The sequence below is a fragment of the Carcharhinus amblyrhynchos genome, chromosome 6, assembly GCF_965287045.1.
Source record: "Carcharhinus amblyrhynchos chromosome 6, sCarAmb.v2.hapA, whole genome shotgun sequence".
Lineage (NCBI taxonomy): Eukaryota > Metazoa > Chordata > Chondrichthyes > Carcharhiniformes > Carcharhinidae > Carcharhinus > Carcharhinus amblyrhynchos.
Window position 1 is genome coordinate 111,697,746 of NC_137329.1, and position 288,358 is coordinate 111,986,103.

A 288,358-nucleotide genomic window follows, 5' to 3' on the forward strand; every position below is an offset into this window, starting at 1 on the left:
TAAAGGCAGCAGATTTCCTTCTCTAGAGGACATTATGAACCAGATGAGTTTATCCAACAATCCAAAATGGTTTCATGGTCATCAGTGATTCTTAATTCCAGATATTGTGCCAGGATTCGAACCTTGGTCCCCAGAACAGTAGCTGAGTCTTCTGGATAAATATTCTAGCAATAATGCCACTAGGCCATTGCCTCCCCTACCATTCCTAGAGTACATAGGGGGGAAGAAAAGGAGGTGCAGAAGATTTGAAGTTTATTTTATTAGTGTCACAACTGGCTTACATTAACACTGCAATGAAGTTGTATTTTGTACTCCTTGCTGCCACTATGTGTTGGCAGTGGACTGTAGATATAATTTGGTGGAAGGGGATCCAGTGAAGTGGACGGCCTTGTCCTGGATGATGATGAGTTTCTTGAGTGTTGTTGGTGCCAGGCAAGTGCAATTATGCCTTGTAGATAATGGGCAGGATTTGGGGAATCAGGCTGTAAGTTATTTGTTTTAGAATTCTCAGTCTCTTTTAGCTGCAATATGTATGACTGGACCAATTCAGTAGCTGATCAATGATAATCCCCAGGATGTTGATAGTGGGGGATTCAGTCACAGTAGTGCCATTGAATGTCAAGGTGCAATGGTTAGACTCTCTTTTCTTTCTTCTTGACATTTCTCTAGCAGTTTGATATAATTGATTGGCTAGCCAGGCCTTCAGAGGGCATCCCACAGATCAGATCAAAGCTCTGTAGTCCTAACAGTCATGAATTCTAAATTCTGAGATGTAAAGAGACAATTGACCTGAGACTAGTGGCAGTCGTGGACTGGACAGAGACCTGTGTAGAAGCAAGCATGGAGTTAACTCACAGCTTGAGCTATACTCTGTCAATATATACGTAGTTATGTGTTATTAACAAACACTTCATGTTCAACCATACAAAACTCAGAACCTCTTCCCGAGACCTGCTGAACATGCAAGATGTTGGCAGCCAATGGAAAAACCCAGAACGTCACAGAAGCTGGAGCCAAACGTCAAAAGCTGGATAATTAAAGGAGCAGAATTCTGACCTGACTGAAAGCCCTGAAGTGAAGGCACAGAGGACGATGACCTGAAGGAAGCTTAATTGCAGAACTGGAAGCAGAAAAGCAGAATAAAAATTTACACTGCAGCTGAGAACTCCACAAGGTTTTGTGAAGGTCCGTTGGGAATGCATGCAGAGTGCAGAGTCAAAGAACCTAACAGGGTTGAGCAAAGAAATTCACTTCTAAGCCAAGAGTAGTTCAAAAATCTTCAGTGCTAAAAAAAGTCAGAGCAGCCTGTTTTTGGAAACACCTTGATCAGCCTGGGTTCAGAATTGGCACCGTTCCATGTGGCAACTGAACTTGTAAGAGAAAAGAGAAGCAGATGGTTTTCAAATCTCAGCCAAAGCCAGGAATTAATTATAAAATGCCCCAAAAATGCTTCAATATTGGAGAGAAGGCCCAAGATAGTTGATTGAGTAAATCACTGCACAAAACTAAAGACAGAAAGAGAAAAGCAGATACTAAACAAGTGAATCCACTACTTTATTCAGTAGGTCCAATAGCGGATGATATTATTGCAAGGTAAGGAATAAACAAATCTTTAGATAAGTTGGATGAAGTTTTAAACTTAAATCAATATGTATTTTAATCTAAGAAGCCACAAAACTTTAGAAAGAGCAAAATTTAACCACTGTGTCCAATAGCATGGACAATTGGTTGACGCCTTTATAAATTACAGATAAGCTGAAGAGTGTGACTAAGGTGACCTTAAATCAGAACTCATAAGGGACATAATTGTTGTCAGAGTGGCTGACAACATACTACAGGCCAAGGAAGATTTGACTCTAGAAAAGGCCATCCAAATAGACTGTCTGAAATCTATGGCAAACGCAAGGCATGGCACACAGCAACCCCAACTGTCCAGGTAGTGAAGCAACAAAGGGGCAGACAGAGAAGCTCCAGACGAAGTAAGATAATACCCAAACTGACCACAAGATAGTGGGTGACCATATCAGCACTGTAGAACCAAACAATCTCACAGGTGAGAATAATGTCCAGCAATCTCTGCGCAGTGTTTCAACTGCAACTGCCTGGGACACTTCGGAAAGTTATGCATGTCTAAGACACCAAGGTGGATGGAGGATCCCAAGACAATCTGGGAAGAGATCCAACCATGCATCTTGGGTAAGGTCAAGAATCCTGGATTTTCTTTTTGGTGTACGGACATCTCAATAAACAGCACCAACTTCAAGTTGGACATGGGAGCCAACGTACAATCCTCGCAGACAAGGAGCCATGGCTGCTAACATAATGCCTGATGACTCCCACAATACTGCTATACAGAGCAGATGGAATCAAATTCCCATTTTAAGGTACATTGTAGACAGCATTTATTTTTTATTGAGCAAAGGTACCAAGGGATATGGGCCTAGGACAGGTACATGGAAGTAGGCCATAGATCGGCCATGACCTTATTGAATGGCAGAGCGGGCTCGAGTGGCTGAATGGCCTACTATTCCAATGTCCCTCTGTGTATACAGCGAGGGGTGTCAGGTTTACTGACACACCAGATTCTGACTTTGTACCTGAAGCACTCATGAGTGGAGATGTTTGTAAATAAAGGGAATCTGGTGAAGGGACACTGGCCTCTGAGGACTTATTTCAATGATGGCAAGGAAAAAGACTCTCAGGAACTTGCTCACTAACAGCCGGCTTCTCTTGGCATTAGCCATTTTCAGATTCTGTTCGGGAAACTGGCCTTGTTTGACTTTGCTGTGGAGGTCTGGACCCAATATGTGAAACATGTGCATTATGTTTTTAGAGACAATTGGAGGTCAATGGAAAATTACTGGTAAGGAGTTATGCCAAAGATCCCACATGGCTACCATAAACAGTTGATTCTAGGATGGCGCTGGTATCCTACAAAATATGCATGGGTTATGCCACCCAGAAAAAAACCTCTGGACCAGCGCAGGCCTTGAAATCACAATTCTTCCAGGAGCCAACAATGCCCAGCAGGCCAAGAACTGAGGAGTGTCCTCCCAGACCACCCTCCCTCAGCTCTCTGCCCAGTCAGGGCATCTCACTTGTGTATTTTATAAGGAATGTCAGGTCCAATGATTTGATTTGACTTATTATTGTCACATATTCGTATATAGTGAAAAGTATTGTTTCTTGCACACTCTGACTTGGTACCTGAAGCACTCTTAGGAGTGGAGGTACGTTTGTAAAGATAGGGAATCTGTGGAGGGACACCCACCTCTGAGGAGTTATTTCACCCAATTACTACTTATTTCACATGCTACATGCTACATGCATGTGTAGAAGATAAAGGAACACAAAGTGCAATCTATCTTTTAAAAACCTTGGCAGAAAGAACCATTGAAATGTAAAATGACTTCTACCCATATTTTATTGATTATACTAAAGCATTTGATAAACTCCAACATAACCATCTCATGCAGATGCTGGAAGGCATCAACATCAATGGGAAAGAACTTTAATTCATCAGGAATATTTACTGGAATCAGAGGCAATGTTCAGATATTAGAAGGAACTTGGTGATTGGAAGCGATCATAAGTGGGGGGGGTCAGATACGATGAAGTTGTTGTCCAATATCTTCTGATGGATAGCCTGCAGAGTTAGTGGGTTTCTCACTAGACTCTCCCTTTAAAACAAATGCATTCTCAGAGGAATTGAAAGGATGGGCTGCAAAAAGTAAGAGGGAGAGTCATCAACAATATCCGCAATGCCAGCATTGCAGCCAAATGAAGAAGACATGCAAAAGTTAATCATAGCAGATATAAAGGCCAGTGGTAGAAATGGACTTACACCTAACTGCAAAGAATGTACACTTCAGTAATGCCAATGAAAAAAGGACACTCCAGTATGCAACATCACTGTAAAGGAAAGCAAGTTAAAACAACCAATCAATTCAACCCGGCAGGCAGCACAGTTGACACCACAACATCCAATGTCAAAAGCCGTATTGAAATCTGAAAAAATGAATAAGGCAAAAGTGTCTTCACAGAATTGAGCAATATTCTAAAAACTGTCAGCTTGAGTCTTGAAATGAGAATCCATGCACTGATATGTAATGAATTATGAATGTGAGACAAGCAGCATTTGCAACAAAAGCCATTCCTCAAGATATTGTCTGACCAGATAGATCACTCTTACACATTTTCCTCTGACAACATAGTTCATCTGAACATGTTGCCTTCCAAATTGATGCCCATTTTTCCCAGAACACCATGTTTGAACCCTCTATGCTATCAGAAGGGCTCTTATCAAAGTCATAAATGATGTTATGTGACTGTGACAAAGGTAAACTAATCCTTCTCATCTTCTCGATCTGTCTGCAGCTTTTGACAGTTTACCACACTGTCTTCTCTAGCAAAGGTTTAAATGTCAACAAAGAATGACAAAGAAGTTGATAAAGAAGGGTAGGAGAAACTATGAAGCTGGGCTAGCGCTTAATATAAAAAAGGACAGTAAGAGTTTTTATAAATATATAAAAAGGAAGAGGCTGGCTAGGGTGAACGTTGGACCCTTAGAGGATGAGAGGGGGGATTTAGTGGTAGGGGATAGGGAAATGGCTGAGGCCTTGAATAACTTCTTTGTTTCGGTCTTCACGGAGGAGGACGTGAATAATTTGCTGGGTGTTAGCGATGGAAAGATAGTAGGAGTGGAAGGCCTGAATGACATTATTGTTACTAGAAAGGCGGTGCTCGACAGACTGGAGGGACTGATTGTGGACAAGTCCCCAGGACCGGATGGAATGCATCCAAGAGTTCTGAAAGAAATGGCGGAGGTGATAGTGGATGCCTTGGTGATTATTTTCCAAACGTCGCTGGATTCCGGGGAAGTGCCGGAAGATTGGAAAACGACTAATGTTACGCCGTTGTTTAAGAAGGGTGGCAGGCAAAAGGCAGGGAATTATAGGCCGGTTAGTTTAACGTCTGTTGTAGGTAAAATGTTAGAATCCGTGATCAAGGAGAAAATAGCGAGGCATCTTGAGGAGAATTGTTTGATAGAGCAGACGCAGCACAGTTTTGTTAAGGGGAAGTCGTGTCTGACGAATTTATTGGAGTTCTATGAGGATGTGTCTAGGGCGGTGGATAGAGAGCCAGTGGATGTGGTGTTTCTTGATTTTCAGAAGGCGTTTGATAAGGTGCCTCACAAGAGGTTATTACAGAAGGTCAGGGGGCATGGAGTTGGGGGTAGGGTGTTAGCGTGGATAGGGGATTGGTTGTCAAATAGGAGGCAGAGAGTGGGGGTCAATGGGTGCTATTCGGATTGGCGGCTGGTGACTAGTGGAGTGGCCCAGGGGTCGGTGCTGGGGCCTCAGCTATTTACCATTTATATAGATGATCTGGAGGAGGGAACCGAGTGTATGGTGCCGAAATTTGCTGATGACACCAAGATTGGTGGAATGGCAAATTGTGCGGAAGGTGTGGAGAGTCTGCAGAAGGATCTAGATAGGCTGGGCGAATGGGCCAGGAACTGGCAAATGGAATTTAATGTTGGCAAATGTGAAGTTGTCCACTTTGGTAGGAATAATGGTAGGAAGGACTATTACTTACATGGCGAAAAACTGCAGCATGCGACGGTGCAGAGGGACCTTGGGGTCCTTGTGCATGAGTCACAAAAACCCAGCCTGCAGGTGCAGCAGGTGGTCAGGAAGGCGAATGGGATGCTGGCCTTCATAGCGAGGGGGATTGAATATAAAAGTAGGGAGGTCTTGCTGTGGCTGTATAGGGCACTGGTGAGGCCGCAGCTGGAGTACTGTGTGCAGTTTTGGTCGCCGCACTTACGCAAGGATATTTTGGCCTTGGAGGGAGTGCAGAGGAGGTTTACTAGGCTGATACCGGAGTTGAGGGGGTTGAACTATGAGGAGAGGCTGAATAAACTAGGCTTGTACTCGTTAGAGTTTAGAAGAATGAGGGGAGATCTCATTGAGACGTACAAGATGATGAATGGGATGGATAGGATAGAGGTGGAGAGGCTCTTCCCGCTCAGAAAGGACAGTAGGACTAGAGGGCACAGCCTCAAGATAAAGGGGGGGCGGTTTAGAATGGAGTTGAGGAGGAACTTCTTCACTCAAAGGGTGGTGAATCTCTGGAATTCTCTGCCCGTTGAAGTGGTGGAGGCTGCCTCGCTAAATATATTTAAGACGCGGGTTGATAGGTTTTTGATAGGCAAGGGGATTAAGGGTTATGGGGAGATGGCGGGAATGTGGAACTGAGACACGACAGATCAGCCATGATCTTATTGAATGGCGGGGCAGGCTCGAGGGGCTAGATGGCCTACTCCTGCTCCTATTTCTTATGTTCTTAAAGTTCCACTCATCTAAACTGACAAGTCTTGTCCTCAGTCTTTGTGCTTACCAACCTACAACCGAATAAACAGGCTCCCTGTGGAGCCACGTCTTTTTTAAATTTGCATCCTTACTTCCAAATCCCTTCATACCTTCATCCTTTTCTATCTTTAAAAACTCCAGTTCTACAAGCTCAGAAGATAAAATCAAAATATTCCAGATGCTGGAAATCTGTAATAAAAACACAAAAACAGCCTTAACATTTCAAGTCCAATATGATGCTCTCTCAGGGCTAAAGAGAGGGGAAACGATGATGGATTTTATGTGAATAGGAGATGGGGCAGCTGCACCAAAACATAATGGTAGAGGTAGGTGGATGCCATGGAAGGAACACCTCTATGGAATGCAGATGGCAGGGGAGGGGATGAGGTTAGGTGTATTTGGTTGTGCCTTAATACTGGAGTTGGCGGAGGATTATCCTATGAAGGCTGAGACTGATGGGGTGAAAAGTAATGACAAAGGGGGACCTGATTGTGGTTGTGGGATGGAGGGGAAGGGGTGAGATGCGGGAGATGGGTTGGGTACCCCATCAACTGTAGGGAGGAACCCTTGATGCATATGGGTACCAGGTAAGAGGAACACGCCAGTGCCATTTAGAAAGGTAGCATCATCAGAACTGATGCAAAGGAAGAACAAGATAGAGTTTTTACAGGAAGCAGGGTCTGAGAAGCTGTAGCCAAGGTAGCTATGGGGGGAAGTGGATGGGCTTATAGAGAATAATGGTAGACAGTTTATCACCAGAAAGGGACACAGAGAGGTCAAGGAAAGGAAGTGTTGGAGATGGACCATCTGAAGGTGACAGGGATAGAAATTGGAAGCAAAATTGATAAATTTTTCCATTCCAAGTGAGAGCATGAAGTGGCACCGATAGTCATTATATATCCAACAAATATTTCTGGCAGTGGGTCTGAATAGGATTAAAACAAAAAACATTTCACATATTCCATAAAAAGACAGGCATAACTGGAGTTCATACAGATACCCATATGCAGGGAGTAGAAAAATTAAAGGAGAAATTGTTCATTGAGAAAACAGCATACAACCCATCATATTTTTGCCTCTTTAGCTCTGAAGTCATATGAACTTCAAACGTTAACTCTGTTTCTCTCTCCACAGGTGCTGCCAGATCTGCTGAATTTTTCCAGCATTTGATGTTTTTACCCTGGGAGATATCAACACTGGACCCTTAAATATTCCAATTTCAATCATGGCACTCACGATTGATGGTCCTGCCTTCAGATACCTAAATTCTAAGTGTGACAAGTCTCCATCTATACCTTTCCACTTCACTTGTGTCCTTTAAAACAATCTGTAAAACCATTTCTTCAACCTAATATCTTCCCATAGAAATGTTAGTGTCACAGAACTAGTAATCTAGGTGCCCAGGTTACTGCTCTGAGGAAACGGATTCAAGTCCCAGCATGACAACCGGTGGACTTTAAATACAATAATACAAAACTAGTTTTGGGTTCCTACAACAAGGAACAGAAACCCAATACTATGGCCAAAATCTTACTACTGTTCCCCATCCTGCCGCATTGAACGGAGATTTGGCTGGCTGCCAAATTCTCCAACTTTGCTGCACTGGAAGCGTGGCATGAACGGTAAGTAAGATCACATCCTACATTTTAAAAAAGATATTATTGCTATTTTTATTTTAAACTGAACTCTTTGCACTGAACAAAGAAAACAAAGATGTCCACTACAAGTCACCTGATCACAGTGTTGACTCTGACTGGCAATATTCCCATGACTTTCAAGAACACAATAATTATTTTCTCCATTTCTGTAATGTTGCACCACATTATGCCTCAAGAATTATGACTCATCTCCCACATGAGACTGTTCAGACCACTTCAAAAAGAACTACAGAGATGCCATTTGTATTTGATAAGCCAACCTTACTAGTGGAGTCAGGGGGTGTGCCCAAACAATGGTTAACCAACCCCAGACTCTCCACAGAGATAATATCACTTTCAACAAGAAATGACAGAGACATCATTGGGCCTGAAGTCAATGCCAAGTCCAGATACTGGATAAACATCCCTTTTGAAGTTATTCTGGAGGTAGAAAGTCACATGACCCAAGCCTCTGGCCTTTGAACAGTTTAATATTACATCTCTGGCATTCACAGCTGGACTATATTTTTTTAAACGTCAAGTGGACAGAACACCAGCAGCCCGGCTAGTAACCATACCAGCTCCACAAAACCAGCTTGATTCTAAAGGTCTCTGATCAAAGCCTGCCAAGTGGTCTAAATGCATAAAAGTACATAATGACGCAGCATAATTTGTTTCAAATAATTTAACCAGCCAGAAACATATTGGAATAGTACCCCACTACAAAGGATAAACCTTCTAGACTCTGACCTTTGTATTCTGAAACTCACACAAACCAATATTCATTTTTTGTGGTCTTTATACTGTAAAACTCATTTTCTCTATTCCACTTTTATTGTGTGAACGTGGGAAGTTGTGAACATGCCGCCTTTGGGTTTTAAATGTGTAAAATAAGCCAACCTTCTGTTAGTCCTAATCCAAATTTGCTGTGGATTATTAAAACAGTTGGATCACAAAAAGAATGAGATATTAGGAACACATGCCAGTGTTTTTTTTAAAAAGAATACATTCAAAATACTTCCTGCTTACAGATAAATAGTCAGAGGAAATCAGTGCAGTTTAAACCATCCCATTTCTGGTCTAAGACTAGTTTCAATAATGGTGACCACAAAACTATCGGTTGTTGCAAAAACCCATCCAGTTCACTAATCAGTTTAGAGAAGATTTTCCATCCTTACCCAGTCTTGCCTACACTTGACCCCTGACCCACAGCAAGATGGTTGACTTTTAACTGCCCTTTGAAATGCAAGGGCAGTTAGGGATGGGCAATAAATGATGGCCTCATCAGTGACACCTACATCTCACGAAGAGTAAGGAGAAAATAAATCTGGCTCAATGTCATATTTTGTTTTGTATTTCTCCTGTGAAGCACCTTGAGATTTGTATTAGGTTAAAGACATTATATAAATTGTTATCATCTGAAGTGTTGCCCTGTTTACTAGCTTGTAATTGCTCTGATAATCCTCGCTGAGTCTCAATAATCAATATAATTGTTACACAAAGGTAAAGCAAAGACAATGCCTCAATTGTTCACCATGTTTGTCACCCTTTTTGAAATGATACGCACACTATTTTGCAGTGTAGTCACATCTCCACCATTCATTGCTTTCTCAATGATCAGTATTCTCTTGCAAGGCTCTATCAAGATTCAGGGATTATATCCTTTCAGTTCCTCTAGGTCATCCATCTCATTTCCTTCAAAATCTTGAATTTTGTTCTGATATTTCTTCAGGAGAAGAAGTGTTGTTTGTACCTTCTCTTATGATGCTTTCATATTTATTATTACCTGCCCATCCTGAATTTCAAACCAGGTACGGCCTTTGATGGTTAAAAATATTCTCTCCCACTGCTCTAATACAATGGTATAATATTGTATTGCTATGATTTGTTTATATAGATGTACATTCATCTAGGTATCTCTCGGACCCTCTGATCACCCACTTAACGTATTTTTCCATGATATTGTTCTCATATCAGTAACCCTCTTCTTAAATGGGGAATTTGTAGATGGAATCTTCCTTCCTTTTTTTGTCTGATGAACCTTTCAGGATTAAGCTTGCCTCAGCTCTAAGCATGTCCAGCATTATTGTTTTAATAATGTTCTGTATAGAAATACATCTCTTCAATCCATTTACTTTAAATCTTCTCTGATCTCGTCAAATTTAGTCCTCGGAAGTTAATTTTTTTAAACTTCTTTCATGGGATGTGGGTGGCACTGGCAAGGTCAGTTACCCATTCCTAATTATCCTTGAACTGAGCAGCTTTTCAGAGGGCAGTTAAAAATCAACCACACTGCTGTGGGTATGAAGTCACATGTAGATCAAAACAAGTATGGTAGATTTCCTTCCCTAAATGACACTGATGGACTAACCGGTCCTTCACAATAACCATTCATAATTTCACTATTACTGAGATAAACTTTATAATTTTGTTATAAAATTGACGATTAATTGAATTCAAATTCTATCAGCTGCCGTGGTGGGATTTGAACCCTTGTGCCCAGAGCATTAGCCTGGGCCTCTGGATTACTCACTCAGTGACACTACCATCAAGTCACCACCTCCTATGATCATTCTATGGTTGGTCCTAGACAAATAGATGGTTTCACAATTCTTAGATATATCTGCCCAAAATGCGCTCCAATAAATTCACGTTCAGCACAGAATTCATTTGGTAATAAAACTTCACTATTAATGATTTAAGATCAGTTCACAACAATCAAAACCTACTTTCTATCCATTACAGTTGTTACAATCAATATCCATTTGTTCAAAATAGATTAAGATACATTGCAATTTCCTTTATGATGTATTATGCATGTAATAATTATAAGAAAAAATCTAGTTAAGGAAACACCCAGCAGTGCTTAGAACAGAAATGACTCTTTAGTGCATTTATTACATTGATTTAGATTTACAGGTAAGAAATTTTGCATTGCACTTTTAAATCATAATCAAATAAAACATTCTCCCCACAGACACTGCACACAAAACATGTAACAAATTGTACATTTCTTTAGACCAATGTGGGTCAATTTTCAAAGCATAACTTCACTTCCAAAAATGTTTGGAAGGAAACTGGTCTTTGGGTGGTGTACCAGTTTGTTACTGCCTGTTTGTATCCTGCCAAAGACCAATTTCACACCCTTTATTCAAAAAAAAATCGAGATGAGGAGAGTACTTTGACAGAAAAGAATGGCCCAGATTTTACCAGCAAAGTAACAGAGTAACGATTCTTATGTTATTTAAGTATATATGATGCAGCAAGTTCAGGCAACAAGCTGATGCGTAGTTAATACCACTATCTTAACGTTGCTGTTTAAGTTAGTTTCATGAAAACAACATTTCACTATCTGCCTCACTATTGATGTGCAAGGAGTGAAGTTGCTCTATTTGTACACTAGATGCAAACTAAACTCATCATAAAGATAATTTTTTGTCATTACAAATACGAGATGTAATAATACAATAATTGCCATCCAAGCCCTCTGACATTGACATTTAACTATTAAAAGTGTGGAATTTCATTATTTCAGCTATTATTTGTTCAGTAGGAAGTCTCACAACACCAGGTTAAAGTCCAACAGGTTTATTTAGTAGCATGAGCTTTCAGAGCACTGTCCCTTCATCAGGTGAGTGAATTGGGTTCACGAACAGGGTATATATAGACAGACTAAATTTTGTAATTTAGTCTATGTCTATATATCCCCTGTTTGTGAACCCAATTCTCCATTAACCTGATGAAGGGGCAGCACTTTGAAAGCTCGTGCTACCAAACAAACCTGTTGGTCTTTAATATGGTGTTGTGAGACTTCTTACTGTGCCTACCCCAGTCCAATGCTGGCATCTCCACATGATGGCTATTATTTGTTGATGAGTTTAAAAATAGTTTTTTTTAAAACATACTTTCCATTGGTCTCTTATTTTCCCCCTCTAAACTGAATATTTATTTTTCTCCATCTGATCGGAAATCAAATTAACCCAGTATTTTACACATTTCCTTCTTCAGTGTTCGTTTCCCCCACCCTTCAATCCTTCGACCTGATTATTAAAGGAGACAAAGTTGCTTGGTCTGTTCACACAGGTCCCAGATGTTTTCCTCAACACAAAATTATCAATTTATACTTTCAGCAATTTGCCACATAAAAAGGTTTAAAAATCTAACCATGCAAAGGCATGTCAACCTGACAGCAGATGCTATTAGATTCCTTGTTACAGCAAAAGCTGGGCCATTATTTAAATGCTTTCGATCCCTATTCACACAGGCTGTTGGAAAAAAACAAAGTTATAACATGTACAAGACTTGTAAAGTGGATAAAATATTTAATATGAAATTTCTATGCATATTTTCACCATATTAAAGAACAGATTGGAAGAGCCCTGTGCAAATCCCTGCTCAAAATCTGACTGAATTTGCACATTTAGTTATGTTCAAAAACAATCAAATGTATACTATTCAACACATATACATAAGTTATTAAATAATAGATATCTGATTTTAAAAGGACAATACAACTAGAGCTTCTACATACTAAGATGCTTCATGCAAATTATACAGCTTTTCAATTAAAAAAGACCATTCTACATAAGGTTCATGACGAAGGCCATTGATCATCTTTGTTCAGACAAGTGTAAAAAAGAGGAAAAACAAAACCTGCTGGTCACATATTCCACTTTGTTTAGCACTTTAGTCCTTTAAAAGTGAGTTTTATCTTAAAACACTTAACATTCTGCTGATAAGAAATGTAACATGGTGCATGGCAGTCTTCATTTCGAAAACAAAGCTCAACAGTTTTGGTCAGTTAAGAACAACATCCTCTACTCTGTTGTTGGGGTTCATCGTCAACTATCTGTACACCTCTCCTTGTGTTTGCAGATTGCCCGTTGCCGTTGCCTTTCGCCCGTTCTTCTGCTTGAGCTGTTTCTATCATCCCTAAATGTGGAACAAAAATAAAATTCAGTCAATACAAAAAATGAAGAGGTAACTTGGAACCTATATTAAAAAAACACTGGTTTGAATTGTTATATAAACAGTTTTTGCTCCTTGCTTTAGAAAAAAAATGAAAGCTATGGAAAAGATGCAGAAGAGATTCACTAAGATGGTACCAATCATACAGGAATGACAAGTGACAAAAGGAAATTGTACAATGAAAAAGTCCAATCAAATGCCGATATTCAAAATGATGAGGGGTTTGAATCAGGTAACTTAGGAAAAACGCTTCTATTCACGAGGACCCGTCTTCTCAACCTGAGGTGTGGTGATCCACAAGTTAAATCACAACCAGTCAGTTCTCCCTTTCAAAGGGGAGAGCAGTCTATGGTTCATCTGAGACTCTGGCACCTTTATCTTTGTATTACCATAGGACATATATTAGCACCAAAAGAATGAAGAGAGCTTGATGACAGAAGCCAGAGGGTGGCTGTAGAGAGTTGTTTTTCAAACTGGAGACCTGTGACCAGCAGAGTGCCTCAGGGATCGGTGCTGGGTCCACTGTTATTTGTCATTTATATTAATGATTTGGATGAAAATATAGGGGGTATGGTTAGTAAATTTGCAGATGACTCCAAGATTAGTGGCATTGAGGACAGTGAAGAAAGTTATCTCGGATTGCAACAGGATCTTGATCAATTGGGCCAGTGGGCTGACAAATGGCAGATAGAGTTTAATTTAGATAAATTTGAGGTGATGCATTTTGGTAGACTGAACCAGAGCAGGACTTGTTCAGTTAATGGTAGGGCGCTGGGGAGTTACAGAACAAAGAGATCTAGGGGTACACGTTCATAGCGCCTTGAAAGTGGCATCACAGGTGGACAGAGTGGTGAAGGCGGCATTCAGCATGTTTGGTTTCATTGGTCAGAACATTGAATATAGGAGTTGAGACGTCTTGTTGAAGTTGTACAAGACATTGGCCACACTTGGAATACTGTGTGCAGTTCTGGTCACCCTATTTTAGAAAGGATGATATTAAACTAGAAAGAGTGCAGAAAAGGTTTACAAGGATGCTACTGGGACTTGATCGATTGAGTTATAAGGAGAGGCTGGATAGACTGGGACTTTTTTCTCCGGAGCGTAGAAGGCTGAGGGGTGATCTTATAAAATATAAAATAACGAGTGGCATAGATCAGCTAGAAAGTCAATATCTTTTCCCAAAGGTAGGGGAGTCTATAACTAGAGGATATAGGTTTAAGGTGAGAGCAGAGAGATACAAAAGTGTCCAGAGGGGCAATTTTTTCACACAGAGCGTGGTGAGTATCTGGAACAAGCTGCCAGAGACAGGTACAATTTTATCTTTTAAAAAGCGTTTAGACAGTTACACGGGTAAAATGGGTATAGAGGAATATAGGCCAAATGTGGGCAATTGGGACTAGCTTGGGGGTTTCTAAAAAAAAAGACAGCATGGATAAGTTGGGGCAAAGAGCCTGTTTCCATGCTGTAAACCTCTATGATTCTACAAGAGAGGAATCTGTGGAATTATTTACCGTGGCAGAATGTTCCAAGCTGAGACAGACAGATTTGTAGCCAGTAAGGAAACAAAAGGCTAGGGGATAAGGTGGGAAAGTGGGATTGAGAATCACATCAGATCAGTCATGATCTCAGTGAATGGTGGGGCAGACTCGATGGACCGAATGGCTTACCTTTGCTCCCATGTCTTATAGTCTTAAGAGGTTGACATTTTTTTCCCCCTAGCAGTTGTAACATAAAATGCCCGAATTGATGTAATGGTAGAAGCAGATTTCATAGAAAAGAGAAGTGGACTTGAAGAAAACAAAATCTCAAAAGGGCAAGGGAAGGGGACTAAATTGATTCAATGAAGTTCACCAATGGAAAACACTTGATGGAAACAAAATGTCAAAATAGCTTAGAGGATATGTCAGAAATTTGTGGTAATGCTTGAAAAGGGTTCACTATTCGACGTGACTAACGAAATGAGTTATCATCTGAAATTTTTATAGAAGCACTCTGGTAACATTCCCGCACCAAAATTAAGAATCCACTTAAATTTGTATCGAATAGTGTTTGTACTTTGTAACTGACATTATTGGAGAGACGTGTGAACCGTTGAAGGGTCGTTTATTAATTCTTACAGTTAACAGGCATTTTAACATTTTGAAACAAACTTTTAACATCCACCACTACATCACAGCAAGTAAATAAGAGAGAAAATGTTACCCACTTTTACAAAGATCAAGAAATAATTCTTCAATTCCCTTGTTCAGTTTGGCAGATGTGTGGAAGTGTTTTGCTCCAACTGATTCAGCGTACCTGTTCAAACGCAAGTCAGTTAATGTCAACGTATCTGCATCATTTAAGGGTAATTAGAGAATAATAGAATTGATGGTGCACTTACACTTCTGCTTCTTCAACTGATACATGGCGATCTTTTTCAAGGTCTAATTTATTACCTGTTTTGTTTCAAAGCACAAAAGTATGAGCAACATGTTGTTTTCTAATTAATTATAATATACAAAGCGCACACTTTTTTTATAATTGTGACAAATGATTTTTCAATCAGGATCAAATTCTGTTTAAGGTTCTGGGATTTCTACTATTTCATGCTTCTGTCAGTCCATCCGTGAAAACCAATATATACAAGTGTATAGATATTTATATAATTAAAGATTTAACTAAGTAAGTAACTGAAACAATACAGATAATTAGGAAGTTCAACAATCAAAACTATTTCCAACAACCTTGGTTTATGGTTAAACCAGCTGCATGCGAATTCAAATGCTCAAAACTGAAAATAGTGATAATACATTCAATATGGCAGTCAAGACAATTCGTACCAACATCCCTCAATCAAAATCACAAATATGGATTCTCTGGTCATTATCATGTTGCTGTTTGAGGGAGTCTGGCTGTGCGCAAGTTGGCTGCCAAGTTTTCTACATGGTGAAGTATTTTTGAATTGTATCACAATGACTAAAATGCTTTGGGGCATCTCGTGGTTGCGAGGGGTGCTATCTGAATGCAAATCTCTTGCAGCATTTAATTGAAACATACAAGATTCTTAAAGGGCTCAACAAGATAGATGCTGAGAGAACTTTTTCCCTGGTTTGGACATCTGGAACTAGAGGTCACAATCAGCAAAAAGAGCTTGGATATTTAGGACTGGAGATGAGGAGAAATTTAAATTCTCAAAAGGGCTGAGAATTTTTGGTGTTCTCTATGCCAGAGACCTGCAGGCGCTCATTTACTGAGTATATTCAAGGCAGAGATCGATAGATTTTAGGGTATTAGAGGATTTAGGGAGAAGACAGGAATGTGGAGTTCAGGGAGATCATGCTGAGTGACGGAATAGTCTCAAAGGGCAGAATGGCCCACACTTGTTCCAGTTTCTTACATTTCTAGGTGAGAAGATATATTCGCATTTCCTTATTAAATCTTGTGCTGGTTGTTCCCAAGATCAGTGCAAAATTAAGTCCATTGCCATGCTCCTTGTCCGAGCTTAGTTTTTTTACTTTACTTCAAATATCAAAGAATCATAGAATCCCTGCAGTACAAAAGGCAGCCATTCGGGCCACTGTATCTACACCAATTCAATAATAGTACAGCTTACCCAGGTCAACCCCCAGCCAATACTTCTTACCCCATGCATTTACCCAGTTAATCCCTCTAACCTACACAAACTTGTACACTAAGGGGCAATTCAGCATGGTCAATCCACCTAATCTGCACATCTTTGGACTGTGAGAGGAAACTGAAGCACTTGGAAGAAACCCAGACAGACACAAGGAGAACATGTATTTTCGATCACACCAAGATGAAATACACAAAAGCAGCAAGGAAAATTTCCAATACAAACTATGAGCTCTTGGTTTGCATCAGCAACATGTCTGGATTTTAAAGTGCATCTTATTGCTCCATGGCACACCCAACAAGCTGCACTATTGCATTAGCCTGCCAGCTTCATTTTAAACTGCAAAGAAATAGTTGACTGATGGACTATGGCAGTTATTCCGTGGCACTATTTTACAAATTGAATATTTTTACAGTGTAATTTATAAACCAACGCGAAATTTGAAGAATTACTTGGGGTTTGGGTCCAGTTTTGAGTGAACTCAGACGACTGAAAAACACTGTAGTTTATTTACAGATATCTTTCGAAGGGCAAAGAATATTACTTTTTAAGTTTAATGCCTGATATAATGACCTTAAATCACTCATTAATACACAACAGTTTCAAATAGGTTTTAGCTGAAGGACAAAACAGACTCACTGAGGACATATTGTTGGAGGGCTGATCGTAATCTTGTGATTTAGATAAAGTTCTTATACTGAACTTTTGTTTCTGGCCATTTCAAAATCCAAATCCCATGATCATGTTAGAATTCTAACACTTGGACATTAGTCACACGCATGGATAATTTGGAACTCATGACAGATACCCTTGTAATACAATCCTAAATTATAATATCTGTGACAATATACTGGAAAAATAAGGCCAGAATTGTTTCACCTGAACAAAGTAAAAAAATTATTAATGCATTAAAAAGAAAGTTACATCTCCACTCTAAAGGGACCCGGGTTCAATTTGCGACCTGGGTCACTGTCTGTGTGGAGTTTGATGTGGAGATGCTGGCGTTGGACTTGGGTAACCACAGTAAGAAGTCTCACAACACCAGGTTAAAGTCCAACAGGTTTAGCCAACATCACTAGCTTTTGGAACTGGCTGTTCCTTCGTCAGGTGGGTGGGAGTTCTGATCACAAACAGGGCACATAAAGACACAAACTCAACTTACATGAATAATGATTGGAATGTGAGTCTTTACAGCTAATCGAGTCTTAAAGTTATGGACAACGTGAGACGAGAGAGCATTAAGCACAGGTTAAAAAGACGTGTATTGCTTCCAAACAGGAAAGTTAGTGAGATTTTGCAAAGGACTTGTCAACAACGGACGAATGAATTCTGCTCGACAATCACCAGGCATGACTGTTATCTTCCTGTTGGGGAATACTTCAGCGGTCACGGCCTCTGATCTTCGGGTAAGTGTCTCCAAGGCGGCCTTCACGTCACACGACAGCGCTGAGTCGCTGAACAGAGATTGATAGCCAAGTTCCGCACACGAGGACGGCCTCAAACGGGATCTCGGGTTCATGTCACACTATCTGTAACCCCCACAACTTGCCCGGACTTGCAAAATCTAACTTCCCTGTCTGCAAACAATACACATCTTTTTAACCTGTGCTTAATGCTCTCTCCACTCGCATTGGCTGTGCCTTTAAGACTTGACTAGCTGTAAAGACTCACATTCCAATCATTATTCATATAAAGACACAAACGCAATTTATATGCCCTGTTTGTGATCAAAACTCCCACCCACCTGACAAAAGAACAGCCAGTTCCAAAAGCTAGTGGCGTTTGCTACGAATAAACCTACTGGACTTTAACCTAGCGTTGTCAGACTTCTTACTGTGTGCAAACTCCACACATTCTCCCCGTGTCTGCATGGGTTTCCTCCGGGTGCTCCAGTTTCCTCCCACAGTCCGAAAGACGCGCTGGTTAGGTGCACTGGCGGTGCTAAATTCTCCCTCAGTGTACCCGAACAGGCGCCAGAGTGTGGCAACTAGGGGATTTTTACAGTAACTTTATTACAGTGTTAATGGAATCCTACTTGTGACACTAATAAATAAACCTTAAAATACTGAATTCTGACCTTGCCATTCTTCAAATTTCACTTACTCTTACATTCATGCATCTTTAGGAAGGTTGTTACTTAAAATATTTTAAGGATTGAGAAAGTTTAAAAGGATATCACTGATTTAATCATTTTTTTAAATGAAGGAGACACAGAACGATGTCCCAGCCATAATATCAAATTTCCTTTAAACATTAAACACTATTTCACCAATATGCAACCAATGTTGGAAAAGAGAGGATTTTTGTTCCACTTCAAAGTCACTAAATTCACAACCGCAGAGAGTAGCTGAGGCCAAAACATTGTGAGATTTCAAGAAGACATTAGATATAGCTCTTGGGGCTAAAAGGATCAAGGGATTTTTTTTGGGGGGGGGGGGGAATAGATGGGATCAGGATATTGAATTAGATGATTAGCCACGATCAAAATAAATGGCAGAGCAGGCTCCAAAGGGCGAATGGCCTACATCTGCTTCTAGTTCCTATGTTTCTATGTATTCTGTGTGGAAGCCTGCCTCCTGGTCTTGCCCCAAATTTGATGTGTTCTTAAACTAACTGTTTCTCTCTAATGGACAGAGATACTGATTATCCTTCAAAACAATAGCTAATAGTCAAATTATTAACTGTGCTGCAAATGTTAGTTTGTGATGAAAAATATTTTCATTTGCAGGTGGCACTAATATCAAAGTTGCCTAATTTTCCTGACTTTTTTGAAAAGGTGATTAAACTAATAAAGGTAGCCTTTATCCTTTTGCCCAGTATTATAAGCAACTTGAAAATTATGCCAAATCGAGCATATAGCATAGCAGCTTGCCCAGTTTTGTTGAGTGTTCTTGATGTCTTTCTCAATTTTTGGAAGTGCTAATAAAGTGAAAGAAGATATTTAACAGAAGGAAAATATTTCCTCTCGACAATACCAATACCAAAATCATAAATGCAAAAGTCTATTTTCAATTTCACTAAAAATAGTACATAGAAGGAATCTTCTCATGTAGTGTTTTAAAATACAAGACGCTTTTTAAAAAGTTCAGGGAAATGTATTTCTTTAAAGTAAAACTGAGAATATATTACTCTTTCCTTAGTTTAAATATCTACGGATAACTCATCCTTAAGTATACCTAAAAAAAATCACTTGGCTCTATGACCAGCTTTCTGCTCAGAGGTTGCATTTTCATACATTTCATTATTCTAAATGGAGATATCAATTTTGGGGCATCTAATAATCTTAATACACCACCAACAGAATGGCCTAAAAAAGTGAAATAAATTCGTCAAAAATACACAAACTTAAAAGGGTAGTCATTTAAGGATTTTGATGTGACTACATGCCTTCATTTTAACAGTGGTTTTATTAATTTTTAATTTCATGTGTCTGGTTTACCCTGCCTGAAGAATCTTTGTAGGTAAAAAGAGATGGGAAGGGATGAAACATGAAATAATTGCCTTTACAGCACAGCTTGTGGGCTAGGGGGATGAGTACTTCTTACAGGCCCAACAAACTCACATCCCCATCCAATTCCTCTCCAGTGTTTCTTCACCCCTCACTCCCCTTTCCTCCACCAATCTTTCACTTCCCATACATTCCCACAACCAACCGCTTTAGTTGTCTCTCCCACAACACTCCCCCACTCCCACCAGCTCACAGAGCAACTCAGCCGTGGTTGTGTGATACAAGCTTTCATAAGAACATAAGAAATAGGAGCAGGAGTAGGCCATCCAGCCCTTCGAAACTTGTTAATTGTTAATAACCCGTTGACCCCCACTCTCTGCCTCCTATTTGACAACCAATCCTCTATCCACGCTAACACCCTACCCCCAACTCCATGTCCCTCGACCTTCTGCAATAACCTCTTGTGAGGTACTTTGTCAAACGCCTTCTGAAAATCTAGAAAGACCACATCCACCGGCTCTCCTCTATCCACCGCCCTAGACACCTCCTCATAGAACTCCAGTAAATTTGTCAGACACGACTTCCCTTTAATGAAACCGTGCTGCGTCTGCTCTATCAAGCAATTCCCTTCAAGATGCCTCGCAATTTCCTCCTTAATGACAGATTCTAACATTTTACCTACCACAGACGTTAAACTAACCGGCCTATAATTCCCCGCCTTTTGCCTGGCACCCTTCTTAAACAACGGCGTAACATTAGCCGTTTTCCAATCATCCGGCACTTCCCCGGAATCCAGCGACGTCTGGAAAATAACCACCAAGGCATCCACTATCACCTCCGCCATTTCTTTCAGAACCCTCGGATGCATTCCATCCGGTCCTGGGGACTTGTCCACAATCAGCCCCCTCCGGTCTGTCGAGCACCGCCTTTCTAGTAACAGTAATGTCATTAAGACCCTCCAGTCCTACCACCTTTCCATCACTAACACCCGGCAAATTATTCACGTCCTCCTCCGTGAAGACAGAAACAAAAAAGTTATTCAATACCTTAGCCATATCCCTATCCCCTACCACTAGGTTCCCTTTCTCATCCTCTAAAGGACCAACATTCACCCTAGCCAGCCTCTTCCTTTTTATATATTTATAAAAACTCTTGCTATCCTTTTTTATATTAAGCGCTAGCCCACCTTCATAGTTTCTCCTACCCTTCCTTATCAACTTCTTTGTCAATCTTTGTTGACATTTAAACCTCTCCCAATCCTCTTCTCGCCCACTACTCTTAGCTACTCTACTTTCCTGTCTTTCCTGTCCAACAGACTGTCAGGCTGGCCAACGGCAGGAAACCTCTAGCAAAAAAAACGTCAAAGCCCATAGTAAATGTGTAGGGTTTCGGGGACAGGGTGAGTAAGGCACTCTGTCTGATAGTCAGTGCAGGCTGCTCCAAATGGCCTCTTTCTGAGCTGTAGGGATTCTATGATTCAGAAAACCTATGTTTCCAAAGTTACACAACCTCAGCACAGTGCACCCACCCTTGGTCTCCACATTGTAGAACACTAGGCCAAGCTAAAATTCAGACCCTTATGTCAGAGTGGTACTGTTATCTAGATGGAATCAGTGTAATTTATTTGCTGACAAAAAAGTGAACACTTACCCACTATACATAAAGAAATATCATTTCCTAACATTTTCCGCAATTCTTTCACCCAATTTTTCACCTAAGAACAAAACATCAGATTTTGTAAATATCAACACATTGTTCTAACATTCATTCACAATTTTAGCATTTAATAATAATAAGACGTATTTGCATCTAAGCTTCAGCCATGGCATTCTTGCCTCCTAATCAGCGTTGTCTGCCAAAGCCTGAGCTGATTTGCAAACTCAAACTAACAAGGATGACAGAATTTCATAAAGCCCAAACGAAAGTAACCCAACCTGACATTTCCCTTTCTCCAGGTCTCAAACACAAAAATCCAGGCTGAAACTCAACGTTGTACTGAGGAAGTGCTACACTGTTAGTGAGATGCCATCTTTTGGCTGAAACATTTAACCAAAGCTTCACCTGCCCTTTTAGGTGGATGTAAAAATTCCAAAGAGGAGTTCTCTCTGTTCTGATGGATACTTATCTGCCAACCAACACACCTTACCAGCGCCACCACCAGCCCACCAAAAAAAAATGCTGGTAATCTGGTTAGCATCATAGTGCTATTTATGGGAGTTTGCAATGTTAAAAATTGGATGAGACATTTCTTACTTTACAATATTAATTAAAGTTTAAAAATAGAGATCCCTGGGATATCTGGTAGTCAAGAAAGATGCTTTTTAAAACGCAGTCTTTCTTTCCATGTTTCTTAGAGAAAACTATAGGCTTTTTCAGGACAATCTTAGAATGAGGAAAAGAGAAATTGTTTGGGGACAGAGAATCAAGACATAGGAATCCCAAATTTTCAAAATACAATATAGAAAATTCAGTGAGTCAAACAATTAATTTTGTCCATTTCCAGGATGAAAACAACCTTAGGGAAAAGGGATAATAAGAAAACTGATTCATCCTCCAGTGATCAAAGATTAGCAAATTCACTGGAACTTTTAAACTCAAGCGTACTTCATCATTTGGTAAATTATTCTTAATTGATAAATCTGTTACACTACATGTTGTTCATACAATAGCTTCCACAAACAGAGCTGTGGCTACTTAACAAGCACTATATAAATCTACAAGTAGAGACACATCAGCCATCATCTGGTAACAATATGAAGGGATGCCAAAGAATTGTGCAAGAAAAGGGTTATATGGGCCCAGTGCTTGGGGCTGACGTAATTCATTTCACTCACTGTCTGCCAAAGCCTGAGCTGATGATTTGTATAATTTGCAAATTCAAACTAACAAGGGTGACAGAATTTCACAAAGCCCAAATGAAAGTAACTCAACCTGACATTTCCCTTTCACAGTACTCAATTTGGTTATAATTGTATTTGTGTCATTGTGGAACCATGCAGTTTAAGGCTCGATTGTATCTTTATGCATAAATTCTGCAAGATCTCACCTTCTGAAATGAATCTTCATCTGTGATATCGTACACTAATATGGCTCCATTGGAATCTCTGTAATAAATTGGACCCAAAGCATGGAATCTCTCCTGACCTGCTGTATCCTGGTTCAGAACACAAAGGTTTGTTTTCATAATCATATTTACTTCCAAACCACCACAACTTGCAACAATTTATATTTCAATGGCACTGTTAACATTAAAAGGTCCCAATATTTTACAGATGGGCAAATAAAAATGCACACTGAGTCAACAAGTCAAGAGGTTAGAGTTCAGAAACAGTAGGCCAGGTCACAGAAGTGGGATTTGAGGACACTTAAAGTGGAAAGAGATACAGGTGCAGAGACTTCAATTAAGAGGACAAAAATAACTGAAGGCACTGCCACAAATGGTGAGCTGATGTCCAGTGTGGGTGGAACTTGGAATATTCTGGCAGTATGGAAGCCAATATAGACCTTTCACTAAAAACCCAATAAACTAAGATCCTCTCCAACCAGATCCCAAAGCACAGCACCTCTCCATCAACAGCATGATCATGAAAAACACAGACTATTTTCCATGGGAGCCTTGTCTCAACGAAGGCAGACATAGATGACAAAATTCATCAAGACTTCCACTGTATGAGCTTAGTCTACAGCGAACTGAAGAGAAGAGTATTTGAGGACCAGGATCTCAAACCTAAGACTACAGTCACGTTGTACCAGGCAACAGTAATTCCGGTGCTCCTGCATGCTTCAGAGAGTTGGACACTAAAGCAGTTACGTCAAAACACTGGAGAAGTACCACCAATGGTGCCTTTGCATGATCCTCCAAATCTGGCGGAAAGAAAGGCAATCCAATAGCAGCAAGTTCTCCCAAGCCAACATGTCCAACATGTCCAACATCGAGGAACTGATCACTCAAAGCCATTTGCAGGGAAGGGCATATCATCAATATGTACGACACTAGACTCCTGAAGCAACCGTTTGACTTAGAACTCAGGTGCAACAGAAGGCTCACAGCAGGACAGCAGAAACGTTTTCCAAATGTGCTCAAAGCATCCCTAAAGAAATCTAACACCAACTCAGAGGAGTATGTGGCTTCTGACTGGTCAAAACGGAGAAGGTTCACTCTGGATAGCATTAAACAGAAAGATTTTGATGGGAGCACACAGAGGCAAAGACAAGGCATCAGAGAGAGCACGAAGAACTCCAATCATCTCTTCTGCCTGACCATCCAAGCACTATCTTCCCTGCATGTGCCATAGCTTGCACATCATGCACTGGGCTTAACAGCTACCTCAAGCCTACTGAAACGGGGGAGAAGCAAGTCATCCTCAATCCCTAGGGGCTGCCCAAAAAGATAAGTCAGTAAAAGGGCAGGTACAGAATTTTACCCTGTTTGGTGTTTACGGGTAGTGGAATTTGGGAGTGATGGTGGGGGGGGGCCTGGCTGGATGGTGGCCAGCAAGAAAAACATATAGTTGGCAAGACTGAAGATGACAAAGGCATGAATAAGAATTTGAGCTAAGCCTGAGAAAAAAAACAAAGAAAGCACGCCATCTTGATGAAATTTAGAAGTTCTAAATCACTTAAACTGTATTCCTCACTTGACAATAACCTTGGGGAGGTAAGGCTGGAGTTAATGGGAAAAGAAAGCCAAAGATGACGGCTTTCATCTTGTGATGTTGACCTGGAAGAAGCAGAGACTCAACAGGTCTCAATAGCACAGTGGCAGCCACACGTTCAACAAGTACAGCTAGGCAGCACCAGTTTTTATGCCAAAGCTGACCTCATGCTTATGGATAATACTGCCAAGAACACCAATACATCAGGAAGAGGTGGCCAAGGACACAGATGCCTAGGGGACCGGAAGGTGAACATTTGGGACAACAGACAAGAAGCCACTGCTGGAGCTGCTCTGGTGCAACAGGTGAAAATGGAACTGTATAAGGATTCAACTGTATCCATATTCTAGGAATAGTTAGGAATGAATTATTTTTCAAAGAGTTTGCAACAAAAAGGACAAAACTAAATATGGCAATCACAACCTCAACAAAACCATTACATTCGGACACCAAAAGTAGCTCTAGATGAAGGTAGAGGAAGTTAATTTACACTTAATATTTAGCTCTTGTTTAGGCACATATATAACTTTGACTTTTTTTTGGTTTAGCTTATGCTACAACTGTAGCATTACTGGAGAAGCAGTTCTACTTTGCACTAATATTGCAGTTAGAGCACTGATGCAGTCTGAAACTTGAATAAAAGCCCAACATAATACCAGCGTGAAATTGAGCTAGACTCTGTAAATAAGGGCATCTCATTCTGTCCAAGGATTCGCTCATGTTAAACACCTATATTACAATATAGCAATGGTGAAATTGCAAATCAGGAATTATTCCAATCCAAACTAAATTAATTTAGTTGCAAATACTGAATAAAAAAAATTGAGTACTTACCCAGATTGCAATATTTACTCTCTTGCCTCCAATATTCAGTTTTTTTGTCAAGAATGATGCCTAAAAATGGACAAAAGAGAGCTTGTGAAACCACAGATTGAATATGTTTGTTGTAAAAGCTATTACACAAAGGAAGCCAAGAAAAACAAAACTGAGAGACGAACAAAACAAAAGGACAATGTTTAACCAAAACAAAGTGGGCATATTGGATGTTTTAGGAAATGCAGCCTTCAACAATGAACTGAACGGAATTGGGAACTTCCCATGAATTTACTGATAACAAAACAGCTCAGCTCTCAGAGATAAAAAAAATCACTGCAGAAAAATAAAAATGACTTGGGATGGACCCAGTTGAGATTTCGGCAGGCTCTTTTCAATGATGTCTCTCAGAATCATTCATAACTGTAAGTTAGTCTCACTTCAGGTCCACAAGTAGAGGATTGAGCAGTTGCCAAGTTCCGAAGGGTTAACAACTGCAGAATATGGAGGGTAGCATTAGATTTAAGCCAATTCTAATATTGCAATCCCGACTTACAGAATATGATATGCAACTGGCACAACAATTATATTATTAGCTGTACTTGTTGATCTAGATTGGCTCCCCATCTGGTAAAGACTCCATTTTAAAGTTTTCATCCTAGTTTCAAATCCATCCTTAGCCTCACGCTTCCAATTTCGTCTAACCTATCAACTGTCTTAGATCTCTACGCTCCTCCAATTCTCACCTTTTGCATATTCCTGATTTTCAGCATTCTGCCATTGATGGCCATGACTTCAGCTGCCTTGGTCAGTCTTCGGAATTCCCTCCCCACTTTAGTCAACCTCTCCCTCAAATCACACCCTCCCCCCCCCCCCCCTTGACTGTGCTGTTGCCTCACAAATCCAAGCTTTTCCAGACTCCATTTGGATCATGCATCTGCTCCTGCCACAGTACCAAAACAACTCTCAATAAACGATATTCTATGTAAAAGTGATAAACTTTCACTTCTTATCCTTCCCAAGCTGGGTGCAGCCTTTGACACAGTTGGTTGCATCATTCTCACCCAACGCTTTTCCACTATCATCCAGCTGGGTGGGGCTGCTCTCACCTGGTTCTATTTTTAATTTCTATAATCATACCAACAGCATCACTTCCTACTCTGCATTGTTACCTCAGGTGTACCCCCCGCAATGATTATCTTAGGCCCTCTATTTCTCATCAACGCGCTGCTTCACAGGGACAGCACCCAAAGGCACATAAGTTTGCACATGTACAATGATGACACCAGCTCGACATCACCACCACCTCTCTTAAATCCTCCACTGCTGCTAAATTAGCAATTGCTTGACCGATACGTAGTAGATGGTGAGTGGAAATTTCCTCCAATTAACACTGGGAAGACTGAAGTCAGCGTTTCAATTCCCTTCTCCAAATTCTGTTCTCTAATGATTCCAACTCTCTCCCTGACAACATCGTGTGAGATTAAACCAGTCTATACCAACTGGGTGTCACATTTGATACAGTGTTGAGCTTCTGAACTTTTACTTACGCCTTTACCAAGATCATCCATTTCCACCTCCAAAACAGCATCAAACTTGGTCCGTGTCATCCCATTTGCTGGCGAAAACCCCCATTTACAGCTTTGTTATCTAAAGACTCGACTATTTTAATGTACTATTGGCTGGTTTCTCAAATTCTACCTTCTGTAAACTTGAGGTCATCCAAAGCTCTCTTATCACCCTTCTGCTCACTGACCTACATTGTCAAGCTATGCCCCGATTTTAAGAACGTATGTCTCTTGCCAATGCAAACGGCCACCAATACTTGTCCGAGCATATGTATTTGTCTGTGCATGTGTAGAAGCCAATGACATAATCTGCAGGAGACAGTGCTAATCGGATCTTACTTGGATCCTGAAGTCATTCACCCAGTTTCTGAGCCCTTGGTGAGCAGGCAGCCTTCACACATCTTCTGAGAAGTGGAATGGGGAGATGTCTGATCCACCTGGTGATAGCCACAATTGCATTTGCAGCTCTGTGGCTTGAGCTGGATTAAGGGGGAAGTGCCTCTGCAGCAGGAGATTCAGAAACTCTGGGGAGGCTGCAATTGCAAACATTATAAAGACACTGCTTCTCTTTAGCAAAAGGAGTTAACCCATGCTGCCAGTGTTAATGTTTTTGCAATCCCAGCTTGTGAAGTCCACACATGCATCCTGCTGCACATTGCTTCCTGTAAAGATGGTGGCCACATTTACAACTTTGTATGTGTAGTTTTGGCAGCAAACTCAGCCTGTTAAAATGTCTTAACCTTGTTTCCCAACCCTTCCATGGCCTTGACCCTCCCTACATTTGTAATTTCTTTCAGCCCCCCATACTCTGCACTCATCTATTTCTGACTACTTGAGAATTCCCAAATTTTAATTATTCCACATTGGAATGATGCCAACATCATTAGTCCGATATATACTCCTTACATCTCTCCACCATGCTTTTTCTCCTTTAGCATACTTGTTTAAAACTAGTTCTCTAGCTTTTGGTCATCTGACCTAATATCTCATTGTGTGGTCTGGTGTTATACTTTGTTTCATAATGTTCCATGAAACACAGTGAGACATTCTATCATGTTAAAAGGTGCCATATAAATTTTAGTTGTTGTAAACTTCCATTCCTTGCTCCACTCCTTTAAGACATATAAAACTTACACATTTGGTCATCTGTCCTAATTTTGCCTTCTGTGACTCAGTATTAAAATGTTCCAGTAAAGTACCATGTGATGTTTCACTTTGTTAAAAATGCCATATAAGTACAAGCTGTGTGTTGTCTGGTTCATGAAAACTGAGTTATGTGCCTCCAACCTGGAGGTAGGCTCAAAACTCTATTTTAGAATGCTGTGAGTTGCTAATATGCCTTTCTAACTGTGCTGTCAATGCATATTTATTTGGTGACAGTGTTACAAGGGCAATGAAACTTAACCCCAATTCCTTAAAATACAAGAAAATATTAATTGGCAATCATTAGTGTAGTTTAACTAAAAAGTGAAACAAATTTAAAATCAATCACTGATTAACCTCATCACACTAAGTGCAAGAAGCGCAAGCACAAGACTATTAAAATACATCAATTTCAATCAAGGGTTTTAATCTTTAACTACACAACTGAACAACCACATTCGGCAAAGTAGATCACTTTCCGAGTCATTACCATGAGAAAACAGGAAGTTTCATTTTTAGCATCAAATTTGAATGAACGGAAGAGAGATTGCAAGTACAGGTTGTGGCTGTTATAAAATATAGTTTAATAGCAACATTCAAACAAATGAATGAAATGTGCACTAATACATAGAAAAATACTGGAGAAATTATGTATTTACAAACATTTTCCTATCATTTTCATATGCCACTAGCTGTCTTTCTAGGCTACATTAACTCTGAATCAACAAAATTTGAAGCTTAGTGATAGTATGAAGAGTGAACAGATTATTTATTTAATACAATGATCAGTAACATTTCAATAATCAATACACCAAAGATACATCTGTGTCTCCTTTGTACAGCTTTCACTTTATTCCTTGAATAACACCTCAAAAAAACAAGTAATTTCAGTTGCATGGGTTAGGTCATTGGCCGTTAAAGGAAAAATTGAATGATTACAAAATCTCCTGACCAAGCCCGACTGTCATGTGAAATATGCTTTTTCATTACCAAAAGTGATGCAAGGATAGATGCGTAATTGCTCAGAGATTAGTTCAACACATCCACAATACCTTATTCCATGAATTGCTGTAACACCAAACTTTCACACCCAAAAAGTTGAGTTGAATGACTCACTGAATTAAATACACCTTCTGCACAAAAGTTACAACGATCCATAAATTTTCACAGTAACTTCACTGCAGTGTTAATGTAAGCCTACTTGTGACACTGATAAATGCATTTTAAAACTCCACTGCAAACAAAACCTAAGGTATTATTTGAGATAGCTTGGGAATGACAACAAGATTTGAAACCAAACTTGGCATGCCCTGAACAACTGCAATTATACAAATCCTGGCGATCACATTCGAGGAGGATGTTGGTTAAAAGACCCCCCATCCCCCCAAATGTAACCTCAAGGGAGGAAACAAAAATCTCCCCTCCTGTGAGCTCCCCAAAAACCATGCAGTGAGTACTGCACTCTCAGCCTCTGGCACCAAATAAGCTGGCGAGACAAAACGTGTGTAAAGTCACACACGCGCAGCCAGCTGCGAGGTAAAAAAAAATCTACTGGTGCCAAAGGGAAGTAAACGATGATTTTCACAAGGGGCCTTCTGCTTTGCCCAGGAAGGTTGACCAAGCAGTGCAGCCCACCAACCCCCTCCCCCTCTTCTAAGTAGGCACGAAGGAGCCAAATCAGGGTCGAGGGAAATGGAAAGCAAGTGGATGACCAACCTGGAGCGTGGTGATGTGCTTGTCGTTGAACTTGTTCTCGCAGTACCTCAGCACCAGAGATGTCTTCCCCACACAGCCTTCCCCCAGCAGGACAACTTTAAACGAATAGGTTTTACCGCCTCCAGCACCGGCGCCCGCCATGATCAGCGGAGAAATGCAGGCCAGCCAAGCCCGGCCACAATCCGCATGAGCGACCCTCCCCCCCCCCGCAACCCCACAGGCCACGGAGGACCGATTAAACAAACAAAAAAAAACAAGAAGTGGGGGAAGTCGAGTCAGCGCCCGCCACAGTAAACAAGCCGCTGCCCTCTTGTCTAATGGCGTCTCCTTCCTCCTGCGTCAGTCCTCCAGGGGACGGGCTTTGATTGACAGCTCAGGAGGGGTAGGCGGAGGGGTGGGCGGGGCCGGGCACAGGCTGCAACAACAAGGAAGCATGCCTTACCCTGGCACTGCACCTTGGCAATAACATGGTCTGCTCCCCCCTCCCCCCCCCCCAAAAAAAACACAATTGCAATTGTGCTTCAGTGCATAGCACTCAATATCACAAAGATTTCACATGTCAGCAACCCTTTAGCCACATGGATATGCCCCATAATTGGTGCCAGTTAAATTTGTGTCCTTACATTTAAAAATTATTTATTAGTTCAATGCAACTAGGTTGCAGTGTAAATCCCCTTGTCGCCACTCTCCGGCGCCTGTTCAGGTACACTGAGGGATAATCTAGCACGGCCGATGCAACTAACCAGCACGTCTTTCGCACCGTGGGAAGAAGCCAGAGCACCCGGAGGGAGCTCATGCAAACACAGGGAGAATATGCAGACTCCGCACAGCAGTGACCCAAGCCGTGTATCAAACCCAGGTCCCTGGTGCTGTGAGGCAGCAATGCTAACCACTGTGCCACCATGCCACCTAAGTGGCATCAAGTCCTGTTCATTGTCAGCCTCATTGACTGATATCACCCTCAGGCCTGCCAACCGTTCAGTTCTAAAAGTCTCATCCTTGTTTTCAGCTTCCTTCATGGTTCTTTCTCCTTCATCCGAACTCCATAACCTCCTTCAGCCCCACAGCCACCTGAGATATTTGAACTCTTCAAATTCCGTTTTCTTGAACATCCCTGATTTTAATCACTCTACTTTTTGTGGCCATGCCTTCAGCTGCCTAAACCCAAAAGTTTGAGATTCTTTCCTCACTCCCTTGGTCCATTCCTCCCCACCCACATCCAGGATTCCTCTGATGCCCTGAATCATATTTACAGCTTCCAGATCGCAGGCCCAAACCGCCTCCTATTACCATGGATGCACAATCTCTTCACACCTCCATCCCACACCAAGACGGCCTGAGAGGTCTTCGCTTCTTTCTTGAAAAGAGGCTTGAACAGTTCCAATCCACTACCATTCACCTTCGCCTGGCTGAACTCATTCTGTCTCTCAACAACTTCTCCTTTAACGCATCTCACTTTCTCCAAATCAAAGGAGTAGCAATGGGTACCCGTATGGGTCCTAGCTACACTTGTCTCTTTATGGGAAATGGCAAATGGAATTTAATGTTGGCAAGTGTGAGGTGGTCCACTTTGGTAGGAAGAATGGTAGGAAGGACTATTACTTACGGGGTGAAAAACTGCAGCAGGCGACGGTGCAGAGGGACCTCGGGGTCCTCGTGCACGAGTCGCAAAAACCCAGCTTGCAGGTGCAGCAGGTGGTCAGGAAGGCGAATGGGATGCTGGCCTTCATAGCGAGGGGGATTGAATATAAAAGTAGGGAGGTCTTGCTGCGGCTGTATAGGGCATTGGTGAGGCCGCAGGTGGAGTACTGTGTGCAGTTTTGGGCGCCGCACCTGCGCAAAGATATTTTGGCCTTGGAGGGAGTGCAGAGGAGGTTTACTAGGCTGATACCGGAGTTGAGGGGGTTGAGCTATGAGGAGAGGCTGAATAAACTAGGCTTGTACTCGTTAGAGTTTAGAAGAATGAGGGGAGATCTCATTGAGACGTATAAGATGATGAATGGGATGGATAGGATAGAGGTGGAGAGACTCTTCCCGCTCAGAAAGGACAGTAGGACTAGGGGGCACAGCCTCAAGATAAAGGGGGGGTGGTTTAGAACGGAGTTGAGGGGGAACTTCTTCACTCAAAGTGTGGTGAATCTCTGGAATTCTCTGCCCGTTGAAGTGGTGGAGGCTGCCTCGCTAAATATTTTTAAGACGCGGGTTGATGGGTTTTTGATAAGAGAGGGGATTAAGGGTTATGGGGAGAGGGCGGGAAAGTGGAACTGAGCAGCGACAGATCAGCCATGATCTTATTGAATGGCGGGCAGGCTCGAAGGGCTGGATGGCCTACTCCTGCTCCTATTTCTTATGTTCTTATATATGGAACATTCCTTGTTCCAGGCCTACCTAGGTCCCTTCCCACAATTTCTTTACAGATACATTGATGACTATTTTGGTGCTGCTTCATACTCATGTCCAGATCTCGAAAAATTCATCAACTTCGCTTCCAGTTTCCACCCCTCCATCACCTTCACCTGGTCCACACTTCCCTTCCCTTCCTTGACCTGTCTCCATTTCTGACAATGGACTATCTACCAATATCTATTACAAGCCCACTGACTCCCACAGCTAACTGGACTACAGCTCTTCACACCTCACATCCTGTAAGGACTCCATCCCTTTCTCTCAGTTCCTTAATCTCTGTCGCATTTGTTCCAATGATGCCACTTTCCAAAGTGGTGCTCCTAACATGTGCTCCTTTTTCCTCAACTATGGATTCCCATCAACAGTTGTCGACAGAGCCCTCAACAGTGTACAGTTCATCTCCCACGTCATGATCCTCACTTCTTCCCTTCCCCTGAGGACAAGGATAGAGTCCCCCTTGTTCTCACATTTCACCCCACCAGCCTCCGCACGCAAAGCATAATCCTCCGCCATTTTCACCAATGCCAGTGTGATACCATCACCAAACACATCTTCCCTTCACTCCCTCTGCCAGCATTCCGCAGAGACCGTTCCCTCCAAGATAATCTCGTCCACCCCTCCACTATCCCAACACCTCTCCCATCACTCATGGCATCTTCCCATGCAATCATACAAGGTATAACACCTGTCCCTTTACCTTACCATCCAAGATCCAAACCATTAATTCCAAGTTGAGCACTGTTTCACTTGCGCCTCTTTCAATTTGGTGTATTGCATTCGCTGCTTCTAATGTGGTTTCCTCTATATCGGAGAGACCAAGCATAGACTGGGTGATCGTTTTGCTGACCACCTTCGGTCTGTGCGCAATCAGGACCCTGACCTTCCGGTTGCTTGCCATTTTAACACACGATCCTGCTCCCATTCCCATACATCTGTCCTTGGCTTGCTGCTGTTCCAGTGAAGCTCAATGCAAACTGGAGGAATAGCGAGTCGTCATCCGGCTAGACATGTTACAGCCTTCTGGCCTCGACATTGAATTTAACAACTTCAATTGATTTGTTCTACCCCACTTCAGTCCCTTTTGTTTTCATTCTATTGTTTAAAATTTATTTTACTGTCCCCTACCTTTTATTTCTTTGTTGTGTTTTCTTCCCCCACCCCCACTCTTTCCCCCTTACTTCATCCTCCTTCCCTTACCTTTTCTCCCTTCCCTGCTTCCCCTTTTCAACATTTCACCTCGGTCCCATTTCTCCCCCTCCCCCAAAAGCTTCTCTGCCATTTGGACATTCACACCCTTTATTCCCTCTATGGATGGCTATTAGCAGTCTTTCCCCCTGGTTTCTATGGCTATGATCCATCTTTCATTCCCTCACTCTGCAGCATAAACATCTCCCACTTTCCAGTTTAGACAAAGCGTCATCTGGACTCAAAACATCAGCCCTTTTCTCTCCTTATGCTGCCAGACCTGCTGAGATTTTCCATCATTTTTTCTCTTTTGGTCTCTGAAATTTCTTCCTGAATCTCTGTGTGTGTCTCATCTCCTTTGTCCCTTAAAACTTGCCTTTGATCAAACTTTTGGTCATCTGTCAATTGTATTCATTCATATGCTCTGCCCAAAGGTAGCCCCTTGAGTTCAATGTCTGCTGATACTTCACTCTGAGCTGTTTTCTCAGTGGGTTTTAAAACTGTCAGTGGTTTGTCATTATATATATAAAAGTTATGTGGCTTGGTGTCAAACTTTGTTTGATAACACTCCTGTGAAGTATTTGGGATGTTTAGTACATTAAAATGCTATATAAAGGAAATTGTTAACTTAGGATAACTGGTACTTTAGGTTTAACAAATGATTAAGAAATTTGCCAATGTTTTAAATTGTCACTACAGGCAGTCCTTGATTTAATGACCTTCGAGTTATGATAAATGATATTTACAACATATATAACTTCACACCGTTTCAAATTTACAACGCTAAGCCAGGGAACAAGTTCAGACGTTCACACATGCACGTTGATGTTCTGCACTGCCCACCTCCCTGACACAAGGCATGTTCCAATGTATCATAGAACCTGACCGTGCAAAAGGAGGTCATTCAGCCCATTGAGTCTGCACCAGCCACAATCCCACCCAGGCCTTATCTCCATAACCCATGCATTTTACCCTAGCTAGACCCCCCCCGAACATTAAGGGGCAATTTAGCATGGCCAATCCACCTAACCCATACATCTTTGGAACGTGGGAGGAAACTGGAGCACCTTGAGGAAACCCACACAGACACGGGGAGAATGTGCAAACTCCACATAGACAGTGACCCAAGCCAGGAATCAAATCCAGGTCCATGGTGCTGTAAGACAGTAGTGCTAACGTGTTTTAAACGTTATCTTAAAATGTATATCTAATACTAATTTGCTACGTTATTTTTTTCATAAATCATTGGCATTGGAGGGAAAACCTTAGGTTAGTGAAGTCTAAAATACTTAGGGATTTAAGGCATTAATCAAACAACTGACACCAAGTGAAATGGCTTCAGATCATACTGACAGTTTAACAGGGGAACTGTCCACATAAAGGCACATAAACAGTAAGAGATTTAAATAAGAATGAGATTTGAACAAGTGTTTCTTATTTAAACATGCATTTTGGTACTTTAAAATGCATTAGCTACATTTTTAAAAGTAACTGTACACTTTAGCCTAAAGCAGGTTGCCATAAAGCCTAATGGAATGGAAGGCTTGCAAGGAACCACATTCTGTAGAACAATAAAACTACAGAATGTGCAAGTTCTTATCAGCAAAAGTTGCTAGATCATAGAATAGAATCTGACAGTGCAGAAGGAGGCCATTGGGCCCATTGAGTCTGCACCAACCACAATCCCACCCAGGCCCTATCCCCATAACCCTATGTATTTACCCTAGTTAGTCCTCCTGTCATGAAGGGGCCACAGTGGCCCAAGCCAGGAACTAAATCCGATTACCTGGTGCTGTGAGGCAGCAGTGCTAACCACTTTACCACCCACAGTAGTAAGGCCAGCAGTGAGGTTCTCAGGCTACTTATGAGTAAGATTTTTCACAGTATTCAGATAAGGCACGAAAAGACGTGAGAACATACTTGTCTGATTTGGCCATCGATGGAAGGAAGAGTTGGTGGGAACCTTAACTTTGATCTTGTAGTTAAGTGTCAGGAGTTGCTAGACAATAGAGGAATAAACATCAGCAATAGAGGGAGAAAGCATCTTGATTCTATGGACCAAATAAATCCCACTGTGGGAGGGTAAAATGCAATTGGTTAAAGTATATGACAGGCATATTTAATGCCTGATTGGTATTGAAAATGATTGTTTCACAACTAATGAAAGGCAGGATAGTCTGATGTGAAAAATGTATAATTGATCAATTTGTACATTATAACCTCAGAGTTATAACAGAAAGCTCAGAGCCTTCTGTTCTGGAGAGATATTGGACTAACCAATGTTATCTCTCCCTGAGATCGTTGATGAAGAAAGATGCATCTTTAACCAGGACACTAGCTTTCGTGAGTCTTTTATTGGCTGACATTTTGGTAATACCTCACCTTCCCACAACAATTTAGTAGCAAATTGTTATTTTGATGAAAAAAAAGCATCAGATCTTGGGTTCAGGAACCAAATCCCCAAATTAGCAATTCCAATTTACAATGTTTCAATTTAATGACACTATTGGTTCCTGGAAAATATGGCTTAAGTCTGAGGTCTCCCTGTACCTGCATTCCCATTGCTTACAGGAAATGTCAAATTCTAATTTATACAGCTTTCCTCAATTTGCTATTGTGTGTTAGCTCAGCAACACACACACACACACACACACACACCCCTTAGTACGAGTTCCCCCCTTTCCCACCTCAACATCCAGGATGTATGGAGGACTAGTAAGATGGGGCTTGCTACTGGAAGTGCAAAGATAGAGGATGGAACTTACTGAAGTGTGTAGAAAAACCTTTAATACCAAAGTAGACTATTTCCAATGGGTCATTCTGACCTCTGTTGGAGCTTCTGTTAAGGTACCAGATCAGAAATTATGTTAACAGCTTTTTAATTTTGGCAGTAAGAGGAGGATAAGATGTTTCACTCCCACTGTGAAACTACTTAAACTTGTGTGTAACCATAAAAAAGTGAATTAGCTTAACATTCACAAATTGAAGCAGGAGCAAGAGCAAGGACTCACCGCTTGCTTCTTTTAGAGGCCAGCAGTAACTGCTTGCTCTCCACCCCACTGTAAGCACATGGCTCTGTCAATCAACCAACCCAAATCAAAACCTTACTCCAAAACCCCAGAATACAAAAAAAATGCATCAGTTCTGCAATCTCAGCATGCAAGTTGCCCATTTTGCAGACACATCAGGGTAAGAGCTGAATTTTAAGCATGCCCCTCAAGAAACAAATATATTTAAGGCACACTATTGCACTATGCCAATTGGCAACTTTTTCCCCTTAATACAGCAATTGAAAATCAGTTTAAATATTATTCAAGGGATATGGGCTTGGTTAGACTGACCATCATTTATTGCCCTTGAGAGGCAAGCTTTTTAAAAAAAGTTCAGTCTTTGTTGTGCTGGTACATCTAGTGTGATTAGGGAGTTCCAAGACTTTGACGAAGTAACAGCAATATATTTCCAAGTCAAAATGGGAACTGGCTTAGAGGGGAACTTCTAGGTATTAGTAATCTCACAGTAAGAGATAGAGGTAAGGAGCCTTGGTGTACACTGTTGCAATTGTGCAATAGTGAAGGAGACAGTGAATGTTTGTGGATGGAGTGCCAATAAAGCAAGCAGCACTCATCCAGGCAATTCCATTACATGTATGCCTTGTAGTGTACAGGCTTTGCAGTGAGAATTATGCACTTCAAGATTCCAAGCCTCTGATCTGGTCTTGTGCAGTGTAGCTGTAGGTTCTTTCAAAAAAAAATCAAGATCACTGAGGAATGGTCAACATTTTCTTAATTGTCATGTAAATGAATCAACTCATGCAGTATTTTATTTGAATGGCAACATTTTATTTTTCATTCTTGGTTATGTTCTCAACTTTAATACAGCATGCACCAATATGCCTGTATAATACCAGTTAGATCTTTATCAGATTGCATTAAAATGTAGTGCAAGTCATCTCATTGCACTGGAGTATAGCCGCAAAGAAATGAGAATTGCAATTTAATACATACTGAGAACATCTGACAGTTGTCTAGATTTAGTATAACAACTCAGGAGCTGCAAAGCTATCAAATGTGGAATTTTATCTCAGTACTTGGAAGCTGGTGACTCTTGCATTGGCAGCAGCATATGCAGCTCAACTGTGGTGTTGAGAGAAAAGGAGACAAAAGGCCTGTAGTGGTGGTCAATTACTGAATAACAAACAATGATGTCCAGCTGCAGGATTGCATCCAATTCTGGATGTCATATTTCAGGAAGCATACCAAGTCCCAAGAGAGGGTGCAGAACAGATTCACCAAATATGGTACCAGGTATAAGAAATATCAGTTTTTTAGAGAAGCAGGACCACTCCCCTTAGACAATAGTAAAAGAACAACAACCAAAGCAACAGAAAACATTTGTTCAGAGCTATGATCGGGAATACATTGCCCAAAAGAGTGACAAGCAGAAACAAAAACCAAAAGCAAGCATATCTTCACTTTCAATTCTTATGGCAGTAGAAAATATTTAACCCACTTTTCATATGTTACATCTCCTCTGCTTCTAGTTTATCATACTATTTGTCTGACCTGATGTCCAATCTTGTTGATTTAGAAGAAACTGAAAACTGAAGCCAATGTCCACTTTCTGCTATGAACTCCATCCCTCTACTTGTCCATTTGCAACATTGCTGCCAATTCCATATCTGCTTCAACTAATTTGAAGAGACACACCCATCTTTGTTCTCTCCAGATGTGACAATTCTAGTGTTCTCCTGGCTAGCTTACCACCATCTGCAGATGTACTGATGAAAATAACTCTGTTCACCCATCAAAAGTGCTCGAACTAATGAAAATAGCCCCTCAACTAGTTCTAGAACCATCAGATCTCTGCACCCTCAAATTCTCATTGTTCCATCATTGGGTAGTTGTGCCTTTAATTGTCCAGCTCCAAAGAATTCGCTAAAGTTCCCTTTAAAATATACCTCTGACAAAGCTTTGCCATCTATCCTGATCCTTTTGATTGTTCCTGCTTGGAATGCAATTAAATGCAAATTGCTATATTTGAAGCATCTTGCTTCCAAGTACTACTAAGTGGATATTAATTGAATGTGTTGTAATACTGAAAGCTTTGGTTGCCAATGCACTAAATATCATAATTCATTCTGTTGTCACTGTGGAAGATGATTCCATTTGAGAAGATAATTAGGACTAGATACAATTTATTTTATTCCAGTGATCAAAATATACAGCTAGCAAAATAAAGTAACAGCATAAATAGTGAAAGAATTGCAACTATCCCACTGAAGGAGGATTTCACCTTGTAAGAGCATCCAGTTTCAAGTATAACTAGTCCTGGAGATAAAGTTATATTTGATAAAAAGGAAATAGAGTACGCATATTTCTCTGCACAAGATGAAAAATATTACCCCTTCAAAAAAAAAAGGAAAAAAGTTGAAGAATCAAGAGGTACTCCTTCCAAAAGAAAGTCTTTGTTCCAGATTAGAAAAGTCATTTTCTTTGTCTCCAAAAGAGAATTCGTGAACTTGTTGGGCAGTAATCTTGTTGATTTCAAGCCTGAGGACACATTTAAACAGGTGTTACCAATATTTATGCAACAAGTAGTATCATTTGATATTCTAGTGTTAAAATGTCTACCTATAATTCAATTAGATGGGTATTCTTATGACAGCACATCAGAATGTGTGCCACTATATAGGATCTCAGTGGTCATGTTCCAATTCACTAGTATTCAGTGTGATAACCAAATCAACGTTAAACTAAATCTATGAGAATAGATAACTACAAAACATACAGCATAACAATCTTTGGGAAAAGGCAAAAAAAAGAGTCCCACTGGTGTTCAGGTTTCAACTCCTAGCAATATCAAAGGACTGCTGTCCAGATCCATAACTGTGTTGGCGGACCTGCATTGAGACTTGGACCAAAAAAAATGAAACATTCTTTCATAATGTAGCTACATTTGAAGTTCAATTATTCAGTTAAGGCAGCCTTCAACTAGAGGCAATAGTTTACAGATCAATTTCTGAAGCTCAAACTTAAACCAATTCTCTGCATCAAATGGTGGTGTGGTCAGAATTGTTTAAAAGCTGGGTTTCAAGTTCCACATTCTCATCTACCCCCTTCATTGCCAGACAAGAATCTATACCTGCTTTAAGAAACATAAAATGATTTGCACCTCCTGAAGCAGGGAGCTGCAAAGTCAAACCTTCAACATTTCTCCTCCAGTCCCAAAATTATTCCCCCCCCCCCCCCCCCATAGGGATAGAAAGAAAGTAGTCCTCAGGAGACCACCAATAATAGTTCAGTCCAAGTGACCTTTGGGGCCAACAGTATATTCCATGACTATCCAGAGTACAAACACTTTGGAAAGTCTTGGCAAAAGACCTGTAAAAACTGGCACATTCTTGTAGTTAACTTCCAAGATCTGATACTTTGGTGTACAAATATCAACTTACCATTATGAATACATGCAGAAGCATTCAGTTTTGTAAAAGCCACTTCAAGTTCCTGAACTCAGTTGTTGCAGTGAACATTAGCTCAATTCAAAATGGTCAGTTATTGAAACTTCAATATGCTAAGCCTAAAAAGTGTGCAATTTCAGGAACTTACTCTGTATGGTTTACATGCTTTGGTTTCATCAGCCTTTGAGAGCATGGAGAAAGCATGCTGTCTGTTGGACTTCGGAAAAGTTTCCTAGGCATAAAAAGTGTAATTAGTAAATTGAATATTATGTTTGCACGTCATAATTGATCGACTTTACAAGAACTTACTTCTCCTGTGCCTGTTTCCTTTTTGTTAAACTTGGAGTTGGGGGCTGTTGGTTTGGGTCACTGTGCTTAGTCAAAGCTTTGCTTGTATTCATTTCAAAAATCTGGTGTGATAGAGAAGAAGAATTAGGGTTGATCCTGTTCAATGAGTACATCAATAGGTAAACCAACAAGTGCTGAAAGCTACAATACGTATTTTTATGCAATGTGGCAAAGGATATACATTTTTGTTTGAATTGTCCCTATGGAGTGGTTTTGTACTCAATAAACACTGAAAAAAAAAACTTAATTTTGAGCATCTTCACCTAAACCATCAAATTTGATGGGGGACAGAACCAGGTGACCAAACTAAATGACTTAATATGGAGAATCCTTACCTCCTCCAGTTTGTGTCCTATTATAATTTCAAGGCTTTTAAAAGCCAATCCTAAATTAACATGGGTTCATTTCACAGCACTAGTACTCAGATTTCAGAGGCAATGGAACTGTTGACACAACTAGAGTACAGATTAGCCAAGCACTGCAAGGTTAACTGGTCAATGGAAGATCTGACAGGTCACAAAATAAGGAATGAACACAAAATTCTAGATTTATTTGACAGCATTCAGTAGTCTTAGCAATCAGATTATTGAGCAGGACTCTAGGCTAATGAGAAATGAGAGAGTGCTGAATCTTAAAAACCTAAAATCATTCACATTTAAAAAAAAATCAGGAAAAAGACTGAAGTGGATGGAGAAAGTCAACTTTGGAAGGATGGCCATTACCCTCCCCTTTCCTCATTTTGTGAGCTTTAGGTTTGGCATATTTGATGGCCTGCAACTTTGTTTGCTAGTTGACAGTTTGAAATTCCAGGTACATAACAGCACAAGACACCACAATTTAAACTTTATGGTACAAAGTAAAACTGTTATAATACCTTATACTGCAGATGCAATCAAGACATTGCACTTCTGAGCAACCCACCCAGATGTCAGTAACTTCAATTTCATTCAAACTCCTTGCAAAAGCCACTTGACTCAGGCTGCCTCAACGATTGCTTGATTTAGCATTTGTTTAAACCCTCTTGATATCACATTGCACAGAATTCCAAGCTGCACCCTTTACAATAAATTCACTAAACTAGCCCCAGCCCAAAACAGCAATGATTTCTCCAAAATCCAGTGTCTTGGCTGCACAAAGTTATCAATGGGTTTTAGGACTTCCGAGCTTACCAAAAGCTCCCAGCATTGAGCTGCAAACCACACGAGGTCCAAACAGCAACCAATTCCTCCTCTGAGCAAATACAGCTTCTCAGCTCTGACAAAATAGCCTTTTAGGATTCACTGAACACTTAACCATATTTCTTCACAATCAGCACAGATAGCACATCAGTTAACCGCGCTGTTTAGGGCCACAGTTCTCAAAGCTGGATGAGATAAAGTTATTGCAAAGGGCTTTTGAAATCAAGTTCAAGTTGTACTTGATGCAGTGTTTATCATAACTTCAATAGTCCAACATTGCTCCCCAAGTACAGAACGTCCCTGCAAAGCTCTGATTGCACAAAAATATTTCAAAGTTTTAAAATTGTCTCTTATCTAGTATATTGAAGTTATACATCATAAATCATATGAGGTAATGCTAGAAATGTGGATTACATTTTACATTGCAATTTGCAATGAGAGGCAGAGGTTAGAATGCTTTGTTGGCTAGATTGTTAAACCTACCTACTCAGTGTTTTTAGTGACATATGTATCTGGCTTTGGTGATACTAACTGACTGTGGAGCTTTGATGTACAGGAGGGCTCAGAGGCTCATTCCAAGAAAAATAACGTCAACTACCCCTCAAATTCAGGAGACCTGTTGAATATTTGACAGCAATCTTCCAATTTGGACAATAAACAAAAGGATTATAAATCAGATTATGGTGTAAATACACCAGAAAAACACTTGCATTTACCAGGATGTTGTCTGAGCTACAGCATTTCAACTTCAAGGGGCTACAGTTTTTTCATTACTGCAAAGAAGGGACCTGATGAACGTGAGCAACATTATGAGAGATATTGATAGGGGAGAAGTTCCTTCCATAGTGGGGGGGAATCATAGATTTAAGGGGGATTGGTCAAACAAATTTTTCTACTCAGATGGTGGGAATCTAGAGCTTACTGCCCAAAAGGATTGTTGGAAGTGAAACGCTAACAAAAAAGGAAAACGCCACAGCATACCAAACAGGATTAAAAAGTTGATGCTTGATGGCCAGTGCAGACAACAATCCAAAAGGACCTCTTGCGCTGTAAAACTTCAAGACTATCATTCATTCATTTACAAAAAAAAACATTACCATCATTACTGATAGAGTAATAAATCAATATTTAAGGGAACTAAAATTCCAAAGCAAGCAGGGTGACACAATGGTTAGCACTACAGCCTCAGATCACTATGTGGAGTTTGCACAAATTTCCTCCCACAGTACAAGGATGTGCAGGTTAGGTTAGTTGACCATGCTAAATTGACCCCAGTGTCAGCTTAGGGGGTGGGGAAGAAAGAGAGATTAGCAGGGTAAATATGTAGGTTTACAGGAATAGGTCCTGGGTGGGATTGTGGTCAGTGCAGACTTGATGAGCCAAATGGTCTCCTTCTACACTGTAGAGATTCAAATGATTCCTAAAAAAAAATTCAGCCCAGTGTTCAGCAGCCCCAATTCTGAGGGACTTCAGTCCCCCCCCCCCTTTTCAATACCAACCTTATGCTTAAAAATATTGAAAATCTGCTTCAATTACTAAATTTTACAGTTAGAAAGTTATTTTGGTCTCAGCCCTGCCCACATCCACACATCAAAGCATCAAAAAAAAATCAAGGTGCACACAAAAAAAGTTTTTTTTATTGATAACAGGTGGATGAAAATACAAGAGATTTATGTATCTCTTGAATACATAAGAGTTGGTGCAACCTCGGTTCAACCCCTCATCAGGAACACTTCTGGACGGAAGAGATAACAACACCACAACTTGACGAGAGTTTGAAAGGTTAAATTCCAAGAAAGTAGCTAAGCAGAGTGACAAGCCCCTCCTCCTCTCCAGTCGCCAAATAATAGCTAAGCCAGCAAGTTAGAAAAAAGACAGCCATAATTTCAAACATAAACCTCAGGAATAACGCACAAGTGAAAGCCCCAAAAGGTAACATACGAATCTGTCCCACTGACAGATTGCAGTGGGTACTTCACAAAATAGTCATTTCTATTTTTCTAAGAAAAAAAATTAATTTGAATATGCAAAAAAAATCTGCATTAATGCTACTTCAATGAAAACAAAGGAAATTCTCCATTAATTCAATGTCATTTTTACAAATTAAAAATCTCAATTGAAGCTCGAGATCAAATTCCATTTTCATTTTTGAATATGTCCTTGAACTCTCACAAAGAGGCAGTGAACCGCCATCAAATGATCAGTATTTCACATCACTAGTTGCAATGGTATACAGCTTTAGACAATTGAAACTGCCTCACCTTTTGTCCTTCGCCCTCTTTATTAACAACGAACTTGATGCTCAACTACCGTTTGCTACAAATTTGAGCGGAGCGGCCGCTTTTATAGAAACACCTGACGCCGCTCTCCCTCGCCTCGCGCTTGCGGTTCAGCTGCTGCTGATTGGCCCGTTCTCCGCCGGGACCGTTCAAATCATCACAACGTTCGGATGGTTGGGGGCGGCGCGCGGGCAGAGCTGGGACCAACCGCCAGCCGTCTCCATGGCAACCGCTGCAGCCGCTTGGCGAGAGTGCGATGCCGACCTTGCCTTGTCCTTTCCCCTCCCAGCGATGGAGAGCGTCGGTGCGGGTGCTTCCCTCCTAAACTCGCCTGCTCCCGTGGGATTTAAAACAAAACGTATTTCTGCAAGTGTCACCCTCCCTCTTCCTTTGTGTTGAGGACACTCAACCAGTAAGAACAATTTACGCAGTTTGAACGGACCATTTAAATGGTATTAGAAAGGCAAAAATACTGCGGATGCTGAAATCTGAAACAAAAAAAAGAAAATGCTAGGAAACCTCAGCAGATCTAACAGCACATTGGCTCTAGACCGCAACCATAAGAGTAATAGGAGCAGAATTAGGCCATTCGGCCTACCATGTCTGCTCCACCATTCAATCTTGGCTGATCTGTTTCTCATTCCCATTCTGCCACATTTCCCTATAACCTTTGATCCCCTTGTCAATCAACACTGGGCACCGCAGGGGCTGGGGTGCGTTATAGACCCCGACAATCACATTTTGATTTGATGTGTCTTAAGTTTCCTTTGTACTTTTTGTTTTTGTTTGGGCTGTTCCCCTTTCCTTTCGGGGAGCCGCCTCTTTTACTTTGTCCTAACGTAATTTGAGTTTGTCTACTTGGTTTGACCTAAAAAATAGGCCCCTTGCCAATCAAGATCTTACCTATTTCTGTTTTAAGTGCACTCAATGACCTGGCCTAAACAGCTTTTTGTGGTAATGAATTTCATAGCTTCACCATCTGCTGGCAGAAGGAATTCCTCCTTGTCTCGGTTCTAAAGGGTTTATTCCAAGGCTGTGCCTTGGGATCCTAGTTTCTCCTAATGGAAACATCTTCCCCACATCTATTCTATCCAGATTTTTGAGTATTCTGTAAGTTTCAGTGAGATTCCCCTTCATCCTTCTAATCTCTATTGAATACAGACCTAGAGTCCTCAAATGTTCCCTATTCATCAAGCTTTTTATCCCCAGGATCATTCTCATATCTAGGAGCAGGAGTAGGCCATTTGGACCCTCAAGCCTGCTCCACCATCCAATAAGATCATAGCTGATCTTTTCATGGACTCAGCTCCAGTTAACTGCCTGCTCACCATAACCCTTAATTCCTTTATTCTTTTACTGTTCAACCTCCTCTGGAACCTCTCCAGGGCCAGTACATCCTTCCTTGGATACTCTATTCTCCATCCACAGATGCTGTTAGGTCATGTGAGTTTTTCCAGAATTTTCTGTATTCAGTTTAAATAGTAGTGTTGTATTCACCATATACTTCATTCCTTGCTTTGGCCCTTCTTCTTCCAACTGTTCCTTTTTTTCTACATAACATAAGAACATAAGAAGTAGGAGCAGGAGTAGGCCATCTGGCCCTTCGAGCCTGCCCCGCCATTCAATAAGATCATGACTGATCTGAAGTGGCTCAGTTCCACTTTCCCGCTTTCTCCCCATAACCCTTAATTCCCTTGTCTACCAAAAACCTATCTACCCGTGTCTTAAATATATTTAGCGAGGTAGCCTCCACCACTTCAACAGGCAGAGAATTCCAGAGATTCACCACCCTTTGAGTGGAGAAGTTCCTCCTCAACTCCGTTCTAAACTGGCCCCCCCCCCCTTATCTTGAGGCTGTGCCCTCTAGTCCTGCTGTCCTTTCTGCGCGGGAAGAATCTCTCTACCTCTACCCTATCCATCCCTTTCATTATCTTATACGTCTCTATAAGATCCCCCCTCATCATTCTAAACTCCAACGAGTACAGACCCAGTCTATTTAGTCTCTTTTCATAGTCCAACCCCCTTATCTCCGGTATCAGCCTAGTGAACCTTCCCTGCGCTCCCTCCAAGGCCAAAATATCCTTGCGCAAGTGCGGCGACCAAAACTGCACACAGTACTCCAGCTGCGGCCTCACCAATGCCCTGTACAGTTGCAGCAAGACCTCCCCGCTTTTATATTCTATCCCCCTCGCTGTAAAGGCCAGCATCCCATTTGCCTTCCTGACCAGCTGCTGCACCTGCAGACTGGGTTTTTGCGTCTCATGCACAAGGACCCCTAGGTCCCTCTGTACCGTAGCATGCTGCAGCTTTTCACCCTTTAAATAGTAATCCCTCCTACTATTATTCCTGCCAAAGTGGATAACCTCACACTTGCTAACATTGTACTCCATCTGCCAGGTCCTCGCCCACTCGCTCAGCCTATCTGGATCCCTCTGCAGACTTTCCACATCCTCCGCACAATTTGCTTTACCACTCATCTTTGTGTCATCAGCAAATTTCGTCACCCTACACTCAGCCCCCTCCTCCAGATCATCTATATAAATGGTAAATAGCTGAGGCCCCAGCACCGATCCCTGCAGCACTCCACTATTTACCAACCGCCAATCAGAATAGCACCCATTGATACCAACTCTCTGCCTCCTATTAGACAACCAATCCTCTATCCACGCTAACACCTTACTCCCAACTCCGTGCCCCCTAACCTTCTGAAGCAACCTTTTGTGCGGGACCTTATCAAATGCCTTCTAAAAATCGAGAAATACTACATCCACTGGTTCCCCTCTGTCTACCGCATTAGTCACATCCTCATAGAATTCCAATAAATTCATCAAACACGACTTCCCCTTAACAAATCCGTGCTGCGTCTGCTCTATCAAACAATTCTTCTCTAGGTGCCTCACTATTTCTTCTTTGATGACGGATTCAAGCATTTAATTTCACTCCAAAGATATGTAGGTTAAATTGATTGGCTGTGCAAAAAATTGCCCCTTAGTGTTAAGGGGACTAGCAAGGTAAATTCATGGGGTTACAGGGATAGGGCCTGGGTGGCATTGTTGTCAGTGCAGGCTCGATGGGCCAAATTACCTCCTTCTGCACTGCAGGGACTCTCTGATTCTGATTTAATCTTTGGTGGTATTGGGTTAACACACTTGTACTGTCATTTCAAACATGATTTGTGGTTGATTATTGCAATGTCTAGTAAAATGAAAGCAAAATACTATGGGATTTCTGAAATTTAATCTGAAATTTAAAAAGAAAATGCTAAACTCAGCCAGTTCTGGCAGCATCTGTGGAAAGAGAAACAGAGTTATGTTCTGAGTATAATAATATGCTTCAGACGTAGCAGAGGTAGTTGTAATGGGTTATATAGTTTAATGGTTATGTTTTGGGCATTTACAATACTTCTGAACCAATGTTTTGTCTCTATGCAACTACGATTAGCACTCCCTTTGCCTCTTGTGCCACAACATCTTTGTCATTTAAATCTTTGCCTGGAGCTCTTCATTTTTCACCTTTCAGGTGAAACATCAAATTCTCAGGTGGATATGAAACTTACCATGATAGCCTTTTGAAGAAAAGCAGGGCAATTATCCCTGGTGTCCTGGCCAATATTTATCCTTAAATCAGCATTGCACAATCATCATCTTGCTAATGGTGGGGGTTTGCTGTGCCCAAACTGGTTGCCATAGTTCCTACATTGTCAACATGGTGGCACAGGGCTTAGCCTCACAGTGCTAGGGACCCAGATTCAATTTGCAGCTTGGGTCACCACATTGCCCCTGTGCCTGTGTGGTTTCCTGCCACGGTCAGAAAAACAACCGCGCTAAATTCTCCCTCAGTGTACCCGAACCGGCACTAGAGTGTGGCAACTAGGAGATTTTCACACTAACTTAATTGCAGTGTTAATGTAAGCCTACTGGTGACAGTAATAAATTGAAATTAAGCAACATTACAACGATGACCACACTTCAAAAAGTAATTCCATTAGCTGTAACTACATTACCTGGCAGGGGTGACGAGGCTAGCCCATTGCTCTGGGTGTGTGCTTATGGTTTCCCTAAGCTAGAGTAGAGCAAAGGATCAGGGTAGCCATTGAGGTTAAACACAGGCCTTACCAGATGCAATTCTTTAAAGCCACCTTGGCCTTTTGGCTAAAATGAAGTGTTAGATCAAGCTCAGGCTGGGGTGCAATGCCTCATCCTTTCAGCTTGGATCTTGTTTGATCGAGCCCAAGATGGGGTGCAATGTCTTGTCAGCTTGGATCTTGTTTGTCCCTCGTGGGGATGCCGATTGGACTTAGTTTGAATTGGCTTTTTTGATTAGAATTAAAGTACTGAAAGGTACCAATAAAAAAAAGAAAAATAGCTGCAACTACATTGGGACATCTGGTGGTCGTGAAAGGTGCTTTATAAATGCAAGTCTTTCTAGACTTTCTAAACTGATTTTGTTAAACAATTTACACATGATTATATACTAAATTTGTTACGCAATGAAAGAATTCAAATAAACTAAAGTTTAGGCGTGTCCTGGATAAAATTTTTTGGCCCTATATTTATGGGGAGGGAGTATGATGATTTTAAGGTGAGATTTTTAACATATTCAAAACTCATTCATTTGCACAGTTAAAATTTAATGATGGGGAAGCCTGAATATACAGCAAATGCTGTAAGATCTCCTGAATGGAGGGTTAGAGAGACATTGGGGATATAAAGGTTCCAGTTCCAGGTTGACATTGAATAATGTGGTGGAGGTTAAAATGTGGGGACTGAATTATCAGGTCAATGAGGCTGAAGATCAGGTTTGAGGTGGGCGTGGTCACCCAGAGAGGTGTGTAAATATAAGAAAACATGGGTTCAAAAGTTATTTGGAGAAACTAATCCAAAATAATTTAAAATTGAAGACTTGCATGTAATAACAGTCACTTAAACTGCTAGAGCTGCAAACAGGCTTTTCCTGATGAACAAGTATGCTGTTTCTTTCTTTGTCCAATCTACAACTGCTCTGATTAGTTCATATTTAATCGTTTAGATTTGATAGGCTACAATTCCATTAATTCCCTTAGCTGAATTAGTAAAGAGAAAGATACTTTTTGAGTTTGGTTACAGTCAAATTAATTTTTGCAAAATGGCTCATTAATCCACAGACAATGGAAATCTGTGATGAGAATAGATAGATAAGAAAGGCCCATGGTTCATCTGAACTTCATTGATGTAACTAGGTAGTTGGGGGGTTGGGAGAAAACATTATTAGATTAATTCTGCTGCAAGTGCCTGCCAACAGTAAATGCCCCCTCCCATCCCCTCAGAATTGCCCAACTAACTTCATTTTCACAATTCCCATTCTCGAGTTCAAATCCCTGTACAGCCCCATCCACCCACGTATGTAACTACCTCCATTCCTAGAATTCTTGGAGGACTCTACATTTCTCCATTTCTGGCCTGTTGCATATCATCCTAATTGTTTGGCCCAAATATCTGGAATGCTCTCTTTCTTTAAAGCATTCCTTAAAATCTATCCCCTACCAGTCTCTCAGTCAGCAGCCTTCTTTGGCTCAGTGTCAGTTTTTGTCTGATTATCGTTCTGTGAAGCTCTTTGAGGCATTTTGCTCATGTAAAGGCATCATGTAAATGCAACTTGTTGTTGAAAATACTGAAGGATTTTTGACAATATCAAATTAGGAATATGGTGAACTGGAAAAAAGGAATACAGAAGATTGTAAAAAGACGTTAGTGAAATGTCAGATTGGAAGTAAATGCAATTCAATATGAAGAAATGTACTTTAGGAAAAAGAACATTAAGAGGAAGTATTTCCATAAATAAGATTCTTAATAGTATGAAAAAGTACAGCTATCCAGGAAAAACAGATACATAAATGTTAGAATGAAAGTGAGGTGGAGAGGTTTTATATCTGAAGTATTGAATATGAAAGCAATGAGGTAATATTTCCGTTGTGGAAGAAGGCTATAGCTGTACTGTGAGAGCACTTCTGGTATTTAATTATAGGAAACATGTTAGATGTGCAGACAAAGGCGCAGCAAGAACTGGGTTGGATGGAAAGTGGAGTTGAGGACTACTATATCAGTCATGATCTCACTGAATGGTGGAACAGACTTGAGGGGGCAGATGGCCTCCTTCTGCTCCTATATGATTTATGGTCACTACCAGGAACATCATGTTACACTTACAGAGGGAGGTTTTAAATGGACTTGAAATATTGGGATTTTAGATAAACTTAAGGGAAAATCTGAGAGAAGATTTGAAAATTATGACAAGGGTGCAAGACTTTCCAAATTAGTAACAGTGGGGAAGAGGACATGAACTCAGAAGTACCTCAAGAAAAATGAAGGTCACCAATTTATTCTATACACAAAAGATTAATGCATGAGATTTATTACAAGTAGCTACTGAAGTACAGTTTAAAACATAAAAATAGGAATTGAATGAATATTTGAAAAGGAAGAAAATAAGGGGGTAAAGGACAGGAATAGCTCCAGTTGAAAAGCAAACTCTATCACAGATGTAATGGACAGAATGGTCTCTGCTTGTACTGTAATATTTCTGAAACTATAACTCCAGGTGCTTAAAGGGCTGCAACTCAAATGTAGCTTGTCTATATAGATACATTAATTTTATTAATTGGTCACACAAACAGTGTGTTCTATTTGTTTTATTTCAAATAATTTAAACTATTTTGAATGTGCACATTTAAACAAAATATTGTCAAATCTCTAAAAAGAATAAACATTTTAAGGCAAAATAATTACATGTACCAGAGAGAATAAGGATTAAAAACAGTGTAAATCAACCTACTTTTCTCATTTATACATTTTTTTTTACATAATCCCCCCTATAAATCTTGCTGCATCTGCCTATAAAGTCAGAAGATTGTAGGTTCACATCCCAGTCCAAAGTTTAGAGTACATAATCTGGCAGTGCAGCATTCTTTCAAGTGAGATATGAACTGTGATCCTAACAATTTTCTCAGGTGACTGTAAAAGATCAAAACAAGAAACAATACTTTTCACTGTATCCCAATACGTGACAATAAATCAAATTTAATGGCATCATACTCTGAAGAATGGGACATTTTTCCTGGTGGCTTGGTCAATATTGCACCCTCAACCAAAAAGAGATGGTCACTTTTTCTCAATGCTGTTTGTAGGATTTTGCTTATTAGCTTAAATACAACTGTGACTATCATTGAAAAAGTATTCCAAGCAACGAGATCATCAAGATGATAGGTGTTACAAGATAAGTTACTTCTCAAAATAATTTCATATTATACTTCAGACAACTTAAAACTAAAATCAAATATCTAGCTTCATAAATGTTTGTTTTTTTAAAATTCATTGTCGTTGATATGAACGTCCAAACTGTGTGTCGTGTGTGACCCATGAAATTTGGGCAACTCATTCTTACTTATGTTCATATTTCTTAACTGCAGATTTGCCCAGTTAACATTTTTGGTGTTCAATTTTGACTCTAGTTCCTCCAGCTCTCAACAGTATCTCATTCCTAATTTTGCCTGCATGGTTGGTCCCTATGTGGACCATAACAACTAGATCCTCCTCCTTCCACTCCACTTCTCCAGCTGTGAGAAGAGGCCCTTAACCCTGACACAGGGTGGGTAACACTACCTTCTGGTTGTAGCTGCAAAGAACAGCATCTTATCCCCTTTACTATACAATCTCCTACCACAAGCACATTCCTTTTCACACCTCCCACCTGAATGAGCTCCTGTAACATACTGCCATGGTCATCTACCTTGTAGACTTTTCCCTCATCCACGTAGGCAGTAAAACATTATACCTGTTGGAAAAATGCTGAGGCTCTTCCTATTCTGATTCTGAAGTTCCCTTACCTACTTGACTTGCAGTCACACACTAATGTCCGTCATCACTAACTAGACTTGCACTACTACCTAGACTAAGATATGAGACTGCTTCCAGGATCAAAGTGTCAACAGGATCAACAGGTAGCTCTTTGTGATGTTCCACAGTACCTGTGTCTTGGGATTCAGCTCAATAATTTCAAACAGAAGTTTCCCAGAATGAGATATTTATTGCAGGTGCTGTGTGTGTTCATGAGTTTCAGAAACTCCCAAATGCTGGGAACTAGCACCATCAATACTGCCAATTCTAGTTAACCCTGTTTCTGTATTTAATTCATTAATGTTTTATATGTATTAAATCAACTTATTTTTTTCTTAGCTTTGTTCGCAAATTACTCAATATAGTTTAAGTTACAGGCAAGTATTTAATCTACCTATAACTTACCCCTGACACCTCTCCTTGGGCTGCGACATCAATTTGCATTTTATTCTCCCGTGCCATTCAAGCTCAAATCTGCTCAATAACTTCACTTCATTTTTAAACTGATGTTCACAGGATTCACAACTCTTCTGTCAAACACAGGATTCAAGGATAAGAAATTCTGAAAAGTATGAAATTTAGGTAGCATTTGTTTTAGTGAAAGTGTGCTAATTATTGTGAAACTGATTATCACTAAGGGTAGTTGAACAGAAAACCATAGCAGGATTTAAAGAGGGAATGGATAAACTCTAATTTGAAATGTCGATGTAGTTCCAGAATCAAGGTAAAGAAACAAATGTGTGATTTGAAAGACTGGGCTAGATGGATCAGTAGTTCTTCTGCGGAAATAAAATATTATGCAAGCACGAGTTGCTATAAGAATATGTTTTCTCCTCTAATGGAGGCATTTCCGAAACAAATGTTAATATAATTATGCAACAATGTTGATTCAATTAAAAAGCACTATCTGCTCAGAAATAATAAATGATTAGGACTAGACTTTTTGATTGAAGAAACTAAATAACATGTTCAAAAAAGCAATATAGAAATCTTCAAAATAAAATCATGAAGAAATATCTTTCAATTCGTCACAGCTGAATGGTTAGAAGTATAGTAGTGCATCATTTTAATTCAGTCATTTATTTGTTAGTACAATATTCACACCAATACTTTACGTCAGTAAATAGTCAGGATACGCCTTCATACACCTATTTTTTTAAAATAGTTAATTTCCTTGGCCAAAAAGGCCAGGTCATTCCTGGCAGCAGTAGAGCAATAAGGATGGTAGAGAAGAGGTTCACTGCATTGTTGTCCAGGATAGGTTTTCCTGATATGTGCCTTACATTTGGAGTAATGTGATTAACAACCATCCCTCTATCTTCATCAAAACCTGTGAGGATATAAGAATTATAAACACTTACTGGAACCAAGATTACAGTATAATTCTGTACAAAACAAATAATTTATGTTATGAACTCCTGTTCTGTACAACTTAATAATTCACAATAAATATCATGTATATTTATGTAAAAGTCAAACTACTGAGACCCTTTTTAGGCAAAAAGTGAAAGGATTGGCTTTTACTGTTTTTGAGCAGTTTACTTTCAATTTCTGATGCTTGCTGCTCACACAGCCAGCAAAGAACCATGTTACATTTTTAGTCTCGATTTTGGATGCTCGTAGTTTACAAATAAGCAGATTGGAGCATGATGAAAACTTAAAAAGGTATACCTTAATAATCCCTTTTCCTATGAGGCCATAGGACTGTTCCTGACAGCTCAGTGAGCTTAGTTCCATTTCTGGGAAAGTTTAATATGCATGCTGTTTACACAGACTCTACAGTTTGATCCGGTCTTACCTCTGTCATTTCAAAAGTAAATTAAATTTCTACTCAAGTTCTCTGATATCTCAGTGAACTATCACACTCTCTTTAATCTAAAGAGTGATGCAGAAAGATCAGAAAATTCCTGCTTCAAATTCTTATCTCTGCTGTTTTTCCTCTGAACAAGCTGAGTCGGGGTGAAATGTCCTTGGAAAGTTGGGAATCAATTTTTACAAGAGATGTATGAAAAATTCAGGATTTTTTTGGGCAAAGGTCAGGGGTCGACTTTTACTCGAGTATATATGGTAAACTTGTTGAGTTTTAAATTAATCACAAAAATAGATGTTTTACATTCTGATAGCTGAAATTGTTAAGCAGTGTATTTTGAGCAGACTAATGTGTTTTCTAGTTGTAGGATAGGCCTGTGAACTTGCCAACTGGATTTGGAAAGTTTCATTGATTTGCCAGCCTGTTGGAATGAGGAATAGCATTCCATTGCATAAGTTAAGGTATTTGCAGTGGTCAGAAACACATCCATTGATGTAATCTCTTGGCTAGGGAATATTGCAGCCAAGGAATGAGGCATTCAACTCTTCATTCAAATATGGTAGTACCATCAATTAGTTCATTCCACATTCTTTAGTTAGTGCGTGTGAGAACAAAACTACTTGTATACTTTCTTCGGAGTGCAGTTGGAAAGGTGAAGAAAATAAATGAAACAATACTTAATAACGTCAAGCACAAACCTGAATACTGCATTACAGCCCCTAGATAGGAATCCAAAATGGAACCAAGGAAACCAGCTGCAGCACCGTATAAAACAATCGGCCACTGAGGTGGTGAAACATCCAGGTTCTCCACAAACATCATCTGAGTTAATAGATAGGCTAATCCAACAACCATTCCACCAAGTAAACTTGATGCAAGGCCTACAAAGGTAATCCCTCCATTGGTACCTGGAAGAAAATTACTCCTTTTCGTTAGTTAAGGTCTGTTCCTATTATCTATTTTTCACTTAGCATTAGCAATTCTACCAATCAAAACTAGCAGAAATCAAGTAATGTGCTGAAATAATTCACAACCAAAAGGCAGCAAAGTATTTATTTTTAATCAATATCTTAAAGCAAGTATTTGCACAGAAAATGCCAAGGGATATGGACTTGTTACATCTTGAACATTCGCTCATTTGTAAGAGAAAATACAAAAGCCATGATGGATTTAGAAATTTCTGACAGGGTAATACGGCAGCTGAAGACATCAGATTTACCTACTAAGATTGCAGAACCTCGAACTTCTTTCCCCAGAATTTTTTTAATGCAGCTTTTGAAGTCAACTGTGATTCAGCCTTTCAAATTAAAATTAATTTATCTTTTACAGCAATTTTGTGGAACAAGTAGTTTGTCAGACTTCAAAATGTTTATTTCTTTCCCTGAAAATGTAACCCTAAGTCAATTGCTGAGATCTTTCATAAGGCACTTACCAATAAATCCAACTGATTTAACAGACTTCAATGTGAGCAGGGTCAAGATCAAACAATCCTAAATTCCACTTAGGAAAGCAAAAGCCTTGGATGTAAAATAAGGTACCCAGGGAGAGCAGAGGAGAGCCTTCGGTTGCAATGATTTTACCATTTTGGATTAGCTGTATATTCTATGTAATTTAGTGTCCTCATGAAAGATAAAAAAGAAAAAGGAACAGCATGTCGTACAATTTATCAAAGATATCGTTGCAGCTCTTGAAAGAGATGATATACTTGGAGGGTCAAAAGAGACAAATCTATTTGATTTGAGTTCAGAAGCAATAAAAGAGCAATTGAGTATTTATTGTAAGGCAAGAGAGAGGAGCAACTGTTCAGGCAAAATTGCAAAAAGATGCAAGAACCATGTAATGATATTGGGACCATCAATTATTCTAATGTGGACTGGGAAAATAATATTGTAATGGGCAGAGAGGGAGGGATCTTGGCAGAAGATAACTTTATCAGCATGTTTCCAGCCTAATGAAGAAGGAAGTAATATTGGATCTAGTGTGGGGAAATTAAGTGGAACGTGATTCTGTGCAGGAGCGTTTGAGAATAGTGACCACAATATTCATAGAATCCTACAGTGCAAAAACCACAATCCAAACAGGCCCTATACCCATAACCTGAACTAGTCCCTGTAGCACTAAGAGGATATTTAGCATGGCCAATCCACCTAACCTGCACATCTTTGGACTGTGAGAGGAAACTGGAGCACCCAGAGGAAACCCACGCTGACATGGGAAGAATGTGCAAACTCTGCAAAGAAAGTGACCCAAGCTGGTAATCAAACCCAGATCCTTGGCACTGTTAGGCAGCAGTGCTAATCACTATGTGACCATGCTGCTCAATATTATTAGATTAGAGTAGTAATGGAAAAGTAAAAAATACGTGAAAATACTCAACCTGGGTGAGAGCTCATTTCAGTAAGCTGAAAAGGAATCTAAATCAGGTGGATTGCAATCAAAGATTGACAGGTAAAGCAATTAAGGAGCAGTGGAGACCTTCAAAAAGAGATAGTTTGGGTACAGTCTAGATACATTCCCATCAGGGATAAAAGGAAGGCAATGTTTCCCTCAGCAAAATAGGATGTAACCTGTCTGAAAGGGGAGACTTTTCTATTTCAGGCATTGCCAACCCTTTTTGTTAAATACCTTCTTTTTACTGTAACTATTTTTCTCCTATCCAATTTTCTTTAATACCTCCTCCTTTACTGTGACATGGTCAGCAACCCAATTTATATTAACTTAATTGAAGCTCTCCAATAGGACTACTATGCAATTCTTGCAGAGCAATAATTTCAAAAGGAAATTGGAACAATATTTGTTGAGAGAAATATTTGTACAGCTAGGGGGAAATAGTTCTTTCAAAGACAAGGCAGAGGCATGGTGGGTGGAATGATCTCTTTCTGTGCTGTATCTGTGATTCGATACAAATCTTATGTTATATATCAACCAAGATAAGAAAGCACCAAAATAATCAGAAAATGCTCATACACTTTACTTTTCACCCCATTATGCTACCAATTGTGCAAAGTATAATGCATGAACATACATGTGAATAAGTATTGTGATCACATTCGAACAATGGTGTCTTTCATTTTTTATTTGCCAGATTCCCAAAACGAGTGTTTCCTTGCTCTTCACAGCACTGGTTGCATTGTCTTTCTGTTTGAAAAAGCAACACCTCTCCCTTTTCTGTCCGGTGTAAAAACTGTCGTGTGATTTTTGATAGATTTTGGTTTCTTTCTCTGTGATAATCATGGGCTTGTCACTGGGTAGAGGTTTAGTGCGACCACCATTCCCTCCATCCAGAACCTCAAGTTAAAGGAAACATTTTAAATCGTAACTGTCTTGTAAGATCCTACATTTGGAACATATCAATGCCTTCAAATTTGTTGTGGCTTCTCTCCAATGCCTCTCCAATACACCCCTTTCTATCCCACTGGATACAAGAACCATGTAAAAACTGAGTCAGAATGATTCATAGTTTCTGTGCTCAGTGTTACTTAACAAGGTTTGAATGTGACAAAGTCATGCAGACTTTGACTAGCAAACACACTTTGAAATGCTGCCTCTGCAGTTCAAATGCCTATGGATAGCAAGTATTGTATGCATGATAGAAACTAAAGCAACACCACTGGACATTAAACAGGATAGACTATCTTATAGAGTCATACAGTACAGAAGAGACCCTTCAGCCTATTGAGTCTACACCGACAAAACTACACTTAATCTATACTCAACTCATTTACCAGCATTTGGCCCATAGCCTTAAATGTTATGATATTCCAAGTGCTCATCCACGTACTTTTTAAAGGTTGAGGTTTCCCACCTCTACTACCCTCCCAAGCAGTGCATTCCAAATTCCCACAACCCTCTTGGTGAAAAAAAAACTTTCTTAACTCCCCTCTAAACCTCCTGCCCCACACCTTAAAATTGTGTGCCCTTGTTGAGCTTCAATTAAAGGGAACAGCTACTTCCTTTACGCCCTGTCCATACCCCTTGTAATCTTATACACTTCAATCAGGTACCCCGTCAGTCTTCTCAGCTCTAAAGAAAACAACCTGAGCCTATCCAGCCTCCCTTCGTTGCTCAAAGGCTCCATTCCTGGCAATATCCTGGTCATGCTTCTCTGTACTTTCTTCAGTGCAGTCACACCCTTGCTATAGTGAGGTGACCAGAAATGCAAATAGTGCTCCAGCAGTACCAAAGTTTTGTACAGCTCCAACATAACCTCCCTGCTTTTATAATCTATTCCACAACTGATAAAGGCAAGTGTCCCATACGCCTTAGCTACCCAATTAACCTGTCCTGCTGCCTTCAGCAGGTCAAGCATCCCAAAATCTCTCTGTTCCTCTGAGCTTCTTAGTGTCCTGCCATTCATTGAATACTCCTTTGTCTTGTTACTTTTTCCAAAGTGCATCACCCCACACTTTTCAGGATTAAATTCCACCTGCCACTGATCTGCTTATCTGACCCAATCCATTTATATCTTCCTGAAACCTAAGACCTTCTTCCTCACTATTAACCACCTTGCCAATCTTCATGTAATTCGCAAATTTGCTCATTATCTGTATAAACTGCATCAACTGCATTAAGCTCTACACACCTGATCACCTCTTCAAAAAATTCACTGAAATTTGTTAAACCTGACCTCCTTTTCACATATCGAAGCTGCCTATTCCTGATTTAACCTTGCTTTTCCAAGTGGAAATTAATTCTCACCTTCAGAATTTTCCCCACAGTTTCCCTACCACTGATGTGATATTCACTGGTCTGTAATTCCCTCGTTTATCTCTACCATGATGTGGATCCACTTTAGCTGCGCTCCAATCCTCCGTGGCCAGAGAAGAATTATGAATTTGGGTCAGAGTCCCTGTAATTTCCCTCCCTTGCCTCTCACAGCAGCCTGAATACAACTCATCCAAACCTGGAGATTTTTCCACTTCATCTATTTCTTGAAAATACTTAAAAGTTATATTTATAAGCAAACCATAGCTGATTACTGAGAACCATTAGTTCAATCTTGTGAATGTTTTGGTTGGTTAAGTGTGATCTATTTACTGCCATCTCTTGTATTTTAACTTCAGGTCACTCAGACTAATATTAATAAATGATATGTCCTCAAGTAAAAACAAAATGGCAAATATTGGAAATCTAAAAATAAAAATACAAAATATCAGAGCTGCAATGCATATCTGTAAGCATTTTGGATCAGGGCATCAGTGCCATTTCTCAATATGGCAATCTGATACTTGAGGTTCCAAGTTTGAACCAGAAACCTGATTTTTTTTTTCCTCTGTGAATCAAATTTTGACAAATTTCAAGTTTGTCTTAAAAGAACATTGTTTTAAAAAAAACTTGAGTTCACATGTTTCACTTTGTGCTAACACTTACATTCTCCTGTTAATTGCAGATAATTTTGATACCAACTAGATATCTGTTATTTTTAAAGCTTTATTGCAGGGATAGAATGTGCAAGACTGCAGTTTGATTTCGTTGAACCAACAACTTCATTTTCAGATATCACGCCATGATATGATTTCTGTTGTATACCAGCCTGTCAACATTATCAATAGTTTCTCGATAGCATAACTGCAACTTAACCTTAGATCCACAACTCCTGATGCCTGTCTGTTTCCAAGATATTGACATTCATCTCATAAATCCTAAATATAGATAGCAATTATCATTTATCATGTGAAAACAAGGTAACTGGCTAACCCTAGGGCCAAAAGAATATGCATTTGAGCATATTTCTCAAAGCAGTTATTTCTATCAATGACAAATAGTTACTGATAGTAAGTGGTTAGCTTAGCATCAATATTTTTCTACCATTATACATCACAGTTTACCAGACAATCTGGATTCTGCTGGTGTCTCATCTCTCTTTACAAAAGAGGTCTAATGCGATTCTCTGGACACAAACAGGAGATCCCTTCACTCATAAATTTCAACATTTTGTTCCCATTGTAGAAACATGATGATTCATAGCAAACTCGTCCTTGGCAGTCAAGTTATAATCAATTCTGATTTTGGACCAATGACGCAGAAACACTAATTACAGCCCTTTCCAAATCTTCAGAGCTGTAATATTCCAACTGCTGATCAATAATTATAAATGCAAGTAACTAATTCTATAGGTTTTGTGGCTGATTTGCCAGGAATCAGGGCTGTGTTTGGCACACGTACCACACTTTGGAAACTCCTGATTCAAAAGGGCATTGATTTTGGTGCTAGAAATGCTCATGCGTGATTATATTGCACTGGTGAAAGAATTTGGTATATCTTAAAGAACACTGACAATTTTTATGAAATCTAGTAATCACAGAATTGTCACAATCAGAGGGGGCATTTGGCCCATTGTGTCTGCACAGAATGAGCAACTCACCTGTTACTATTCTCCCGCCTTCTCCTAGTTATCCTTCACATTTTTCCCTTTCCAATAAATGTCTAATTCCCTTTTGAATGCTCCAATTGAACTTGTTTCCAACACACATTTGGGCAGTGTATTCCAAACTCTAATCACACATTGCATAAAAAAGTTTCTTTTTTTCTCACTCATTACTTTAAATCTGTGCCCTTTTGTTCTTGATTCTTTCACAAGAGGTAAGGGTTGATCCCCATCAACTCTGTCTAAACCCCTCATGATTTTGAATACTCCTATCAAATTTCCTTTCAACTTTCTCTTCTCAATGGTAAATAGTGCTAACATCTCCAATCTATCTTCATAATTGAAGTTTCTTACCTCTGGAACAATTTTCCTGAATCTTTACTGCACCCTCTCTAAAGCCTTCATATCCTTCCTAAACTGTAAGAAGTCTCACAACACCAGATTGTCTCCCAACACATCATGGCTTCCTAAATTGTAGTGCCCAGAACTAGGTACAATACTGTGGCTAAGATTGAATAGTGACTTGTGTAAATTTAACATAACCTCCTCGCTCTTATACTCTCTGTACTTTATTAATAAAGCCCAGGAAATAGTCTGCTTTATTAATTGCTCTGTCAAACTGTCCTGCCACCTTCATTGATGTGTGCACATATACACCCAGGTCTCTCTTCTCCTGCAACCGACGTATCATTCATGCTGCTTTTACAAGTATTATATACTTTTCTTTGTCAAATAAACATTACAGGATATCTACATGGGAACGAACTGGATTGTGACATCTTTAGAAAATATTGCTGATTCTTACCAACGGGAACCTTTTCCCACGTGGTTATTAGCCTTGGTTGGCTTTTGCTGGCAACACTTCCTATCTCTGATGCCCAGGTATCACCTGAACTGCAAGCCAAAGCTCCCAGGAGAGACAGACACATCCAAGAGGCTGTGTACTGCTTTGAAAAATCAATTGCAATTTCTCCTGGTCCACTTTCAATCATATAGAGTAGGGCAATCTCTGTAGGAACGCCTCCATTACAGAATACCTGTATCCAGTTTCTCTGGCCACCTGTGAAAAAAATTACAAACATAGGTTAAATAAAAGTTGAAAATACAGATACTGATAAAGTAGTTTGATGAAAATGCACTTCATTCTTTCACCAGTTCATCATAACCATAATCAGAAAATGCTCTTCAACATGACAGGACTGATTGGCAACATTCAGGTATATTTGTGATCAAAATTAAAATAAATTAGGATCCAATACAGTATTCTAAGCTTCCTAGATTGGATTTAATTAAGAACAAAAAACAAGAAGTACAGCACAGGAACAGGCCCTACTGCTCTCCATGCCTGCACTGATCAAAATGCGCTAACTAAAAAAAACCCTTCTGCCCTTACTCAATCCGTATCCCTCTATCTATGTACCCATCTAGATGCCTCTTAAATGTTGCTAATGCGCCTGCTTCCATCACATCCTCTGGCAGCGCATTCCAGACCCCACCACTCTGAGAAAAACTTCCTCATTTCCCTTAAACTTTCCCTGAGAAAAACCACATTTCCCTTAAACTTTCCTCCTTTCACCTTGATCCTGTGCCCCTTGTAATTGACAATTCCACCCATGGAAAAAGCCTCTGACTATCCACCCTGTCTATGCCTCTCATAACTTTGTAGACCTCTATCAGGTCCCCCGTCAGCCTCCGTCTTTCCAGTGAAAACAATCTTGGTTTATTCAACCTCTCCTCATAGCCAACACCCTTGAGACCAGGCAACGTCTTAGTGGACCTTCTTTGCGCTTTCTCCAAAGCTTCCACATCCTTCTGATAGTGTGGTGACCAGAACTGCATGCAATACTCCAAATGAGGCCTAACCAAGGTTTTATATTAGTTGCAACATGATTACCGAACTCCTATACTCAATGCCCTGGCTGATGAAGGCAAGCATGCCATGTGCTTTCTTAAATCACCTTGGCCGCCTGTGTTGCCACTTTTAGGGAACTGTGGACGTTCACGCCCAGATCCCCCTGTATGTTAATGTTCCTAAGAGAACATTAAGCATACAGAGGGATCAGTATAATTCATACTAAATTTGATCCTCCAAAATGCATCACCTTGCATTTGTCCAGATTAAACTCCATTTGCCATTTCTACGCCCAAGTCTCCAATCTATCTACATCCTCAGATAAATTTTGTGTCATCCATAAGCTTACTAATCAGACTACCCACATTTTCCTCCAGATCATTTTTATATATGCACACTACAAACAGATGTCCCAGCACTGATCCCTGCAGAGCACTACATAGAACGTAGAATCCGACAGTGCAGAATCAGGCCCTTCGAGCCATCGAGTCTGCACCAACCACAATCCCACCCAGGCCCTACCCCCCATATCCTTGCTAAACCTTCTAACCTACTCATTCCAGGACACTAAGGGGCAATTTTAGCATGGCCAATCAACCTAACCCGCACATCTTTGGACTGTGGGAGGAAACTGGAGCACCCGGAGGAAACCCACCGTTAGCTACAGGTCTCCGTTTTATTCTATGATTCTACAATTCATCCTTCCACCGTTACTCTGTCTTCTATAACCAGGCCAGTTTTGTATCCATCTAATTAGCCCACCTCAAATCCCAAGTGATTTTATATTTGGTACCAGTCTGTCACATGGGACCTTGTCAAATGCCTTACTAAAGTCCACATAAACTACATCCACACTTCTTCCCACATCAATTTTCCTTGTCACGTCTTCAAAAAACTCAATCAAGTTGGTGAGACATGACCTTCCCCATACAAAACCTAAATTTAGGTTGCTGCTGGTACAGTTATGATCCACACATAATTTTTCTCTTCAGAATTAGAATGGGGACTTCCATGGAGGCCTTTTAAACCACATTTTATATTTAAATGTGAGTTTTTTTGGTTATTCTTCATTTTGGTTACCCTGTCACTTCCCCCCGCCAAAGTTATTATTCGCATTCAAGTTAATTGCTGATTAAAACAAAGTGATAATAAAAAGTAAAATAGAAGTTCAATCACTTAAAAATTGAGAAGTTTTTCTTTTCTCTCAAAAGTCTCCCAAACACATTCATAACCAGCTCCTCAGGTTAGCTAATGGGCTTTTGTAAAGCCTCAGGCTGCTGGCAGCCAAGGCACATCTCCATGTATTGAATTTTATCGTTCCAGTCAGTTACAAATGGGTCAGTTCACACCTCATCTGCCTGGTGGGAAACTGTCAAGATCATACTGACTACCCTTTGAACATTCAGTCACACTTTACTTGCCACTGAAGTTTGTTTTTGGCCCACTGCTTCCCACATGGCACTTCAACCATCTCTAACTCTGCTACATATATTGTTAATTGCAAATCTAAGCCAGATTCCATGACAAATGCAATGGTAAACCATTGCATTAATCTCCACCGACAGTCCACCATTTTCCTGGTCTTCATTCTCAGACAGGGTCAGCTCAAGATTGGAAGTCAAATCAGTGTTATCTGATCTATTTCAATGAATCTGTTTGAAATTGGTAAACTCAGTGGCATGGGGAACATTTGAGTTGTGCTACTCATTAGTGGATTTCTTTATTTGTTTTTGCTTTCACTCAGAGACTGAGATGTAAGTCAAAGGAGCTCAAAGATCTGACTGTTGCCAGACATGGAAATTGGCATGGAAAATCAAAAGAAGGAGCTGCTTTTTTATGCATTGCTCCAATATAAGCATCAAAGTAAGTCCTTCTGTTTGGAAAATCTGACCGAGTCATGTGTGTAATTTAATGAGAAGAAATGCGTGCTGTTGACACAAACTAAGCATATGCAATTCTGATGACATGCGTTTATGTAACCCACATTGATTCTAACAATTTAGAAAACTAACAGTACTTTTTTTTCTGACTTTTTTTCCCATTTTCCTGACTTTTTTAATGTTTTATTTCTATCTTTTTTTGTGGTTATTCCTGTTCTCCAGTGCTTTTGAAAACACTTGACCCAGAGACCAGAAGATTTGGGTCATCGGAAACCAGACATACAACCGGAGGAGCACATCAGCACCCTGTCCTGGCACGCTGACCTGCCTGGGAGTTGCCCAGAAAATTCAGCTTTCAGTAGGCAATATCTGTGCTCCCCGGGACCCTCCCCAAAAATCTCCACCTCACAATTGAGCTTGGAACAGTTCTGACGTAGTTCCTTGAACAATGTTGGGCAGGAGAAACCTGGTCAAATTCCTGGGTAACTCCAGAAATAATACCTCAATCACCCACACGGACTGGACTCCCTGATGAATCCCCTAAGTAGCCACTCAGACTCCTCCACCCTCCCTCATTCATCTACCTACCCATTCATTTTCATTCAAATCAAACCTTTGAACTTACCACACAGCAGCTAGTACCATAAAAAGCGAGTTCTGAGTGCACCATACTCAGCATTTCTGGTAAAGCCAGGCTCAGAAGATCTGGCAAGAAATGCGAAGCAAGATGAAATCAGGGCAAACGCAATCAAACAATGATTCCCAATTCTTGGAGGATTCAGGCCATTAAAATAACTGACTCTTATGACATATTTACAAACTTAGTTGCTCTCTATAAGATGTATGGATTTTTAGAATGCAGTAACTTTGTTGCATCTTCACTGACAGTTTTTAAATGCATAAAAAATTGAAAACTTGCTCAAAAAAAGGATATGGGAAGAAAGCTAGCAACACAGGCAGTGTTGGAAACCTTTTATAAACGACAATTTGGGACAAATCTAACAGTCACTCAGACCAGTGTAAGTTAACCAAGGGAAATCCAGCATAAACGTATTAAATTGTTTAACTAACTTGATTGAATTTTTGGATGATGTAACGAGTGGTCGAAAAGGATATGATGTGGTATATATGAATTTCAAAAGGTGTCTGATAAAGCATCACATAATTGGCTTCTATGGAATAAAAATAGCAGCATGAATATGAATTTGGTTGAGTGATGAGAAACAGTAGTGCTGAACAGTGGTTTTTCGAACTGGGGAAAGGTGTACAAGGAGTATTCCCCAGGGGTCAGCTTTTCTTGAAACTGATGGGTGGCGCGGTAGCATGGTGGTTAGCACTGCTGTTTCACAGCTCCAGGGACCTGGGTTCGATTCCCAGCTTGGGTCACTGTCTGTGTGGAGTTTGCACATTCTCCTCGTGTCTGCGTGGGTTTTCCTCCCACAGTCCAAAGATATGTGGATTAGGTTGATTGGCTATGCTAAAAAATTGCCCCTTAATGTCCTGAGATGTGTAGATTAGAGGGATTACGGGTAAAATATGTAGGGATATGGGGGTAGGGCCTGGGTGGGATTGCGGTCAGTGCAGACTCGATGGGCTAAAGGGCCTCGTTCTGCACTGTAGAGTTCTATGATCTATGATTATTGAACCAAACTTTGTTGTACAGGGCAGACAAAACAAAACATCAAAATATTGATACGTAATTTCCGTGGAGTGGCAGAGTCATATCACTGCTCTGTCCGTATTTACTTACACGGAAATGAAGACATTCCTCTTCCATCTGATGTTCCTACTCAGGCCAGGTGAGAACAGTGTAGTGTAGTGGATTCCTCAGCCTTATATCAAGGGCAGCTGAGTCACAGGTAAGAAAGCCACACTCCCTTTTTATAATGCCACCTGCCATAAAGCAGCTAAGTTTAAAGGTCCAGCCACTTTGAGAAGCCAGAGAGAAGGTAGGTATGGTAGGAAGATCAAAGAAAAGCAATATCAATCAAAGGCTAATTTCAAAAGGAGGTGTTGGAACAGAAGGACTCAGAGATTATATGTGCACAAATTGTTGAAGAAGAAAAGGCCAGGGCAGGTTCACAAAGTGGTTAAAAAGCTATACAGAAGCTAGTGCTTTATAAAATCAAGGCACAAAGTACAAAGGAAGTTGGGTGAACTGTTACAAAATACTGGTTTTGCCTCAACTAGAGTATTGTCTTCAAATCTGGACATCATTTTAGGAAGGAATTTGACAGGGTGCAGGAAAGATTTAGGAGTATGGATCCATGTACAAAGGACTTCAGTTGGGAGAAGGATTGAGAACCAGAATTATGGTGATTAGCAAAAGAACCAAAGATGTCACAAAGAAAACTTTATTTTTAAATGCTGTGAGTGGTTAGAATCTGAAAGTACTGCCTGTGAGTATGGTGGTGGAAGATTTAATGTGGCTTTCAAAAGGAAATTAGCTAAACCTAAAGGGAAGATTCAAGTACTTACCACAGGAATTCATTACCACAGGAAGTAGTCGATACCAAAACATTGAATGTATTCAAGAGGCAGCTAGATATAGCACTTGGGGTGAATGGGATCAAAGTTTATGGAGAGAAAGCAGGATTAAGCTATTGAGTTGGATGGTCAGCCACGATTATGATGAATGGTGGAGCAGGCATGAAGGGCTAAATGGCCTTATCCTGCTCCTATCTTCTAAGTTTCTATGAAAAGAATTTGCAGAGCTATGGGAAAGGGGTTGGGGAGTGAGAGTGCTGCAGCAGAGAATGAACAAGGACACAGTAGGGAAAAACGGCTTCTTTTGCTATAACCAGTCTATGATTTTATATATCTGTTCATGTAATTTTCTGCAAAAACAATTTGCAGTAATATGAAGCCTTTTATATGGTAAAATATTCCAAGGTAAAACAGATACAGGAAGAATTTGGGAAGGTGACCAAAAACATAACTGATAGATAGATACCGAGCGTTCTGAAGGTGACACCAGGGCTGGAATTCACAAACTGTTCACACTAGTGGGATTCACTGATCTTGCCAGTGTGGGTGATTTCAATGGGAATTCCCACTGACAGCAGCAGGACCAGAATTTCCCACCATCAGTGAATGCTGCACCACTGAGAAAAACGCTGAGGGGAAGCCAAAGAATCTTGCTGCAGATGTAGCAAAGTGGAGCAGTTTAGGGAAAAAGTTTTAGAGAGTGAGGCCAGAACAGCCCAGCATTGACAAGTTCTGTGCATTGACAAAACAGCAGTCAAGCAAAATGTATAGAAAGTGACTAATCTGTTATAATTATGGTGATTTAATCAATATGAATATTTAAAAAGAAATTGAAAATAAAGCATTTGCAATATGCACTGATAGAAAATGCTTTCAGATTTTCTACATACTTGATTTATTGCATAATCACCAAGTGTTTTGTTCTGTACATGAGCAATGTGGATTACCTTCCTTATATTCTGCATCCAAGCGCTTCTTCACTTCAGTCTTCCATTTTGTTAGTTTAGATGAGCTAACAAAAAAAGTTAGCAATGCAGAGAAGAAACTCAAGTTGGCAATGGTAAGGATGAACCCAACAATCAAAGCTGGAATGAAATTTGTGAAAAAAAAGTCACGTAAAGAAACTGATTTTCACTCAAGATATTCTGCACTATGACTCAAGATATCCAATACATACTCAAAATTACATAAATTACTAAAACAAAAACAAATTCACTTAAAAAGTAAGAGCATTGTTGGGAAACTTCCAACACTTCCAACACTTCTAACAACTGGAAACAAAAAATGCTTTTCTGAAAATATGAGTTTGTCTTATTCCACCCTAAACCATACATAATGTACCGTAGCAATACTTTGGACACAGCATCATTCATCTGGGCAGTTTGTGACAGTCCTACAACTTTTTTCCCCCCACAATCCTTCCAGAGTTTATCCTTCATCCATATTGTTAAGTTGATTTATGAGAAAGATGAAGTATAGCTTCACAAGGATACACAAGAAATAATTGTGTTGAGCAACTTTAAAATTGGCAGATAAATTCAGTGAAGTAGAGATGGTTAAGCTGTAATTTTGAAAACTCTGCTAGCATTTGAGGATAAGTGATGACAAAATAATTCCACTGGATACCAAAATGGTCAGGGGAGTAAATATAAGAGTAATAGAATAGAATAGAAGAGGTATTTGAAGATTGTTCATCCATACAAAATCTTAAAAGTCATTGAAGAGATAAAATCCCTTGTCAAAAGAATGATCTGAATCTGCCAAATCAAAACATATGATGGAATTAAACATTTGAAGAAATTTTGGCATGACTGACCAAATGGCCTCCTCCTCTGCTCTGCATAGTAGACTCAGCATCAAATTTCTGAGTTGAGAACAAAGGAACAGAGCTATGTCATGCCTCAGTAAACACAGTATGAAGTCTCACAGCACCAGGTTAAAGTCCAACAGCTTTATTTGGTAGCAAACCTGTTGGACTTTAACCTGGTGCTGTGAGACTTCTTACCATGTTTACCCCAGTCCAACACCGGCATCTCCACATCATGCCTCAGTAAGACTATGGCTGACTGGGAGAAGAAAAATAAGATGTTGACATACAAATGAATTTGCGATAATGTAGACCCTTTTACATGTTCAGAATAACTGAAATTTTAAGTTTGTTTTTCTCTCCATAGATGCTGCTTGACCTACCAAGAAGTTCCAGAATTTTCTATTTTTCAGATTTCCATCACTTGCAATATTTTGCTTTTGTACATATTAAGCGTGTTATTTTAGAATACTATTCCATTACATATTTCACAAGTCAAGCTTTAATGGATTAATCCAAGCTTAATTTGAGTTGCAACGTATTGGAATGTACCTAAGGCAACAAAACAAATTCATGAAAAATATTTTTGTTTTCATGTAATCAATAATATGTGCTGCATCCGTTTCTAGGAGTTAAGGATTTGTTTATTATATTACATATGTGCTGGAACTCGCCCGTTACTTAACAGCATCTTTGAATATAAAAAGATTAGAATTAGGAGCAGGAGTAGGCAATTCAGCCCCTCAAGCCTTCTCCCTCTATCCAATACAATCATGGCTGATCTTGTCTCGGCCTCAACTCCACTTTCCTGCCTGTTCTCCATAACCCTTCAACTCATTAATTAAAAATATGTCTTAGCTCTTCCTTAAGTTTACTCAATGGCCTGGCATCCATTACACTCTGGGACAGCGAATTCCACAAATTCATGATCCTTTATATGAAATAGTTTCTCCTCATATCTGCTACCCTTATCCTAAAGCTTTGATCTCTTGTTCTATGTTATCCCCTGACAGCAAGTATCTGCTCCATGTCTACTTTGTCAGTCTCCTTATCATATATATACCTAGATTAGCTCTCCTCCCATTCTTCTAAACTCTGGAAGACTTAAATTGCTCAATCTCTCTTCATAAGATCAACCTCTCATCTCTGGAATCAATCTAGTGAACATCCTTTGAACTGCTTCCTTCATCCTTCTTCAAATAAGGAGACGAAAACTGAAAGCAGGATTCCAGGTACAGTCTCGTTAATGCCTTGTATAGTCGCACTAACATTTCCTTACTTTTATACGCTATTTCCTTTGATATAAATGCCAAAATTCCATTTTAGCTTTCGAATAGTTGGGGATCCTTTTTGAAGAAACAATCACAGTGTAGTTGAATTGAATTTAAAATACGGATGGAGTATAAGAAGGTAAAATCCAATACCAGTGTCTTGTGCTTAAACAAACGAGACTACAGTGAGAAGTTGGCTAAGGTAGATGGGGAGCAAAGACTTCATGGTGGGACAATTGAGGAACAGTGGAGGACTTTCAAAGTGATTTTTCACAGTGCTCAGCAAAAGCGTACATCAATCATAAGGAAGGACTGTAGAAAAAGGGATAATCAGCCATGGATATCTAAGGAGCTAAAGGGGGTATCAAATTGAAAGAAAATGCATACAAAACGGCAAAGATTAGTGAGAAGCTAGAGGATTGGGAAATCTTTGAAGTTTAACAGAAAGCCACAAAAACAGCTCTAAAGAAAAGTAAGATACATTATGAGAGTAAATTAGCTCAGAATATAAAAACATGGCAAAAGTTTCTACAAATGTATAAAATGAAAAAGAGTGGCTAAGGTAAACAGCAGTCCTTTAGAAGATGAGAAGGGGGATTTAATAACAGGAAATGAGGAAATGGTTGAGGCATTGAATGGGTATTTTGTGTCAGTCTTCTCAGAAAAGACACAAATAACATGCCAAAAATTGATGACAAAAATCTATGGTGGGTGAGGACCTAGAAACAATCATTATCTCTAAAGAAGCAGTGTTAGGTAAGCTAATGGGGCTAAAGGTCTCCTGGCCCCGATGGAATACATCCCAGGGTACTAAAAGAGATGGCGGGGGAGATAACACATGCATTTGTGGTAATTTACCAAAATTTGCTGGATTCTGGGGTGGTTCCTGCAGATTGGAAAATAGCAAATGTGACGCCACTGTTTAAAAAAGAAGTTAGACAAAAGGTGGGTAACTATAGGCTGGTTAGGTTAACTTCTGTAGAAGGGAAAATGCTTGAATCTATCAAGGAAGAAATAGCGAATCATCTGGATAGAAATTGTCCCATTGGGAAGACACAGGATGGGTTCATGAAAGGCAGGTCATGTTTCACTGATATATTGGAATTCTTTGAGGACATTATGAGCGCAGTGGACAATGGGAAACTGGTGGATATGGTGTATCCGGATTTCCAGAACAAATGGAATTTTGTCCTTCATTGCTAGAGCGATGGAGTTTAAAAACAGTGAAATTATGTTGCAGCTGTATATGGTGCTGGTGAAGTCACACCTGGAGTAGTGTGTACAGTTTTGGTCTCCTTTTCCAGAAGGTGCTACACCAAAGGCTGCTGCATCAAATAAAGGTGCATGGTGTTATGGGTAACGTATCAGCATGGATAGAGGATTGGTTAACTAACAGAAAGCAAAGAGTGGGGATAAATGGGTGTTTTTCTGGTTGGTGATCAGTGACTAGTGGTGTGCCTCAGGGATCAGTGTTAGGACTGCAATTGTTTACAATTTACATCGACGACTGGGAGTTGGGAACCAAGTGTAGTGTGTCAAGGTGAGTGTTAGAGCAAAGTGTGCAGAGGACACTGAAAATATGCAAAGGGACATAAATAGTCTAAGTAAGTGAGCAAGGTTCTGCCAGATGGAGTACAATGTTGGCAAATATGAGATCATCCCATTTTGGTAGGAATAACAGCAAAATGGGTTATTATTGCAAAAAGCTGGTTTGCAGGTAATTAAGAAAACAAATGGAATTTTGTCCTTCATTGCTAGAGGGATGGAGTTTAAAAACTGTGAAATTATGTTGCAGCTGTATAAGGTGCTGGTGAAGTCACACCTGGAGTAGTGTGTACACTTTTGGTCTCTTTACTTGAGAAAGGATATACTGGCTCTGGAGGGGTTGCAGGGAGTGCCAGTTAATTCGGGAGTTGAGAGGGTTGGCTTATGAGGAGAGACTGAGTAGAATGGGACTATACTCATCAGAATTTAGAAGAATGAAAGGATGTTCTTATAGAAACATATGAAGGGAATAGTTAAGATAGAAGCAGGGAGGTTGTTTCCACTAACCGGTGAAACTAGAACTAGGGGCACTGCCTCAAAATAAGGGGGAGCAAATTTAGGACCGAGTTGAGGAGGAACTTCTCCACCCAAAGGGTTGAGAATCTATGGAATTCCCTGTCCAGTGAAGCAGTTGAGGCTACCTCGTTGAATGTCTTAAGGCAAAAATAGGTAGATTTTTGAACAGTAAAGGAATTAAGTGTTATGGTGAGCAGGTGGTTAAGTAGAGCGGAGTCCATGGAAAGATCAGCCATGATCTTATTGAATGGTGGAGCAGGCGCGAGGGGCCAAATGGCCTACTCCTGCTCCTAGTTCTTATGAGTTATGTACTTCTGACTTATGCAGTGACATTTGTACTGATGCGCTCCCAAAACCAATTTCCTCCAGCTGAATTTTGGGAAGACTGAAGCCATTGGCTTTGTTCCTTGACTATCAATGCCATCCTTCTGCTTTGCAGTTCTCTGAGACTAAATCTATCTGTATGCAACCAAGGTGTCATATTTGACTCAGAGTTGAGCTTCCAACTACGCAATCACACCATTAAGTTTGCCTATTTCCATTTTTGCAATATTGCCCAGCTTAACCCAGTTTCAGCTCAGCAGATACTAAAGCCCTTGTCCATGCCTTTGTTGCCTCTAACTTGACAATTCCAACCAACTCTTGGCAAGGTCTCCCACACTCTATCATGAACTTGTGGTCATCCAAAACGCTGCTGCCCAAGTATTAACTCAAATCAAATCCTATTCATTTATCACTCCTGTTCGCAGGCCTGCATTAGCTCCTTGTCAAACAATGTCTTGATTTTAAAATTTTCAAATCCATCCAAAGTCTTATCACCCCCCCATCGCTAGGATCTCTTCCAGTTCCAATATACCTGCTTTTATCAAATTCTGGGTCCTGGATCATCCATGATTTTAAATTACTCCACCAGTAATGACAATGCTTTTGGTTACATTGTGGACGTCATTGTGGCACAGTGGTTAGCACTGCAGCCTCACAGGACCAGGGACCTGGGTTTGATTCCTGTCCCTGTTTGTGGGGAGTCTGCACGTCCTCCCAGTATTTGCATGAATTTCCTCTGAGCGCTCCGGTTTCCTCCCATAGTCCCAAAGACAAGCTGGTTAGGTGCATTGGCCATGTTAAATTCCTCCTCAACAGGCGTCAGTGTGTGGCACTTAGGGGATTTTCACTTCATCGCAGTGTTAATGTAAGCCTACTTGTGACACTAATAAACTTTTTCAAAAAACTCTGGAATTTCTCCTCCCTAAGCCTCTCTGTCTCACTACCCCATTTTCTTCCTCTAATGCACTTTATAAAACATATTGCTTTGACCAAGCTTTTGACCATCTGACTGAACATCTCCTTTTGTGTGTTTGTGTCATATTTTGTTTTATCATGCTCCAGTGAAGCACCTTGGAATGTTTTAATCCATCAAAAACAAAGCTGTTATTTTTCCATGACCCTACAAATTTCTCAGTTTTAAAAAATAAATTAATACAGAGCAGTGTAAGGCAATGGAACAAATCTTGAAATCTAAACTCAATGGAAATATAGTGAAGCTTCTCTAACAAAGCTATTACTGACACAATGGGCGAAACGGCCTCTTTTTGTGGTTGTGGGGCTAAGGTCAGTGTAACTCTGGACGTCTCAGTTATGACTAGGTACTAAATGTTCCAACCCATTGCAATCTTGTAGATTCTACCAGTCAACCTAATGCAATTTAATATGACTCTGCATATTAGATGCCATACAGAAAACTAAAATGGCAACACAATAGAGGCACAAAGCATAAAATATTCAATTTATGTTTGAAACTTTACCTCCAACAGCACCACTACGATCAAGACTTTTCTTCTTTAGTGCATGTGAAGTAATAATTAGTGGAACTAGCACAGAAAACAGCCATCGCCAAGGTGACACAGGTCGTAGAGTACCTATGGTTAGAAAAAGTCAACTGTGATAAGATACCAAAGTTCTTGTCATCCCCTACTTTGTATCCACAATGATCAAGCCTTAAATCAGAACTGGTTGAATTCACAACTCAAATCACAGCAGAATCATGTAAAATTAAAGGACAGCATTTATGTTTGACAGAAAATTTAAAAAAGCACTTGAAGACAAATGACTGGAGTCTGAAGGTATGTAGGTTAGGTGGATTAACCATGGTAAATGCACAGGGTTAGGGGGATAGATTGTGTGTGTGTGCGGGGGGGGAGCGGGTGTTGGGTCAGATGCTCTTTCAGACAGTTGGATCAGACTTGATGCTCTCCTTCTGCACTGTAGGGATTTATGGTTCTATGGAAATGGGAAAAAATTTTAAAAAATCAGAATGGTGGGGGGGGGCTGGAAAACAGTTTTCTAAACACTAAGTATTTCTTTTTCTGTAAATATTGCATACCAAATACTTTTAATAACTTAACACTTGTTGAAAACATAATCCTAACAGCAAAACCCTTTCAGGTCTATGCTGTCAACATGATGACATCAAAAGTAAGGTCAACAACCACATTATTCATAAAGTAACTCTTAGCAGACCAATGTTTGTGTTTCTTAATTAGCAGAAATTATTGAGTGCAGTGCACATGCAAAAACAAACAATCCGGCAAAATACAACAGGAGCTGAGAAATATAGATCGTATCCCTTACTCCAACCCAAGATAAACAGAATTCCTAGTCTTGGTCATCTCGCATATGAAGGCAACAGGCAAGAGAGAAAAATTACAGCAAATTACCCCAAGAGATCATTTTTATGTCCCGAACTAAGTTGTACTGGACTCAAAAACATTAACTCAGTTTCTGAGTTGCTGCAAAACCTGCTGATCTTTTCCAGCACTATTTTTTCAGATCTCCAGCATCTGCAGTGCAAGCCCTGTTGATTTTTGTTTTGCTGCTGGATTTAATAGCTACGTTTCTTGAGCAGGAAATGAATTTTATAAATAGCGAGTGTAGTTTATGGTTAAAAATTGATTGAAGGAGCAGCAAAACACACAATCCAAAAGGAAAAAAGTCTGCTTTAAATATAAAAAAAGTTTATTATTGATAATAGTTTAAAACTTGAAAACAGGAATGACAAACTAGCTTAACTGTACAAATCTTTTGAGGGGGTTGAGCTATGAGGAGAGGCTGAATAAACTAGGCTTGTACTCGTTAGAGTTTAGAAGAATGAGGGGAGATCTCATTGAGACGTATAAGATGATGAATGGGATGGATAGGATAGAGGTGGAGAGGCTCTTCCCGCTCAGAAAGGACAGTAGGACTAGGGGGCACAGCCTCAAGATAAAGGGGGGGCGGTCTAGAATGGAGTTGAGGAGGAACTTCTTCACTCAAAGGGTGGTGAATCTCTGGAATTCTCTGCCCGTTGAGGTGGTGGAGGCTGCCTCGCTAAATATTTTTAAGACGCGGGTTGATGGGTTTTTGATAAGCGAGGGGATTAAGGGTTATGGGGAGAGGGTGGGAATGTGGAACTGAGACACGACAGATCAGCCATGATCTTATTGAATGGCGGGGCAGGCTCGAAGGGCTGGATGGCCTACTCCTGCTCCTTTTTCTTATGTTCTTATGTTCAGATCCGACATCTTGGTGTTACTACGTACAAAAGCTCCCACCATTTACAACAAAAGTTGAAAACAAAGTGATGCTACCTACCATTTCCCATTCAAGTGAACAGTGACAAAATCTAGCAACCAACTCTTTATGCATTACTGAATGTTATAATCACTAGATTGTTCCTTATAAAGGTAACATTTTAATAATAAATATATCTTTTAGTCAATAACATAAAGTACTGTTAATTTCATTTCCATTACTTTATGTACTTGACCAATATATTTACTTACTTTTTATAATTAGAGCAGCATGGTGACACAATGGTAAGTACTGCTGCCTCACAGTGTAAGGGACGTGGGTTCAATTCCAGCTTCGAGTGACTGTCTATGTGGAGTTTGCACATTCTCTCTGTGTCTGAGTGGGTTTCCTCAGGGTCCTCCGGTTTCCTCCCGCAGTCCAAAGATGTGCAGGTTAGGTGGATCAGCTGTGCTAAATTGCCCCTTAGCATCAGGGGGATTAGTGACGTAAATACGTTAGGGGTCGCATGGATAGGGCCTGGAAGGACATGGAGTTGGGGGTAGGGTGTTAGCGTGGATAGAGGATTGGTTGTCAAATAGGAGGCAGAGAGTGGGGGTCAATGGGTGCTATTCGGATTGGCGGTTGGTGACTAGTGGGGTGCCCCAGGGGTCGGTGCTGGGGCCTCAGCTATTTACCATTTATATAGATGATCTGGAGGAGGGAACCGAGTGCAAGGTGTCGAAATTTGCTGATGACACCAAGATTGGGGGAAAGGCAAATTGTGCGGAGGGTGTGGAGAGTCTGCAGAAGGATCTAGATAGGCTGGGCGAATGGGCCAGGAAATGGCAAATGGAATTTAATGTTGGCAAGTGTGAGGTGGTCCACTTTGGTAGGAAGAATGGTAGGAAGGACTATTACTTACGTGGCGAAAAACTGCAGCAGGCGACGGTGCAGAGGGACCTCGGGGTCCTTGTGCATGAGTCGCAAAAACCCAGCTTGCAGGTGCAGCAGGTGGTCAGGAAGGCGAATGGGATGCTGGCCTTCATAGCGAGGGGGATTGAATATAAAAGTAGGGAGGTCTTGCTGCAGCTGTATAGGGCATTGGTGAGGCCGCAGCTGGAGTACTGTGTGCAGTTTTGGGCGCCGCACCTGCGCAAGGATATTTTGGCCCTGGAGGGAGTGCAGAGGAGGTTTACTAGGCTGATACCGGAGTTGAGGGGATTGAGCTATGAGGAGAGGCTGAATAAGCTAGGCTTGTACTCGTTAGAGTTTAGAAGAATGAGGGGAGATCTCATTGAGACGTATAAGATGATGAATGGGATGGATAGGATAGAGGTGGAGAGACTCTTCCCGCTCAAAAAAGACAGTAGGACTAGGGGGCACAGCCTCAAGATAAAGGGGAGGCGGTTTAGAACGGAGTTGAGGAGGAACTTCTTCACTCAAAGGGTGGTGAATCTCTGGAATTCTCTGCCCGTTGAAGTGGTGGAGGCTGCCTCGCTAAATATTTTTAAGAAGCGGGTTGATGGGTTCTTGATAAGAGAGGGGATTAAGGGTTATGGGGAGAGGGCGGGAAAGTGGAACTGAGCCACAACAGATCAGCCATGATCTTATTGAATGGCGGGGCAGGCTCGAAGGGCTAGATGGCCTACTCCTGCTCCTATTTCTTATGTTCTTATGTTTTGGGGTAGGCTTGATGGGCCGAGTGGCTTCCTTCTGCATTGTTGGGGTTCTATGATTCTATGAAATGAGGATGCATTTACAAACCATGTAGCAACGCAGTGACAATGTAGGAACTGGAAAAAATTAACTGTTGTCTAATTAGGGGGTTAAACAATGTTAACGCAATCACATGTTTAATATCAAACACATTTTATGAGTATTTCAAGTAACAGAAGGGATTTAAATGTGTGCCAACACACACGCACAAAACAACCTACTTACCACAACACGAACACAAAAACAATCGACTTACCATAATAAGTACTGACAGTCATTGACACAATCCAAAATGACAATGATATGGCCAGTATAAAACTAAAGATAACAATGTTTTCCATCATGTTCACCAATTCTCTGTATGATGAGTGCAAATGAATGATCCGGACGTTCACAATCGTATCTAAAGACAAAAAGGAAAAGAAAATACAGCTTGCAATATTTCCACCATCTAACAGAAATTAATAAAGCACTAGTGCCCTGACCTTCTCGCGAAGAATTAGTGCTAACGTTTTAAAGGATGGTTACAGTTTGCAGTGAGACAGCGGCATCGGTTCGGTCTATTTGCTTCACGATACCTCTGGTGTCCTCAGGTTGGAAGAGCATTATTACCATTTTCCTCCAGGGATCTACCTCTCGCTGTTTGCAGACTAAGATTAGTCGCTGTGGAGGATATATAGAGAGACAGGAGATTTAGCTTCTCCCCTTCACTCAGTCATCACAGATAGCTCAGACCACACCTCCTTGTTCCGAACCCACTCCAGCCTGGAACCGACTTCCACTCCAGTCTCCCACAAAATGACAGCAATTCCAGGAAGAAGCATCCAGCAAACTTCCGCCTTCCAGTTTCTGACCAATCAGGAGGCTGTCGGAGCGCCCCCTCAAGCCCAGGGGAGGCAATGCAAAAAAAAGTTACATTCACACATTTGCATCTATATAATGCCCTTAGGCTGTTCCCCCACAAGATCTTCAGGTTTTCAGGAAGCAATCGAATTGATTTATTGTTGTCACTGTACTGGGATACTGTGAAAAGTATTGTTTCCTGCACGCTACACAGACAAAACATATTGATCATAGACTACATAGGAGAGAAAGAATGGAAAGGGTGCAGAATATAGTGTTGCAGTTAACGATAGGCTGAGGAGAAAGTTTCTAAAGTTCATTCATTAGTGTCACAAGTAGGCTCATGTTCATGCTGCAATGAAGTTACTGTGAAAATCCCCTGGTCGCCACACTCCAGTGCATGTTCGGGTACACTGAAGGAAAATTTAGCATGAACCTTTTGCAACTAACCAGCACATCTTTCAGCCTGTGGAAAGAAACTGGAGCACCCGGAGAAAACCCACACAGACACAGGGAAAACGTGCAAACTCCACACAGACAGCGACCCAAGCCGGGATATGAACCCAGGTCCCTGGTGCTGTGAGGCAGCAGTGCTAACAACTGTGCCACCCTAATAGCACCCTTCAGCTGTCCCCCTCCCTAAGAGTTCTTCAGGTTCGCAAGACATAATTGAATTGATTTATTATTGTCACATGTATTGGGATACAGTGGAAGTACTGTTTCTTGCGAGCTATACAGGCAAAACAATGGGAAGTGGGATAAAATAGGGGATGGAAAAATGAATATGGAAGAAATGAAAACAATTGGATAGAAATAAACATGGGGTGAAGGTGGGGGAGAAAGTTCTAAGTCTGAAGCTGTTGAACTCAGTGTTAAGTCCAGAAGGCTGTAACGTGCCTAATTGGAAGATAACGTGCTGTTCTTCCAGTTTGTGTTGGGTATCCATTGGAACACTGCAGCAGGCCAAAGGCAGACATGCAGACAGGAGAGCAGGACGGTGTGTTGAAGTGGCAAGCAACAGAAAGGTCTGGGTCCTGCTTGCAGACAGGTGGAAGGTGTGCGGTTTAGGTGGATTGGCCAAACTAAATTGTCCGTTAGTGTCCCGGGATGCAAAGGTTAGAGGGATTAGTGGGTAAAATACGGGGTTAGGCCCTGGATAGGATTGTTGACGGTGCAGACTTGATGGGCTAAGTGGCCTCTTTCTGTACTAAGAAACAAAGAAAGAACAACCCAGCACGGGAAACAGGCCCTTCGGCCCAACGAGCCCGTGCCGCCGCATCACCCTACACCTATTTTACCCTGCATGTCTACGAATGGGACCCTACTCAGTCAGATTCAGGGAAGAAATAGTGTCAATTTGGTGGAAACCGATTAGCCTAAGAGCACATCTTTGGGGTGTGGGAGGAAACCGGAGCGCCCGGAGGAAACTCACGCAACCACAGGGAGAATGCGCAAACTCCCACAGACACAGGCCCAAATCCATGTATCTGCACAGCTAGCAGTGCTAGTCACTGAGCTGTTGTGGCACCCGTCTATCGGTCCAGGATCAAGCACACACACCGACATGAAGTACTAGGCCACTCCTGGACTTCCAAGAGCAGCCCACGCACGACCCGCCGTGTGCATGCCCCTCGCTTGACACGAGGTGGACCTCCACCTGTGGAATAAAGACAAAAAATATTAATCATACAGACTGCCCTTCCGGTGTCTCCCGAGGTTTAACCCTATTTAATAGCCCCTACCATATCCCTCCATTCTTGTTTCACTCATGTGCCTATCTAACTGCATCTTAAACGAGTCCAACGTTCCTGCCTCCACCACCCTACTCGGTAGCGCATTCCAGACCCCCACAACTCTCTGCGTAAAGAACCTTCCTCTTACCTCCAAATTATACCTCCCCCCCCTCACCCTTAAGTGATGACCTCTCGTGTTCGTACCCAGTCTAGGGAGCAGTCTCTCACTATTAACTCTATCTATTCCCTTCAGTATCTTATATACCTCTATCATGTCCCCTCTCAATCTCCGTCTTTCCAAGGAGAATAGCCCCAGTCTCTTCAATCTCTCCTCGTAACCCAGTCCCCCCATGCCAGGCAACATCCTGGTAAACCTCCTCTGCACCCTTTCCAGAGACTCCACGTCCTTCCGGTAATAAGGTGACCAGAAGAGGACGCAGTACTCCAAATGCGGTCTAACCAACGTTCTGTATAACTGAAGCATTAGACGGCAGCTTTTATACTCTAAGCCCCTTCCTATAAAGGCTAACATCCCATAAGCCTTCCTAACAACGTTCTCCACTTGTGACGCAACCTTCATGGATTTGTGAACCTGCACTCCCAGGTCCCTCTGTATGTCTATACTCCTAATCGGCCTACCTTTTATCACATAGCTCCTCTCTGCATTATTCCGTCCAAAATGCATCACCTCGCATTTGTCAGGATTAAATGCCATCTGCCACCTATCTGCCCACTGCACCAACCTATCTATATCCTGTTGTATCACCTGACAATCCAGTTCCGTACCCGCCAACCCTGCCATCTTGGTGTCATCAGCAAACTTGCTGATCACACCACCTACGCCCTCTTCTAAGTCATTTATGTAGACTACAAAGAGGAGAGGTCCCAGTACCGAGCCCTGCGGCACACCACTGGTCACTGGCCTCCAGCCCGACAAGGTACCCTCCACAACTACCCTCTGTCTCCTATTTCCCAGCCAGTTCTCAATCCACCTAGCTACCTGGCCTCGTATCCCATGCGCCTTAACCTTTTCTACCAGCCTACCGTGAGGGACTTTGTCAAACGCCTTACTGAAATCCATATAGATGACATCAACGGCTCTCCCATCGTCAACCGTTTTTGTCACCTCCTCAAAGAATTCCACCAGATTCGTAAGGCAAGACCTCCCTCTAACAAAGCCATGTTGCGTATCCCTAATCAGATCGCAACGCTCCAAATGCTCATACATCCTACTGTACTGTAGGGGTTCTAGGTGTTCTGCAAAGCGATCACCCAGTCTGCAATTAGTCTCTCAAATGTAGAGTAAACTGCATTGGGAGCAGTGAATGCAACAGACCAAACTAAAGGAGGTGCACACAAAGTGCTGATTTACCTGAAAAAAGTGTTTCGGCTCTTGGATGGTGAGCAGGGAGGAGATAAAGGTGCAGGTGTTGCACCTTCTGTGATTGCATGGAAAGGTGCTGTGGAAAGGGAATGAGGTGCTGGATGTAATAGAAGAGAGGACCAGGGTACCCCAGAGAGAAAAGCCCCTGCAGAATGCTAACAGGTGGAATGAGAGAAAGATGTGTTTGGCAAGAGCATCATGCTGGCGTTGGCGGGAACAGCAGATGTTCATTTGAGGAGGTGGTGTGGTGAAAAGTGAGGACAAGTGAAGACAGGTGAATCATAGAATCCTACAGTGCAGAAGGAGGCCATTTGGCCCATCAAATCTGCACCAACAACAATCCCCCCCAGGCCCTATCCCCATAACCCCATGCATCTACCTTAGCTAGTCCACCTGACACTAAACATGGCCATGCTACCTAATCCGCACATCTTTGGACTGTGGGAAGAAACCAGAACATCTGGAGGAAACCCATGCAGACATGGGGAGAATGTGCAAACTCCACACAGACAGTGACCCAAAACTGGAATCAAACCCGGGTCCCTGATGCTGTGAGGCAGTAGTGCTAACCACTGTGCCACCCATAAGGTAAGTAGTTGAGGTGCCGAGAACTCTACCTTTTTCACTTTCACACCACTGTTACTAGCCCCATAAAAAGTTACCAGCTTTAATGGCGATACGAGTATTAGCCATTGTTAAACATCTGATCTGTCCTGAAAAACAATAATTCTATATTTATGGAGTACTGTTACATGTCTTAATAATGCTTGCTTACTAGATTTTTAAAAAACTTTTTTTTTAGAGTAATACTTTAAAAACAGAATATTTCAGCATCCAACTTTACCACATGTATATCCCTTTTTTCTGTATAAGTTTTAAAGAAATGACTTTCACTTCCTGGCTTACTGTCTTTGAGTATCCTTCAATGTGATTGGCTGCTTATACATCTTGATGACGTCACTGCAGGTCCATGATGAGACTGATAATTAAGGAATGCTACACCCACTGCAAAGTAAGAGAAGGTAATGTCCCCACCACAGAGATTACTAGATTTTTCATGATGTGGAGGTGCCAACATTGGACAGTAAGAAGTCTCACAACACCAGGTTAAAGTCCAACAGGTTTATTTGGTAGCACAAGCTTTTGGAGCATGGCTCCTTCATCAGATGAGTGAAGAGTTGAGTTCACAAACAATGGACATATAGGCACAGACTCAAGTTACAAGATAATGGTTGGAATGCGAGTCTTAACAGGTAATCAGGTCTTTACAGGTACAGTTAATGCAAGTGGAGAGAGGGTTAAGTCCAGGTTAAAGAGATGTAAATTGTCTCAAACCAGGACAGTTAATGAGATTTTGCAAGCCCAGTTATGTCGTGGGGGTTACAGATAATATGACATTACTCAAGATCTCAGTTGAGGTCAGATTTTTCATAGTAACCTTCCTTGAGATCAATGGTGAGTGTCCTTGCTCCCAACTGACCTCAAATTCTGGGCTATTATCTAATCAAGCTTGTGGGACTATGCTATACACAAATTGCTTATCTCATTTTTCAGTGTCAAAATGGTTACGATACTTCAGAAGTACTTCATTAACTGTGAAGTGCTTTGGGGAGTCATGAAAGTTGCAATTCTTAAATGCAATTTTTTTCTTTGTTACACTGTAAGATGTATTACACTATCTTGTGTCGTAGATGGGCCTCAATTTATCAATATACTTAAAAAGCTGACTTGTTGTATAATCTTTGGATACTTACCTCAGAAAGCTATCCTGTTTTAATTGGGCCCATTGATCAGAATTACAAGCCAAAGTTCCCCAAGTCGTTGGAAGGGAACACTACTATAACAGGAAAGTGTAACATAAATAATTTGGGAAGTGCCATTAATGCTTTTGTTAGTTAGTCCAGTATAGATCAAAGTGGGGATAGTGAGGGTCCAATTTTGCTTGTAAGGAATGCCTCGCTTTATGAAGTGTGACTGTTAAGCTAACTTTTCAGTTCAGAAGTTATAGACATTCTGGAATTAGATCGTATACTCGCCATATCATTCATTGGCGATACAGGCGTGAGTAGCTAAATGGCTTACTCATCCACCTATGTTCCTAATTTTGGCTCTATTTCTGATGGTAAATGCAAAAATGCACTTTTTAAAATTGACCTTAACAGGGTGTAAAAGATAAATTTGCATTTGTATAGCATCTTTCATGACCCCAGATGCTTTACAGTCAATGAAACACTTTTGAACAGCAGTCATCATCCTAATACAGGAAATGATGAAACCATCTTTCACACAGGAATCTTCCTTATTAAATTAATGAGGAACAGAACAGGGCACTGAGCATGTCATACTTTTTTTTCCATTCATTCATGGGATATGGGTGTCCCTGGCTGGCCAGCATTTATTGCCCATCCCTAGTTGCCTCAGGGCATTTGAGAGTCATCCACATTGCTGTGGCTCTGGAGTCACGTCAGCCAGACCAGGTAAGGATGGTAGATTTCCCTCCTTAAAGGGACATTCACGACCAGATTGTTTTTTTTCTGACTATCAACAACGGTTTCATGGTCACCAGTAGAAACATAAAAACTAGAAGCAGGAGTACGCCACTAGGCCCTTCAAGCCTGATCCGCCATTCATCATGATCATGACTGATCATCAAATTCAATATTGCCATCCCCCTGTCCCCCCCATATCTCTTGATCCCTTTAGCCCAAGAGCTAGATCTAGTTTCTTCTTGAAATCACACATTTTGGCCTCAACTACTTTCTGTGGTTATGAATTCCACACATTTACCACTCTCTGGGTGAAGAAATTTCTTCTCACCTCAGTTCAAAAAGGTTCACCCTTTATCCTCAAACTACGATCCCTCATTCTGGGACCTCCCCAAACATCAGGAACATTCTTTCTGAATCTACCCTGCATAACCCTGTTAGAGTTTTAGAAGCAGATACTTAATTACTTTTTTTTGTTATTGAATTTGAATTCCACCATCTGCCATGGTGGGATTCGAGCCTGGGTCAGACTGATCATCTGAAAAGTGTAATAGGAACAGTAGTTGCTACTGCTGATTTTGGTGCTGAGGGAGAGCAATATAGGAAATTTTGAAACCAACTTTTACACACGAAGCTCCCCTGTTAAATGAATGGGCAACAGAGCAGGCCACAGAGCATGTAGTACATGAGATTGATCATCTGAAAAGTGAAATAAAACAGTAATTGATGCTACTGCTGAGTTTGGTGTTGAGGGACCATAGAAACATCCTTTCTGGTTGTATCACAGCTTAGTATGGCTCCTGCTCTGTTCAAGACCACAAGAAACTATAGAGAATCGTGAATGTAGCCCAGTCCATCACACAAACCAGCCTCCCACCCATTGACTCTGTCTACACCTACCACTGTCTTGGAAAAGCAGCCAGCATAAGCAAGGACCCCAAACACCCCAGATGTACTCTCTTCCACCTGGAAAAAGATACAAAAATCTGAGGACACGTACCGATTGAATCAAGAACAACTTCTTCCCTGCTGCCATCAGACTTTTGAATGGACATATCGTATATTAAGTTAAACTTACTCTATCATAAGTCTCACTATATCAAGTTAAAGTCCAACAAGTTTATTTGGAATCACAAGCTTTCAGTCGCTGTTCTTTGGTGACTTGTGTTTCTCTACACCCAAACACTACATTCTGCCCCCTCGCCTTTCCTTCTCTATGAACGGTAATGCATTGTCTGTATAGCGCAAGAAACAATATTTTACACTGTATACTCATACATGTGACAACAATAAATCAAATTAAAAACGTCTCCCAACTTGCACCTCCCCTCAGCAACGCAGCCTCAACAGGAAGGGGGACATCGCATGCGCAATGCAACATCATCCGGATGGGAGGCGCATGTGCACTGTAACCAACGGGGCAGAAAGTGGCGCGTGCGCAGTGCAACAGCAGCGGGAGGGAGAAGGCGCAAGCGCAATGCAACATCATCTGGACGGCCGGCGGCGCCCTCCCCCCTCGCCCACTGGTATACATCATATCCGTTTCCCGTGAATGTGACGGAGTCTGCGACAGGAGCCGCCATGGAGCTCGGTACCGAGCGGCTGTCGCCCAAAGAAGAAGGCGAGCTGGAGGACGGCGAGATCGATGATGACAATGACGAGAACGTGTACCCGGAGTCGCGGTCCGTCTCGACGTCCACTCCCAAGCCGCGTCCCGCCAGCAGCAGCGGCTCGGGCCCCAAGAGCCACCGGCCGCAGGGCTCAGGCAACGGCCTCATGTACCGGCTGAAAGAGCCGTACCGGGGCGGCTTCTCGCAGCCACCGCTTCTGCCCCCACCCGCTCTCCTGGGCGACTCGCCCCGCTCCAACTTCTGGGAAAGGAGCCACGGCACCTTCGGCCGCTTCCGCTTTCGGGAAGCCTCGAACCGTGGCCGCTGGGGCCGGGGGGGCTGCCCGGGGCCTCGGGGCTGTAAGAGGGGGAGGCCGGGACCCGGGCCCAACTTCATCGGGAACAACAACATCCGCAGGGATTCTCCGCCCAGGAAACGTATCCTTTCCCCCGCTCCTGGTTAACGGGAGGCCCCGGGCTCGGATGGCCTCAGGGCATGGGCCTGCCTGACGAAGCAAATCAGAGGAAACATCATGAAATCAACCCCACCCTGGCACTTACCTCCCACTCAGATCCGATCAGAAGCCGGCAATCTGATCACCCAGACGTGGGGTTTCGGATGATTTTATTACTGAAAGTTCAGTTACAGGCCGTCATTTAAACATATCAATTGCTCCAGGCAGGCATCGTCCTTTAGGAGGTACATGGGGGAAGCTGTCCTTCATTTCTGTATGGGCAGGAGAGTCGTATGATGTCACTGAATGTGAACTTAGTGTGTGAGAATTCAACAGTCATCTTCATGGTGTAAAACAATTTGAGGGCAATTAACGGGTACTTTCGACTGAAACCCTAAACCGGGAAAGTGCAGGTTCTCAGCTTTAATTTAAAGGCTTCATGACCATTTGTCTAGTGTACTTGTGAATGTGTGCGTGCAAATATGTAAGAATAGTACATTTTGATTGATCAAAGGGTTTAATACAGTGGTGTGGCCAGGTTATTCCAAAACTAAGTGGTGTCTTTGTACTAAAAATATTAATTGATCTGCTTAAAATGTGAGGTGTACATCTCATAGCTACATGTATTTGGATACTTTGATAAATATCCAAGTAGAAATTTTATAGCTACTTTGAAGATATTTCATCTGTAACTATGATGTGGAGTTGCTGGTGTTGGACTGGGGTAGGCACAGTAGGTAGCCTCACAACGCCAGCTTAAAGTCCAACAGATTTATTTGGTAGCACAAACTTTTAGAGCACTGCCCTTTCATGTGAGTGCAGGATCTGTTTCACAAACAAGATGTATATAGATGAAACTCAATTAGTAGATGGTTGGAATGTGGGTCTTAACAAGTAATCAAATCTTTACAGGCGCAGACAATGTGAGTGGAGAGGGGGTTAAGCACAGGTTAAAGAGGTGTGAATTGTCTCCAGTCAGGATGCTTAATGAGATTTTGCCAGTCAAGTTGTGGGGGGTACAGATAGTATGACATGAACCCGAGATCCTGGTTAAGACTGTCCTTGTGTGGAACTTGCCTATCAGTTTTTGCTTGGTGATTCTGCATTGTTGTGTATTGTGAAGGCTGCCTTGAAGAATGTTTACCTGAAGATCAGAGGCTGAATGTCAGTTACTGCTGAAGTGTTCCTCGACAGGAAGGGAACACTCCTGTCTGGTGATTGTTGAGCGATGTCTATTCATCCGTTCTCGTAGCGTCTGCATGGTCTCGCCAATGTACCATGCCTCGGGATATCCTTTCCTGCAGCATATCAGGTAGACAATATTGGCCGAGTCACAAGAGTATGTACTGTGTACTTGGTGGATGGTGCTCTCACGTAAGATGATGGCATGCGTGTTGATCCAGCATGTCTCGTGGAGGTTGCTGTGGCAGGGTTATGTGGTGTCATGGTCACTGTTCTCCTGAAGGCTGGGTAGTTTGCTGCATACAATGGTCTGTTTGAGGTTGCGTGGTTGTTTGAAGGCAAGTAGTGAGAGTGTGGGAATGGCCTTGGTGAGATGGTTCATCTTCATCGATGACATGTTGAAAGCTCTGCAGAAGATGATGTAGCTTCTCTGCTCCAGGGAAATACTGGACAGCGAAGGATACTCTGTCTGTCCTGTCTTGTGTTTATCTTCTGAGTGAGTTGGGGTGGTTTCTGTCTGGCGCTTCGGAACTGTCGATCGATAAGTTGTGTCATATCCTGTTCTTACAAGGCTGTCTTTAAACATCTGTGGTGTCTGTGATCCTCCTCATCTGAGCAGATCCTGTGTATACAGAGGGCTTGTCCATAGGGGATGGCTTCTTTAGCATGTTTAGGATGGAAGCTGGAGAAGTGGAGCATCGTGAGGTTATCCACGGGCTTGCGGTACAGTGAAATACTGAGATGACCACCCTTGATGGAGATGCATGTGTCTAAGAATGCAACCAATTTGGAGATGAGTCCATGGTGAGTCTGGTAGGATGGAACTTGTAGTTGGTGATTGTTCGCCATGAGTCAAAAGCAAGAAAATGTCAATGTATTTAGTATATAGCATCGGTTGAAGGTCCTATGCAGTGAAGAAGTCTTGTTTGAACCTATGCATGAAGATCTTGGCATATTGATGTGTGATTTTGATCCCTATGGCTGTCCCATGTGTCTGGATGAAGAACTGGTTGTTGAAGGTGAAGACATTATGGTCCAGGGTGAAACAAATGAGTTGTAGAATTGCATCTGAAGATTGGCAGTTGTTGGTGTTGATTACTGAGGCAGTTGCAACAATGCTGTCCTTGTACGGGATGCTGGGGCAGTGCTTCTAATGCTTGTGCTACCAAATAAACCTGTTGGACTTTAACCTGGTGTTGGTGAGACTACTTACTGCATCTGTGACTAAGATGACAATCGTTGTTACAACATGAGGCTTAAAATGTTAGCTGATGGTCCGGTGAGAGAGTACTTTGCATCATAGCTCCAGTTTCAATTCTGGAATGGATAGTTGGAGTTGGCACTTCCTCTCTCTCTAATGTGGGTTTCCTCCGGGTGCTCTGGTTTTCTCCCACAGTCCAAAGATATGTGGGTTAGATTGCTTTTCCATGCTCAATTGTCCCTTAGTGTCCCATGAAGTGTGGGTGAGATGGTCTAGTCATGGTAAATGCCTACAGAGGGGGTCTGGGTAAGGTGTTCTGTCAAGAGTCAGTGCAGACTAGGTGAGCCTCCTGCACTGCAGAGATTCTATTCTAAGCATGGCTATTTTTTTAAAAAAAACAATCTTGGCTCTCCTGCCCTTGGCTGTAAATGTTCCTGGGTGGCAAAGTGCTCAGCGCTGCTGCCTCACAACACTGAGGATCCCAGTTCAATTCCAGCCTAAGGTCAATGTGTGTGTAATTTCCTCCCACGCTCTGAAGATGTATGGGTTAGCAGAGTAAATATGTGGGATTATGGGGATAAATCATAGGTGGGATTATTGTCAGTGATGGGCCAAATTGCTGCCACCTGCACTGCAGTGATATCGTTTATTTGTAATTTAGTCTATCATTAGACAGGTAGATTGTGCCAGTCATCCTGCTGTAAAATTTGGTTTTTTTTGTATCAAACCATCATTTGAATGTTCTAACAAAGGTCCTGAAAATTTAGCCTAATGTTTCTCTTTTCAGTTGGTAAAGAGGTGACGTGGAATTTGCTGCATTTGTGGCTGATACCAAAAGTTAGAGGAGTTCTGCTTACCCAAAACTCCAGTGGCAAAGTTGCCAAGATTTACTTGAGAATTTACTTGAATGTTTGCAGCAGCATATCTAGAATAGAAAAAGTTCTTTTAGCTGTTCATACTTTAATAGTTTCTCATTTTCATTGTATTGACCTATACTTTTACATCGTTGACCAAGTTGTTTTATTTTGCAACTAGTATTCATCATTTCAGTTGGAATAGTATGAAAACAAAGGCCACTCATTATTGTATTCTGGTTACTGCTTTGTTTCATTTCACTGTGATCACTTTTTTCCCATGGCTTTGATCAATTTTCCCTTTAAGAGCTACAATTGGCTAGTAGTTGCCTGTATGTAGAATGTCCTGCAGCTGATGCAGAGTTCTGATGCAGTTATTCTTGATGAAATGTTTGATATCGTGAAGGCAAAGTACAATGTTTGTTTGATAAATGAACATGATCAGGACCATGCAGGATTGGCCACTCATGTACTCAATGACAGTACACTATCATTGATATAAAACTCAGGAAAGTTTGTTTTTTTTGGCTCTGTTGATGTTGGATTGATCTTTAAGCGTTTTTCTGCAGTATCTGAAGGTCATTTGTCACCTATTTTGCAATCTGCTGGGTAGTACAAATGCATCCTCTCTCTAACACATGCACCATGCCACACCTTGGGAATGAGGAATTGAATTGAGTCCACCAATAACATTTTATGATCGTTTCAGTGGCAGAAGCAACCCAAAGAGCATCATTTCATAAAGTAGCAACCACTGTTTCATTGGGTGTGGAACTTTTTTTAATTCTTGGGAGGATTTTGGTGGAGTCATGCTAAAGTTCCAGGAAGTTTTAACAGTCCAAGTATGGCATGAATCACTAGGGAATTTTCACTGTAACATTGCAGTATTGATGTAAGCCCACTTGTGACGCTAATAAAACTTTAAACCACTTGTAGCATAATTTCCTATCAGTTGGTTTATCTGATGTTGCACATCTCATTGCAAACGGTCAGCAATTACTGGGCAGCTCAATTATGTTGAATAGTTATGTATAAATATTACTAATTTTCAGAAAAAATCCTTGCTGTGGTGCTTCGTTGTTTAGTCATGAGTCAGTTCACCCTTTAGCTATGAGTCACTGGTTGATTTGTAGGTGTGAATCCACATCCTGTTTTGGGGCAACTTTTTGAAGCACGAATATCCTGCTAGACTAGATTGCAAACAAATTTGTTTCCCACACACTTACGTTAAACTTCCCTGAGATGCCTTACTGCAAAAATTGACTGAATGGGTAGGAGTTTTTGATCTGACAGAAATCTGTTCGACTGGACCGTGAGCCCTTGAAGCATTTGTAAGGGTGTACTGAGGAATACAAGTGTGTCAAATTTGTTTCACTATTTTTAGTTTTCAATGCAAATTGTTCCTTTTAATGCAAGACCTTTTTATAGATGAACTGCATTCCACGTATTGAGTGAAATTTTGTTTTCCAGATATAGATCAAAAGGATTATGTTCTGTTTATAGTGGACTTAAATAGATAAGTGAGTCTGGCTTCCATGTACAGTAAAGAATTTTTGCAAATGCTACATTATTTTATTTGATTTATTGTCACGTATTAGTATACAGTGAAAAGTACTGTTTGCGCATTATACAGCCAAAGCATACCGTACATAGAGAAGGAAATGAGAGTGCAGAATATAGTGTTACAGTCATAGCTAGGGTGTAGAGGAAGATCAACTTAATGCAAGGTTAATCCATTCAAAAGTCTGACAGCAGGGAAGAAGCTATTCTTGAATTCTTCAGTTGTGTTCTTCAATTATGTTCATGCATGTGGTTACCTCTTAGTAATTGATTTAATATTTTGTTGAACGATTATGGTCAATGGTTCTCAAACCAGGGTCTGTAGACCTTTTGGGGGAGGGGTGGTGCTCTGTGAGACAATCTCTCATAGATGCGATAAGCACAAGGGATTAAAAAAGAGTAAGCTGCCCATTTTGTAGAAATTCAATGTATTTAATCCTGATGCGATACTGACAATTCTACTGCTGAAGCTCCTAAACTTGACCCCTTCATAGTGTGCATCTTGGTTTCAGCAGAATCTCACATTCTCTTTCAATGAGAGGAGGGTACAGATGGAGGTCAGCTACAGTTCTCATACTTGAGTGCATTTAATTTGGACTTGAACTGAGTATGTTCTGTTGTAACGCCTGGTCTGCATAATCGGATAACCTCTTAGTTTGATTCATGGTAAAGTTAATTTACATATCTTCCTTGTTACAATAATATCAATTCCTTGTATGATTAAATAATTGAGAAACTGGGCTGTGTTTGCAGGAGTCTGTAACATATTGGAGAATGTCGTTCAAATTAGGACTGATGGATTTGGAGGGAAACAAGCCTGTCTGGTTCCTTTTTTTGAACTCTGAAATGGTAACCAGCTTTGAGTCTGTTACCTATCTAAATATGTCCTGTTGCTCCTGTTGATATTCATGTGGTTAATAGTTGCTGTGGTCTTTGAACTGATTACGTATGTATGCTATTAACAGGGAATCTTTAATCACATTGAAAATTCCATTGACATGCAATGGAATGTTTATAGAGTCACTCGTTTATCTCTTTATCTGGTCTAGTTCATCATTGTCTATATCGGTGAAACAGCTGTCAATTTGCTACTTTAATCAAATGATTATTTAAAACCTCCTTTCCATGTAGCACTTCTATATCATGTGTATTAAAAAGCATTTATATGGGATATTTGATCCATTTGAAAAGATTCTTCAACTGAAAGTTTGGGAATCACAATGGCTAGTACAGAGTCGATTGTTTGCTTATGAAGACAGGGGCAAGTGATGATGCAGTGATACTTTCATGAGACTAGTAAGCCTGAGACACTCAGAAATACTCTTGGGATCCATGTTCGAATCTCACTACAGATGTGAAATTTGAATTCAATAAAAACATGGATTAGATCATTGTCAACTGTTAGGAAAACCCATCTGGTTCACACATTCCCTTTTAGGGAAGGAAATCTGCCATCCTTACCTGGTCTGGCCTACATGTGATTCCAGACTCTTAAATGCTTTTTAAAATGGCAGAACAAGCCACTCAGTTAAAGGGCAATCAGGGATGGTCAATAAATGCTGACCCAACCAATCACACCCACATTCCATGAAAAAAAGTGTGTTTTCTGAGTTAAGTCACTTATTTTTAAAATTTGGGCTACTTGGAAGAGCTTTTTATATTTTCATATCTCCTCCCCCCCCCCCCCCCCGCCCCCCCGCCCCCCCGCCCCGTCACTTGGCGAAAGCAGTCGAGTCTAGAGGTGTACTGTGTTTCAATACGGTTGCTAACTGAATTTCTTGATATCCTTGCATCCTGGGTGACTGCAGTGCCCAAATTGAGAGTGTACCATGAGAAACTTGATATTTTGTACTACCATTGCTTGTTTTTACATATGTATGTATATGAATGCTGGTCACATGATGCAGAAATTTTGACAACTGCCTTTTGTCAAAAGTTTGAGTTGTTAAGTTTCCTTTACGTTTAACTCAGCCAAATTCTTTGGGCGGTCACCGTCAAGAAGACCAGCTCACTACTACAGGAATGAAGATAATATGGATGAAACGTTTGAGGATCTGCTTAGGAAGTATAAAGAGATTCAGCTGGAACTGGAATGTCTTAATAGAGAAGAAAAGATGTCTCAAACGTCAAAGGGAGAAAACCTGCTGGAAGAGGAAGCAAGTGTTGTGCCTGGGAACGCTAGTATAGATGCCAACAGTATTGAAAAGAACAATTCACAGTTATGTACAGAGAAACCTCAGGTGAAAGCTTTTCAGGCATTTGAACTAAAACCTCTTAGACAAAAGCTACGTGCACCAGCTGAGTTGGATCAAATCAACCTAGTTAAAGATGGCCATAAGTCAGAGCCTTTGGAGCCTACAACAAATAAACTAGGTACTTAAAACACAATCTTTATTAAATGAGTTGTGGAAGCTAAATTTGTTAGTAATGCCATTACATTTTCTTCCAGATGGCGAAATTAAAGATCCAGACCTTTCTAGTTCAAACAGTAAAGAGTTGTTGGTGGAATCTCCTTTGAAGGTAAAAAAGTGTTTAGTATATTTGTGTAAGTATCTGTAATAGGAGATTTCTAGATGTGCCATTGAGTTGTACAACTTTGGAGGTAGAATAGTATTTTTTTTGTTGGAAAATTAACTTTGTAACATTTAATAGGACATTGTCAGAGTAGAGGATGATGATGTCGAGGAGGAGAAGGAGGAAGAGGAAGAGCTATCAGAACTCCAGTTGCGCCTTCTTGCATTGCAGTCTGCTAGTAGGAAATGGCAACAAAAGGAACAATGTGTAATGAAGGAGAGCAAGGAGAAATTGACGAAACCAAGAATCTCTCAGCAGAAAATGCGAAGTAGCCCCAAAGAACAAGTGGTCAAAAAACCTCTTAGTGCAGGTAAGACTCATTTGTGGGAGTAACAATTCAATATATTGCCTGTCATGAATTTGTTTTAAACCACATGTATAAGTGCTTCTTCATGAGTTATTTTACTCTGTGCAACGTTGCAAACAAGTCGTGACCAAATGTGATGTTCAGATGAAGCGGTGTTGGGGAAGATGATAATTTGTCTTGTCATTAATGTACAAAGATGTATCGCAGGGTGTTTCATTGCTTTATCTGACAGAAAATGAAAAGGTAATAGTAACGAACAAAAGTTTCATCCGAGTTGGGTTTTAAAAAGCCTTAAGGAGAAGGAAGTAAAGAAGCTGAAAGATTTAAGGAGGCCATTCTAGCATAAAGATTTTGGAAGGCACGGGAAGTCTAAAGTGGCCAGAATTGGAAAAGTAGGTAGCATAAGAGCACAGAGATTTGAATACAATGGGAATTTTAAATGCAAGGCATTTGTAGGACAGTGAAGAAACTGGGAGGGTAGCAAAGAAAATATTAGAACTTGTGGATGAGCAGGGAACGCTGCAATGTCGAACCTGGAGGTGACACAGATGTGTATAAGGGTTTCAGCAGAAGATCCTCAGTCAGGTGTGAAGGGGAGGAGGTGGGGATTGCCATGTGGGTGACACTATAGAGGTAACAATGTGAGGGAACAGTGGTGTAGTAAAGGAGAAGCTGTTGCTGGAGATGCTTGTTAGTGAAATCAACTAAGGCCAGTGCCATTGAGTCAGGAGTGGAGAGACTTCGGGGTTTGTGTCTTTGTGCCAAAGTTTGTAACTAAATTTGGAATGAAGGGGGATGGTTTAGCACTGACAATTTCTAAAATTGTTTCTAATTTTGATTAGGACTATTTCAATTCTGTGGCTGTGAGGAGATTCATTCATGGATTTGTGGCAAAGTTGGATGTGTATTTGGGAGGTGATTATGCATTCTGGAGCTTATAGGAGGGCAGTAGGAAAAAGCTAAAAAGGGTGGATTTTTGATGTCAATTGATGGCAGTTCTGTAATGGACAGCGATAATGCTTTTAGGGGATGGAACCATGTGAGTAGGAAGAGAATTTGTGTGGCCAGCAGTTTAAAAAGGAATGAAGTCAGGATATAGCACAGGGCATTAGAAAGGAAAATATAAGCTTGTGGGTTCAGGATAAACGCTGGGATTCAGGAACCTTGAAAGATTTGGTTAGGCAAAAGGGGAAGCAGCAAGATGCTGGTGAATGAATTATTTACGTCCCTGGAAGTTAGGCTTGTGAGATACATCATTGCAGTGTTAATGTAAAGCTTAAGCTTTAATTTTTACTTGTGCAGGATGCAGTGGATGATGGAAGAATGGGGGGAATAGGCATGTAGTTGTAAATATGATCTTGGGTTACCTTATCACCTGGATTACAGGTTTTCTATTTGTTCATAGGGTGTGGGCTTCACTGGCAAGATCAGAATTTATTGGCCATCCATAATTCACCTCGAAGGTGATGGTGAGCCACTGTGGCATTGAACTGCTGCTGTTAATGTGATTTAGGTACACCCATGTTGCAGTTAGGCCAGATGTTCATGGATTTTGACCCAGCTATGATAAGAGTGATAAACTTCCAAGTCAGGATGGTTTGCGTCTTGGACGTGAACTTGCAGATAGTAGAATTCCTATGCATCTGCCATATTATCCTAGGTGGTAGAGGTTGCAGATTTGCAAAGTTCAGTCGAAGGAACCTTGGTGAGTTGTTGTAGTGCATCTTGTAGATCGTATGCACTGCTGCTACAATGCCTCAGTGATAGAGGGACAAATGTTTCTGCTGGTCAAGATACCAAACAAGCCGGCTACTTTGAGCTGGACATTGACCTTCTCATAGAATCCTACAATGCAGGAGGAGTCCATTTGGCTCCAGAGTTTGCACCAACCGCAATCCCACCCAGGCCCTATCCCAATAACCCCATGCATTTACCCTAGCTAATCCCCTTGACACTAAGGGGCAATTTATCATGGCCAATCCATCTAACCCACACATCTTTGGACTGTGGGAGGAAACCCATGCAGACACAGGGAGAATGTGTGGAATTTGCACAGTCATCCAAGCCAGGAATCGAAGCTGGGTCCCTGGTGTTGAGACAGCAGTGCTAACCACTCTGCCACTGTCCTGCCCCTTGACTGTTGTTGGAGCTGTGCTTCACCCCAGTGGAGAATATTCCATCATACCCCTGATATGTCTTGTTGATGGAGAGGTTTTGGGGAGTTAGGTGAGTTCTTACTACAGAATACCAAGCCTCTGATCTGTTCTTGGAGCCACAGTTTTTGTGTCCAGGTTTCTTGTCAACGTTGATACTCAGGAATTTAATGATGGTAATGCTATTGAAATCAGTGAGGAGATTTTTTTTTGTTGGAGATAATTGTGTGGTACTGGTATGGCAGGAATTTGTCACTTACCAGCCTGATCTTCAATGCTGTTTGGATTTTGCTGCATGCAGGTAGACACTGCGTTATTTGATGAATTGCAGATAAAACTCAATAGTGCTTAAAGTAGTTCAGTCAATTTGATGATACACGACTAAACCAGTTATGTAGTCTGTTCCCCTGAGTTAGTGAAGATGGTGTTTGTACCTGGAAAATGGCCAGGGTAAGGAAATAAAACTTCTCTAGAGGCTTGACAATGAAAAATGAGGATAAGGGAATAATTAACTAGATTGACAGCTACATAATTATTATGGCTTATGAAATGCTAGACAGTTAGGCTTGGCAGGATTTAAGATTTTGGTGGCAACATTCAAGGAAGTAATCCAATGGCATGGTCAAGGAGTTGGCTGTGAAATGATTGGGAGAGTTTTTAGTGTATGTAGTAGCTTCAAGAAGATGGAAGGGCATTGCAATTAGAAGACTGAAGGCAAGGGATAATTTGAATGAGGTGAACAGATGTAAATCATTCTTCATATTAAAACATCCATACCATTTGCCATACTTTGATGTTTTAATTGTAAATTACATCTATGTTTATAATGAAAGCTGCCCATTTAAATTTGCTGTGCTGTATTCACACCACTCCTCCTTTGTTCTATTTTCTTTAGCTGTTGCTACAAAGCAAGTTTTGCGAAGGCAGAAAACCAGAGCATGGAAAAAGTTGCAGCAGCAAAAAGAGCAGGAGAAGCAAAAAAGGGAAGAGGAGGAAAAAGAGCAACTAGAAGAGGAAGAGCGAAAAAAGCGCGAGGAAGAAATCAGAAAAATTCGTGACCTCTCCAATCAGGAGGAACAGTACAATCGTTTTATGAAACTTGTAGGAGGGAAGAGGAGGTCTGGTAGCAAGGTAAGACTTGATTGCTTGCACTATCTAACTTAACTTTGAGTTACGCCATCTTGGTATCTCACTAGGATTGAGTTATTTTTACTCTTTCTTGATGCCCTAGTTTCTGTACTGTGTAACAAAGCCAATTTCACAACTGACTGGTAGATTTTTCCTTTGAGTTTGTGATACTTTATATCATAAACTTCCTCCCCCGCACTACTTCCAGTTACTCACTCCAACCAGAGCCAATTTGTTGCTAAATTTCCATTCTTCAACCTCCTAACCCCAGATGCCATAGAGTATGATGTGTAAGATGGCCCCGTTACATCATCCCACTTTTTCATATACTTAGTGTGTAAGTCGACCCCCTTCACCTTTTCAAGCACGCATTAGTTGTTGGCCTTTGCTTTTCATCCCATAGGTGTTTAACTTGTTAGTACCTCATAACTGGGTGCAGAGGGTTAAGCAGACAGTACAATCTGTTGTAAAGATGCATCAGAGTTTAAGACATGCTCACAGAGCAGACTCTGTGACAAATGACAAGGATGGCAACTAGCCGCATCTGTGCCAGCAGTTCACTTGTGTAAATCGATCTCCATTCATGGAGGGATTTTTTAAGATAGAGGTCGACTTGTTCGTCAATGTCTACCCTAAAGCTACTCAAATTTCTCCAAGCCTTCACCCATAATTGTTATGCTTTCAATCTGATGCTCTTACCAAGGCTCAAACTTGAAGTCCAAACGTTGGACTTGTCTTAATACCCCTGTCTTTGAGTGCTTTTCTCCAGCTCAATCATGTTCTCCTGATTTCCACCTCATAGCTCTGTCATCTGCAAACCTCATTGACAATGACATTGTCAATCTCACTTTCTCACCCAAGGCAATGAGGAAGAATAAGGGGCTCGCTCTGTGCCAATATTTGTAGTCCAGTTTTGCTGTTGGAAGTCATAGTCTCCTTGCACTGCTTCTTACTCTTGTCTGGCATTCCTTGCACAGGCTTGTATGTATTTCTCAGTGACTCCATGAATTGTACAATATCTCCAGGCTTTAAGTGTTTGGTGCCAAGTGAAGAGATGGTGAGGTCTTGAAATAGAATTCCAGAGCTTGGTGCCTAGGCAACAGAAGGCAGTGAGATTAAAATTTGCCATGTTAAAGACATGAGAATTAAAGTGTAGGTATCTTGAAGGGTTATGGCATTGGAGGTGATTAAAGAGATGGAGAGAGAAAATGCAAAGTACATTTAGATTGTGTATGACAACCTTTCAGAACCAGTGAGGAAGAGGGTATTTACATATAGTTAAATATTTGAGACATTATTTATAGGCTGTCACATGTTAAATAATCATAATTCCGATCCTGATTAAAAATTTAAATCCAGTTTAGTACAACATGTGAATCCATCTTAAATTTGAGCATTGTTTCAAATAACTACATTATTTACACATTTGAATAGATTTTCAAACTGGGTGTAAAACTTTGGTGTTGCAAATCAAATGAAAATTGGGCTGTTTGACATCCAGGCGGCAGATTGCAATTCCATTTACTGATATCAGTGTTTGAGAAGTGAGAATACTTATTACAACTCGGCTTCCGTGATGGTACTGACAGCAAAACGGTCTTTCTGTTACTCCACTGAAACTGACAGCACATCTGCAAAATAATGCAGAAATCCAAAAGTTGCTTTCTGTGATTCAACATTCAACACTTATCCAGAGATCAAACTGTTGAGGCATCCCCAGATTGCAATCCCCAAGCAATCTGTGATTTGATGAAAACTTGCAGTTCCGTGCTGTTAAAATCATATTTAAAAACATTGCCTTGGTAAGGTGGAAGTGGGATTTTAATGGTGTACTAACTTCATAATGACTGCTAAACATCCTCACTGGCCTGAAAGGTGAACTTTATACTTGCACAATGATAAATCTCTCCATTGTTCTAAAATTTTGCACTTTAAAAATGTTTTAAGTGTTTTTAATATTTTACTGCTATGTTAATCCAATCATTGATTTACTTTGCTACAAGAAAATTGTTTGTTTTTTACTGTTTTGCCGCCATGTTAATCCATTTGTTTGAAAATTAAAGCCAAGTGAAAGGGTTTGTTGCTTTTAACTTAAGTTTGCTATCTGTGAAAATACTTCAGTGAGATTGATTGCTTACTCTGCTGACTGACATTACTGCTGCTGGATCCCCTTGAACTTTATAAATGTTGTCAGGAAAAGAAAATTCCATGTTGCAGAGATCACAGCATTTTTGAGTGGCTTTCTTGGGATCAGTGACCAGCGCCAATGTTTGGTTGCTGCCTGTAAAATTCAACATAACCTCCAAAGAGATTTCTGAGGAAGAAGCAATATTTTTGATTTGATTTATTATTGTCACATGTATTAGTTTACAGTGAAAAGTATTGTTTCTTGCATGCTATACAGACAAAGCATACCGCATATCAAGAAGGAAAGGAGAGAGTGCACATTGTAGTGTTACAGTCTTTAGCTAGGGTGTAGAGAAAGATCAACTTAATGAGAGAGTTACATTCAAAAGTCTGATGGCAGAAGGAAAGAAACTGTTCTTGAATTGGTCAGTATGTGATCTCAGACATAAGCCAATAGCAAGACATACCTGCCCTTGTGTGACTCTTACTTTCATTTGTGCTCTGCTTAATGGAAAGTCACGGTTAGGTCCAAAATATCTACAGCTATCCAAGCTGAGCATTTAAATTTTGAATGTATTCATGGTATACTGGATATGCAGTTCTCTATAATGCAAAAGCTGTGAAACAAACTAACTAAATTTACTGTTGGACATGAATTTATTTGATCTAAATGCAGATTTATGTTGAAGGAATTTGTACATCATAATCTTTAGAACCCTTTTAGTCAACAGATGCAGATATCAAAAAGTCACAGGAGAAGCCAGTGGAAGAATCTGGAAACTTGTACCAGTATGATAACTATGAAGAGGTTGCAATGGAAACAGATAGTGAAACCAGTTCGCCAGGTAAGCATCACCTATGATTTGTAAACTGCATTTAAGATCTTCTCACTAAACTGATGTTCCATTCCACTTTTGCCAAATTGGTGGCTTTGATTTTGTGTAGATAGTAATTGAGGCTAAAGGTGTAAATTGGGTAGCAGCTGACATGCAGTTCAATGTGGAAATTCAAAATTTGCTGTTAGACTTCCACAAAGCAACAGTCCTGGATGGGCCCCTTCTCACTGGCAGAGCAAATCCACCAGAAGTAGTAACACACGATATGCAGTCTGGAAGGAGTCCTTTAATGTTGACTTGAAGCAAATGGAAATTTTGAGATAAAATTTTCCACTGCCAGGAGACATACCTGACACAAGAAGATGATTTTTATTGGCAGTCGCTCATCGGACATTATAGGTGTCCTTAGGACACCGGCTCTGAGCGAACCATATGCAGCTGCCTTCCCTCCATAAGATCAGAACTGGGATTTTTGATGACTGTACTGTGCTCAGTTTCATTTGCAATTGCTGAGATGCTAATGCATTCCATGCCCATAGACATGAAGATGTGGCAAGCAACATCTGTCATGCACGTCAGGTAATGACCATATCCAACAAGAGTGTCTAACCACTTCTCATTATGATCACTAAACTCTATCCCCTATACCCATCGAAATACCCTGTGGGTTTTCACTGACCAAAAGCTGAATTGGACCAGCCACATTTAAGCACTGGCTACAAGATTGGGTGTTCTTCAGTAAGACACTCCCCAAAACCTTCTGCCATTGTAAGGCTTGTAAATTTGGAGTGTGATGGAACATTCTCCATTTGTGTGGATATACACAGCTCCAACAGCATTCAATAATCTCAACACTATTTCAACAAAGAAACCTATTTGGCATCTCATCCACCACCTTAAACACTTACTCCCTCTACCACCAAAGGACCATGCACTATAGCAGCTCGCCTTTAAAACCAGTGACATTTGGTAAAACAAGCACAGCAGTAATGTAGGAATGCAATCACCTGCTGGTTTTTTTCTAAATCACTCACTATTCTGACTTGGAAATGTGTTGCTGTTTCTTCATTGTGGCTGGTTCAGGCATGGAAATTCCTTCCATGCCTACATCTCAAGGACTGCACTGATACAAGACAGTCCTTGAGATGTAGGCATGGAAGGAATTTCCCTGACTGAACCAGCCACAATGAAGAAACAGCAACATATTTCCAAGTCAGAATAGTGAGTGATTTAGAAAGAAATCAGCAGGTGATTGCATTCCTTTGGATGACAATTAACTTTTCTTTGGGATGTGGGCATCCTGTCCATCCCTAATTGTCCTTAAACTTGAGTGGCTTGCTGGACCATTTCAGAGGCAGTTAAGAATCAACCATGTTGCTGTGGGTCAGGAGTCACATATAGGTAAGGTAAGGAGGTAGATTTCCTTCCCAAAAGAACGTTAGTGAACCAGACAGATTTACAATCATGGTTTTTGGTTATTATCACTGAGACAAGCTTTCCAAATTTAGTTATTGACAGTAAATTCCACCAGCTGTAATGGTGGGATTTGAACCCATGTCCCTGAACATTAATCTGAGCCTCTGGATTGTTAGTCCAGTAACATTACCACCACATCACACTCCATAACAAATCCCAACACTGCCAGCAGTACCCACATCTCATGCACTAATGTGGGCATGCTTACTAATTATCCACTAAACGTGCTATAAAAAGTTGGAGTTGGTGCATTCCGGTCTGAGTTAAAAACATCAATGGCAATTTTATAACCTAGTGACCTGACTGTGAGAAATTAATTTTGCAAGTGTGGTATCACAGTCCCTTAGAAGTTAGTGTTGAAGATTATTGAAAAATTATTAAATTGAAATTGGTTAAAAAGCCTTACTGTTTTTGTCCTGTTCTCAGTCACAGCTGACCCCCTCCAGGGGGTGAGACATTGGCTGCTGATTAAAGTAGATCTCTATTTAAAGGCCCACAAAAACTTTGTGCAATGTTGTCAGTGAAGTGAGTGGAGGCAGTGTTTCTTTGCTACTGATTACAAAATCAGGCCTGGTGTCTTGAGACAATTGAGATACTGGGAATGTCTTAATTGTAAGGGCATTACTCGTGTCTAGAGAATAATGATGAATGTACAATACTTTGTCTAAAATTTAGCCCGAATTTCTTAAAGATGTTGCAGATAGATTCTCAAACTTGTTTTATGCAATCCTAATTATATTTAAAGTTGGTGTACAAATCTCACATTGAGAGTAAAGGAACAGTGTTATGTGGTTTGCTCCAAATGTTGGAAATCCAATAATGTATGAAGAGGGATGTTGTCTTACCAAATATAGTTTTTTGTCCCTGTTGCTTCTTATCCATATTTGTCTCACCAGTCAAAGGATGAAGGGTTTCAATAGTGTTTTCATTCATGTTTTTAGAAGTGATGAATTTTATTGTGAATTGATACGACTATGTGAAAGTTCTTGTTAAATGTGTTTTCTTTCCCTTTTCCCACAGTATCATCTCCAGCGCCAGCTTTGTTCTCCACGGATTACCAGTCAGGGTATTTTGTTCCAGTGTCAGTATGGTTACAACAAGTTAGTTTCATTTCTGCATTAATCCTAACAAAGCTGATAAATCTGTGATGTTGTGCTGTAGCTTGTGCCTTAATGCCTGCAGAAAATTATAATACTAATTAATCTAAATTGTTCTGGATGTGTACTGTCATCTTTGATTTCAATGCTTTTTTCTAAGTTGCAACTGTACTTTATTACTAGGCATTTTTGAAGGTAGCCCAGCTAGTGGCTTCAGGGATGATTGACACTGTCTGTTATTGTGGTTTTATTTAAATTTGTTTGCGGGGGGCAGGGGTTAAATAAAGTAAAGACGTTTAGCAGCTGGGTGTGATTGAATCATATGAGGTGCTGTAATTGGATTGCCGTATAAATGGCAATGAAACAACCTCTGATTTTTTTCATTTGTTTCATCGCGGTTCATTTTATTTTAAACAACTTTTTAAATCTGTAATGCATCTCAATATTTTGCAAATCTTTCCCTTTTTAAGAATATGGGGGAGTCTGTGAATCCAAATTACTTGGACACTTACTTCCCAGGAGCCTTAGAGCTGCCGTTGCCACCACCGCCCCCACCACTGCCTCCAGAGGAGCCAGAGCAGCCACCTAAACCTCCGTTTGCTGATGAGGAGGAGGAGGAAGAAATGCTGCTTCGAGAAGAATTGTTGAAATCAATAGCAAACCGGCGTGCTGTGAAACCTGAGGTACTTGAAGCAGCTTCGTTTCCCAAAATTCCATCCAGCCCACTAGAGGGCAATCTTTACAAGTCAGAATATTTAGTTGGAATGGTTTGTGCTCTTAGTATACTAATCAATAAATTCAGTCCTGGGTGTGTTGAGGTCTTAATTTTACGAGCTCTTAATTTTAGTACGCTGTAGAAGGACCTCAAGTTCAATTTCTCTTCCGTGCAAAGTTAATTTTAGTTGGAGTCCAAGAATTAATTTAGTGTTCTTACTCCTGGTGCCCAGTGAGGATGGGATTTGGTTGGACTTGGATGCTCTTTGTTGTTTAGTACTTGGCATTTTTTTAATGTCAGCTTCACAACTAGATGGCAGATTTGTTCCTTTATGCTCATATTTTAAGTGAGTGGAATAGGTGGATAGGGACGTAAGACAGAGGAATGCAAGTTGAACATTGCTAGAAATAGTTCAAATTTTCATGATATATGGCAAGAATTAACTCCCCAATTTTCCGATGCAGGATTCAGCTGATAACTGTGATTTAACTTTGCCACCTCTTTCTACTGAGAACTCCCAATCCGCACCAATAAATTTTTCAACTGCTGGCCTGAATTCTACATTACAAACACGGCCTCAAAGCACGAAATTTACGAGAGGACCTTCGGCTCCTCGGCCACTGATTATGGCAAGTATTTTTAGATTTTCTTCAGTATATGCTGGAAAATAAGCTTTAATTTCCAACGTGTATTCTTGGTTTGGGAATTTGCAGGATCAAAGTGTTTCTGAACTTCTGGAATAATATGTAGTAGAAAGATTTATTTAAAAATTTTAGTGGAATAAGCCTTAATCAGAATGGAGTAGAGTTAATGTAAGATTTACTGATCAATCTTTTCTAATTTAATGCTGTAAATTGAAACCATTAATGTGGCTTTCTGTTCTGTGCAGTGACACTAAAGAACAAAGAAAAGTACAACGCAGGAACAGGCCCTTCAGTACTCCAAGCCCGTGCAATCATGATGCCCTAATTAAACAAAAAACCTTCTACCCTTAGTCTGTATCCCTCCATTCCCTCCCTATCCAGATGCCTCTTAAATGTTGCTAATGTGCCTGCTTCCACCACCACCACCTCTGGCAGCGCATTCCAGGCACCTCATGCGCACCTTAAGCTTCCACCGATGAGATTTTAAATTCCTGGATTGTTATAGCTTCTCTTAAATGCTAAAACTTTCCAAAGTATCTTTACAATGACAAGTGTAAAAATGTTTTTTATTACCATGCATCTCCTCTGATAGTGAAACACAACAATCATTTGACTAATTGCTTAAAGTAAGTCCATTTGGATACAGTACACAGAGGTTAACTTCTACCCATCTAATGATGAAACTTGCAAAAGTAACCACTTTATTAATTTCCAAGCGACTTGAGCATCTAAATGGAAACAGTGCTGCCTTTAGCAAAATTCCTTTGGGTTCAAACCCTCAAGTCGTTTGAATGCAAGGAACTTATCAGATGTTGAATTGAAAGTTCTGAAAAACTTTGAAACAAAATAACCCAAGTTCATGCAGGTTGCTGGAGAATAGATCTTCTGTGTGTTTTTAACTGAAGATTTTTGTGTAACAGTCTTCATTTCAAAGTTCACCCTGCAAGTATTTGTCAACATATGGGTATATATAGTATACATTTCAACAGCTTCTCTGAAGGCAGTAAGTTGCTTGGAATTGCATTGAATATGTAGTGCAGCAACAGGCCCGTTCCAGTGTTATGCTTCACTTGATCCTCCCTCCCTTCCTCATCTAACTCCAGCAACATATAACCCTCTTGTTATCCAGTTTCTAAACAATTCGCCTCAATTAGTCTTTGTAGGGATTTTCCCCACATCTCTGGAAAAAAATTTCTCAGTTTCCTGTTTGATTTCTTGATTGACCAGTCCATGTTGATGGGTTTCTGGTTTTGCTTCTCAACAAATGGGAATGCTTATTTTTGTGTATGTATTTCTTGGCTTAATATTTTCCCAATTGCTCGATGCTCTAAATTTGCATTCCTGAAAGGTTTCTGGAGACAAAACATTCAGCAAGTCTTGATCGTTTCCCATGTAGTGTACAGTTGGGCTATTGTGATTCAATTGTCTCATCTTGACCATTTGCCTGTTCTCACTGCTTTTACTTTTATTCAAATTTTCAGATTCCAAGGCACAAATCTGTAGTTGTGAGACTTGATGACTCTGATGATAGCGAATCAGATAATGAACAATCCAACTTAAACGTGGGTGTTTTTGGAGGTTTGGAGTCCATGATTCGAGAGGCCAGAAGATCCGCAGAGGTGTGCAAGAACATGACCATATAGTTACTATAGTCAGAGGTTTTTGTAGGGTATCGTTTTTCTTCATGGTCCCTCATCACGTCCTAAAGTAGGCACAACAAGGTTGAACAAACAAATATGATAGTGATAAAATTACCAGTTTCAGTGATTTTGGATGAGGGATAAAGTTTGGCTAGGATGCTCTGCAGTGCCATGTGATCTTCTATGGTCATATGACTGGGCAGATTGGGCCCTGATTTAATGTCTCATCTGGAAGACATTGGAGGATCAGTGTCACTTGCATTGTTCAATTATCTGGAGTGGCACTTAAATCAACAACAATCTGATTCTGACACAAGAGCAACTGAACCACTGCTGATGTGCTGTCATGTTCTTCAGGTTTAAAACTGAAATACTAATAGGATATATTTAGTGTTAAAGTTAATTGCAGTTTTCATCAAATCTCTTGGAGTGATATTCCATGGTCAAAGCATGGAACCTCTAGAAACGCGCAAGGGCTTCAGGGAGCCCCAACATTTTCATAATCTTGAATTCCCTTTACACAGTCACAAATAATAACGCCAGCTATGTGGCGCTCTCACAATAATCCCTGACCAAGCCATCATTCCCTGACCCCTTAACATGAACTCTGGATGTAGTATCCACCCCTCCACCTTCGGAGTGGCTAATATGGTCATAAGTGAAAAGGTTCTGTTGTTTAAAAATAATTAACTTTTTGTCATTTTTAATGGGAGCGATGGTGCTGGAAAGGTTCTCATCAGTCACATAAATCCCCCTCACGCATACTTCTAACATTCACTGCTCACACTTAGCTCATACACACTTGCCATTCTCTTGGGCAGGCGCAGGGCTAGAATGTTGGAAACACTTTGGTCAGACAGCTGCTTTGGTTAATGTTTCAGGATGGATATGGAAAGATCATTGGCCTAAAATATTAACTCGAACCATGGTTGCTACTCTTTCCAGCTTTCTCTTTGTCGCTAGATGTGTACAGTTGGTTTTTCTCTCCATTTTTTACCCCAGACTTTTTGGTTTAAATTATATCTGGATTAGTAAGATAAATCAATTACCTAGAAACAGTAACAACTGTCAAGTTTGATTTTTCAGCCTTGTTCTTTAGTGGGACCATAAAATCTGATAGTAATTTGCCACTGACTTGCTAACTTCATTTAGACAACAAGGAAATCATTGCATCAGGATGGTTGTGTCCAGCCAACCCGGGCCTACTCTCTGAAAACCAGATGATTTGAACCTCAAAACAGAGGTAGCACAGACTTCAGTACTGTGTTTCTCACCAGTTGATTTTTCCTTTGTATCTTGTGGGCTTGAGGATTTGGAAAGTTAGCTTTTAACACTGTTGGTAGATACTTTTTAATTATGGCACCAACCTTGTCCCTATTGGGAACCCAAGTTATAAATATATTATAACCTGCATTTAAATCATTAAAAGAAATCCTTGGGGTCTCGGTATTACCTATGTGGCTCATGCAGATGAAGTCTGACATCTATGAATGCAATGTATTGAAACGTCAAGCAAATGGACAGAAATTATTTGATTCTGCTGGTAATTTTTTTGGAGTTTATGTGTGGGGCTTCCTTGAATATTAGAGGGTGCAAATCAAAAAAAAATTTGGATAAATTGATAACATAGTTAGATGAGTGACAATTACATGTAATATTAGAAAATTTAAGTAGTCAATTGAAGCTAAATGGCTTTAGGTTACTGAGCATAAAGTAAAGGGATCTAAATGTGTTATTGATAACTCACTAAAACCAATAATGCAATGTGCGGTTACAGTAATGAAAGCTAATTGAATGTAGGGATATATAATCAGAGGGGTATAGCAGAAATCCCCTCAGGAAATGGTGAAGCTTGAACTTAACACTATTTTGGCCAGGCCTCTTTAACCATTACCAAAGAGACAATTATGCAGACATTGGTTCACAAAAAACTGGATTGGTTTGTTTGAGATTGGTTCCAGAGTTTGTGGGAAAGAACGTGATTTCAAGCTAGAAATGCGGCATTTATATGATAGATGCAGACTGAGAGAGCAACCAAGAGTAAAGACGTAAGTGGTTAGCTATTTGAAAAAGGGGCAGCTGAGTATTATTGCATTTTGTGACCAACTGGATGATACTTCTGATGCTGTTCTAACCTATGGTGATGTATACAAAACAACACCTTGGCAGTAGGGGCTGCTTTTTAGACACATAGTGACATGGAGTAACTTCAACAGAATTGCCATGCTACATTTGAGCACTTGTTTTGAAAGTTTCTGAGCGCTGATCATTGCCTTTTTGAAAAGCATAACATATACAGATAAAAGCAGAATTTTTTTCTTTGCTTAAAGGCCTCAAAACCAAAACCAAGGCTAAAAGCAGAGAAAGAAAATGATCCTGCTGGAACCAAAGATGGGTTTGTTGAGGGTGTGAAGAAAGAAAATAGACTTTTAAAGGAAGAAAATATCAGGTAAATATTTAATAATTGCCAATTTTCTTTTCATTTTATGCTAACCAAAATTCTTCAGGCTTAATTTTACTTTCCGTGTTATATTTTTGGGATTCACCTTTGTCATTTGGATATGAATGTGCAGTTCTGGCTATTTAGTTCCCATTACTTGTTTAACAGGTTTTGGTGCGGAAAATTTCGTTACAGTCCCATGCTTTTCAACCTCTTTTGACATCTGCTCAATTTATATTCATTGTGTGCTGTGAGCTATTTCTGTGACCTTCCAGTGAAAGAAGACATCAATAGCAAATTTTAAAAGCTAATCAACATAGTTAGTGTAAGCTGAATGTGTTCCTTCACTCCAGTGAGGTTGTTGAACTAAACTAATGCCAAGTGAAGATAAAAGAGAGTCTGGCATGATTCTGGGCAATATAGCCTAAATCCTTTGACAACAAACTGTACCAAACACTACAACCTTGTTCTGTTTGTGTTTTCTTCCAAGCATGAACAGAGGAGGGCTGTCTGTTTGTCAGGAGAACGTTCATTAGTTTCCGTGCTTAATGCAGTGCTGTTGTACTGATTGGTTCGGTTTGGTTTCATTTAGTCGTGAGAAGCAGCGCCAGTTGAAATTAGATTTGTCGAAGGGCAGTCCATCACCGGTTCACGCAAATGCTGAAGTAAATGCTGTTGGAAAGCGAACAGTGATCAGCAAACAACTGTCAGATGTTGAAGATAGACTGAGAAAACACAAGTAAGTTTTTTTTTTGTGGTTGTTTAATAGGTTGAGTACATTTCCTTCAGTCTGAACATCAAGAAATAATGTTGAACCAACTTGCATTAATCATAAAAACTTTCCCAGGATGTCTTGTAGACATGATAGCAGTGAGATAAATGACCAGATGAGCTGTTCTTTTTAATCAAGTAATTGTTCAAATAGTTGCATGGGATCTTTTATCTCCACCTGAACAGACTTTGTTCCAAGTTCTTGCTGAGCCGTAGTGACTGTGCCACCAAAGAGTATATATCATGTGTCGTTTCCTTTTGTGGTGGTTCCCTAGTGACCTTCAGTTAGTTTACCATTTAAATGAAGATAAATGGTTCATCCCCTAATTTGTGAAACTATATAAAATATCTTTTCATGTTTTCTGTAGGGCTCCCAAAGGCAGTCTTAAGTTGCTGCATTTATGACTAGCATAGTTCATCTGTTTTTCATGCTCAAAACAATGACAGAGCAGGAAAGAACTTGGATTTCACTGTTACACAAACTTCAAGAAAGGATAGGAAAATTCGAGTAAAATTGTAGGTGTCTCGATTTTCTGCAATAGGCCAACAACATTTTGGCACCTATTCTTTGTCCTTCCTGCACCTTCTATTAGTATAATACAGCTTCCTTGGCACATTCAAATCAAAACCCATTTTAATTATTGTATTTATTTGAGATTTGGTAACCTAATAGCCCCATTTAGTTCTAATATTTAATGTTTCTTATGTTTTGCATGCATTGCACCACTGTATTTATATTCTCTTTAAAACAAACCTGAGGTTTAAGACTTGGTTCTCTGTTCTTATTTTAGTCTCCTCTTGACAAAAGACGAATCTCTGTTATCAAACCTGCTACAACAAGAAGCAAAAAAGAAAGAAGCACTGCGCCAAGCTGAAGCCAAATACATGAAACATAAAGAACAGTTACAGGCAGCTGAGAAGATAGTGAATGCAAATAAAATGCTGCTTAAAAAGCTTCAAGAACAAGTAAGCAAGACACATTTTCTTGAAGTTCCCTTCTCCCATTCTTTACATGTTCCAAGTTGAATTCTTATTTTACTTCATAAGTTGAATTGATACATTGAAAAAACAATTGTTCTTCTAAACTGAGTCAAAATCAACTACCATGGTGCAGTTGGTTTATGACCTGGACCCAGGGAAGAGGGTGGGAATCAGTTAGATTCCTGCTGCTGAATATTGTGTTGAAATACCTTTTGCTGACATGAGAGGTCAAGATTGAGTTTACTCTTCATATCAAGTAGCTTGCTAGCACATCACTGTCCAGGTTAATATGTGGATAATGCCAGAGGAGTCCCATACTAGCCTAACCCAGCAAGAATAGTATTTTCAGGAAAGAGGAACATTGGAAACCAAAAGGCCAGCTAATTCTCTAGTTCATGTTGCCTTGTGCCTTTGTTTCTGATGTATAGGCTTTTATTCCTATATTGGGCATTTCTCAAGCCATAAAGCACTATCCAATCATGGAATCCCTATAGTGCAGAAGGAGGCCATTCGGTTCATTGTGTCGGCTCACTGACCACAATCCCACCCAGCCTGTAGCCCCATGTATTTACCTTGGTAGTTCCCCTGACAGTAAGAGGTAATTTACCATGGCCAATCCACCTAACCCGCACATCTTTGGACTTTGGGAGCAAACCGGAGCACCCGGAGGAAACCCACACAAACCCAGGGAACTACTTTAAACTGCACTATTTATTAATTCAAGTGAATGCAGCAGGCATTTTGTGCACAGTAAGGTGTGAAGTACAGAATGAAGTGAATCACCAGTTAAGTTCATTTTAATAAGAACATAAGAAATAGGAGCAGGAGTAGGCCATCTAGCCCCTCGAGCCTGCCCCGCCATTCAATAAGATCATGGCTGATCTGTCGTGGCTCAGTTCCACATTCCCGCCCTCTCCCCATAACCCTTAATCCCCTCTCTTATCAAAAACCCATCAACCCGCGTCTTAAAAATATTTAGCGAGGTAGCCTCCACCACTTCAACGGGCAGAGAATTCCAGAGATTCACCACCTTTTGAGTGAAGAAGTTCCTCCTCAACTCCGTTCTAAACCGCCCCCCCTTTATCGTGAGGCTGTGCCCCCTAGTCCTACTATCCTTTCTGAGCGGGAAGAGTCTCTCCACCTCTATCCTATCCATCCCATTCATCATCTTATGCGTCTCAATGAGATCTCCCCTCATTCTTCTAAACTCTAACGAGTACAAGCCTAGTTTATTAGCCTCTCCTCATAGCTCAACTCCGGCATCAGCCTAGTAAACCTCCTCTGCACTCCCTCCAAGGCCAAAATATCCTTGCGTAAGTACGGCGCCCAAAACTGCACACAGTACTCCAGCTGCGGCCTCACCAATGCCCTATACAGCCGCAGCAAGACCTCCCTACTTTTATATTCAATCCCCCTCGCTATGAAGGCCAGCATCCCATTCGCCTTCCTGACCACCTGCTGCACCTGCAAGCTGGGTTTTTGCGACTCATGCACAAGGACCCCAAGGTCCCTCTGCACTGTCGCCTGAATGGTGATTGAGTGGATGTTTCTTCTCATGGGGAAACCAGGAGATACTGTTTAATGTTGACATCTATTTAAGACAGATGAGAGATTTATTTTGAGGATTGTTAGACAATGGAATTGTGTTCCACAAAGAAGTAAAGGCTGGGGTCATTAAATACATTTAAGGCTGAGTTGGAATGAATTTTGAAAAGAGTGGGGAGGCAGGAATGTGGAATTACTGACACAACCAGATCATCCGTGATCTTACTGAATAGTGGAATAGGCTCAATGGGCCAGATGGCATACTATTTCTTATGATCTTACAAAATAATGTTCCCTAGGAACCCAGAGAGCTCCGCCTGAATATCATTCATCTAAATCGTGGAGCTGGCAGATGAAAATTTGATTTTTAACACCCCACATGGCTACATCTTTACTCATGCAGCAGTTTCTTTGGAGTGTTGGTAGAGTAATCTTGACTTTTTCCATAATGGTAGAAATGTTTTCTTTTAGATCCACAAAGTACAACATCGAATACAAGTTAAGAAGAATTTGTCAATAAAATATGAAGAATTTGCACGAGCAAAAGCTGTTGCCAGTCAAGAAGTGGGAAAACGGAAACGTGAACAAGATTCATTTGTAGTAAGTTGAAAATGATTCACAGGATGTATAAATTTGCTGGCAAATTCACATGTATTTCTTATTCCTAAGAGCCTTTGGTAAGGTGAGTACTCCAGTGTAGTCTTGCCAACAGCCTGTGTCATTGCTCCATTTCCATACTTTTGGACTTCATCCCTCTTGCAATAAAGGCCAATACTTCATTTTGCTTTCTAATGAGCTGTACGTGCATATTAGCCTTCTGTAATTCATGTACAAGCACACCCAGATCCCCCTCTACTGCAGAATTCCACAGTCTCTCTCCATTTAAATAATAATCCACTTGGTATTCTTCCAGCTGAAGTGAACAACCTGACATTTCCTTACATTATATTTCATTTGCCAATTTTTGCTCACTCCACCTATCTACATCACTTTGTCAACTTTGTACCTTCTTCACAACAATCTCTGCATCATTGACAAATTTGGCTAAGATCTATTTGGCCTCTTTATTTGGGCCTTTACAATAAGAGATCCCAGTTCCCCTGTGTACCCTGTCACTAGTTTGCCAACCTAAAATTTACAGATTTATGCTGACTGGTCAGCTAATAGGAAACAATATTCCATCCGGGCTAATATGTCACTCTCAATACCATGAGTGCTTATCTTGTGCAATAACCTTTTGTGTAGCACCTTATGGAATGCCTTGTGGAAATCCAAATATGTTACAGCTACTAATGTCCCTTTTTTCACACTGCCTCTTACATCCTCAAAGAACTCAAATGAATTTGTCAAACAGAACTTCCCTTTCCCCAAACCATGTTGACTCTGATTGTATTCTGATGTGGTACCATGTTTTCCTAAGGCTTTTTCTCTGTTGATTGTGATTGTTCTTCTCTATTGCCCCTAAAGTTGCTATTTTTGGGAAGCTTTTTGTGTTTTCCCATGTGAAAACATGAAATACTTGTTTAGTCTCTGCCATTTCCTTGTCTTTCCAATTCCTCAATAGAACATAGAACATTACAGCACAGTACAGGCCCTTCAGCCCTCAATGTTGTGCCGAGCTATGTCCAATCCCAAGATCAAGCTATTCCCCACCCCCCCCTATAATTCAGGAGTGTTCCGTGTGCCTATCCAATAACCGCTTGAAAGTTCCTAAAGTGTCTGACTCCCCTATCACAGCAGGCAGTCTAATCCACACCCCAACCACTGAGTGAAGAATCTACCTCGGACATCCCTCCTATATCTCCCACCATGAACCTTATAGTTATGCCCCCTAGTAACAGCTGCATCCACCTGAGGAAATAGTCTCTGCATGTCCACTCTATCTAGCCTCTCATCATTTTATAAACCTCTAAGTCACCTGTCATCTTTCTCTGTTCCAAAGAGAAAAGCCCAGCTCCCTCAACCTTTCCTCATAAAACCTACTGTCCAAACCTTTTGTGTAGCACTTTATGGAATGCCTCGTGGAAATCCAAATATGATACAGCTACTAATGTCCCTTTTTTCACACTGCCTCTTACATCCTCAAAGAACTCAAAATGAATTTGTCAAACAGAACTTCCCTTTCTCTCCTCTGCAGTCTCTCCAATGCTTCCACATCCTCCTTAGAGTAAGGTGACCAGAACTGAACACAATATTCCAAATGTGGTCTCACCAACGTCCGGTATAGTTGCAGCATAATCCCACAGCTCTTACTCTCTAGTGGACCAATCTCACTCTCTAGTGGACCAATTGTTACTTCCACTACTTCTAAATCTGCAGAAAGTTTTGCTGCCTGGGTTTATATTTCTTGCAAAATGTCTCTCAACACCAGGTTAAAGTCCAACAGGTTTATTTGGTAGCAAATGCCACTAGCTTTTGGAGCACTCCTTCGTCAGGAGCAGCGCTCCGAAAGCTAGTGGTGTTTGCTATCAAATAAACCTGTTGGACTTTAACCTGGTGTTGTGAGACTTCTTACTATGTTTATTCCAGTCCAACGCCGGCATCTCCACATCATTTATATTTCTTGCCAGTTTTCTCTTGTGCTCCAATTGTTCTTTTTTTCGTCACCCTTTTGGGAAATTTTTAGAACTTGGGAACCTTCTGGCCTCCGACTAACCTTCTACAGCATTTGTACATCTTTTAACCTGATACCATCCTTAACTTCAGTTTGCTGAGGATAGTGCACCCTTTTCATAGCGTCTTGCTTTATCAATGGAATCTAATCATGTATAGCAGATTGGGAAATTGTAGAAACATGGCCATTATAGACTATATTTTAAATAACTGTGCTAACAGATCTGCACATCAAATCAGTAACTTCCAAAAAAAACTAGAAAACTTTAGGTAATGCACCAGTACTTAACTTTAATGACTTGTGTATTGCTGCATATCAGTCTTTAAATTTAAGACTTGTATTTTTAAACTAAAATTTTGATGCAAAGATTGACAGTCAAGCAGCTTCATCATTGAAATCTATCACTGTTTAGTCTAAAGATTTAATTCTATATTCTAACTAGATGTGATGGGATCTGAAACATGTTGTCTATTGCCCGTTGTGTCATCAAATATAAATAAACATGAAAAAGGTGCTTTTAACAAGTAAATAGCTATGCACGGTTTTAGTGGGCTTGTAACCTCTATCTGCTTTTGGTTTTTGATTCTTAATGAAACATTATTTTGGATGGAATGTTTTGATTTTCTTTTAGGGCCAAGTTACTTTAAACTTATAATCCTTGATGTTGCAATGTTATTTAGCTAGATGTCTTTTTAACATTAATAGGGAGTTGGTCACCTTAATTGGCTGGACAGTTCATTCATTACGCTACGCCAGTAGCGTAGGTTCAATTTCCATACCAGCTGAGGTTATTCATTAAGTCCTGACTTCTCAGCCTTGCCCATTGCCTAAGGTGAAGTGATTTTCGGGTTCAATCGCTGCTACTCAGCTCTTCACCCTCAAAGGGAAAAGCAGCCCATAATCATCTGGGACTATGGCAACTTTACCTTTCATGCTTGTTTCTTAATGAAACGTTGTTTAGGATGAGACAAGTTGACTTTTTTATTTCTAGCATTACAGCCAAATTACTTTAAACTTATCCTTGATACTGAGATGCTATTTAGATAGATGACTTTAACAGCATTTTTTATTTTAAAAAGAACTTACTTTTTTCCTTCAGTCTAACAAGAATATCCGGTTGGATGGCTCATCTAAGCATGTGGCAATTTTGAAGAAGCAATCTGCTGAATATATAGCTATGGAGAAAAAACGTTTGCAACAACTTGAGTATGAGTATCGGTTGAAAATTCAAAAACTGAAAGAGGCACAGGCTTTGAGGAATGCAGGACAACCTGGAATAGAGGAAGAGCATTCATTTGTTGTGTCCCAACCTTCCCTGCATGACTTAACGCAGGATAAACTTGCTCTCGACACTGAAGAAAATGATGCTGAAGATGAAGTGCAGTCTCCATCTTTGAGAGAACGAAGGCGGTCATTCCGGGAATCAAACTCTTTCACTAAACCAAATCTCAAACATACAGACCTAAGTCAGGGAAAAGAAGCTTTAAGCAAGCCTGCAAAGAAGAGCTTTGATGAGCCTGAACTGTTTCTTGGGCTCAATATTGATGATCTTAAAAAGCTTCATGGAGAGGCTGACAACTTGAAAACATTACTTCAGAAAACATTAGTCTGGATGTCTTCAAACAAGAAACCTGTGTATGGTCAGGTTAGTAGAATGGAATTGATCTGCCTGTGTTGTGAAATAATGCAAAACACTACAGGCATTGTGAAGCTGATGATCAAATGTGATTTTTTTTTTCCATTTCTGACTATTAATATTAGTGACATAGAATCATAGAATCCTCCAGTGCAGAAGGAGGCCATTTGGCCCATTGAATCTGCACCGACCACAATCCCACCCAGGTCCCATTCCCAAAACCTCATGCATTTAACCTAGCTAGTCCCCTGACACTAAAGAGCGCTTTAGCATGGCCAATCAATCTAATCCGCACATCTTTGGACTGTGGGAGGAAACCTGAGCACATGGAGGAAACCCATGCAGACACAGGGAGAACATGCAGACTCCGCACAGACAGTGACCCAAGCTGGGAATTGAACCCAGTGTTAAAACATTGTGCCACCATGCCGCCCAGCCACTGTGCCGCCCGATGAAGTGTAAAAGAAGATGTTAATTTTATATAGTGCCTTTCTTGAGTTCAGGACATCTCAAAGCACTTTATGGTCAAACATTTGATGAATAGTAACTTGTGATTAAGAAACATGACAGCCAACTAATGCATTTCAAGCTCCCACAAAAGCTAGATAAAAGTAAATTACCACGGATGCTGGAATCTGAGATTGAAACAGAAAATGCTGGAAAATCTTAGCAGGCCTGGCAGCATCTGTGAGGGGAGAAAAGAGCAGATGTTTCAAGTCCAGATGACCCTTTGACAAAGTTCTTTTCTCCCCTTACAGATGCTGCCAGACCTGCTGAGATTTTCCAGCATCTTTTTTGGTCCCACAAAAGCTCATTTGATAACCTTTTCTGTGATATTGATTGAGAGTTAAATAGTGGTGCTGTATGATCCTTTATATTCATTTGAGAAAGCAGATATAGCCTTACTTTCATAGAATCATAGAAACCCTACAGTGCAGAAAGAGGCCATTTGGCCTATCGAGTCTGCACTGACCACAATCCCACCCAGGCCCTACGCCCATATCCCTACATATTTACCCCCAACTCCTTTAACCTCCACATTTCGGGACACTACGGGGCAATTTTAGCATGGCCAATCAACTGAACCTGCACATCTTTGGATTGTGGGAGGAAACCCGAGCACCTGGAGGAAACCCACGCAGACATGAGGAGAATGTGCAAACTCCATACAGACAGTGACCCAAGCTGGGAATCGAACCCAGGTCCCTAGAGCTAACTGCTGTGCTACTGTGCCATCTAATGTTTCATCTGAAAGACAACAGTGCTGAAAATGCAGCAGTCCCCCAGCACTGCAATGGAGTGTCAGCCTAGCTGTTTGTACTCCAGTCTCATTCACATCCAGGTTAGAACGTTATCCAGTAAGCTAAGGGTGACGTGAGTTAATAGTTGAAATGGTGTGTCTCTCTCCTTGTGCCATGTTGCAATTGAATATTCAGGTTGTGAAACTGGACTTAATTATATAAATGAAGTGTACTGGACAAGGTTTTAACTTTAAAAAGAATACCTGGTCTTACTAGAGAAGTCCAAAGTAGGCTTTTCTGTGTACTGGCTTATGATCAAACTTCAGAGAATTGCTTTCAGCAGGTGGTTCTTGCATTCTTAATACTTTTAAAGGATTGCTCTTAAATTTGGAATTCATTGCACATGGCTGCAAAATTATTTGTGAATATAAGCCATTAAGAAAGCTTAACTATGATGACCTAGGTACACTTGCAAAATTTCTGTGACTTGATATTAGTCAGTTAACCACAGCCCAAAGCTCACCATAATAAGGAAATTGCTTTTATTGACATAATTGCAGTGGAATTGCAAATTTTTAAAGGTTAGTTTGAGCCATTAAAACTATCATTTAAAATATGTTTTGGAAAATTTTTGATCATGATACTGCCTGCACAAGTAACCTTTTCTTTCTAAATAGTTCTTTAAAGCACAGAATATGTGAAGTGTTCTTTTTAAAAATGGCTTTTCAAAGTGGTTGTACTTTTTTATATAAAAGGAACTGCTATCTTCTGCAGGAGATTCCTGTGGATTTGGATATAGTATTGGCACAGTCAAGACAAGTTGATTTGAAACCAACTCCATTTGGACCATATAATAGCCCTCTTTTGGCATTCAAATCTTACAGGTATGAAATAAAACTATATTGGAATGTTGAATACTTAAGTCCTGATAAAACTGTGGAATTTAAAGAGCAAAGGAGAAAAAATAAATTTATCGTTCAGAGATGAGCCAGAAGCCAAATGAGGTATTGGGTGGAGTGTTCAAGTGCTTGGTCAATGATGGGTTTGAAGGAGAAGAAAAATGTTATAGTAGGAACTTGTGGATCCTCGGTCATAAGATCAGCTTGGTTAAATTGGATGCCAAGGTTATGAATAGTCTGCTTGTGCCTGAGATTGTTTGGGAGTGAAATAAGACCAGTGGCCAAGGTAAGCAGTTTGGGCAAAGTGCAGTGGGCAATTGCTTTATTGATCCAGGTATTTAAACGGAAGAAATTGTGACCTATCAGAGAATGAATGTTGGGATTTAACTTAGTACTGTAAATTGGTAGCTATGGCAAGAATACATTGCATAGCTTAGAAGGTTCCTCAAGTTGAGCAATACCATGGAAGATCCATTCACAATAGATACAGCATTTAATGTGAATTTTGAGTGTCTCTGAAGAAGTGTTCCAACTTTTTTAAAAGCGAGTTAGTCATATTTTCAAATACATTGAAAACTTGTTTGGTGGTGATTCACATAGTGGTATTACTTAAGGTGAATTCCTTAATTTAGTGTTAAGTTGTTAAAATATTTAATTCTGCCCTTCAATATATTAAACTACTCAGACACTTGACTTGATGTACTTGGAGAAAAAGGAAGTTCAGTCGTCGTCATCAACATTTTTCAAAATCTAAATTAAAAATTGGTGCATGCACGAGTTGATCTTCCTATCATTAATGGGTAAACGTTCTAAAATATCAAGCATCCTGGATGCTACATTTTTGTGCTTTCTAAAGTATGTATCAGGAAGCTTGCTTCATAAAGACAGTTGTGGTATTTCATTACTGGCAATTCTGACACATTGCTGCTGTACGTTTACAATTATTACCATCAATGCAGAAGAGTAGTCTTTCTATTCTGTCATAACAGCACACTGGAGTGCATGTGAACTGAGCAGATTGCTTGTATATTTACAGTGTAAACATGATATTCAGCTAAACCAGCCCATGCTAGCATATATGTTCCATTTAGAACCACAGAAGTTACGACACAAGACCATTCAGCCCATTGTGTATGTGCTGCTTGGGGGGGAAAATAAAACTGTCTGTTCTTGTCCTGCTTTCCAACATCTGGACCATAGCCTTGCAGGTTCCACATTACCGGTGTGGACCCAGGTATCTTTTAAATGAGTTGAAGGCTTCTGCCTCAGTCACAAATCCAGGAAACAAATTCTAGACACCTACCACCTTCTGGGTGAAAATCTTCTTTCCCAGTTTCCCCTTAATGTTTTTACCAATTAGCTTAAATTTGTGCTTCTTGCTAACTGATCTCTCCACAAGGCAAAACAAGTCATCCCTGTCTGCCCTATCTAGGGCGCTCTTAATCTTGTCCACCTTTATTAAGTCACCTCTGTTGAACAGTTGCCTCTGGTCAAAGGAGGCTGTCTCCACTCTTGCCTCTGCTAACTCAGCAGAACCTTTTACTCCCTTCTCTAGCCCCCTCATGAATGCATCTCTGCTGTTCACCCTGACTGCTCCCTTTTGTGCCTTAGTCCACATTCTCATCATTCTGGGTAAAGGAGCTATTTACCAATTGAGTTCTTGGTGGCTATTTAATAAAAGTCTCTAGCTTTGTCCCTCTCCGTGAAAGGAAATATACTGTCTGCTTGAATAGTTGTTTCACAGACAGCAGACATGATGAATGATATAGGTTAGTTATGGTTTTATACCTGATCTAAGCATGCATTGAGTAGATGGGACCTTAGGTGATTTGTTAATAGATTTAAGTAACCAAAAAATGGTGAAGGATTCGGTGTATTGACGCATTCTTTTGATTTTAGTTATTCAGTACTTCAGTGACAATTGCTCACATCATAGCAAACCAATTTTATAGAGTTTATTCTTAATTGGATACATGGAACTCGTCATATCTAACTCTACTGTAACATTGGCAGTAGAGAAAATTTATTGGCTGGTACATGTACACATTTGAAATTGGCAAATGACTTTTTTACATTATAGCTAAGATGGTTTAGGACTGAATTGTGTAGTTTATTTTCTTAGTTTAAGGGCTGCTATTGTTTTTGCTCCATTGTTTATATATACTTGTTTTTAAACCTCTTTCTTCAGGTTCAGTCCGTACTTTCGAAACAAGGAGAAACTTCTGATTAGTTCAGTATCCTACAGCAACTTGATTGAGCCCAAACAGTGTTTCTGTCGGTTTGATTTAACTGGAACATGCAATGATGATGATTGTCAATGGTATGTATACAGTGTTTTATCTTACATTTGAAGATTAAATTAATTCAATAAAATCAATGGTGCAGTGAAAAATTTACAAACTTGGGTAGTAAGAGTTCTAGCACAAACCTCTAGGAGCCCATCTACTTAACTATATGTTTACACTAAAAATGTAATACTTAAAATGTTTTTCTTAAAATGGCAGAACTATTGGAAACTCTTTTTTAAATGAGTTTTTATAATGTATACATATATAAACTTGAGACTAATGTTGGTTGAGATTTATGATTTCTGTCAATGTGAATTAATCAGCAGAGCATCAATGAAATTAGGCTTTATTAGGAATTGGAAACTCTTTCTCCACATTGTTTTCTTAAAAGGTTAATATTTGGAGTTGGAATGATTTTGGATGCTGGTCCTGATACTGCAAAAGTAATCTGAACTTGAGGACTTATCATTACACTGGTTTCAATGTAATCATTTGTAACATGGAGTTTTTGATAGACCTGTTAAAATCTAGAATATCTTTTTCTTCTGTCTAGGCAGCACATGAGAGACTGCATTTTAAATCAATGTCAACTGTTTCAAGATCTTCTCTCCTACAATTTATCTCTGATTAAATGTTCGGATTTTAGTACAGATGAAGAAATCAGGGTTGCAGCAGGTAATAAAATTGATTTGCTGTCTGGATATTTATACAAATGTTTTGATTTATAAAATGTGAAGAAATCAAAAAAATTTGATCTTAATTTTTGTATTCAATGTTATGAAAAAATTTCTGGTTCAAGATATTTGCATTCAAAGCATAAAACTAATCAACTCTTTTTAACATCCAAAGAAAATTATGTGGATAAACAATTTGGCAAAAACAAGGATCGTATGACGACAGATGAGATGGCTGTTCTGCTTGTTAGCAAAGTGAATGAGAGTACTGGTCACAGTAAGTAACATTTATTTTCTCACACTTCAGTCTTGACAATAATTTATAGCCCACAAATTACTAATTGTGTTCAAGTTCACAACTTTATTAGTGATGGAATTTGAACATCTAACCTCTGGCTTGCTAATCTAATAAAAGTGCACCTGTCCTCGATTGAGTTGGCTTCCACACTGATGCACATTATGACGGAACAGCATATTGCAGACATCCATGAATAATGAATGTTTGGGTTAAAGCACGACAACAGTGCAAATTAGCTTCTGCAGATGAGAATGGAGTGAATGTGAAAATATTTCTACGAGTTCTAATATGGACATCTATGTCAATATACATCAAATGGAAATAAATTGAAGTAAACATTTGTGTTTTGAATTAATTGGGGGAAAAAAGTCAGTAAGATTGGAACATTTGACTTTTAACTTTGTAATTATTTGAAGAGCACTAAAGCAACTGCTTTGTGAAAAGAACTACGGCCTGTTCAAACACTTGTGATTTTCATGCAGTTTGATATTTACTGAACAAATGTATTAATGCACGTGCTACTTCATCAAAACTGATGTTTGCTGTTGTGTGTGCAAATTGACACAGAAATGTTGACTTTAAAAGTTAAGCAATAGAAATGATATGTTTTCATAAAACTGTCACATGAAAGTAATGTTAACTTGTTTCAGCGCCTCCTTACACAACTTTCAAAGACAGAAGGAAATGGAAACCCAAGCTTTCGAGAAAGCAAGTTTCTGAAAGCAGCACCAGTAGCAACAGTGATGATGAACAAAATTCTGGACCAATAAGATATGGTATGCATAAGTTTTCTGTAGATAAGATTAGAGTCAGCTTAAAGTCATTTGATTTTGTTTTTGCAATATTTGGAAAATGCAGTCTTTATCTATTCTGAATATGTGGGCATCTGTTCTTTTAACTAATGTGATGGGGGATCATTGATAAAGCAATGTACAAATGAAATGGTTCACCTGTTCAGTATTTCATTCCATGGTGTGATTTTAATAGCACAGTCTTCCTCCATGTGTCCTTTGATAGCAGATTGTCCTGATAAGTGGATTATACAGTGTTTATTGTATAAGTGGAATTTTCCCTCCTTCCTTTTACTGCAGATAAAAATACATCAATAAACCTTTTCCCTAGCAACAATTCAAATAAACAACCTTTAACATGCACCTGGTATTAACTCTTGAGATTCTCATGCTGGAACTTCTAATTATTTCGCCACATCTGAGACAGGATTTGAAAATGGCTGCATTTAATCTGGCAAATTGAAGTATGCAAAGTGCAATTAAATTCAGTAACTTAGAACTTGCATTTGTATGGCATTTTCATGACCTCAGCATATCCCATTGAACTTCAGAACCAATAAAGCAGTTCTGTAATCATTGTTTTAATGCAAGAAATAGAGTAAGTTGTGCAGTAATTGATGACATAATAGTATGATGAAATTTGTGCTGAATTATCTCTGGGTTGAAGGTAGCCACCGGTTTCTTGGTCACCTAGTCCTTTTGACTAAATCAAAGATGCTCCTTCAAAGTAGCATGTCCATAAACAAAAACAAAATTTAATGTGAAAATTTGTCAGAGGGAATTTCATTGTGGGGGTCCTTTTTAAAATGTTTAATTATGGATGAATGTTTAGTAGTTTTGAAGAAAAAATTCCTACCTCTTTCCTTAATGCCAACAGCACTCTTAGCTTTTTAATGTTGCCTACACTGATCTTAGTCTTTAACCAGATGGTTCATGATTTTTTTAAATTGTTCTAACGTTAAAGCTGCATCATTATATGTGCATCTGGGAGTGCATGGTAGCCATTCTGTACCCTATTTCCCCAAGAGTTTTATCCTATCAGACTTTGGAGCACAAATTGACTGTTCATTTACACCTTCGTCTTGCTGTTTTTGTTTAAAAGCTAAAGATGATAATTTCCTTCCAGCTGTGATGTTTGGTAAATACTTTAGAATTCTCAAAGCTTTCATTACAGTGTTAAGAATTTGGGCAGTTCTGATGCTTAGATCCCTGTTAGACTTCAACCAGATATGACAACTTTTAACCAGATATGGCAAGTGATTTCTTCTACTTATCTGCTTGCAAAACAGGAAACGTTAGGAGTCATTTAACAGTATCTTTAAGCGGTCTATCATGCAACAAATCTCACCGCTCCAACAACAAAAAGCCCTTCAGTATTACATCCGAACTTGACCAACGATGTCTTGCCAACAAGCTTAAACAGAAAACCATACCTTTGTTCAAAATACTCAAGCCTGACAAATGCACACAGCACTAAGCAAGCCGATGCAAAGAACAATAAAAAACCAACTAAAAATCATTCACCTGTGGCATTTTCAAAGTTGATGGTGATCTGATGGCGTGATGTTAGTGTGTTAATACACAAGTGGCAGGATACGGCTGTGAGTGCACTAAATTAAAATAAATTTGTGGCGACATGAGAAGCTTTGTTGATCAGGTTAGCTGGAGTCTGTTTTGAGTTTTGACTGAATTGGTGCCTCAACCAGGAATATGGGTGGAAAAAACAGATGGTAGTGTGTTTGAGACAATGACTACATTTCTGAAACGGCATATGTAACATGCAATAGTTTTTAAATGACGTTGTCACATAAAATCAATCATTTTCATGAGACTATTTTCTTAAATGCTCAGTTCCTCCACTTTGAATCTCTCTACTTTTACTGTGGAACCAAAAACCAAATAATATGTTTTATGTTTCAGCCAAATCTGTGGAACATCCATGGTCTGGGACTCAAGTTTTGGATGCAGTTATTACCCCAGACGACGTTCGGTATTTTACAGCAGAGACTGATGACATTGCCAATCTAGAAACTAGCGTGATAGAGAATCCCCAAGATGTACAGCTTTGGATTAAGCTTGCGTACAAATACATGAATCAAAAGGAAGGGTATGTGCTTTTTAGTTCCTGAACTGATTTGAATGAAATGGCAACTTTAATACGTTAACATTTAATTATCTTAATTCATTTAGTAAATCATTCCATCGCACCAGAGTTAAAAAAAATTTCAAATAAGTTGTGCTATCAAAGAATTTAGTCCTTAGTAAGTAACTTTGCAATGGAAATTTAAGTTGGCTTGGATAAAATTTGGTGACTATATGGTGCATTAGTGTACTCTTTGTAGTTTCCAGGTTAAAAAAAAATGCTTAAAATAACCACATTGGTTTAATTATATCAAATAGTGTTAGAATCTTTTCAATTTATTTATGGGTCAACAATGCAGATACCAAGAGAACTTGACAAAGTTGGCAGGCTATTTGTGCACTATGTTTTGTAGATCAAAAATATTGAATAGAAGTATCACAATGTTTTGTGAACTGTTTTTATTGTATCTTTTTTACAAAAAAAGTTACTGTTGCAATTTAGGTTAGATTTGTTACTTTATATAAGATTCACTTAAATTGTTTTCACTCAGTACTGAGTTAAGGCTAGTTGAGTACATAAGCACTAAAATTAGTGATATTTGATTATGCTTACCAGTTACAACTTAACTGCACAAAGGTTTTCTGTTTTGAATCTACTTTTTATTGGGAATGAGATATTTGAATCTCGGACTCTGTTAAATCGGGAGATCCTGCCACCCGGAGCTATGATTGTAAACACTGCCTAAACCACTTTTAAAGGAACTGTATGTACCATAGTTAAAAATGTATTTTCAGCATGTAGGATCTTGCAGTCGTTTTTAAAAACAAGTTAATATTTTTGTGATACTTGGCTTGTGTTTTAGCTGTTAAATATGTGAAAGAAGCCAAATTTTGTGGAGTTAATATGGAGCCATCTGTGGAGCAGTTTAGCAGTACTTTTTTTTAGTTTTCCTCCTTGAGGCCTCCAGTGTGGTTGTGATTCCATCCTTCTGCTTCTCATGATCCATCTTCAACTTTTTCTCTCTTGCATCCTCAATGATTCATGTTGGGATATAGTTCTGCAAGAGGTGACAATTTTCCAGTTTTTCAAACAAGGATTTTTTTTTGACTCTAGGATTCTTACACTGCAGGAGGAGGCCATTTGGCCCATTGAGTCTGACTTAGTCTTTGACAGAGCATCTCACTCAGCCTTTAACGTTGGAACCTCATATTTACCCCGTTAATCCCCCTAGCCTATGCATTTTTGGACACCTAAGGGGCAATTTAGCGTGGCTAATTCACCTAACCTGCGCATCTTTGGACTGTTGGAGGAAACTGAAGCACCTGGAGGAAACCCACGCAGACATGAGAATGTGCAAACTCCACACACAGTCACCCAAAGTCAGAATTGAACCTGGGTGCCTGGCGCTGAGGCAACAGTGCTAACCACTGTGCTGCTGCGCCCTCTGTGCCACTTTTTCTCCTGCTGCTCTCACATTGTATTCCAAGTTGTTTTGTTCAGGATCTAATCAGTTACTCAGCAGTAGTTAGTACTCAGGTTGCTGTTAAAACTCCAGTTGCACTTCGTTAAGCAAGGCTTAAGCAATATGAGCTGTAAAGGGAAATGTGGAGCCTGTGGTGAAGCAGTGAATGACATTCCACCACTACAGAGTTTCCACATTTTTGCACTTGTGCTGAATCCTGAAGTGGTCAGATTCAGAGGGATAATGATGGCAAACATAAACAGTTCACCATCGAAACCCTGAAAAATTGTTTTGAATTCACTGACTTAACAGTGGATTGTTATTCTTCACCAGAACCTGCTACCAAATTCGTTGCTGTTGTGACTTAGTTCTTTAAAATCTTCATTTAGACCTTTTTTTGATCAGTAGGTGGCACTAATGCATTTTGTTTCAGAAAGTTTCACCCAGATCTGGAGGTGTGCAGTGTAAAAAGATTTTTCTTTGTATCTTCATACCCCATCTGAGCCAGAGGAGGGAAAAAGTCATGCCCTTTCCTCTTAGAAAAGTATCCTATGCTGCCTGGCATCTTTCCTTTTCTAATAAATGAATAGTGTTAGCATGTGTTAATCATGGGAACGATGCCTGCATTCTCATCCTTGATGGTAAAATTTGTATTGGAGGAGCTCATACTTAGCGGCTTGACAAATAATTTAACTCATTTCTTTTAGGACTCCAACAGAATGTTTAGATGCTGCTTTGAATGCTTTAGCTCGAGCACTTGAAATTAACCGAGCAAATCCTGAAATTTGGTGCCATTATCTCAACTTGTTTTCAAAACGAGGTACAAAGGAAGAGGTTCAAGAAATGTGCGAGACAGCTGTGCAGTATGCTTCTACGAATGTAGTTTGGTGGACTGTAAGTATTTCAAAATTGCCTGAATGTGGCACTTTTAATGCAAACTTCATTTATTACTGTTGCTGTGTAACATAATTTCTCATTTCCTGCAAATGTCAGCCTGGTTTAACGGTAATACATTTTCCAGTTCCACATCAAGACGTAAGCACATATTCGACAGTGTTGTGCAAGTCCTGTTGTTGGAAGTGCCATTTTTCAGTTAAATACCTGTCTCTCTATATTATATGTAAAGATCTCATTAGCACTCAGATGATGAGCAGGGAAGATTCCCCCAATGTTCTAGCCAAAATTTAACACTCAGCTGTCAAAACATTTTTGATGTGTTAGTTGTTTTTTATTGCTGTTTATCTGTGATGTAGCTACAGTGTTTCCTTACTAAAGACTGGCTGGATTCCGATAGTAATTCAGTGACTGTGAAGCATTTCAGAAATATCAAGAATAGATGTTTCTTTAGAATCATGCTTTTTTTAATTGCAGTATTTAATGCTGGAGAACTCCTTTGATGGAAAAGACTATGTATGTGGCCGAATTGTGCAGTTCTTAATGGAAACAATAGAAAAATCAGAAAAATCGGAAATTCTGTCTTTTCAGCTACTGCAATCCCTGCTTTTCTGGGTGCAGCTAAGTCTCTTTACTGGAAGGCAGCAGAATGCACTGGCTATTTTTCAGGTTAGTATTTTGGAATTCATTTATAACTTTGAAATTAAATGTTCTAGTACACTGAAGTTGGCAGGGCAAGTTGAGGAGACACTTGGGGGTCCTTCACTTAGTTTTTGGCAACGCAGGGTACAAAAGCAAGGAGGTTATGCTAAGGTTTTGAAAAAGACTGGTTAGGCCTCAGTTGGAATATTGTGTTCAATTCTGAACACCACACATTAGGAAAGATGTCAGGACCTTGGAAAGATAAGGAAGAGAGATGCTTAAGTGATGGCCTGACTAAACTAAATTGTTCTCTTTACATCAGAGAAGGCTGAAAGCAGGTTTGTTGGAGATGTTCGAAATGACGACTAGAAACTATTCCGGAAGGCCTTTAATCAGCCATAGATTTAAGCTGATTAGCAAAGGAACCCGGTGCCAATTTGTATATAATTCTTTTACGTAGTAATTTGTAGTGATTGAAAGTTCACAGTTTGAAAGCATGATGGAAAAAGATTCAATAATGTTCAAATGCAAGTAACTGGATAAGTACTTGAAGGGATAAAAGCTGCTGAGCCATGGAACGAAGGCAGGGGGTGAGACTAGTTGCCTAGCTTCACTAAAGAGCCATTATAAGCAGGGTGGACTGAATGGCAGCCTCAATATTGTAACATTCTATAATTTTGGAACATAATAGATACCTTTTTGGTTAACCTGTTGAAAAAGGCTGCTGAGTTTTTTTCATTCAATAAACTGGCCTGAGGTTTGAAATTGTCCAAATTTCCAGTTATTTCTTAGTTTTGTTTTCCATTTGGCCTCTTTGAATTTAATGGGCCAGGAGTTTGTCTCATTGGTAATAAAATTGAAAATCAAAATCCCAAGATCCTTTTTTGGGACAGAATTGAGCTCTGCTGGCCTTTGTCCAACTCTAGGGAGTAGAGTTAAAGAGTGGCATACTTTGAGTTTGCGGGTCTAGTATCAAATAAATTGGTTGCACTTAAACCTGGTGTTGTGAGACGACTTACTGTGTTTACCCCAGTCCAATCCTGGCATCTCCACATCATACTTTGAGTTTGCCTTAGCTGTTCTCTAGTTTGGCAATGCTGGTTACCCTGGTAAGAATGTCTTGTATTCATTTTACTGCCCATATTATCTGACCATTAATAATGGCTGAGAAGTGCAGGAACTCCCTGGTGATCTAAACTGGATATTGTGTGCTCTAATATTTTGACAAATGGACTGAAAATAGTTTGATAAGATTAGGCCTGACGTGAGTTGAGTTAGTTTCAAGTGAACCACTTTTTGTAATACCAATTTGGACTAACTTGCTGAACTTTCTAAGTGTGCCTTTGTCCTTTACTCCGTGTTTACAGGAAGTAAGAGGGCTGCTGTTCGAATTACTTCCTCATTGAGATTCGCTTCTGTAGTCCCATCAATAAAACTGTCTGCCTTAAAAGTGTGGCAACAGTAAAACAAAATAAAATTCTAAATATCTATTACTGACTTTGCTATATGCAAAACTATCCTTTGCTGCTGTTGAAATTAATGCAGCCAATCCTCTGATAGTCTGGGATGACTCATATTTGTTTAGTCAGAAGTGTTTGGTGAGCAGCAATATTCCCCAAGCTGGTCTGTCTAGCCATCTGCCTGGCTCATTAACATCACCTTTGTCTCAGAAGCAGCAACAAATGACTGTTTAAAACGAAAAATGAACTTAAAACCTGTTTCATTTCCAAATCCTTTGTGGAAAACTGGCCACTTGTTCCAGATGGTTTAGGTGAATGTTAAAGAATCTTCGGTGCTATTTGAAGAGGAATTGGGAATTGTCCTAATGTTCTGACCAGCATTCTTGAGCAAAGCCACCAAAAATAGATTAATTGGCCACTTCAGTTCTTTCAATGAAATATTGCCGAATTTAAAAAGGCTCCCATATACGTAAGTGGCAATTCAATGGGCATTGAGTGTGAAGTACCTTGAGTTTCTAGTTCCCTTTTATATTCTTGGGCACTCTGCACTTTACTAATAAGCTGGTAAGGATCATGATATCTTTATTTAAAGTTACACAGTTTATATAGGATAGACAGCACAGAAATAAGCCCAACCATTTGAGATTCCTCCATCTTTTTTTCCTCTAAATCTACTATTTATTCCCTTCAAAAATAAAGCCTGGTGCTTGGTTTGCTTTTTTATGGTCTTGCTAGCCTGTAGTGGAACTTCCAGTGATTGTTGTATTTGTACTGCTGGATCCCTTTTGTTCCTAAACTTAGCCAAACTTGCACTTTTCAAATAATAACTGATCTCCCTACTAAAAGATACTAACTCTCGTTTATTCGTTACACTTCATTTACCGATTATTTGCCCTTTCTGCAAATGTATTAATGTCCTCCTGTAATTTGTCGCAGTCCTAAGTCCTAACTAATTCCCCCACCCCAACAAATTTGCAAAAATAAAGTCTAAATTATTAATGTAAATTGTGAACGCAGTGGTCCCAGCACCAATACTTTTGGAATACTACTTCCCACCTTCTTCCATTCAGGCTAACTATCTTTTATACACACTGCTTGAAGCCAGCTAGCAATCTATTCAGCCACTTGTCCCAGACATATTCACTAGTCTGGTTTATTTATGGGGTACCTAATGTAAGCTTTCTGAAAATCTGCTGTACTGCCATTACCTACTCCGTTACCAGCTCAAAACATTAAGTTACTTGAGCAAGATTTTACCATCTGAACAAAGAACAGTACAGCACAGGAAACAGGCCCTTTGGCCCTCCAAGCCTGTGCCGCTCATTGGTCCAACTAGACCATTCATTTGTATCCCTCCATTCCCAGTCTGCTCATGTGACTATTACATTTCTCATTTCTGAATATTTTCCTCGTACTAGTACTTGTCAACATGGTGTTTGACTTTATAATTGGTCCTTCTGTCCCTAGCTAAGAAAGATGAAGGTGTGGCCATGAGCCTTTTCTCAACTGCTGTTCAGTTGCTTGAGATGTCCATAGGTATGTGCTGACTGAGCCAAGGCCAAAATGCTTGTGGAATTAAGCAGATATAGCCATAAAGCTGTATTTTGTTTGTGTCCCAATGCTAGCGGGAGCACTTCCTGCATGTGCGCAGAGTCAATCGTACTGAGAGAGATCCTTTTGTGTCTCATTTTATCATTTGCAACTAGATAGGAACCCTGAATTAAGTTTTGAAATGCAACTGAAACCTGGTATTAGGAGTAAATTAAAACAATCATTTCAGGATTAACTGTTCCCCAAAATTGCCGGTCATTATTAAAACTCATCAGAAATGCATCAGAGTATTGCTTTTCTTCAAAAGGACATTTTGCAGATGCTGTCAAATTATTATTATTATGCCCTCTCTTTTACAAGTATTGACTGAAAATTTGGAGACTGCCCATTCTGGCCTGATATCTAAATCTGTTCAAACTTGCTGCCTGTTCCTGCCCAATTATGACTTATCTTCCCAAATTAACATTTTGAATACCTTTTACATATTTTACTAAAGTTCAAGATACTTTGACAAGTTAACTCTAATCTTGAACATTAATTTTGTCAGTAGTCACAATTATTTGAGAGTTATGCTGATGTAAGAATGGTTTGCTTCCCATCCTGAGTTTTCCATCAGTTTTGTCATGGCTAATGCAAGTTGAATGTTGTATTCATATTTTTGATCTCTCTTTTACAGAATGCCTTGAAGAGTTCAGATGGTAACAAAAGTGTGGCAGGCTATTTAAGTACAAATGACCGCTGCCTGGCTTGGCTAGCCTATATTCACCTCGTTGAATTCAATAGTCTCCCTTGCCAATTCTTTGATCCAGCTGTAGCCATTCCATCCAAGCTTGTGATGAAGGAGCCATTTCTCATCCCTTGGCAAACATCAAAAGATATAAAAACGCATCCTGACACACTACTTGCATTATTTGAAGGTGAAGTTGATGAGTTTTATATCTTTCACTTGTGTTAAATTGTAAGTCATAGTTTCAAGTAATTCATGGTTTTGTTTCAATTTGTTCAGATGCTATTCAAGCATGTTCGGAAAACTGCTCTTCGATGAAGGAGAGGATCACAATCTGTCTCCCAGTTTATAGAAATATGATTTTAGCACAGAAGCTAATGGGAAGGTACAGTTACTTAAACCCCTTAAATAACATTGAAGTTTTAATGGAGCATTGTTTCACAACCCAGATTGGTGGCCGTAATGTTTAACTTTGGCACTTGGGTTTTTCTACTTGTTTGGACAATTTTTGGGTTTTTTGGAACTGGTTAACAGATTTTAATGTTTTAGTACAATGTCTGGACTTCTATCTTTTAGGTGGGAAGCTGCTGAAAATCTTTGCAAGACACTGCTCCAGTCCTGCCCAGTTGTACATCAACTTACTGAAGCTCTAGCTGACCTCTATTTGGAGAGAAAGCAGATCGATGATGCTGCGAATGTGTGGCTTTTTGCATTTAGAAGGAGTCCCCATAATGCTCAATTATTCTATTTTGCACTCAAGTTCTTTATTTCAGTGGTGTGTATTTATTTTTTTGATATTCCTTTTCTCTCACAGTTAGTGAATATATTCCAAGATTGACAGATTCCATAGGCTGCATCTGGTCTTTTACCAAATGTTTTACTTTGGGGAATTTTTTTTACGCACAAGTTTTGCTCGTCATCTTGGAAGGGGGAAAAAAAGAATTATTCTCTCCGTTCCCCACGTATTCTCCTCGTACTCAATGATTTGCTAAACAAATTAAGCATTCAGAATCATAAGAAATAAGAGCAGGAGTAAGGCATTATGACCCATCAAACTTGTTTGGCCATACAGTAAGATCCTGGCTGATTTGTGCCCTTCGCTCCCCTTTCCTGCCTGTCCCACCTAACTCCTGACTTGTTAATAAAATTGAGAAAAAATTAATAGAGCAAATCTATCTTCAAATCTACAGTTTAAAAAGCTATTTTGTCACTTTTTTGCATTACCAATGTTGAACAATCCATAAAACACAAACTTTGAAATTTCATTAAGATTTTTAGGGTACAGTAGCCTAATTTTTGGATTACTGGATTAATACCCTGGAGATTCAATTCAACAAATCTGATTTGTGGGGAAAGGCCACAAAAGCTGCCAGATTGCCATTAAGATCTATTTGGTTTGCTAATGTCCTTCAGGGAAGGGAACATGGTATCCCTGACTTCTCTAGTCTATGTGACTCCAACCTCACCTTATGCTGACCATCAAAATTCTGAGTGATGAATATTGCCTTGCCAGTGTCACCTACATCTCAAGATCTAAACATAAATACTGGAAGTACACAGCAAGGAGAAATGACATGTTAATGATGCACCAAATGTATGAACTTACCTTTTCTCCTTATACTTGACTGACCTATGTATTTTCTGAATTTGTTTCATCTTTTCCAGTATTGGCGCTTTTTCTGTCCAGTTGGAGGAGCTACTTTGTGGGCTGGGTGGTCTTTTCTCATCTTAGATATTGAAAGCTGTTTGGCGAAGATAAATAATCAAATACCAATCGTCTTTAGCTGTATTTTGTATTGAACTTGTGAAGTTACTTCATCTATGGCATATAAACTTCAGCATAAAAAGTAATTTTGTTCGTTCCTTGCAGAAAAACCAAGACATCATTCCTGTTTTATTTCAAGAATTTATTGACTCCTTCTTTGAAGGGGATGCCCCTAAATGCCGCCCTACAAATACTTTACGGTAAGGTTTGGTCCCAGTGCTGAGAAAAGCCTTGTGTCTTTTAAAAAGGTTTTTTTGAGAAGGTGACCAAAGAGGTGGATGGGGGTAAGGCAGTTGACGTGGTATACATGGATTTTAGTAAGGCGTTCGATAAGGTTCACCATGGTAGGCTTCTGCAGAAAATGCAGATGTATGGGATTGTGGGTAATCTAGGAAGTTGGATCAGGAATTGGCTATCAGATAGGAGACAGAGGGTGGTGGTGGATGGTAAATATTCATCATGGAGTGCAGTTACGAGTGGTGTGCCTCAGGGATCTGTTTTGGGGCCACTGTTGTTTGTAATTTTTATTAATGATCTGGATGAGGGTATAGTTGGGTGGATTAGTAAATTTGCTGATGACACCAAAGTTGGAGGTGTGGTAGATTGTGAGGAAGGGTGTCATAGTCTGCAGGGAGACTTAGATAGGTTGCAGAGCTGGGCCGAGAGGTGGCGGATGGAATTTAATGCGGAGAAGTGTGAGGTAATTCACTTTGGTAGGAGCAACAGATGTGTCGAGTATAGGGCTAACGGGAGGACTTTGAATAGTGTGGATGAACAGAGGGATCTAGGTGTGTGTGTACATAGATCCCTGAAAGTTGGGAATCAAGTAGATAAGGTTGTCAAGAAGGCATACGGTGTCTTGGCGTTTATTGGTAGGGGGATTGAATTTAGGAGTCGCAGCGTCATGTTGCAACTGTACACTACTCTAGTGCGGCCGCACTTGGAGTACTGTGTGCAGTTCTGGTCCCCGCATTACAAGAAGGATGTGGAGGCGTTGGAGAGGGTGCAGAGGAGGTTTACTAGGATGTTGCCTGGTATGGTGGGGAGGTCCTATGAGGAGAGACTGAGGGATCTAGGGTTGTTTTCGTTGGGAAGAAGGCGGCTAAGAGGGGATCTTATTGAAACATATAAGATGATTAGGGGTTTAGATAGGGTGGATAGTGATAGCCTTTTTCCTCGGATGGAGAAAGCTAGCACGAGGGGGCATGACTTTAAATTAAGGGGGGGTAGCTACAGGACGGATGTCAGGGGTAGGTTCTTTACCCAGCGGGTGGTGAGGGATTGGAATGCCCTGCCTGCTGCAGTTGTAGATGCGTCTAGTTTGGGGGCGTTTAAGAGATCTCTGGATAGGTTTATGGACGAAAAGGGATTGGTATAGGCTAGTGGGTCATTGTTTTTGTAACTGGTCGGCGCAACATCGTGGGCCGAAGGGCCTGTTCTGCGCTGTAATGTTCTATGTTCTATGTTCTATTTGTAAGTTGATAACTTGGTAAACTATTTGCCTTGAACTCACATTCTGTATTTAGGGAAATTAGCTCACATAAGCCACATTTCTGGTAGTTATGGAACCCTTTATTCCTACTTCCAAAAATCTCTCTCTCTCTGTTCCAGGATTGAGAAGCAGATCTATTAACTGTTGGCTATGACCTTTTCAGTGACCACAGCCAGGCTCAAGGAAACTGTTATTGATACCACTCATGTTGAAGTAGATTATTTATTGTTGATGCCAGCAGATACCCTTTCCGTTTTTGATGATGAGTGCATTCATGCATTATACAAATTTCATAATGTTATCCAATTTGGGAGAACTAATACTGACTTCCATCTTTCATGCAGTGTGATCTTCATTTTATGCCTGTGTGGAAGCATACATAGTTCTTTTACCTCATACTGGCATTAGCAGGATAAATACATGGGGTTGCAGACAAAGGGTCTGGGTAGGATTATTGTCAATGCAGACTCATCAGGCCTAATGGCTTCCTGCATTGTAGGGATTCTACGATTCTATTTCATTGACAGTAAAATGGAAGTTCGTTCTTCCTGTGCTGTTAATCTCTAATTCTTAAAATTTAGATTTCACATTTCTGCTCCCAAAAGTCCTTGGCATTAAATGACAAGATAATGGCTACAGGCCCGTGGGGATATCCTGTCAGTTAGCCTCACTCATCTTCTACATTTATCCATCCAGAATTGTAATGTTTGGTGGCACAGTGGTTAGCACTGCTGCATCACAGCACCAGAGACCCCGCGTTTGATTCCCAGCTTGGGTGACTGTTTGAATTTGCACATTCTCCCCTTGTCTGAGAGTGCCTCCCCTGGGTGCTCTGGTTTCCTCCCACAGTCCAAAGATGTGCAGGTTAGGTGGATTGTCCATGCTAAATTGCCCCTTAGTGTCACAAGATGTGTAGATTGGGGGATTAGTCATGGTAAATGCGTAGGGTTACAGGGGTAGGCCGGGGGATGCCCTTGGATAAGATGCTGTTTTGGAGAATCAGTGCAGACTCAATGGGCCAAATGACTGCCTCCTACACTATGGGGATTCCATGATCTATGAAGGATCTTTGTCCTTTAAATGTGGTTTGAGATCTTTCCAGTTTTGTGACTCTAGTGCAATTTCAAATCCTGTTTTTGTACCTAACTTCATTGTCGACTTTTTAAGATGTAGATTTTCAAAATAGGGGTCCCAGAGGTTGTCCTATTTGTACAAAAAACTTAGATACATGTTGCTCTGAGTGCACGTTTTCTCTCCAGATTATTTGTGTTCCTTTTTGAAGCTAACAATGGAGTCAGGACAAGGTGCCACCAAGGAATGCTTCAATATTCCAGGCACCTTTGCCCTTTAATATAGGAAGTCCATTGGTAATTTTCTATTTTTTCTAAACTTGAAAAATTTTTTGTAAAAACAAATTGTATGAAAACACAGTCACACCCTTTTTAAACAGACATATTTTTATGCTGCACAAAATTATAAATTAATTGTATGTTTAGAAAACCAACCATGAATATCTTAAAGTTAGACATGTTAAACAGCCTGAGAAATGCTTGATACCAGTTCCCTTGATACCAGGGAGGGAGGTGTTGAGTGATATTCTACTGCACTATTCCTGATATTCTGTATGAGATGCACACACCTTTGATACCCGTTTGCTATTTTTTCCCAATTTTTGTCTGTTTTTGTTCAGGACCTAGAGAACTGGGTGTAATTCAAATCATTTTTTAGTATTGAACCTAAAGCAAATTTTATTGCTCCAGATATTCAGCTACTGAGCATGTTTAACTTTAAAAGCAGAGTAAAAATCGTTAATTTGAAGACTACCTGGGAGAAGACAAACATCTGGAAATTATTTTGCACAAGTTTCATTTTGCTGCTCTTGCACTTTGGTTGCGCTTGTGTAGTTGGAAGAGATGCTTTTAAAGTGTGTAATGTTTGAAGCTTTTTGTTCTTTCATCAGTCAGCTCCTGAATTACCCCACGCCTTATGACTTCAGAGCATCTTCGTGCAAGGAACTGTTGAATGGGGAACTGCTGAACGCACAGATCCCCTACCTGTGGCTAATCTTTTGGTAAGAAGGCCTACTGAGCGGGTTATTCTTGAGCAAAATATATGCCTGATAGTAATGCCTATCCTTGACGAGACTCAAAACCATTTAAGCTAATAAATGTAAAATCATAAATGTCAAGAAAAATAGGCTTATAGGCCTATACTTTGAACTTGAATAAAAAATATAGCAAGAGACATTACCATTAAACGAGCGATCTTGTCGATTACCAGTTGATGCCAACCTTAAATACTCTCCTTCATTCTTTTCATGTTTTTCCTTCATAAATATAACAGCTTGTGGCAGTCCATTAATGCAAGCACAAGAGAAGCTGTGGACACGTTTGAAGCAGCTCTGGGTACAGTTATGCAGAATGATGTAGTGCAGCAAATTTGGATGGAGTAAGTAGAACATGCAAAAACAAAATTCAACTTATTCAGATTAATAGAAATTGATTTATTTCTGGAACTAATGTCTTCATTATCAACTTTTCTGTTCAGCACAATAACAAAAAATGGGTGTTTTCTCTGCAGTTATCTTGTTTTTACCAGTAGCCAACTTGTTGGAACCAAGAACAAGATCAAAGATTTTAAATTGTTTACGGACCTGGTACATAGATGCTTAGTTACTGTCCCCACCAGAATGCCTATACCATTCAGCTCTGCCAATTATTGGAGCAACTATGAGTTTCATAATCAGGTAATAAATAGACTTTGACTTTGACTTTGTTTCTGGTTTCCAATAGCTGTAGTTACGTAGGGAAGCTATGTGTAGGCCTCCCTGTCTAAGCACAAGCTCTATTTTGTTAGGTTGATTTTCTTTTTGTTTTCCTGTTGGTTCGGTTGGTTAAAGCTGTGTTAGAAAGCGCCACGGGATTGTTGTAGGCTTTATTTCCCTACTTTTTATGAATTGGCTGATTGTAGTCAGAGTGGTGGTAGGGGAGGGGGAAATTTGGGTTTGGGCTGCTAATTGTTATCCAACTATCTTGACAGTTGTATATGGTTGGTGTAGGTTCAAACTTAGCTATGAAGCTCCGAGAATTGGTTATGTCTTTTCAACACTTGCTATCTGGACTCGCATGAAGAATGGCCACTTGCGTATGTCATGGGTGGTGACTTATTTTGGAAACAAATCAGTAAAGATTTAATTCTGGAGGGAAGAAAGTTGGTGAAAGAGGGGACATTTAATAAATTGCTGCAGTGGTGTGAGTATAGATTTTGTGCTCAAGTCCTCCCAACTCTTGCAGGAATGCTATCAACTGAGCCAAATGGAAACTCCACTATTGCATCCTTCATAAAGGTGTCTATAGTCATCTGCTCCAAACTGCCTGCATCTTTGTTGGTTTTAAGAAATGGCAAGTGCTCCACAGATGATGCGGTGGCATAGTGGTTAGCGTTGCTGCCTCACAGCACCAGGCACCTGGGTTCAACTCTGGCCTTGGGTTACTCTGTGTCTAGTTTGCATGTTCTTCCTGTCTCACTGTGTGAGTTCACTCCAGGTGCTCTGGTTTCCTCCCACAGTCCAAAGATGCATAAATTAGGTTGATTGGCCATGCTAAATTGCTCTGTGTCAGGTGGACTAGCAGAACAAATATATGGGGTTATGGGGACTTGGGTGGAATTGCTGTTGGTGCAGGCTCGATGGGCCAAATGGCCACCTCTTGCATTGTAGGGCTTTTATGACCTAGCACGCAAATGTCTGGTACTGACTAGACGATGTCCATCACTCTCCTCTTGTGTCAAAACTATGTAACACTACAGATCACCATGAACGATAAAGGCAACCTGTAGCTTAATTTGATTGAGTATTTCCTGGAGTAGTAGCCAAACTGTGTTTAAGGCTAACACAAAATATGACTTGAGGTGAATATCAGCAAGGATACAGGTAGTACATTAGTAACTGCAACCTCTCACTAGATCAGTATTTTCAGATTCAAAAGAGCACATCTAGTTTTTTATTTTCACATTGTTTGCACCTCAACAAAGCTTGGTATGGGGAAAATTGCATTGGGCAGTAATCTTGCGTGGGTGAATGTTGTCGTTATTTTGCACATTAAATAGCTCCCGCAAATAGCAACAACTTCATTTTTTTTCCCGATTTTGGATGAAGAAGCATGTTGGTCAAGAGAATGGGAGAACTCCCTACCCTTTCTGAATAACGCTGAACTTAGAGAAGTCCATACACTTTAAGATTTTTAACATTCATCAGATGGGATTTCAATTTAATATCTCATCTAAAGGACAGCAGTGGTGAAATTCAACACTCTGTATGGATGCTGGTCCTGGAAAATCAAAGTGTGTGGTTTGTGCCCACATCTTCACGACACGCATCTGTTCCATCTTCTCAGTGTTTGGGAACTGGTGGTGTCACCCATGGCAAGCCTCTTGGTAAAGACACCAATATCTTTTTGCCAGTGATTTCCATTAGCACACTAATTTTCAGATTCACTTGGGCTTGATGAGGCTGTGCTAAGAATGCTTTTGATTGTGGCCAAATGTGAGTGGGTTTTTGAAGTAATTACCATATATTTATCCTTTGACTTAGTTAATTATGCAGCTAAAGGTTTTAAGTGCTTTTGACATGGTAATTTCTTTGGAAGAATTATTTAATTTGAAGATTAACTGAACTTAACTATTTTGTAGGTGGTTTCCTTTTATCTAAGTTGCCTCCCTCAATCGCAGCACTGCAGAGCCTTGGAGAGATTCCCTTCCCTCATGCCGACTAATGTTGGTCTAGCACTAAGGTAACGTTGGAAGTTGTTTGAATTTCTCCGATGCAAAAGTCTTGTGTTGCGAGTTGGTTGTCTTTTGAGTTGATGTACTGTTTGCAGAAAATTACTAAGTGATTCATAATGAATGTGTTGGTTTCAGATTGCTTGTTTTGTTTCTTGCTGCAGAATATTGGAGCAGGAGTGGAAGGAGGGTAATATCCAGCACCTCAAACTACAGTTGAATATGTTTACGCATTCTCTGCCCATCTGTTTGCCAATTTGGAAAATGTAATAGTGTTTTTTTCTTATTATTTTATTACTAATCAGTAGAATGATTTTTAACAGCTGCTGAAATCTACTTGTGCATTAGTTTATTTTTTTCTGGATTTGAATTGAGATAGTTGCTTAAGTCATTGGTAAAGTATTTGACATTTACTTGCTGCAAGACCTTCCTCAATTGTGAATGCATTTAAAGTCTGAAGTTTGACTTTGGTCCCCAAGTTCAGCTGAACACTTGAAAGTCAACTTTCGTTTAGTGTGAGCGTTATTAGCTGGGCAATGGAGCGATTTATACCTAGTGGAAATATATCCCCAGGTCAGGTGCAGCATGGCCCAAATCTAAAGCTCAATGCCGTTACAACACTAGCCATTAATGTAAACCTTAGTGTGCTCTCTTGTGCTCTGTGTCTATTAATATATTTTGATGCTTCCTAACTTTTAATATAACAGCCAAAAGCCTTAACATGTTACTAACCTTTTCTTTGTTTCTTTTTGCATCAGAGCCATAGCCGTTGAAAGCATGTTGAAGGACCACCAAAATGAGGTAAGTGCATGTGTTCCACATTTTATGCTCCTATGCAGGAACATATTCTAATGCTCCGCTTTTTGAGGAAATTGGCAAAAAATCCATTTTGCATTTAGTTCCACTGAGCTTCATCAGATTATAGTAAATCTGCTTTTCTTTAACAGATTACATTCTGGTCAATTCCATCTGGCAACCTGTTTACAAAAAAAGAGATTGTGATTTTTCAAATCTGTTTAGCATGATTTTGGTCAGATGATGGTAATGCTACCAGCTCTAGCTCTTTGCTGCAAGAACACTAGATAGGAGCAAAGGTGCACCATACAACCTTTTCAACCTGCTCTGCTGTTTAGTAAGGTCATTGCTGATCTTGGGTTTCAACTCCAGTTTGCTGCCTGCTTCCCATGCCCCTCTGCCTTTTGGATGCAGTACCGTATACTTTTAGTTCTTCCGGTTTTAAAGCTTTGCTGTCTGACTTACTGAAAGTGCACTGTCTCCATCAATTGCCTCTACATTAATAATTGCAGCTGTTGTAGCAGTTCTGTACTCTAGTTTCCCATGAATTTGTGGTCCACACATAAGTGCTCCCACTTGCTATTTGCTATTTTTCAGGTTCGCCAGCTTTACCAACGAGCTCTTCAGAAGTTACCCCTTTGTGCAACGCTCTGGAAAGATGTAAAGTTTCCCATTATGTTTTCCTTTGATTTTGACTTTTCATATTTTAGATTTTTATACAGCAATGATTTTTAGGTATTTGAGAAGCAGTATTTTAAGTTCTAGCTTGCAAAAGAGATAATACAGATTATTGTTTTAAAAGCAACCATTTCCAGTGACAAGGTAATATTGAATCGGTGGCTAGGTCTTACCTAAATGCTTCCCCTATCTCTTTCAGCAACTCTTGTTTGAAGCTTCAGAAGGAGGTAAAACTGATAATCTCAGAAAACTAGTTACCAGGTGCCAGGAGATTGGCGTCAGCTTAGATGAGCTCCTAAATTTAAGCCCTTCCCAGAACAGAGGGCAATGATCACAGAGCGTAAAAAAAATCTATCCTCACCCCCCTACGTTCAAGACTTGGCTGGGTCTGTAGCTGATGTCTGCAAATGCAGGCAGTAATCAGTGGAGATGTACATGCCCCCATACCACTTTCTTCACTACGTGGTCAAAATATCTCGGAGCTTACGAACCAGTGGCACAAAACACGATCAATGAACTCCTCCTACTTGGCCTCTGGGCCCTGTCAGATTCTCGTAACATCACGTCCGTAAGTATGGTACCTCAGAATGATGAATGCTTTTTATTTTTTAAATGTCGTGTGTCTTTAGTCTTTATGCAAACTGCATGTAAAGTTGGCTAAAATTAGTGCAGTTCTATGCACGTGAATAAGGCAGTTTCAGTTTTTTGTTTTCCCTTTTCTTTCCCCCTCCCTTTGTTAAACTTCTGTTGAGATTTTTTTATTACAGGTTCAAAAGCAGCAGGTTTCAAAGAAAAAGTGTTATTGCCATGGTAGAGAGTCCAAAGTGACTACTTGCCAGGTGAAGATTCCAGGAAGGGTTGCATAATACCCTTTCTTATGTTCAGTGTGGTGGACTTGCTGCTGCAGGGACTCTTTGTTTTATGTATTAACATACTTGAAGACAAAATCTACTGCAGTGGAAAAGTTGGAACACTAAAATTTATGCATGCCAGTGCATCAGTTATTGAGGCTGGTCAAAATTTATGTGCAATCTTGTTTTGTGAGAATTTATTTATTTTATGGTTTAAACAAAACTTGAAGAGTGACAAGTATTTGACAAATAAACTTTTGTACTAAATACTTTGTAAGTATTCTTATACAATGTGTTTATATTTGATTATTTTCAATACATGCTTTATCAAAGAAAATGAGTGTCTCTTTTTTAAGTATCTCGCAGTGACAGTCACACACAAATTATTGAAGTTAGAGGTAGAAAATATGCATTGATAGAATCATAGAATCCCTACAGTGCAGAAGGAGGCCATTTGGCCCATCAAGCCTGCACTGACGCCAATCCCACCCAGGCCCTATCCCTGTAACCCCACATATTTACCCTCCTATTCCTCCTAACAAGGGGCAATTTAGCATGGCCAGTCAACCTAATCCGCACATCTTTGGACTGTGAAGAAAACTGGAACACCTGGCGGAAACCCACACAGACAAGGGAGGATGTGCAAACTCCACACAGACGGCTTATCTGCACAGAAATTTTCCTAACATTATCAATTTGCAATAAAATTTATCAGATAAAGCTCTTCACATCTGTAAGACATATAGAAAACACTCCCACAGCCAGTCATTTAGGCAAATAAACTTGGCCAATTTTCAACCAGCAAACTCCTAACAACAACAGTGAGCTAAATGTGTAGTTAATCTGATTTTCTTGTGATTGAGGCATAAAGGTTAGCGAGGCATTACTTTTTGAATTAGGTTTACACCGCCTGTTGCAATCTAAAGACACCCTTTACAGCGAATGAAGTACGTTTGAAGCATCTTCACTGTGACATAGGAAACATGGGAGCAAAGTTATGCAAAGCAAGATCCCACAGCAACAATATGGTAATAACCACATGATCTGCCCTACTGCCATTGTTGAGAAGTACCTATTGGCTAGCACATCAGGAGAACACTCTTAGTCTTAAAATAGGTCTGAGACGTCATGTAAGTCCACCTGAAGTGACAGACAGGTTCTCAGTTTTGTCTGAAAGAAGGCACCTCTGACTGTCTCTCGTCCTTTACTGGGGCATCAGACTAAATTTTGTACACTTCTGGAATGGGACCTGAAACCACAGCCTTTTGTCACTGGCATGAGTGCTACCACTGAACCAGAACTGGCATGAGATTAGTGCAATGGGATGTTTTATTTAGAGCTGTTGTGCTCACACTTTTGTCTCATTCAAGTGACACAAATGGGGTGCTCCATTGGTGCTGAAGTGACATCCTAGATTGTTCTGCACTGTAGACACTGCCACTGAGCTAAATTCTTGGTTTGGTATCATACTACTGCCTCATGAATACCTAATTTTTTACTCTAAGGCAAATTACTATCAGTTATTCAGTTGAATGTTAAGCCTGTTGTGAAAATTTGGTTGGTGCCCATCCAATTTCTTTTGTATCTCAAATCATAGACCATGTCTGGTTGCACCACTTTCATAGGCTGCAAGTTCCAGGTTACTGCCACTTGCTTCATAAAAGGAGCTGCCCCGCCCCGCCCCCACCACCACATCACTCGCCCAAAGCCTTATGTGTACAATCAGCTAATGGGAGCAGCTTTGCTGTGCTTTGTTTGCCTCATCTAAATCATTAATATCTTGTTAATCGCTTTTGACCCTTTGCTCCAAGAAGAATAAACCCAGCCCCACTTCTAACGTTGCAGCAAAAAGTTTAAAGTTTACTTATTACTCACAAGCAGGTTTACATTAACACTGCAATTAAGTTACAGTCTGGCACCTGTTTCAGTCAAGGCACCTTATCAGCATGTCTTTCAAACTGTGGGAGGAAACTGGAGCACCTGAAAGAAATCTGCAGACACAGGAAGAATTCTTGCCCCTAGTGTGGACAAGAATGAGGACTGCAAAAAGCAGAACCAACAAGGTGGTTATCTCTGGATTATTACCTGAACCACAAGCAAATTGGCGCAGGATAAATAGGATTAAGGAGAGGAATGCGTGGCTCAGGGATTGGTGTGGGAGGAATGGGTTTGAATTTATGGGGCATTGGCACCAGTATCGGGGCAGATGGGACCTGTTCAGATGGGATGGTCTTCGTCTGAATCGTGCTGGGACCAGAGTCCTGGCGAATCGTATAACTAGGACTGTAGATAGGGCTTTAAACTAATTTGGGGGGGGGGGAATTACAAAATCTAAAGTAAAGGAGCGGGTGCGTGTGCACTTTGAGGATGTTCCACTAATTAAAGGAGTAGGGGGCATGAGAGAGATTAGTAGCATTTCTACAAATAAGGTCCAGATAAAGGCTGGTATAAAGACACTTTACCTGAATGCACAAAGCATTCGGAACAAAGTGAACGAGCTGATGGTGCATATCAGCACAAATGGGCTGATTTAGTGATCTAGTGGCCATTATGGAAACATGGTTACAGGGTGACAGGGACTGGGAACTGAATATCCAGGGGTAACGGATATTTAGGAAGGATAGACAGGAGGGAAAAGGAGGTGGGGTAGCTCTGTTAATAAAGGATAATATCAGGGCGGTAGTAAGAGAAGATATAGGCTCCAAAGAGCAAAATGTGGAATTGTTGTGGGTGGAGATAAGGAATAGTAAGGGGAGAAAGTCGCTGGTGGGTGTGGTCTATAGGCCCCCAAATAATAACTTTGAGGTGGGGTGGGCTATAAACAAGCAAATAATTGATGCGTGCAGAAATGGAATGGCGATAATTATGGGGGATTTTAATCTGCACATTGATTGGATGACCCATATCGGACACGGTGGGCTTGAGGAAGACTTCATGGAATGCTGTCGGGATAGTTTTCTTGAACAGTATGTAACGGAGCCTACGAGGGAGCGAGCTATCTTAGATCTGGTACTGTGTAACGAGGCAGGTAGAATTAGGGATCTTCTTGTGAGGGATCCTCTTGGGATGAGTGATCATAGTATGGTTGAATTCCTGATGCAGATGGAGGATGAGAAAGTAGGGTCCTGAACCTGTGTCTGTTTGAACAGAGGGAAGTATGATAGGACGAGAGCGGAATTGGCGAATGTAGATTGGGGGCGCAGATTGGTTGGTAGGACAGCTGAGGAACAGTGGAGGATTTTTAAGGAGATCTTTTTTGGTACTCAGCAGAAATATATTCCGATGGTAAAGAAGGACTGTGGGAGAAGGGATAACTAGCCGTAGTTATCGAAGGAAATAAAGGAGAGTATTAAATTAAAAGCTAAAAATAGTGGGTGATTAGAAGATTGGGAAAGATTTAAAAAACAACAAAGAATGACTAAGGAAGTGATAAAGGAAGGAAAGATAGAGTATGAAGCTAAACTAGCTCTAAATATATAAAATGATAGTAAAAGTGTTTTCAAATATATAAAGAAGAGGAGACTGGCTAAAGTGAATGTTGGACCCTTGGAGGATGAGAGGGGGGATTTAACGGTGGGTGATGAAGAAATGGCTGAGGCTTTAAATAAATTTTTTGTGTCGGTCTTCACGGAGGAGGACCCAAATAGCTTGCCAGCTATTAAAGACTAACGGGACTTAAGGTAGACAAGTCCCCTGGACCGGATGGAATGCATCCCAGGGTTCTGAAAGAAATGGCAGAGGTGATAGCGGATGCCTTAGTAATTATTTATCAAAATTCGCTGGACTCTGGGGAAGTCCCGGAAGATTGGAAAACGGCTAATGTTACACTGCTGTTTAAAAAAGGTAGCAGACTAAAGGCAGGGAATCATAGGCCGGTTAGTTTAATGTCCGTAGTTGGAAAAATGCTAGAATCCGTCACCGAAGAAGAAATAACGAGGCACCTAGAAAAGAATGGTTTGGCCAAGCAGATGCAGCACGGATTTGTTAAGGGGAAGTCGTGTTTAACAAATTTATTGGATTTCTATGAGGATGTGACTAGTGCGATAGACAGAGGGGAACCGGTGGATGTGGTGTTTTTAGATTTCCAAAAGGCGTTTCGGCGTTTGATAAGGTGCCTCACAAAAGGTTGCTGCAAAAGATTAGGGTGCACGGAGTTGGGGGTAAGGTGTTAGCGTGGATAGAGGATTGGTTGTCTAATAGGAAGCAGAGAGTTGGAATCAGTGGGTGCTATTCTGGTTGGCGGTTGGTGACTAGTGGAGTGCTGCAGGGATCGGTGCTGGGGCCTCAACTGTTTACCATTTACATAGATGATCTGGAGGAGGGGGCTGAGTGTAGGGTAATGAAATTTGCTGATGACACGAAGATGAGTGGAAAAGCAAATTGCGTGGAAGGTGCAGAAAGTCTGCAGAGAGATCTGGATAGGCTGTGAGTGGGCGAGGACCTGGCAGATGGAGTATAATGTTAGCAAATGTGAGGTTATCCACTTTGGTAGAAATAATAGTAGGAGGGATTATTATTTAAAAGACAAAAAGCTGCAGCATGCTACAGTGCAGAGGGACCTGGGGGTCCTTGTGCACGAATCGCAAAAACCCAGTCTGCAGGTGTAGCAGGTGATCAAGAAGGCGACTGGAATGTTGGCCTTTATCACGAGGGGGATAGAATATAAAAGCAGGGAGGTCTTGCTGCAACTGTACAGGGTACTGGTGAGGCCGCAGCAGGAGTACTGTGTGCAGTTTTGGTCGCCACATTTGTAGAAGGATATTTTGGCCTTGGAGGGAGTGCAGAGAAGGTTCACTAGGCTGATACTGGAGATGAGGGGATTAGCCTATGAGGAGAGATTGAATAGACTGGGTCTGTACTCAGGTTTAGAAGGCTGAGGGGGATCTTATAGAGACATATAAGGTAATGAAGGGGATAGATAGGGTAGAGGTAGAGAGATTCTTCCGGCTTAGAAAGGATAGCAGGACTAGAGGGCACAGCCTCAAAATAAGGTGGGGGGGGGGCAGCTGTTTAGATCGGAGTTGAGGAGGAACTTCTTCACTCAAAGGGTGGTGAGTCTCTGGAATTCTCTGCCCTTTGAAGTGGTGGCGGCTACCTTGCTGAATATACTTAAGTCACGGGTAGATAGTTTTCTGATGGACAAGGGAATTAAGGGTTATGGGGAGAAAGCGGGAAAGTGGAATTAATCCACTTCAGATCAGCCATGATCTTGTTGAATGGTGGGGCAGGCTCGAATGGCTAGATGGCCTAATCCTGCTCCTATTTCTTATGTTCTTAAGAATGTGTAAACTCCACACAATGACCCAAGCTGGGAATTGAACCCAGGTTCCTGATGCTGTGAGGCAGCAGTGCTGACCATTATGCTGCCTTTTAACCCTGGAACCATTCTGGTAAAGCTCCTCTGCACCTGTTTAAGGACTCAAACTTCCAGAACAGGATGTAATACTCTAGTTGGAACCTTTACAAAGGTTCAGCATATCACCCTGCTTTTATACTCAGTACATCTTACTTATGAAGCCCAAGATTTGATTAATTGTCATGTATTAGTATACAGTGAAAAGTATTGTTTCTTGTGCACTATGCAAACCAAACATACCGTTCACAGAGAAGGAAAAGAGAGGGTGCAGAATGTAGTGTTACAGTCATAGCTAGGATGTAGAGAAAGATCAACTTCATGCGAGGTGGACCCATTCAAAAGTCTAATGGTGGTAGGGAGGAGTTGGTTGCTACATGTCCTCAGACTTTTGTATCTTTTTCCTGATGGAAGGAGGTGGAAGAGAGTATGCCCGGTGTGTGTGAGGTCCTTAGTTATGCTGGCTGCTTTTCCGAGCAGCAGGAAGTGAGGAGAGTGACAGTGAGTGGGAGGCTGGTTTGAGTAATCGACTAGGCTTTGTTCATGACCCTTTGTAGCATCTTGCGGTCTTGTTCCGTTCCAAGCTCTGATACAATCAGAAAGAATGTTTTCTATGGTGCATCTGTAAAAGTTGGTGAGAGCAATAGCTGACATGCCAAATTTCCTTCAGCTTTTGAGAAAGTAGAGGTGTTGGTGGGTCTTAACAATAGTGTCGGCATGGAGGGAACAGAACAAGTTATTGGTAAGATCCCATTTGTTTTGTAATTCCTTTCTCTCTGTCCTGCTGCCTTCAATGATCTATATACATGAACCCTCCCAAGTTCCCGTGCACCCTTAATTGTATCATTAAGTTCATCTTACTCCTGTTTATTGAAGTTGAAAGGCATTTGGGGAAAATCCAATGATTGCTATTCTGAACCATTTATTGTTCCGACAGGTGGAAATGTTTCTTTAAGCCCTGTGTCTTGGCTTTGGATGGAGTTGACTGGTCTATAACAAATCTTTCTCATGCTTCTTAACCACTGAGTGAGAAATGTCTAAAAATGGCATGCAGTGATCTTTTTCTGTACCTTGCTGCACAGCCTAGTTGAAATTCAAAATTAGCCATGTGATTAATTCAATGTCACGTCATGTTGTGCCTGCCAAGGTTCAATGCAGATTTTATAAGTACTTTTAATCATTCATTGCTATAATGTTGAAATGATTAAGTGCCGACATTTGCAAACTTCTGTCTCCTTTTTCCTGCTGCACCTATGCAACGTGACGTATTTTAGTGTTTGTTGTTAAACAGCTTGATTCCTTATCATTGGAATTATGTTTGGAGGTGTTGTTTATTGGCCATTAAATTGAGATAAGTGCTTAACAGCAAGAATGCAAATCTCGCCAAATAATTTTGGTATATTTTGTAGCTAATTCAAGAGCCCATGGGCGATAGTCTAGAAATAGGTGAACTTCCCGCACTACTTGTTGTATTGGGCACAATGCAACAGCACCTATAATAATGGGAGAATTTTGGAGATTGAAGTGTGTAGAGTAACTTGGAAAGGTTCATGTATATAGATCTTCGAATGCAACAGGATAGAGAAAAAGGAATTAGCAAAGCATATGGAATCTATGGCTTCATAAATAGGGGTGTTGAGTATAAAAGCAAGGACAGTATGCTGAACCTTTGTAAAGGTTCCAACTACAGAAATTATATTACTGCTTACTCAATGCATTCCACACTTAACAGTTGTTTCTTAAAACCAACGCATTTAGCCAATGTAATGTGTTCCATATGGACTAAAGACTGGCCACTGATACATGGCTGAGGTGTGCCTGGCCACTAGTTAATATTAGGCAGACTTTGCTCTTGGTAATGGTGAATGGCCATCACGTTGATAAGCTGGTCACAGACTTTGAGCTCTGGATTGGAACTTGCATTCTCCCAGAGTAACCAACAGCATGCCACCTGAGCTAATCAGATTGAAGAATCCTCAACCATGCAAAGTCTAAACCAAGAAGTATAAAATAAAATGTAAAATCGGGCGCAAGGAGTGCAATAGAAAGCAAAATGTGATCGAGGCAATTCCAAGAAAGTGCTAAAATCACTTGCTTTTAAAATTTTCAATCATAAACCCTGATAGAATGAAATTGCACACAAATGGAATTATTTTTTCAGGACCGGAGAGTTTGTTCAGCAATATTGAACAATGCTCAATATTTATAGGGAGTCCCTATTAGTACACAACTGACAAGTGCAACCCCTGATCCCTATCGGATTTTTTTTCTGTCACATTCCCAGGTCACTGCAGCCTGTTCATCTTTATCCATGTTTCCTCCTCCATCTTGCTATTCTGTTTTAACCTTTATTACATCGTCAGGGTCTCATATCTTCTATCTCATTGTTTTATATTATCACTTCTGTCACTTTTAATCATCAATCAATCACTTAAACATCATTTTTTTTGTCTTGGTGTTTATGATCATTTTTTCCCTCTCTCTTTTTCTTTCACTCTGTTCCTTTTTCATAGGAATTGTAGGATCCCTACAGTGCAGGAGGAGGCTTGTGGGCCATTGAGCCCGCACTGACGACAATCCTACCCAGGCCCTATCCCCACAACCCCATGTATTTACACTGTTAATCCCACAGTCACTAAGGGGCAATTTAGCATGGCCAATCAACCTAACCCGCACATCATTGGACTGTGGGAGGAAACAGGAACATCTGGAGGAAACCCACACCGACATGGGGAGAATGTGCAAACTCCACACAGTCACCTGAGGCCGGAATTGAACCCTGGTGCTGAGAGGCAATGACGCTAACCATTGGGTCACCATGCTGCCCAGCTGCTGATCTGCAGTAATGTGTTTTTGACTAAGGGATCTGTGGTCTGAAATATTAACCATTTTTCCTTTCTCTTGCCACTCCAGCCTAACCTGTGTTTTCAAGATTTTCCATTTTTCTTTCAATTCCTTCGTAACAGTACACCTACATTCTTCAAGATGTGTACTCCATTTAACAGCATTTAAGGACACCGTACTGAAGTTACATAGATTACATGATAGTGAAATTATATAGAATAAATCTGAAGTGGTCAGATAGTGACTATAATGATTTGCCAGTAAAATAAAACGTAATGGGAAGCACATCTGTGATAGTGTAGCATTGGTGATTATATTCACAGTTTCCATTTACACAGTGGTAGGTATAACTAGAAGCCAAGATAGCACATAACTGGATCGTCAAGTTCCAGAAATGTTTGACATCCAGCGAAGTCAAAAGTAAGAAATATTGAAGCATGAATTTCCAATCAGAAAATCAGTCAGTGACCAAAGAGATCAAGTGCTTAACACTTTGTTGCTAAAAGAACTAAATTTAAGAAATGCTATGAGCAGTTCAGTTGTGTCAAACCAATACTGTTGCAAAGGCATCATCATTTTCCAACTTCTCGTTTCTGAAGGTTGCCAACTAAATGCTGTAGTATAATTTTACAGCCATTAATAGTCCTCTGGTCCTTCACTCAAGTAGGCAGTGATTGTATGTTGGCAGACACATGTGATCCTGGATCAGCCAAAACTGCAGACCATTTTTATATGTAGAGCGTTTCATCGCTGAGAAATTGGGAGATGAAATTTCTGGATGTGTTTCAGAAAGAATTCTAAACGGCAAAGAAAAGAACTGCGTCTTTTTAAGATCAATATATAATTTGAGAAAAAGTCATACAAAAGAATTGCATTTTAGCATTGAAAAGATATATTCTGCTTCTGCTACCAACTACTATGGTATCCAAGATTTTGTCTGTTGGGACTGTTTTGATTGGTCTCTTTGAGACACATCTGTTGCCGGGTTTTATTTGTTGGGCAATGCCTACATGGAAACACAAGAATGTGGAGGGCTGGAGCATACAGCCCACCTGTCTCAGCTGCCAGCAGCGGCGAGGTGAAGGTGGTTTGGAGGAAAGAAGCATTTGGGTAAGAGGAGCCCAGCAACAGTTGTCCTGGCTGAAGGGAGAGTTTCTGAGAAGACTGGGATGGGAGGGATTAAAGGAATGAGATGGGGATGACCCAGGAGGATTGTGACAGGAGGGGTCAAGTGATGACATTGCCCTGCCATTTTGTCACAATTAACCAATTATTTGATGAAACCTATTATTTGAAATGCAAACATTTTAGGCTACTGGGTGAATTACAAGAATACAGCAACATTGACTATAAATGAAGATGATAATTAACTCCAATTGGAATGCCATTGCACAAACCTAAGACTCCAGGAAGTAACAGAAACAATGTGGCTGGAATTTTCTGGCCTTTCAGGTCCTATTGCCGCTGTAAGTGAGGATGGAGAGTTTGGGACTCAGTCATATCTCTGTTCACTGTAGCAGGACCAGAGAATCCCGCTGGCATGAATGGCCAGAAAGTTCTGTCCAAGGACTTTGTTGCTGCTCAAGTTTGGTGGTTGGGGAAACTTTCCAATAATAGAAGCTGAAATAATAAGCAGATTTCAAGGAAATAGTGTTTATTCCTTGAATAATATTGATCTCCTCAGATGTAAACCTATCTTTCCCTGGGGGGGCAGTTCCCAATTTTCATATTCTATGACTATAAGTAAGTTACCAAAGCCCGATTCCTGACAGAATTTGTATTTCTAGTCCTCAGTCTGATTTTACACAGCTTTATGGAGCTTTTTCCACTGAAGTTTTGATTTTATCAAATTTTTGATGAAAGAAAAACTAGAAATTCTATACTTAAAAGAAGTCCTGTGCAATAAAGACACTAAATTGAAGGCAAATGTATTGTGGATTTCTGCTGGTATTCAACTATAAAGTTTGTACCTAAAACGTTATGCTCAGATACTTCTCAGATGGAGGATTGCAAATATTACATTCTTCTTCAAAAAGTGGTTAGGATCTGGAACGTACTGCCTGAAAATGTGGTGGAGGCAAATCCGGTTCTGGCTTTCGAGAGGGACTTGGGTATTTATCTGAGAAGAAATGAGTTGCAGAATGAGGGGAAACGGCAGGAGAGTGCAGCTAACTGAATTGCTTTAACAGAGAACTGGCAAGAAACAATCTCCTGTGCTGTAAACACGATTTGGTGATTGTCCTTATTCCCCCTCTGACACTTTACCCAACTCATTCTCAAGAACCAGCAATGCCTTTTTCCTTGTTGGGATGGAAACATTGATTTAGAAAATTCTCCTGAATGTTCAGAAGCCCTTTCCTTTACATTCACTCTGCATTAGGATAAAGTCCTCAATAATTGTGTTTTTGCACCCTTCTAATTTCTGTGCAATTTTGTTTCTCTGTATCTTGTGTGCACACGCTAGGTTAAAGTCCAACAGGGTTATTTGGTATCACAAGCTTTTGGAGCGTTACTCCTTCAGGTGAATGGAGAGTTGGGTTCACAGACAGGGCGTATATATGGACACAGACTCAATTGCAAGATAGTAGTTGGAATATGAGTCTTTACAGATATAGACAATGCGAGTGGAGAGAGGGATAATCGCAGGTTAAAGAGGCGTAAATTGTCTCAAGACAGGACAGTTAGTAGGATTTTGCAAGCCCAAGCCAAATAGGGGCTACACATAGACTTCTTAATATACCCATCCTTGCCCCCTGCTGGCATCTCCACATTGTATTTTATGTGATATGAAATGTTAAAGTTACTGTTAATATTTCGTATCAAAGGAACAGCTTCAGCGGCAAATGTCCTGTAGCAAATTGAGTTTGACTTATCAACATCTGCAAGATAAGTCCCATCTATTGACATTCTCTCTGTGATGTTGGAGGTTGATAGCTGGTGACTATGGAAGATTCACGTGTGTAGCTATCTGTCACTTGACGCTGAAAGCAACACACATTCAGAGATGTTACATCCAAACTCTTTGAGAGCGTGGAACAACAACGACCTGACCAAGAACTTCAAACTGAGAGTCTAACAAGTCTGCATAGTCAACACACTTTTCAACTGGGTAAGAAGGAAAGACTGAACAGTTTCTTTCTTTGCTGTCTTGGAAATTTCCTCAGCATCCGGTGGCAGCTCAAAGTCACCAACTCAGGTCCTAGAGCCCGTCTCTCAGCATACACTCATTGCTAAGCCAATGATGCTTGATGCAATCAGCTATGAGGAAGATGGCAGATGTGGAGACAGCCACTGTTGGGGGAAGCCGATTGGAGGAGCATTGGAAAAAGTGAGGAAAAACGGAAAGCGTAGCTGGCTGAAGGAGAGGGCAAGGAAAGCCACACCACCTCAGCTCACTGTTGTCTCCTGGAACAGATACTGCAATACCAGATTTGAGCTTCTCAGCCACACCAGGCAACGTTAAACAAATTATTGGCTTACCAGACAGAAGGCTGCCAAAGAAAATATCTTTCCCATTAATTGATTGTCTCTAAAATACATCCCGACAGTATAATGTTTTAGCTCTAACCAAATAGATTCTGTCCTTGACCCCTTCTAGATATCCTCTTTCTCCAGCCTTTATAATATTATCCTTAATGCTGCCCTTCCTTTCTTTCCTTTCCTGTTTTTCCAAAACATCTTGTATCCAGGAATAGTTATTACTCAATCTTGCCCTTCTTGAGCAGGGTCTCCGTCATCACCACATTCCCACTTTGATACTTGTACTTTCTGCACGTCAGCCTTGTTTAATACGATCCATTCACATACATGCATTGTAGAACTAAATAAACCTTATTGTATTTCTTTGTGCTCTAAGTCAACTTTTACTATTTATTACCCTAGTGCTGTCTCTTCCCAATTCTGTATATCTTATTTTCCCCTAATGTTACCTCTTGGTTCCTATCTCCTTCCTATGCCCAAAACTCCAGTCACTCCTTTACCTGCATATGCACCCATTGCTATACTCTCATGCATAGTAAAGGAAGCAATGCTGAGATTGCTGCCTTTGAGGTTCTGCTCTTTCGTTTCATTCCTAGCCTCTGAAAATCTGCCTGCAGGACCTCATCCCTCTTTCTACCTATGTTGATAGTAGAGATATGGACCACCATCACTATATGTTCATTCGCCAGCCTCAGTGTTCTGCACTAAACAGCTTGGTAGTCACCCATTCCCCTTCTGCCTGCAAATTCTTGGCCGGGGGGGGGGGGGGGGGTGGAGGTAACCACGTCCAGAAACATGTTGTTTGTTGTAGTTAGCCCCTCTACCAAAGTGATTCCAGCTGCTACTCAAACTCCGAAATCCCATGTTCAAGTTCTTCAATGTTGGTGACAATTCCAACATGTGGTTGTCCAGGACGCGCATGGTTTCCTAGATTCGCACATGGAACAGTGTGCAACAAATGGGGTTTAGATGCCCTAGCAATCCCCCTATTTATCTGATTAGTAACTAATGTAACAGAAATATGCTAAGCTAAATGAATAAACATTCACTAATCAGCTATTTCTCTTGCGGTATCACTTTATTTAGTGGGGAGGTTAAGTTACAGAAAACTTAGACTTAAGTTTATTTAAATATGCCACATGAACAATTAACTAAGCACAACACTAACCACACTTCTCAGTATTAATGAAGACAATGGTAATACTGTACTTCCCCAACTACTCCTCTACTCCTTACCCTGCAACATCATTCCTTTAATATCTTTTCTATATTTAAGATGCGGATTGATAGGTTTTTGATAGGCAAGGGGATTAAAGGTTATGGGGAGAGGGCGGGAATGTGGAACTGAGACATGACAGATCAGCCATGATCTTATTGAATGGCGGGGCAGGCTCGAGGGGCTAGATGGCCTACTCCTGCTCCTATTTCTTATGTTCTTATATTCTTATTTTCACTGATGCTGCTCAGCTTACTGTGTCCAGGTCCTTTCTCTCTCTATTTATTGCTGCTGCTGCCTTCACTCCTCAAGCCATGGTTTAGATCTGTGCTCTATTACTAAAGAATGTTTTTTTTTCTGTTTTAGATATATGTACTATATCATTATAATGAAAAACTGTTCTTAAACTCTTATCCCTGAGTGGAAGTTGAACCCAGGTTGCAGAGGTGTAGGTGCACAATCTTAACCATAGAAGCAGAAGAAGGCCACTTGGCCCATCAAGTTTTTCACTGACAACAATCCCACCCAGGTACCATCTCTGTAACTCCACATAGTTACAGTCTTAACTTGCCCCTTAGCGTCAGGGGGATTACCATGGTCAATCAACCTAACCCGCACATCTTTGAGTGTGGGAGGAAGCACATGCAGACATGAGGAGAACGTGCAAACTCCACACACATGGTCACCCAGGGCTGCAATTGAGGATACTGAGGAAAGTAAGGGTGGAAACTAAGGAGGTGCTGGCCATAATCTTCCAATCCTCCTTTTGATATAGGGAGCATGCCAGAGGACTGGAGAATTTCACCTTGTTAAAAGGTGCAAGGAAAAGACCAATGACTTCTGGGTGGAAATGATAATTCAAAATTGGACAGATGTGGATTAATTAAGAAAAGCCAGCATGGATTCATTAAAGGCAATTTTTAAGGAACTTGGGTTTTTTGATGAGGTAACAAGGCTGCTGAGAGGAATGCAGTTGGTGTGGTGTATGTGGACATTTAAAAGGCATTTAAAAAAGTGCCACATTATCAACAAAATTAAAGTCCATGCAATAGAAGGGACAGCTAAATGAGTGTCTAGAAGCAGAGTAATAGTTATTTTTTTAAAACTTCAGGACAGTGTGCATCAAGGGTCACTATTAGGACCACAGCTTTTCTTGATCTGTACAAGTGACATTGACTACTGTGTGAAGGACACAAACACAATTTCAAAATTTGTGTATGTCTCGGAACTTGTAAGTATTGTGGACTATGAGAAGGGCAGTGATAGACTTGAAGAGGGCACAGGCAGCTGGTGGAATAGGCAGATACACGGTAGGTGGAACTTAATGCAGAGAAGCATGACGTGAAACATTCTTTAGTAGGAAAAGTGTAGAGTGGCAATATAAAATAAATAATTTTAACGGGAGCGCAAAAGAAGTGGGACCTGAGGGAATTGTGCACAAATCATTGGCAGGAGTGGTTGAGAAAGTAGTTAATATAAACTGTACAGGAGCTTGGGATTTATAAAAAGAGGGAATGAGTACAAAAGCAAAGAAGTTATAGAAAATTGCATAAAATATTGGTTTGGCTTCAACTGATGTATTGTGTCTAGTTCTGGCACCACATACAAGGAAGGAGATTAAGCCATTAGAGAAGGTGCAGAAAGAAAGTTGCAGGAATTATTCTGGGAATGAGGGACCTGAGTTGCGTGAATAGATTGCAGAATCTGGAGAGGTTCACCTTTTTGAGAAGAAAAATTGAGAAGACAAAAAGGTGTTCAAAAGCATGGAGGGTCTGGGCACACCAGGGGTGACACGGTGGTACAGTGGTTAGCACGGCTGCCTCACAGTGCTAGGGACCCCGGTTCATTTCCAGCCTTGGGTGACTGACTGTCAGTGTGAACACAGTAAGAAGTCTTACAACACCAGGTTAAAGTCCAACAGGTTTATTTGGTAGCACGAGCTTTCAGAATGCTGCTCCTTCATCAGGTGCTGCTCCCTCACCTGATGAAGGAGCAGCGTTCCAAAAGCTTGTGCTACCAAATAAACCTGTTGGACTTTAACCTGGTGTTGTGAGACTTCTTCATACTGTGCCCACCCCAGTTCAACACTGGCATCTCCACATCATGTCTGTGTGGAGTTTGCACATGCTCCCCATGTCTGCATGGGTTTCCCCTGGGTGCTCCGGTTTCCCCCCACAGTCCAAAGGTGTGCGGGTTAGATGGATTGGCCATGCTAAATTGTCCATTAGTGGCAGGGGGTACCAGCTAGGGTCAATGCATGGGGTTACGGGAATAGTGCCTGGATTGTGGTCGATGCAGACTCAATGGGTCAAATAACCTCTTCTGCTCTGTAGGGATTGTATGATTCTATGAAAGCATTCCCCTGGTCAGAAGAGTGGAGAGCCAGGGGACACCAATTTAAGTTGAATGACACAAGAACAGAAGTGATGAAAACCAATCTGTTACGCAGTGAATGGTTAGGATCCTGAATGCACTGTCTGTGATCAGGAAGCAGAGATAGTTTCAGTGATCTATGTTTGTACTGTTGGAAATTAGAAATAAGGCACAGATTTAAGTGGGTTTAATTTAGTGCTTCTGTGTAAGAGTAGGTAAAACTCTAGTTAGATTCGCATTGAACAGAAGTATTTACATGTATGGGGATTTTTGATTTCAGTTCAAACTGTTACTGCATTGTGCTGAGAGACTTTACAACATGAAAAGTAAACACGAGCTTGGAGAAATAATGAGATGTTGCTTAGCAACCAGGGCCACTTCAGGAAAAATAGACCTTATGGTTGTGCTTTAAGTGAATTCAAGGCTGTTGGAGCTTAGCAATAAGAGGGGAGTCAGCCCTCATAACTCTGCTGGAAGCAGGAAAGTCTTACAATGGGCAAGTAAGATAATGACAGAAGATTCCATGATGATTGAAGTAAAATGGAACATAGGAACTGGAATTTGAGCAGAGCTGATGAGGCTGGCTAGAGAAAAGCCAGACATCTGAAACAATCATAAGTGTTGGTGTCCTTATTCTGGTCTTTGGAACAACAGTATTCAGTTAGAAACTGAATACCCGAGAGTGTGGAAGCTTTAAAGAAAGTGGCAATTCAAGACAAAGGGAGAAAAACTGCAGCAGGCGAAGGTGCAGAGGGACCGCGGGGTCCTTGTGCATGAGTTGCAAAAACCCAGCTTGCAGGTGCAGCAGGTGGTCAGGAAGGCGAATGGGATGCTGGCCTTTGTAGCGAGGGGGATTGAATATAAAAGTAGGGAGGTCTTGCTGCGGCTATGTAGGGCATTGGTGAGGCCGCAGCTGGAGTACTGTGTGCAGTTTTGGGTGCCGTACTTACACAAGGATATTTTGGCCTTGGAGGGAGTGCAGAGGAGGTTTACTAGGCTGATACCGGAGTTGAGGGGGTTGAGCTATGAGGAGAGGCTGAATAAACTAGGCTTGTACTCATTAGAGTTTAGAAGAATGAGGGGAGATCTGATTGAAACGTATAAGATGATGAATGGGATGGATAGGATAGAGGTGGCGAGACTCTTCCCGCTCAGAAAGGACAGTAGGATTAGGGGGCACAGCCTCAAGATAAAGGGGGGGGCGGTTTAGAACGGAGTTGAGGAAGAATTTCTTCACTCAAAGGGTGGTGAATCTCTGGAATTCTCTGCCCGTTGAAGTGGTGGAGGCTACCTCGCTAAATATTTTAAAGACGTGGGTTGATGGGTTTTTGATAAGCGAGGGGATTAAGGGTTATGGGGAGAGGGCGGGAATGTGGAACTGAGCCACGACAGATCAGCCATGATCTTATTGAATGGTGGGGCAGGCTCGAAGGGCTAGATGGCCTACTCCTGCTCCTATTTCTTATGTTCTTATGTTCTTATGAGTAGTGAAATGGAGAGTTGGAAATCCCAGAGGTGGATCCTTGCTGAAGACAACCAAGGGACAGTAAGAAGAGTGCTCATCCGATGAAGGAGCAGCGTTCTGAAAGCTCATGATACCAAATGAACCTATTGGATTTTGGTCTGGTGTTGAGACTTCATATTGTGCTCACCCCAGTCCACATCTCCACATCATGGCTACAACCGAGGGAAATAAATGTTTGTGAGAAGATTCTAATGTGTGGCTTTTGAGTGGAGTTTAAAAATGTGGCCAGAATTTGAGGAGAAATGCACAGAAGTTTGAGTGATATCTACCACTGGGTTTCAGAGCTGTCTGACCACAGTTAGCCTATTGGCTTACACAGGCTATGTATTTACTGAGAACATTATAGCATAAGATATGTTTTGCACCCTGTGTAATCTTTAAAATCTGTGCACATTTGTGAAGATGAGTGGGACTGAAGAAATGTTATATTGTAGACAAATGTTTCATGTTTAATAAATGTTGTTTTTGGCAGTCCTGTGACTCTTTGTCCATGTTTTTCAACCAAATGTAAAAGTTATCTATTCAGCTAGGGCTCCATTCTGCGACCTTCCCCTCCAGTAGTAACACATCGGATTGTAACACTATTGAATTTGATGGAAGCAGATACAATTTTAATAGGGAATAGTATGGTTAACTGAATAAAATAATTTTGCTGGGCTGCAGATAAAGAGCACATGCTTTGTCGCTCTTCCAGTAAACTGTCGTTGACTTGTTGGGCCAAAAGGCCTCCTGTACTGTCAACCATTCTGTGATTTTAAGAAAGCATCTTTTGGTGAGAGATAACCCAAGCATGTGCCATTACATTGCACGTGACACATTGTCATGACAACGTGGAATATTAACAGTTAGTTTAATCGGCTGGTGTAATGCCTTGGCTTGTTTCTAAAAAAGGAAAAGTAGTAAGTAGTACTGCAAAGATGCTTTTGAAATGGCTGCACAAGTTACCTGACCTACAAATTGGCCAAGTTTCTAGAAGCTTCTGAAAGCAGACTACCAGGGGACAGGTTGGGGCAGTTCCCTGATGAACTTCACAACTGTCATTGTTTGAACTCTCTGCAAGGCTTGAAGACAATAGGCCACCAGACTTCCTTAGTTCAAAAATTGCCAGAAAGGAAGAAGAAGTATGAAACTCATTACGCAAGGAAGACGCTAAGGACTCACTATCTGTTTCAATGGCATCTTGATAGCTTTGACAATGGGCAACTGAAACTCCTTCATTAAAGTGGATTGCCCTCCACAGGGGTAATAGCCAGCTGTGATGTGTTTGGACCCCCACTTGTGAAGAAGTATGATTATATGTGTGCCTGCTTGTCACAGCAGAGAGTTTTTGCAGAAGACACCAGTAACATCGAGAAGGCTGCAAAATGTAAGATAATCTCTCCCTGCTACTCAAGTCGGAACCCTATATCTGTTACGTTTTGAAATGTATCAGAATAGAGAATTTTGAATGAAACGAAATTCAAGTGAAATAGCATTCACTTTGGAAAAATATATTACAGTTTAACAGAAACTGTACTGGCCGCACTACAATAATACTGGAATTTCAAGACCACCTAAGGAATATTGAAAAATATGTTTCCTTTCTTTCTTAGACGTTAACTCTTATCAATTCCAACTTGCTACCTGTCGCTTGTCCTGTATTGCATGTGTGAGTGTGCCTATGTCACAAGAATTGGGACAATGATGAGGTGGAGTTCACGAACGAGATAGAGAATCTGCTGAAATGGTATGACAACAATAATCTCTCCTTTAATGTCAGTAAAAAGGAGATCGTCATCGACTTCAGGAAAAATAGTGGAGAACATGCCCCCATCTACATCAATGAGGATGAAGTGGAGATGGTTGAGAGCTTCAAGTTTCTAGGCATTCAGATCACCAGCAATCTGTCTTGGACCCTCCACGCCAACACTATAATTAAGAAAACCCACTAATGCCTCCACTTTCCCAGGAGGCTAAGGAAATTTGGCATGTCTGCTACAAGTTTCACAAATTTTTACAGATGCACTATAGAAAACACCCTTTCTGGTTGTATCACAGCTTGTATGGTTCCTGCTCTGCCCAAGACTGCAAAAAAAATGAAGGGTTGTGAGTACAGCCCAGTCAATTACACAAACCAGCCTCCCATCCACTGATTTTTTCTACACTTCCCACTGTCTTGAAAAGCACCCAGCATAATCAAGGACCCCACATATCCCAGACATACTCTCTTCCACCTTCTTCCAAGGGGAAAAAGATACTGAAATCTGAGGTCACATACCAGCTGACTCAGAGCAGCCTTTTCCCTGCTGCCATCATGCTTTTGAATGGACCTATCATATGTTATGCTGCCGTTTCTCTTCACCCTATCTGTAACTGTAACATTATATTCTGCATCCTATTCTTTCCTTCTTCCTGATGTAGTCTATGAATGGTATGCTTTGTCTGTATGGCATGCAAGAAACAGTGCTTTTCACTGTATCCCAATACATCTGACAATAATAAATCAATTCAAAATCAAATATTTTTACTTTTTTAATATGTTTACTTTTAGCTGAGAGAGTTTTTAACAAGAAAATCAACTTCTTATTAACCCAAGATCTGGCTGACTTATTTCTTCATGCAGGTTTAAATATGGCAAAGTGTATATTGAACTGAAAAATAACAGTTTTCTAAAAATTCAAACTCTGTTATAGCCAACATCAGGAACATGTAAGAATAATTTAATAATTGCTTTACCCCTTCCTAACAATGTACAAATGCACACATCTACCACATTTCATTTTATCATCTTTTACATAAACGTGGTGTGTTTCCACTGGTTCCCCCAACTTCTCTTCCGAGTTCAGCCTCCTAAATAATAATAATCCTCCTGACTTTGTTGAAGATTCCACACACAAAAAAAACTCTCCAAGAAACTAATTGCATGAGGAGGGATGATTAAATGTTGACACAGATATTGTGTTGTAACTTTGCCCTCCCCCACCTTCATGAAAATAAACCTTACTTTCCCCCTCTTTAAGTCCAAAACAATATAAAACTATGAATTGTTTTAACTTGTCAACCATTATTGAAGCATTTGTAAATGAGTGAAATCAATGGATTTTAGCAAAGAGAAGGTTCTTCACTGTTGAAAAAGTTAAAAACATTGCACTATTTTCAACAGGATTAAACCACTTAAAGTTTTGAAAAACAATGAGGGAAGTAAATAGTTTGGTAAACATAACTAATGGTTTTCTTAGTGGAATAATGGCAACATTCCTAACTACAGATGTTCTGCATCATTGCTTGATACTGAAAAATGACTCTCTTCCCTTCTGGTTTTCCTTTGTTTTGGGGAAGGATGTATCTGAAATATGAACTAAAAACCTTTTGTATGCGGAACGATATGACAGGGCAAAGAAAACATCCAGTAGTTAATTGCCCCCAGGACCAAACAGATATAGAACCAGAAGTCAAATCTGTGACTATTCCCTGGGCATTGTTGCTAATAGGGAAAAGCTCAGAGGGGAGAAAGATGGCTGGTTTCACCAAGCATTGACTGTTTTAAATCTATCAAGTGTTGACACATTAATTAGAACACTCGTCAAAGTAGCAATTGGAGCATGAAAAGAATATCAGCAGTAACCTGCTGAAATTTGTTTGGTTAGTTATCTTGCAATGATCTGGAAATAAAGTGCTTTTTCAACTTATAAACTGTTCTGAAATCAGCAACACCTATATATAATTGTATAAAGTGTTTGCTGGTCTGTGGAAACTTATAAACTTAATTCAGCTGCAGGAAATCAGCTAATTAAAACAGTTTCCCAGCTGATTGTCCATGTGTCTTTTACAACGCAAGGTTTAAACAGAAAATACAGAGTGATTGTAATGAAGATAATTCTCTTCCTCCCAATCTTAAGATGTCTGTATTTTTCAAATTATTCTCATACTTGCATGGTCCAATTGATTGCTTCCTTTTACCATTAAATAATTGAATAATTATCATTTTCCTGATAAACAAGACTTTTATTTACTGACATCCTGTATGCCTGGGAGGCTTAAACATACAAACAGCCAACAGTATGCAGCAGTCTATGTATACCAAGCTTTGGTTGTCAGTTCACCCAGCAAATACAGATTAAAGCTACTTTGTTTTATGGAATTGTACAGTACAGAAGGAGGCCATTCTGCCCGTCAAGTCGGTACTGACCACAATCCCATCCCGGCCCTATCCCCATAATCCCATGCATTTACCCTAGCTAGTCCCCCTGACGTTAAGGGGTAATTTAGCATGGCCAATTCACCTAACCCACACATCTTTGGACAATGGGAGGAAACCCATGCAGGAACGGGGAGAAAGTATGGACTCACAGATAGTGATTCAAGCTGTGAATTGAACCCAGGTCGCTGGCGCTGTTAAGTGGCAGTGCTAACCATTGTGCCACTGTGTTGCCCACTGTTACTAGAGCACTTACGTTACTAGGGCACCCAAAATAGAATATTGTTTGCTCCAAGTATAAAAGTTATTTCCCCAATGCTGGGTTCTCCGTCCCTTGTTCTTGGTGCAATGTGCAGGGATATGGGGAAAAAAAGGAGAATGTCACTAAGGCATGGTGCTTATTTGGAGAGCCAGTGAAGACGTGATGGGCTTAATGGCCTCCTTCTGGATCATAGCAATTCTGCGACCTTTGACATATCTGTGAAATTACAGAGATATTGTGAATTTCTCATTTCTTCTGCCTTCCTCCATTCAAGTAACACGTTCTTCGTTGCCTGTTAACCTTTCCCTGTAATAAACTAAGACTGGAAAGCCATCAGTTGAAGGGTTGTTTCGTAACTCCTAGGTCACCACCTTATTACATGCCTCTCAGTAGCAGTAAGGAATCCCTCATTTTGAATGTGTATAGTTGCTGTTATTACAGTGGTTGGTGTAGCTCATTTTGTAGTTCACTTTTTTTTTCTAAATTGTAAGATTCTGCAGTCACATGTCACTTTGTGTCTGGAGCATGTAATCTTGGCCAACATTACTAATATTGAGGGAATGCGCTGTCCTTTGGCAACGATGTGAATCTCTATGGCCCATTTCACCGATAAACATTGAAGATCTTGGCACTATTTGAAGAAAAGATTTTAATCAATATTAGTCCATGGGTGGCATGGTGGCACAGTGGTTAGCATTGCTGCCTCAGTGCCAAGGACCTGGACTGTATGTGTGGAGATTTGTACGAAAAGAGAACAATGGATTTCAAAGGGCATTAATCTCATTGCTTTGGGTGTGAAAAGTTGAAGGTTCATCCAATCAAACCTATTCTAAAATCCCCACATTGTAGTTTCTAATTTTCTTAAATGAATGCCTTTTTTTGCCTCCACTATATTTGGAATTTTACTTCCTGCATTTGATTATGCTTTGTATGGAAAGATATCAATATCCCTAAGTTAACCTGATACTTAAAAGTTAAAGTTTATTTATTAGTCACAAGTAGGCTTACATTAACACTGCAGTGAAGTTACTGTGAAAATCCCCTGGTCTCCACACTCCAGCACCTGTTTGAGTACACTGAGGGAGAATTTAGCATAGCCTATCCACCCAACCAGCATGTTTTAGACTGTATGAGAAAATTGAAGGATCCAGAGAATGTGCAAACTCTGTATAGACAGTGACCTGAGCCGGGAATCAAACCCAGGTCTCTGGTGCTAAGAGGCAGCAGTGCTAACTGCTGTGCCACTGTGCCACCCTACTGGGAATTCTTCACACGTGATTAACATATCACTTAACTCTAATTCCACAACTTACTTTAAAGTAACGTGCTGGGCTAACTTTTCCTATGCCCTTAACAATCGTTAATACCACTGAGATTACTTTCTGACAAATCTTTCCTAATTATTTATCAATCCTGACACTCAGGATCAGCAAATCTCATGGTTGTTTCTAAGTTGCCTCCCGTACCTAAATGTTTCGAGCATCTGAAACTGGGCACAGTGTTCACAATATGGTCTGATCTGACCACAATAAAATATGGTTGCCATCCTGTCTTGCCATTGTGTGTCTGTAGCTCAAATTGCCCAGATTTTGCAGTTGTGGTGACAATGCAAAGGGGATTTTCACAGTAACTTCACTGCAGTGTTAATGTAAGCTTACTTGTGACTAATAAATAAACCTTAACTTTTAAGTATCAGGTTAACTTAGGGATATTAGATATCTTTCCATGCAAAGCATAATCAAATGTAATGGTTAGGATGAGTGGGCAAAAATTTTGGCAGATGGAGTATAACGTGGAAATTTATGAACTTGTCCAATTTAGCAGGAAGAATAAAAAAGCAGTATAGTATTTAAGTTAGGAGAGATTGCAGAACTCAGTGGTGCAGAGGGATCTGGTTGTCCTGGTAAACGTTTCACAAAACATTAGTCCGCAGGTACAGCAAGTGATAAGGAAAACAGATGGAACGTTGGCATTTATTGCAAGGGAAATAGAATATAAAAACAGGCAAAAATAAAAGCAAATTACTGTGGATGCTGGAATATGAAATCAAAAGAGAAAATGCTGGAAAATCTCAGCAGGCCTGGCAGCATCTGTAACGAGAGAAAAGAGCTGATGTTTCGAGTCCAGACGACCCTTTATCAAAGCTAAAAGGCATAGAAAGTGGGAAATATTTATACTGCGAGGCGAAGGAATGAAAGATGAGTCATAGCCCACAAAAACAAGGTGAAAGGCTGCTAATGGCATTCCATAGAGAGAATGAAAGGTGTGAAAGGCCAAACAGCAGAGAAACTGAAATCAGAGGGTAAAGTATGACAGATGAAGATGTGGGGGGAGTGGGGGAAATGGATAGGAGAGAGGTAAAATAGAGAAAAAGGGGAAACAAAGCTGGAGAAAAGGTAAGGAAACGATGGATAAACTAGGGAGAAAGACCAGGAGGGGTGATTGGGGGGGGGAGGAGGAGCAAAATAAAGAAAGACAATAAAGAAGTAAAAGGTGGGTTATAGTTAAAAATGAAATGAAAAATAAAGGGTCAAGGTAGGGTAGAGCTAATCATCTAAAGTGTTAAAAATAGACAAGTTTTACTATAGCTTTGGTGAAACCACATCTGGAATACTGTGCACAGTTTTGGTCTCTTTATCTGAAAAAGATGTAATTGTGTTCGCAATAATTTGGAGAAGGCTCACTCTCCTCATTCCTGGGATTATGTTGTGAAGAAATGTTGAACAGGTTTGGCCTACACCTATTGGAGTTTAGAAGAATGAGGGATGACCTTACTGAAACTATAAGATCCTGAGGGGATTGGATAAGGTAATATTGGGAGGATGTTTCCACTTGTCGGGGGTCTACTAGGGCACACAGTTTAATAATAAATGTCTCCTTTGAAAGACTGAGACGGGGAGAATTTTTTCCTTGAGTGTCTTTCGTTTATGGAATCCTCTTGCCCAGACAGCAGTGAAAGAGAAGTGTTACACCGAACAAACTTGTTTAAAAAGTTAAGGATGGGAGACAAAAGTTTAATATATATCACAGAGTGCCATGGTAGCTCAATAGCCTCACAGCGCCAGGGACCTGGGTTCCATTCCCGGCTTGGATCATTATCTGTGTGGAGTTTGTATATTCTCCTTGTGTCAGCTCCCCTGTCCCCGGGTGCTCTGGTTTCCTCTCAAAGATGTGCAGGTCAGTTGAATTGGCCTTGCTAAATTGCTCCTTAATACCACAGGAACTAGCTAGGGTAAATGCATGGGATTATAGTGATAGGGCCTGCGGGTTTGTGGCCAGTGCAGGTTCGATGGGCCGAATGGCCTCCTTCTGCACTGCAGGATTCTATGATTCTATCTATTCCATTTTCCATTCAATCAACAGGTTGGGGATGAAATTGGCCAGTCGTGGAAAATTAGGGAATTGAACTGAGTAAAAGGAAATCAACCCTGCATGAAATGAGCTGCTGATTTGCTATAACTTGCATTACTCCTGCTGATCACTTTCACCGCCCACCCATCCCCTCCCCCCCCGCCCCCCCCTGCCCCCACCTCTCTCCTCTCTCCCCATTAACCATTGGCAAGTTCATTGGTGCAGGCCATTTCCAAAATAGGGTGACACATTGATTAGCATTGCTGCCCCTAAGCATCAGGAACCTGTCTTCAATTCCAGCCTTGGGTGGCTACGTGTGTGGAGTTTGTACATTCTTCATGTAGTTGCTTGGGTTTCCTCCGGTTTCGTCCCACACTCCACAGGTATGTGGGTTAGGCTGATTGGCTGTGTTAAATTGATATTTAGGGTGGAATTTTCCCGGCATGTCTGTCCGAAGTTTGTACGATCCCGCCCGAGACCAACAGAGATTCTCCAAACCTCACCCGCCCCCCAGAATCAGAGTGGACGTGTAGGTAAAATTCCTGCTTTAGCTTCAGGGGGATTAGCAGGGTAAATGCATGGGCTTACAGGATAGGGCCTGGATGGGCTCGTCGGGCTGAATGGCCTCCTTCTTCACTGTCGGGATTCTATGATCAAGCAATTTTTCCAGGATCTAACATTTAAGTGATGCTTTGTTCCTCTTGCCCCAGCTTTTGATCAGCGGACAGTGATACTTTAATGACTGAAGTTGGATTTCAGATGAGCTTTCAATGAATATGGTTTTTATTTAATGCTGCTTTAACTGCAGTGTAATGGCATTTGGTTTTCATTGTCTCCTCAACTGCAGTCAGTGTGTTAGCACAAGCTCAGTAGCAGCTGAGAAAGTAGTTTAGCCTGTTCTGTAAACATTCTAATTAAGAACCGAAATCAAGATTGGCTTTCTTTTTGCATGATGTTGCCACAGTTTTCTTCTTTACTGAACTTTTCTTAAAAATCATGTGTAATAAAATCTGTATGCAGGAATCATGCTGTGCGTATTTTCTGCTGCAAATTGGCTAACAACAATCATGGTGAGGCAAGTTGTTAACTTACAGCAAGTGGTACTCTCTTCAATTGAAGCTTCCAGGAAGCTAGTGCCATTGGCTACCCGCCCCATTGTTGCTGAAACAATGCCCAAAGACTTGCCACATAGATTTGCCACGTGGGTGTCTGGAAAGGTTTGGCACATCTTCAGAGGGAGGTCAGCAGGAGATTTGTGGAAATTGTGAATGGTTTCAGATTAAAGTGTCCACTTACACCTGATAGTCAATTGTACATCAGCCAGTCCATAAAGTTGATACCTATTGGTCTCAGAACAGAAAATATTGCATGAAGACACAAACGTTAAGAGCCATTAACAGTTCAGAGTAGTATCTGTTTCTACTGCACTGATGTATTGTTTCCCAATCAACCAGCTAATAATAGAAATCACAATGATATAGTTACATGGATTGAAGACAGAATAACAGAAACACTATTCATCACTTAGTGGCTGCATTCTGATTGCTATTCAGGGACCTCATTAAGTCACTCTGGGGGGTGGTGGAGGGTGGATCTTACCAAAAAAAGTCCAGTACGGGCATGAAAACAGAGAGTTTCAGATCCGATTTTTGGACAAGTCCAGATCTTATCCACTTAAAGAAAACAGAAACCATTTCTTGCCTATAGGGGGAGGGGCCAGGGCTTAAATAACCCATTCACTTTTGTTGTTCAATTCTTTACTAATCAAAATGTTTCATCTGCTTGTGTAAGTCATGAAAAATGATCAGAACTTGAATTGCAGATGTTTTCATACAACATCATTATTGATAATTTGGTTCATTGTTAAATCTTTATTATACATCAGAACAATGAATCTCACCTTCTAATCATTGCATGAAATAACATCCAGGAAACTAGTTTTTGATTTGATTTATTATTGTATTGGGAGACAGTGAAAATTATCGTTTCTTGTGTGCTATACAAAGCATACCATTTATAGAGTTCATAGGGTAGATGGAAAGGAGAGGGTGCAGAATTTATTGTTACAGTCACAGCTAGGGTGTAGAGAAAGGTAACTTTATTATGTGGTAGGTCCATTCAAAAGCCTGATGGCAAAGGGAAGAAGCTGTTCTTGAGTCCATTACCCATCCTTTATAATAATTAAAATGTGTGGTTGTTGTTGCCAGCATTATTTAAGACAGAACTGTTCATTTTCTGTATAGTACTCACTGAATTTCGCTATTATTTAGCTCATGCAGATGTATCAATAAATATGTCTCCTCAGTTTAAAGATTTACCCACTGAATCCAATTTTAGCCATGTGTGTTTCTTAAGCTTATAAATCCAATTTGGAGCATTGGCTTCAAATGGCACACAAATTTGGTGCTGGGCCAGGTTAACTTCTGGAATGATTTTGTGGTTTAGTATTCCCATGTTAAGAAGGAGGGGAGATGGATTCTATTTACACTTGATTGGATGTTAAATACTTCAGGATGATAGGAATGGAATGCCAATAACGCTTATAATAATATCAAATAACTTGCGCTTACAAAACGATCAGCTTGAAATTTTAACTGTTTGAAAAAAATGTATTTTATAACTGCACTAATTATTTTGCTGTTATGTATATAAAAATCTGGAGCAGAGTTCAAATTTTCCATAAGGTGGTAGTGTTTGGGACAAGCTACTGAAGTGCAAGATACAAAATGTATAAAATGAAGGGATTCCCTAATGGCATACTTCAACCATATATTGTTTGACACTTCCTCCAAATGTTTCTACCCTAGATATAGCACTTGGGGCGAACTGGATTAAAGTTTATGGGGAGAAAGCAGGATTAAGCTATTGAGTTAAATGATCAGCCATGATTATGATGAATGGTGGAGCAGGCTCAAAGGGCTGAGTGGCCTCTTCCTGTCCCTGTCTTCTATGTTTCTATTTGGTCTAATTTTAACTTGACATTTTAGCCTGAAACATTTTGCGTCTATCTCTTTTACTTCTAAAAGGACCAAGAATATTTTGATATTAAACTCATATGCCTCCACACTCCTATTTACACCATAATCACAGTAAAACTGAACAATAAAGCCCATTACCAATAACTCCATTGGAGTCCAACCCATCCACTCTCATTTCATCACATGTACTGGGGGGAACAAGGAAGCACTCTTCTCAGTGAGGCAAAACCCATGACAAGAACCATAAGCATGTTGCTGGTACTTTAGCAAAGCTACATTTTTTTTGTAGAGAATACAAGCTTCTTATGCCCCTTCTCCTGTCTATTGCCTTCCTTGGATTGTGAGTCCCTGGCCATTATTTTCAGAAGTTTGTATGTTGAACAAAGGACTTTTATTCAATTTTACCTCCTTAGACTATGCCTTAAAGAACTTGCATTTTTATAGTACCTCCAAAGATTAGGTTAGCTGGATTGGCTATGCTAAATTGGCCCTAGTGTCAGGGGGATTAACAGAGTAAATTGTGGAGTTACCGAAATAGGGCCTGGGTGGAATTGTTGTCAGTACAGACTCAATGGGCTAAATGGCCTCCTTCTGCACTGTAAGGATTCTATGATTCATTGCCTCTGGATGTCCGAAAGAGTTCACAGTCAATTCAAGTGCTGTACGTTAAAGAAAATGAGGCAATCAGTAAGTGTAGAGCAAGCTCCTACCAGCAACAATGGGTTAAATAATCAGGTAATTCATTTTAGTGTTGTTAATTGGTGGGGTAAATATTGGTCAGGCAACCCCTCCCTGTTGTTCAAATAATAATTTATGGGATCTGTGACATTTACCTGCAAGGGGCTTTGGTTTTAAGATCGCATCTGAAATGCCAGCATTCTGAAGCTTGTGGTCTATGGTTGTGTTGTAAGGTATGTGTGGTTCAATAGGTCTCATGAAGAATTTCACAGTCTTCTATAGTTTAACAATGTGTATTTGTTACCTACATGTAACTATAGACAGCATGCAGTCTATGCTAGGAGCTAGCTCCATGCTTGCCTCTACACACACCTCTATCAAGTAAAAGACTGCCTTCTAGGTTTTAGTAATGTGACCCATTGCATTACCCAATCACATATTAGCCCCTTCTAGGCCAGAACCTTATACAAAATGCTCAAACACACAGCATTCTGAATCTGAGGTAAGAATGTTACAATTTAACTAAGGTTGACACTTGTATTCTAAGAAATATCTGACTTTCTCTTTCCATGTTGGAATAATTTTGAAAATACTTTTTGTGCACTCAGGAGCCACTAACTAGGCTTAAATGTGTGACACCACCAATGGCTACATCCAACTTCATCCTGTTATAGTATCAAACATCATAGAAAAACACAAATGAATATAGTAACGGCACATTTAAAGAAGAACAGTAATATAACTTCTGTTGTTTATTGTATTTATTTTAACATGTTCTTAGTTCCTCTCTGAAGTAGAAATTCCAGCAGCCAAACTATTTACAGCTAAATGTTTACATACATTATTTACAATCCAAAAGTGAATTCATGGTGATACGTTTCTGTTTAATATAGTACTTCAAAAACGCACAGAAAATGTTATACACAACAGGAGGGATTGAAATTGTGAATCTGTTCTTCCTGGTAAATTATTACAACAGAATATCTGCTATGGGTACAAAATTGGCATCATCCTTGGAACAAATAAATACATTTTTCTAATTTTCACAAATGTACATATATCTTATAGACATTTGGATTTTTTAAAAAAATTCAGGCGTTACAAACGTTTTTGATTCTTTAATTTCTAAGATACCATTTGGATTTTTCTTCTTTTTCCTGGTTATATTTTATGAGGATGTTCTTGTGTGTTGCTGAAAGAAGACATTTTACCAAAGCTTTTCATCTTGTACTCATCAGGACAACCAATGTCAGGGGAAACAAGTTTATAATGTATGAAAAGAGAGTGCTAATTGGTTGCCAAGTGGTCTCTGATAGAGGTGTTGCCATGGAGAATGCACCAGTTAATTGTGACTGACAATCAACTGCTAAGCATTGTTTGATAATTTTAACAGGGTTATTTGACTCTGGTCAAGCCATTGCCTTGAGGAATGAACCGGCAAATGGTTATCACTTATTTTATTTTGTTGATACGAGTGCTATTTGTGTACATGCCCTTTCTGTCTGCAAGGAACAGGGGCCTTGTATTAATATATGTAGCTTACAGTACATGCAAATGCAGCACGATGCAAGTCTGACTGACAATCTAAATTAAAAGCAAAATATTGCGGATGCTGGAATCTGAAAAAAAATGCTAGAAAATCCCAGCAGGTCTGACAGCATCTGTGGTGAGAGAATAGAGCCAATGTTTTGAGTCTGGATGACCCTTCATCAGAGCTAAAAGCTAGCTCTATTTGATCTATTCTCGCTCCATAGATGTTTCAGACCTGTTGAGATTTTCCACCTTTGATTTGGCTTTGTGGGTGGAAAATCATATTTCATGAATTGGATTGAGTTTTTTGAAGGGGTAACCAAGAAGGTAGACAAGGGCAGTGCAGTTGGCGTGGTCTACATGGACTTTAGCAAGACCTTTGACAAATGCCACATGGTAGGTTGTTGCATAAGATTAAATCTCACGGTATGCAGGGTGAAGTAGCCAATTGGATACAAAATTGGCTTGATGACAGAAGACATGAAGGTGGTTGTCAAACTGGAGATCAGTGGTGTGCCTCAGGGATTGGTGCTGGGTCCATTGTTATTTGTCATTTATATTAATGATCTGGATGAGAATTTAGGAGGCATGGTTAGTAAGTTTGCAGATAACACCAAAATTGGTGGCATATAGTGGACAGTGAAGAAGGTTGTCTCAGGCTGCAACAAGATCTTGATCGATTGTGCACGTGGGCTGACGAATGGCAGATGGAGTTTAATTTAGATAAATGCGAGGTGATGCATTTTGGTAGATCGAACCAGGGCAGGACTTACTCATTTAATGGTAGGACACTGGGGAGAGTTATAGAACTAAAAGATTTAGAGGTACAAGTTCATAGCTCCTTCAAAGTAGAGTCACAGGTGGACAGGATGGTGAAAAAGGCATTTGGCATGCTTGATTTCATTGGTCAGAACATTGAATACAGGAGTTGGGATGTCTTGTTGAAGTTGTACAAAACATTAAGGCCACACTTGGAATACTGTGTGCAGTTCTGGTCACCCTATTATAGAAAGAATATTATTAAACTAGAAAGAATACAGAAAAGATTTACTAGGATGCTATCAGAACTTGCTGCTTTGGGTTATCAGGAGAGGCTGGATAGACTAGGACTTTTTTCTCTGAAGCATGGGAGGCTTGGGGTGATCTTATAGAGGTTTATAAAATAATGAGGGGCATAGATAAGGTAAATGGTCAACATCTTTTCCCAAAGGTAGGGCAGTCTAAAACTAGAGGGCATAGGTTTAAGGTGACAGGGAGAGATACAAAAGGATCCAGAGGGGCAATTTTTTCATTCAGAAGGTGGTGAGTGTCTGGACCGAGCTGCCAGAGGTAGTAGTAGAGACAAGTACAATTTTGTCTTTTTAAAAAGTGCTTAGACAGTTGCATGGGTAAGATGGGTACAGAGGGATATGGGCCAAAAGTGGGCAATTGGGACCAGCTTAATGGTAAAAACTGAGCAACATGAAAATGTTGGATTGAAGGGCCAGTTCCCATGCTGTAAACCTCAATGGCTCTATGATTACCCTGGAAGGGCAAGGTATCTCAGAAATATGAGCAAGGAGCTGATATTATGCAGGAGCTGCACCAGGAGTGGCACTCACCACTAATAAGATGCTGCTGTCAAGCCAAAAAGATGTTTTGCCCATTACACAAATGAGTAATGTGGTATATGAATTTCACTGCCAGTGTGATGCTAGGTATGTAAGCCGCACATCACAAAACAGTGATGGGCGATCTAGGCTAGTGGGTGGACCTCATAAGTGGCCCTTCTTCAGTTCAGTGAGCCGCGAGATTTAAATCAGGTACATTCACTAACTATGACCCACGAATAAGATTAAATACATTTCATAAATTTCAAAATGAGTTATAGAAATCATTCTTATATTAATAAAACTGTTATGTACTTCAAATGGTTACAAACAAAGAAATTTATACTTTGGATGCGGAGGGAGCACAGAGTCAACATTGTGTGCAATCAATATGCACTTCTCATATCTTTGTGCGCATATCACTTTAGAAATGCCAGTGTCGGAAGAAAGACTGCATGGATGAAAACCAGTGGAATCTGGCACCTCTACATGTGGTCAACAGTCAACAAAATACCTCATTGGCCGCACTCAGTACCCTGATGGGCTCCATGTGGCCTGTGGGCCACACATTGCCCATCACTGACTCAGAAGCTGGCAGATCACATCAAACAGCATGTCCCAGCTGCTACTTGCAATGGGCAAGATGCAGAATGTACCCAACTACAAAACAGTGTCCAACATTTGATTGGTTCTGCAATTTGACAATATTTGCTAAATTGTCCTCAGTGTGCTAAAAATTCTGCCAACAACCAACATAAGATTGTCAGTCAGGCTCTCAGTGTGGCACATTTACATGAACTGGAAGCTATTACATTAGTATATATGGTCCTTTTTTTGCAGACAGAAAGAACAGGTATACACATTGCGCCTGTTTCAGCTAAACAAAATAAGTGATAACCAGTTGCTGGTTCATTCCTCAGAGCAATTCTCAAACAATATTTGGCAGTTAACTGTCGGTCACTATTAACTAGTACATTCTCCATGATAATGCCTCAATCAATTACAGTCCACTTGCCAACCAATCAGCATTTTCTTCTTATACAGTGTAAAGTTGTTGCTTCATCCTGACGTTGGTATTCTTATGATTGCCCTGATGAGTGCAAGATGAAAGGCTTCAACGTTATGTCTTCTTTCAGCTACACATAAGGAAATCCTATTGAAAATATTTTCAGGAGCTGTCTTATTTATTGTTAAAAAGTTTTCAACACAATTATTGCGAACATTTTTGTGTATATTGATTGCTGAACTATTAAATTTAGTTTTGGAAAAGTGCAGGTCTCTTTACTAAAGATACGGTTCTCATAAATCACAAAATGTACATAATTTACGTAAATACAGGAATGAATATGCAATCTATTCTGTGATTCGTATGGGTCATTTATCTTGGACAAGATTTCTGTCATGGTCCAAAAATGTTTAAAAAAATGAAGTAATAGCTTCAATAACTCAACAGAATTGAATTGACATTGTCAAGCAATAACAAGCTGCAGTGAGTTAAACTCTTGATTTAGATCTTCTATCCCAACGGATCATTTGTCAATTGATATCACCATAAGAGGAGCATAAGGCATAGCAGCAGGATGAGGCCACTCGGCCCATCGAGTCTGCTTTGCCATTCAATCATGGCTAATATTTTTCTCATCCCCATTCTCTTGCCTTTTCCCCATAACTCCTGATTTCCTGAAATAGAGTGCTGAATTTACCACTTTAATGCAATAAAATCATTAAATGGGAGTTCAGATATGCCCTTTATGTTCTTATGTTCTTAAAATGGTCTGTAATCAGATGTTTTTAATGTAATTTGTTTTCAGAAATTTCTTGAACTATGTGTGCATCTGAACATACTTTAATTGACTGTTCCACAGAGTGGCTCCAGGTTGACTTAGAATTTACAGCTAATTTATGAACTTGAAGATTCAACCAGAGGGCAAAGGGGAAAGAGGAAATAGATGAACATTGCACACAGTACTCAGTGACTCGCAGAAGTCTGTCCCTCAGTATTACACACCGTTTGGAAACTGTGTTGAATGGTTACAGAAACAGAAAATGCTGGAAGATCTCAGCGGGTCTGACAGCATCTGTGGAGAGGGAATCATAGAATCCCTACTGTGTAGAAAGAGGCTATTCGGCCCATTGAGCCTGCACAGACAATCCCACTCAGGCCCTATCCTCACAACTCCACATTTAGCTTACAAATCTCCCTGACACTAGATTGCAGTTTAACACAGCCAATCAACCTAACCTGCACATCTTTGGATTGTGGGTGGAAACTGGAGGAAACCCACACAGACATGGGGACAATGTGCAAACTCCACACAGACAGTCACCCGGGGTTGGAACTGAACCCGGGACCCTGGTGTTGTCGAGGCAGCAGTGCTAACTACTGTGCCACCATGCCATCCTCGAATGCTTAAACGTTGGCTCAATTCTCTCTCAATGTGGAGATGCCGGCATTAGACTGGGGTAAACACAGTAAGAAGTCTCACAATACCAGGTTAAAGTCCAACAGGTTTATTTGATAGTATATGCCACTAGCTTTCGGAACGCTGTTCCTTCGCCAGGTGAGTGGAGAGTTCTGATCACAAACAGGGCATATAAAGGCACACATAGTTTACAGAATACTGATTAGAATGCGAGTCTTTAATCTGCTATTCACATCTCTTTAATCTATGCTTAATGCTATCTCCACTCACACTGTCTGCACCTTTAAGACTTGAATAGCAGATCAGTGTAAAGACTTGCATTCTAATCAGTATTCTGTAAACTGTGTGCGCCTTTATATGCCCTGTTTGTGATCAGAACTCTCCACTCACCTAACGAAGGGACAGCATTCCGAAAGCTAGTGGCGTTTACTACCAAATAAACCTGTTGGACTTTAACCTGGTGTTATGAGACTTCTTACTCTATTCTCTCTCCATAGATGCCATCAGACCTGTTAAGATTTTCCAGCGTTTTCCATCTCTGTTTCAGATTCCAGCATCTGCTGTATTTTGCTTTTATATTTGAATGGTTACACTTTTTTTGCAAACGGAAAAGATGCGGGTCTTAATATTATCTTCTTATAAATCAATAAAACATTAGAACTTGAAGACAAAAATTAATTAAATACATTAGTCGTAACAAATTTAAATTGAAGATAGAGGACAGAAGTGTATACAACAAATTGATTGCAGTCTACACTTGAAACCAAATAGACCCAGGAACTGAGAGAGATTATGCAACACTTAAATGATTTGAAGGGGTTATGAGATAAGGTGGTTCTGATAATCACATCACCTCTACTTCAAATAAAATGTTCTGAGTGGTAACCTGTACTAAGGGAAGCTAGTAACTATTTCAAGGGACTGTGTTTGTTAGAGTGTGACACTATAGTGTTTATGCTGACAAAGTTGTCAAACCTCTTATCTGTGAACTTAAATTTCAAATAAATGATAAAGGTTTTTTCAAAATTGGTTAAATAATTGCAGTGATCAGTGTGCCAGCATATCATTCTGGAGTGACGAAGCTAAGTATTACTTCGATCTTCTGGTCGGTAAGGTTTTGTTTTCCACGTAATTTGATCTCCCAGCCACGTCCTTTGCAGTTTACATGTTTCTGTGGTAGGAAGGAGTCATGCATAAATATGTGCCATTGTTTTTTTCAGAAAAGAGAATGTTTACAAGCAAACCAGTTTAATCTTGCGTGAATTATTTTCTGGGTCCTTGCAATCTAATGACGGCAAACAGAATTTACTGATGAATTCTTGTCAGGTCTCCATCACCTGGTAAGTGGATGGTCGGAAGGTATTGTTTCCCGAGTCACAGGATGTGCCAGAGGCAGTTCTGCTGCCTGGATGTGTCACCAGTTCTTGAGTAGAATCGCACGACTGTTTCTCTGCGTCTTCTGAATTTATAGAAGCCAGGCTCCTCTCCTTTGATCTCCTCCATAAATGCCCATGTTTTCTCAGAAGTCCGAGAGCATCTTTGAAGTGTGGGTTGAAAAGAATGTAAAGCAGGGGATTGAGGCATCCAGGCAGTGGTAGAATCACGAGAAGGATTGACTTGATTACCTCCGGACTAATGACCGTGAGGTTCAGCAAGGAGGAAAAGGACAGGAAAGCCACAGGGCAGTACAGAATACAATTAGTGAAGAGCAGCCAGGCAACGTGCTTTACCATCGAGCAGTCCCACAGGCTGTGCAAGTCTCCCTTTTCCAAACCGCAGTAAAGCTTTGTGTAGGTTATCGTCATCACAAGGAAGCAAAGAGAATTCAGCAAAACGAGAGCCACGAGGAAGCCTAAAGTGGTCGGCTCCCCAAAGGGTAAAGGAAAACAAAGTGGAGAAATCCCGTAATCTCCAATGTGGAACAGTGGCAGCATTGCTATTACGGACGCCAGGATCACGCAGAAGGTGGCTGCTACCTTGATGCCACCCAAGGTTTTTCCTTGTTGCACGTCGCATTTGGTGGATAGGCTGCGTTCAACTGCTGCAATTGTAAGCAAGAAAATGGACATCTCCGAAGCAAAAACAGAGAGAGAACCTGCAACCTGACATCCAATTCCATTCTCCCACCATGCTCCATATTTTGCAAATTGGCCTAACGTCCACAGGTCCACAATTGCCAATATACCGCTATAAACTCCCATTAGAGCGTTAACTAGTGACAGAAGACCTATTAAAAGTTTTGGTGCCGAAATGAGCACTGGAGATCCAAAAACTGTCGTGGCCACTAAACCATTGCAGACAAGAGAGAGGAAAACAATGGTCCACACACCAAGACGTATCATCCAGCTGCCAAACAGGTGATCACAGGGCTTGAAGGGTCCTAAAATGAAGAAGAACTTAAATTAATTGATGTTAATATGTTATCATTTTCACTTCATACCAAGAAAAATCCACAGACGGCAAGTAATTCTTAGTGCATTGAAGTAAAGCCAATAACAATGAATTTCCAGCCTGTTTTACCTCTCCCCCGATGGTAACATAGAAACATAGGAACTAGAAGCAGGAATAGGCCATTCGGCCCTTCGAGCCTGCTTCACCATTCACTTTGATCATGACTGATCATCAAATTCAATAACTTGATCTTGATTTCCTCCCATATCCCTTGATCTTTTTTAGCCCCGAGGGCTACATCTAATTTCTCCTTGAAATCACACAATTTTTTGGTATAAAATTATAGAATCGCTCCAGTGCAGGAGGAGGCTATTCAGCCCATTGAGCCTACATCGACTCTCTGACAGAGTATCTTACCCAGGCCCTCTCCCCACTATATCCCCATAACCCCATACATTTAACATGGTTAATTCATTTAACCTACACATCTTGAGACACTAATTTTCTTTTTACCATGGCCAATCCGCCTATCCCGCACATCATTGGACTGTGAGCGAAAACCCACACAGACACAGGGAGAATGTGTAAACTCCTGCAAATTGGGCTTCAATTTGCCATCAGCCATTTTACACTTTAATTTTACATTCAATTATACTAAATTAAAACTCCGCCCAGGTTGAAATTCATTATATCTCCAAAAGGAAACCTTTCAGAGATAATGAATCTCTGGAATTCTCTGCCCACTGAAGTGGTGGAGGCTACCTCGTTGAATATGTTTAAGTCACGGGTAGATAGATTTCTGATCGATAAGGGAATTAAGGGTTATGTAGAGCAGGCGGGTAAGTGGAATTGATCCACTTCAGATCAGCCATGGTCTTATTGAATGGCGGGGCAGGCTCGAAGGGCTAGATGGCCTACTCCTGCTCCTATTTCCTATGTTCAAGGAATGGTACCTTAACATTTCAATTGATACAATAAAAGCCCATTTTTTATTTGAATAGAAAACAATAAATCATAAACTCTATCCAGTGCGGAAGGAGACCATTTGGCCCATCAAGTCTGCACAGACTCTCCGACAGAGCATCTTACCCACGTCCAATCCCTGCAACCCCACATATTTACCGCTCTATTCCCCCAGCCTACACATCTTGGGACACTAAGGGACAATTTAGCATGGCCAATCCACCTAACCTGCACATATTTGGAGAGTGGGAGGAAACCGCAGCACCTGGAGGAAACCCACGCCGACATGGGGAGAATGTGCAAAGTCCACACAGGCAGCCACCCAAGACCAGAATTAACCCAGGTGTCTGTGGCTGGGAGGCAGCAGTGCGAACCACTGTGCCGCCGTGCCGCCCCTACACGCCCCATGCCACTTTTTCCAAATTCAATACAAGTCAGGTTAGAATGCTGATCTTATTTGTTAAATAAACCAACAACTTACATTTATATAGCACCTTTAATGTGAGAAAATATCCCAAGATTACAAAATAACATTAGTCACCAAGCCCATAAGGCCGTTACTATGGCAGATGGCCATAAGTTTGGTCAAAGAGAATTCTTAAGGATCATGTTAAAGAAAGAGAGAGCCAGAGAGATTGTTGGAGGGCATTGCAAAGCTTAGGGCCCCAGCAGCTGAAATCATGGCCAACCATGATGGAGCAATTAAAATCAGGGATGTGTAAGAGGCCAAAATTAGATGAGCGCAGATATTTGAGGGTTGTAGGGCTGGAACAGATTGAGAGGGGTGAGGCCATTGATTTGAAAGCGAGGTTGAGAGGTTTAAAATCAAGGAGCTTTCTGGCTGGAAGCGGGTTAGCGAGCACACGGGTGATTAGTGAACGCCACTTGCGGCAGGATAGAACACTAAGCGGCAGAGTTTTTGATGACCTTGAAATTAAGGAGGGTAGATGATGAGAGATCAGTTAGGGGTACATTAAAATAGTAAAATCTAAAGATTTACCCTGCTAGGACTAGCAAGGTAAATACGTGGGGTTACAGGGATAGGGGCTGGATGGAATTGTGATTAGTCCAGACTTGATGGGCTGAATGGCCTCCTTCTGCATTGTAGGATTCTATGATTTTATGATTTAAGAAGGTGTGAATGAGGATTTTTAATGGCAGATTAATTCAGGCAGGGGTGAAGTCTGTAATATTAACGGAGGTAGAAATAAGTTGTCTTAGTGATGGTGTGAATCTGACCATCTCCTCTCAAAGACAAACAGTTTTAAACAGGCTGATCCAGTTTCAGACAAATGCCCAGGAGAGCGATCACCTTGATAGTTGATTGTGAGCAGAGTTTGGAGTGGGACGGATAACAATACCTTCAACCTTCTCAGTATTTGGTTGAAGGAAATTTCTGCACATCCAGTACTGGATGTCAGATCAGCTGCCTGACAAAGTAGCAACAGTAGCAGTGCCGAGGTAATGTTGCGCTGGAGCTGGGTGTTGTCAGTGAATGTGTGAAAACTAACGCGATGGTGTTGCTGAGAGGCAGCACACAAATATGAAATAGGATCCCTGCTGGGCACCAGAGGTAACCAAGCCCAGGTGGCATGGTGGCACAGTGGTTAGCACTGCTGCCTCACAGCACCAGGGTCCTGGATTGAATTCCAGCCTTGGCTGACCACCTGCGTGGAGTCTGCACATTCTCTCCATGTCTGCGTGGATTTCCTCCAGGTGCTCCAGTTTCCTCCCACACTCCAAAGATGTGCAGGTTAGATTGTTCGGCCACGCCAAATTGCCCTTAGTGTCCCAGGATGTGTAGGTTGGGGGGGATTAGAGGGGCTATTGGGATAGGACCTGTCAGACAGTCGGCGCAGACTTGATGGGCCGAATGGCCTCCTTCTGCACCGTAGAGGTTAGAACCATAGAACATTACATCACAGAAACAGGCTTTTTGGTCCTTCTTGGCTGTGCCGAACCATTTTTCTGCCTAGTCCCACTGACCTGCACCTGGACCATATCCCTTCACACCCCTCTCATCCATGTACTTGTCCAAGTTTTTCTTAAATGTTAAAAGAGAGCCCGCTTTCACCACTTCATCTGGTAGCTCATTCCCCACCACTTTCTGTGTGAAGAAGGCCCCCCTAATATTCCCTTTAAACTTTTCCCCCTTCACCCTTAACCCATGTCCTTTAGTTTTTTTTCTCCCCTAGCCTCAGTGGGAAAAGACTGCTTGCATTCACTCTATCTATACCCATCATAATTTTATACACCTCTATCAAATCTCTTCTCATTCTTCTACGCTCCAGGGAATAAAGTCTGAACCTATTCAACCTTTCTCTGTAACTCAGTTTCTCAAGTCCCGTGGTTCTATAATTCTCTCTTGGAGCAGGAAGAGAAGCCATTGAAGCTCTGGCCACTAGATGGATAAGAATGAAGCTGATGAGTGCAGTTCCACCCAGTTAAACAATGGTGGAGAGATGTTGGAAGAGGAAGGTATCATCAACCATATCAAAAACAAATTTATACTGAAACATCACAAAATGGATGAGAATGAGATAGGTTATTTAGACTTGTCTATGCTTACCCATCTCCAACATTTTTCTAGGATATTTGCCTGTCTAGAACTCCACTCTATGCATTGATCACGCTTTGGCTGGAATCTTACCGGCACGCCCACCCCAATTCCAGGGGCGGGCGAGGCTCAGAGAATGGCATTCTCCGTTGGCCTCAGGCGGGATTGTACGAGCCTTAGGCAAATGTGCCAGTAAAATCCTGCCCTTTGTGTGAAGAACTGTCTGATATAAGTTCTAAGTTTACCTTTTGTTTGCCAATGAAATGTTTTGATGGGAATTAAGTGAGAGCCATGTGGAGTCCTCACACTTACGTCCTTGCCATTCTGAGCTCAAATGTCCCATTCCAAACATTTTCATGGCTGGCACCGCTTAACCCGGTGTAGGCCAGGGATTAAATCCTGTTCTTTCTGGTCTCTGTGACGAGCTTCTCATTACTGAGACGCTCTGGGAGTCAGGACATGGAGTTTTCTTTTTCCAAAAAAAACTTCAGGCTAGAATTTTCTGGCCCAAATTGCAGAAAAAGTCCATCGACCTTTGGCAGGACTGGACAGCAGGTGGGCCAGAAAATCCCACCCTGAGATTACAAAATTAAGACTTATTCCACTGAATGTACCTGGAGTTGGTGTGCACTGGACAGAATGGTGGATTTTAGCGTCTTCTTCAAAGTCGATTAGCAAATCGTCAAGATCCTGATCATCTGCACATTACATAGAATTCAGCTGTCATTATGCATGGTATGCATGTAAAAACATTCTGTTGTTGGACTTCTTTCATTAACAGACAATAAATATACCATATAAATATTGCAACTTTCTCACAATATCTTGCAAGTTTTTGCTCTCAAATATGCCTTATTTTAAGAACATGCTCCATATCCAGTAACACTGAGATTAGAATACAGTAACATTGTATCTCAAGGCAAAATCTTTCATCAAAGTTTATTTAATAGTAGGTTTACATTAACCCCGCAATGAAGTTACTGTGAAAACCCCCCAGTTGCCACAATCCAGCGCCTGTTCGGGTACACCAAGGGAAAATTTAATACGGCCAATGCACATAACCAGCACATCTTTCAGTCTGTGGGAGGAAACCCTCGTTGACACGAGGAGAATGGGCAGACTCCGCACAGATGGTGACCCACGCCAGGAATCAAACCCAGATCCCTGGCGCTGTGAGGCATGATATGGAGATGCCGGTGTTGGACTGGGGTAAACACAGTAAGAAGTCTCACAACACCAGGTTAAAGTCGAACCAGTTTATTTGCTGTGAGGCAGCAGAGTTAACCATCGTGCCACTCCTCGCTTGGAGACAAATGAAAAGTTACAAAAAGGTGCTTTCCATTTCACTGCAGGACTGGTTAGAATAAACTGAAATACAATACTTTGGAGCTAAATTTGAATAGTTAGTAGAATGAATGGTATGGTTAACTATTACCTTGACCAGACAGCATTCCAGCATCCCGTTTATGTACTTCATCATCACTGGTGTTCTCTGTTTTATCCCACTGGTTTGTAAGTTTGTAAGAAGTTTCACAAGGTCCATATGCACAACACTGATAAGCATATGGCATTTCTAGCACCCTGTCAATTGAACATAAAAGCATGAAATATGCAGCAAATTACTGCAGAAATCATTCTTTTATTTAATACAAAATTTTTAAAGGGAGGTTATTTTGCAGCTCTGTAAGGTACTGGTGAGGCCACACCTAGACTACTGAGTACAGTTTTGGTCTCCTTACTTGAGAAAGGATACACTGGCACTGGAGGGGTTGCAGAGGAGATTCACTAAGTTGGTTCTGGAGTTGAGAGGGTTGGCTAATGAGGAGAGACAGAGTAGACTGGGGCTATACTCATTGGAATTCAGAAGAATGAGGGGAGATCTTATAGAAACATATGAGATTATGAAGGGAATAGATAAGATAGAAGCAGGGAAGTTGTTTCCACTGGCAGGTGAAACTCAAATAAGGAGGAGCAGATTTAGGATTGAGTTGAGGAGGGTTGTAAATCTGTGGAATTCCTTGCCAGTGAAACAGTTGAGGCTACCTCATTGAATGTTTTTAAGGCAAGGATAGATACATTTTTGAACAGTAAAGGAATTAAGGGTTATGGTGAGCGAGCGGGTAAGTGGAGCTGAGTTCATGAAAAGATCAGCCATGATCTTACTGAATGGTGGAGCAGGCTCGAGGGGCCAGTTGGCCTACTCTTGCTCCTAGTTCTTATGTAAGGGGCATTATTACACATTGTTTTCATTATATCTGATATATTGTACAGAAGAACATTGGCCAATTCTTGCCTTGAGCCGCAACCTTTCTTTAATTTTATTCAGTCATGAGACATGGGCGTTGCTGGTTGGCCAGCACTTATTGTCCATGTCTAGCTGCCCTTGAGAGTTTGTAGCAACTGATACAATGAGTGGCTTGCTAGGTCATTTCAAGGTGCAGTTGAGATTCAACCATATTGCTGTGGGTCTGGAGTCACATGTAGGCCAGATCAGGTAATGATGGTGGAATTCCTTCCCTAAAGTGAATGAGATGGGTTTTTCCAACAATCAACAATGGTTCATGGTCATCAGTAGTTTCTTAATTCCAGATTGTTTTTATTCAATTCAAATTTTACCGTCTGCCATGGCAGGCTTCGAACCTGAGCCATCAGAACGTTAGCTGAGTTTCTGGATTAATAGTCTAGTGATAATATTACTAGACCATCACCTTCCTTATTAATTACTTGGATTGCAAATCCATCTCTTGGCATCAAAGAATAAAGTTGAAATAGTCAGGGTATTTGTGTACCTACCTCAAGTTATGGAGGCTTTCTATTGGTAACAAATCTTGTAGAGCTTGATTGCCGGTTATTTTTAGATGTGTTAATCCACTAAGTCCGGACACAGAAAGAGATGACAGAAGGTTGAAGGTGAGGTCACTGCATGGAATTATAAGTGAATCAATTAAAAATTGATGTATTAAATTTTGGGCCTCACATCTGCTATAGCAAAACTCATTTTTTAATTATTTCATGAGATGTGGGCATTGCTAACAAGGCCAGCATTTGTTGCCCATCCCTAAGTGCCCTTGAACTGAACGACAGTCACCTACATTGCTATGGGTCTGGCTTCACATGTGGGCCAAACCAAGTAAGGATGGCATCTTTCCTTCCCAAAAGGAAATTAGTGAACCAGATGGGTTTTTACGGCAATTGGTGATCACTGGATTTTTAATCCCATGTTTTTACTGAATTCAAATTTCACCACCAACTGTGTTGGGGTTCAAACCCGGGTCTTCAGGGCAGTCTCTGGGATACTCGTCAAGTGACAATACCACTATGTCACCACCTCCCCTGCACTTTTCCTATACATGACCTGGTTGAGGAAAAATAATATATCAGGAAATATTACTGAAAGAGAATTTCAAGTCAGCCGGAGACTTACAGTTTGGTTAAAGACGATGAAGAAAGAAATGATTCCTGATGAATGAATTCAATGTTGTTCCAGCCGAGGTCACTGTGTGTGGATAGACATGTAAAGATTATCAATAACATGCCTTCGTCTTTACAAATTTACACATTCTTCCCTAAACCTATCATGAGATAAAATATGGGAATTGATTATACAATTTATTAAAAAATCATCTTTAGATTGGAAATAAAATACACCACACAGCATTCACGTTGAGAAATAAATATATAACTTCCCTTTTATCACATGCCATTTAACGTTGGTTCCTTCAGAGTCAGAATGTTCTGGATGCTCAAATAGATTGGCCATGCTAAATTGCCCCTTAGTGTCTAAAGATGTGTAGGTTAGGTGGATTAGCCATGGTAAATTGCCCTTTAGTATCTAAAGATGTGTAGGTTAGGTGGATTAGCCATGGTAAATTGTCCCTTAGTGTCTAAGATGCATAGGTTAGGTGGATTAGCTATGGTAAATTGTCCCTTAGGTCTAAAGATGTGTAGGTTAGGTGGATTAGCTATAGGAAATTGTGCCTTAGTGTCCAAAGATGTGTGGGTCAGTGGATTAGCTATAGGAAATTGTGCCTTAGTGTCCAAAGATGTGTGGGTCAGTGGATTAGCTATAGTAGGTGTGTGGGGTTACAGTGGTAAGGCAGGGGAGAGGGCATGGGATGATAGTCTTTTGGTATAGACTCAGTGGGCCGAATTGCCTCTTCTGCACTGTAGGGACTCTATGACTTGAACATATGAATGGATATGACACTTTCAGGGGCTGCACCGTTGGAGGTGTTGTCTTTCACCTTGTTTTGGTGGTTCATTTCGACATCAATGATTACAGTTAGTCCCTATCTATAATTGCCAGTTGTGGGCAGTTAGCCCTGCCAGCCCTCCCCATGATCCGGGGCTGGGATGGTGTTGGGGATCTGACATACTCCACTAGATGGCTCGAAAGTCCGTGTCTGCCTATCAGGGCCAGAATTCCTTCTCTTGGTTAAAGATTTTAAAATCCTAGAGATCTTTGTGCCTTTTTCTGGCTGTGCTGACAGCTGTAAAGGAACTGCAAAACTCACCAATTTTGCCACATTGAGACCAGAACTGTGCACCATCCTCCGAGTGAGTACTGAGGGTGGGATGTGAGGAGGTGGGTGGAGGATGGGAAAAGGGAGAGGAAGATATTTGGCTTTTGTTTGAACAAAATGTCACCTGGCTGTGGGGAGTACTGACAACCCTCTGCAATCACAGTTGTGTGGCTGCATGCGAACCTACATGTGGGCAGTACAGTGGCACAGTGGTTCACACTGCTGCCTCACATTGCCAGGGCCCCAGATTCGATTCCCGACCTGGGTCACTGTCTGTGCGGAATCTGCATGTTCTCTCTCTGTCCGTGTGAATTTCCTCAGATTTCCTCCCACAGTCCGACAGATATGCTAGTTAGGTGCATTGGCCATGCTAAATTCTCCCTCAGTGTACCCGAACAGGTGCCAGAGTGTGGCGACTAGGGGATTTTGTGTTAGCGTAAGCTCACTTGTGACACTAATAAACTTTAAACTGAATGGTGAGAGTCAGCAGTTAGTCTAACTGGGAGGGATTGTGACTGAGAACAATTTTATCATCAGACAATGGTCGGACATTTTCAGGTGGGGGAATACTTAATGGTACTTTTTAAAATTATTTATTAGTCACAAGTAGGCTTACATTAACACTTCAATGAAGTTACATGAAAATCCGCTAGTCGCCACACTCTAGCACCTGTTTGGGTACACCGAGGGAGAATTTAGCACAGCTAATGCACGTCTTTCAGACGTGGGAGGAAATGGGAGCACCCGGAGGAAACCCACGCAGGCGCAGGGAGAATGTGCAGACTCCGCATAGACAGTGACCTAAACCGGGTATCGAACCCGGTCCCTGGCGCTGTGAGGCAGCAGTGCTAACCACTGTGCCGCGTTGGAGATCCAAAGGTTGTTTTTGAGGGAAAATTAACACAGCAAATCTCTCGTACGTGACTGTAATCTGCCACATCCCTGCCCGCACCCCCCCCTCCACAGAAGATCTGTAGCTAATTGTCAGTTTCAAAAGTCCTCAAGTTGTTCTCAGTTTTCTTTGTAAATTTGGCCTTTTAAGAAATCTTTTGTTCCCTTTTCCTACCAAACTGGAGTGGAAAATGAACTGTCGGTGATCTGGGTAGCTCAGCCTTTTCACAGCCACCCACCGTAAGCCCGGGCTAACTCTTTCCTACTTGTTGTCAGAATGATGTCTGAAATCAGAAACATATTGATGGTAAGCTATGTCGCCGCAGCCAGCCGGAAAATAATGTTATTGCTCTCACTGGTATCAATGCTCCCAATCCTGCCAACAAACAATTGCCACTGGTGCCAGCTCCATAACTCATTCTTGACAGTAATAGGTGGGGTTGTCTTGGCCCTGTACATATATTGCTTCAGGACACGGTTTAGATGTTGGTGCCCAGTCCAAAGCCATTAAAGCTCAATTTAAAAAATCTGCCTTGAAATAAAATTAACCGACACCAATTACATAAAAATGAAAACACAGTGAGGAGCAATTTATTCCATTTGGGTACACCAGCCGTGTAGATTTGCAGCTTGGTCTGCCTTCTTACACAGACAACAACAGAGTATTATATGTTTTTCCATTGGATGGCCTCTGAAAGTAAATCAATGGTTTTTGTGCCAAATAAAATTGACAGTTTCAGTCTTATTCCCTGAAAATCTGAGCAGTAGTCTCTTATTATTTGGCCCATGGAACAGTTGAATGCCTCATCCAGATAAATGTATATTTGGAGGCATAAAGTGTCCAAGCGCTTCAAGTTTCTAGGTGTCCAGATCACCAACACCCCATCCTGGTCCCTCCACGCTGACGCTACAGTTAACAAACTCCACCAATGCTTCGACTTTCTTAGGAGGCTAAGGAAATTCGGTAACTTTCACCAACTCTTGCCTACTTTTACAGGTACACCAAAGAAAGCATCCTTTCACAGCTGGTTATGGCTCCTGCTCTACACAAGACTGCAAGAAACTACAGAATTGTGGACGTAGCCCAATCCATCACGCAAACCAGCCTCCCATCCATTGAATCTGTTTACATTTCCTGCTGCCTCAGAAAGGCAGCCAGCATAATTAAGGACCCCACACACCCCGGACATTCTCGCTTCCATCTTCTCCTGTCAGGCAAAAGATACAAAAGTCTGAGGTCACGTGCCAACCCATTCAACAACAGCTTCTTCCCTGCTGCCATTGGACTTTTCATAGAATCCTTACATGCAGAAAGAGACCATTTGGCCCATTGAATCTGCACTGACTACAATCCCTCCCACGCCCTATACCACATAACCTCATGAATTTACTTTGCCAATTCCCCTAATACTAAGGGGCAATTTATCATGGCCAATTCACCTAACCTGCACTTCTTTGGACCATGGGAGGAAACCGGAGGAAATCCACACATGCATGGGGAGAATGTGCAAACTCCACACAGACAGTCACCTGAGGCTGGATTCGAACCCAGGTTCCTGGCTGCTGTTGTGAGGCAGCAGTGCCAACCACTGTGCTGCTGTGTTGCCCATGCACCACTGTCAATGGACCTACCTTATATTAAGATGATCTTTCTCTACATCCTAGCTATGAATGTAACACTGCGTTCTGCACCCTCTCCTTTCTTTCTCTATGAATGGTGTGCTTTGTCTGTATAGAGTGCAAGAAACAATACTTTTCGCTGTATACTAATACATATGACAAAAATAAATTAAATCAAATCAAGTAATTGTGTTCACTTTCCACCTGCTCACTGATTGAATACCTTTATGGCATTTTTTAAGATTCATTTGTGGGACATGGGCATCGCTGGCTGGCCAGCACTTATTGCCCATCCCTAATTGCCCCTTGGAGAATCAACCACATTGCTGTGGATCTGGAGTCACATGTAGGCTAGACCGCATAAGAATGGCAGATTTCCTTCCCTAAAGGACATTAGTGAACCAGGTGGGTCTTTCCAACAATCGACAATGGTTTCACGGTCATCAATAGATTCTTAATTCCAAATTTGTTTTATTGAATGCAAATTCCACCAGCTGCCATGGTGGGATTCAAACCTGGATCCCCCAGAACATTAGCTGAGTTTCTGGAGACTACCGGAGTGCTGCACCCAATTTACATCCAATAAACAGAATCAATGCATTCCGATTTCAGCCCCAGAGTGTGCAAAACAGTATCTTAACCTGCAAGCAAACAAGAATCGTTCTTGCATTTGCCAAAATAGTAAGATTTTTTGGGGGGAGGAGAAAATAATATTTGATTGGGGCAGCACGGTGGCACAGTGGTTAGCACTACTGCCTCACAGTGCCAGGAACCCAGGTTCAATTCCAGCCTCAGGTGACTGTGTGTGTGTGTGTGTGTGTGTGTGTGTGTGTGTGTGTGTGTGTGTGTGTGTGTGGTGTTTGCACGTTCTCCCAGTATCTGCACGGGTTTCCTCCGAGTTCTCCAGTTTCCTCCCAGGGTCCAAAGATGTGCGGGTGAGGTGATTGGCCTTGCTAAACTGACCCTAGTTCAGGGGGATTAGCAGGGTAAAAATGTGGGGTTACAGGAAAAGAGTCTGGGTGGGATTGTGGCCAGTGCAGACTTGATGGGCCGAATGGCCTCCTTCTGCAATGTAGGGATTCTATGATTGCCTGAAACCTAATTTTATTTATTATGAGATTAAAATTTATTCAGCATTTTAAAATAATTGTTAAGTTGACTATTTTTTCTCACTGGCATCCAAAGGAAATCTATCATTTTATTAACAGTGATGAAATTCATCATAGCGAAACAAGTGGGATACTCACAGTGAACGCAGGGCAGTGAGCTGTTGAAATGTGTCACGCTGGATTTCATTAATTTTGTTGTGGTGTAGGTCACTGAAGATGCAAACAGATAGAAGAATGAAGTTTAACAATCCCACTAACACCCCTACTTTCTCAAAAGACTAAAGAAATTTGGCATGTCAGCTACAACTGTCACTAACTTTTACAGGTGTACCATAGAAAGCATTCTTTATGGTTGTATCGCAGCTTGGTATGGCTCCTGCTCTGCCCAAGACCGCAAGGAACTACAACAGGTTGTGAATGAAGCCTAGTCCATCATGCAAACCAGCCTCCCATTCATTAACATTGTCTACACTTCCCATTGCCTCAGAAAAGGAGCCAGCATAATTAAGGACCATGGACATTCTCTCTTCCACCTTCTTCCATTGGGAAAAAGATACAAAAATCTGAGGTCACGTACCAGCCGACTCAAGAACAGCTTCTTTCTTGCTGCTGTCAAATTTTTGAATGGACTTGCATGAAGTTGATCTTTCTCTACAACCTAACTATGACTGTAACACTACATTCTGCACTCTCTCGTTTCCTTCTCTATGAATGGTATGCTTTGCCTGTATAGAGCGCAAGAAACAATACTTTTCACTGTATACCAATACATGTGACAATAATAAATCAAATCGCTCAGTCTCTTGACTGATGGATACCCTCTGCATTTCTGATGGGAATAGAATTCTAACTGGATCAAGGGACACTGCACATTCAAATAAGTGGATTCTTTTTAAATGTGCCGTTAGTTAGTATAAGAGCTCTTAACTCAGGTTTGTTTCAAAGCAGCACAAAACATATTTCCACCACCTTGGCCTTTGAACTTACAGCTTCTGAAGCTTCTGGCAGCCAGAGAAACTTGGGAGTTCCTTGATCCAGTTGTAGGACAGGTCTCTGTTTAAAACAAGATCACACAATTAAAATCATATGGTTTATTGTTTCATCATCAAGGTGCCTCACTCATGGCCAAAGGCACAGCTAGAACTCTGGGGAGAGTTTCACCCCTATCGCCCCTGTTAGAAACAAGAAGCAGGAGTAGGCCATTCGGCCCTTTGACTCTGCTCCACTATTCAGTTTGATCATGGCTGATCATAGAATCTAATAACCTGATCCCCCGTTCTTCCATATCCCTTGATCCCTCTAGCCCCAAGAGCTACATCTAATTTCTTTTTGAAATCTATTTCTGCAATTAATTCTTCACTGGGCATTGGAGGGATGTTATCACAGTAAAAAGTCTGACAACACCAGGTTTAAGTCCAACCAATTTATTTGGTAGTAAACTCACTAGCTTTCGGGTTTGTCCCTTTGTCAGGTGAATGGAGAGTTCTGGCCTCAGACAGAGCATATAGGCCAGAACTCTCCATTCACCTGACGAAGGGACAAACCCGAAAGCTAGTGAGTTTACTATCAAATAAATCGATTGGACTTAAACCTGGTGTTGTCAGACTTTTTACTGTATCTACTCCAGTCCAACGCCGGCATATCCACATCAGGGATGTTATCAAGCAGCCAATTGCATTGGATTCTCAGCCAAACAGGAAACCAAAAAACTGAAATAAAATCATTGGAAAAATTATTTTACGTGGAGCAAAGGGGAGGTGATGGCCTAGTGATATTATTGCTAGACTATCAATCTAGAAACTCAGGTTCTGGGGATCCGTGTTCGAATCCCACCACGGCAGATGATGGCATTTGAATTCAGCAAAATATATCTGGAATTAAGAATCTACTGATGATAAACAGGTTGTCTATGAAACAGATCAAGGGATATGGGAGGAAGGGGGATCAGGATAATGAATTCCATGATCACAATGAACGGTGGAGCAGGCTTAAAGGGCCAAATGACCTACTGAAGGGTGAAGGTAGAAACTTCTATGTTTGGGAAAAGAACATTTTGAAAGCAAAATTGGTCAGAACCGTACTGTGGTTCACGGTTGAAGTGTGGCATAAATGGACTGTAAGATCATGCCCATTATCTTTTTTAAAAATCTACTAATTAATCATCAAACAGCACTCCACTGTTGCAAAGAACAGTACAGCACAGGCCCTTCGGCCCACAAAGCCAGCGCTGACACATGATGCCTTTCTAAACTAAAGAACTTTTTTGCCTTTACGCAGCCTTGGGTGGGTTTGTGAATTTCCATTGAAATCACAAGGGATGAAAATTGGCTGAGATATAAATCCAGCTGCCACTCTTGCCGAGGAGTGGAATCGCATTTTTAATACTACTGTTGATTTCAAGTTATGTCGCCTGCCCATTTTTAAAAATGAACTCCAATTGTATTCCTGACTATTATGTGTTAACTGTGTTTATGCTCCAATCTATTGGGCTGGATTTTGACAGTGATGGGGGAGCATTGATGATGAAGTGTTCGCGTTTGCCATCATTACCCCTCTTAAACTGATGGCAATTTCAGAAAGTCGGGCATGTGAGGTTGGCGACTGAGTTTTTTTTATTTGTTTGTGGGGCCTGGGCGTTGCTGGCTGGCCAGCATTTATTGCCCATCCCTTGAGGAGGCAGTGGTGAGCTGTCTTTTTGAATCTCTGCAGTGCATGTGCTGTAGATTGACCCACAATGCCCATTGTGGAGGGATTTCCAGGATTTTGGAATGTGAAATTACAGTCTGTTATTCACTGCTCTGTCAAAGGCTGTGCCCATTAACCCTTCCCAACCCAGGCCTAGTCGTCACTGAAGTCAAGCAATAACTTCAACTTTCCTGCCACATCTCACTGTTAGAAACTGCCAGAAGAGCCACATTCTGTTCAGTCATGTGTAACTGGGCTTTTAACAGTGATGCAAATCAAATTTGACTGGCGTCAGAAAATTCCTGGAAAAGGTAAGATTTCCTAGGGTAGAAATGTCAGTTACTAGGGAGATATAGGTTAAAGGTAAAATGGGAAAGTTTAAAGGAGATGTGAGAGGCAGGTTTTTTACACAGAGGGTGGTAAGTGCCTGGAATGCGCTGCCAAACGAGGTGGAAGAGGCAGGTACAATAGCAACATTTAAGAGGCATCTGGACAGATACATGAATAGGCAGCAGTGCCAAAACCACAGTGAACCACCATCGTTAACTGGAACAGGAAGGTTGATGACCATGCAAAGTCAAAACTTATCGCCACCATCCCCTCCCCACCAGCAGTTTCCCTACTTAATAAATAATGTAAACTGCTGTCCTAATGTTCTCGGCTTTTGTCCAGAAACCTGCACCAAGATTTAGCACAAAGGAGGTGGCCCAACCGCTGGTTGGAAAGTTGGAGGCTAGCCTGCCCCTACCCGCTTGAAGCCAAGACTCTCAGTCTGTTAGTGGCCTGAAGTCTTTGCTTCACCTCTGTGCAGCAGGACTTCCTATTTTTAAAAGTTGTTGGCCAATAAGAGAGTCAACAGCCAGAATTCTCTAGCCGTTCACGCCAGCAGGACTGTCTGGTCCCGCTGCAGTGAACGGAGATTTGGCTGAGCGGCTAATTCTCTGTCCTCACTTGTGGCGATGGCAGAGAGTGAACGGCTAGAGAATTCCGGTCAACTTTTCTTCAGTCCCAGCAGCGCCACTGGGTACAGTGGCCACTGCTGGGACTGCAACAGGCCCTGGGCCAGAAGCATCACTGGAGGAAGACAGGTAAGGTGGGGCCACCTTGCAGGAGGGAATATCTGTTGTGAGGATAAGGGTTGGCTCTTCAAGCAGGGGTGGGCCTTGCTACTGTGGGGCCCCCTCATGGCACACAGGTTTCCTGCTCAGGAGGTTTCTTTGGCCGAACCCAGCATATACCTGATGGCCTTGCTGCATGACGTGGTGCCGCCAATTTGGGTGGCTCAGTGGTTAGCACTGCTGCCTCGCAGCACCAGGGACCTGGGTTCGATTCCAGCTTTGGGTCACTGTCTGGGCGGAGTTTGCACGTTCTCCCCTTCTCTGCGTTGGTTTCTTCCAGGTGTTCCAGTTTCCCCCCACAGTGCAGGTGGATTGGTCATGCTAAATTGACCCTTAGTGTGCCAAGATATGTAAGCTAAGGGGATTAATGGGGTAATGGGTCTGAGAGACGTGCTGGTTAGGTGCACTAACCCAAACTGGCGCCGAAGTGTGACAACTTGGGAAATTTCACTGTGACTTCATTGCAGTGTTAATGTAAGCCTTACTTGTGACTAGTAAATAAACTTTAGGAAAAAATTTTAAATATGTGGGGTTAGGAGGATGGGGCCTGGGTAAGATGCTCTGTTGTAGAGTTGATGCACTCTCAATGGGCCAAATGGCTTCCATCTACACTGTGGGGATTCTATGATTTAAGAGTCTCTAATAACTCAAGGGCAGGCAAGTCACCAATCATTCACAAAATATCTGTTCTATTTCACTGACAACAATAATAACTTCATATCCACTATTCCACAATCAGCAGCAGCCCTTCAGTAGTTTTCCCAAATCCCAGACTTCTTCGAGGCAGCCTACGGGCTGATACCATAGATTTCTCTGAAATGCTATCCATGAATTCTTGACAAGACATCAGCTTCCTTTTTGTAAGATCATTAACACAAGACTAAAATAAGACGATGAAATGACCGTGCACTTTGATGAAGAGATTGTGACCACCTTCTAACGAGAGAAAGCCTCTAAAACAGGTCGAGTCTGTCTGTTTTTAATTCCAGGAATTATGAACAGGCAATGGTTAGGTCATTTATTACTTACAAGACTTGCAAATTTGGTAACTGCTTGCAAACAGTGCTCGGAAGGAAGGCAATTCGTGCTCCTGTCAAAGTCCTGACAAAATAAAAATGTTACCCTTGGTAAAAAAAAAACTGATCCGGTTTATTCTTTTGAATATACTGTGAAATATCAGTTAAATTGTTCTAAATTTAATTTTGAAAAACTTACAGACTTTCTAGACTTATGGTCCCAGTGAGATCGGGAAATTCAGTTATTTCTGTGGCTCCTTTTAGTGAGCTAGAAAGAGAAATTGGATTAATATTTCACAGAAACCATAGAAACTCTACAGTGCAGAAGGAGGCCATTCAGCCCATCAAGTCTGCACCAACCGCAATCTCACCCACACCCTATTCCCGTAACCCCACATATTTACCCAGCTAATTCCCTGACACTAGGGGCAATTTAGCACGGCGAATCATCCTACCCAGCACATCTTTGGACTTTGGAAACCAGAGCACCTGGAGGAAACCCACGCAGACACGGGGAGAATGTGCAAACTTCACACAGACAGTGACCTGAGGTCAGAATTGAACCCCGGTCCCTGGCGCTGTGAGGCACAGCGCTAACCACCATGCCACTGTGCCAGTGCTAATATAATTTTTTGGCCAATAAATCTCTTTCAAAATCTTGAGGATATGAGGGTTTAATTTTAATGATATACTTACAGTATACGTAACTCCGGTAGATGTTGAAAAGCAGACTTTCCAACAAATTGAATGGGATTGTCATAGAAATGGCTGCAAAGAACAAGAACATTGTAATCGCACTGATGCTTCCAACAGAGTATCTTTGGAATAATTACTGGCTCATGACCACAATGCTGCCAACTTTCAACTCATGTTTGATTTTGATCAGTGCAACTTAGATTACTAATGAGTTGCAAAATTTAAACACAGGGTTGAAGAAAGCTTTAATAAGTAATATATGATAGAAAATAAAAACAATGCTCTGAAGTCATATTGGACTCAAAACGTTAACTCTGTTTCTCTCTCCACCGATGTTTGATTTGATTTATTATTGTCACATATATTGGGACACAGTGAAAAGTACTGTTTCTTGTGTGCTTTACAACGTAAGCTATTCATAGAATACATAGAGGAGACAATGTGTGGGTTAGGTTGATTGGCCGTGCTAAATTACTCTTTAGTTGTCCCACTAAAGTTGGGAGGTTAGTGGGGTTAATAAGTGGGGATATGGGGATAGGGTTTGGGTGGGATGGTCTGTCAGAGAGTCATTGTAGACTCAATGGGCCGAATGGCCTTCTTCTGCAACGTAGGGATTCTATGATTCTATGATGCTGCCTGACCTGTTGTGTTTTTCCAGCATTTTCAGTTTTGATTTTGGATTTCCAGAACCTGTGGTATTTTGTTTTAATTTTAGTGAATAAAGCTTTGTTTACCCTTAATATTTTAAGTTTGGATTTGATATTTTGGATTCTTTATCTTGTATTTTTTAAAAGCCAGTTCAGTGTGTCAGTAGCACAGTGGGAGTATTATAACAATCTGTTAGAAACCAATGACTTGTAAAAATGTGAGTTTCCAGTGACTGACTGGAAGGATTGCGTGACAAGACTTTACTGTCAAAAAACATACTGAACGCAACATTGTTTGATCTGACTGCCTCGATGTCTCTGCTTTCTGTCTCACAGATTCTTGCAGAGCAACTTATTTCTGTCAGGTTCAGTGGTACATTAGAGAATCGTGGAAGCCAATGCTACAAAGGCTTGCTATGGACTACTAACCTTTCAATGTCCATCTCTGTGGGAATGTGAATCATGTTAGGTTCTGAATCCAGGCAGAAACGCGAGCCAGATATGGAATCATAGAAACCCTACAGCGCAGAAAGAGGCCACCCAGCCCATCAGGTCTGCACCGTCCACAAGCCCACCCAGCCCCTTTCCCATATCCCCACATATTTAGCCACTAATCCCTCTAACCTAAGCATCTCAGGACACTCAGGGGCAATTTTAGCATGGCCAATCAACCTAACCCGCACATCTTTGGACTGTGGGAGGAAACCAGAGCACCCGGAGAAAACCCACGCAGACATGAGGAGAATATCCTCTTTGTCCCCACCTCCACTCTATCCTGGAATTAAATAAATAAATTAAATAAAGTATTAATCTGTGTAGCCTGACATTCCCAACTCCTTCCTGAGGTCCCGTCTTTGCATGGCCCGTCTGCTATGATTCCCGTGGCGGGCAGGACAGGAAAATTCCGCCCTAACACTCTCCCCGTAGTCAGTACAGATGCTCCTGCCACTGTGAACACCTTGCCAATAAAATAACTTGCACTCCCCCTCCCCGCCTGTCACCCGAACTTGTTGTTGGGCAGAATTCCGTGTGATCTCCTTCCTTCTTCCATTTAACCCTAAATTAAAGAGGCAGTCCTAACACATAACGTGCCGATAAACTTCATTTTTGTAACAAAGTTCTATATAATAATTCCCTAACCAACTGTATGTAACAAATAATCGACTCGAGAGCTGTGGGCTCACATGTCTGCTGTCCCAAAATACTTTGTGGTAAACTTTGCGACAACAATCAGATTATAAACAGATCTCCGCAGCGCAATCTTTTATCCATTACAAAACAGTAGTTATGACATGACTCTGCCACGTAGGAAAAAAAGTACTCCACATAATCATTCAATATAGCAGAAATTCTTTCAATTTGATTTAGAAGCAGGAGTAGACCATTCAGCCCTTCGAGTCCTGCTCCATCATTCATTTTGATCATGGCTGATCATTGAATTCAATATCCTGATCCCATCTTCCCACCATATCCCTTAATCCCTTTAGCCCCTATGGAAACATCTGATTTATTATTGTGACATGTATTGGGATACAGTGAAAAGTATTGTTGTGTGCTGTGTAGACAAAACATACCATTCATAGAGTACATAGGGGGGAAGGAAAGGAGGGAGTGCAGAATGTAGTGTTACAGTCATAGCTATGGTGTAGAGAAGGATCAACGTAATATAAGGTAGGTCCATTCAAAAGTCTGATGGCAGCAGGGAAGAAGCTGTTCTTGAGTCGGATGGTATGCGACCTCAGGCTTTTGTATCTTTTTCCCAACAGAATGTGGAAGAGAGTATATCGGAGGTGCATGGAGTCCTTGATTATACTGGCTGCTATTCCAAGATAGCAGAAAGTGTAGACAAAGTCAATGGATGGGAAGGGAAGCTGATTTATGTGATGGACTGGGCTTCAGTTAAATGATTCCAAAGTCTAAGGGGGTGAAGCCAATCCACACCAACAGCACAAACAGATTCACAGTGAACTGGCAGCTAGCTTTTTCATTGTATCCTCACTGAGATCCCGAGAGCAATAATCCTAGAACAACTCCTTTTGGAGACCCGACTAGTTTCACTGTCACTTCTACGTGATGTGAAATTTAAAATCTTGACAATGTTATCCAGGTCAGTGTTGAAGAAGCTGATTCAGTCTTTTGGTTGAGGACAATAGGAATTTAAAACTGGCACAGTTCAGAACAGGCTGCCAATTTGTTATTGCTCGTTTCGTGCTACTGGGCCAGACTAATTTCACTCCCTAAATGTTCTTTTCATCTTATTTGTTTGACCTCCTCTGAATTTTGCTCCTTTCCTTGTTCTCTTGGCTGCAGTGAGTCATGTTAAAGTACAATTGCATCGCTGCCAGCAGTCCTTATCTGTGAGCTGAGAACAGAAAGTGACCGGCTATTTGACTAATGAGGGTTCTCACCTTCTGCTACCATTTTAAATGTTGTGCTCAAGAGGCTGGTGTAAGCATGAAATGCACAAAGTGTGCGGAGTTTATCCTTGGAGTGTTTGAGAATTAAGTACAAAAGGTTTTACATAAAAATTTAGATTTATTGTACATATATTTTAGTTTTTCATTGTAAGGAGTTCACAGATTCCTTACAGTGCAGAAAGAGTGCAGCCTGTCGAGCCTGCACCAACAACAATCTCACCCAGACCCTCTCCTCGTAACCCCATCTATATCTCCCTGACACGAAAGGGCAATTTAGCATAGCCAGTCAACCTAACCCACACATCTTTGGGCTGTGGGAGCAAATTGGAGCAAACCCACGCAGACACAGGAAACATGTAAACTCCACATGGACAGTCATCCAAGGCTGCAATTGAACCTGGATCCCTGGTGCTGTGAGGCTGCAGTGCTAACCACTGTGCCACCAGACCGCCCAGTTGTGTAAAATTGATCATTTGGACTTTGTATTGTATCATTGCTTGGTATGGCTCCTGCTCTGTCCAAGAACGCAAGGAATTACAAAGAGTTATGAAGGGAGTCCAGTCCATCTCTCAAACCAGGCTCCCGTACACTGTCTCTGTCTACACTTCTTGCTGCCTCAGAAAAGCAGCCAGCATAATTATGGACCCCACGCACCCGGACATTCTCTCTTCCACTTTCTTCCTTCTGGAAAAAGATACAAAATTCTAAGGTCATATACCAACAGACTCAAGAACAGCTTCTTCCCTGCTGCCAACAGACATTTGAATGGACCTACCATATATTAAGCCGATCCTTCTCTACACCCTAGCTATGACAGTAACACTACATTTTGCACTGTCTCCTTTCCTTCTCTATGTATATGATGCTTTATCTGTAAAGGGCGCAAGAAACAATACTTTTCACTGCGTACCAATACATGTGACAATAATAAATCAAATCAAAAACAGGTTTGAGGCAGTACAAAGAGAAGAATGATTATTAATTTATCTGATTAGCAGTTTTTCCTATTATATTTGAGTTACCATGAAAGTTAAGAACAACTCACTATCAAACTGAAACAGAAATCTTGAACAGATGAAGCTGGAACAACTCAGCAGGTCTGTCAGCATCTATCAAGAGACAAACAGAGTTAACTGCCAAAAACCTCCGACCTCATCCGCGACTGGGATTGCCGTTGCAGTGAACGGAGTTTTGGCTGAGTGTCAAATTCTCCATTCTTGCTGGCAGCAGGGCGGGAATGGATGAGATCGGAGAATCCCTGCCAATGTTTCGAGTCCTTAGACTCTTCGACAGAAACCACCCTCCAGCCCACTTTGGAATTTAGGATGTAAAAGTAAATTTTAAAGGAAAACTTACATTGTTAGAAGTGATGGATTGCCAGCAAATGCATGTTCCGGGATTGCCTGTACGTTGTTGCTGTGAAACCCCCTACAAGATAATTTATATCAAATAAAAAATGACATACAATATAGAGTTCCAAAGGTTTTTATTGTGTTAACATATTCTTAGTGAGCTCATGCGTTCTTTCTTGTTGTGGATGTTCACCTACAATTACCTACATAATTCACCTATATAATTATAGATGGCGTAGTGGTATTGTCACTGGGCAAGTAATCCAGAGACCCTGCAGTGTGAAATTTGAATTCAATAAAAATCTGGAATTAAAACCTCTAAAGATGACCATGTGACCTTTACAGGTTGTGGTTAAAAACCCAGCTGGTTCACTAATGTCCTTCAGGGAAGGAAATCTGCCATCCTTACCTTGGTCTGGCCTACATGTGACTCACAGGCTCTTAACTGCCCTCCAAAAGAGCCTAGCAATGTGAGGTGGGCAATTCGGGGTGGGCAATAAGTGTTGGCTCAGCTAGTAACACCCACATCCCACGCAAGAATAAAATAATCCTGGAAGCAAATATTTACAAAATTTACAACAGGTTTGGATTGGATGTTTCTCTGAGTAAGTCTAAAACCAGGGGACGGTCACAGAATAAGGGATAGATCATTTAGGACTGAGGTGTGAAGGAATTTCTTCACTCATAGTGTAGTGAACCTTGGGAATTCTCTACCCCACAGGGCTATGGAAGCTCAGTCATTTAGTGTGTTGAAGACATAAATCAATAAATCAAGACATAAATAGATTCCTGGATACTAATGACATTATGGGAAATGGGGGCAGTAAGGAAAAATGGCTTAGGGGTAGATGATTAGAGCGATCTGTTTGAGTGGCAGAGCAGGCTTGATGGACCGAATGGCCTACTCCTGTTTCTCTTTCTGATGTGCCTAAACACAGGGTAGATACTCATGTTAACAACATGGAAACATAAGAGCAGGAGGAGGCCATTTGGCCCTTTGAGCCTGCTCCGCCATTCATTACGACCATGGCTGACCATCCAACCCAATAACCTAATCCTGCTTCTTCCCCATAACCTTTGATCCCATTTGCCTCAAGTCCTGTATCCAGCTGTCTCTTGAATACATGCAATGTTTTGGCTTATTTCATTTGTTACACAACAATTGCTGCTTTTCAGAAGTTATTTTGTTTTGTGAAATGCTGTGAGATGTTTTCAAATAAATTGCCACAGTAGGGACATCATATCCTCACCACGGACAAATTTATTCCTAACAACAACAACACCTTGCATTGCTATAGCCGCATTACATGAAGAAAGCATACCAATATGATGGTCAGACCAAAGCAGGATGAGGAAAGTTAGGGCAGGTGGTCAAAAGAGTGGTTGAAAAAGTATATTTCAGAGAAACAGCGGGGGAAGTAGCAGAAAGGAGAGGGGATTTGGATAGAAAGTGCTGGGTTCTTGGAAACAAGATTGCTGAATGTTCTGTCACTGAACGTGGGACAGAGAGATGGGGGTTTAAGCTATGCAGAACTGGAAGAGGATTGGAGAAATCTGTAGAAGGATATACAAGTGAAGAGAAAGATTTTGAATTTGATAGATAGATGGTTGAGAAACTGATGGACATAGGGGAAGGCAGTGGTGACAGGTATGCAATGAAGTTCTGGAGCAGTTGGGGTTTGGGCAGTGGGAGGCCATTTGAGAAGGGTATTAGGAAAATTAAATCCCAAATGGACAAAGACATGGAACTGAATCTTCAGGGTGGCTGGGGACTTCCACAGAGTTGGCGCGCCGCTGATTCTAGCAACCCTGATGTCATATTACATTTTAACAAGAGTTGATTGGCTCAGGGTTGGGCCTCCACCTTTCACAGAGAGGAAGTTGTGCCTTGGACAGTTGCCATTCACTGGTGGCTCTCCAGTCTCCCCAATCAGAGCACTACAGTGGCCAGTAGAGGCATTGCAGGGAGTTGCCAAGCACTCAGTTCCAGCAACCAAAGGATATGGTAAGTGGGGAATGCTTGAAAGGGTTGTGAGAAGGAGTGATCAGAGTTTTTGGGTATGGGCTGGGGAGGGTACATGTTTGGAGGTCACCAGGTTTTAAGGGTTGGATGCCCATGGTTAGAAGGGGGGCTTCTGATGGAGGCACCACCCCACCCATTCCCAACTTCACGCTGACTATCTTTAATTACACATATTACCTGTCTGAGCTGTCAGCTGCCCACCGGCCTAAGAACTGAGACTGGGTGGGAAACTATACATAAGGGGCCACTTAAGGGCCTTAACTGAGGCAATGGCTGCCTTTGGGTCTGAGGTCTTGCCCATCCCAGTGTAAAATCACTACCTTGTAGGGGTCTGGAAAGGAATCCTGTCTATGTAACTTCACGCTCCCCCCTCCCTCCCCCCACTTCAGCACTCACAAGGGAGAGCATAAAATTCTGACCATAGTTCCTCCCCCTCACTTTTAAAAAAGTGTGCTGGTTACAAAATATTTGAAAGTGAAAACCTCTAAATCTTTCTTTAAAATGTCAGTACTAATTCTCCTTTTGATTTTCACCCCAATCCCACCCGCAGATCTCCTGATGTCATGTATCACCTGCGGACAACCTGCTTCTGTCAATACAATTTTGGATCAGTTGCCTGGATTCCTGACAGAATAGTCTCTGGAAGTTTTCTCGGCTAATCTTCCCCATTGTGGAAGAAATCTAATCTTTGCTCAACACCTCCCCCAACCTCAGTGCTACTGCATGCCAATGCTCTGACATGGCATTGTTTGGGTCCTCTGAAGACTTTCACAATTTAAATGTTTTGATTTAAAAACAAGTCCTGCCTTGTAGATTTGTACGACTATTACCTGGAATCGAGAACCATTACTAATTCACTTTTCCACTGACCGTTTTGCAGTCTAGAGATTTTGTAGCCTCTTCACATCGTTGGCCAAAGTTAAAAAAGTTGGAAAATTAAAGGTGGTAACTTTTGAAAGAACAAATTGTGGAGGTATTGACTGCTATCACAGCAGACGCTATCTCATTTGATCATAATCTCTTCTGGTTTCCATTTCCACTTCCAGAATCAGAATCAGTGTTATCAGATTCCAAAGCGTAAAACTAAATAGTAGTGCTCACTTAATACAGGATAGAAAATGCCAAACAGAATAGTGGAATTGGCGTTTTTGCCTTTTTGTAAAAGCGGACCAAAAGATTGGCCTCAAAATTTACCGGGCACAATGCTAACAACACCAACCACTCACTCTGGGTGGAACTGCCAGCTTAGTGGCTTCACTGGTAAAGGTGCTTCTACTTTCCAAATCGGAATCCTGACAGCATTGTCTATGTCCCTAGACCACATCCTCCCTCCAGGTCAACTTATCACTAAGTGTCAATGTAGATGATAAGTTGAACTGGAGGGAACAATGTACAGTTGTTAAAGACAAGGGATGTACATGATTATACCACCTCAGAGTATTTTCGACATGGTGGCACATGCTGAGCACTGCTGCCTCACAGCGCCAGGGAACCGGGTTCAATTCCGGCCTCGGGTCACTGTCTGTGTGGAGTTCTGCACGTTTTCCACGAGTCTGCATAGGTTTCCTCCCGGTGCTCTGGTTTCTTCCCACACTCGAAAGATGTGCAGGTGAGGTGGACTGGCCATACTAAATTGCCCCTTTGTGTACCAGGATAGAAACATAGAAACAGGAGTAGACTGTGGAAATCAAGTTACAACAACTGTGGCGGGTAGATCTGTCAGCAAGGCAGATAAGACCTCATTGAGGTCAGCAGTTGCGTATTCAGGAAAGTGAGTAATCTAATTTTATGTCAGTTTCATAAACACTGCATTCTCAGCCTTGGTCACAGGATGAAACAAAGACAAGTTATCATGACAGACACCAAAAAACAAGATATGCTGACATGTGATGCTAATGAAGGAGACGGTTATGGATCTTCTTGGAAAGGGTCCAGAGGAGGTTCACAGGAATGGTCCCTGGAATGAAGAGCTTGTCATATGAGTAACGGTTGAGGACTCTGGATCTGTATTTCTTGGAGTTTAGAAGGATGGGGGGGGGGGGGATATTACTGAAATTTACATACTGCGGGCCTGGACAGAGTGGATGTGGAGAGGATGTTTCCACTAGTAGGAAAAACTAGAACCAGAGGGCACAACCTCAGGCTACCGGGACTATCCTTTAAAACAGAGATGATGAGGAATTTTTTCAGCCAGAGTGTGGTGAATCTGTGAAACACTTTGCCGCAGGTCATTGAGTATCTTTAAGACAGAGATAGAAAGGTCCCTGATTAATAAGGGGATCAGGGGTTATGGGGAAAAGGCAGGAGAATGGGGATGAGAAAATGGCACGATTGAATGGCGGAGCAGACTCGATAGGCCAAGTGACCTAATTCTGCTCCTGTGTCTTATGGTCCTTTGGTGTTATGGTTTTCTATTGGATAAGAAAGGGCAAAAAGCTATGCTGTGATTTGTGGACTATGTATGCAAATGAAGAATGAGAAGGTTGCTCATTTCTCATTTGCTGTAATTAACTGTAACTGCTAATTATCTGTATGAATCAACAGAACACCAGAGTGACAGTCATTGTGTCTGTTCTCCTTGCATTAGCAAGTAATAAAGCTTAGGGAAAGTTTAAGTTTTATTTATTAGTCACAACTAGGCTTACATTAACTCTGCAATGAAGTTACTGTGAAAATCCCCTAGCTGCCACACTCTGGTGCCTGTTCGGGTACTCTGAGGGAGAATTTGCAATGGCCAATCCATCTAACGTGCACGTCTTTGGACTGTGGGAGGAAACCGCACATCCGGAGGAAACCCACATAAACACGGGGAGAATGTGCAGACTCCGCACAGACAGTGACACAAGGCCGGGAATTGAACTTGGGTCTCTAGCGCTGTGAGGCAGCAGTGCTAACTACTGCACCACTGTGCCGCCCAAGGAGATTGAGTATTCACCATGAGTTGTCTGGTTAATCCTCAACAGGCCATTCTTTGAGCCTACTCCGCCATTCATTTTGATCATCTAATTCAATATCCTGATCCTCCCTTCCCCCACATCCCTTGATCCCTTTAGCCCCAAGAGCTATATCTAATTTCTTCTTGAAATCAGACGTTTTGGCCTCAAGAATTCGATGAATTAGGGGGATTAATGGGGCAAATACATGAGGTTACAGGGATAGGGCTTGGATAGGACGCTCTGCTGAAGAATCGGTGGACCAAATGGCCTCTCCTATACATGATCCCCCCTACAATCATGAATCTCTTTTATATGGCTGAAGCTGAGAGTGCTATCCTCTCTCAATATCTTGCTCAGTACTGCTGCCTTAGAAGGCTGAGAAGATTATTCAATGAGACAGGAAGGGTATTTGATGAGCAGATATTTTGTGATGGAATCTGGTCTTGAAGCATCTTGACATAAGAGTGCCATGAACAATAAGAATCGCTCTTGTCTGGGTATCACTGCTGATTGAACTCAAGGAAAAAGGCTACAATTCTTCAGATGCTGGACAAATTGGTTTTAGTGTCACAAATAGCTTACATTAACACTGCAATGAACTTACTGTGAAAATCCCCTAGTTGCCACATTCCAGCACGTATTCAGGTAAATTCGGGAATTTAGCATGGCCAACTTCTTTTTTGAACTATGGGGGGAAACCAGAGTACCTGAAGAAAACCCATGCAGACATGGAGAGAACATGCAGATTCCACACAGATAGTTACCTAAGCTGGGTATTGAACCCGAGTCCCTGGCCTGTGAGGTAGCAATGTTAACCACCCCTCTTTGTAAGAACTTTTGATGTATGGACAAAGATAGACACTTGGGGTGAATTCTATTGTCCCGCCTGCCACAAAAATCAGAGCAGTGAGGAGCAGTCCATGGAAAGGTCTGTTGAGCTCGGGCAGGATTTTCCGGCATTGGGGCAAGCGAGGCTGAAAAATCCCACCCTTAGGATTGGACTCACTGACTGATTAATGTGAGGTTGTTCAATAAATGTGAGGTTATTCACTTTGGAAGGAAAAACAAGAAGGCAGATTACTACCTGTAAATTGGAAGGGGGAGCAGGATCTGAGTGCACCATTCACTGAAGGTTAGCATGCAGGTGCAGCAACTGGTAAAGAAAGCAAATAGTATGTTGACGTTCATTGCAAGAGGTTTTGAATACAGGAGCAGGGGTATGTTGTTGCAATTATACAGGACCTTGGTGAGGCCACACCTCGAATATTGTGTGCAGTTTTGGTCTCCTTTTCTGAGGAAGGATGTTCTTGCTCTCGAGGTTTACCATGCTGATTCCAGGGATGGAGGGATTGATGTAAGAGGAGAAATTGACTAGGTTAGCATTTTTTTTGGTGGAGTTCATGAGGGGGGAACCTCACAGAGATTTATAAAATTCTAACAGGACTAGACAGGGTAGATGCAGGGAGGATGGTGGGCGTGCCCAGAACCAGGGGTCACAGTCTGAGGATTGGGTAGACCATTTAGGATGGAGATATGGAGACATTTCTTCACCCAAAGAGTGGCAATTCATTATCACTGGAAGTAATCGATGCCAAAACATTGAATGTATTCAAGAGGCGGCTGGATATAACACTTGAGGCAAATGGGATCAAAGGTTACGGGGAAAAAGCAGGGTTAGGCTATTGAGTTGGACGATCAGCCATGATCATGGTGAATAGCGGAGCAGGCTTGAAGGGTCAAATGGACTCCTCATGCTCCTATCTTCTATGTTTCTATGATTATTTTAGTGAATTGTAATAATTTTTTAATACATATTTTAATTAAAATTGGATCTCTGCGATTGGGCGATGTTCTTTTTTTTGTTGTACTTATTTATACAGTCATTTTTTAATGAACAAGCTATGTTACCCAAATAAATTTCTGTATGGATTTCCTTATGGATAATCAAGTGAAATGGAATTGAACTGAACTGAATGAAAAAGAATTGAGTTGCGTACTTACAATTCCTTGAGATTTGTTAACGTCTTTATTGCAACAGGAAATTCATCCAGATTGTTGTAGTTCAAATCTCTGCATGAGAAACAAATATTAGGAAATGGAACAAGATCACATGCAGTTGCAATCCGAATGAACTTGGTAAGATGAATTCATGGTGGCACATTCATATGAATGAACAGTTTATATTTTGTGAACTTCATTTCACTTCAAGCTTTAATACACGCGTCACAACAACAATCTCACCAATTGCAGTCGCATCAAAGGAATGGGTGAATTTACACATATTAAAAACCTGGCTATCTTTTGAAAAACTGAGGGAACTTTCTTAAGGTGCATATTAAGGAGCTGTCATAAATACATAAATCAAGCTATAATAGGCTGGAAGCTACAACATAGTTCCTTTTTTGGAGATGTTATCATTTTTGTAGATATTGCCTTTGTATCAACTTTAAGAATTCCAGTGCCAAATTTCCATTTTATGTTCCTTCACAAAATGTGAGCATCGCTGGCAAGGCCAACATTTATTGTCCATCCCTAATTGCCCACAGACAGTTGTAACATGTACCGACCGACTCAAGAACAGCTTCTTCCCTGCTGCCATCAGGCTTTTGAATGGTCCTATCATATATTAAGCTCTTTCTCTTTCTCTTCACCTTATCTATAACTGCAACACTATATTCTTCCTCCTCTCCTCTCCTTCTTCCCATGTACTCTGAATTATATGATTTGCTTGTATAACATGCAAGAAACAATATTTTTCACTGTATCCCAATACATGTGACAATAATAAATCAAATTTAAAAAAACCAAATCAAATCAAAAAATTGTCCTTGAGAATGAAATGAGCCACTTTCTTGAATAATTTTAGTTCGTTTGGTGGAAGTAAACCCATAGTGTTGCGAGGTGGGGAGTTCCAGGATCTTGCACCATCAGCAAGAAAAGAATGCTGATGTATTTCTAAGTCTGGATGAGTGCCTCACAGGGAAATCTGGGAGTTCCCGTGCGCCTAGTTTCCTTGTCCCTTTTGGTGGAGATGCCACATGTTTCGCCTAAGTTGATGAAGAAGCCTTGGCATGTTGCTGTAGTGCATCTTGTAGGTAATACACACTGCTGCCACTGTGCATCCCCAAGTATAAGTAAATTTATTGACGGACTCGCAAACTCAAGCCAGGAATGTTCTTGTAATATGAGACTTTCATACAAAATATCGTAGAGGATTTGCATTATCAAGTTAGTATCAACAGTCGCAGATGATGGTATCAACTGTTCTGCTTTTTAATGCTTTGCGTGATGAATGTGCTGAAAGAAGTCTTCAAATGCTTTGTTATTGATGAGGGGAGACCTGATAGAAGTCTATAAAATTATAAAAGGCACAGACAGGGTTGACAGTCAGAATCTTTTTCCCAGAGTTGAGATGTCTAATCCTTGGGGGCCATGCACATAAGATGAGAGAGGGAAAGTTCAAAGGAGATATGAGGGGCATAAAAGTTTTTTACACAGAGTATAGCACTGGAATGTGTTGCCAGAGGTAGATACGATAGGGGCCCTTTAAGGGGCTTTTAGATAAGCAGACGAAATGGCAAGGAATGGAGGAATATGGACCAAGCGCAGGTGGAAGGGTTTAGTTTAATTTGGCATCATGTTTGGCACATCGTGGGCCGAAAGACCTGGTCCTGTGCTGTACTGTTCTATGTTGTTCTATCATGTTTGTGGAAGTCTTACAGATACAAGCATTGAAACCAGCACAGGGAAGGTTCTGCAATTTCTGCTCTACATGCATTGCTTAAATTGAGGAACTTCTGCCTCACAGCACCAGGGACCTGAGTTCGATTCCCGGCTTGGTTCACTATCTGTGTGGAATTTGCACATTCTCCTCATGTTTGTGTGGATTTCCTCCGACCGTCTGAAAGACGTGCTGGTTAGGTGCATTGATCCAAACCTGTGCCGGAATGTGGCGACTCGGGGAATTTCACAGTAACTTCACTGCAGTGTTAAAGTATGCCTTACTTGTGACTAATAAAGAAACTTTAATTTACTTTAAATAGCCCAAACATCTAAAATATTTAGGACTAAACTGAGATGACAATGAAATTGTACTGTCATAATTGGCAAAGATTTATATGTCAGTGAATGTCTAACTAAATCCCCAAAATAGATTATTTTGCAGTAATTGATGTTATAACAGATCTTCAAGTTTTAAACCTGTATTTTGGTTGTCATGTCATGAAATACCCATCAGTGATGGAGAATGTTGTATCTTTCGAATGGAAGAACAGAAACGCTGGAAGTACATTGGTGCTGTGTTTTACTGTGAAGGACATGTTGATTCTTCAGTGATCTTTGGACCTTTTCTCTGAATTTCAACCTTTCCTTTTGATACTTTGAAAAACGTTCAGAAAGAAAGAGGGGAAAACAAATCAGAGGTCAACTTACAACGTCTCCAGGCTGTGGAGACCATCAAAGCATTTCTTTCCCAGGGAGTGGATTTGATTGTTATGGAGATGCCTGCAGGGTAACATTAATGGCACAGTCAGAAAAAGACAATGCACGCAACAGGCTTAAACAAACTTTTAAAAAAATAATTGGCTGCGTCGCAAGGGCCTTGTGCTCCAGCCACTCCAAACACTCACATCATCCAAGTTGTACAAAGGCTACCTGTAATATAAATATTAAGGTACCGTGGCAATATACGCAATTGGATTTACCCCACTTAAAAATGAAGCCATGGTTCAGAGTTTATCCAGCATTTGCTGTTTCATTATGTTGAACCATTACTCCTTGTTAAGAAGATTCACCTCCCAAAACTTACACAGGGGCTCAAATTTCACTCAGACTCTACAGTGTTAAATTACCAACTTAACGACAGAAGTCATCCTCTTTCGCTTTGCAACATGTTAAAAGATCCACATCAGGCATTGCTGTTCCACTGCCTCGGTTAAAATCAGATATCCAAACGGTGTGAACTTTCACTCCAAAAAACAGGATTAGACTGGTAATGTTATTAGCCTTCCCCTTCCCAGTTGTGTGAACAGTTTACACCCAGAAAGTTAACCTCCTTTTCTTCTTTAGAAATTCCAGTGCATCCTGCAACGTGTGTCCGCTTTTATTTCAGAGTTTCAGCATTTGGAATTAATCTCCTATCTCATTTAATCAATTTGGATGCGCAGTTGTAAGGAATTAATATTGGAAAGCTGCAATAGCTTCTATGTACCTATGTATTATGTATATATAAAAAGTATATATTTTTATATAAGCACAGCATCAAATTAGAACGTAAATCTCAGTATCAGCAATCAACTTGAACATTAAATCATTGATTTACTTTGTAAGAACATTTAACATTGAGTGTCTTTAAGACAGTGATAGATAGGTTCTTAATCAATAAGGGTTACAGGGAGAAGGCAGGAGAATGGGGATGAGAAATAGATCAGCCATGATTGAACGGCAGAGCAGACTTGATGGGGCGAGTGGCCTAATTCTGCTCTTATATCTTATGGTCTTATGAAGAAAATGCTGAGGTCTTCAAAGCTTATCTTCCTACTATTCAAACTCAGCAAAGCATAATTTCTAAAACCTCTAGTGTCCTTGCTGCTTCAAGCTTTCCTGGTAAAATATACCAAATATTTATAGTCCTACAAATAAACACTTCTTTCCCTTAATACTTCTGTTACTTTTAAACTAATTTAAAGTAATTTTATGTTCTGCATTCTCACCCAACTCACTTCATTTTAAGTATTACTTTGTATCTGCTTTACCTGTACAACTGAATATTTTTAAAAGCCTCCATGAATTTTCCCATTATTTGGATAGAATTTTCCAGTTGTCCCTCCAAGGCATGTTTTCCAGCAATGGAAACAGCTCGCTATTGACTGTCAGTGGAATCTTTTGATGGCACATTGTGTAACTTGCCTGACCCGACGCCAAGGAATCCGCCACCTGGTTTCAGCTTCAGCGGGGCGGGAAGATCCTGCCGGTTGGAAGGGCTGGAAAATCTTGCCCTATGTTGAAGCTTCTCGAATCACCTCTTAAAGATCACCTTTTTTCTTTGGTTAACCTTTGCACAAATTACGAGTTTAACATCAAAGAGAAGCTTTCTGGAGGAGTTTCTAAACCCACCAGTTTGATAAAGCTGTACCTAAGGCTGTACGTTTCATCTGCAGCCGGGGATTAGGATGGGAGGATTGACAGGTGGGAAACTTAAATCAAACATCACATTGAGATCTGACAGAGTCACTCGATTCATCAGGACCTGAATATCAATGTGGAAGGAGAAATGTTTGTTTGTTCTGTCTGTGGGAAAAGATTTCAAACATCAGTGTGACTGGAAAAGCACTGAGACACACACACATACTCAAGTGAAAGCGTTCCATTGAACTGTGGGAAGAGCTTTAACCAGTTACACGGCTTGAAAAAAAAACTAGGATTTTCAATTACCAGGCAGCACGGTGGCACAGCAGTCAGCACCGCTGCCTTGTAGTTCCAGGGACACAGGTTCAATTCCTGGCTTGGATCACTGTCCGTGTGGAGTCTGCACACTCTCCCTGTGTTTATGTGGGTCTCCTCTGGCTGCTCCGGTTTCCTCCCACAATCCGACATTTAGGTGCATTGGCTATGCTAAATTCTCCCTCAGTGTACCTGAACAGGCGCTAGAATGTTCTGACTAGGGGATTTTCACAGTAACTTCATTGCAATTTAAATGTAAACCTACTTGTGACATTCATACAAAAACTTTTAATTTGTTAAAAGACTTGAACAATATTTTTACAACTGGTTTGTAACTCCAAAGGTCAAATTTTTTCCAGCTTCTGGTTCTGGATTATGTTTTTTTAAAGATGCATTTCCCAGTTCCTTCTTCTAAGGCATCCTTTACAATATCCCTTGGACAACAAAATTAGCAGGCCACACTTAACCATTGCTGCTCTGTTTGGTAGGGTGGCACGGTAGCACAGTGGTTAGCATTGCTGCTTCACAGTGCCAGGGACCAGATTCGATTCCTGGCTTGGGTCACTGCCTGTGTGGAATTAGGATATTTTCCCCGTGGGTTTCCTCTGGGTGCTCTGGTTTCCTCCCACAGTCTGAAAGACGCGCTGGTTAGGTGCATTTACCTGAACAGGTGCTGGACTGTGGCGACTAGGGGACTTTCACAGTAACTTCATAGCAGTGTTAGTGTAAGCCTTACTTGTGACTAATTAAAAAAAGCTAAACTTTATGGAAGTAACACTAAATATAATTTTAAAATGACTTTGTTACATGAATTCTGTTCAATTCTTACATGTTAGCCTCATGAAGCCTAGCTGTTTACCTAGCTATTTTATACAGTTAAATTGGCATATCAATATTTAAATTAATTTTGATCTGAGTGATGTCATGAGAGAATTGAGAATAACTTGTTCTTCTCCCCTGTTTCCTGCCTCCAAGGGAAATTACATCACCTTTGATTGATGCTTTCTATTTCTACAATGCTAATATCACAGGTTAGGATTCTCCGATCTCGTCCGCAGCTGCGATTTTCCAGTTCTGCTGCTGAGAATGGAGGTTTGGCTGAGTGCCAAATTCCCAATTCTTGCTGGCAGCAGTATGAGAGACTGGAGAATTCTGGCCATGATCTTGTTATGAGAGAAATGGCCCATCTTCTACACTCAAGGACACAGCTAGTTGAAGCGATTCATGAGGTTGTTGGGGGTGGTGGGTGAGCCAGGGGATTGGGAGAGTAATCAGGGTGAGGGATGGGAGTGGGGTGGTATTTGGTAGAGTCATTAAAGTTTATTGATTAGTGTCACAAATAAGCTTACATTAACACTACAATGAAGTTACTGTGAAAATCCCCTAGTTGCCACATTCTGGCGCCTGTTCAGGTACACTAGGGAGAATTTAGCATGGCCAATGCACGTCTGTCGGACTGTGGGAGGAAACCAGAGCACCTGCAGGAAACCCACGCAGACAGGTTAAGAATGTGCAGACTCTGCACAGACAGTGACCCAAGCCAGGAATGGAACCCGGGTCCCTGGTGCTGTGAGGCAGCAGCGCTAACCACTGTGCCACTGTGACACCCCATAGAGAAACTGCTGTTTATCGACACAATGTAGGTTCACACACACACACACACACACACACACACACACACACACACACACACACACACACACACACACACACACACAGGGGTTTGGAAGTTCTGGGCCAAGGTCTAGAGGAGAGGAAAGGTAGGGGTAAATAAAAGCACAAAGAAACTGGCATGCTTTAGCAGTGTGTTGAATCACTCCTCCAGTTCGCATCGTTGTCTGACTATTACTCATTCGAGTGGCACCTATTGTTTCATTTGACTCTGTGGTATTGTAACATTTTATCATGAACCAATCCAGGTATAAACTCCCACAACAACTCTTACTAACTACCACTCACCAAAGGTCTTGTTGATAAATCATCTTAAAATACCAGGGATGGTCACCTGCTCACAGCATTAAGGTAGAAAGGGCAACTGTTATGGTAGACTGGAGCTTAACATAACTTACACAAAAAACATTGGGTCATGTCTCCCATTGTTCAATGGCAAGAAAGAATACCTTTTAAACATAGTTTAAAAGATCAAAATCAAAAATGTTTAGTCAAAACAGTTATCAGGAGTCTCAGTTGCGACGGCTTACGACTTCAGGACATTGAATCACCCCTATTGTAATTAGTGAATTCCACAATGTTTAGGTCTGTGATGAAAAGTTAGTATGGTAGTACATTCTAGAAATCATTAACATGCTTTCTAATACGTAAGACTGCGCTAGTAAGTGAAAAATATGTATTTGAACTAAGTATTTGTGTGCATCAAACTGTACTCAAACATTACACCCTTACTAAGTCCTAGCCCTGCAGATTTACATGGAGGTTATCAGACCAGGATTTTCCTGTGGACTCCGGGACATTCCGATGTCAGGACCAAATAGGGATTCTGAGCCTGCAGTTACCAGGAGTCAGAATCATAGAATCCTAGAGTCCCTACAGTGCAAAAGGAGGCCATTCGGCCCATCGAGTCTACACCCAGGCCTATCCCCATAACCCCACGTATTTATTCTGCCAGCACCCCCTGACAACAAGGGGCAATTTGGCATGGCCAATCCATCTAACCAACGCATCTTTGGAGTTAGACTGGCGGAGCTATGGCCTCCTAATTGGTTGTCTCAGTGCTCACTGTCCTATTAAGTAAGGTGGGCAGGTTCCAGACGCTGCTAGCCCAATCACAGGTCCGAGGCCCTTGCCGACCCAAGGGGGGTTGGTGGGTGCCACTGAGGCAAGTAGGAGATAGGGAGAGCACTTCTGATGACAGTGCAAAAAGGATTAAATATTTTAGGAGGGAAGGCGGCATACCCTTTCCTTCAGAGGGTAAGCCCCACCAATTGGATCACTGGGGGAGTGTCTTTCTTGCTTGTGGCTCTCTTTCTGGGATGGGGCTTCTGGTTCTGCTGGTCTGATGGGATGCCACAGTGAGGCCTCTACCACAGAGCTGGTGGTCCCCCCAGATGATGCGGGGAGCAGCCCCCCTGAAAAACCATCCTTAATTGGAACCTTAACTATTTAAATTGTCTGCCTTCCACTGGGAAACTCACGCAGTGACGGAAATATGTTGAGAAATCATTTTGACACAGCTGCCCTACTGCAGAGAAGGTACATTGGCAACATCAGACTAATTTCAGGTCCATACGTCTCCTGGTTAGCTATAACCAGTCTTTTCAGTAACAGGTCTTAGCTATCTCTCACTGTTTCCTCATTACATTTATTTATTTTTTATTATTAATGTCACAAGTAGGCTTACATTAACACTGCAATGAAGTTACTGTGAAAATCTTCTAGTTGCCACTCTCTGGCACCTGTTTGGGTGCACTGGGGGAGAACTTAGCATGGCCAGTGTACCTAACCAGCACGTCTTTCAGACTGTGGGAGGAAACCGGAGCATCCGGAGGAAACCCACGCAGACACAGGGAGAATGTGCAAACTCCGCACAGTGACCCAAGACAAGAATCGAACCTGGATCCCTAGTGCTGTGAGGCTAACCGCTATGCCACCTTGCTGCCCCATGACAAAGTTTTTAAGCATTTTAACCTAAGGACTGTAAAGGGCAACTGTCTCAAGTAGAACTTGAGTGGCAATTTAAGACACCATCCATGAAATAGAACCTTAAATTAAAGTCAGCATCCATTTTTATTTTAGTGGGCAGATTTTTTGAAAAATCCTAACATCTTCTTTGCAAGAATTCAAACCAAGCTCGAACCATTTTGATTCATACGTACTGTTGGACACAACCCTTGCCTAGCACAATGATTCTGGCATCCCAAAGTGAACTGAGCAAACTGCACTCATCCGAACTGTTTAGCTTGGCTACAAGTCGGATCGAATGATTTCTACTCTTCACGGTGCACTTAGTATCACTATTATTCACTTATTCAAAATAGCACCATATCTACACAGAAATGCCTTCACTCGTTATGCATGCTCAACAGCGCAAACAAAGCAACGTTACTCACAGAACAACCAAACTGGAAAGGTTCCCAAATGCATAGTCTGGGATATGAGGAATTCTGTTCAAAGCCAAGGTCATAGCTTGCAGGCAAGGTAAGCTGCTCAGAGCTTTGACTGGGATATCCGCCAGGGCGTTGTCATCCAGCCACAGATGTCTGAGTGAGACTAGTCCATTGAAACAGTCCGGTGGCACAACAGAGATATGGTTGGCATCCAGTCGCCTAGGGGATAAAAAGAGTCGAGATTTATTTGCTGAGGGTTATTCGTTTGGTAACAAACAAACTCCAGGGCAATTTTTTTTCAATGTTTTGTCAACACAACAACACATATGTTTTAAGAGAATAGCTTACCCTTAGATACTACTTTGAACAGTTCTGGTTTTGCCTTTTGCATACCAAAAGATGTCTGGTTAGGAGAATTGGCCACGCTAAATTCTCCCTCAGTCTACCTGAACAGGCACCTGAGTGCGACAACTAGAGGACAGTAACTTCATTGAATTGTTAATGTAAGCCTACTTGTGATACTAATGAATAGACTTAAACTTAATGGTGATGGTCACTGCTTATGCGGACACAACGGCTGAGTGGGGCTTCCACCCCTCACTGCCGGCCAGTCCTGGAGGAAGAACTTATTTAACGTAACCCTTGAAATTATTAAAATTGGCATTGTTTACATTATTAGCAATTTAAGTATGCGAATTGTTAGTGTAACTATACAGGTTAATCCATTGTGTGTGCTTCAATCCAAATATAACTCCTATCAGTGCATACTGGCAGTTGAATGTTCCCGGGTATAAGTGCTTCAGGCGTGATAGGGGAGGGTCGCAGAGAGGTGGGGGAGTGGCGTTGTTAGTTAAGGATTGCATCATAGCAGTGCAGAGGGAGGGAGGAATAGAGGATATAGGAATCGAGTCGCTATGGGTGGAGTTGAGGAATAGGAAGGGAGATGTTACTATGTCGGGTGTGTACTACAGACCGCCCAACAGCCCGAGGGCTGTGGAAGAAGGGATAAGCAGGGACATTCTAGATAAGTGCAGGAAGAATAGGGTGGTGGTAGTGGGAGATTTTAATCTCCCCGGGGTAGACTGGAAGGTGCCAAGATCAGAGGGTGCTGAAGGGGAGGAATTTGTACAGTGTGTAATGGAAGGATCCCTGGAGCAGTATGTGGATAGCCCGACCAGGGAGGGGGCTATACTGGACTTGGTTCTGGGGAATGAGCCTGGGCAGGTGGTTGACGTTGAAGTAGGAGAGCAGGTGGCTAACAGTGACCACAACTCTGTCTGGTTTAAGATATTAATGGATAAAGATGAAGCCTGTCCTAAGGGGAGGGTGTTAAACTGGGGGAGGGCTAGATACAACCGGATTAGGCAGGATCTTAAAGATACGGACTGGGGTAAGCTGCTTGATGGCAGGTCGACGCTGGGTATGTGGGAGTCTCTCAAGGGAAAACTAAAATCTTTGCAGGAAAGGCACGTGCCGGTCAAGAGGAAGGATGGGAAGGGTAGGATTAGAGAGCTGTGGGTAACTAGGGATATTGAGGACCTGGTCAGGAGGAAGAGGGAGGCGTACATTAGATCTAGGCATTTGAGGACAGAGATAGCGTTAGAAGAATACAGAGAATGTAGGAGAGAACTTAAAAGGGGCATCAGAAAGGCAAAAAGGGGCCATGAAATGGCTTTGGCGGGTAGGATTAAAGAAAATCCTAAGGCATTTTACTCCTATGTTAGAAATAAAAGGATGGTTAGAGGGAAGATTGGCCCTCTCAGGGACAGAGGAGGGGAACTATGCTTGGAGCCTGGGGGAATGGGGGAGATCCTGAATGAATACTTTGCGTCGGTATTCACGCAGGAGAGGGGCCTGATGTCTGGTGCTGTGCTTGAGGAGTTTGAGGATCCGTTGAGGGATATAGTCATCACGAGGGAAGAAGTGTTGGGACTCTTAGACAGTATAAAGACGGATAAATCTCCAGGGCCTGATGGCATCTATCCCAGGCTGTTAAGGGAGGTGAGGGATGAAATTGCTGGGCCTCTGACGCAAATCTTTGTCTCTTCTTTGGACACAGGTGAGGTCCCAGAGGATTGGCGCATTGCAAATGTAGTACCGTTGTTTAAGAAGGGTCAGAGGGATAACCCAGGGAATTATAGGCCGGTGAGCTTGACTTCAGTTATAGGCAAGCTAATGGAGAGGATCCTCAAGGATAGGATGTATGAACATCTGGAGCGCTGCAATCTGATCAGGGATACGCAGCATGGCTTCGTTACAGGGAGGTCGTGCCTTACGAATCTAGTGGAATTTTTTGAAGAGGTGACAAAAACGGTTGACGAAGGACAAGCCGTTGATGTTGTCTATATGGATTTCAGTAAGGTGTTTGACAAGGTCCCTCATGGTAGGCTGATAGAAAAGGTGAAGGCTCATGGGATACAAGGCCAGGTATGTAGATGGGTGGAGAACTGGCTTGGGAGGAGGAGACAGCGAGTAGTAGTGGAAGGCTCCTTTTCCAATTGGAGGCCTGTCACCAGTGGTGTGCCGCAGGGCTCGGTACTTGGACCTCTTCTATTTGTGGTATATATTAATGACTTGGAAGAGGGGGTAGGTGGTGTGATCAGCAAATTTGCTGATGACACCAAGATGGTTGGATTGGCGGGTACTGAGGAGCAGTGCCTGGCAATGCAACAGGACATAGACAGGCTGGTAGATTGGGCAGATAGATGGCAAATGGAATTTAATCCGGAGAAATGCGAGGTGATGCACTTTGGCCGGAATAATGTGGAGGGGAGTTATACGATAAAAGGTAGAACTATCCGGAGTATAGATACGCAGAGAGACCTGGGGGTGCAAGTGCATAAGTCCCTGAAGGTGTCGGTACAGGTGCAGAATGTGATGAGGAAAGCGTATGGTATGTTAGCCTTCATAGGAAGAGGTATAGAATATAAGAGTAGGAGTCTGATGTTGCAGTTGTATAGAACGTTGGTTAGGCCTCACTTGGAGTACTGCGTCCAGTTCTGGTCGCCGTACTACCGGAAGGATGTAGAGATCCTGGAGAGAGTGCAGAGGAGATTTACCAGGATGTTGCCTGGTATGGAAGGGCTGTCTTACGAGGAAAGATTGGATGAACTTGGGCTGTTTTCCCTTGAGAGACGTCGGCTGAGGGGGGATCTAATAGAGGTTTATAAGATTATGAAGGGGATAGATAGAGTAAATGGTGGTAAGCTTTTTCCGCTACAAGAAATGGATAGAACGAGGGGTCACGGGCTTAGGGTGAGGGGGGCTAGGTATAAGACAAATATTAGAGGGCAGTTTTTCACGCAAAGGGTAGTGGGGGTGTGGAATGCACTGCCGAGTAAGGTGGTGGAAGCAGGCACGCTAGGGTTGTTTAAGAGTCACTTAGACAGCCATATGAGCGGGCTACATATAGGGGGATATAGTAGGCCTTACTGAACATTGTAGGCTTGGGAATACGTTTTGCCTCAGGAATGTTAGTCTTTGCCTGTTTAATAATGAATTTTTTTGTCTCCACAGGCATTTAAGTCCAGCAAGGGGCATGCAGGCAGCAGGTTGTAGTGGGCTGCTCTTGGATGTTGCTTCGGGAGTTGCCTATTGCTTCATGTCGTTAGTGTGCTTAAACTGGACCATCTCGAGGGCAACATGACAGCTCAGAGACTATCTCTGTTGCTGTGCGGACACATGGATTTGGGCCTGTGTCTGTGGGAGTTTGCACGTTCTCCCCGTGGTTGCGTGGGTTTCCTCCGGGTGCTCCGGTTTCCTCCCACATCCCCCAAAGATGTGCTTTTAGGCTGATTGATTGGGTACTAAAATTGTCCCTAAATTGGACCTCCCTGATCCTCGCACGTTAGGCGTAGACTAAAATCATGAATAGGTCACTGAGATAGTAGGACTGCGGCGCGGGCTCGTTGGGCCGAAGGGCCTGTTTCCCGTGCTGTGTTGTTCTTTGTTAACTCTTTGTTTGTTAACTTTATGCATTGGGGGTGGGCGCAGGGACTTGGGTTTGATATCCGGCTTGGGTCACTGTCTGTGCAGAATCTGCATGTTCTCCGTGTCCGCGTAGGTTTCCTTCAGGTGCTCTGATTTCCTCCCACAGTCTGAAAGTCGTGCTGGTCAGGTGCATTGGCCGTGTTAAATTCTTCCTCAGTGTACCCAAACAGCCGTTGGAGTGTGGCTACTAGGGGATTTTCACAGTAACTTCACTGCAGTGTTAATGTAAGCCTACCTGTGATGCTAATAAATAAACTTAAACTTTATTTGGAATATAATCCAAAGATGTGCAGGTTAGGTCAATTGGCCACGCCAAATTGCTCATTAGTGTCAGAGGGACAAGCAATGTGGGGTTACAGGGATAGGGCCTGGGTGGGATTGTTGTCGGCTCAGGCTCGATGAGTCAAATGGCCTCCTTCTGCGCTGTAGGGAATCTATGATTCTATAATACACTGAATTATTTTCTCCTTGTGTGTATGATATACATTAAATGGACCCTATATAACATATTTATTTGCTTGCTGCACATAACTCCATCCCACACCCCTCCGACCTGCCCATATCCTCTCTGCCCAAGATCTCGGACTTGCCTGTCTCTGGAATCTATGGGATTCCAGCTCTTCCAGTCCAGACAGCGCCAACTAACACGCTCTTGGTGCTGCCGGGACTGGTGGAACTTCTGGCCAATCTGGTTGGCCAGCAGCGAGGGTTGCTACGTTTGCTACTCAGCCTACGTTTGCAGTGGGATAGGTCTACATGCAGTAGGATGGTTCCACACCAACTTTGCTTCTTGGAGGGACAGTCCATCTACCACAAACCATATCCCTCCTCCCCTCCCCTGCACCCCTAATAGTCAACCCATCATTCCTACCTTGAGTTCACTCAAGAAATTCAGTACCTTTCTGACTGGAGGAACTTTGTCTTGTCTAATTTTGAAAATTAGTCTCCCAATTAACCAACTTTGGTTTTGCCACCAGCCTCTCTAATATCTGAATTAATAAATTCTCTCAATTCATGCCTAATCAAATATAGCAGACATAGAATCCCTACAGTGCAGAAGGAGGCCATTCAGCCCATTGAGTCTGCACTGACCACAATCCCACCTAGCTCTATCCCATAAACCCATACATTTATCCTAGCTAGCCTCCCTGACATTAAGGGGCAACTTAGCATGACCAATCCACCTAATCCACACATCTTTGAGCTGTGGGACAAACCAGAGCACCCAGAGGAAACCCACGCAGGCACGGAGAGAATGTGCAAACTCCACACAGACAGTGACCCAAGGCAGGAATTGAACCCGGGTCCGTGGCGCTGTGAGGCAGCAGTGCTAACCACTGTGCCACCGTCTGTATTCAATCTTACCTTACCTTAGAGTTCAATACTGGCTTACTCCTCAATTCTAACCATTGGTTTCCCTTAGCCTTATCCTCTCTTCAGCAATATTGTAATAATTGGTAGGTAGTACAGAATTTATGCATTGCTGAATAAGGAGACATACAATCAAAGTTTTTAGTCTTGCATTCATCAGAAATACCAACTCCCTGTAAGGGGAACAGCAAATAAAATGTTTTGGGGGATAGCCATTCCCTGGTTCATTCCTCATGGCAATGTCTTGACCAATCAGAGTTGGCTTGCCCTGTTTGAATTCGAACAACCACTTGGCAGATAACTGTTCTCTGCTGCATTCTCCATGGTAATGCCTCCCTCAGAGTTCAAATGCCAATCAGTCAGCACTCTCATACAGTATAAATTGTTATTCCCCTCACTATTGATATTTCTTGCTAGCTGTCCTGATGAATGCCAGATGAAAAGCTTTTGGCCAATGCACCTAATCAGCTTGTGTTTCGGACTGTGGGAGGAAACCAGTGCACCCAAAGGAAACCCACACAGACACGGGGAGAACATGCAGACTTCGCACAGACAGTGACCCAAACTGGGAATAGAATCCGAATCCCTGGTGCTGTGAGGTAGCAGTGATAACCAATGTGCCGCCCCAATATATTTATATTGAGAAATGCCCTGGGACCCATTTTAAGGCCTTTTGTTGTGAACCCTCGGACATTCTAGTGACTGTATTTTGGCAAATCAAGCATACTCCCGTGTTTAATTCAAAGCTGAAACAACAAAATCAGTTTTACTCCCATCTCCAGTGACTCTGATTAGGATGTCTGCGAATATTTATTTTCTGTGCAGGCGGCTGGATTTGTTTTTGGGGAAACAAAAATGAAATAAACATTCAGTAGCTTGATTACTATTTGTTTATCAGTTATTAAGGAACAATACATTGCGTGGGAGGGTATGTCACAATGGTCTTTGACACTCCATGTGACGTTGTTGCAATATTCACTTCAGAATGTGTCCCAGGGTCACGCTCGCTCCTGCACGGACTGTTGGAAAATGTTATCATGTAAAGTCATTTGTGAGCACTTTAAAAACACAAATTGTTTACAGATGTAAATGATTATCTCTTGAAGTTGACCTTTATTCTTCCGAAGCCAGATATTAGCGTTCTGATTAGTTGATTTAAAAAAAACCAGAAAGTCACTTGTGGAAAAAAAATCAGCTCTTCTAATTATAGGGGGAGTCAGAAAACAATTTTAAGGATGAAATCCATACTTAATAGTGTAAACCACATACCAAATGTTAATTAATTGCCACCAGCACTGTCAGAGGGTACAGCAAGCTATGGATCGGTTGGAGGCTTGGGCAGAGAGATGGCAGGTAGAGTTTAGTCTGGACAAACGTGAGGCAATGCATTTTGGAAGGTCTAGTACAGATGGAGGATATACAGTAAATGGCAGAACCCTCAAGAGTATGGATAGGCAGAGGGATCTGGGTGTACAGGTACACAAGTCACTGAAAGTGGCAACGCAGGTGGAGAAGATAGTCAAGAAGGCATACGGCAAACATGCCTTCATTGGCTGGGGCATTGACTTTAAAAATTGGTAAGGCATGTGGCAGCTTTATAGAATCTTAGTTAGGCTGCACTTGGAATATAGTGTACAATTCTGGTCGCCACAGTACCAGAAGGGTGTGGAGGCTTTGGAGAGGATACGGAAAAGATTTACCAGGATGTTGCCTGGTATGGAGGGCATTAGCTCTGACAAAGGGGTTGGAGAAATTTGGTTGTTCTCACTGGAATGATGGAGATTGAGGGGCGACCTGATAGAAGACTACAAGATTATGAGGGGCGTGGACAGAGTGGATAGTCAGAAGCTTTTTCCCAGGGTGGAAGAGTCAATTATTGGGGGGCAAAGGTTAAAGTGCTATGGGTAAAATTTAAAGGAGATGTACGAGGCAATTTTTTTACACAGAGGGCGGTGGGTGCCTGGAACTAGTGGCCATGCTAAATTAGTGTCGGGGGGATTAGCAGGGTAAATATGTGGAGGTTACGGGGAAGGGTGAGATTGTGTTCAGTGCAGGCTCCTTCTGCCCTGTAGGGATTCTATGATTCTATGGAACACAATGGGTGGGATTTTCCTGGGACAGGACCATTGAAAGGTCTGTTGACCTCGAGTGGGATTTTCTTGGAGCGAGTGTGGCTAGAAAGTTCCTCCAGATCTGATTGATAACCTTGATCAATGTGAGCAGCATCTTGATGGAATACAGGGTTAGAAATCACTGTTGCTAAAGTTAATCTGTGTGTTCCACATTTCAGTGAAAGTCCTTGCCCTGCTACTCTGATAAAACTGCTTTGTTAAAATGGGTTTAAACCTCTGTGAAACTAACGGAGAGAGAAATGTCAAATGAGCGTGTTAAATATTCATTCATGAATGTCACCAGCAGAAACAAATAGGCTGTCGGTGAGTTCCTGAGTGACTGAACTAATGGAAGATTCTTATTCTCAAACATATTAGTCTGACTCTGAATCTACCTCTGCACTTTTCCGTAGCACTATTAACTTTAAATTTCAGCTTTCGTCAAAGAACAAGAACAAAGAAAAGGACAGGCACAGGAACAGGACCTTCGGCCCTCCAAACCTGTGCTGATTACAATGCCCTAACTAAAGTAAAAGAAACCCTCTGCCCTTACTTGGTCCGTATCCCTCTATTCCCTCCCTATTCCTGTACCTATCCAGATGCCTCTTAAATGTTGCTAACGTACCTGCTTCCAGCACCTCCTCAGGCAGTGCATTCCAGGCACCCACCACTTCCTGTGTGAAAAACTTCCCCTGCACATCTCCCTTAAATTATCCCCCTCTCACCTTGAATCTGTGTCCCCTTGTAATTGACACGTCCACCCTGGGAAAAAGCCTCTGACTATCCACCCTGTCTATGCCCCTCACAATTTTGTGAACCTCTATCATTCTCCTCTCAACTTCATTGAACATAGGAGAATTTTCAGATTGAGAAAAATTTGTAAAATCAGTTGGCAATCATTGTGGGAGGTACTTTAAGATACTTTTATGACACGATAAATTAGTTCTTGTTCTTTTAAGTGGTGCAAATGTGTTAAGAGTTTAGGACTCAATAAGGACTTATCACACTAAGAGGAGTTCAGTATAGGAATAGGGATGTTTTGCCCCAGTTGTATGGGCCACACCTTGAGTATTGTGTGCAGTTTTGGTCCTCTTATCAGATGAAGGATGTCCTTGCTATAGAGGCAGTGCAGTGAAGATATACCAGGCTGATTCCTGGGATGGCAGGACTGTCATGTGAAGAAAGACTAAGTCAGTTAAGATTATATTCATTAGAGGTTAGAAGAGTGAGAGGGAATCTCATAGAAACGTATAAAATTCTACCAGGATCAGACAGATGTATTCAGAAAGAATGTTGCCAGTGGTGTGGGAGTCCAGAACTCAGGGTCATAGTTTGAGGATAAGGGGTCAACTTTTTAGGACTGAGGTGAGGAGAAATTTCTTCACCCAGAGAGTGGTGAAAGTGTGGAATTCACTACCACAGAATGTAGCTGAGGCCAAAACGTTGTGTGATTTCAAGAAAAAATTAGATATAGCTCTTGGGGCTAAAGGGATCTGGGAGGAAAGGGGATCAGGATATTGAATTTAATGATTAGCTATGATCAAAATGAATGACGGAGCAGGCTTGAACACATGCCCCCCCTGCGCCCCCCCCCTGCACCCACCCACCACCACCCCCCCTGCCACACACACACACACACAAACACACAAACACACATACACCAGTCAACCTACAGCATACTTTCACAGGCTGCTTCCTTATCTATTTGATTTCCTTTGCTCACTTAAACCTGAACACTCCATATTCATACATGACACATCCCTCATTTTCCTCGGGCTGTCAAGAGTGAACAATGTAACCATGGCAAACTCCCCAGCACTTGCTTGCATGCTGCAAGTTTCTTGTTAGGGAGAATAATGGCTGGTTCCGTAACCGCAGAAGGGCTGAAAATGTAAACAGCACTTTGTCAATTGGTTCATGATTGCACTAAATGGAAACACACCGTAGAGGGAGAACATTTCTCTTCAACCTTTCACAGCCCCTGAATATCCCAAAGCACTTAGCAGCCAGTGATGTGTTTTTTGACGTGTGCTCACACTAAAGTGTAGGAAATATGGCAACCAATTTGCACACAGCAAAATCTCAGACACAGCAATGAGATAATGACCGTATGTTTGACTTATGTTGATTGAAGGATAAACCTTGGTCATAACCCTGGGAGAACGCCAATGCTTTTCACTGAAGAAGGGTAAAGTGAAGTTGTACATCATTCTGAGAAAGTAACCTCTGCTTTGGTGTCTCATCTGAGGGAATAAGGGCAGAATTTTCCCATCCCGTCCATCACGGGAATCATGGATCATACAGAGATCTGTTGATCTTGGGTGGGATTTTCCAGTGTTTGGATGAGTGTGGCCAGAAAATCTCACCCTAATGCCAGTATTTTACAGGCATGCCTGCCACGGAATTGGGCGAGGCTCGCAGAATGGCATTCTCGGTTGGCCTCGGGCAGGATCTTATGAGCCTCGGGTAGATGAGGCAGTAAAATTCCAGCATAAATCTCCAATTGTGCAGCACCCCCACAATAGCGCGCACCTCCAACATAAGGCACAGCAGGAAACCTTCGGCGGTGTGTTTCAAGGTGTAAATTATTTTGCAAGACCTTCGTTCCCCCAGTTTTCCGCACCCAGGGCCTCTGGAGCAAGGGGGTACAATTCCAGCCATACAATTTAGCCGGAACTATCAATGTGGTACTGACAGCTGCTTTTCAGGAGAGAAGCTGAACTGAGACTAAGATCCGAATCTTCTGGTCCTGCCCATTGCAGGAATCATTGCAGACTGGATGGATAAGTTGACAGATCAGCAAAAGCTCTGTTGATCTTGGCTGAGAATTTCCAGCCCTGGGGCGGATGGGACCGGAATGTAGAAGTTCCCAAGGGATGATTCAAAAAAAACTAAAAAAGCCCCCCAGTTACTTGGCCAAAATGCTTCCCTCTCCTGACACCATGTGATCGTGTATTATTTTGTTATTTTCAAAATATTTCTGTTGATTGCAAAATACTTTGTAATGTCATGATGGTGCATTAAGGTACTGTATAAATTCAAGTTTTTTTCTTTTAACCCATTCTGTCTTTTGAATAATTTTACATACGAATCTGAGGTCCTATCATCTTTGCAACTAAAGATGTCTTTAGTGGAAGAGAAATCAATAGAAATGGAACTAGGTCCCATGACCAAACATTGGGAAGCACGACTGCACAGTGGTTAGCACTGCTGCCTCACCGTGCCAGGGACCCGGGTTCAATTCCAGTCTCGGGTCCCTGTCTATGTGAAGTTTTCACCTTCTCCCTGAGGGTTTCCTCCAGGTGCTCTGGTTTCCTCTCACAGTCCAAAGATGTGTGAGTTAGGTTGATTGGCCATGCTAAAAAATTGCCTCTAGTGTCAGGGGGATTAGCAGGGTAAATATGTGGGGTTACAGAATAGTTTGTGGTCGGTGCTGATCCAATGGGCCGAATGACCCCTTTCCGCACTGTAGGGATTCTTACTTGCAAAACCACTTCCTCAAATTATGGGATGCCCCAGTGTTTACTTCTATTTACTTTCATCAGATCAAATGGTTTCTCGAAAAAAAATCCATGTTGATTTTTCCAAGGCATTTCATTTAAACAGGATGTGGTTACAAACATTTTGAGATGGTAGTTTGATCTCTTTAATTGCCATCAGCTGAATTAATGGTATGGTAGGGCAATGGTTAGAATGCTCTCTTGTTTCTTCCAACCTTTGAATCTGGATGTTTTCTGCACTCCTGCTTCCCTACACTCCACCATTGGTGGGATAGCATTGGTTATCTTGCACCTGTAGAACATCCTCCCTAAATTGCTCAAACTTGCTACATCCTTCCCCCATCTTCAAAGAATTCTTCCGAAAACCAAACACTTCGACTCATTTTTCCTCCACTTGTTCCTCGTATTCCTTTCGACTATCATTTCCTTTCTCCTCTTCATATTAATTGAGGTATCTATGTTAAATATATTTTTAAAGTTTATTTATTAGTGTCACAAGTCGGCTTACATTAATACTGCAATGAAGTTACTGTGTAAATCCCCTAGTTGCCACACTCTGCCATCTCTTAGGGTACACTGAGGGAGAATGTAGCATGGCCAGTGCACCTAACCAGCACATCTTTCAGGCTGTGGGAGGAAACTGGAGCACCCGGAGGAAACCTACGCAGACACGGGGAGAAAATGCAGATTCCACACAGATAGTGACCCAAGGTGGGAATTGAACCTGGGTCACCCGTGCTGTGAGAAAACAGTGCTACTCACTGTGCCACCCACAGAAATTTAAATTCTGATAACATTACTTAAACTGAATGAGTTATGTTTCTGCTCAGGTTCAAACTGGGGACTTTTCGTGTGTAAGGCCAACGTGTTAACCACTACACTGCTGTAACAACTGTTAGAATGCTCATTGTCGAAATCACACTGCCAGGATGACTTTATACTTACATGTTTACTGAAAAACTGGAGATTGTGAATGGATATTCTGTTCTACATCTAAATTCAATGGTAAAAAAAATTGGACTAAAATAATTAGAAAACTTAAAATCATTTCTTGTGCGCTTTCACAGCCATGATGGGTGTAGTCACTGAACTACTGAGGAGCTGGGAACTTTTATTTTCATTTGAATGAAAGATGATTAAAATAGATAATGGAAAATTTACTGTACAGTCTTGTGTCAGAACATCCCTGACTGATGAGCAACTGATGATAACTGAAAATTCTAAAGAAGTGCCAAAGAATACTAATTGATTTCATATTCATATGTGAGGTATCAAATGTCATAAATACAAAATATGGTGGATGCTGGAATCTGAAACAAAAAATTCTGGAAAATCTCAGTAGGTCTGACAGCATCTGTGGGGAAAGAATAGAACCAACGTTTGGATTCTAGATGACCCCTCATCAGAGCTCCAACGAAGGGTCACCCTGACTCCATTCTCTCTCGATGTGGAGATGCTGGCGTTGGACTGGGATAAACACAGTAAGAAGTCTCACAACACCAGGTTAAAGTCCAACAGGTTTATTTGATAGTAAACTCACAAGCTTTTGGGGTTTGCCTCTTCGTCAGGTGAGTGGAGAGTTCTGAACTCTCCACTCACCTGGTGTTGTGAGACTTCTTACTCTATTCTCTCTCCACAGATGCTGTCAGACCTGCTGAGACTTTCCACAACTTTTCCGTTTTTGTATCATATAATGTCCCCACCAGAGTGTGTTAAAACTTGAGGAAGATTAAAAGACAAAATTGGGATAAAATAAAATCAAGAATGGGGATGGAAGGGGACTGATCAGTGCAGCTACCTGAAGGAGTGTTTTGAAGTGTGAATTAGCATTCCAGTGAGAAAAGCAAGTGTTTACCTATGTGACTAGGGGAAAACAATGGGGTGTAGAAGAGGTGACTTTTAAGTGGAGCATTTAAAGGAATTGGCACTTATATGCTAAAAGCTGGATCCAGCTAGGAAAATAATGATATATCCACAGCACAATAACTGGAGAAAGGGACACAGTAGAAGCAGCTACCTTCAGATAAAAGAACAAAGAAAATTACAGCACAGGAACATGCCCTCTGGCCCACCAAGCCTGCACCAACCACACTGCCCGATTGAACTAAAACCCCCTACCCTTCCGGGGAGCATACCTCTCTATTCCCATCCTATTCATGTATTTGTCCAGACGGCCCTTAAAAATTCACTATCGTATCTGCTTCCATTACTTCCCTCGGCAGCAAGTTCCAGGCACCCACCATCCTTGGTGCAAAAAACTTGCCTCGTACATCTCCTTTAAACCTTGCTCCTTCACTTTAAACATATACACCCTAGTAACTGACTCTTCACCCTGGGAGAAAGCTTCTGACTCTCCATTCTGTCCATGTCCCTCATAATCTTGTAAACTTCTATCAGGTAGCCCCTCAGTCGCCATTGTTCCAGTGAGAACAAACTGAGTTTCTCCAACCTCTCTTCATAGTTAATGCAATGGAAACTATTGGTGAAAGGCTGCTGGTTAAAATCCAAAACTTGAACAGAGAAGATTATGTCTTTGCTGAAACTGAAGACGGCTTTCCCAAATGTATACAAATAACCTGTGGATGCTAAACTATCTGCTGGATTTAACTCATAGAGATATAGGAAATGTTTGGGAAAAAGGGACATCTCAGAGTTCAGAAAATGTAGGCATTTGGGACAAAGGGGTAAGTTGAAGATACTTTGTGTGTCTAGCCATCAGTTAAAGTTTAAAGTTAAAGTTTATTTTATTACTCACAATTTAACTTCAGCAGGGTTTGTAACAAGAGTGAATCTAAACTTGTACTTTTCCTTAGTGGCGGCGGGGGTGGGGGAAGGGTGGGGTGGTGTTGAGATAGAATTCAAATTTACACCCCACTCCTTGCACCTTCCAGTCTAACAGGAACATAAGGCAATTCAGCATACCATTCTGAAGTCATTCTCAAAAGTCCAAAGCCATTAACATGACAATGAAATTATTGTGAAATTTCCCTAGTCACCACAGTTCGGCGCCTGTTCGGGTTAATGCACCTAATCACCATGTCTTTCAAACTGTGCGAGGAAACTGGAGCACACAGCACAGACCGGGGGGAACATGCAAACTCCACACAGGCAGTGACCTAAGCCAGGAATCGAAGCCCAGTTCCCTGGTATTGTGAGGCAGCAATGCCAACCACTGTGCCATCGTGCTACCCTGTCAATCAATTAATATAGTTATATATATTATCAATATATTTAAGTGCACTGTCATAGTGTATGAATGTCCCTTTTTGTCGTGTGTTTTCTTTTAAGTTAATATATATTATTTATTAATTGATCACAAAATGGCCGGACTGTTTCTTCCCAGTTTTGTATTTCTTTTCTTACATTATACCGAACTGAGAAAATACGCCACTTGAATCGGTATGCCAAGTTACCCTTTCGATACCCTGACATTTAACATCAGCGGAGTTTGTAGCAGAAGTGAATCTAAATTTGTACCTTTCCTTAGCGAGGGTGGGCGTGGCAGGCGGAGTGGTTTGAGGTCGAATTCAAATTTACATCCCATACCCTGCACCTTCCAGTCTAACTGGTACATCAGGACATTCAGCTTATCATTCTGAAGTCATTCTCAAAAGTCCAAAGCCATTAGCTGCACCCATTTCTATTCCTGGAAGGAACCATTAGCTTTCCTTTTCCCCAACCTTCCCTCCCTCTCTCTCCCAATCCTGAACGAATGTCAAGGGCCGTTCTTCCAGTTCCACAGCAATGCCTGTGTCCTTTTTAAAAATTCATTTATGGGATGTGGGTGTCACTGGCTGGGCCGACATTAATTCCCCACGCCTAACTGCCCTCCACTTCAGGGGGCATTTGCAAGTCAACCACATTGCTGGTGGATCTGGATTCACATGTAGACCAGACCAAGTACGGATAGCAGATTTTCTTCCATAAGGGGCATTAACGAACCAAGGAAATTTTTACAACATGGTTTCATGGTCACCACTAGACTTGTGATTCCAGATTGTTATTGAACCCAAATTTCACCATTTGTCATGGTGGGATTTGAATTTGGGTCCACAGATCTTGCCTTGGGTCTAAAAACACTGGCTTTGATGCTATTTCCATTGTCTTTGGTCAGGGAAAAGATATTAAATATTAGAACATGTGTAAAAGGGAGTTCCATTGCTGTCCATTAAAGATAAGGTGGCAGAAGCTCCAGGGAACTCCTGGCCATGGATTATTTTGGATATACTTCGGCTGCATAATGTGATTGACTCATTTTATTGCGTCAAATTTAGAGGGAAAATGAAATATGAAAATGGAAAGAGATCAGCAAACACAAACACTTCATTCATGGATGCCACTGATTTTGCTGACTGCTGGCCTCAACTATGGTGAGAGAGCTGGGCGCTACAATTAGGCGCATGAGAATAAAGAACACCAGCGAGGGATCCTGGGTCCCATCACTGGAAAGTACATGTGAGTGACATTAGGTGAAGGAAGGATGGGCTTGTTGAAAGAGTACCTACAATCCTACAGCCAGCTGACACTAGTGCATGGCAAATGGTGGGCACTTGGGCAATATACAAGAGATTAAATTTTCATGCTTCTGTCCTCATGGGAAAGAAGTCAGGGGTAGATTTCGGAAAGGGTGAATAGGACGTTCTTCTGGGATTCCTGCACCTTTGCCAGCATTTGCGATTTATGGCTCTACGACAAGGATTTGGGTAGCCAGCTAGCACACAGCAACCCCACCCTTGCCTACTCTGTTGTGGGTTTGCGCATTTAGACAGTCCACTACTTTCATTGAGTCAAGCCTGTTTTATTAGGAGACGTGGTTTATGGCAGCTCAGAGGAGTCACGGACCATGAGGGAAGGCTAGTGTGGCATTGGGAACCATTTGATAGGTAAGTTCAAAAGGTGCTGACAACTTCACATATCATATAACACTACACGATGACAAGTGAATTTTTTTTAATAGAGTGATTATATAGAGCATAGAACACTACAGCACAATCAGGCCCTTTGGCCCACAAGTTGCGCCGATCATATCCATACCTACTAGGCCAATCTCAAGACTTCCAATCTCAAGAAATCTCAAAGACTTCCCAATGGTATTAAGAGGCTCATGAGTTCTGTCCATATTGGATGCAGGATGAATGGGAATGTAGAGCTATAGGGGGCTTGGAGATAAAGTGGAGCACAAAGGGTTGATGGGAGAGAGGAAGTTGAGGGGTAGGGGCTAAATTGTCTAACACTCATTTGCAGAACTGGACTGATGTCGCAGAGATTGGGGACTCCTAACCTGTCCACCTCAGCTTACGCCCGCCTTCATTTCCACCCTGCTTCAGGAGGCAGCAGCCTTGACTGTAGCCATAAGACCATAAGACATAGGAGAATTAGGCCACTCGGCCCATCGAGTCTGCTCTGCCATTCAATCATGGCTGGTATTTTTTTCATCCCCATTCTCCTGCCTTTTCCCCATAACCTCTGATCCCCTTGTAAATCAAGAACCCACCTATTTCTGTCAAAGTTACTCGATGACCTGGCCTACACAGCCTTCTGCGGCAAAGAGTTCCACAGATTCACCACACTCTGGCTGAAGAAATTCCTCCTCATCTCTATTTTAAAATATCATTCCTTTAGCCTGAGGTTGGGTCCTTGGTTCGAGCTTTTCCTACTAGTGGAAACATCCTCTCCATGTCCACTCTATCCAGGCCTCGCAGTATTCTGTAAATTTCAATAAGATCCCTCCCTCATTGTTCTAAACTCCAACGAGTAAAGACCCAGCGTCTTCAACCGCTTCTCATACAACAAGCTCATCATCCCAGGAATCATTCTTGTGAACCTCCTCTGGGCCCCTGCCAGTCCACCATGAGAGGAGAGTGTGCTGGCACTACCAAAGAGGAATTGGGAATGTGACATCGGGAAATTGGTTCACAATTCAAGCCTCAAAGATGTAAATTTTGGCCCAGGCATCTACTGGAGATGTATCTAAGTCTGAATGAATGAGAAAGGAGGTCAAAATGAAAGAGAAAAGAACAAGGAAAAAGTAAAGACTAAAGAATGAATTCTTAAAATTCCTTTGGACTCATTAAACAAGTGCTGTCTCCTTAAATAGATGAAGAACGGCTTTTGCTGCAAAACGCTGGTTTGCAAAGCGGACAGGAAAAATTAATTTCTGTAAAACTTCAAGCAATAGACTTTACCTAATAAACCCATTGTTCATTGTATGAACATTGTATGACATAATTGCATCATTCTGCACAATGTACCCTGTTGATTACTCAATCGTAAACTACGGTTTTACATTTTCCTTGGGAGTACAATCGTGCTTCATCTAATTAAAAAATGGATAGTTTTTCCAAGAAACCTTGCTCCTTATTGTTTGACTCATTATCCTAGAGACCAATTAAGTTGTTGAAGTAAAACTACGGGTGTGTGATTTTACGATTGTTTTCTAACCACGAAAGTGAGAGGTGACCAGACTCCCAGTGAGTTCCTATTGGACTCAGTGTTCCATGACAAGTATTACACATGCTCCACTCTCATGTAAAACTTGGAACAAATTGGCCAGGAAATTTAAACTGCACAGACTCAATAATTTACTTCGTACTCAAATGGCATAATTAAAGTATTTTATGAGGACATTAAAAAAAAGATTGAATAGCTACACTTTCATCTTGCACAGGCCATTGTATTAAGATATATTGCAATGAGAAAATGTTTCAGTGGGACTTGCTTGGCCAGTTGAGTTAATAGCACATGGGGGAAGTAGCGGAGTTTCAAAAATAAATGACATTACCAGTTTTCCTGAAGTACTCATTAAAACACTCAACCTCCCATTTTTCTCAAAAGTATTTTGTTTTCTGCGTAACATTTTGTTCTGTGGGTAAGTCACAGAATCATAGAACATAAGAACATAAGAAATAGGAGCAGGAGTAGGCCATCTGGCCCTTCGAGCCTGCCCCGCCATTCAATAAGATCATGGCTGATCTGTCGCTGCTCAGTTCCACTTTCCGGCCCTCTCCCCATAACCCTTAATCCCCTCTCTTATCAAAAACCTATCAACCCGCTTCTTGAAAATATTTAGCGAGGCAGTCTCCACCACTTCAACGGGCAGAGAATTCCAGAGATTCACCACCCTTTGAGTGAAGAAGTTCCTCCTCAACTCCGTTCTAAAACGCCCCCCCTTTATCTTGAGGCTGTGCCCCCTAGTCCTACTGTCTTTTTTGAGCGGGAAGAGTCTCTCCACCTCTATCCTATCCATCCCATTCATCATCTTATACGTCTCAATGAGATCTCCCCTCATTCTTCTAAACTCCAACGAGTACAAGCCTAGTTCATTCAGCCTCTCCTCATAGCTCAACCCCCTCAACTCCGGTATCAGCCTAGTAAACCTCCTCTGCACTCCCTCCAAGGCCAAAATATCTTTGCGCAGGTGCGGCGCCCAAAACTGCACACAGTACTCCAGCTGCGGCCTCACCAATGCCCTATACAGCTGCAGCAAGACCTCCCTACTTTTATATTCAATCCCCTTCGCTATGAAGGCCAGCATCCCATTCGCCTTCCTGACCACCTGCTGCACCTGCAAGCTGGGTTTTTGCGACTCATGCACAAGGACCCCGAGGTCCCTCTGCACCGTCGCCTGCTGCAGTTTTTCGCCACGTAAGTAATAGTCCTTCCTACCATTCTTCCTTCCAAAGTGGACCACCTCACACTTGCCAACATTAAATTCCATTTGCCATTTCCTGGCCCATTCGCCCAGCCTATCTAGATCCTTCTGCAGACTCTCCACACCCTCCGCACAATTTGCCGTTCCCCCAATCTTGGTGTCATCCGCAAATTTCAACACCCTACACTCGGTTCCCTCCTCCAGATCATCTATATAAATGGTAAAAAGCTGAGGCCCCAGCACCGACCCCTGGGGCACTCCACTAGTCACCATCCGCCAATCCGAATAGCACCCGTTGACCCCCACTCTCTGCCTCCTAGAATCTATGGTACAAATGCCCAAACTGGTCCATGCCGACTGAATGCCCATTTACGCTAAAAGGTCTTTGAGCATCTGCCCCCACCCTTCCGCTCTAACTCCCCGAATTCTCCCTCCCCCTTCAACACCCTGAATGCCCCCTCCCTCCTCCCGTAAGGTGCACACAGACTGCACACAACATTGTCTGTGAGAGCTGTGTGCTCCCTCTGTGTCCAAAGTGTTTTGATTTTATCAGTTGAAGTAGATGACAGCTGTATGAATGGTTCAGCATTTTCTAGGACACTTTATGAAATATTCGGCGTGTATTATTTATTATTTATTATTTTTGGGGCCATGGTGAGTGAACAAATCCAATTCCAAACTTGCGACTCACTGAGGTGAAGGAGGGTCACTCGTGCACCCCATTCACCGGCCCATCACTGGACTAATAGGTGCTGTCACATTGCCTCAAGTAATGTCCTGTACCCTCAGCACTTCAATCTGTGATATTTACAATTTTTGTTATCAACCATCAGTGTGATTGCCCCTTGACTGATCAAAGATGTGTGGGTTACATTGATTGCCTGTGGCAAGTTAACCCTAGTGTCAGGGGGATTAGCAGGGTAAATATGAGGGTTTACCAGACTAGGGCCTGGGTGGGATTGTGGTCGGTGCAGATGGGCCGAATGGCTTCCTTCCGCACTGTATGGATTCTAAATGCAAGATTAACCCAGCTACAGTCAAGTGATGGCTACCCTCGTGTTGTGGAATGGCATTCACAAACATAAAAGTGGACTGACTTAACTACACTTTATCTAGGACCTTTGCACCTTTCAGCTGGATTCAGAGGTACAAGCTGCAACATTATTTCACTACCCAATTCTTAAGGTTTAGTTTCTATGCATGAAGTGATATAAATATATTCACTGTAACTCAGCTGCAGGTGAGATTGAAAAAATGCTATTTGTTCACAGCATGTAGGCATCGCTGGCTAGGCCAATATCTATTGTCCATCCCTCATTACCTTTCAGTAGATGGGCGGTGAACCATTGTTTTGAATTGCCGTGGTCCATGTGTTGCCGTGGCCCACAGTGTGGTTAGGGAGTTCCAGGATTTTTCCCCAGTGAATTCCCATTGATAGCGGCAGGGCTGGAGAATCCTGTCGCTAACAAACCACATGCCACCTCCCGCTGGCAGGAAACACACAGCTGGAAGGCCGGAGAATCTCACCAATCTGTGCCCAAAATGAAACATAGAATTTAGAGGCCATAAAATACAAGGCTTCTGAATTGTCTTTCCCATGTAGATAGTGCACACTGCTCATGTGTCATCTCCAATGGTACGTGATTTGCAATGATTTATAGAGTACAGTAGCTCCCAATCATTGTTTTGCAGTATAAGTAACACTTTGCTAAAAAGTGAGCCAGTCAGAACAAAGCAGAAAACGTCCAAGAGAAATGATGATGTTGGAACAAAGAGTCACAGTCTTAGACAGACTGAAAAATGAGGTAAGAACTACCATGACCACCAGAGAGTACTCTGTCACTGAATTCACATGAGGCAGTCCAAAGGAAAACAATAAGGGCCAGTATTTAAGTTGTCAGTTGCCAGGTTAACTAGTCAGCAGGAAAAATCCAAGCTTAAAAGGAAATCATAGAATCATAGAATCCCTACAGTGCAAAAGGAGGCTATTCAGCCCATCGAGCCCACACCAACACCAATCCCACCCAGGCCCTATCCCTGTAACCCCACACATTTTATCCTGACACTAAGGGGCAGTCTTGCATGGCCAATCAAATTGAGAATAAATGTGTGGATAGAGCATCAACATCAATGGAGGGCCCTGTTAAGGATCCAATCATTCAAAATCAGGCATTCGAATTGTACCAGCACATGAAGAGTAGTGAAGAGATTGGTCAACAATGATGGTGAAGATGGTGTAGGAAGTGCCCCTCTATTGGCTTCCAAACAATTCTCAACCAGTACAGCATTTTTTATTTTTTTTTTATTTGCGTCAGAAGTAGGCTTTTCCCTGAGATAAGTCCTGACCTTGCAGAAAGCAACTGGCAAACCAGTCTTCAAATACTGCTGTAACCCAGCCATTGCTGATAGTCTTCCAAAACACTGGCAGATGGGATTTATTTTTCCCTTTAAAAGCTTTCGGATTTTCTCACCTACGAACCAGCATTAATTTACATTTAAAACCAGCTGCACTGGCACACAATAGTCGTGTCGGCCTGATCTTTCTTGCTTTCGGACCAGGAGCTGTTCTTTCTTCTTTCCACAGGTAAATCCTATTTGGTGTTTTCTTCCAGGAACAGGCCACTTCCATCCGCATTGAAGAACTGCTCTGCCTGGTAGCCTCCCTCCTCAGTGTATTCCTCCAGCGCCTTGGCAAACTCTCCTGTAGCTATGTGGTCAACTGAAGCAGCCTTCATCAACAACTCCACGCTATGCAGTCCCAAATGGGTGGCGCAGTGGCACAGTGGTTAGCACTGCTGCCTCAGTGTCAGGGACCCAGGTTCGATTCCTCCGGGTTTCCTCCGGGTTTCCTCCGGGCGCTCCGGTTTCCTCCCACACCCCAAAGATGTGCTCTTAGGCTGATTGGTTTTACCAAATTGACACTATTCTCTCCTGAATCTGGCTAAGTCAGGGGTTCTATTCGTAGATACGCAGGGTAGAATAGGTGTAGGGTGATGCGGCGGCGCGGGCTTGTTGGGCTGAAGGGCCTGTTTCCCGTGCTGGGTTGTTCTTTGATTCCCAGCTTGGGTCAGTGTCTCTGTGGAGTCTGCACATTCTCCCCGTGTCAGCGTTGGTTTCCTCCGGGTGTTCCGGTTTCCTCCCGCAGGCCGAAAGACGGGCTGGTTAAGTGCGTGGACCCTGCTAAATGCTCCCTCAGTGTACCCGAACAGTGCCAGAGTGTGGTGACTTGGGGATTTTCACAGTAACTTCATTGAGTATTAATGTAAGCCTACTTGTGACACTAATAAATAAACTTCAAGTAATAGCTGAGCCAATCCAACGTGAGATTTTCTGAGCTCTTTTTAGCAGAAGATCGCACATGTTCATCCTGCCCCACTGCCGAGTTGGAATCACGTCAACTTCCTAGCCTTCCATCGCATTTAGTCTTCAGAACAGAAAAGTCCACCAATGGCAGGATTTTGTTGACAATATGAACAGATAAAGTCAAAATTGACAGGATCCATTTTTGGCTATTGCAAAGCATGTTTCACAGAATCATAGAAATCCTACACTGCAAAAGGAGGCCATTTGGCCCATCAGGTCTGCAAGTGAATACCATAGAACCCATACAGTGCAGAAAGAGGCCAGTTGGCCCATTGAGTTTGCACCAACTACAATCCCACCCAAGCCCTACCCCCATATCCCTACACATTTACCTGCTAATTCCTCTAAACTACGCATCTCAGGGGACTAAGGGGCAATTTCACCAGGGCCAATCAACCTAACTCGCACATCTTTGGACTGTGGGAGAAAACCAGAGTACCCGGAGGAAACCCATGCAGACACAAGGAGAATGTGCAAACTCCACACAGACAGTGACCCAAGTCGGGAATCGAACCCAGGTCCCTGGAGCTGTGAAGCAGCAGTGTTAACTACTGTGCTACCCATTCAGGTTGACGAAGGGTCCCCGTCCAAAACGTTTGGCCTTGCCTTTCCCTTTTCAGAGGCTGTTGGGTACATTGTATTCCCAAAAATTCTGACAGTATTTTTACTTTACAGATCCAGCGTTTTTATTCTTTACCCTGGGGTTACAAAGTCTGAGAAATCAGTTACTCATTTATGGCCAATGTGCAAAACAAAACCACGAGGATCATTGTTTGCAAATTCATGCTGCTTGCAGATTTTGTTTGCCAGCGTTAGTGCAAAGCTCCTGGGTGTGACTTTTGCACAGAGGTGACCAAGACAGCAGATTTCAGCCGGGCAGTTGTGGAATGTGGCACCTGGTAAATGTGGCATTATAAAACTAAACACAACCTGAAACTAAATCGCAGCACATCTTTATCTAATCAGCACTCAACTCAATTCCAAAGTGAACAAAAGAAGTCTAGCCTTTCTCTAAGGAGTTATTCTAGCCAGCAATACACATTCTGTGCTACCTTTATCATCTCCATCTCAGTGCCTGTTGCCCAGCTGCTGTAGCACTCCTATTGACCAATATCCTTCATCGTCTGGTCACAGGATACCATTCCCTGTACCCAGCAGCTTTATTTACTTTGGTTCGACAGGGAGAGAATTCAGGTTACAAAAGGGAAAAGAAAATGAAGCCATCCTGTCATTTAGAACAAAGTTCTGTTTAAGGTGCCTCAGAGTTCAAAAATTCAACAACGAACCCTTTGTTTTACTGGAGTTATCTTTGAACAGAAGATAGCTTGAATAACTTGACCATGAACAGGCCAAAGACAAGGAGAACTGACTTTTCTATTGCACAATAAACTTTGACAAGAGACACCCGAGATAAAATTCTGCCTAAAGAGTTCAACCTAATTTACCTGAAAGGAAACCTCTGTGGAAATTGGAATGATTGTATCAATGCAACTGAAAGCAAAACACAGTGAAGATTTTTTACTCTTATGGCTCCCTTTATGCTCCTCTGAAAGCACTGACTCTTTCCTGGAGGGTGATTTGGTATCAGACAGTCTCCTTTACCTTGCCTTTCTTCACATGGGATTGCCAGTGAACTATTTGACCAGTCAAATCCCATCTATGTCAGCAACTGGGGAGGTGGTGGCACTGCGGTATTGCCACTGGGCTAGTAATCCAGAGACCTGGGTTCATAATCCCACCCTGGGCAGAGAACCCATCTGCTGCCTACGCATGACTCCAGCTCCACAACAACGTGGCTGACAGTAGTGAGGGGGATTGACACTGCTCTCTGTAGTAAGGAACAGCAGCTCAGAGATCTGGACTGGACAGGAACGGATGGTGAGACAGGAAGAATCCCATTCTTGTGGTCCATGTAGATACCAATGGCACAGGGAAAGAGGACCTGCATGGGGAGTTTGAGGAGCTAGGCATTACTTCCAAGATGATAATCTCTGAATTATTACCTGAGCCACGTGCAAATTGGCATAGGGTTCAAAAAATTAGAGAGATGCGTACATTTTAGTCGCACATGTTACAAAGAATTGGAAGGACCTCGAAAGCTTTACTAGAATGTTTCCAGGCTTAGAAAAGGTAGAAGCTGCTTCCATCAACTGATGGTAAAGACACAGATTTAAGATTTGGGCTAGAGTTGCAGGTAAGATGTCAGAAAACAGTTATTTATGAGGGTAATAAATTTGGAACTGGCTGCTGACATGGGTACTGGGTGAACAATGATTTTTTTTGAGGGAATAGACAGAGTAAATCTTGTGAGGATGTTTGCACTCATGGGAGAGTGTAGGACCAGAGGACATAGTCACAAAATAAGGGGGTGCATCTTTAAGACGGACTTGAGGAAGAATTTCTTTCTCAGAGAGTGGTGAATTTTTGGAATTCTTTACCCCAGAATGCTGTGAAGGAAGAGTCCTGGAACATTTTCAAGGCTAAGAGCAATTGGTTTTAATCAGTTAAGGAATTAAGGGTTATGGAGGGAAGGCATGAAAGTGGACTTTTAGATCAGCCATGATCTCATTAAATGGCGGAAGGGCTGAATAGCCTACTCCTGATCCAATTTCTTATGGTCTTCAAAAGGAAATTGGATGGGCACTTGAGGAAAATAAATTTACAGAGCTACAGAGTTAGAATGGGGAATGGGATTGGCTGGATTGCTTTACAGAGTGTTGGCATGAACTCAAGGAAGTGAATAACCTCCTCCCGTGCTGTAATATTTTATGATGTGATACTTTCTGTGTCTCACTCTTCAAAAATCTAAGCTCTTTTCCTCCTCTATTGCAGCACCAACATAGACAATGGAATTTCCTCTCCCCACCTTCAATTCCCAACTTGGGTTCCTGTCTGTGCAGAGTTTGCACCTTCTCTCCCTGTGGGTTTGCTCTGGGCGCTCCGATTTCCTCCCACAGTCTGAAAGATGTGCTGGTTAGGGTGCCATGCTTGGCCATGCTAAATTCTCCCTCAGTGTACCCGAACAGCCACCGGAGTGTGGCGATTAGAGGATTTTCACAGTGACTTAATTGCAGTGTTAATGTAAGCCTACTTGTGACACTAATAAACCTTAAACTTTACTCCCTCATATCTACGATGTATTCTCCATAGCCACTTACCCAGCAGCCACTATGACTGGTCTTCAGGAGCCATGCAATAGCAATGGCTGCAGGTGGAATAAAAACCTGTAACAATCTAATGAGAACTGTTGTTAAGACTGCAAAACAAACTGCAGAAAAGATGCTCTATATTTTAGTGATCCCTAAGTTGTGTAAAAAAAAACCATGTATTCAGGAACCACCTCAAAGGCAGATTATACTTTTACGACCTCTTAAAGCTACTAATCACACCCATGCAACTCTCTCAATAGAGCTGAACATCCCATTACTTTTGAAGCTCAGCCAAGTATACATAAAAACCATGCTACCAAAACATTAGTTTTCAGTCCCATAGCCTCTAAAACTGAAACACCAGATGGTTTTTCATTTTCATTACAAAACAGATTGACAATCAATGGAGTGCAGCAAGCCATTGGGTTGCTTTTAATGTTAAATAAAAGGCCAATTTTTCTTTTTGAAAGCCAAAGATATTTGAACATTTAAATCTCAGTCCAAAACATGACAAGGCAGTTTTTCAGCGTTTCTTTTTTATTTTGAATGCATTAAAGAGCATTTCTCCTTTGGGAAAAGTACTGTAGCGCATGTCAGTACTTCCAAAATGCTGGCCAATGTAATGGTTAACCTATCTTTGCAGGACAGCGTTCTCTGATCAATCATTGCATTTAAAGCACATATCCATTATAATAAAACATCTATTGGTGAGCTTTGAACTTGTCAATCCTCTCTTGAAAGAATGTTCCAGATTCCTCAGTAGCCATTCCCCAGTTGTCATGAACTCTGAAAGCATGTGTATTATTCTTGGCCTCCCAAAACCCAGACTGGTATGTGCAATATCTTGGGGGAGGAAATTCAAATTTCCTACGATCTTCACTATGGTGACATTAACCTCGGAAGAGCTGTGCGCGCATTTTGCAACCAAAGCCTTCCCAACTTGCAAAAAGAGCACACAAAAATAGTGCAGGTTCAGAAAGAGAGACAGTGTTTTCCTGGTAAAGAAACCTAAGCTTAGCATTGTGCAACCCAAATCCCCTCTCCACTGGGTGATGAAAATCTAGTGCTTGGCTTTCACCCATGTCTTTACGTAGAAAACAGGCACTAGAGACAGGATTTACCCTACCTCTTTTTATCTCATCCTCTTGTGTACTGATATGCAGACACATTGCATGCTTTATTTGAAAGATAGGTTTACCAATGACAACAAACCTTGGGTGAGATTTTTAGTTTCTAATCAGTCATATATAGATGGTGTTGCTTCAAGCCACAATGTTGTCAGTTTGGAGATGTGGAACTATCTAGATAATGGTGATAATTTTGCAGCACATTTCACTCACGTGAGAAGGCTTTCAAACAAAGATAACAGCATGAAGACATGTATTAAATAGCAACAAAAACACTAAAGCTACCAGCAGCAAGGATAAGTATGCCTGAAGCTACGTATGATGTGGAGATGCCGGTGTTGGACTTGGGTAAACACAGTAAGAAGTCTCACAACACCAGGTTAAAGTCCAACAGGTTTATTTGGTAGCAAAAGCCACTGGCTTTCGAAGCGCTGCTCCTTCATCACTGGATGTTGTGAGACTTCTTACTGTGAAGCTATATATAACATGTCTCTGATGAATTGTCTGCAATTTTTATCAAGCCTGAACATTACCTTATTCACTTGCCTATCCTTTATCATGGTGGCACAGTGGTTAGCACTGCTGCCTCACAGCACCAGGGACCTGATTCAATTCCCGGCTCGAGTCACTGTTTGTGTGGAGTCTGCACATTCTCCCTGTGTCTGTGTGGGTTTCCTCTGGGTGCTCCAGTTTCCTCCTACAGATATGTGGGTTAGGTGAATTGGCCATCCTAAATTCTCCTTCCGTGTAACCGAACAGGCCCAGGCGACTAGGGCATTTTCACAGTAACTTTATTGCGGTGTTTGTGTAAGCCTACTTGTGACTAATAAGTAAACTTTACTTTATCTTCTTCCCCTTGCAAATAACATCGACAGTGAACATGCACTTGGCTTATAAGCCCAAGGTACAGAGAGAAAGAAAGATGTACAGGTACAAGTCACCTCATTATATCTGTTGGAAATGTTTTAAAATGCACAATGACTATAATACAGTAAAAAATTGCAGCCACCATTTTTTAAAATACGCAGTAAGGTCCCATAAATCACAAACAATATCTATATTGCACACCTGTATTGCAATTATAATACATTAAAACATTGCAAGATGCTTCAGAGGAGCATAATCAAAGAACATTTGACTCTTGTTTCTAAGAGTAAACAGCAATTGACCTATTGTATGGATAAGTTAAGAGTTAAACATTGTACTTTTAAAAACAAAATCTTTCATGGGATGTGAGTGTTGCTGGTAAGGTCAGCATTTGATGCCCATCCCTAATTGATCATAGCATCCCTACAGTGCAGAAGGAGGCCATTCGGCCCATCAAATCTGCACCAACAATGATCCCACCCAGGCCCCATCCCCATAACCCCATACATTTACTCTAGCTAGTCCCCCTGACACTAAGGGCCAATTTAGCATGGCCAATCCACTTAACCCGCACGTCTTTGGAGTTTGGGAGGAAACTGGAGCACCTGGGGGAAACTCACACAGACACAGGGAGAATGTGCAAACTCCGCACAGACAGTGACCCGAGGCCGGAATTGAACCCGGGTCCCTGGCACTGTGAGGCAGCAGTGTTAACCATCATGCCACTGTGTCACCCACCACTGCCCTTGAACTCAGTGCCCCACGACAGTCAAGAGTGACATGTCACACTTAGGCCAGACCAGGTAAGGGCAGCAGATTTCCTTTCCTTAAGGGCATTAGTGAACTGGATGGATTTTTAACGACAATCAATAATGGTTTCATGGCCATCATTAGGCATTTAATTCTAGATTTTTGTTGAAATCGAATTCTGCTGTCTGCTGGGGTGGGATTCGAACCCGGCTCCCCGGGGCATTGCTCTGGGTCTCTGGATTACTAGTCCAGTGAAAATAACACTGTACCACCACCAAAGAGGTGACTGGCTGGTTAACCTGTTGTTATGCTAGTATTGGGTTGAGGATGGAATGTTAAGAATGGGTTGCTCTTTTGTAAATATTGACAACATTAGCAGCATTGTGAACTAGTAAACCAGTCAGATAGGTTCACAATGACATCTCAGTTCAAGGGTATTGGTTTGAACATACAGAGTAGTGGACAAGCTTAGGTCATGGTGATCCCGGTATAGCAAGTGTGAGCCAAGATGACATGCCGAACAGAATATTCCGGCACTTGCAGTGGTCAAGCACTGCCCAAGATGGCCAAGTGGCTAAGTCAAATGTCCCACTCTGGGTGGCTCTGTCTCATGAATTTTAAGGATTTTTTGCCGTTAGAGATGAAATTAGCAGAAATATTGCTTAACTGTGAAGGACTCTGGGAAAATAAAGCTGCCAAGACTGCCAATACTCTCACCATCTTTTACAGATGCACCATGTATTATGTATTCCGGATGTATTACAGCTTGGTATGGCTCCTGCTCTGACTAAAACCACAAGAAACTACAAGTTGTTGTGAACTTGGCCCAGTCCATCATGCAAACCAGCCTCCCAGCCATTGACACCGTCTATACTTCCCACTGCCTCGAAAAAGCAGCCAGCATAATCAAGGACCCCACACACCCTTGTCATACTCTCTTTCACCCTCTTCCATCGGGAGAAAGATACAAAAATCTGAAAACATGCACCAACCGACTCAAGAACAACTTCTTCCCTGCTGCCATCAGACTTTTGAATGGACCTACCATACATTAAGCTGATCTTTCTCTTCAGCCTATGTGTAACTGCAACACTATATTCTGCGCCCTCTCCTTTCCTTCTCCCCAACGTGCTCTATGAACGATATGTTTTGTCTGTATACCTTGCAAGAAGCAATACTTTTCACTGTATACCAGTACGTGTGAAATAAATCAAGTCCATAAAAGGTCAAATAAAGCTGGTATTTCACATTGTCTGGCTCTGTTCCTCTTTTCAAATAACATCTCAACTTGTGTTTTGTGGAAAGCATAAAATTTGTTGATGGCGAGCCACATAACACTTTATTCTGAAATCGATGAATAATCCTTTCAAAGATTTAAAAGTATGGGAGAAAATATGTATGTATTTTTGGAAAAAATGCATATCCATTCAAGCCAGTTCTAGGCTAATTCCACATTGGAACACTACTCCCCTTATTTAAACAAACTTCAGAGATTATGTGATCTAGTGAGATTTACCAGTCAGAATGACTCGAATAGAACTGAATATCAAGCTGGCATCCGAGGAACCACATCGCAATATTGCCTCAGAATGAGAGCCTTGGGTGGTGCCACAGTGGTTAGCACAGCTGCCTCACTGCGCCAGGGACCTGGGTTTGATTCCCGGCTTTGGTCACTGTCTGTGTGGAGTTTGCCTGTTCTCCCTGAGTCTGCATGGATTTCCTCCGGGTACTCCAGTTTCTTTCCACAATCCAAAAGATGTGCAGGTTCGGTGCGTTGGTCATGCCAAATTCTCTCTCAGTGTACCCGAACAGGCACCGGAATGTTGCGACCAGGGGATTTTCACAGTAACTTTATTGCAGTGTTAATGTAAACTTACTTGTGACTAGTAAGTAAACTTTAAACTTTTTCCCATCTGCTATACTTCATTTGCTGAGATTTTGGTCCCACTGAAATTCCCTCCCTAACCCTAATTCCACACAGAGAGGGAGGGGAACCTGTCACTCCCAGTTGGTTTCAAAGAGGTGTTAATGGTGGTTTGGAAATGGGTCCCTCACGCTGATACTAAAGTCAAGAAAGCTCATTATTGTCTCTACTTTCTCAGAAGGGTAAGGAAATTCAGCAAGTTCGCTACCACTCTCACCAATTTCTACAGATGCATTATAGGAAGCATCCTTTCTGGATGTATCACAGCTTGGTATGGCTCCTGCCCTAACCAAGACCACAAGAAACTACAAAAGGCTGTTCATTCCACAAACCAGCCTCCCATCCATTGACTCTGTCTACACTTCCCACTGCCTCAAGAAAGCAGCCAGCATAACCAAGGATCCCCACGCACCCCAGGCACAGTCTCTTCCACCTTCTTCCATTGGGAAAATCAGAACAGAAAATCAAGAACAGCTTCTCCCTTGCTGCCATCAGACTTTTGAATGGATGTACCATATACTAACTGATCTTCCTCTACATCCTTTCTGTAACTGCAACACTATATTCTGCACCCTCTCCTTTCCTTCTCCCCAATGTACTCTATGAACAATATGTTTTGTCTGTATAGCTTGCAAGAAACAATACTTTTCAGTGTATCCCAACATATGTGACAATAATAATAATTAATTCAATCCAACTCACTTCCCTAACTTTTTACTAGTCAGGGCCAATACCTGTGAACAAGTGAAGAGTGGGAGCAGAAAATATTTCAAGAGGAAGTTTCACACAGCTCAGGAAAGGAGAAACAGCTGTTTTGTTTTTGCTGCAAAATTGCAACTTGGATATCACACACCAAACGGGATCACAAGGCAAAGTCGGAGCAGTGTCGTTGACTCACTTTCTGTTCCATCATTTCTTGTGATGGATTTGCTCAGCAGCACTCAGTACTAGAGCCTGTACTTACAGCGACTGGAGACTCTGCAAGTTCTGTAGCGCCTCTTCGGGAACTGCCCCCAGGCGGTTGTTCTGCAACATGCTGTTTATTTGGAAAAAGAAAAGAGAACTGGTCAGAGCATCAAAACTTTGAGATCCTGTCTGGTTTCCTCAAGCTCCAATTCACTTCATTTATTGTGGTTTAAAGTTGCAAGTTTACATTTTGATTCCAAAAGCACAAGACTATGAGGATTAATTAATGGAAAATATTTCACTGACAGATGTCACAAGAACTGGTGTTTACAAGGATTAAAAAAAATCATGTTGAATTGGGTGTATCGGACTTGTTTCTGTTTGCGATATGGTGGCATTAGTTAAAGCTTGCAATCTCGTTCTAAAGAGAGGCATCACAGCAACTGTATGCCTCCTAATTTTTTCATCTGTATAAAAGCAAAACGTTTCTCATTGAGGCATTCCTGAGGAAACTCACAGGCATTCCCCTCATCGATTGATATTATCTTGCAAAGTAACATTGTGATTTCACTCAGTAATGCTGGTGCTGTGCTGAGAAGTTCAGCGGAGCATCAAGAAATGCTGGTTAGGTGCACTGGCCATGCTAAATCCTCCCTCAGTGTACCCAAACAGGCATTGGAGTGTGGAGACTAAGGGATTTTCATAGTAACCTCATTGCAGTGTTAACGTTAGGCTACTTGTGACACGAATCAATATACTTTAAAACCTTCTCAGGTTTGAGTCAGTACTGAACCAAGGGAGAGCACTGGTTGGTGTGTTATTTATAAAACATGTGCCTTCATTTGCCATTGATGCAATTCTCAATTTTTAAGTTACGGGACGATGTCAGAACTGAACATTATTTTGTCAGTCTGGTAGTTTGCAAGCAGGTATTTCAGCTTCAAGAGAAAATTTTGCAGTTTAGATATTATTAAGCTGACAATTACTGGATACCAGAAACACCCATTGTAAAAGTCATTTAAGTATGATGGCATTGGTCTGTGAACTAGTTGAATTGTCAAGTTATAAAGGAATTTGGCAGACAAAGGTTACTCAAGCTGACAATATTATCAGCAAGAAATACCCTTCATAAATATTGAGATGTGAGGCATTTCAACATTCTGATTAGTAATTTTACGCGCTTCAGTTCTAAATTATTTTTAAAATTACGATGCTGTTGCAGACAACCTTTCAATTTACATCAATTAATACCAGCTATCTATTCTCAGTCTGTGTCAACCATAGAATCCTACAGTGCAGAAGGAGGCCATTGGGCCCATTGAGTCTGCACTGACCACAATCCCACCCAGACTCTATCCCCATAACCCCATATCTTTACCCTGCTAATCCTCTGACACTAGGGTCAATTTACCATGGCCAATCAACCTAACCCGCATACCTTTGGGGTGTGGGAGGAAACCGGAGTACCTCGAGGAAACCCGTGCAGACATGGGGAGAACGTGCAAACTCCACACAGACAGTGACCCAAGCTGGGAATTGAACCTGGGCCCCTGGCGCTGTAAGTAGCAGTGCTAACCGCTGGGCCACTGTGCCACCCTTGCCACTGTGCCCTCCCCCAACCCCAGTACAATTGGATTATAGAAGCTAATGTTATTGTCCAATCCTTCTTTCCCGGACTGCTCACTCAAACTACTAAGAAAAGAATAAATGGCTTAATGGCTAAATGCATCACCACTGCGCTACCAGAACACACAAAGCAGGAAAGGCTAAGATTTTATTCCAGTGTTTGGGTTGGGTGAGCTGTTAATGTTGGTAGGGGGACTGCAGACCTCAGTACTTCTGATCTTATTGGAGTCCAATCTAATAACTGGGAATTCAAGGTGGTTGTACTACTCTCTCATCGCTGCAGACTTAGATCTGTCAGAAATCTGTGCTTGCACACTCAAAAGCACTTGGGGTCATTGCTAGCCTCTGACTTGTCTGCTGACTGAGAAGAGAGAAACAAAGTGTCAGCTCTTTTTAAAATCAGTAAAACAGAACAGTGATGCTAAATACAGTCCAGATGTCAGCTTAATGGTTGCACTTACACCATTCCACAGACAGAAGCACATAATCTATGTCAATATTCAAGTCAGCGCTGAGGGAATGCCACACTCTCTGTGGTGCCGTCTTTCAGATAAAGTGTTAAACTTTGATTGGGCTGTCCATTCAGGTGTACATAAAAGTTGGCAATGCTCTAATTGGAAAGTCAATTGGTAATTGATAGGGCTGTAACCAATCTTGACTCAGTCTTACATTTATTTACAGACTGAAATGTTACAAGCAGTGTACAATCATGGGCAGCACGGTAGCACAGTGGTTAGCACTGCTGCTTCACAGCTCTAGGGACCTGGGTTCGATTCCTGGCTTGGGTTACTGTCTGTGTGGAGTTTGCACATTCTCCCTGTGTCTGTGTGGGTTTGCTCCGGTTTCCTCCCACAGTCCAAAGATGTGCGGGTTAGGTTAATTGGCCATGCTAAGTTGGCCCTTAGTGTCCTGGGTTGTGTAGGTTAGAGGGATTAGTTGGTAATATATGGGGATAGGGCCTGGGTGGGATTGTGGTCGGTGCAGACCCGATGGGCCGAATGGCCTCTTTCTGCACTGTAGGGTTTCTATGATCATATGTCTCCTAACTCAACTACACCACAATTTCTATTAGTGGTTTTCTATACTCTTTAGAATCAAAAGAACAAAGTCTTCCTTTATATGTGTACACATAATGCCCACCACCTGCATACAATAAAACCCAATTAATATACAATTAACATCCATGGCACTATTCGAAGAAGAGCAAAGGAGCTTTCCTAGTGTCCTGTTCAATAATTGTCCCCGACTGACATCATTAAAACAAATTATAGTCATTCATCTACGGCAGCACGGTGGCAGAGTGATTAGCACTGCTGCCTCACAACGCCAGGGACACAGGTTCAATTCTGGCCCTCAGTTTGTGTGGTGTTTGCACATTCTCTCTGTGTCTGCTCGGGGCCCTCTGGGTGCTATGGTTTCCTCTCACAGCTCAAAGGTTTGTGGGTTAGGTTGATTGGCCATGATAAATTGACCTTAGTGTCGGGGGGATCGGCAGGGTAAATATGTGGGTTATGGGAATAGGACCTGGGTGGGATTGTGGTCAACGCAGACTCGATGAGCTGAATGGTCTTCTTCTGCTCTGTAGGGATTCTATCTCATTGCTATGCTCAGAATGATTGCTACTTTTCCGTACATTGCAATAGTACCCACGCTTCAAACATACTTTATTGACTATAAAGTACTTCTTGAGGCTGCAAGAGGCTCTGCGTAAATGCAAGTTTCTTCTCTTTCTCTGCTGAAAAATTGTTTTTAAAGGGTAGCCAATGTGCTTGTTACTGGCATGAACTAAAGATCTTATTGAAGATGCTGACTCATGCCAAGACAGGTCAATGCGGATAAATTCATAATGCATTTGGCACCATTGAGACCCTTGGGGATTTGCATTTCTACACTAATCGTTGTTATTCTAACTTGGACAGTTTGCTGACATTTGAGTCATTGGCACATTTAATTGTTGGTGAAATGGGAGGCCTTAAACTGCGTGACTTAGGCAGTCAACTAGATCTGAAATTCATCAACATTGCGTTCATCACTAGTCCTGACTGAAGAATAGTGCTATCCTAGGACACTCAAAAGACCCCCGTGTTCTTCTTTGAAGACTGTCATGGGTGTTAATTGTTTATTAATTGGGGTTAATTGTATGCAGAGGTGGGCACTGTGTGGAATTCCAAGTGTATACACATAAAGAAACACTCTGTCCATCAATCTCAAGGTTTCGTTGCATTTTAGAATTTATCATTAAATTATTACAGCAAATTCATTTGGTGTTCTTGGGATAAGTTATCATAAAAATATATTTTAATTTCCCTCCCTATTGGTGTGCAATATAATAATTGGAAATTCAAGGTGGGTGTGCTATTCTCTCACCATTGTCAAATCAGGTCTGTCAGAACTCTGTGCTATCCAATGACATTAACAGACTTTCCATCCTCTTATTTGTATAGTGCTTTAAACTTTAACTTTATTTATTATTGTCACAAGTAGGCTTACATTAACACTGCAATGAAGTTACTGTGAGCAATCCAGTGCCTGTTCAGGTACACTGAGGGAGAATTTAGTATGGCCAATGCACCCAACCAGCACATATTTCAGACTGAGAGAGGAAACCGGAGCATCTGGAGGAAACCCATGCAGACACGGGGAGAACATGCAAACTCCACACAGACAGTGACTCAAGCTGGGTATTGAAAGTGGGTCTCTGGCGCTGTGAGACAGCAATGCTAACCACTCAGCCACCATGCTACCATGGGTGTTTGATAGAATCCATAGAATCCCTGCAGTGCAAAAAGAGGCCATTCAGTCCACCAACCCAGGCCCTAACCCTGTAAAGCCCACATATTTACCCCCAAACCTACACATCTTTGAACCCCAAAGGGCAATTTAGCATGGCCAATCCACCTAACCTGCACATCTTTGGACTGTGGGAAGAAACCAGAGTACCCAAGGGAAACTATGCAGCCACAGGAAAAATGTGCAAACTCCACATGGACAGTCATGCAAGGCTGGAATTGAACCAGGATCCCTGGCATTGTGAGGCAGCAGTGTTAACCATTGCACCACCGTGTCCCCCCTGTGCTGCCCTACAACACTAGCAGGATTTCCATCTTCTTTGAATAGTACCATAAGTGTTAATTGTATATTAATTGGATTTTATTCTGCATTACCTTCCCTAACCACAAATGGTTTTGTTTTCGTTCACCATGAGTTGACAACACTGGCTATAATACGATAAAATGGTCAGTCAACAATTACAAAGGTCTTCCCAAGATTCCTCCTTCAACTGATTGTTGACAGAGAATGTATTTGGTTTCGGCAAAGTAATAGAGAGGGGTAAAGTCATGTATGCAAATGTTTGCTGCATCAACCAGCATAACAACTGTTACTGCAATTCAAGATAACGAATTGTATGTGGCATTTTTTGGCATGTGTGTATGTGTGGAAATATGGCCCTATATAAACACAAGTCTCTTTATTTCCTTTGTTTTCACTTGTCAGGAATTGTATTGAAAACTGACAAAGTTTAACTTACTCGCAGCAAGGGGGAATCAATGCAATGCTTAGTATAGCCGGTGTTGTGATGGTTCCAAGCAATCATACAGTCAGGAATATTGCCCCAGGATTTTTCCAAAGTCACGCAAAGTCTGAACGGGGGTTGCCAAAGTGCAGCCCGCTTCACCACCTAATGAACAACTCTCTTCGCACCTTTACCCCGTTTCCTTTGCAGAACCAAATACATTCTCTGTCAATAACCATTTGTTTTTGCAGAGGCCTATTTTTCATATCTCTCGTGGGAGCGTGTGTACTAAACTTCTCCGTCCCTAGGGCAATATGGATTACTTTTTATTCAGGCGAAACAAACATTTCCTTAATGGGCAGAGTGAAGATGATTAATGAACAGAGCTCAAATTACAACGTTTTCTCTCAGTTTGACATAGCCTCTGTAGAAGAAATTACACAACATTACGAGCTCAATCACATTCACATTTTGTGGCTATGCAAATTACACGACATTACAAGCTCAATCACATTCAATGCATTACTTCACTGCTTTATTATGCAATATACTGTTCTACCCTCTAATTGTTACAAGCATATACAATGAAACTAGAGATTTTATATCTTTTTGAAAGGCTCTAAGAAATAAAATAGGCATCTTAGTACTGATACAATGTCAATTCAAGCAACAGGGGCACATTCTTAACCTTCAAACAATCTTTAATACAGTTTTTCATAGGTGAAGGTCATTTTTATGAGGGCAATGCTCATAAAAACTTGACATTACAGTTAACAGGCATTAGAAATGACAAGAAGCAACAGTGTCTTAATTCAATCATATTACAAAACATAATCCAAACACAGTGCAAAGATGTGGATTGGCCGTGCTAAATTGTCCCTCAGTGTCCCAAGATGTATAGGTTAGATGGATTACATTGAAGATACATAGAATCCCTGCAGTGCAGAAGGAGGCCATTTGACCCACTGAAACTGCACGAACCACAATCCCATCCACCTATCCCCATAGCTGCATGCTGCTAGTCCCCCGACATTAAAGGTCAATTTATCATAGCCAATCAACCTAACCTGCACATCTTTGGACTGTGAGAGGAAACTGGAGCACCCGGAGGAAACCCATGCAGACACAATGAGAATGTGCAAACTCCACAGAGACAGTGACCTAAGCTGGGAATTGAACCTGGGTCCCTGGAGCTGTGAGGCAGCAGTGTTAACCATTGTGCCACCATGCTGCTCCTTAGCCATGGTAAATGTGTGGGTTTACAGGGATAGGGCAGAGGAGAGGGCCATGGTAAGATGCTCTGCCAATGAGTTGGTGCAGACTCAATGGGCCGAATGGCCTTTTCTGCACTGTAGGGATTCAATGATTCCATAATCTTAAACCTGAAAATATCAGTAAATTAAAAGTGAACATTCCTTATCTTGTGTTTACCCCTTTGGGCCCAGCCAAATAGACCAATTCCAATTCTATTCCTGCAACTGGTGGTGTACTAAGGTAGACTTTTATCTCTTTCCATAGCTAGTAATTCCTGGAAAATGTCATTTGTCTGTTGGCAGGGGGTTATAGTTTGAGGAGTGACACTCCACATCAAGCATGGTTGACCAGGTGTCTCTCCTATTCATACCACCAGCCACTGGTGTGTTTGGGAGTACTTGCAGGTTAACACACTCAACCGGTTTGACTACATTATGAATGCATCTTCTTGGCCACAAAGTCCTGAGGCGGGACTCAAACCTGGAGCTTTTCACCATACACAATAGATCAGCGCAGAAAGAGGCCCTTTGGCGCATTAAGTCTGCACCGACCACGATCCCACCCAGGCCCTATCCCCATATCCCTACACATTTTACTCACTAATCCCCCTAACCTAAGCACCTCAGGACACTAAGTGGCAATTTTAGCCTGGCCAATCAACCTAACCCACACATCTTTGGACTGTGGGAGGAAACCCACGTAGACACGAAGAGAATGTGCAAACTCCACACAGACAGTGGCCCAAGTCGGGAACGAATCCAGGTCCCTGGAGCTGTGAAGCAGCAGTGCTAACCACTGTGCTACCGTGCCGCCCTAGCAGGAAGGGATGTTAACTATTGGGTAAGATCTCCAATGGACCAACTGAAATGGTCCATTTCTGTCTACAAGATAGTGCCACACAGTACCAATCCAAATTTTTGTGAGGATCAGAAATATTTTTGGTGGAAGGTAGTAAATTGTTAATGGAACATGTATTTTTGCAGCTAACCCTTTCAGGTACAGTTGGTTAGGGTAACCAAAGAATCCATACAGTGCAGAAGAAGGCCATTCAGCCCATCAAGTCTGTACCGCCCACAATCCCACCCAGGCCCTATCCCCATAACCCCAAGTATTTACCCTGCCAATCTCCCTGACACTAAGGGGCAGTTAATCATGGCCTAACACGCACAACTTTGGACTGTGGGAGGAAACCGGAGCACCAGGAGGAAACCCACATCGACATGGGAAGGATGTAGAAACACAGACAGTGACCCAAGCCGAGGATCGAACCCGGTGCCTGGCGCTGTGAGGTAGCAGTGCTAACCACTGCGCCACCGTGCCACCCAGTTTCCCCAATGACCGAGTTTAATTAAAGCACTGTGAATGCCTTATGAACCTGAACATAATGTCCTGCATGACCTAAAATACATTTTTTTGTTCAATACTTCACTTCATGAACAAAAAAAAACTCATTACCATAACTGCAAAAGTTTCAAATAAAGGAAGAGCTTACTCACAGGACTTTCAGATTGTAAAGACCGGCAAATGCTCCCATGGGAACGTGTGTCAAGTCATTTCCTGCAAGACGCCTGCGGGGTGAAAGAATAATCAAACACATTTTCTTCATGTGGGATTCATTTAGAAGCTGAGAAACACAATAAAATATTGAAAAATAAGGATTTCCATGAAAAAGCAGTAGCAGCTGTCAGGAAATGTTTACGGTAGATTTTGTCATATAGAATCATAGAATCCCTACAATGTGGAAAGAGGCCATTCGGCCCATTAAGTCTGCACCGACCACAATCCCACCCAGGCCCTATCTCCATAACCCCATCCATTTACCCTAAGTTAGTTTCCCTGACACTAAGGGGCAACTTAGCACAGGTCAATCCACCTAACCTGCGCATCTTTGGACTGTGGGAGGAAACTTGGAGAAGACACGGGGCAAATGTCTTTTTATTCCACAGGGTCGGTCCACCTTGTTGTCAAACGAGGGGCATGCACACGGTGGGTCGTGCGTGGGCTGCTCTTGGAGGTTCCAGGAGTGGCCTAGTACTTTGTGTCGTTGTGTGTGCTTAATCCTGGACCAGCAGATGGGCACCGCAATAGCTCAGTGACTATCACTGCTAGCTGTGCAGATACATGGATTTGGGTCTGTGTCTGTGGGAGTTTGCGCATTCTCCCTGTAGTTGCGTGAGTTTCCTCCGGGCGCTCCGGTTTCCTCCCACACCCTAAAGATGTGCTCTTAAGCTGATTGGTGTACCAAATTGACACTATTCTCCCCTGAATCTGGCTACATTAGGGGTTCCACTCACATACACACAGGGCGGGGTAGGTGTGGGAAGATGCAGCGGCATGGGCTCGTTGGGCCGAAGGGCCTGTTTCCTGTGCTGGGATGTTCTTTGTTCTCTTTGAATGTACGAACTCTACACAGACAGTGACCCAAGCCGGGAATCAAACCCGGGTCCCTGGTGGTATGAGGAAGCAGTGCTAACCACAGTGCACCGTGCTGCTCCATAATCACTTCTGATAAATAGAGCAAAAAAGAAGCATGGCATTTTGCATTCGCAAAACTGCATTTTGTACTTTTTTTAGTCAGCAAAGGAAATTAGAATTGTAGACTTCACAATTCTTAGTTTTACAAAGCAATATCAGGAACCACAATGGTTGAAACAAAGAACAGAATGATCAATGAATTAACATATTTCTACCATTCATTAATATAGATTGAACCCATCCATTGTTATAAGGTTTGATGGTTTTGCTACCATTTATTTATTAGTGTCGCAAGTAGACTTACATTTACGCTGCAATGAAGCTACAGCGAAAATCCTCTTGACATCACACTCTGGCGCCTGTTCAGGTACACTGAGGAAGAATTTAGCATGGCCAAAGCACTTAACCAGCATATTTTTCAGATTGTGGGAGGAAACTGGAGCACCCGGAGGAAACTCACGCAGACATGGGGAGCCTCTCATCCATTGACTCTGTCTACACTTCCTGCTGCCTTGGCAAATCAGCCAGCATAATTAAGAACTCTACACACACCGGGCATTCTCTCTTCCACCTTCTTCCATTGGGAAAATGATACAAAAATCTGAGGTCACATACTAACTGACTCAAGAACAGCTTCTTCCTTGCTGCTGTCAGATTTTTTAATGGACTTATCTTACATTAAGTTGATTTTTCTCTGCACCCTAGCTATGACTGTAACACTAAATTCTGCACCCTCTTGTTTCCTTCTCTATGTTTTGTCTGTATAGTGCCCAAAAAACAACACTTTTCACTGTATGTTAATACCTGTGACAATAATAAATCAAATCAAAGGAGAATGTACAGACTCCACACAGACAGCGACCCAAGCCGGGAATCAAACCCAGGTCCCTGGCGAAGTGAGGCAGCAGCACTAACCATGTGCCACTGTGCCATCCCATGAACACAGAGAAACTGCTGTTTATCTGCTCAACATGTAACGGTAGGTTATTACATCAACTTCTTCTTTGGGGCATTTGAAATTACAATCTACATTAAATAGAAGAACTCTTGTGTTGAAATTGCATTGCTGGACTATACAGTTTGGACAATCCTTTCATTCTTGGGCTGAGGTCCCCTAAGTACGTCTTTCAGTAACTTGTCATAGCTATTTTCATTCCTGCAGTGCAGGGTCAGTTCCCCAACAAAACATAAACATCTATTTTGGCTGTGGAGCGCCCTTGCTCATTTGGGTAAGGTTTATGCAGGCCACTATGTGACGGCTTGGTATTGATTACTTGGAAGCAGGAAGATATATGTTGTACCTCAAACTAAGTGATCCAGTCTGAACTCCAACATCTTCACTGTGATGAGTAGGAAAAAGATTGATCTCTGCATCTCAACTCCCTCAGAGCGATCATAACACAGTAACCACTCAATCCCCATTAACTTACAAATGAATGATTGTGTGATGGACAGAGGAGGAGAAATAAACTGAAATCCCCAATTCTTTTACCCTCCGAATTCAGTGCAGTTACTTTGGAGACATAGGTATATGTGTTTCTAAGTCCCCGTTTAGTGTGTGGTCAATTTAAAGAATCAGCTGTTGACTTTTCTAAGTTTAAAAATAAAGATTGTTTATTTACACGCTCACTCCAAAAATCTAAACCTATGCCAGTCATCTACCACTCAGTCAAGAAAGATACAATTAAAGAAAACAGTGCACTCCTACAAGTGTTAAACCAAAAGAATAGTTAACAGTTTGGCTTATTGTGCGAGCTTAGTCACTGTGAGTCTGCTAGAGAATAGAAGGAGGCCATCTGACCCATCGAGCCTGCATCGACCACAATCCCACCCAGGACCTATCCCAAGAACTACATGCATTTACCCTAGCTAGTCCCTCTGACACTAAGGGGCAATTTAGTATGGCCAATCCAGCTACCTCACACATCCCTGGATTGTAGGAGGAAACCAGAGCACCTAGAGGAAACCCATGCAGACACAAGGAGAATGTTCAAACTCCACACAGACAGTGACCCGAGACAGGAATCAAACCCAGACCCCTGGTGCTGTGAGGCAGCAGTGCTAACCACTGTGCCACCCTTTTCCCTTAATCTTAATTCTTTTCCATCTTTGAGTTGGATTTTGGGTGGGTTCAAACAGCTGAAGTCAAATATCCAGCTTGTTGCAGGTTTTCCTCAAAGAGATGAGACAGCCCTTGTTGAATAAGCAGACATCACTTGACCCCTTTGACAGTCACCTTAGCCATCATGTATATGTCCATCTTAAAATATTGAAGACAGTTCTAGCTGCTTCCATACAAACACAGTACATGTTTAAAGTTATCAATATGACATGTCTTCACTGAGCATGATGTCCCTCTGCCACATGGGGAATAAAAATGGAATCTTGATTACTTTTATTTACTTTGTTTTCACAAATCTTGATTTACTTCCTGCACCTTGTCTTCAGTGGGTTCTGAAGCTACATTAGGGTGGCATGGTGGTACAATGGTTAGCATTGCTGCCTCACGGCTCCAAGGCCTGGGTTCGATTCTGGCTAGGGTCACAGTCTGTGTTGAGTTTGCACATTCTTCCCGTGTCTGCGTGGGATTCCTCCAGCTGCTCCGATTTCCTCCCACAGTCCAAAGATGTGCTGGTTAGGTTGATTGGCCATGCTAAATTGTCCAATAGTATCCTGGGTTAGAGGGATTTGTGGGACAAATGTGTAGGGATAGGGCCTGGAGTGAGATAGTTGTTGGTGCAGTCTTGATGGGCCGAATGGCCTCCTTCTGCACTGTAGGTTTTCTTTGATTGCTGGGTTTAGTGAAGTTTTAAATTTGAACTTATCCTGGCAATCTTTTAGTGAGTAATTTTCCACTGACTGCACTTGTATTTCCCTTACAGCTTTTCCTAAGTGCTTTTTGTCTTAGGCCCTAACATCTCCCCTTTTCCCTACAGCTCATGAATGGATTTTTCCCCAATATATCCTATGTCCCCTGGGACATTACTACTGTCAGACAATGGTTCACCTTCTGCTCCTCTCTCCTGTGGTGCTTCCCCACTTCTGCCTTGGTGATCCCTACATGCTCTGTTGCCCCTTCCCACTTGCCCTGTAAGATTCTTGAAGATTCCTTAGACTTTTGCAGCCAAAGTTTATTTATTGGGGCACAAGTAAAGCTTACATTCACACTGCAATGAAGTTGCTGTGGAATTCCCCTAGTCACCAGTCCGGTGCCCGTTTGGGCCAATGCTCCTAACCAGTGCATCTTTCAGAATGTGGGAGGAAACCGGAGCACCTGAAGGAAACACATACAGACACGAGGAGAACGTTCAAACTCCATTCGAACCCAGGTCCCCGGCGCTGTGAGGCAGCCGTGCTAATCACTGTACCGCTATGCCGCCCCTTAATCTAAGCCGAATTTTGCTGGTTCCCATCAGTTTCTCCAGTCTCTGCTCCATACCCTCTGGACACAGGGTCAGCTGATAGGGAAATCACATGAGTTTTATTCCATGTTATCCACAGGCAACTCTAGAACAAAGAACAGGCAAAAAAAGTGCAACGTGAAGAGCTTCTGAATTAGCATTCGCAGGTTTGGAATGACCAACTTACTCTGCAGATAAACCTTAACTAAGGTTTTGCCAACACTGTTGATTTGGTTGCAAGTGGTATCCCTGCATGGTGACACACTGGTTAGCACTGCTGCTTCATAGCACCAGGGACCCAAGTTCAATTCCAGCGTCAGGTCACCCTCTGTATGGTATTTGCATGTTCTCCCCGTGTCTGTGTGGGTTTGCTCTGGGTACTCCAGTGTCCTCCCACACTCCAAAGGCATGCGGGTTATATTGATTAGCATGCTAAATTGACCCTGAGTGTCTCAAGATTTATAGGTTAGGGGGTTTAGTCGTGAAAATATGTGGGCTTACGGTCTGGATAAAATGCTCTATTAGACAGGGTCAATGCAGACACGATGGGCCGAATGGCCTGCTTCTGCAACGTAGGGATTAGATAATAACCTTCGCTATGAGTAGAGCTGGAAGATAGCAAATGTCCTTGAGAATAGTTACCAAGTTGGGACATAGAAGGATTAATTTCACCATTAAATATCAAATTCCAACAGATATCTGAATTGATGGTCATAATATTTGAACACAAACTGACCACTTTTAGGGGCACCCTTACTGGGCTTAGCTGCTAAATTGGATGAACCTGCTAATTCCAGCAAGTTTCTTTAGATGGACAGATTTCCCACACTGGAAATGCACAGGCCGGCCTCCCACTGGTTTATCATTCAGGCTTTTTTAGAAGTGGGAGACAGATCTGCCTCAATTTCCCTACTCTCATTTTCTCGGGAAGCTTTTTTCTGATTCATCTACCTCCACCGTATCTCTCCCTGGCTTGTAGGAGCTACTGAACCCAGGGTTAAGAGGTCTGTGGGTCTGTAGTCGCTGCTACGAAAGATGTTTCTCTGGTTTTCGGTCATCTTTGTTCATCCACATGGATTTTAAGGTTGCAGTTTTGAACTTCCTTAGCAGGATTACTTCCCTTAATTCGCCATATTTTAAGAGCTAGCATCACAGGTCATTTCTGAACTGTTTAATTCTTTCCAATTCAAGTAAGGTTTGAGCAGGCCTTCTGTGCAAATTCCCAAATCTCTGGCATTATGTCCTGCCACTAAATTATAAACTGTCCAGATTGTATTTGTTTGCTTGTTCATAGCTTGCAAAATTGTCGAAAGATGGCATGGGATAAAACTCATGTGATTTCCCTATCAGCTGACTTTGCATTAGGAGAGTTCAAATCTCTACTAGGCACTTTAACTGGTCTTTCACCTTCTAAAGGCAATGAAGAAGATTACAGTATCATAGCCCAATGGTCAGCGCTGCTGCCTCACAGCACCAGGGGTCGGAGTTTGATTCCTGGTTTGGGTCACTGACTACACGTTCTCCCCGTGTCTGTGTGGGTTTCCACCCACAGTCCAAAGATAGAACAAAGAAAATTACAGCACACGAACACGCCCTTTGGCCCTCCAAGCATGCACCAACCATGCTGCCTGACTTAACTAAAACCCCCTACCCTTCCGGGGGCCATATCTCTCTATTCCCATCTCATTCAAGTACTTGGCAAGATGCCCCTTAAAAGTCACTCCCAGTCTGCTTCCATTAACTCCCCCGACAACGAGTTCCAGGCACCCACCACTCTCTGTGTAAAAAATATGCCTCGTACATCTCTTTTAAAACTTGTCCCTTGCATCTTAAACCTATGCCCACTAGTAATTGATTTTTCTGCCCTGGGAAAAAGCTTATCCACCCTGTCCATGCCTCTCATAATCTTGTGGACTTCTATCAGGTCTCCCCTCAACCTCCATTGCTCCAGTGAGAACAAACCGAGTTTCTCCAACCTCTCCTCATAGCTAATGCCCTCCATACTAGGCAACATCCTGGTAAATCTTTTCTGTAACCTCTTCAAAGCCTCCACATTCTTCTGGTAGTGTGGTGACCAGAATTGAACACTATATTCCAAGTGCGGCCTCACTAAGGTTCTATAAAGCGTCAACATTTCTTGCCAATTTTGAAACTCAACACCCCGGCCTATGAAGGCAAGCATGCTGTATGCCTTCTTGACTACCTTCTCCACCTGCATTGCCACTTTCAGTAACCTGTGTACCTGTACGCCCAGATCCCTTTGCCTATGAATACTCCTAAGGGTTCTGCCATTTACGTATACTTCCTATCTGTATTAGACCTTCCAAAATGCATTACTTCATATTTGTCCGGAAATGTGCTGGTTAGGCACATTGGCCATGTTAAATTCTCCCTCAGTGTACCCGAACAGGTGCCAGAGTGTGGCAATTAGAGGATTTTCACAGTAACTTCATTGCAGTGTTAACGTGAGCCTACCTTTGACCTTAAATAAATAAGCTTTAAAACTTAAATAAAATTTAAACTGAAATTTGCATATGAACTGGGAATACTTCAAAGAAATCAAAGCGTGTCTCTGAGGTTAAATTACCAGTGGTGCCTTCAATGTATAAAGACAACTTTCCTCTCAACAACTTTTCCCTGGCCAGCACAATCTCTTGTATATCACAGTCATCTTGTGCTAACAATTTTTTCTACAGTTGGAAGGTTCTCTCTCTCTCTCAGAGCTCATTTTCCACTGCATTTCCCAGCCCTCAATTCTTGCCTGAAACTCTAATTTTTCAAGGTGAATTTTGGCTAAATTTGCTGTTTCTGCTTTCATATTGTCTGCTGCTTCTGTAATTCTGGGCTGAGGCCAAGGTACACACCCGGCATGCCAGCATCTTCAGCGCCTCAGGGACCTCATGCCCATTCTTCTCGGATTAACATCCATTTGATCAGCTATTGCTTTCAGCTGTTCCATTGTGAGGGCTGTTAACTTCTCCCGAGTTCAATCCCTCCTGTTCTACGCATGATTTTGCACCAAAACCGGTCATGCAATTTCTGGTGTTAACACACAAAATCTGCTGCTGAGGGTTTTGTTTGAGAAATTGTCTCAGTTATTTAACTTTCTCTTCTCCCAGTTATTCTTCTAATGTCAAATACCACTCTTATTCATCCCGTTGGTTCAAAGCGCAGCAAACAATTCTGTTATGGAAAGGAGAGAGTAAGTAAACTGACATCCCCAATTCTTCTCACTGACTCTTTGCAATGAGTGTGGAAATGATGTTGTGTGTGCTTCTGAGCCCCTGTTTAGCATGCGGAGGCACAGTGGCATTGTAGTTAGCACTGCTGCCTCACAGTGCCAGGGACCTGGATTCGGTTCCTGGCTTGGGTGTCTGTGCGGAGTCTGCATGTTCTCCCAATGTCTGTATGGGTTTCCTCCAGTGCTCTGGCTTTCTCCCACAGTATGAAAGATGTACTATTTAGGTGCATTGGCCATGTTAAATTCTCCCTCAGTGTACCTGAACAGGTGCCAGAGTGTGGTGGCTCAGGGACTTTTACAGTAACTTCATTGCATTGTAAGCCTACTTGTGACACAAATAAATAAAAGAAACAGCCGTAGACTTGCGCGTGTTTAAGCCATGAATATGATGTGCCTTCAATGGTAGTTAAATAAGTGGCTGAGACAATATGAACATCAACATTAATGTGCAGAATGCACACACAATTCTCTCTTTTCTCTTTGTATTATCGTGTTCGCATGCAATGAACTGGATTTTGCAATCATTGGTGAGGGAACAACACTCGCAGTTCACTGTTGTGAGAACTACCCATAAACGTGCAGGCTTGTTAGTGGCACGCTATTGTCATCTGATACAACATCATGTTCCCTATAGGGGATCTGGAGCAAACAACAGTGTGTCTCTTCAACCAATGGGAAAGTAAGGAAAAAAACTAAATTCTGGAGGAATGAGGCTCCACACTTGTAAAGGTTAAAGGTTAAACCACACTCTGGCACCTGTTCAGGTACACTGAGGGAGAAGTTAACATGGCCAATGCACCTAAATAGTACATCTTTCATACTGTGGGAGAAAGCCAGAGCACTGGAGGAAACCCATACAGACATTGGGAGAACATGCAGACTCCGCACAGACACCCAAGCCAGGAACTGAATCCAGGTTCCTGGCACTATGAGGCAGCAGTGCTAACTACAATGCCACTGTTAATGCAAAAGAGGTTGCTTGGCAATCATTATGGTGTATTGTGCTGTTAAAAACTCACTTACACCTGTACACACCTCCCTTAATGTTTTCTGTTGTGGTATTTTATTTATTAGTGTCACAATTAGGCTTACATTAACACTGTAATAAAGTTACTGTGAAAATCCACTAGCTGCCACACTCAGGTGCTAGTTCAGGTACACTGAGGGAGAATTTAGCATGGCTAATGCACCTAACTAGCGCTTAATGGATAAGGAAAGCAATTATAACAACTTCTCATTATTACAGTGATTTCAATATCAAGCCTCTCAACAAAGTATCAGCGGAGGAATAGGGCAAAAGCAAATTACTGTGGATGCTGGAATCTGAAACCAAAAGAGAAAATGCTGGAAAATCTCAGCAGGTCTGGCAGCATCTGTAGGAAGAGAAAAGAGCTGACATTGAGTCCAGATGACCCTTTGTCAAAGGAACAGGGCATCCTGGACCACAACTTCTACATTTCCACATTTAATGATACATAGGTGTACCGTATTCTGTAACTTACTATCCAATTTATTCCATAATAACCGAGTTCATTAACCTCATTTTTTCCAAACAGAAATTTGGGATCACTGTGTTTCCATGGTGTTACTCCTGAATATTAGTGCTGCCTAGAAACTTTCTATGGTTAGCTGGACAAATTTACCCACAACACTGCAACAAGGAATAAAGGAGAAGCCCAATTCATCATGTCTGATCCTGAGGGTAAGACACTTGAACAGTTTTCCTCTTGGCACTGTTTATGAATGTTAATTTTCTTTTCTGTTTCTGTCTTGGATCATTGGTTCTGCTTTAAATTCCAGTAGCCAGGCCAAAGAAGCTATATGTGCTTTTAATTCAAAGCTGCATTCCTGTGGCTTGGGGTCCATTTCCTCGCCACTAGTTGAGTGATGGACATGTTAATATGTCTGCTGGTGGCTTGACATTATTTCCCTGCTATGAATTGAGTGGCTGTGGATGTTGATGCTGCAGACCTCCCGCATACAATGATTAAAAAAAAAAATTTGAAAGCTAATTGGTGTCATTTTCTCCATAGAATTTGTGTTGTTCCATTTTTAACTGTGCCCAGATCCACAGAATACAGTTACGCTACAGCTACCAGTCAGGGGAGGCTATGGCCTAGTGGTATTATCACCAGATTATTAATCCAGAAATTTAACTAATGTTCTGGGGACCTGGGTTCGAATCCTGCCACGGCAGGTAGTGGAATTTGAATTCAATAAAAAAACCTGGAATTAAGAATCAACTGATGACCATGAAACCATCGCCAATTATTGGAAAAACCATTTGGTTTACTAACGTTCTTTGGGGAAGGAAGTCTGCCATCCTTACCTGGTCTGGCCTACCTGTGACTCCAGAGCCACAGCAATGTGGCTGGCTCTCAACTGTCCTCTGAAATGGCCTAGCAACCCATTCAGCTCAAGGGCAATTAGGGATGGGCAATAAATGCTGGCCCAGCCAGCGACGCCCATGTCCTAAGAATTAATTTAAAAAGTCCAAGTTTGGTAACCAATTGTATATTGCCTAACTATGATTTGTCAAGATCCAAGAGAAAGTACTGCTCATACATACATAATTATCTTTTAAATTTATTAAGAGTGTAGGCAATCAGTGTATTTAAATATGTTCTGGATACCTTGATAACATTTGCATTGGCCCTCTGAGCTTCTTTGAACCTAATATGATGTTTTATTGGAGCTGTACTTGGTTGAATGTTAACTAACCCAAGGGATATGAAACTGTGTTTACTAGCAGGTCATAAACTGGTGTCAAGGTGGACATTCGCATTATCTCAATCATTTCTCGACATTCCAGGAGCATGCAAGGACATTAATCTGTTCACTGCATCATATTTGGAACACATCTTTCACCCACAGGGTGAGCAGGGCTTTTTAGATGAGTGATAATGAATGTTTACTGTTTCATCAAAACCATGAAGGACTGCGACCAGTCTTTAATACATAGTTCCTTCGTAAAGCACTTGGATGTTTTTAAAATCATTGATTGGACATGGCGTTGCTGGCTTGGCCAACATTTATTGCCCAGCTGAGAGTCAACCACATTGCTGTGGCTCTGGAGTCACATGTAGGCCAGACCAGGTAAGGGTGGCAGATTTCCTTCCCGCAAGGTCATTAGTGAACCAGATGGGTTTTTCCAACAATCAACAGTAGTTTCACAGTCATCAGTCGATTCTTAATTCCAGATATTTTGTTTACTTGATTTCAAATTCCACCATCTGCCGTGGCAAGATTCGAACGCTGGTCCCTAGAACGTTAGCTGAGTTTCTGGATTAATAGTCAAGCGATAACACTACCAGGCCATTGCCTCCCTCTTAATTTTTTAAAACAATGTTGTTTCTTCTCCATAAATATTTTGAGAGTGCATTGTTAGCATTTCTGCAAAGTATGTTTTTTTTTTAAGTTTTTGTTAAGTTTATTTATTAGTGTCACAAGTAGGCTTACATTAACACTGCAATGAAGTTACTGTGAAAAGTCCCTCGTTGCCACATTCTAGCACCTGTTTGGGTACACTGAGGGAGAATTTAGCAGGGCCAATACACCTAACCAGCACATCTTTCAGATTGTGAAAAGGAACCGGAGCACCTGGAGGAAAGCCTTGGGAAGAATGTGCAGACACCACGCAGTGACTCAAGACAGGAATCAAATCAATGTCCCTGGCACTGTGAGGCAGCAGTGCTAAGCACTGTGCTAGCATGCTGCCCTTTAAGTACCCTTGTTAGGTTGCTTTGATCTGTTAATGATTTTTCAGATTTGCATTTATATAGCACCTTTCAGGATTTTCTGACATCCCAAAATGCTTTACGACCATTCGCTGCTTTTAGAGTGTAGTCGCTGTTGTAACTTAGAAAGTGCTGCAGCCAGTTTGTGTGTAGCACACAGTGTGACACCTTTTGCTCTTTTGCATCCAGTATCTTTGAAGGAGCTGAGAAGTCAGCATTGTTTGAGGTCAGTATTTAGAAACACAGAAAGTAGAAGCAGAAGTAGGCATTCAGCCCTTCAAGCTGGTCCGCCATTCATTTTGATCATCAGATTCAATATCCTGATTCCTCCACAGCAGCACTCCCACCCCCCCCCCCGCCCACCCGCCCCGGTATCCCTTGATCTCTTCAGCCTCAAGAAACATAGAATCCCTACACTGCAGAAGGAGGCCATTTGGCCCATCGAGCCAGCACCAACAACAATTCCACTCAGGCCTCGTCCCTGTAACCCCAACTATTTCCCCTGCTAATCCCCCTGACATGTTCAAACCGCCTAACCTGCACATCTTTGGCGTGTGGGAGGAAACCGGAGCACCTATAGGAAACACATGCAGACACAGGGAAAACATACAAACTTCACACAGAAAGTGACCCGAGGCCAGAATTGGACCGGGGCTGTGCTATCAACTGAGCTACTGTGTCGCTCCAAGAGCTATATCTAATTTCTCCTTGAAATCACACAATATTTTAGCCTCAACTACTTTCTGTGGTAGTGAATTCCACAAATTCACCATTTTCTGGGTGAAGAAATTTTTCCTCACCTCAGCCCTTATCCTCAAACAATGACTCCTAGTTCTGGACTCCCTCACCATTGGGAACATTCTTCTGAATCTTCTCTGCTTTAATTTAATAAGTTTCTATGAGATCCCCTCTCACTCTTCTAAACTCCTGTGAATACAATCCTAACCGGTTCAGACCCTCCTCATATGACAGACCTGTCACCCCAGGAATCAGCCTGGTAAGCCTCGTTGCACTCCCTCTATAGCAAAGACATCCATCCACAGATAAGGAGACCAAAGCTGGGCACAATACTGTTGAGGACAACAATTGGCATCCAATTTTATTCGGCTTTTCCCTGGGCTGCTTAGTCACATCAATATTTTGCTTGGCAGATTGCTGGGTTTATGAGCTAATGGTGTTACCATGAGGGAAAGTGGGCATGCACGTCCTTGCGGAGCAGGCCAAGCAGCTGTGTTTCCCCTGTGTAAATCAGAGTGGATTAATTCACATCAAATCTAGCACACAAAGGAAGATAGGAAAGAATATTCCCCTCCAATTCAATTCTCAAGTTTGTCGATGACACCACAGTAGTGGGTTGGATCTCAAACAATGATGACACAGAGTACAGGGATGAGATAGAGAATCTTGTGAACTGGTATGGCAACAATAATCACTCCCTCAATATCAACAAAACCCTGGCACTGCCCTAGGGGCAAATTAGCAATGCCCAAAGGACACACCAGCACTGACTGATAAGAGATTGTTGATATGTAAGTGATGGATAAGGGGTGCATTAAGCAGTCTCTGAGGTGGATGATCCAGTTGGTAGGCTATAGCATTTGAAGATATATTCACTGACCTTGATCACTTGCATGGCATTATTGAACTTTTTGCAACACTGAATCCAGGTCCTCGAGGGCTAGATACTTAGTATTGACCGCAGTGGCTATCTGATCTCACTCCCTCACAAAGTTTAGATCACATCTCTCCTCCTCTCTATCACCTCCACCAAGGCTGCAATGCAGTTCCGCAAAATCCTGGAGAATGCCCTCTGTCATCGCTGCGTATTCCTTAACAGTAAAATTATCTTTAGAATGATTTACAATACTTGTTCCAGCCACTATGAGCTCCTTCCTAAGAGATGTGGCCTAGTTTTAACTCAAGCCATCATCATGATTTCACACTCCTGCTCAGACATGTCGTCACTTACCAGCCCACTTAATGCAGGCTGCACATGCAAATTATTTAACTTAGTTGGTGCAATGCCTGCATCGGGACGAACAGATTTGGGTGATCCCAAATCATGGCCATGCCTGTCTTTGGGCCCTATCCAGTTTTGCACCCCCAAACTTGATACAAAAGATAAAAGCAAATTACTGCGGATGCTGGAATCTGAAACCAAAAGTGAAAATGCTGGAAAATCTCAGCAGGTCTGGCAGCATCTGTAAGGAGATAAAAGAGCTGATGTTTTGAATCCAGGTGACCCTGCGTCAAAGCTAAAAGTTAGAGATTTTTTTTACTGCAGGCTTGAGGGAATAAAAAATGAGTCACAGCCTCAAAAACAAGGAGAAAGGCTGCTAATGGCAGCCTATACAGAGAATAGAAGACGTGGAAGGCCAAATGGCAGAGAAGCTGAAGTCAGAGAGTAAACTGTGACAGATAAGGATGTGGGCGGAAGGGGGAGATGGGCAGGAGAGAGGTAAAATTGAGAAAGGGGGAAAGAGGAAGCAAAGGGAGAGGAAAGTTAAGACAATAAAATAGGGAGAAGAAAGAACAATAAAGACAATAAAGAAGTAAAAGGTAGAGAGCATTAAAAAAATTAAATAAAATGAAAACTGACAAAGAGAAAATGCTGGAAAGTTTCAGCAGATCTGGCAGCATCTGGAAGGAGAAAAAAGAGCGGACATTTAAACTTGATATATTTATTTCTACAGAAACACTCCGGACAAGTTCACTAACAAAACAATTTGCCATATCTATTCCTAAGTTACACCAGGAATGTGTATTGACCCCAGTGTAATTCCCTGAAGAGGTAGCATGGATCTTAAGAAAGAAACTGTTAAAACAGCCTATTCAGTTATTGGTTTCCGAGGCAAAACACTCTTAGTTATTCGACTCTTGTTCCAGCTGTGGTGAGATGTTTAGGTGATCAGAACAAGATCTGTAATCAGCAACAGATTTAAACTGTACAAACCAGCTGTTGGCAGAATACTCCATAAATATCATTACTTCTACAAGTGAGAGAGAATTTCTGAAGACACCTTTGTTCTGTGTGAGGTGCAGCGCACACTAATTAAAATGAATTAACCATGCCAGGACAGGCTAAGTTCCACTGAAAAGAAAGCATATATTCCACTTATGTTCCCAAATGGAATCAAAACATGCCCCAAGGAACTGGCTGTACTCCTGTTTTGAAATTTTTCTATCGTTGGTAGGATTTTACGGCCTCGCTTGTCCCGAAACCCATAAAATCCCGCCAGGGGTCAACAGGCCTTTCCATGTTGCGCCCCCACATGGCGGGCGGGGTGGTAATATTTCAGCCCACGTATCTGGTCCATTAGAAGTGTGACACTGATGAACAGTCTCTGAAGTCACTTGTACCGTAATGGCTGGTTCCCAAGAGTGCTCAGCTGACCATCTTTGTGCGGTGCTGCCTTGTAAACTCTGACACAATGCTGTTAAGACACAATCTACGGACAATTCCAACATGAATTTTCATCAGGCTGGCTTTGAGAAACAACAATAAACCTCTCCTTCGCAACGCTGGCTATCTATCGATTACAAGCTGTGCCTATTTCCTTATCAACAGTTCCTCGCTGGCTAATTGAACTTTAACAAGTTCAAACACACTAATCACTCAAAAGCATGTCAATGGCAGGGGGCGGTTTCAGATTTTATCTTTGTTTTCCCAGATTATTTTTTTCTTTTAGTTTTATTACCGATTTGTCAATCAAATCTTTGATCCTGTAAATCAATAAGCAAGAAATAGTTAAACGGGGCCAGGTTACAAGATTACCGCTCTGTTTTAGAGAGAAACTGCACCACTACATGCTCAGAGGAACTCAGGATGGGCGATAAATACAGTTTTGCTCACATCCCAAGAACAAAGATTTAATTAATTTGATGACATGAAAGATGAATGTGGTGTACTGGCTTCCAGAAGTAGGCACCACTGGCTTGTGTTAAAGTGTTGGGGGGGAAACAGGAATGTTGGTAAGTCTAATGAGACACTCGGCATGTTTGCCTTACACAATTATTGCACTTTATAACTATTTAATTGCCTTGGAAAGTCCTGAGAAATCCCACAAGGAGCCATATATAGCATTCTGGCCTGAATCAGAGGGTTGTGTGGGTTAGAAACTCACGCCAGAGTCCTGGAAACATCATCCAATGAAGTGCTGAAAAAGTGCTGCACTATGGTAGGTGCCATCTTCCAGATGAGACTTTAAACTGTGACCTTGTCTGAATTCTCAGATGCTCAGTAAAAATTCCTTGGCATGACAATACTGTGCCTTTTAGAAATGTGTTTGAGCCATATATCTTGTGCAGGATTATTTAACTGTCTGTTCTAACTGGTGCCGCTGGGTCCGTAACTGGCATCCTCTATTATTCCTGCAGTAGCATAATTGTTCCTAGTTGCTAGAATATTGGTTTTAATCTGAACTAATGCCGTTTTTTTAAACCTGATTTCCCCTGGGGTTTTTCAGAGTTGGACTTGATTAGGTTGATTGACAGGGAAGGTCATATGACTGGGTGGAACTGCGCTTACACAGCATATTCAAGTTAGATGCTGCTTAGGGTTGTTAGAGCAGCAGGCGACGGTGCAGAGGGACCTCGGGGTCCTTGTGCATGAGTCGCAAAAACCCAGCTTGCAGGTGCAGCAGGTGGTCAGGAAGGCGAAAGGGATGCTGGCCTTCATCGCGAGGGGGATTGGATATAAAAGTAGGGAGGTCTTGCTGCAGCTGTATAGGGCATTGGTGAGGCCGCAGCTGGAGTACTGTGCGCAGTTTTGGGCGCCGTACTTACGCAAGGATGTTTTAGCCTTGGAGGGAGTGCAGAGGAGGTTTACTAGGCTGATGCCGGAGTTGAGGGGGTTGAGCTATGAGGAGAGGCTGAATAGATTAGGCTTGTACTCGTTAGAGTTTAGAAGAATGAGGGGAGATCTCATTGAGACGTATAAGATGATGAATGGCATGGATAGGATAGAGGTGGAGAGACTCTTCCCGCTCAGAAAGGATAGTAGGACTAGGGGGCAAAGCCTCAAGGTAAAGGGGGGGGCGGTTTAGAACAGAGTTGAGGAGGAACTTCTTCACTCAAAGGGTGGTGAATCTCTGGAATTCTCTGCCCGTTGAAGTGGTGGAGGCTGCCTCGCTAAATATTTTTAGGACGCGGGTTGATGGGTTTTTGATGAGAGAGGGGATTAAGGATTATGGGGAGAGGGCGGGAATGTGGAACTGAGCCACGACAGATCAGCCATGATCTTATTGAATGGCGGGGCAGGCTCGAAGGGCTAGTTGGCCTACTCCTGCTCCTATTTCTTATGTTCTTATGTTCTTATGAAATCTGTCTACAAGTAAGTCTCTTTGTGATTCTGCTGTTTGGGACCGGATCTTTCTCTGGAGGTTGCCATATGAGAGTCAGAAGAAAGGTGTCCATCTGGATCTCTGTCCGGAGGTGTTATAAGGTTGGAAATCTAGCATCCATGTGCTTTTGGAGTTAACTGGTTCTGAAGAAGGATTTACGTCTGTGGGAATTGGAGCAAGAGAGATGGATAGCTATTAAGAATTATACTTTGTCATTTTGTAACTATTTTAATTGGTAAGATTTACGCTAATTCTTTTTGTTATATTCTAACTGTATTCTTATATAAAGTTAGCTTTGCTAAAAGCTTCCTAGGGGGTCAACTGAGTAGTACTTGGAATGAAACACCTCATTTTCACCCCAGTACCAAAAGCAGAAGGAAACGTTAGGGTCTAGGCTAACTTCATAATATACCTTGGAGTTTCTGATCTGGTCCCTTAAACAACTAATTTTGGTCATTGTTTCACGGCTACTTGTGAAAACTTGCTGTCCTCAAAATAGTTGCCACCTTGAATGCATTACAACAGTGACTGCATTGCATATAGAATCTACAGTACAGAAGGAGGCCATTTGGTCCATTGAGCCTGCACTAACAATAATCCCACTCAGGTCCCATTCCCATAACCCCATATATTTACACGCCCAATCCCCCTGACACTAATGGGCAATTAATCATGGCCAATCAAGCTAACCCACACAACTCTGGACTGTGGGAGGAAAAGGGAGCACCCGGAGGAAACCCACGTAGCCACAGGGAGATCGTGCAGACTCCACACAGACCCAAGGCTAGAACTGAACCTGAGTCCCTGGTGCTGTGAGGTGGCAGTGCTAACTTGGTGCCGCCTTGCTGGTCTTCAGTGGAACATCCTGAGGTTGGGAAAACCATCTAATAGGCACAAACTATTCTTTCTGTCTTTTTCCGGTTTCCTCCCACAGTCCAAAGATGGCCATGCTAAATTGCCCCTTAATGTTAGAGGGGCTAGCTAGGGTAAATGCATGGGGTTATGGGAATAGGGCCAGGGTGGGATTGCGGTCGGTGTCGACTTGATGGGCTGAATGGCCTCTTTCTGCATTGTAGGATTCTATGATTCTCACTTTGTCTTCAGTTTAGAATGAAATCCTCTGTTTTTTTTAAATTCTAGATCAGATTAATTTCTGGGGGAAACGAGCCATTCTGTAGCATTCAGCAAATGAGTTTTAATGTACATTTGCACTACAGCAGCAGTACTATTCTTTGGGCTTTTCCTAATTTTGGATTGAAGCTCCTTCGAGACAGCGACCGAGATTTTCTAGCTGCACTTGCCCGAAACTGGAAAATCCCGCTCGAAGTCAATGGACCTTTCCACGGTCCGCCCCTCACCCACTATGATTCCCCCGGCAGGCGGAATGGGAAAAATTCCCCTAGGGAATCTTCATTGAGTTAGAATTCCAGGTTGCAGCACCACATTGTAATCAGTGCAAAGTGAAACCATTTCTCACTGATGCTGTTGTAGTGTAAGTCTAGCTGTAGCAATATAGTAATGATGTGGGTATGCCGGCGTTGGACTGGCGTAAACACAGTAAAAAGTCTGACAACACCAGGTTGAACTCTCCATTCACCTGATGAAGAGGCTGTCCCCTTGAAAGCTTGTGAGAATATTATCAAATAAATAGGTTGGACTAAAACCTGGTGTTGTCAGACTTTTTACTGCAATATAGTAAAGCAGGACGAGGTGAGCAATTAGATTACCCTTCAAGAACTGTTTTTTTTATGATGAAGGAACCATTTTAAGAGTGGGAAATACAAGATAACAAAACAAGGTGCAAAATTTTATCAGTTGTCTTATGTCCCATGTATCCTGGAAGCTTAGAAAGTCTTTATCAGGAATGAATGAAACAGCCAGCATAATTAAGGACTCCACGCATCCCGGACATTCTCTCTTCTGCCTTCTTCCATCAGGAAAATGATACCGAGGTCATGTACCAACTCACTCAAGAACAGCTTCTTCCTTCTGCTGTCAGGCTTTTGAATGGACCTACCTTGCATTAAGTTGATCCTTCTCTACACCCTAGCTATGACTGTAACACTAAATTCTGCACTCTCTCTTTTCCTTCTCTATAAATGGTATGCTTTGTCTGTATAGTGCGCAAGAAACAATACTTTTCACCCTATGTTAATACATGTGACAATAATAAATCAAATCAAAACTAAAAATGAACACCTTTTGTGCTGATTACATTTTGAAATCACAGAACAGGACAGCAAATCAAAATGCAAGGGCAATCTTATTAACTGTCAACAATCAAGAGCACAAGCTTCTGTCACATTTAAAAATGTTTCTAAAATGCACAAATGCAGTACTTGAAGTTGGAGAAACTGCTGGCAGGTGTAACTGAGATGTAGGACAAGATGAGTTTTGGCCAGGCACAAAAAGATTTAGACACTGATCAGCTCTGCGAAATATTGACTTAAAATAACCAAAGAAGTTAGGGGATTTACTCTGTTGGGATTTCTCAGATGGTTTTTTTCCTTTTTCATTCATTTGTGAAACATGGGCAGTATTGCTGGCTGGGCCAGCATTTACTGCCCATCCCTAGTCGCCCCTGAGTTGTGTGGTTTGCTAGGTCATTTCAGAGGGCAGTTAAGATTCAACCACATTGCTGTGGCTCTGGAGTCACATGTAGGCCAGATCAGGAAAGGATGGCAAATTTCCTTCCCAATAGGAATAGGGCAGCACAGTGGCCCAGTGATCAGCACTGCTGCCTCACAACGTTAGGGACCTGGATTCAATTGCGGCTTGGGTCACTGTTGGTGTGGAATCTGTATGTTTGCCCTGAGTCTGCGTGGGTTTCTTCTGGGTGCTCCAATTTCCTCCCACAGTCCAAAATACGTGCTGGTTAGGTGCATTGGTTATGCTAAATTCTCCCTCAGTGTACCTGAACAGGACTGGAGTGTGGTCACTAGTAGGTTTTCACAGTAACTTCATTGCAGTGTTAATGTAAGCCTATTTGTAACAATAGTAAACAAATAGTGAACCAGATGGGTTTTTCCCAACAGTTGACAATGGTCATCAGCAGATTTTAATTCCAGTTTTTTTTTATTAAATTCTATTTCCACCATCTGCCGTGGCAGGACTCAAATCAGGGTCCCCGTCACTTTAGCTGAGTTTCTGGGTTGACAGTCTTGCAATAATACCACTAGGCCATTGCCTCCCCTATCCTATGTATCCCCTTCTCCACATTCTGATGTGTGCTCTGGTGCCTTGCTGCAGTGTTTCATGGGTAACAATGTTGGCTCATGGTTACCGTTTCTTTTTAACTTTGGATTTTAAATATGCCTTTTACATTAATCCATCTGGCATTGAATGTTTTAGTCAGAACGTTCAGTCAAAATTTAAGTTCCCTGCGCCCATAATAAATTCAGGAATGTGCTATAATTCCTTGTAACCAATATTCCTAAGACAAAATTTTTAAGAATAGAGATAGCTAGCTGTTAAGAATTATAATTTCATGGAATCATAGAATCCCTACAATGTAGAAAGAGGCCGTTTGGCCCATTAGGTCTTCACCTACCACAATCCCACCCTATTCCCATAACCTCATAGCCTTGCTAATCCCCTGACACTAGGGTCAATTTAGCATGGCCAATCAAGTAATTTGTTGTGTTTAAGTATTTTAATTGTTAGAAGTTACGCTAATTCTGTTTGTTGTGTTCTAAATCTATTATTAAGTAAAATTTGTTTTGATAAAAGCTTCCTAGTGGGTCACTGAAATCATACCTAGAGTGAACCATCTTATACTCACCCTGACGCCAAAAGTTGGGATCTGGGCTAATCTCATACCATACCTTGGAGTTTCTGATCTGGTCACTAACAAATATAAGCCTGTCCATATTTAAATGAGATTTGATATGTCTGATGCTACTCCAGTGGAATATCCCAGAAGTAATGACTGATAGAGGCAGGCTGATTAATCATTGCCTCTATCCAGGGTACAATAACTGAAGAAAAGCTATTTGCAGTGACCAATGGGGTGGCACAATGGTTAGCACTGCTGCCTCACAGCGTCAGAGACCTGGGTTCGATTCCCGGCTTGGGTCACTGTCTGTGTGGGTTACACATTTTCCCTGTGTCTGTGTGGGTTTCTGCCGGGTGCTCTGGTTTCTTCCCACAGTCCAAAGATGTGCAGGTTAAGTGCATTGGCCATGCTAAATTGCCCCTTAGTGTCGCGGCATGTGTAGTTCAAAGGGATTAACAGAGTAAATATGTGGGGTTTTGGGAATAGGGGCTGGGTGGGATTGTGGTCAGTGCAGACTCAATGGGCCAAATGACCTCCTTCTGCACTGTAGGGATTCTATGAATTAAATCCTCTGTATTGGAGCAATCTGATCTTTTGATTCCCCACTCACAGCAGAAACACAAAGTACTTCCTACATTTCATCAAATAGTCCAATTATTGGAATTCACATCAAGGAATCCAGCTGCACTGAAATTCCTATCAACAAAACCTGTTAACCACACAACGTTCCCTCTTTAACTATGTGGTGAGCTGCACTGTCATAATCATTGTTAGTTTGTCATTACTATGATTCATCTTCATCACCAGCAGCACTGATATTGTGGATTTGATTTTATCCCGACTTGCTTTGTGCGAACTGGTCAATTTCATTTAGATTCTGATCATTCCCACTCTTTTGGGATGTTAACTGGAAGGGAATTTTCAGGCAGATGAGGTGGCCAATTAAAATAGAGAAAAGTCTTGTAAACACAGACAAATTGGGGTCTGGTTATGTCAATGGGACCTCAATGCAATTTTAACTGAGGACTGAGTGTAGAGACCACTACAGTTTCACTCCAGGGCAGAAAGAGATATGGAGTTTGTCTGATGACAAAGCGATCCTGTTGGTAAGTCACAAAGACTTTGTTTGTGGGGCTAGGGGGAACAGGAATGTTTCCTACCCCCTCCCCACCATTTACTGGGAAATGCCCAATCTTTGCCTGTCAGTAGCTACGCTGTCTGTGTCTTCACACAGTAAAAAGTCTGACAACACCAGGTTTTAGTCCAACCGATTTATTTGATAGTAAACACACAAGCTTTCGGGTTAGTCCCTTCGTCAGGTGAATGGAGAGTTCTGGCCTCAGACAGAGCATATAAAGCAAAGACAGTTTACAGATTACTGATTAGAATGCGAATCTTTACACCTAACCTGCTGTTCAAGTCTTGAAGTGGCCGACAATGTGAGTGGAAGGAGAACTGATCACAGGTTAAAGAGATGTGTATTGTCTCCAAACAGTACAGTAAGTGAGGTTTTGCAAACCCAGGCAAGTGTTGGGGGTTACAGATAGTGCGACATGAACCCGAGATCCTTGTTGAGACCGTCCTCATGTGTGCGGAACTTGGCTATCAGTCTCTGTTCAGCGACTGCGCTGTCGTGTGTCGTGAAGGCCGCCTTGGAGAATGCTTACCCGAAGGTCAGAGGCTGAATGCCCGTGACCACTGAAGTGTTCGCCAACAGGAAGGGAACAGTCTTGCCTGGTGATTGTCGAGCCATGTTCATTCATCCGTTGTCGTAGCGTCTGCATGGTCTCCCCAATGTACCATGCTTCGGGACATCCTTTCTTGCAACGTATCAGGTAGACAATGTTGGCCGAGTTGCAAGAGTATTTACCATGTACCTGGTGGATGGTATTCTCACGTGTGATGATGGTATCCGTGTCGATGATCCGGCATGTCTTGCAGAGGTTGCTGTGGCAAGGTTGTGTGGTGTTGTGGTCACTGTTCTCCTGAAGACTAGGTAGTTTGCTGCGAACAATGGTCTGTTTGAGGTTGTGTGCTTGTCTGAAGGCAAGAAGTGGGGGTGTGGGGATGGCCCTGGCGAGATGTTCATCTTCCTCAATGATATGTTGAAGACTCCGGAGAAGATGTCGTAGCTTCTCCGCTCCGGGGAAGTGCTGGACGACGAAGGGTACTCTGTCCACTGTGTCCCGTGTTTGTCTTCTGAGGAGATCGGTGCGGTTTTTCGCTGTGGCACATCGGAACTGTCAATCTATGAGTCGAGCGCCATATCCTGTTCTTAAGAGGGCATCTTTCAGGGTCTGGAGGTGTCTGTCTTGATCCTCCTCATCTGAACAAATCCTGTGTATATGGAGAGCTTGTCCATAGGGGATGGCTTCTTTAACATGTGTAGGGTGGAAGCTGGAGAAGTGGAGCATTGTGAGATTGTCTGTGGGCTTGCGGTACAGTGAGGTGCTGAGGTGACCGTCCTTAATGGAGATGCATGTGTCCAAGAATGCAACTGATTCTGGGGAATAGTCCATGGTGAGTCTGATGGTGGGGTGGAATTTGTTGATATCATCATATAGTTGTTTCAGTGATTGTTCACCATGAGGCCAAAGGAAGAAAATGTCATTGATGTATCTAGTGTATCGCATCGGTTGAAGATTCTGTGCAGTGAAGAAGTCTTGTTCAAACCTGTGCATGAAGATGTTGGCATATTGAGGTGCAAATTTGGTCCCCATGGCTGTTCCGTGTGTCTGGATGAAAAACTGGTTGTTGAAGGTGAAGACATTGTGGTCCAGGATAAAGCGGATGAGTTGTAAAATTGCATCTGGAAACTGGCAGTTGTCAGCATTGAGTACTGAGGCAGTTGCAGCAATGCCATCGTTGTGGGGGATGTTGGTGTAGAGCGCCGAGACATCCATTGTGACGAGGAGTGTCTCTGGTTCAACTGCTCCATGTGTGCTGAGTTTCTGCAGGAAGTCCGTAGTGTCGCGACAAAAGCTGGGGGTTCTTTGTACAATGGGTTTCAGGATGCCCTCGACGTAGCCGGAGAGGTTCTCACACAGAGTCCCATTGCCCAATACGATGGGACGGCCAGGTGTGTTTGCCTTGTGTATCTTTGGGAGGCAGTAGAGATCTCCAATGCGGGGAGTACGTGGAATGAGAGCACGGAGGGTGCTCTGAAGGTCCGGATCAAAGGTCTTGATCAGATTGTTGAGTTGACGAGTGTGTTCTTTGGTCGGATCTGTGGGTAACTGTCTGTAGTGTTCTTCATTGTTTAGTTGTTGGTACACTTCTTTACAGTAATCTGTTCTGTTCAGTATGATGATGGCCCCTCCTTTGTCTGCTGGTTTGATGACAATGTTGCGGTTGGTCTTGAGAGCGTGGATGGCATTGCGTTGTGCTTGGATGATGTTCGGGGCTGTCTTGTGAGTGCGGCTGATGAATCTGGTGTTAACGCACCTCCTGATGGTTTGGGCATACAAGTCCAGTCGAGGGCAGCGGCCTTCCGGAGGAGTCCAATTGGATTCCTTCCTCTTAGGTTGTTGCACTGCGGATATCTCTGTCGGCTGTTCTCTCTGCGGATCTCTCTGTCAGCAGGTTAGGTGTAAAGATTCGCATTCTAATCAGTAATCTGTAAACTGTCTGTGCTTTATATGCTCTGTCTGAGGCCAGAACTCTCCATTTACCTGACGAAGGGACTAACCCGAAAGCTTGTGCGTTTACTATCAAATAAATCGGTTGGACTAAAACCTGGTGTTGTCAGACTTTTTACTGTGTTTACCCCAGTCCAACGCCGGCACATCCACATCATGTGTCTTCACACCCATGAGCAGCACAGGGCCCAGTGGTTAACGCTGCTGACTCACAAGCACCAGGGATCCAGGTTCAACTCCAGCCTTGGGTCACTGTCTGCGTGGGGTTTGCACATTCTCTGTGTCTGTGTGGATTTCGTCTGGGCGCTCCAGTTTCCTCCCACGTGTGCAGGTTAGGTGGATTTACCATGTTAAAGTGCCCTTGAAGTGTCCCAAGATGTAAAATTAGATTGATTAGCAGAGTGAATACATGGGTTATAAGAACATAAGAACATAAGAAATAGGAGCAGGAGTAGGCCATCTGGCCCTTCGAGCCTGCCCCGCCATTCAATAAGATCATGGCTGATCTGTCGTGGCTCAGTTCCACTTTCCGGCTCTCTCCCCATAACCCTTAATCCCCTCTCTTATCAAAAACCCATCAACCTGCTTCTTGAAAATATTTAGCGAGGCAGCCTCCACCACTTCAACGGGTAGAGAATTCCAAAGATTCACCACCCTTTGAGTGAAGAAGTTCCTCCTCAACTCCGTTCTAAAACGCCCCCCCTTTATCTTGAGGCTGTGCCCCCTAGTCCTACTGTCTTTTTTGAGCAGGAAGAGTCTCTCCACCTCTATCCTATCCATCCCATTCATCATCTTATACGTCTCAATGAGATCTCCCCTCATTCTTCTAAACTCCAACGAGTACAAGCCTAGTTCATTCAGCCTCTCCTCATAGCTCAACCCCCTCAACTCCGGTATCAGCCTAGTAAACCTCCTCTGCACTCCCTCCAAGGCCAAAATATCTTTGCGCAGGTGCGGCGCCCAAAACTGCACACAGTACTCCAGCTGCGGCCTCACCAATGCCCTATACAGCTGCAGCAAGACCTCCCTACTTTTATATTCAATCCCCTTCGCTATGAAGGCCAGCATCCCATTCGCCTTCCTGACCACCTGCTGCACCTGCAAGCTGGGTTTTTGCGACTCATGCACAAGGACCCCGAGGTCCCTCTGCACCGTCGCCTGCTGCAGTTTTTCGCCACGTAAGTAATAGTCCTTCCTACCATTCTTCCTTCCAAAGTGGACCACCTCGCACTTGCCAACATTAAATTCCATTTGCCATTTCCTGGCCCATTTGCCCAGCCTATCTAGATCCTTCTGCAGACTCTCCACACAATTTGCCGTTCCCCCAATTTTGGTGTCATCCGCAAATTTCGACACCCTACACTCGGTTCCCTCCTCCAGATCATCTATATAAATGGTAAAAAGCTGAGGCCCCAGCACCGACCCCTGGGGCACTCCACTAGTCACCATCCGCCAATCCGAATAGCACCCGTTGACCCCCACTCTCTGCCTCCTATTTGACAACCAATCCTCTATCCACGATAACACCCTACCCCCAACTCCAAGTCCCCTGACCTTCTGCAATAACCTCTTATGAGGTACTTTGTCAAACGCCTTCTGAAAATCCAGAAAGACCACATCCACCGGCTCTCCTCTATCCACCGCCCTAGACACATCCTCATAGAACTCCAGTAAATTTGTCAGACACGACTTCCCTTTAATGAAACCGTGCTGCGTCTGCTCTATCAAGCAATTCCCTTCAAGATGCCTTGCAATTTTCTCCTTAATGACAGATTCTAACATTTTACCTACCACAGACGTTAAACTAACCGGCCTATAATTCCCTGCCTTTTGCCTGGCACCCTTCTTAAACAACGGCGTAACATTAGCCGTTTTCCAATCTTCCGGCACTTCCCCGGAATCCAGCGATGTCTGGAAAATAACCACCAATGCATCCACTATAACCTCTGCCATTTCTTTCAGAACCCTTGGATGCATTCCATCCGGTCCTGGCGACTTGTCCACAATCAGCCCCTCCAGTCTGTCGAGCACCGCCTCTCTAGTAACAGTAATGTCATTAAGACCCTCCAGTCCTACCACCTTTCCATCGCTAACACCCGGCAAATTATTCACGTCCTCCTCCGTGAAGACAGAAACAAAAAAGTTATTCAATACCTTAGCCATATCCCCATCCCCTACCACTAGGTCCCCTTTCTCATCCTCTATAGGACCAACATTCACCCTAGCCAGCCTCTTCCTTTTTATATATTTATAAAAACTCTTGCTATCCTTTTTTATATTAAGCGCTAGCCCAGCTTCATAGTTTCTCCTACCCTCCTTTATCAACTTCTTTGTCAATCTTTGTTGACATTTAAACCTCTCCCAATCCTCTTCTCGCCCACTACTCTTAGCTAATCTAAATTCCTCCGCTTTTAATTTAACACTTTCCTTCACCTCCTTCGTTATCCACGGCTTATTACCTCTCCTCCTACAGTCCTTTTTGACCATCGGAATAAATTTCTGCTGAGCACCAAGAAAGATCTCCTTAAAGATCCTCCACTGCTCCTCAGCAGACCCTCCCTCCAATGCACTCCCCCAGTCCACATTCGCCAATTCTTCTCTCATCCTACCATACTCCCCTCTATTCAAACAAAGGATGCGTGTCCGGGAACCCACTTTCTCCTCCTCCATCTGCACCAGAAACTCCACCATACAATGATCACTCTCCCCAAGAGGATCCTTCACTGCAAGGTCCCTAATTCTACCCGTCTCATTACATAGCACCAGATCCAAGATAGCTCACTCCCTCGTCGGCTCCAACACGCACTGTTCAAGGAAATTATCCCGGCAGCATTCCAAGAACTCCTCCTCGAGCCCACCATGTCCAACATGGGTCGACCAATCAATACGCAGATTGAAATCCCCCATAACTACGGCCGTCCCATTCCTGCACGCCGCACTTATTTGCGCGTTAACAGCCCGCCCCACCTCCAGATCATTATTCGGGGACCCACCAGCATCTTCCTCCCTTTGCTGTTCCTAATCTCTACCCACAACGATTCCACGTTCTGCTCCTTGGCTCCAACGTTCTGACAAAGAGTTGGTGCAGGTTTGACGGGCTGAATGGCCTCCTTCATGCACTGTAAGGATTCTATGATTCTGGGCAGGAAGTGGACTGGGGGCATTGGAATGGGGCCCAGTTGTTATAATCGCCATAGTTTCCTGCTACATCTGCCTGCTGGGATATCAGGCTTCCGGAGAAGTTTCTCGATAGCAGATGGCAGCTGCTCCCAGCTATCATTGTCCAAGTAGTCAGTATTCACTCACTGCTGAGTGACCCTCCAAAGATGTGCGGGTTAGGCGCATAGGCCATGCTAAATTGGCCCTTGTATCAGAGGGATTAGTAGTGTAAATATGTGGGGTTACGGGAATAGGGCCATGTTAAATTGCCCCTTTGTGAGCCGGAATGCATAGATTAGAGGGGTCAGTGGGGTAAATAATTAGGGTTACAGGGATAGAGCCTGGGTGAGATTGTTGTCGGTACAGATTTGATGGACTGAATGGCCTCCTTCTGTACTATAGGGATTCTATGATTGCACAGGCTGTCCAATCTGGCTGGCGATAAAACCAGGTACACTGTGATTTTCACCTATCATTCATGACATGGATCACTGAACAGTCATCAGGTGCAGGGATCTTGACCAACCTTTCCCTCCCTAGCTTAGCTCGTGCAGCACCATACAGCAGCTGTTCTGCCATCACAATGAGTGTGTTCAGATCTTTGTTCTAACCTTACTCCTGTGATTCACCCACTCACTGCAAAACATGCCGAGTCAACAGACCAGTTGAGATGCAAATTTAGTTGCACGATTTGTACGAACAGAAGATTCTGTCAAAGACTAATCAATGCGATAGACAGAGGAGATTTTAAGAGGTAGATGTAAGATACGGAAATCTCCATTACTTTCCATAAAAGCAATATGCCACCAATACTAGGAGGCCACAGCTCATACAAGGCAGGGGAATGTAACAAAGATCTGCTAAATAATAGAAAGACCTATCATTGCTAGCTGGCGGCCTCTGCAGTTCCTCCAATCCAAGGAAATCTAAACTAGCCTTTCGTCTGAACTGCTTTACAATTCTCCTCTATGTGTGTGCATATAGACTTACCTTCAATGTACCTGCAGAGCAGGCCAATGTTGTTTGAATTTAATTCTTTCTATGTTTAGATGTGATTTGGTGGAACAGGTGTTATTTGAAGTTAGTAAGCGGTTTGCTCCAAAAATGATTGTTCAGTGGAAATAAAAGTGACCCGATCCTCTGAGTGAATACTTGGTGGTATCCATTTCCTTGTTTTCCTTAGAACACCTGTCTTGGGCTTTAAACAATAATTGCGGTAAAAATACACCGATGGGATTATATTCCATGATACACTAAGCCACTCTTTGTTAGAAAACGCCCATTTTCCACATTTTCAAATGGAAATTGGGCATTCAGTATAAAGCACTCAGAAATCGATCATTTCTGGCTAGGTTTTCCACTTCAGCTGCCTGTCCCTACTTTCCGCGGGTTTTTTTTTGGTGGATAAACCAGACTAACAGTTTTAGGCTCTTTTATTGCAACTATTATTGTTCAAGCGCTTCCTTGCTTAGTTCTTCAGTGTATCTGACAGTTGAGAGACCACTCATTAAATGAACAAGCATAAAGTGGGTAAAGTAGTACCTCCCACCATTTAATTGTGTTTCTTTAAAAATATATCTTTCACCAGATTTGCCAAGAAACATTTCTATTATTTGATTTGGTGATATAATTCTGTATTCTCATGGGGTGGCACGGTGGTGAGAATTGCTGCCTCAGTGCCAGGGACGTGTGTTCAATTCCAGCCTTGGGTGACTGTCTGTGTGGAGTTTGTTCTCCCTATGTCTGCGTGGGTTTCCTCCGGGTGCTCCAGTTTTCTCCCATACTCCAAAAATGTATGGGCTAGGTTGATTAGCCATGCTAAATTGTCCCTCAGTGTCAGTGGACTAGTGGGATAGATACATGGGGTTCTGGGGATAGGGCCTAGGAGGGATTGTAGCAAACTCGATGAGCCAAATGGCATCCTTCTGCACTGTAGGGATTCTATGATACCTGATTAACAGAAAGTGGAAGTGACATCTGCTGGAACAATGAAAGATATAACATGGCATGACATTGGTAAATTGCCAGACATTCTGTCCTCCACCTTCTTCCATCGGGAAAACGATACAAAAATCTGAGGTCACGTGCCAACCGACTCAAGAACAGCTTCTTCCCTGCTGCCATCAGTCTTTTGAATGGACCTACATTGCATTAAGTTGATCTTTCTCTACATCCTAGCTATGGCTGTAAAACTACATTCTGCACTCTGTTTCCTTCTCTGTGGACAGTATGCTTTGTCTGTATAGCATGCAAGAAACAATGCTTTTCACTGTTTGTTACTATATGTCACAGTAATAAATCAAATCAAGTGTTCCTGGATTCTAATCAATACCGCATCTTCATTTCTGTAAGGTCAGTTTTGCAGCTAAAATTTTTATTTCACTGCAGCAGTGTAAATTAATGAAATCATCTACCTAGTCATGGAGTTGCAATCTCCATGTGCATATTGTGTGTACACAGCTGGATTTTCTTTTCATTAATTTCTGAACTCTGACTTTTTCTACAAGTATAGTTTACTTGCGTTTGTACTGAATCTACTATAAAGAATGCGGATAACTGGACACTTACAAAGTAAAGTTTCAGCAGAGTCAACATGGATTTGTGAAAGGGAAATCATGTTTGACCGGCTTTTCAGAGTTTATAGATATGATTTCCACAAGCCTTTAAATAAGGTCCTACATAGGAGGTTGTAAACAAAATTAGGGCACATGGGATTGGTGAGGGGTATTGTACTGCCATGGACTGAGAATTGGTTAACAGATAGAAAACAGAGATTAGAAATAAATAGGTCATTTTCAGGATGGCAGGCTGTTACATAGAATCCATACAGTGCCCTATTGTCTGCGTGGAGTTTGCACATTCTTCCCGTGTCTGTGTGGGTTTCTTCCGGGTGCCCCAGTTTCCTCCCACAGTCCAAAGATGTGAGAGTTAGGTTGACTGGCCCTTCGTGTCAGGGGGATTAGAGGGCAAATACATGGGGTTACAGGGATAGGGCATGGGTGGGATTGTTGTCGGTGCAGGCTCAATGGGCTGAATGACCTCCTTCTGCACTGTATGGATTCCTCGTCACCACATTCCAGCACCTGTTCGAGTACATTGAGGGAGAATTTACATGCACCTAAAGAGCACGCCTTTGAGGAAATTGGAGCACCCAGAGGAAACCCACATAGACACAGGGAGAACGTGCAAATTCCACACAGTGGAAACCGGGACCCGAGCTGGGAATCGAACCCGAGTCCCTGGCGCTGAGAGACAGCAGTGCAACTGTGCCACCCAGAATTGTGAATAACTGGGAAGTCATTCACTTTGATAACAGAAAAAACAGAAAGGCAGAGTGTTTCTTAAATGGGGAGAGAATAGGAAGTGTTGATGCCAAGAGGAGCTGTGACCTGGTCGTCCTTATTCAGCAGTTACTAAGAGGTAGTAGGCCGATACAGCAAACAACTAGGAAGGCAAATGGTGTGTTGGCTTTCATTGCAAGAGAATTTCAGCACCAGAGCAAACTTGCTGCTAATGTATAGTGCCTGGTGGAGCCGCACCTGGAGTACTGTGCACTGTTCTGGTCTCCTTTTCTAAGGAAAGATGGACTTGCCATAGAAGGTGTGCAATGGAGGTTCACCAGACTAATCCTTGGGATGGCAGGATTGTCTTATGAGGAAAGTTTGAGTAAACTGGGCCTTTATTCTCTAGTGTTCCAAAGAATTGAAATTTACAAAATCCTTACAAGATGTGACAGGGTAGATGGGAATAGGCTGTTTACCCTGGCTGGTGAGTGTAGACCAGGAAAGTTACAATTGCATTTGTGGCTTAGGTGAGCATTACATTTTTGGTTTTGAGGGTTGGTTTCTTTGCCTACATATAGAGAATTGTGCTGACATTCATAGATGATGACATTAGATTCTCTGGTCAATAGCTGTCCGCTTGGCAGTAAAGCAAAGAGACAACGCTTCATAGGTCACTGGATAAGTACTCAATCGGTGTGGTATTGTCCCATATAGATCAGTAAAGGTATAGGCTTAGTGCTTCATCGTCACAGCTGATCCCAGCTTGGGTGGTGATGGAAGAACCACAGCTGGTTAGGAGTGAGAGAGATGGTCATCCCACTATACCATCCAGTGATCCTGTTGGGAACTGCATGTTTGATAAGGATGTGATCAAATTCAGTCATTTCTCCCACAATTGATTAGCAATTAATGAAGAATAGCTTCTTGAATGAAGTCCCAGAAAGCTAGTGTGGGGAGGTGGTGGTATAGTGGAATTATCACAAGCCTAATAACCCAGAAACCCAGGGTAATGCTCTGGGGTCACAGGTTCAAATCCCACCATGGCAGATGATGAAATTCAACAAAAATCTAGAGTTAGAACTCTACTGATGATCATGAAACTATTCTCATAAAACCCATCTGGCTCACTAATATCCATTAGGGAAGGAAGTCTGGTCTACATGTAACTCCAGACTCTCAGCAATGTGGTTGACTCTCAATTGCACCTTCAAGTGCAATTAGGGATGGACAATAAATGCTGGTCAGCCAGTGACGCCCATGAACAAATAAAAACTTCAGGGGTGAGTGAAGGGGACAAATTTGGGGAGGAATGTTTAGTAAGTTTTTCTAATAAATCATGGTCTTAATTGTTTGGAGTTTGAGTTTATGACGGATTCCTTTACCACAGTAAGAGCAAGAGTAGCCACTGGCCCACTGAGCACGCTCAGTACGATCATAGTTGATCTTTAACCTCACCTTGGCTTCCCTGCCTGATCCCCATATCCCATTTTAATTTGGATTATAGATTTGCTATTAATCTTTTCCCTGTAGCATTACTCATTTCAAGCAACTTTGCTAATTTTTTTCAGCATTGTCACAAGGCAAACATTTTTACACCTTATAACCACATGGGTTGTGTAGTATTCTGCTTAAGACTAAGAGCAGTGCTGCAATACTTACAACTCCTCCAGGAAATGCAAGTTGAAAAGGCCATTCTGGGGTAGCTCAGTGATATTGTTCATGCTGAGATCCCTGAGAGGAGAATGAAGTGGAGTTTGTGTTAATCTAAGTTATAACATTCAGATTTGGCTATTTACAATAAACTTCATAAACTTGCAGTTATTGTTAAAACATCCAGCAACTGAGAATGTCTAATCATTTTTAAAAATGCAGATAAATAGGATGTAATGCTAGAACATCTTTGGTGCTGGTTTTGATTTGAGGCAGGTCCTTGAACCTGCTCTTGCTGTCTGTGAGTTTGCCAACGTGGGCTCAAGGTACGGTGAAACCTGGAAGTCATGGACCTCGCCAGCAAGTTCGGAACTTCCGATTTTTTTGCCACCCCTTGCCAATGATGTAATTAGATTCATGTTCACAATGAGTGTGAACCTGATTTACATCTATTTGAATGCATATGATTCAATATGATTAACCCAATCACATTGGCACGGTTTACAACAGGTGCACCCAGAAGTGAACCTTTTGTAGGGACCCCACCACCCCCTGCCACCTGGACATGTAAGAATGAGTATAGCCCCCAGGGGAGGGGGAGATGGCCAGGCATTGTGCCAACCTGTGCCAGGATGGGCTCCAATAGGAGCCTCATTGGTGGTGGGGAGTGGGGAGGTGGATTCATTAGAAATCAAAGAAACCCTACAGTGCAGAAAGAGGCCATTTGGCCCATTACGTATCACCAACCACAATCCCACCCAGGTCCCACTCCCTTATCCCTACATATTTATCTGCTAATCCCTCTAAACTACGCATCTCAGGATACTAAGGGGCAATTTTTAGCACGGCCAATCAACCTAACCCGCACATCTTCGGACTGTGGGAGGAAAACGAAGCACCCGGAGGAAACCCGCACAGACACAAGGAGAATGTGCAAACTCCACACAGACAGTGACCCAAGCCAGGAATCGAACCCAGGACCCTGGAGCTGTGAAGTAGCAGTGCTAACCACTGTGCTACTGTGCCGCCCTGTCTATGTGTTGGTGGCCAGGAGCAGATGCGGGAGCTGGGATGTCAGAGAAGGACATTTTGCGTGGGGGGGTGGGGTGAAGTTAGGACTCAGCATTGACTGTGTGGGTGGGGATAGTGATGGGGGGGGGCAGGGGGCTAGGGTTTCAATATTCCAGGGGAAGTGGAGTGGCAACTGCTGGCATTGACTGTGTCATTAAGGCGTTGGAGGGGAGGGATCTGATGTTTGGGGGAAGGAGATAAGGTGACACTGACTGCTGAGGCAGGGGTGGGGGAGGGAGGTGCCTACTCCGATCATGGTGGAGGTGGTCCCTGAGGCTTCCGTGGTGGGCTGGTGGGGGGGGTGGTTTATTCATGTTCAGATTGGGGCGTCCTTTAAACAGGTCGCTCTGATCTTAGCACAGCCTGTCTTTGTGTTTAGGCCCCGCACCTCCCCATGATGGGGTGAGAATTGCCCAGCTGTTTTTCTTTGACAGAGTGTGGTGATAAAACCAAAATGTTTCTCTGGAGAGAAACACACTCATCGGAATCCTCCGGCCGTTCACGCGGGAAGGATTTTCCAGTCCCGCCATTGGCGCACCCCCTCCCACGGGTTTCGCAGTGGCGTGAGGTGGCATTAGTGGGAAATGCCATTGACATGGGGTGGGACCAGAGAATTCTGCTGCCAGCGAACAGCATGTGGCTTTCCACTGCTGGAAAACATGCAGCTGGGAGGCTGGAAAATCTCAAACATTTTTTTCACCAGAACCAACATTGCCAAATTCTGGTAAGATCCCCGCCCCTGCTACATCTCAGGTTTGGAGGAATGTCAAGTACATTATTCAGACCCCAGAGATATCATTACAGTAAAGAAGGTTTCATAGTTTACCTTTTTCTGAGAAATCTAAGAACGACCAACAGTAGTTAAAAGTTTGTATGCTTAACAAATCCTTTCAAGTAAGCATTGATAAACAATTTGCTTTCCCAGAAGCTTATGAATTAAGCTAATGAAGTAAGGCACAAAACAAAGTTGTAATGTAATCAATCAAATGCTGCATCAGGTGGCTTTACCGTTAATAGACTTAATATCATTTCTGTTCACTTTGATGTTTTCAACAGCTTTCCTGTGCTGCAAATATATCCATTTGGCTCTATCTCAGGTTGAGTAATTGCACTAATTAACAGAGAACTGAGCCAGATGTAAATGGATGGGAAGCTGGTTTGCGTGATGGATTGGGCTACATTCACAACCTTTTGTAATTTCTTATGGTCTTGGGCAGAGCAGGAGCCATAGCGAGCTGTGATACAACCAGAAAGAATGCTTTCCATGGTGTATCTGTAAAAGTTGGTGAGAGTCGTAGCTGACATGCCAAATTTCCTTCGTCTTCTGACAAAGTAGAGGCGTTGGTGGGTTTTCTTAACTATAGTGTTGGCATGGGGGGGGAGCCGGACAGGTTGTTGGTGATCTGGACATCTTAAAACTTGAAGTTCTTGACCCTTTCTACTCGGTCCTCAATGTAGACAGCGGCATGTTCTCCTCTACGTTGATGACAATCAGCTTCGTTTTGTTGACATTGAGGGAGAGATTATTGTTATCGCAGCAGTTTACCAGATTCTCTATCTCATTCCTGTACTTTGCCTCACCCTGACATTCTCTCTTCCACCTTCTTCCGCCGGGAACAAGGTACAGAAGTCTGAGGTCACATATCAACCAACTCAAAAACAGCTTCTTCCCTGCTGCCATCAGATTTTTGAATGGACCCACACTGCATTATTTGACCTTTCTCTACACCCTAGCTATGACTGGAACATTACATTCTGCACTTTCTGGTTTCCTTCTCTATGAACGGCATGCTCTGTCTGTATAGCACGCAAGAAACAATACTTTTCACTGTATACTAATACATGTGACAATAATAAATCAAATCAAAATGCCTCCCTGACAATGCAATCCTTTTGAAATGCTGAAAGGGTTTCATCAAGAATTGTTCAGTCTCAGATTCAGAAACAGTAATGACTCTGATTTTAATAAGTAAGGCCAAATTATTCAGGAATGTGATCTACAATGCTTAAAAGCAAGTTAAAAAGACATACTTTGATGTGTGTGATTGGCTTGAATGGTTGGATTATCTGTTCAAAAATCATGATAAGCGCACTAAACGTGATCTCAGATGATAACTGCAAATGGTGGCTCTCTGAATCACAGTATCATTAATTGAAGAGTTCAATCACAATGTTTTTACTCTGTTTCGATGAGCTGTTGTTTTGTTTGGTTACCTCGCTATCTTTTGACATTAACCAGCATGCATCCAACTCTTTCTTTTTCCTTAAAAATTAAATATTTGGGATGGCACAGTGGTTAGCACAGCTGCCTCACAGCACCAGGGACCTGGGCTCGATTCCCAGCTTGGGTCACTATCTGTGTGGAGTTTGCACGTTCTCCCCGTGTCTGTGTGGGTTTCCTCCCAGTCTGAAAGTGTTGGTTAGATGCATGAACCTCAACAGGTGCCAGAATGTGACGTCTAGAGGCATTTCACAGTAACTTCATTGCAGTGTTAATGTAAGCCTTACTTGAGACTAATAAATGAACTTAAAAAGAAATATGCCTATTTATTATCATTTTCTACATTCTTTCCTGCTTGCATGTACAAGTGCCTTGCAAAAGAACCTGCAATAGACAAACAGCCCATGGACAATTGCTGCCCAAAAGGATTTTAAATGTAAACAGTGCTGCTCCAAGTCTCTCTCCAGGCAGGTGCAGTGAACCACCTCAGGTACTCCTGTAGTCAGGATCAATGGAATGAAATACCTTCACGATAGCTATAGGAAGTACACAAATAAGAGAGCTGTCAAAAAGAATCTGCAATTCTGTGCACGGCGACTTTGTATTTCTTTTATCACATCGAGTGCAGACAGCTGTCAGATGTTTTGACTGCACAATGCAAGAAAGCTATGCCAAAGTTTAACTAGCCGAGTAAAAAAAATCCTTGACAATATCATCAAAAGATAGTGGAAAACAACATCTGACTGAATGAAGCTTTCATTATCAGTACGCGTGATCACTGCCAGCCCCCACAGTTTTACAAAGCACACTATGTGCTTTTATTACTGATATTTGCCTCTCAGAAGGAAGAGTAAACCTTGGAATTCAGCGCACTGGAACACATGCACGCATTTAAATATTTAGATGCATAGTCGCAAACATTTCAAATACCTTCTTCAAAAGTTTACAAACCATTGGTGAAGCTTGCAATCACATAAAGAGTATCAGCCTGATTGAATAGCTGGAATGGTATAACAAGGAAGACAAGTTTGCATAGGGATGTTTTTAAAATATAATTTGTTTAGTACTATCTTCTTCCAGTGAAATGTTTTTAACTGTCCTTGGGTGTAAGGCCACCAGAGCAGTTTGCAATTATTGCTAGCTGTATCCAATTAAGCAGAAAATTGTTTAGAATAAATTGCATGGAGCCTCGTGGTACCACTTTTGCTCGACTATT

The 288,358-nt window shown here is 41.7% G+C and overlaps 4 protein-coding genes and 1 long non-coding RNA gene across 9 annotated transcripts in view; 1 reads left to right on the top strand and 4 right to left on the bottom strand.

Moving 5' to 3' along the window:
• Positions 1 to 12,003: 12,003 nt before the first annotated feature.
• rab21 (RAB21, member RAS oncogene family) lies at positions 12,004 to 30,270 on the bottom strand. Its single transcript, XM_080191192.1, has 7 exons — positions 29,936 to 30,270; positions 25,530 to 25,589; positions 23,087 to 23,194; positions 21,691 to 21,754; positions 15,360 to 15,414; positions 15,186 to 15,274; positions 12,004 to 12,943 (listed from the first exon to the last, which is right to left on the bottom strand). Exons 1-7 carry the CDS (start codon positions 30,074 to 30,076, stop codon positions 12,813 to 12,815), a joined length of 648 nt encoding a protein of 215 aa, XP_080047318.1. The 5' UTR covers positions 30,077 to 30,270; the 3' UTR covers positions 12,004 to 12,812.
• Positions 30,271 to 37,355: 7,085 nt separating this feature from the next.
• On the bottom strand, positions 37,356 to 43,887 carry LOC145344549 (uncharacterized). Its single transcript, XR_013886883.1, has 4 exons — positions 43,771 to 43,887; positions 40,293 to 40,393; positions 40,132 to 40,215; positions 37,356 to 39,075 (listed from the first exon to the last, which is right to left on the bottom strand). It is a non-coding gene; the product is annotated as an uncharacterized LOC145344549 (long non-coding RNA).
• An 8,833-nt stretch (positions 43,888 to 52,720) lies between these two features.
• Positions 52,721 to 83,856, bottom strand: tmem19 (transmembrane protein 19). 5 transcript variants are annotated; one of them, XM_080191195.1, is made up of 7 exons: positions 83,803 to 83,856; positions 76,713 to 76,859; positions 72,997 to 73,110; positions 67,003 to 67,140; positions 60,642 to 60,896; positions 54,168 to 54,377; positions 52,721 to 52,989 (listed from the first exon to the last, which is right to left on the bottom strand). In XM_080191195.1, the coding sequence occupies exons 2-7, from the start codon at positions 76,798 to 76,800 to the stop codon at positions 52,808 to 52,810; spliced, it is 987 nt and encodes a 328-aa protein (XP_080047321.1). In that variant the 5' UTR covers positions 76,801 to 76,859; positions 83,803 to 83,856; the 3' UTR covers positions 52,721 to 52,807. The 5 variants fall into 5 exon arrangements, with proteins under 5 accessions (XP_080047321.1, XP_080047323.1, XP_080047320.1 ...); XM_080191197.1 differs by lacking the exon at positions 83,803 to 83,856 and adding an exon at positions 77,197 to 77,333; XM_080191194.1 differs by lacking the exon at positions 83,803 to 83,856 and adding an exon at positions 77,069 to 77,253.
• A 599-nt stretch (positions 83,857 to 84,455) lies between these two features.
• zfc3h1 (zinc finger C3H1-type containing) lies at positions 84,456 to 140,144 on the top strand. Its single transcript, XM_080191198.1, has 35 exons — positions 84,456 to 84,949; positions 91,735 to 92,136; positions 92,213 to 92,283; positions 92,416 to 92,647; positions 95,693 to 95,928; positions 98,777 to 98,897; positions 101,385 to 101,464; positions 101,932 to 102,144; positions 102,641 to 102,805; positions 104,302 to 104,439; positions 106,791 to 106,909; positions 107,493 to 107,639; positions 108,463 to 108,637; positions 110,669 to 110,797; positions 113,911 to 114,456; positions 116,463 to 116,572; positions 118,776 to 118,907; positions 119,429 to 119,550; positions 119,725 to 119,826; positions 120,498 to 120,623; positions 122,559 to 122,745; positions 124,891 to 125,077; positions 125,555 to 125,746; positions 129,407 to 129,647; positions 129,737 to 129,842; positions 130,034 to 130,232; positions 131,328 to 131,422; positions 134,675 to 134,785; positions 135,058 to 135,162; positions 135,295 to 135,460; positions 137,404 to 137,504; positions 137,658 to 137,759; positions 138,252 to 138,294; positions 138,886 to 138,948; positions 139,166 to 140,144. Exons 1-35 carry the CDS (start codon positions 84,484 to 84,486, stop codon positions 139,295 to 139,297), a joined length of 5,862 nt encoding a protein of 1,953 aa, XP_080047324.1. The 5' UTR covers positions 84,456 to 84,483; the 3' UTR covers positions 139,298 to 140,144.
• Positions 140,145 to 174,918: 34,774 nt separating this feature from the next.
• The window catches only part of LOC145344374 (leucine-rich repeat-containing G-protein coupled receptor 5-like), a 156,702-nt gene continuing 43,262 nt past the window's right edge, over positions 174,919 to 288,358 (bottom strand). Inside the window, exons 2-18 of the mRNA XM_080191500.1 lie at positions 283,860 to 283,931; positions 251,645 to 251,716; positions 243,813 to 243,884; positions 213,049 to 213,264; positions 206,972 to 207,043; positions 204,542 to 204,610; positions 197,586 to 197,657; positions 193,166 to 193,237; positions 192,669 to 192,737; positions 192,483 to 192,554; positions 188,638 to 188,703; positions 187,789 to 187,860; positions 182,932 to 183,003; positions 182,301 to 182,426; positions 180,943 to 181,088; positions 180,122 to 180,205; positions 174,919 to 175,976 (exon numbers count right to left, since the gene is read on the bottom strand). Of these exons, the coding sequence (XP_080047626.1) occupies positions 174,919 to 175,976; positions 180,122 to 180,205; positions 180,943 to 181,088; positions 182,301 to 182,426; positions 182,932 to 183,003; positions 187,789 to 187,860; positions 188,638 to 188,703; positions 192,483 to 192,554; positions 192,669 to 192,737; positions 193,166 to 193,237; positions 197,586 to 197,657; positions 204,542 to 204,610; positions 206,972 to 207,043; positions 213,049 to 213,264; positions 243,813 to 243,884; positions 251,645 to 251,716; positions 283,860 to 283,931 (2,482 nt within the window). The remainder of the gene's footprint in view (positions 175,977 to 180,121; positions 180,206 to 180,942; positions 181,089 to 182,300; positions 182,427 to 182,931; positions 183,004 to 187,788; positions 187,861 to 188,637; positions 188,704 to 192,482; positions 192,555 to 192,668; positions 192,738 to 193,165; positions 193,238 to 197,585; positions 197,658 to 204,541; positions 204,611 to 206,971; positions 207,044 to 213,048; positions 213,265 to 243,812; positions 243,885 to 251,644; positions 251,717 to 283,859; positions 283,932 to 288,358) is intronic.

Bases quoted from the DNA above. Each gene is read 5' to 3' on its own strand.
- tmem19 (XM_080191193.1), bottom strand. From the start codon at position 77,071: ATGGTAATAATGCTCTTCCAACCTGAGGACACCAGAG. The intron at 73,111-76,712 runs GTAAGTCGATTG...TTCTAACCATAG, and splicing joins GACTGTCAGTACTTATTATG to GTACTCTACGACCTGTGTCA. The intron at 67,141-72,996 runs GTAAAGTTTCAA...ATTTCATTCCAG, and splicing joins TCGTAGTGGTGCTGTTGGAG to CTTTGATTGTTGGGTTCATC.
- zfc3h1 (XM_080191198.1), top strand. From the start codon at position 84,484: ATGGAGCTCGGTACCGAGCGGCTGTCGCCCAAAGAAGAAGGCGAGCTG. The intron at 110,798-113,910 runs GTAAGTTGAAAA...TTTTTCCTTCAG, and splicing joins GTGAACAAGATTCATTTGTA to TCTAACAAGAATATCCGGTT. The intron at 114,457-116,462 runs GTTAGTAGAATG...TATCTTCTGCAG, and splicing joins AGAAACCTGTGTATGGTCAG to GAGATTCCTGTGGATTTGGA.
- rab21 (XM_080191192.1), bottom strand. From the start codon at position 30,076: ATGGCGGGCGCCGGTGCTGGAGGCGGTAAAACCTATTCGTTTAAAGTT. The intron at 23,195-25,529 runs GTAAGTACTCAA...GTTCTGAACCAG, and splicing joins GAGTAAATATTGCAATCTGG to GATACAGCAGGTCAGGAGAG. The intron at 15,275-15,359 runs GTAAGTGCACCA...GCGTTTGAACAG, and splicing joins TCAGTTGAAGAAGCAGAAGT to GTACGCTGAATCAGTTGGAG.